A 224025-nucleotide genomic window follows, 5' to 3' on the forward strand; every position below is an offset into this window, starting at 1 on the left:
GATTTTCCCGGAGCCGGAGAAGCTATGGTTCAAGGAGAGCAGCGCCAAAAACCTCCGAACCCGAGATTTCTTGTCACCGAGTTCCATGTTTAACACGCTCTTCGCGGATGGTCAGGTTGGTTTCTGGCTGCACACATTATCTTCCGTTTGGTACTCAGCATTGATTTAAAAAAAATAATAAAAAATCAAACAACGCAGAAGACCGATGTGAACAAAAAAAGGGAAATTTAAACCGAATAGTTAGCGGTTTTGTGTTCTACAGACAAGTTCACAGATATGTAAACATACAGTTCTAAAAAATAACCTCAATTTTATCATTTACAGTACTTGTCTTTGCTATTGATAGGTATTTGCGTATGATAGAATAAAATGGACATTTTCTTTTATTCTATAAATTTACCAAATGCCCAATGCAGTCATAGTAGCATTTGCAAAAAAGGAAACTAAAACTCCTGGATGAAATGTATCTAATGAATTTTGAAGTAACTTATTTATTACAGATGACAGTGTTGTGTATCAGTTTCCAAAACTAAAAAACGAGCTACTACACACATGGCGTTATTTACTGTACATTTCCATTATGAAAAAAATTAAACACTCACTATCAAGGTCATAGTTGTGGCAACATGATCGACTGGACAGTGTGCTTGAGGCGATGATTATGTACCCACGAGTGCCCAATCACAATATGGGTCACACAGTCATCTACAACTGCAGTTGTTTATGTACAAAAAAAAAAAAAAATACTATACAGCATCTTGGGTTGGCTGGCGTCTATTCCAGCTTACATTAAGCGAGAGTGACAAGTCCAGTGAGAGACTGGCAATTGTCCTAGCCAAACGAATTTGACGTCTTTCACCGTCGTCAACTGTACCCCACTCGATAATGACCGCAAAATTTCTCAGCGAGTAATTTTTTATTCTTATCTTCATGTATTTCAATGTACAATTGGATGGTAAAGCACCATTGGCATTTAGTTAGATAGTTGGACATCAACTCAGCGTTGGTGGCCTGCGACATCATAAAATATCAACTAGGGCTGTCCCAAACGACTGATTTCCTCCCGATTAGTCAGCCGACTATTTTTTACGATTAGTCGACTAATCTAATAAATTTTTATTTTTTTTTACTAATTTAATACTGAAATATTTGTTTAAAGCTTATTAATTCACAAAAAACATTTTGGAACACCTAAATTCTTTATCAACGTATAAATAAATAACATAAATATCAATAATAAATCACAAACAATGAGGTCAAATGCTGCTGGCATTAACTGCTGCAAAAAAAATGTAAACGGAAACATTGTGACTTCACCTTTTTAACAGGAGTCAAAACAATTCTTACTCTTATGTCATTGTCTATATTGTTCTAAATGTTAAAATGAATTGCAATGTCCCGGACAATCATTTTCAGAATACTTTGTGTGAGTTCAGATGCTCTTTCCGGTGTGCATTCCGCATTTTTTGGGGAGGGGAAAAACTGTTCAACTTTTGTTTGTTTTAACCTGAAGATAATGCAGAGGGCACACTGAAATATTACCACAATTATTTTGAATGAAAGGCACACATACCCACAGTAACAAAAAGTAAGTATATAGTATTAATTTTATAGTATACTACTATATGTAAAACTTTATAATATTAAATAACTAACATTAGTGCAGTCATGGATTACAGTAAGCAGGTCAGTGGTGTTTCCATATATATTTTTTATTATATTATGTATATACAGGATATATGTATATATTTTCCCTAAGTGGGAGCTTCCATGATCCTAATAAATTTAATAATAATTTGAAAAAAATATATAATTAGATTAATTATTTTATTAAATAAAAATGCGCGTTGATACGACGCACATAAAGGCAACTTCCATTTAAAAAATCGTTAGAGTTGTATGGATTTACAATCCGCTAGCTTGTTGTTTCTTGTTGTCTTAGAAAATTATACTTGGGTGACGGCGCTTCAAGTGTTCGTTTATAGCCGACGTGCTACCGTGGTATGCGAGCTCAGCTTAGCAAAGAGTGCACACAGTGGCACCCTCCATATTTTCCTTGATATAATTCCAGACTCTGGCTATTCTGGTCCGCTTTTTTGGCTTTATGCCGCTTTCACGTCTTACAATCTCTGCCCTTTTTGGAAATTGGCGGTGTTTTCAACTCCTCACCGGCGATTCACTTGGCTCGTTGTCGTCGGTTCGTCTGGGTTCGTCCGATTTCCTCCTCGGGAAGGCGGCGGCGTGCATAAAAACACCGAGAGGCGTCGGATGGCTCTTTAAGGATACTTTTATTGACCAAAACTAAAATGTGGGGGATGAAGTCACTCAACTTGGCGCTACCCGCTCACTTTTCCAACTCGCCGATCTCGCTCCCTCTCTCTTGCTCGCTCGCCCACTTTCTTCCTCTTTGCTCAATCTAACAACGCCGGTCACATTGAAATAACAGCGGGCCCCTTGGGGGTGCCAGTAACAACCGCTTGTATCGCGAGCGCCCGCCATTCTAAACATTATCCGCATGTAATTTTTTTTAACCTGTCATTACCCGTCGACGGTATGTTTTGCCCGTTGACGCATTTACGTCATCGATGACGTCGACAACGTCGACTAGTCGGGACAGCTCTAATATCAACATGTGTTAATGTAATTTGATGACTTGCTCTCTACATGCAAACCAAAGCATAATTCCAATGTATTCTAGTTGAAACAAATTACGGAATAATAGACCTACAAGTGCAGATAATACTGCTGTAAATACTTACTTTTTTTCCCCGATCAATGCACCAATACTGTTAAAGTGATAAACAGTTTTTATCTCCACATAGGTTCCTCTGGCGGTGATGTCCAGAATTCTCTCTGTCCAAGGCCGAGGTGTTCTCCCTGTGGCGGGTGGGGAAGTAATGGATGAAGGTCTGCGGGTGAGGGTGGACCGTGCCGCAGCCTTCAGGGCAGTCCTAGAGGGCGGCATAATGCAGTACCTGACACCACCTGCGCAGAGGGAGGGCTGCGTGGTGCTCAACTGTCCAGCCCTGCACCCCAAACCTGAACCACCGACTCCCGAGAGCCTGACTTTGGGACAACTTAGGACCATTCTATTAGCCGACCACATGGGGGCACTGTTAAGAGGGCAAGGGTGAGTACCCCTTTATCCTGTAGTGACCCCTGGCTACATCGCACTTCAATCTTTGTGCTATCGTCCATAGTTGTTTAAAATAAACAAATAAATACAGTATTTTATAGAGCTGTCCCGATCCGATCACTTAGTCTCACTCCCTCCTGCTGCTTTTCTTGGTCAGGCAGTACGCTGGAGTTGCTTATTAAAGTCAACAATGATTGACAGGAGTTAAGGTTTCATTTGCCAGAGAAGCTGGGAAGCCGAAACATCAAGGCGCCGTATGTGTCAATCATCGTTTAGCTTGTTAAACACTTGCTGTGGCAACGCATTGTGTGTAAGTGAGTGGTGTGAGCGGATTTGAGTCGACTCACTAGTAAATCACTCAATTTTCACATCAGAAATTTAATACTTGAGGAAAGCATGCAAAATCATCTGAATTTTACTCAACAAAGCAAGTTTTGAATTTTTATAGAATCACAACTTATTTAGGTTGAATTCAGATGTCACTATTGCTTCAGCACGTCCTGCCGGCTATCTGGCCCTCGTCATTTTTAGATTGAAATGTGACATAAAATAAAACATGTAAAAGCCAATTTTTTTTGTATGGACGCAGAAATGTCTAAATTACTAGTTTTTTTTTTTTAATTGTAAAAAAAACTAGCAGTTTGCTGAAAATTACCTGATTGTTTGAATGTAAAGTTACGCTATTGTGTATGGATACAAAATCCAACATGGCGGCCATCACAAAAGAGCTTTATAAGTTGAAAATTCTTGTAAATAAATGCGTAAATCTCGGAATTTTTATAGATATGAACGTAAAACAGTCTAGATTCTTGGTTAAAATAAAAAACTGGGCAGTTATCATTCATTTTACGTAAATATTTCAAGTTAAAGTTACGCAATTTTTTTCAATTCATTTCATTTTGTTTTCATGTTTCAATAGCATGGTGCTATTTTATATTATAATTACTGTGAATCCTCGACCAAATCACTCTTGAGAAACCTGACCTGCCTGCTTGGATGCACTAAAACGTTCGTCCCGTTTCCACCTAAATCCGGCGTTAGAACGCAGCGTGTGTTTGAGTTTATCGCAGTGAAAGCTGCCGCGACGCTCTGCCTGGCCCGGCTCCTTATACAGTGTATACAGTATATATTTATATGTATACTGTATATACATAAAAGTTTTTTTTATTTTATTTTTTATACGTTGGGAGAAAAAAGTGAAAAAACATGTCTTTAATGTATCTCTTTCCAATGCTAAATCTGAATAAATACCTTTCACTTATCGCCCCGGGTTCTGGTCCCCATTAACCGCAAAAAAACGAGGGATCACTGTTGTACCTCACATTTGATTGAAATTGTCAATTAAAGTCAACAGAACTTTATTCATCCCCAAGGGACTAATATAAAGCATGGGAGACAGTTATTCACTTTGTCAGTATATGCTAAAGAATAAAAACAGTGCAAAAGGCAAGATATATAGCTCAGGTCCAACAGTGAGTTGTGTGTGTGCATGTGGCTCTGAATGGGCTTAGGCAGAGTTGATTGTGGGTTCCTGTACGGGGGTATGAGTGGGTATTGAAGGTTGTGCATAAAGGAGCTGAATGGCCCCTGGGACAAAAGTCATTTTCGTCATTTCTGCAGTTTCTCAGTTCTGCAGCAAAGGTAGCATACAGTTAGGGCTGCAGCTATCAATTATTGTAGTGTTGGATTAATTGATGAACTAGTTAGTTTGACTAATCGAGTAATCGGAGAAGGAACAACCATCCATCCTTCTGCAGCTGGGGGTCGGACAGCCAAGGCCCCCGCCTTTGGCTGCCGCCCAACTCCGTACGCACCCGACCCCTTTGGCCCATCCCACAGGTGGTGAGCCCATGCGAAGGGGAACCCACGTTGCCTTTTCGGGCTGTGCCGGGCCGGGCCCCATGGGGACCAGACCACCAGACGCTTGCCTTCGAGCCCCACCTCCAGGCCTGGCTCCAGTGGGGGGCCCCGGTAACCCGCGTCCGGGCAAGGGAAACTTGAGTTCATTTGTTTTACTCATCATAGGGGTCCTTTTGAGCCATGCTTTGTCTGGCCCCTCACCTAGGACCTGTTTGCTATGGGTGACCCTGCCAGGGGCTTAAAGCCCCAGACAACATAGCTCCTAGGATCATTGGGACACGCAAACCCCTCCATCACGATAAGGTGATGACTCATGGAGGTGTGAAGGAACATATAAAAATAAAATACCGAAATCAATGAATAATAAATAATAATAATAAATGAATGAGGGTTTAAGTACAACAAAAGAACAACTGGCTAACTTGCATAGCAAAAGTCCACTAGCCTAAATGCTATAAAATGCTAACGTTTTTTTCTACAATGCGCTTAAGAAATAATTCAAACACATATTCCCATATAAAACAGCTAAATATACCAATAAACTAAATTACGAATGCATTAAAAACACATTAGCTTAAACAAAAGCTTAGCTTATGTTGGTCTTAACATGGAACAGCTGGATTCAGCCATGTGAAATGAGTTATGTCATATTCACTGTCGTCACTTGAGGGTAGTGTATCCACCCAAATCAATAAAACCAAATGGAAACACTTTCAAAACAAACCATTACAACGCCACTTTAATTGAATGAATACTCGAAGCAGCAAAATTTAATTTGAGTATTTTTTTTTTAAATCGAATTACTCGAGTTAATAGATTAATCGTTGCAGCACTACATACAGTCATCGCCACCCTGAGAGGAGCCACTCAAACTCTGGGAACAGAATGTGTAAGGAGTCCCGTAGAATCTTACGCACTGTGCGGCGGGTCCTTTATTCAATGTTGATGTTTTTTGTTGTTGTAAATTATAGTTATTGGTTCATGAAACACTTCTCATTTTAGAATATTGTCCCATGAAAACTATCTTTTAAATTTTGTTTTGAGAAGTACACCAAATGTGATATGTGTTCCATTTTGGCCTCTATCTCAGGTTTACAGTATCCATGTGCCCTCTGCTGCCTGAAGAAAGTGTCATTGTCAATTTCCTTCGCACTCTGGGAATCGACTGGCCTATATTCCCTGCCAATTGGACCAACGAGGAAAGAGAGGAGAAGATTCAGGAAGCGCTGGAAAAGTCGGCATACCGAGAGAGGGAAATTGAGAGGGACAGGAGGACGAACGGCGGGCCAGGCAAGAAGAAACCAGACAAGGTCGAGAATGAAGGAGCAATCAAGATAAACGTAAAACGAGTGATTCAGGACGAGGGCTTACAAGGATACGATCCCAGCCTCGGAACATGCACAGGTGAGGTACTGTATGGCCAGGTAACCAGGGAAGGTCTTCCAAATGAAGCCGGCACAATATAAAGCATTATGACTGGACTCAATTTTATTACCACTTTACAAAGCAATTAAGGAAAACTTTTGTCAAAATGTTAAAAAAAAAAAAAAGAAAGAAAGAAAGAAAAACAACATGTAAGGGAAGTATAAATTAGTCCAAAATATACTGTATTTTTCGGACTATAAGTCGCAGTTTTTTTTCATAGTTTGGCAGAGGGTGCGTCTTATACTCTGGAGCGACTTATGTGTGATTATTTACGGTCGGGTCGGGCCGACTTCTCTCTTGCTAACTTTTTAAAAAATAAATATATGTTTATATATGTATACTAAAACAATTTATGGATGTTAAATAAAATAAATATTTCGGATAAAACAGAGAAGGCGCTGTGCATGCCTGCGCACGTGAACGCAGTTGTCCCGCTCTCTTTTCAGTATTCCCCTCCGCGAGCATCCTGGTATTTCCTTTTCGATATGGAGCAGCTATAGGAGTGAAAAACAAGCTAAAGACAGGGGAATTGAAAAGCAAACATGCAACTTCGGTAGGAGTGGGATATGGAAAGGATTCAAATTGATTGTTGAAAACGCTATACGGAAACTTGTGTCGGCTTCGCTGAATGTAAACGAATGTGGCGCTTTGGTCTCATACGAGAAATATATTTAACAAACCTTTCCAGCGTTATTTTATGTAGACTATTTAAACATTGAGAAAACTTGCGCTTTTTTCCTGCAAACTCGAGGAGATTAAAATAAATGTCAACTCCACTATCCGCCTGTTAGAACAGACAGGCAAATATAAAAGATGTAAATGTTTATTGAATATCCATCTTACTGTCGTGTTAAATTGGGAGAATTCGTTACAAAAGACAGACTTTAATTTGTTATCATTGTGCATGTATGCACCGGCATCGTCACAAACGTGATCACACAAAACGCAACCACGCATCGCATCCCCGCATTTCCTCCTTCTCCTGAGTCCTCACAAATAAAACATTAAATTTCGTTTTTTTTTTTTTCGGGCTCGTGCCTACAAATAAAACATAAAATTTTGGGGGTTTTCGGGCTCGGGCTGCGTCGGGCTTTAATACCCGCGCGTCGGGCTGGGCTGGATTTTTTAGGCCCGATCTAACTTCTAGCGTCATGTAATGTTAGCATACCGTACACCTATTCAGACTGTTGTTCTCTATTGTATTTTAAATTGCCTTTCAAGATGACATGTCTGTTCTTGGTGCTGGATTTTATCAAATAAATTTCCCCCCAAAAATGCAACTTATACTCCGGTGCGACTTATATACCGGTATGTTTTTTTCCTTTTCATTGCGCATTGTTTGGCTGGTGTGACTTATACTCAGGTGTGAAGTAGTCTGAAAAATACGGTAATCATGAGATAATGATTCAGAGGGAACTGAATAGTGAGATTGATGAATTACTTAAGAAGTGTGTGCAATGAAACCTGTATTTCATTGGTGCGTATGTGTTCAGTCCACAGAGACAGCGTTTCCCATCTGGCACAACTGGACCTCGCCACAGCTGACTGCACCGTAAGACTCCACACATGCACGCTTATGAAATGCAAGGGTCTCCAACAGAGTGATATACCATTGATATCTACACATGTGGAAACATTTTTTAGTTTGCAACGGCAACAGCCTTGCACGTGACTTCCTGTCAGGATGAGTTCCGCCAGCAGCAGATAGCGATGCTGTGGAGAGCCAGTGGGGCGACGCACATTCAGGTAACCGCACACGCACTGACAGACGCGCTCACTTGCTTGTGTTACTATTTTTACCTGCTCATCTCGGGTGTATGCAGAGACATCTGGTGTGTGGGCCTGTCAAGACTCCTGCTTCTCAACTCTCTTCTGCGCAGTACCTGCAGTAAGACAAAGCATCATCATCAACAGTTTTCCTCTTACTCCTTCTCATTCCGAATTCAACTGTTATTATATGTCACTTTGTACTTCACAAGGTAAAATGCACCTTCTGGTAAACTCATTTCCTATATTAAAACTCATTCACTGCCATTGAAGGCAGTAGATGTCTAATCCATTTTGACTTGAGAGTGATGAATCACTGCTAGGCCGTCTCTTACTGTCAATGACAGTAATGAGTTAAAGTTCCCATTTTTTTTGTTGTCTTTTCAACAGGCTTAGAAGAGGTCAAATGAAAGAGGCCTCAGAGATGAAGTACGGGGATCAAGTAGAAGGTGCATGCATGCATGTGTGTGTGTCAACAGGCATCAATAACCTTAGCTGAAGTAAATGAACTGCAGTTTCCCCTCACATTTTGTAGGTCAGACATGGGATGATATCATCAGGGTAATGAGCTCTGCTACAATCAGATTTGAACTTCTCTCAACAGTCCACACCAGTCCGGTAAGTATGCAACACGAGGCCGTCCTTCATACAGTTACGGATATATTATAATTGTTTAATGGACATTGGGAAAATGGGCCAATAAGTGGCTCATATAATTAATTAATGAACCTTGAGATTACATTGTCCAATAACGTAATCTTATTATTTTGCTTAAAGCCCGTCATCAATATAAGATCATGGTGAAAAATTAGTAGAATCTTATGGAAACATTATCACAGCGAATGTGCAGCGTAATTAAAGCTGAAGGTGGTCCAACGAAGTATTAGAGTGTACTAAGATATGATATATATATATATATATACATACAGTGCCTTGCAAAAGTATTCGGCCCCCTTGAATCTTGCAACCTTTCGCCACATTTCAGGCTTCAAACATAAAGATATGAAATTTAATTTTTTTGTCAAGAATCAACAACAAGTGGGACACAATCGTGAAGTGGAACAACATTTATTGGATGATTTAAACTTTTTTAACAAATAAAAAACTGAAAAGTGGGGCGTGCAATATTATTCGGCCCCTTTACTTTCAGTGCAGCAAACTCACTCCAGAAGTTCAGTGAGGATCTCTGAATGATCCAATGTTGTCCTAAATGACCGATGATGATAAATAGAATCCACCTGTGTGTAATCAAGTCTCCGTATAAATGCACCTGCTCTGTGATAGTCTCAGGGTTCTGTTTAAAATTGCAGAGAGCATTATGAAAACCAAGGAACACACCAGGCAGGTCCGAGATACTGTTGTGGAGAAGTTTAAAGCCGGATTTGGATACAAAAAGATTTCCCAAGCTTTAAACATCTCAAGGAGCACTGTGCAAGCCATCATATTGAAATGGAAGGAGCATCAGACCACTGCAAATCTACCAAGACCCGGCCGTCCTTCCAAACTTTCTTCTCAAACAAGGAGAAAACTGATCAGAGATGCAGCCAAGAGGCCCATGATCACTCTGGATGAACTGCAGAGATCTACAGCTGAGGTGGGAGAGTCTGTCCATAGGACAACAATCAGTCGTACACTGCACAAATCTGGCCTTTATGGAAGAGTGGCAAGAAGAAAGCCATTTCTCAAAGATATCCATAAAAAGTCTCGTTTAAAGTTTGCCACAAGCCACCTGGGAGACACACCAAACATGTGGAAGAAGGTACTCTGGTCAGATGAAACCAAAATTGAACTTTTTGGCCACAATGCAAAACGATATGTTTGGCGTAAAAGCAACACAGCTCATCACCCTGAACACACCATCCCCACTGTCAAACATGGTGGTGGCGGCATCATGGTTTGGGCCTGCTTTTCTTCAGCAGGGACAGGGAAGATGGTTAAAATTGATGGGAAGATGGATGCAGCCAAATACAGGAACATTCTGGAAGAAAACCTGTTGGTATCTGCACAAGACCTGAGACTGGGACGGAGATTTATCTTCCAAAAGGACAATGATCCAAAACATAAAGCCAAATCTACAATGGAATGGTTCAAAAATAAACGTATCCAGGTGTTAGAATGGCCAAGTCAAAGTCCAGACCTGAATCCAATCGAGAATCTGTGGAAAGAGCTGAAGACTGCTGTTCACAAACACACTCCATCCAACCTCACTGAGCTCGAGCTGTTTTGCAAGGAAGAATGGGCAAGAATGTCAGTCTCTCGATGTGCAAAACTGATAGAAACATAGCCCAAGCGACTTGCAGCTGTAATTGGAGCAAAAGGTGGCGCTACAAAGTATTAACGCAAGGGGGCCGAATAATATTGCACGCCCCACTTTTCAGTTTTTCATTTGTTAAAAAAGTTTAAATTATCCAATAAATTTTGTTCCACTTCACGATTGTGTCCCACTTGTTGTTGATTCTTGACAAAAAATTAAAATTTTATATCTTTATGTTTGAAGCCTGAAATGTGGCGAAAGGTTGCAAGGTTCAAGGGGGCCGAATACATTTGCAAGGCACTGTGTATGTATGTATATATATATATATATATATATATATATATATATATATATATATATATATATATGTACACACAGTACTGTATATATATATTTTTTAATTATTAAATTTATTAGGATCATGGAAGCTTCCACTTAGGGAAAATATATACATACAGTATATCCTGTATATGCATAATATAGTAAAAATATACAGTACTGTGCAAAAGTTTTAGGCAGGTGTCCTGCCTAAAACTTTTGCACAGTACTGTATATATATGTATATATATATATATATATATATATACTAGGGGTGAAACGGTACACAAAAATTTCAGTACGTACCTCGGTTTTGAGGTCACGGTTCGGATCATTTTCGGTACAGTAAAAAAACAAAATGCAAAATATAAATGTGCTAGTTGTTTATTACACACTTTTGTGCTTTCAACAATAGGAACATTAGCCTATACAAAGCTAGAATTCTGCTCAAAAAGTAGCGGGTATTTAAAGATAATCCAACAACAATTTGCCTTTCAGACCCTGCGTATTGGTCAGCTTTCTTTGTGAAAGAAAGAAAAAAGAAGTCCTGTGCTAAAGAGAAAAGCAATCCCAATGACAAAGATTTTAACATGTATTTTACAAATGAAATGCCTCAATGAAACATTTTTTTTTCTTATGAACGGTTTTCAAAAGCTTTATTGGTGGATTTTCTCAAGTTAAAGCGCCACACAGAAATGAATAATTTTAATTGTGTAAGCAGGATGTGTGTATTATTCTTACTATTTAATTACAGGTGTTTTAGCTCATTTCAATTTATTTTATTTAAATGGGCTATTATTTATTTTGTTATGTGTTTATATTTTACAAATGTGATGTAGTATTCATTTATATTGTATATTTTATGTTGTATAACTTCAGTTCCTATGTGAATATTAGTTCCTACTTGTTTTGTTGTGGTAGGAGGGCTTTGTATTGAACACGGGGCCGTGTTGGTTATTGTTATAGCAGAGAAGACAGCCGTAAATCAACAAAGACAAGTCAACTGTACCCCGATCTACCAGTGAAGAGATCTGATGGACTCAAAAAGTAGGTTACGACTGCATATTAGTTTAAAAATCGACCGGATCCACCATATTATTACACGAGTGACTTCCGGCCCGATCCTAGCTAGTAGTATTGATGCAGCAGGACCGCGTCTCGCGTCAAATAATAAACTCTGCCGTTCTTTTCGCGTGCGTCGCGTTGAGCCGCTTCGGGGACGCATCTATCGCGTGGCCGCACTGCGACTGGTGTGCATTGGCTGATTGACTTTAACGCCCGCGTTTCACTGCGTTCTCGCGGCGGCCACGTTGTCGCGCCGTTGACGTTTCTAGACTGTCCTGTCGTGTTGGTCCTCATTATAGTAGAGAAGACGGAGTAAATATAATCTACACAAAGAAATTGTTACCCGATCGACTCACAGCCTCGAAAAGTAAGGGTTATATTACGTCAGAAACTCGTTCGGTACGCATCCGTTCCGAACCGACTACCACGTACCGAAACGGTTCAATACTATTACATGTACCGTTACACCCTTTATATATATATATATATATATATATTTTTTTTTTTTTTTTGGTGACTTCTTTCGTTGGACCGGGCAGAGTATTTATATCTTAATAGGCAGTTCTTGAAAATGAAGTGCAAATTGATTAATCTTAAAAGTTTTACATTACTGACGTGTAAGTGAACCTTCCGGATAACACTATGTGGAGCCAATGTATCATAGATTCATTAGTGCTTCACTTTGAGCATCACAGATGCAGATAAATAAAAATAGGACACTTGAAAGATGGAAAAGGTAAATAAAAAAGTAGATTGATAGGAGTTACATAATAAATAAAATATAGGTTGTCACGTATATAGATGAAAGGTAAAAAATTAATCAATCAATCTTAAATTTAATAGCACCCTCTTCTGGTTGCTACCAAGTAGTGTAATCATTTTGCTGCTATTGCTGATAATGTTTTGTGAAGAAGGGATTAAACTACATATCATTATTATAGCAAATGTTGATCAACTGCATCGTTTTGTACTAATTGAAATGCTACCCCAAAAAATAAGACCCATTTACTGTACTCAACTCAATGACTGCCTTTGACAGCTAATGACCTAAAATATCCACACACTGGCATTTTTAAAGGTATTGCTTTTTGAGTGAGTCCACATTTTTCTGTTAAGGTCACGCTGGATGTCCAAACAGAAGGAGGCGTATCCACCAAAGGGCCGAGAGGCGGCGTGTTTGTCATGTACAACTGCGCCAGACTGCACACACTATTCGATAGCTACGACCGAGGGGTGGAGAAAGGTGAGAATCAAGACCTTGAATTAACAAAACCATTCAATCAATGCTGAAACACAGAGCAGAAGCTCTGTGGAAACATAGTAAGAGATACAACAATACAGTAAGGTTTCGGCCACTGGCCATGTCTCATTATAGAATGTGAGCAAAAGAATATAGTTTTATGATGACGGGAAAGATCATGAGAGGATAACTTAAGTTGTTATCATCAGATAGTAATTGATTATGATATTTTTCGGACTATAAGGCGCACTTAAAATCCTTAATTTGTCCCAAAAATTAACAGTGCACCTCATGATCCAGTGATCCCTAAGCATGAAATCTGGTTGTGCTTGATTACCTCGACCCTATTTGTAGTAGCATGACTTTATACTTATACTACTCAAGAATTCCATTCCTCATTCAGGAAACCCATAAATAAGACACAAAAAGAAATAATGAATAAATAAAACAATAATTACAATGTTACAAGATAAAGAAAAAAATGACTGCATGTCATACATTGATGCACTAGTGCGCCTTATAATGACGTGCGTTTTATGTATGAAAATAACCTCATTCATTGATAGTGCGCCTTATAGTCTGAAAAATATGGATGGAATATCTGATGAATATACTATGAATCTGCTACAACTACTACCCTGCTACTGCAATGGGCTGGCGACATATTTAGGGTGTACCCCGCCTACTGCCTGTAGTTGGTTGGGATTGGTTCCAGCACCCTTGTGAGTGGCATGGAAAATTGATTAATATGAATCTCTTTTCATTCATTTTATATTTAACATTAGTTAATAGAACTTTAACTATCAGGCATGAAAATCTCTCACCTTTCGGCGAAATTCGACGGTTTGAAGTCAAAAAGGGTGACCTACGTGAATTGTGTAGATCCGAGGAGAAATATTTAAGGGGGGGGGGGGGGGGGGTCGGGAGATTTTTTTTTAGTGTCGGATGCTTTGTATTCAAGTGGGGAAAGCGGCACAAAGGCCAAAAAGCATACCAGAGTGCCAAAACCTTGACTTATTTCAACGAAACAAAGGAGGGTACACTTTTGTGTCCTGCCTCTTCAATGCCAAGCTTGGTTGCACGTCGGCCATGAATGAAAACCTAAAGCGCCGTCACCCAGTTGTAATTTTGGAAGACGACAGGAGACAATTACAAGTCGGCAGATCGTAAGTCCATCTAACTAACTAACGACATGTTTTATTGAAGTTGCTAAGCCTGTCACGATATGCAATGAGTCCATTTATCGCACGGTAAATAAAAATGAGGGCGGTAATTTTCACGGCTGCGTTTTATCGCCGCCCGCGCGCGAGCATACATTTGTGCGTGCGTGCTGATGGCATATAAGACAACAGTTCCTCTCACAGATGTTTATTGGTCATCAACACGCTGTAGAATTAAAGTTCAGACATACAAAATAAGGAACTACATCTATATTAAACACTGTAAACGTTAGCATTGCTCCATTGAGGCTAATGGAGAAAAAAGACAACCGACTTAAGCCTGCTATAAAACATTGGCAGTTTTCTCCGAAATACAAACTTGCGGTTAAAAGGTGATACTTCAAAAATGAAAAATCACTGGTTAACAGCATTTGCAAATGGAAAAAAAAAAAAGATTACTGACACCACATGCAGTGAAAAAAAAAAGAGTTTTTTTGCGGAGTGTAAAGCTTACATTTAGCAATTTAGTGAACGTACTTTCGGTGAACATTTCAAAATAAAAGCACGTCATGTTCGTCATATATATAACAATTTCTGGAGTTCATCCCACATACTTCAGAATTCAGATTCTATACTAACAATAGCTTTAAAATGACACCCTTTATGAAAAATGATTGCCAATGAATAATTATTATACTACTATTATATATAGTGGTATACTATAATATTAATGCTAGATATTTTTTGTAAGAATTGTTTTGAATCATGTTGGAAAGGCGAAGTCAGTGTTCTGAATCTGTTTACATTCCATTCTTTTGTTAGTTAATGCTATCATCTCATTGTTTATTTGTAATTTATTGTTGTTATGTACGTGTTTATTTGTTCTTTGATAAAGAATTTAAGTGTTACAAAATGTTTTTGTGAATTAATATATACATATGAGTATATATAAAATTTCATTGCTAAATTTGTAAAAAGAAAAGGCAAAAAAATTATTAGATTAGTCGACAAATCCTAAAAATAGTTGGCTGACTAACTGGGAGAAAATTTATCGTTTGGGACAGCCCTAGTTGTACAGTGTACCGGAAAATATTTCCTCCACACCCTTCTCGCCTTTTTAACCTCTGACCCATTTTCAAACCTGAACTATAAGTGACTGGTTTTATAAACTGCACCAACAAGTTATTTGAAAAAAGGGGGGCAATTTAAAATCTTTCCCAGGTGACAATACATGCTTAATGTCAAGCTACCCCCAAAATCGAGAATTACAGTACAATTTTCGCAATTTGTTGTCTTGCTGTGAGCGACTGCAAGTGTGAGATGGCAGATTTTGTTACTATGACGACTGTAGGTGGAACAGCTTCTACTACAGGAGCAGAGCCCAGAGTTGGGAGAAAAAAAGCGAGCATCCGTTATCACAGTAAAACATTTCAACATGTTGAAGCTGTAGTTTATACACTACATGACACTGTGTATTGTAACCAACAAAAATCTCCCGCCGCTGCATAAACAACTTCACTAGACAAACAAAAATTATGCCGCTGGTAGCAAATGCTAATCAGTGCACACAACAAAACTAAACATAGCCCAGTTTACCTTCTGAATTTTACATGACAGCATGAGTGCCACATGAAAGTGTAGCGCTACATGGGTGTACAGAATCACTCGCTCACAGATTTTATTCAAAAAATCTGCATAAAACAAAAGTTTTACCTGGTTATTCCAAATGTGATGATTTTGCCTTTTTTGCAGGTTTGTACCCAGAAATCCCTGATAGCTCAGATCTGGACTTTTCTGCCCTCAAAGAAGAGGTATACTGTATTAAATTATTTTTATATTGAAGTGAAAAGTTTTTCCCATTTCACCATTCATTTGACGCTACGGAACCAACTCGCAGCATGTGTTTGTTTTGACAGGGAGAGTGGCTCCTCCTCTTCAATTACCTCATTCCCTTCTCTGAGCTGCTGGACCAATCAGGACAAGCATTAGCCTGTGAAGGGGTAGGGGCTCGAGTCAGCCTGAAAACGGAACAGGTCAGAAAATAACCAGTGAGGGCATTTCACGTTCAATGTCGAACCTTTTATTGAATCTCCGTTTATCTGTCCCCATGCTCAGATCTGCAAGTTTTTGGTGTCTCTCAGTAAAGACTTCAGCTCATATTATAACAGAGTCCACGTCCTGGGGGTGAGGCCACGTTTGGAGTTCCTTGTAGAAAAATCATCAGAAACGAGTACAGAGAGTGTCACCAATAACTGTGGAATCTTTAAGGCCATATATGCTCCCTTCCCTTATGTATTCCTATTTACAATGTCACTTCGCCAATTGCAAATAATGGATATAGGAATAATTAATTGCAGAGTCAAACTTTCTGCATATTTTAGTGGTATTTTAACATTCAGAGCCGTCATAAAAGTGTACGTAAAAAAGAAAGTCACCATACGATTATACTTGGACAATACCCCCAAAAAATCTAGTTAGGATGTACAGTGGTACCTCGACATACGATCAATCGACACACGATCTTTTCGATGTCTAAAGTAAATGTTGTCTGTTGTGCAACACAACATGCCTACTGTCCGCCGCAGCTGACGCCATCGACAGAACATAAAAAAGGAAAGTAAAAAATCCTCTCTCCCTCTGTCAAGTCAGCCACGCGGTGTGTTCAGGTACACAACACAAAACACATCTGCCACATTAGAACCATATTTGCTACATTATTACAAGAGTTATTACTACTATTATTATTCAGTAATTAGGTTTTGTATTTTTATGCTCTTTCTGTAATGCGCTACGCTACTTATAGATGGTGCCAAAACCCTGGACAATCGCATAGAAGTACCGTATTGGCCGAATATAAGACAGTGTTTTTTTACATTGAAATAAGACTGAAAAAGAGGGGGTCGTCTTATATTTGCGGTCTAGACATTGTACCCGTTCACGACGCTAGATGGCGCGAGATATCATTGAAGGGATGTTCTGTCATGACAGCTCTCAGCTACTCTTCCCATTCACGACGCTAGATGGCGCCAGATACCATTGAAGCGATGTTCTGTCATGACAGATCTCAGCTACTGTCATGTTTAACCAGATTGCATTGTTTTATTGCAATGTGTTTCCTTATTCAGATTTGTTTCAAGACTACAGTAAGTTAGACTTCACTTTGATGGTTAATGCAGTTATTGCAATTTTGTTGTTTTATCACAATAGATTGGTTTATTTACATTTCAAAAACCAGAAGCCATTCATTTACGGATGTGATTGCACTTTAGTTTACATATTGAAATGTTCAGATATTAAGATTTGAATGAGGCAAAATAACATGCTTTTCTCTCAAATATATTGTTAGAATCGTTTGTTTCGGATGTACTATAATTATTTTCTGTATAAAAATTAATTTGGTGTTCAAAAAGTCGTTTTTTTCAAACTTGAGTCTTGAAAAAGAGTCGTCTTATAATCAGGGCCGTCTTATATTCGGGCCAATACGGTAATTCATCTGAAGGAAATAGTGTAATTCGAAGTGATTCTTTGTAATTAAGAGATTGCGGTAAGATTTAATGCTGAGAATGAGCTAAATTTAGCCTGGGTCGTTAGGGGAAGTTGCAGTGAGTCATTTGTATGTATGTTTTGCTTCGAGTGCATTTTTCCAAAATTATAATTGTGAGTCATTTATTTGATTTGAATACATCTAATGTTGTAAGATTAGTTTAAAATGACAGTGTGTCACTGCTAGCCTTCCAAGTTAAAATTCATGTAACATCTATTACCAAAACTGTGAATATCACTGTCCGCATACTGTAGTTGGTTCCACTGTATATAAAATTTGTATTCTTCTTGAGTCATGTTTGACATATTTTCCTGTCTTTCCTCCCAGGAGCCATTGCCTCATCTCTTCAACCAGATGTTCTGCCGCCTGTATCTTTTGAGAGCTTTGCGAGAGCTCTACCACAGCGCCCTGGAAACCCTCAACCTTCCCCCCATACGGCAACTATAGCCTCCATGTTGTGTGTATCGCTCGGCCTCGTCTGCCACTCGCCTGTAGCATCGTATTCCAACAGGACACTTGACTGCATCTGTTTTTAAATCTCAAATGAACATGTTGTGGTTAACTGCTTCAGTTGAGATGTTCTCCTGAGGCCAATAGGTTGTGCACCTAAACACACCTTACAGTAGTTTGAATCTCTTTTTAATGTGATGCCAAATTTCATTTTCAAACCCTTGTCCTTGTGCCAAGTATATGATCATTTCATTGTCTCAGCGGTACAACAACAAAATCTGCTTTTAATGAGCTGTATTCCCGAATTCATGTGATTTAGCTACCTTCTATTTATGAATGCCAGATGAATATTTATTACAAGTTAAAACAAGCGTGTACAGAAAGCTATTCAACATGTAGGATGAATCTTCTAAATAACAGTTTTCATATGATTTAGCCTAGTCAGGCCATCAAACGAATGCACGAAACCGCATGAACATATTGTATATGAAGATTTTTCTTTTTTGAAATAATTATTTATAAATGTATGGGAGGGGAACGTCATGATTCATTATTACTTTATATGTTACCAAGTGATCGTGTTGCAATTTCACTTTGCCTTTTAAGCACCGTCCTTATTTTTAAAACAGAAATGCATGAAATTCAAATGTTGATTTTCCTAACCTGTTCACTCCATATTTTTTTAAACGACCTTTTCTCGTTTACATGGCAAGGGTAATTTAGAGAGGAATATACCAACAATATGATGATGCATTCACTGTACTATTATATGCCTGTATGACTATGCTCACAGTATTAAAACAAAAGAAGGATGTTTGGTTTGATTTTTACTCTCATTTCTCAAAACCGATTATTTTGTGTTTTTAAATGCTGTCATTTTGGTGACTATTCTCCTCTCTGTTTAACTTGGGAGTAGATTTAACGTTGCAGTGTAGCAGTTTCAACACAGGGGGGCGATATGTTTTTAGATAGATTGCACCAAAACCTTGATGCAAACACACTGCATGTTGCTTTATGCGTCCTGGAATGGACTGGCTGACCCAAAGAAGGTAGGCAGTTGATATACAGAATAGAAAATGAATGTCCCAGTATAGCTTTATTGTACTCATTCCTTTGGTCCAACACTTTGTATTGCAAAAACTCATATATATTTAATGGCATGTCATTAAATATGCATGTAAAACTTCAAACTGCTGTAGAATACTTGCATTTGCTTTGCCTCCCAGCAGTTTTCAATAAGGTGAATTTTGTTTCCCTCCTATTTACATCAGTGGTTCCGAAATGGTTTTTAGCCTCAGGTTGTAATTCAACTAATATGGCATTAAAAAGGAAATTATGTGAATATGTACTCCATGCAAATTACCTTGGTTCTGGGTCTGAAAGGTTTAGCTGTCAGAGAAGGAAGATTTCAAAATGAGTGACACAGGAAGTTCAATCAAGAAAGAGGAAGTGGGGAAGGGATAAATAAGTAATACGTATAGGAAAAGAAGTGGAAAGAGCAACTTGATAAAAATTAATTAAATCATTCTTATAATATTAGCAGCTTGGACAACTCATATGTGAAGCATTCTGGGAAGAACCTATTTATCTTTTGACTTGCTCGGTGGATTTTACGTGCATGGGATGAAAAAAAAATAGGTAAGTGCTAGCACTTGTCCAAAAATCTACTTAGACTTCCTGATTTATACTCCTGACCTAAAACAATTCTCCCATGAAGTTGGTTTCTGATGACCCAGTCGTAGTATTACTGTATATACAAGAGCAGTCTGTTGAATTCAGGGGTGTCAAACTCATTTTGTTTCTCAGGCCACATTCATGGCAATTAAAGCTGAACGTTGGACCAGTCTAGTTTAGCTCTAATAAGCTATAAATTAAAATTAATTTCTCCACCAAGTTTCCAAATAAAGTAAATACAAATTTACATTATTCACATGAATACCCAAAAGAAATCAATCAACTATGAGTGCAATTTTAACACTACGAATCAGTGTTTCCTTTTACATATTAGCAAATCGATCAAATCATCGATAAACAAATATTCAAGTCCATATACAGTTGTGTTCAAAATTATTCAACCCCCACAAGGGATAAGTGTTTTTGCAAGATTGACATTCATTTTTCATCTTGTTTATAATCACATCAAATAATGACATGTCAAATAGACACAACTGAAATAACAAAAAATATTTTTGGGAATATTCCAATTAACGGCCTATGTGATTACCTCGTTGAGAAAATTATTCAACCCCCCAAGTCCACCACTCTTAAGAACAAAGTTTTCCATCAGGTGTGTCAAACAGCTGATGAAAACATCTGTAGATGTGAACGGAACCCTAATGAGCAGCAATTAAGTAGATTTAAAAAGACTGTGACACATGGCTCTTCTTGGCATCTTTACGTGAGAGGAGGTAATTTCACTTCATAAGCAAGGATATGGATATAAAAAGATAGCAAAAAGACTACAAAAGGACAAAAAATTTCAAGAGACACAATCGGGAGCATAGTCCCGCAAGTTTAAACGCTACCTGGGCGTGGTAGAAAGACGTTACTATCTGTTACTGTGCGATACCTGAAGCGAAAGGTGGAGAAAAATTCCCGGGTGACAGCTAGGGAACTATGACAGGACATGTCATAGGAAGGTATTCAGTTATCATCCTAGACAATAAGCTGCACACTGCGAAATGATGGCTTCCATGCAAGAACTCCCAGGCGCACCCCCCTGCTGACTCCAAAGCACAAGAAGTATGCCAAAAACCACGTGGACAAACCACAAAGGTTTTGGGATACTGTTCTCTGGAGTGATGACACCAAACTGGAACTTTTTGGGCTAATAGATCAACGGTACTTGTGGAGAAGAAAGAATGATGCCTTTAAAGGAAAGAACACCCTGTCTACTGTGAAGCACGGTGTTGGATCAGTCATGCTCCTGGGTTGTTTTGCTTCTTCAGGTACAGGGAATCTTCAGCGTGTGCAAGGTATTATGAATTCAGTTCAATACCAGGAGATCTTTGATGCAAATGTAATGCAGTCATTGACAAAACTGAGGCTTGTGTGGGGCTGGACCTTCCAACAGGACAGGACATGTCATTATTTAATGTGATTATAAACAAGATGAAAAATAGATGTCAATCTTGCAAAAACACTTATCTACTGTTGGGCTTGAATAATTTTGAGCACAACTGTATTATGTATTACCATTATCAGTCCATCAGACATCATGAAACAAAGTATGATGTAAACATGATTTTTAAATGTACATGTATTTCTATGTCTTTTTTATTCAGTTGTCATAATGAAAGTGCACTTGTCCCCCAGGCTTGCGAAAAAAACGGCACCGGCCCACAAGGCGTAGGTTTGACACGGCTGGTCTAAATTTTTATCTTGTGTGAATATGTAGTACACAAAGAAACATCAAATTAATTGAAAAAGCATTATTTAAATCATGGTTAGCTAGATTAAGATTTCCTTCCAATGTGTGTCTGAGGCTTCAAGCATATGATGCTCAACTACCTGAAATCGGTACAGGTGATCTTAACCACTCTGTGCATTCTTCCCCATAACTAGTTTTTAACATCCCTGGTAGTTGGAGCAGAACAGGCCTTACACTGCGTGGCGTGTCAAGCACAAATTCTGTTTCGAGAAACTTGACGTAAAGTGTGAAAATTCTACCCCGGGTAGGAAAAGTCTCGGAAATATATAGTGTATCATGCTGATTTTTTGACATCTTACATGTGTGTATCCACTGCCTAATATAGTGGGTCTCCGATTGTGGTATGCATACTACTGATGCTATGCTGGGTCCCTCTAGTGCAGTTGTTTTTAACTTGGGTTCGATCGAAGGGGTTCGGTGCAGGTTAAGAAATACAGAGCCCTAATTTGTACGCTGACTAAATCCAGGCAAAGTGGTGTTTTAGACCAGGTTTTGGACTGGTTTGCCCTTAATTTGTAGGCTTTATTTCATTTCTTTCAAATGCTAGCCCACTATCTAATGGGAGGAGAAACTGGTTTGCTCAGTGGAAGGTTGACTAGCACTTGATATGAGGAAGTATAACAGACCTACAGACAGTGTGAACTGCGTAGATAATAAAAAAAAATTGCTTCATTTTACACCATGAAAATAGTATGTGATGCAAAAATAATTTGTAATAAATTAGAAATCTGGAAGAATTTAAACAGGAATTCACTTAGATGCTAGCTTGATATGGTTTTGAATTTGTAAAAAAAATGGCTTTATTATGAAATTCTGAAGGTTTCGGTGAATGCACCTGTGAATATTGTGGGGTTCGGTACCTTTAGCAAGGTAAAGAACCACTGCTCTATTGGTACATAAAAGATTGACTGAATGAAATATTTAAACCTTTTTCAATCAAGTAAAAAAGATTCATATTTAAGAGCTGTTTCTTTTCAGATATTTAGGGACAACTTCTGGATTTAATACTTTTTAACTCGATCCTTAAGTACATTACCATTTCATTTATTTCCTCTAAAGTCTATGGGCAGTGTTAAAGGTGCATTGACGTGAATGATTTTAACATGTTTTTTTCCATAACATTTGATCCCATTTTACCAAGTTTGAACGACAACTTGCGTCGCCAGAATGTCATTTTCTAAGCCATTATAGGGGTTCACCATGGAGACGCGGAATACAATCTTCTGAAAAATTACACCATATTTCGCCATTTCACAATTACACAAAAAATAAATATTCACTCACGTTAAACTCCTGGCTTTGAGTTCTCTGGGTGTGTAATTGCTGAGAAGTGTATTTTAATCAGGAAGCAAGCTCTCGCGATGATTTCTTAAGGCTGAATTATGCTTCTGCGGCAGACCTACGCTGTCAAGGCAGACCCGATTTACGACCCTCCGCCGTAGCCTGATGTGCTCCTCCACGGATTCCTGACTGAGCGTCACGTCAACACGTGGTGACGTGACGAAAACGGACTGTGATTGGTCCGCTCAGACTGTTGTTCCCGGTTCAGCGCGAAATCAACGCCATTTTCAAGCATTGTTGTGCTACATGCAAAAATGAACCAAACCGACAAGCGAATCATTGAAGAGGTTTGCAAGTATGACAACCTCCACAATGTCTCGTCGAGACATTATAAAGATTGCCAAACTGCAAGCAATTTGTGGAAGGAGATTGCTGAAAATACAGGGCTGGAGGTCAGCAATTGCATAAAAAAAATGGAAGAACAAGTATGTATGTGTTCAGAAGCGAATGGCCAAAGGAAGCGGTGACACAGTTGGCCAAAAACTGCCAGCTTTTTATCATTTTGTCATATTTTTGGTTGGTGCTCTTTATAATTTATTGTGTACATATGTCTGCTGTAAGCCTGTGAATTATTTACACTTTACACTTCAAGTAAATGAAGAATAAAGCACATGTTTGGTGTCAAAAGAGTTGTTTTGATGTTTGATTTTCCACAAAAGACCGTTCACACACTTGATACATCATCACTGGTGCTTTTATGATGACGTGTTTACCATCAAGGCTACCAACGCAGTTTGGGAAGTTCTATCGCTGCCAGAAATCTGCTATGGCTTCCCACTGGCTGGTTGGAGGACATGGCAAAAAATCAGGCTGGAGGGCTGACCACAATGCTTTGCAGATCTCAGACAAAATGCTGGACACATTGCTCGACACTAGCTTGAAGCTATGCCGCCACAGCTTGCTGGCTTCCACCCGAGGCTAGAACTCCTAATGTGACTCCCAGTTTCTGTGCGGCATCAACAGTCGGACAGACACCCTCCGCAACAGTCTTCTGCGTCGCCTGCGCGTCAATATTTGTATGAACAACATTTGTTGTTCAATGTTGATGAGCTGAAGATCCACATTCAGGCGTTCCATCTCCATTGGCATTGTTGTGTAACAGGAAGAAAATTAGAGGAAGTCGACTAGAGTTCCCCAAAACCATTACAAACACAAAGCCACACCCCTCTAGTGGCTTGGCGGTGAATTACAGAGCAACGCGTTCCCTTGCTGCAGAACTATCGAATGCTCATTGATGCCCTAGGTTCTACATCGTCACTATGCCGTCACCGCAACGCAGGAGCATAACTCAGGCTTTAGTTTCAGCTTCCTTATTTCTACTTAAATAAAAAATTCACATCATGCCAACACACTTACACGGTGTGTGAAATTCATTCTCGTCTTGCAAGGGTCAAGAGGCAACGCATAGGAGATAAGGGGTTAAAGTCATTCAAACAAGGACAGCGACTTTTGGTGATGAACAAGCCAGCGGAAGTGCCTCCTGGCCAGCTAGAAAGTGAGGGGCATTGTGGAGTCAAAATCATCTAGAAGGATTTAACTTCCAAACGTGAATGCAACAAAATAAACACTTGGATAACACACTCCAACCAAGGGCATTTATCGTTTCGAACTATTTTTTTTTTTTTTTTGCATGAAACAGCTCAAAACTGAGTAGAGTGCCTCTTTAATGCTAAAAATGCAGTTTATAAAAATAACTAAAGCCTTTGCTTTTTTCTGAACATTTTAACCTACTGCACTGATTGATTTTAATTCACTGCATACTATTGGCGGTGATAAAATCTACTTCAGTTGAATAAAGAGGACTTGTAGTTAGGGGTGCAAGTTATCCATTTCTTGAAACCGATACCGATATCAATAACTTCCTGTTCCTCAAAGCCGATACCGATAACGGATAATAAATATAAAATTTTAAATATATAACAAAACGAAGACAAGAACAGTCTCGACTTCAAATAAAAGTGCTAATACTTATTTTTTCAAACAAATATAATTTGAGTGAATCACATTCAATTAGTCAATGTCATTGAAGAGGTGTTCCCTGAACAATGAGCACTGAACTAAAACATAAACCCAACAGCTATTGTGCTTTGTCATCAAATGAAAACATTTGGTGCTACAGAAGAGGAGACTGTTGTGGTCTTGGTCCATGAAACAACTTTCTAAACCTGGCAATTATAGGACAGCAAGCCTGTCAATAAGCAAAAGGCCTCTCAAGAACGTACTAACTTATAACTAACACTGTAAAATGCAAACATCATAGAGTAAGGTTCATCACTTATTCCTCATTATCAAAAATATGGTACAACAAAAAGGATTATTGGCTTGCCTTATAATAATCAATATAAACGGCAGTGAGTGAACCCATTTTCAATAAAGCATGAGGTTTCTTCTCTGCACATCCATATATCCGTGGTGAAACTTAAGTGCTGTGCATGGTTGCCGATCGAAATATGGAAGCGTGTGGGAATCTCATCATCGGTAAACATTCATCTGAAAAGTGGTGGCGGCTTGGAATGATGAACCAAATGACGAAGTAGCCGCCTGAATCCTATGTCTTCGACGAGTGAAAAGGGTTAGAGGTCTAGCGCCATCAATTCTGTGATCATGTTTGTGATCGCTATAGCCCTCGGTAATTATTGTGAAACTTTTCAAAGGTCTAATTAAATGGTACAACCCCGTTTTTTTTAGCTGACTTTAGAATTGAATGGGCAGCTTCATTCGCAGCTTGCGTGTCCTCGTACTATTTTAAAACACCATCGAAGCGATTGTGATCTTTTAAGTGGCTTATTAAGATGTGTTGTAGCTCGACACTTTCTTCCCTCCTCGTGGAACTTCGGCTTTGCATTTGTTAGAAGCGTTTTTCACTGACAACTTGAAAAAATCCCGCACTCCCGACGCCATGCTTTTTGCATGCTGCTGTCGTTTGAGCGTTACGTCACAGAAGGGAGCGCTTGATTTGTGGCACAGCTCCCTCTTCCTACACTACACACAGTCACTGATACATTGTACTGGCAAAACAGGAGTGGAAACGAACGCACACATCCCAATCCACCGACACCGTGCCCAAAATATTATACTGTATATTATCGGGCCTCTTACTAATATTATTGTATTTATTGGGATGACGTCATAATTCCTATTATCGGAAAGATGATTGTCGGACCAATAATTACTGTATCGTGTATCTATACTAGTAGTCGATGCCTATGTTTTAGGGGAACGGTCGCTGACAGCCCTCCCAGTCAAAATGGACTGGACTGTCAATGACAGCTAATGAGTCATTGTTGGCCCCGTATACTGATACTTGCTGTAAAATGTACTGTGTGTTGAGTAAATATAGTGAAATTATAGGGTGACACACACACACACACACACACACACACACACACACACACACAAAAAAAACCCAAAAAAAAAACGGTCATCACCTTAACTTGAATAACTTTTGAAAGAATTAATCAATTTGTTTTATTTTTCTAATTGACCAATAAGAATTAATGTTCTGAGAGTCTACCAAAATTGACAACTGAGATGCCATGGATTACTGAAGAAAAGACATTTATAGTTGAGACATATTGTTGAGAAATCTACGCAGCTCAATTGCAATTCAAAGAACGGTTCGGATGTCCTGAATTATTGTCCACTCAATGATCTATAGATGGGTCAACAAGTAGTAGCAGTATTGTATTGGTTGTAGTTTATTAATACAAAATGCACATTATGTGTGATACTAAAGTATAATATATATGGCGGAAAACCCTCAGGTGACTTGGAGTTCCGCTCTGAGACCCCCAATTTGGCCAAATTTCAAAATTGTCCGATATGCACGTGTGATATGCTTTGGAAAGCTTAAAATCTCAGTTTTCTGGAGGAAGAAAAATTTGAGCAGGAGGGCATTTAAAAAAAAAATTAAATTAAACAGCGAAACCCTATCTGGAGGTGAGAGCATGAAAGAGCAGAATTAAAGACGCCATGACTTTAACGAGATATTATCGCATACTTACCTTGTTTCGATCCAAAAACTCCATGTAGCATGTATCACTGAGTGTCAAGACACAGCTGTGAATGGCCACAGCTGGATTTTTTGGGGATTTTATGGGTGAAAGATGGTAATGTAACAAGTGTCGCAAAGCAGAAATCGCAGACATCAAGGAGTGGTTGAGATGTTCTTTTTCATATATTTACCCTTTTAAATGTTGTTTTTTTTCAATTTTCTTTCTTTGGATCGATTATTTATCATTTAACATATCGTAGAAAATGTGACAGTAACAAAAAAAAAAAAAATACAATTAAGTGATAGTTATGAGGTAGATATCCGTGACTTGTTTACAGACAAAATTTTTTTCATTGTGACGTAATTTGTTTAAAAGTTTAAAATATGGTAGTGAATAATTTTTTTGTCGTTTTTTTTTTTTTTTTGAAGCGAAATATTAGACCTCAATTAATGATTCTAAGCTAAAAATGACAGACATTTTGAATAATAAATATAATTAATTACCTTGGTTTTATGGTTTGGTTGAAACAAAAGCGGTTGCGCGACGTCTGTAAAAAAAAGGGTGTTTCCAGGGTAAAACGGACAAATTAAAAATTGTTCGGGGGCTTAATGTGCCATGAATCTGCTATGGCAGTATATAGACATATTCTTCTATCAAACGCAACAGTTGTTTTGGCTTAAAATACAGCAGTTGATTTCAAAGAGGAGTGCAAGAGCAGAAACTGCTTTTTTAGACTTGTCTGTGTTTTCCGCCATATATATAATATATATATGTGTATGTATGTACTGTATATAACAGATTACTGTGTATACTGCATAACACGTGTGTAGGTACGGTATCACCATCTGCAGCAAACACCAATCAAAAGGGCCCATTTTACAAGCTTTCCACTTGCTTGTCAATCACTACCCTCAGGCGATAGGTTAGAGCGAGACAAAGCAGAAGGGGAACAAGTGAAAAGGAGTACAAAATGAGGAGGAGAAAGATGTAGAGTGGCGCTCGTGGGGGTCCTTGAAAGTGTAAGGAATAAAGAATGGGAAAAAAACGAGAGAGTGGAGCATGTAGCGTAATAGCTTCCCAAGTGTCGTGAAGGAAGATGAATGAATGAGGTCATGGACGCCCCTGAGAATAAAAGCGAGGTGGGGGGGTGTAGTCGGAAAAGTGAAAAAAGGATGAGTAAAAATGGAAAAGGCAAAAGGTGTAAGGAGGAGTGGCAGTGTTTATTTTGGAGTCTAATATTTTCGTTCTCTGCTTATTATTAAATTTATTCATGTGTTTGGGTCACAACAGACATGCTTTCTGATTTATATGCCAATCTTATTTTGAACAGTGTGAAGATCAAATTACAAAGCAAGTTCTAATTGAATTGCAACCGCACAGCTTGCTCTACTGGATAACTCTGCAACTACAGGCAACAATAAGTCCGCAATTAATTAATGTAATTAATCCTGTCCATGGATCGAGGCAGATACATAACTAGAATATATCTACCAAATTTCATCGTGAGCCGTCCATGGATAACAGAGATTAAGCAATTTTAATTCTAACAATTAACATAGTTAATCAACCATGACACACACACACACATAAAAAAATGAAAAATCAGGCTCTGAGGATCAATGCGCATGCATCCCTAGAATATACCTACCAAATTTAATTCTGATCTGTTCACAAATAATCAGAGGAGTAGCAATTTTATTTAGTGTCTTCCTCAAGAACAACAACAAAAAGAACAATTTAAGTGAAATTTTGAGATCTCCCTCCAGGCAGTCTAAAAATTGTAGATGAGGAGTTGAGGATTGGTAGCCTGGATTGTTCGATCGCTGCCAGCCCCCCAGTCAAATTTGATTGGACATCTATGGCTGTCAATGGCAGTGAAACATGATTAATCAATGCTAGCATACCCAGTTGAAATGGGTATGCAAAAAAGTCAAGAAAATCACAACAAAGAATACTCAATTTGTCACATTGGTCACATTTAATAGGTTTGTTTATTGAAGAGAATAGTTACCTTTCTCGCACACACCATATAACTGTTTGCATTACTCTAACACACATAATATAATCAATCAGGGAATAGTATCATTTCTCATATTTACTGTAGAACTGGTTGTATTACTTTATCATACATAAGATAAAATGAATAGCAGTTATACAATAGTTTAATGAAAAGAAGCAGAATACAGGGCATAAAAGATACACAACGCCATCTTATCACAGAAGCCCAACGTGTGCGTCACGAGCGAGATTGACGCACCAACTCTCGCAATCAGTTCTCCCGGGCACTTCAGGACAAAGAGCAGGGCGCTCTGTCCTAAAACAAGTAGCATCTCGACCAACCAGGATAACAAGTTGATAGCGAGCGCCTGGGACGTCAAGACCGGCGTCGGTCGCTGTGGCAAACACGTCTCAGCCACGAAGGATGACTCACAAACCTAACTGCCCAAAACCTACCACAGAGGGATGATCCCAAGACAACCTTAACCCTAAACCCAGCCACACCTTCGGCCTGGCCCACTCCACCGCAGCTTTCAAAAAGAACTGAACACCTAGATAACAACGGTAGCTGCTCAGGAACATTTCGATGTAGCCTTGTTTGGCGACCCTGGATCCAGCAGGGTACCTCCGTCATCTGTATTTGCCTCGTTTTTGACCATTGTCGACGAATAAATTGTCAACCTGTTTTCGGTGAGCCTTCTTCAAAGTTTTGGAACATGGAGTCAGTACAAAGGGTTAACATGGGAGTGAACGCGCGGAATTTTGGCCCCCACCGGTTGACTCCGGGGAGCGTTCTCAGCGGAGCACCGTTTCCGTTCGGCTGTCGCCATTGCCGCGGCTTGGCCCGGGGGGAGACAGACGGATTCCTCCATTATGTAGAACAAAATATTTAAACATAATTTGTTTGTAACTTTACTTCGGGCTGCAAAACTGATTTGCAAATAAATGGGGGGATTTGAAATATTTTTTACTTCGTTTAAAACACTTTTTTTGTGTATAATATTTGGCTAGATTTGTTCAAATTGGGGGGAAAAAGACATTGGATGGGCTTTTGTTTCCTCAACACATTTTCGAGGTATTATATGGGGTCAAAATCATGTGTCTCGGACTCACAAGCAAAAATATGTGACCGTGACATCCCTAGACACGACAATGCACCACGTACTCTCAGATTTTTCCAACAAAAAACACATTTGTCGTGACTGGGTGCCATGATTGTTTGAAGACTACGAACGACTCACTCGATTTGCTTCATATTCGTGATTCTGTGATTGGTTCTTTCAGATTCAGTCGGTGCTTTTAGCTGCACCCATAGCATCGATTTTGAAATCAAGCCCAAATCACAGAGTAGCAGGTTGACTTGCCGTTTATTTTCTACATGGCAAAAGTCATTGTGGCTTGTCAGGCTGGATTGGCTGAGGTGTGGTGCCTTTGGGCAGCTGAAGCAAAGTCAGTGTTACCCATTAATGGAATAAATTAGAATTGAATGAAATGATTTTAAATTGAGATTCCATGTCTTCCTAATTGCCGTGGACTACAGTGGTGTGCTCAAGGCCAGACTGCTTGTTTTGAACCCTGATGCTATTTTCTCTGCCCTTGGGAGGAATTAGCTTGCCATTATTAAGTAGTTCTCTTATGAAAACCTATTTATTTATTTATTTAACATGAAATTTGACCTCTGGAAAAAAAGAATGTTTTAAAATGTTCTGATCATCTCATAGGTCTGGCAGTCTGTTTGGTTTTTCATAAAGGCACTAACGCGCTCTGGCCTAATCTGCAGCAGATGTTCTGCTGTACACACACACTAGTTTCATCAGCCAAATGTAACAGACCACTCATAACTGCATCCGTGGTCTAAGATCAAAAACAGATACAGGATGTACCTACTAGTTCAACTTTGAACCTTGATGACCCTAAATGACCATATTGTAGTTGGAATTGAGTCAGAACTATAGTTGAACTCCTTGTGTGTCACATGTCAGACCGCAGTTTGGACTGGAAGCCAGTCAGTGGCCGGGCATATTGAGACAAACTAGCATTTACACTGCGACTGAGAAAAAGCCATACCAAAGTCAGGCCAATGTACCACTGCCACAATGTCCATGATTGTTTAATTCGGCCTTCGAAACTATATTTTCCATTTAACGCAATGAGATTTTACTGTGGAAACGTTTTAGATTCTTTCCGGAAAAAGACAAAATTTATCGGCTCCATTTGTCTAAGTAGAAAAAAAAATACAAAGTGTGTGTGTGTGTGTGTGTGTGTACATGTATTGCCTTTTGGGGATAGTGGCAGTGATGGTTACATTGCATTTCATCTAAAATCTACTTTATGCCACAGCTGTCACCCAACTCATCATTTAAGCCCCCCTCTGTCAGCCCCTAGCCCGCTTGTCCCTCTATCACAGCATTTCCCTCCAGCAGACTTCTTTGCGGATTGTTACATGTGTCTTTCCTACAAAATGACATTTCTTTAGTTTTACAAGTTGCAAGAGCGTTGTTGTTTTCAACCTGCTGTCTTATTGAACTTTCGGGGAAGATCTGCTGTGCTTTGTAAGTTTAGTAGTGTCAGGGTTGCTGTCATGATATTTATTTTTACACACATTATACTGGAGATATGACTAAAACAACATTGGGGGATGGAGAAAATGCAGAATACAGGACTTTTTGAGAAGCCTAAAAACAGATTAAGGAAATGCAGGGACACGTCAAGCTGAAAAGCTAAAATGTGCTTCCATAGATTTTCCTTGGGTACACTGCCTTCCTCGTACATTCTAATAATGTGAATGTTTGCCTCACTGAATACTCGAAATTGTTAAAAAGGTGTGAATGTATTGCAAGTTTAAATTACAGCAATCGTGATTCAGCTACGATTTGATTTGTACCTCAATTTCTGCCAACCATTTGACATTGAAAAAAACAATTAAACTCATTATACTTTTTAAAATAGAACTATACAGTTGTTATATCTAGGGTTGTTCCGATCATGTTTTTTGCTTCCGATCCGATCCCGATCGTTTTAGTTTGAGTATCTGCCGTTCCCGATATTTCCCGATCCGATTGCTTTTTTTCGCTCCCGATTCAATTCCAATCATTCCCGATAATTTTTCCCGATCATATACATTTTGGCAATGCATTTAGAAAAAAATGAATGAAACTCGGACGAATATATACATTCAACATACAGTACATAAGTACTGCATTTGTTTATTATGACAATAAATCCTCAAGATGGCATTTACATTATTAACATTCTTTCTGTGAGAGGGATCCACGGATAGAAAGAATTGTGACTTTGTATATTGTGACTAAATACTGCCATCAAGTGTATTTGTTGAGCTTTCAGTAAATGATACTGTAGCCATGGCCAAATGCATGATGAGAAGTGGAACCATGACTGTGTGTAGTGCTACCAATTGATATATCTTCTCTGCGTTTGGAAATAACATAAGGTGTTAAGAAAAAGATCATTTGCTACCTTGCTTTCCCACATTGCTTCCCATGATATTTCTATTCATAGGGCGAGGGATTGCAAAGCTTTAGCCAATTAAAAAAAGGCTCCAAAGGCTGCCAAAATTCACTACTCATTTTACGCTGCCTTTTATCTCTCTATATAGGTTAAACGGTTAGTGACGGGATCTGTCGTTCACTTGAGTAAACGAAGCCATTCCGGTTCGTTCAGTAAAAAGATTCGTTCAAACAAATCGTTCAACGAATCGTTCGCCCCCCTCATATCCCTCCCCGCCCAAATGAATCGTTCGGTTAGTGAACGGGAAGTGACGTTGCCGAACGAATCACCAAAGACCGCTTCGCAGTATAACTGAACGGGAAGTGACATTGCTTGGTCCCTCCCTCTCTTGCACACATTGACCACTCGTCGTAGTTTCAGAAATGAGTGACAGGCGATATCATTCTGCTTTCACAAACAGCCTCGTCTCCCTCCTGCTGCTGCAAAAGCGAGGGAGAACTTCCGCGTCGTCTGTCCTAGTTCAATGGGATCAAAGTCATGGCTCGTGCTTGCATTTCGATTTAGGACACGGTTAAACATTTTCCTTTTGTAGGGGGGAGTGGGGGTTTGGGGTCGGGGGCGCATGGACTTTCTTTAGCATGATCTTGATCACATATACAATGCTGCTGCTACCAGCCAACGCGGCATGCTTGCTGTCACGAAAATAAAAATAAATTGAAAGTTTAATTTCTAAATATGGAATGACCAACACATCATATTTACCTCTCGCTCTGTTGTATTTTAGTTTTTATGCTCATCACTATTATTTTTGGTCACTATTGTTAAAACTAAAGTGTAAATAGCTAGTTGTCAAATGTTGCTGCACTGAAATAAAAACAATACTACATTTTGATATTTGACAGTTTAATTGCAAATCAGTATTAAGATGATCGTATTGAATTTTTGCACTGGTATTAACAAATAAAATAATCCGGTCAGCTCCCCTGTTGTCCCCTCATCTCAGATCGTCAAATGCTGACGAGAAATAATTGTTTACTCTTTACGAAGTTGCCTTTCTACTCTCATTAGTCTGTTAAGAAAAATGTAGACATATTTCGACATCTCCCGTGTCCGCGTGCGTTGTTTTTGGGCGCTTGAGTAGCACATGATGGACGGATGGACATAATTTGTCAAACCAACTAACACCCGACACGCTCTGACACGAAAGCAAATAAAACAGTCGGAAAAAATTGACATGTATATACAGTTTCATTGCGAATCAGTATTATGGTGATCATACGACATATTCTTTTTTTCTGTGCACATATGAGGTAAATATTGCTCACATGAAGCCTCCATAAAATGAGTTTTCTCCCCCCGCACTGTCGTCACGCGACCGCAGCTCAGCTTTTGCTTGCCTCGTAGCTACCCGCGAAAGTCTTTACTACTGTAAATTTGATAGTATGTCATTACATGTAGTCCCGAGTCTGTTGAGAAAAGTAGTACACTAAACAATGCTCGCTATGTTTGTGTGGTGTTTTTGTCTGTTTGAGCAGCATTTGATAGGCTCCACATTAACAAATATGTGACAAAGTCATTTCCTTTCATTTTTTGACTCGTTCACCGCATTACTGCAAAGTCAAGTTAGCAGCAAGCTAGGTCAGGAACCGGAGCCGCCGGAGGACCGAGTCACTGAACGGGAAGTGACATAACTCAGTCTTGCCCTCCTGCCTGCACGCTGGCTGCTTATTGGCCACACGTGGAAGTGAGTGACAGACGCCCTGATTCTTTTTCCGCTCCCTCCCCTGCCCGCGATGAGGCTGGCGTCTGATTGGTCGTGTGCGATGTCAGAAGACGCTGCCGCTTGCTCAACGCCCTCCCACGCAGCGAACAAGCACCAACCTCATAGAACGAATCAGTGCAGATGGTGATTAGTTCGGTCTCGTTCACCCAAACAATTCGTTCAAAAAGAACGAATCATTCGCGACCGATACAACACTATAAACGGTGCCATTATAGATTGAGCGTGACAATGCGTGAGTGGGTTGTGCACCGCATAATTGCGTTAAATATTTTAACGTGATACATTAAAAAAAAAAAAAAAATTATCGCCGATATTGGGATAAATTTGATAACCCTACCTTAAGCCTAAACTAAAGACTCTGGAAGAGTGTAACATATTATGTCTGTAACGTTAAATACAATTAGAAAACAATTTAATTTAAAAAATAAAAAAATAAAATTTAAAAAGGCATGGCCGATATTTTTTTGCCGATTCCGATACTTTGAAAATGACGTGATCGGACCCAATTGATCGGGATGCCGATCGATCGGGACATCTCTAGTTATAACCATTCAAAATATAATAATATAATTAATATACAGTGGTACCTTGACATACAATCGCTTTGACACATGCTGTTATCGACATCCGACATAAAATTTGACTCACCATTTGTTTCTACATCTGACGTCATGCTCGAAATACGACAACTTATAACTGCGCCACAGTTTCTTTGTTTTCCCGTAAGACAGACGCACGGCGCATTTTCTTGTGAGAGAAATCCACATGGGCTCCAAGAATGTTAGTGCAGGGTCGCAAAAAAAGGAAAAAGGTGAGGCTTACCATTGAAATGAAGATGGACATGATCGAAATATATAAGTGTGTTGTGCGTGTCCGTGAACTGGCTCGACAATATGGCAGTAGAAGTTCTACTATCTTGACGGTCCTCTTACGACCTCCGTTTGCCAGTCTTTATAAGTTAAGGTGACAATTGTTATTATTTTAACTTCGCCCCAAAAATCGCCAGCTTCACCAGGTTTTTAATCATTTATTTCATATTTTGTGGAACACAACATGCCTACTGTCCGCCACAGCTGAACATGAATAAGTAAAAAGTCCTCTCTTTCACGTCAGCCACACGGCGCGTTCATCTACACCACGCAAAATACAGCCGCCACATTAGAACCCGATTTGTTTCATTATTACCTGCGTTTTATATTATTATTCCGATTTTTAATCATGATGTATTTGTTTTGCTCTGTGTAATTGCTATTTGAAAGAGTACCAGCAGTATTTATTTGGGATTAGTGTAGGTTGTCGGGCTGTGGAACAAATTAATGGATTTATAATGTATTCTTATGGGAAGAACCTGCCGACATACGACCATTTCAACTTACAAACAAGGTCCTGGAACGAATTCACTTCGTATGTGAAGGTACCACTGTATTCATATAATAAAATGCTTCTCAAAGTGAGTTGTAAGTGTAATATTTTTTTTTTTTGAAACCTTATAAACTTATTGTGAAAAAATTCATGCTTATAAAAACGCAAACATTAACTGCTGTGAAACTATATGGGTTTTTTATGCTTTCATGTGAGACTGTATACATGTGCATGTGCTGCATGTACAGTGCCTTGCAAAAGTATTCGCCCCCCTTGAACCTTGCCACATTTCAGGCTTCAAACATAAAGATATGAAATTTTATTTTTTTGTCAAGAATCAACAACAAGTGGGACACCATCGTGAAGTGGAACAAAATTTATTGGATAATTTAAACTTTTTTAACAAATAAAAAACTGAAAAGTGGGGCGTGCAATATTATTCGGCCCCCTTGCGTTAATACTTTGTAGCGCCACCTTTTGCTCCAATTACAGCTGCAAGTCGCTTGGGGTATGTTTCTATCAGTTTTGCACATCGAGAGACTGACATTCTTGCCCATTCTTCCTTGCTAAACAGCTCGAGCTCGGTGAGGTTGGATGGAGAGTGTTTGTGAACAGCAGTCTTCAGCTCTTTCCACAGATTCTCGATTGGATTCAGGTCTGGACTTTGACTTGGCCATTCTAACACCTGGATACGTTTATTTTTGAACCATTCCATTGTAGATTTGGCTTTATGTTTTGGATCATTGTCCTGTTGGAAGATAAATCTCCGTCCCAGTCTCAGGTCTTGTGCAGATACCAGCAGGTTTTCTTCCAGAATGTTCCTGTATTTGGGTGCATCCATCTTCCCGTCAATTTTAACCATCTTCCCTGTCCCTGCTGAAGAAAAGCAGGCCCAAACCATGATGCTGCCACCACCATGTTTGACAGTGGGGATGGTGTGTTCAGGGTGATGAGCTGTGTTGCTTTTACGCCAAACATATCGTTTTGCATTGTGGCCAAAAAGTTCAATTTTGGTTTCATCTGACCAGAGCACCTTCTTCCACATGTTTGGTGTGTCTCCCAGGTGGCTTGTGGCAAACTTTAAAAGAGACTTTTTATGGATATCTTTGAGAAATGGCTTTCTTCTTGCCACTCTTCCATAAAGGCCAGATTTGTGCAGTGTACGACTGATTGTTGTCCTATGGACACACTCTCCCACCTCAGCTGTAGATCTCTGCAGTTCATCCAGAGTGATCATGGGCCTCTTGGCTCCATCTCTGATCAGTTTTCTCCTTGTTTGACAAGAAAGTTTGGAAGGACGGCCGGGTCTTGGTAGATTTGCAGTGGTCTGATGCTCCTTCCATTTCAATATGATGGCTTGCACAGTGCCCCTTGAGATGTTTAAAGCTTGGGAAATCTTTTTGTATACAAATCCGGCTTTAAACTTCTCCACAACAGTATCTCGGACCTGCCTGGTGTGTTCCTTGGTTTTCATAATGCTCTCTGCACTTTAAACAGAACCCTGAGACTATCACAGAGCAGGTGCATTTATACGGAGACTTGATTACACACAGGTGGATTCTATTTATCATCATCGGTCATTTAGGACAACATTGGATCATTCAGAGATCCTCACTGAACTTCTGGAGTGAGTTTGCTGCACTGAAAGTAAAGGGGCCGAATAATATTGCACGCCCCACTTTTCAGTTTTTTATTTGTTAAAAAAGTTTAAATTATCCAATAAATGTTGTTCCACTTCACGATTGTGTCTCACTTGTTGTTGATTCTTGACAAAAAAATTAAATTTCATATCTTTATGTTTGAAACCTGAAATGTGGCGAAAGGTTGCAAGATTCAAGGGGGCCGAATACTTTTGCAAGGCACTGTATTCCTTTGAACATTTTACAATGGGTATCTGTGGACTGCCTTATCTGATTTGACTCCCTCTTGTACCAGCCAGAGCTAGTTTCCAAGGTCATAACTCAGGATGTTTTTCTGTGGAAACTCACCAGAGATGGGCTGTAATAAGGTTAACTTTCGTTTTCGTAGAAGGTATCGTTTCAGAGTAAGCAACGCCCTTTCAACAAGCATATAGACCCTTGACTTGTATTATCACCTCGTACTTCTGCGTGGTCAAAGCTCCTGGCTGGATCACACCATTTGTACCCTTGATGTATATCTTGTTTATAAAGTCTTCGAAGCAGGCAATCCTTGGGTTGGTCTGATTCCTTTCTCTTATTTGAGCTATTGATTGCTACTTGTCTTGGCGTTCAAAATTGAACTTCCCTGACACTTATTTAAGTATGTACAGTTTATCTCCCTTTATACAAGTGCATTGTTTTTTAATCAAAATCTATTTTTCACAATAGTAGTGCATTGGTTTCCAGTTTAAAAAAAAACACAAAAATGGAATGAAAAATGGGACTGACATCCAACACACACACACAATAGAAAATAATAATAAAAAAAGAAAAAAGAAAAAAACAAAATAAACCAAAAATAAACCATAAGATTAATCCCCGTCACTGCCAGTGAGCTTCATGACCATTGCACATTGAGTTTTAGTAATGGTTTTTGGATAATAAGTGTCAATACAATAAATTAAATGTCAAATTGTGGAATGCCAAGGGCTTAAGAGAACTGACACATGTTTAAAAAAGGTCCCCAGGCACGTAAGAATCTCCCACTAGAATAATGGAGAGAGTATCTGATCTTTTCAATTTTCAAACATGTCATTAAGGCCGTCAGCCATTCGGTGTGTGTGTGGGAGGGAGGGGGTCCACCCACCTGAGGGGGACAGACCTACGGGCCAGGAGGGAGGCAAACGCTAGAGTGCGGGGCTGATCAGAAGATAGCCGAGAGTTCTCTGTAACTCCGAATAAGCCAATAGGAGGGTTCGGTTCCACCCTCACTGTCAAGATCTGTGAGAGGGAATGAAAAACCTCTGTCCAGAATTTGCTAAGTTTAGGACAAGTCCAAAACATATGAAAGAGTGAGCCGTCTGAGATGTTGCATTTGGAACAGAGTGGGCTGATGTCAGGGTAAAAAGTGGCCAGTTTGGTTTTGGAGATGTGAGCTCTGTGGACCACTTTGAATTAGGTGTGTCAAACGATTAAAATTTTTAATCGAGTTAATTACAGCTTAAAAATTAATTAATCGTAATTAATCGCAATTAATCGCAATTCAAACCATCTCTAAAATATGCCATATTTTTCTGTAAATTATTGTTGGAATGGAAAGATAAGACACAAGATGGATATATACATTCAACATACGGTACATAAGTACTGTATTTCTTTATTATAACAATAAATCAACAAGATGGCATTACCATTATTAACATTCTGTTAAAGTGATCCATGGATAGAAAGACTTGTAGTTCATAAAAGATAAATATTTGTACAAGTTATAGAAATTTTATATTAAAACCCCTCTTCATGTTTTCGTTTTAATAAAAGTTGTAAAATTTTCAATCAAAAAATAAAATAGTAGCCCGCCATTGTTGATGTCAATAATTACTTACACAATGCTCATGGGTGCTGAAGCCTGCAAAATCAGTCGCACCGAAGCGCCAGCAGAGGTCGGCAAAACTCCGAAAAACACAACAAGTACACCTTTCACTGTGCTGTCATTTTAATCTGTTTGAGCGGGGCATTTGTGCGTTAATTGCGTCAAATATTTTAAGGGGATTAATTAAAAAAATTAATTACCGCTCGTTAACGCGATAATTTTGACAGCCCTACTTTGAATTGGATTAAATTATGGCAAGCGCACAGAGATGAGGAATTGACTCGTTTTAAGATGGATGGATAGCAATGTGCATTGTTAATGGTCAAAGTGTGACTTATGCTAATATTAAGTAAAAGCCCTGCTTTATATTTTATGATGATACGTAAGCTTACTGCACAACTGCGTTTTAAAGGTGATGAGTGGTATGTGAAGAGCAAAGTGATTGTTTAAGTGGTACTTGGTGAAAAATATTTGCGAAACACTAGTATACTGTACATGCATGTTCCAAGTGGACACAAGTCATTCAACCATGGTGTCTGTCAAGGTACATTGATATTTTCAATGTGACTTGAGGATGATCTTTTGTGGCTTGTCGACCGTGTAATTTTCATCTCTGTTCTCAAATGAATAGACAAAATGCTAGCAGACTTCTGACCAAAGATAAATCGGCGACTGTATGAAATACTCATCATTAAACACGGATGAGGAAAATAATTAAAAACAAACAAACAAAAAAATAACATGGTCACTTAGTCAGTGCCTGGGTAACAATTGCCCCTAGCCATCTTCGAAGCATAGTATTTGTAGCAAAAACTAGTCGACCATTTTCCCAAATACAGGACAGTTATCAAGAGTTCAAGCAAGGGTAAACTTCAGATAGCACAGGTGAAAATCTAATGGTTTTATGTGAAGTTATACAATTAAAGCAATATCAGTGGGTCTCGCGGGTAAATAATCAAGACAAACATTTCCAGCAACTCGAAATACTTGAGGTAAATAGCTCAGACATGCTAGTTGAAAGGTGGCAAATGGGCTCTAATTGAGGCTTCCTCTTATCCTCTCTGTATTTGAGGAAATAATCACCTTTCTTAAAAAGCTTTTTACAATAACGCGTTCATCTTTTTTGGGCGTTCACCAATCCCACTCACTGCACTTATGATAAGTGCTGCCGAGCCCAAATGTAAATGTAGATATGTAAATGTGGAAGAAAGCTGGGCTGTCTGAAGATACCCATAAGGAATACAAGATGGGAATGTTCCTAATGTTGTGCGCTAATGCACGTCTCGAAGCCATGCTCACTATGTGAGCGATTACGTTCGGAGGTCTCGTTCGTCATAGAGAGACTGCTGGGATTAACTCCAATTACAATGTCAAGCCAGTGCTTGCCTTGACTTGTGCACTAGTTTAACTGACTGCTTGAAGTGCTTTAATAGGCTGAGGTTTGCATTAATCGCATGTGCTTTATCCCCAAGAAAGGAGCCGAAGGTCACAGTTCCTTAGTGTGACAATGATGTTATAATCCAACCCAGTAGACACTTATATTTTACTCTTAACCTCATGATACTGCTTCTTCTATAGCTAAATACAGCAATTTTTTTGGGTGTGAAAAATACTGCTATTGTAACGCATTGCAAATTAAACATTGAACCGGAATAATAAGACAATTTTCCCTTCTGCTGGCTTCAATATTGATCCAATTTCTGTGAAGGTGTCAATTGGGATTTGTGCTGTGCCAACCAGACAGACTGTGTGACAGCCGAGGCAGTCTTCAAACAAAGATGTGCTTTTCCAATATGGGTGCAGTTTCACTGAAGTCCAGACTGAGCAAGACATTTCAACTGGATCCAGTCATGACTGTTGTCAAATCATAGATGAGAGCAGTGGTTCTTAACCTTGCCAAAGGTACCGAACCCCACAAGTTTCACAGGTGCATTCACCGAACCCTTTGGGAATTTAAGAATAAAGCCATTTTATACAAATTCAAAACCTAGCAAGCTAACAAGTAAGGGAATTCCTGTTCAAAATTCTTACAGATTTCTAATTTACTACAAATAATTTTGCCTTTTAGTATTGATTTTCACGTCGGTAAATGAAATGAAGCTCATTTAATTTCACACTGTTCCTTTTGTTTTCATGTCTACATTCTCATTTTATCATCACATCCTTGCATCAAATACTATTTTCAGTATTTTTTAAATAGTTTTTATTATCTACGCAGTTCACGATGCCTGTAGGTCTGTTATACTTCTTCATACCGAGTGCAAGTCAACCTTCCACCGAGCAAACCAATTTCTTCTCCTATTAGATCAGTGGTTCCCAAACCGGTCCTCAAGGACCCTTGTGGGTCCTGGTTGTTGTTCCTACCAATCGAGCACAGACCGTTTAACCAATGAGGTTTTTGCTAAAACAAGCAGCACCTGACTACAATCAACTGATTACACTTGTAAAACACCAGATTGGTACACATGTGTCGTCCTGTTTTGTTGGAAAGAAATCCAGCACCCACATCGGCTCGATGTGGAATAGTTTGGGAACCCCTGTATTAGATAGAGGGCTAGCAGTTGAAAGAAATGGAATTAGTGCTGCAAAGATTAACGATTAACTCGAGTAATTTGTAGAAAAAAGCCTCGAATCAAATTTTGCTGCTTCGAGGCTTCGTTTAATTAAAGTGGCGTTGTAATGGTTTGTTTTGATAGGGTTTGCATTGAGTTTATTGATTTGGGTGAACACAATCCCCTCTAGTGGCGACAGTGAATATGACATAACTCATCTAACATGGCTGAATCTTGGTGCTCCCTGTTAAGACCAACTTAAGGTATGTTTTTGTTTGAGCTAATATGTTTGTTGATGCATTTGGCATTTAGTTTAAAAGTATAGTTAGCTGTTTTTTGTGGGAATATGTGTTTGAAGGATTTGTTAAGAGCTATGTAAAAAAAAAAAAAAAAAAAAAAAAAGTTAGCATGTGATAGCATTTAAGCTAGCGAACTTTTGCAATGCAAGTTAGCCAATTGTTCTTTTGTTGTACTTAGATCCTCATTACTATTATTATTATCCTCAGCCTCATAGAGCTTCATTTTTTATTTGTTTAAACCTAAACTCAGGTTTTTTTTTTTTTTTTTTTTATGAAATTGTAATTCTGCGTATTGTGAGGCAACACTCAAGAATTTTATTTAGTATTTGCATTTAATGCTCTTTTGAAAGTGCAATCTTAGCAAGCCAAAATAGATATTATTGCAAGCATAAACACTTGTTTCTTTACTTTTACATGTCCTAAAATTTATTCAGCAAGGCATTAAATGTTTGTAATCCGATTACTCGATTATTTGAACAAACTAATGAATCGATTAATCGATTACATAAATCAACGATAGCTGCATCTCTAAATGGAATAAAGCCTATTCAATTGAACCCCAGTTAAGAACCACTGGATTAGAGCATGGCCGCCGGTTTTAGTTTTTTGTTTTCAAATCTGCTTGTGTCATGATATAAAACTTTTATTTACTGTATGTCATTTTGCAGCACAATCATTAAGAATGGCATACAAAAATGTGTTACATATTTCTACTAAATTTCCAATTACATTACAAATTTCTCCTCGTTTTCATCATAACTCCTGTTATCTCATGCAAGGCTATAATTTTATTGCACAGTTTGATTTATGCACATTGAAATTACGAGACTAAATATGCCATTCACATTTTTCTCATGCACATTTTAACATATGAACGAAAGCTTTGAAAGTGTTGAGTTTTTGAGCACTTTTGCTACATTATCCATTGTTATTGTTGTAGGTAGTGATTTTAATTGATTGATTGTAAATTCATCATTTTTTGCGCCTGAAAATCTGACGACTGTTCTAGTCTGTGAATCTTAAGACCAACGTGCTATAATGAAAACTAAAATATATACTGTATATTTCTAGTTTAATGTGCAGAATGAATACAAAGTGCAAAATGAACGCCCGCCTCACAGTTCTGAGATCAAGGGTTCAACCCCTGGGCTCCAACCTTCCTGTATAGAGTTTGCTTTTTTTCCTTCGTGCCTGCGTAGGTTTTCCCAGGGTACTCAAGTATTCTCTCACGAAACTCAAAAATATGCATGGTAGGCTGACTGAACATTCAAATTGGAGCCTGGATATGTGTGTGTACATGAATGGTTGTTTGTCTCCTTGTGCAACGTGATTGGCTGGCAAACTATTCAGGTTGTACCCCGCCTACTGCCAATAGTTATCTGGGATAGGCTAGAACAGTGGTTCTTAACCTTGCTAAAGGTACCGAACCCCAGAGTTTCAAACGTGCATTAATCGAACCCTTTGGAATTAAAAATAACTTTTTTTTTCGAATTCAAAATCGATATATCTAAGCTAGCAAGCTAAAACCTAAATGAATTTCCATTCAAATTTCTTCTCATTTAGACAGCGTGTTTTTAAACATACCAAAATGTATGTTTTTATCTTTAGGCTTGCAGCATCATCAGACCACTAAACCAAAACTGGCCCAATGCGCAAAATCTAAAAATTTTTCATCCAAATTTGGAGGAATATATCTTATATTGTTCAACATTAAACCTGCTTGGTTCCATACACCTTGACCATGCAGTTTCTGTCATGTTGACATCTCAAATGATAACAAATTTAATGAAACACCCTCACAAAATGATCACCAAATTTGTCCACAAAGTCATTATGTTTAAAAAAAAATAATAATAAAAGGATCTTCTCACAAATCTAATAAATAGTGTTTGATTCCACAACGAATAATTTTTCCTTTTGATTGTTTTTTCACATTGGAAAATGAAATGAAATTCGATTCATTTTATGCTTTCTATTTTTTTTTTATGTCGACATTCTCATTCTATCACATTCTTGCCTCATATACTCTTTTCATGGCGTAAAATGTAACGTACATTTTGTTTTTTTATGTCAGTGCAGTGCCACCCAAAGGTCTGTTGTACTTCGTCATACCAAGTGAGAGTCAACCTTCCACTGAGCAAACCAGTTCTCCTCCCATCTTATAGTGGAATAGAAGATTCAGAGTAATGCCTGTAAATTGGGGACTAACCAGTCCAAAACCTGGTCTAAGACGTGACGTCTGTTTGCATAGATGTCGTCAGCGTCCAAAAAATAAAGTCGTGAGTGTCATAACCTTCACCGAACCCCTAAGATTGACTCACTGAACCCCTGTGGTTCGATTGAACCCAGGTTAAGAACCACTGGGCTAGAATGACCCTTTTAAGGCTAAGCGGCTTGGAAGATGACTGAATAAATGTGCAAAATGACTTCAATATTGTTTATTTTGTTACTTTAAGTAAATATTCTTATGTATTTGGGTCATTTTAATTTTAGTATTCTGGAATATTCCAAATATTGCAATTAAATCCTCCCTGGTTGAAATGCCCACCAATACCTTGAAATAGGACAATAATGTTTGTGTGGTGGAGTGAAGTTTCAGTGAGAATGTAAAAGAGGCAAAGACTAACAAGCTCAGATATTTATATCGCAGTAGCTGCATAATTTCTGCACGACTAATATCATCCACCCGCTTCATCTCTTACCTCGCCGACTTTTTAAATTATTTTTTTATTCTTTTCTTCAGTCTTGCCACCCCCCCATTACGGTCTTACCCCAGAGTTGATCTGCTCAGCCCATTTTCCTCCCTTTCACACTCTGGCTTTTTCTAACCTCTCGGTCTTTTTATTCTGTGATTTAGGTCAGCTACTGTGTAAAAGAAGACACACATCTGGCCTACAAAGCACACTGCCCCCCACCCCTCCCTCATTTGCAGCAGTCAGTCTGGGCAGTGTTTGCTTTGGACCATGGTATGTGTCTTTGTGTGTGTGTGTGTGTGTGTGCACTGGGTGAAAAAACACAACTCTCCAATGATGCTGACATCTTTATTTTCCTGCCTGCTCGTATCTTTATGTCTGAAGTCCTCATGACAAAAAACTACATTAAGTTACTACAGTGTAAAAAGTGGAACATGAATCTGTTCCAGGACGGTGGTTGACTTTTGAAACTATTTTGTCCAGTCAATACTATATTTCATTTGATTAAGCCAGAGTTGGTGGCCCAGTGGGGCATTTGGGTTAGTACATCTGCCTCACGTGGGCAATGATTATTTCAGATTTTTTTCAACATTAGTTTTGAAAATAGTGACAACTTACTGTTAAGTACACACCAGTTGTTCAGTTAAATAAGGAATTTGTTCATATACTGAACTCTTTAAATGCATGTAGTTCTCGTTTTGGTTCAGATTCCGAGCAAAATTTAAGATATTTTACATTCATTTCACTTTTTATGTATACGGTATTTTTTCTCACCTAACCTATAAATTTCCCGGCCCATCTGTAAATAGTAGTTTGTTTGCTGCAAGAATTGCCACCTACAGCCATAAAGTAAACCCTTTTTTAGAAGTCCATTTGTTGCATAGGCCTGCATTGTGGCATTCTTGTTGCATAGGCCTGCATTGTGGCATTTACGATTTGCAATATACGGTAAGTATGCCCACACCTGCTCGGCCTCTCTCACCGTGGGCAACTCCAGTGTAGAAGTATGTCAAACCCCTCTCGAGAGGAGTGGTACCAGATAAGCCTGAACGATATATCGTTTAAACATCGCCATCGCGATGTGCGTGTGCGCAATAGTCCCATCGCAAGCACGTGCGATAGTTTTTCTTTTTTTTTATCCACATACGCCTCACTTTCTGGTCTGCGCACAGCCTCCTACCCTCCCTCTCCCAGCCTTTTGATCCTCTCAGTCACTGCGGCACAACAATGGCTTTGATCTGGCCAAAGAAGCAGACTTCACACGGGCATCTGTCAATCATCGTTTAACTTGTTAAACAGTTGTAAGGAAGCCGCGCTGGAATGAATGTGTGTACTGTAGGGACGTTGGAGACATTTAAATGCCAGAAGTGATCATGAGGAGTTTGAAATTTCTATATGTCACTTCAACGGTCACAGCTAAAGTAGATAAACAGAAGCATTTAATAAAGCCAAGCATTTATCTGCTACAGTACTTTATTCTTGTTCAAAAATGATTTGGTTGGACAGTTATGTTTAAAACTTATCATAATTATGAAATTTGAAGTGCTTAAAAACCATTTATTTATATACATTTTTTTAATCACTTTGGGGGGGGGGGTTGAGAAAAAAACATGTCTTATACATGGTTACCCCAAAAAAAGTTTACACTGCCATAATACAACTTAAATGCCATGTTTATTCATCTTAGAATTAGAACTGAATCACAAATTATACATTATTGTAAAGAACATGTACAGTACACTGTATTTTTCAATGTGTCCTCCCTTAAGTGTCACAACAGCCTCCAGGCGCCTGCGGAACGCTTCTTTATGTAGGATGCTGTCATCTTTTCCCAAGATCTAACAATGGACCTCTCCAAGGCTGCCACAGAAGTTTGTGGCTTCTTACAGGCACTGTCCTCCACAGTTGCCCATATGCTATAATCCAGGGGATTGAGATCTGGAATCTGGGGTGGCCACATATCACCTTGTCAATCAACTTTTTGGTCCGCACAGATCGGCACTTCCAGACCCAGGTTTTCGTGAGGCTGTTCCAATATCTTTCAGCTTCTTTTTAACTTTGTAGACTGCACATCTGGATATTCTGAGATTTGCTGCAATCTCAGTAGGTGTCAGACCGGCACGCAGCAATTCAGGTACAGCTAAAGTTTTCTTCATTTTCAGCAGAAGCACAGGAATTGTAGAGACGAGAGATTACCAGCTGCACTGAGTGACCTTAATGAATCACTTAAGCATGACAACCTATTTAGATATGTTTTAATTAATGGCTTTTAAACAAGCAGTCAACTGAGTGTAAACTTTTTTTTGGGTCAACCTGTATGTATCTCTTTCCAATGCTAAATCTGAATAAATACATTGGGCACAAAAAACACACCCAAAAAAAAAAATTTTAAATGGGGGGGTAGGCTACTTCGCGGTTTTTCACTTATCGCGGCGGGTTCTGGTCCCCATTAACCGCGAAAAACAAGGGATGACTGTACACTGTGGTGATCTAAAGTCTTTTCAAACAGCTATTTAAGTCATCTTGTGAAAATATCTTGAAAAAAATATATGTAAATTTTTTTTAATATCGCAATATAATATCGCAATATATCGTAAACCCAAAAAAAATCGCAGCAATAGTTTTCCCCAATATCGTTCAGGCCTAGTACCAGAGCCCGAGATGAGCCCAAATATATCAAGTTGGAACTTCTCAACCTCACCCACCAGCTCGTGCTCCTTCCTTCTCTACCAGAGAGGTCACAAGAGCCAGCTTCTATAGCCGGACATCATTCAACAAGGTCCTTGCATTCTGCCACTGCTCGCTACTCTTTGTACCTGACCCCCTTTGCCCCTCCAACAGCTGGTGAGCTCATGAGAAGGGGAAACACATTGGTTCTTTGGGCTGTGCCCTACCTGGCCCCATGAAAGAAGGCCTGGCCAACAGGCGCTTGCCAACATGCCCCTCCTCCAGGCCTGGCTCCGGGGGGGTGGCTGTGACACGCATCTTGGATAAGGAAATGCAACACTTGATCCCTGTACATTGGAAAGAAAAGCCTGGGAACTCTGAGGCAGGCTCTCTTATCTCTGGGGTTAAAGTCACTGAAGTAGTTAAAAAGCTCGATTATTACTAATTACTATTAGTACTATTATTACTAATAGAAGAGAGCACATCACCCCTGTGCTCCAGGCCCTTCACTGGCTTCCAGTCGAGTTTAGAATTAAATTTAAAATCTTCCTTCTTACATTTAAGACCATTAATGGGCTGGGGCCATCTTATCTCACCGATTCTCTGGTTCCATACCGCCCCAACAGAACACTTCGCTCTCAGAATGCAGGTCTACTGGTAGTTCCCAGGGTTTCTAAAAGTACTGTCGGAGCTAGAGCCTTTAGCCACCAAGCCCTTGTTTTATGGAATCAGTTTCCAGCTAATATTAAAGAAGCCGAGACAGTCTGCACATTTAAAATGAGATTAAAATCATTCCTATTCGACAAAGTTTATAGTCAGGCTAGTTGCAGTCGGATTAGACTCACAGTTCAGTCTAAGCTGCACTAGAAGCTATCATGCTGTGGGAAGTAGAGCCACTGAACTCTATCTTCTGTTTCTCACTCTACTTACCACTTGTCTTACTTTATTTCTATTTTCTAATGTTAATATCTAGTTAACTAGTTTCTTCATCACTAGTCAGGGACTATTTTTCAGCTGCAGCCTCCTGACTATCTGGACCCCTGCCTGGATGGACGTTCTTGTTGCCACCCCCGTCTCATCTGGCTAGATGGACCTCTTCTTGTTCCTTTACTCTACTGCATCTTTACAGACTGTAACCCCGTCTGCTAATTCCCATTAGCAGTCCTGGTGCATCCTGTCTATCCGTCCTGGGAGTGGATCTCTCCTGACTGTGGTACTCCCCAAGGTTTCTCATTTTCTCCCAAAGAGCTTGGAGTTTTTTGAGTTTTTCCTTGCCAACATGGAGGGTCCAAGGATGGGGGATGCCCAGGACTTGAACTGGCCGCAAGAGTAGATGAGATCCTCCCTGAGTTTTTAAAGGCTCTGGATGTTGACACAACTCTACAACATCGCTTTGACATCAGGGACAGAGCACCACTGGATTGGCTGACCGGGATGGTGGTTCCCCTTTTTTAAAGGGAATCACAGTGTGTGTTCTAAATACAGGGATATCACACTCCCCAGCCTCCCTGGTAAGGTCTATTTAGGGTTACTGGAGAGGAGGGTCCAATGGGAAGTTGAATCTCGAATTCAGGAACAGTGGACTATTTCTATATCTCAGCAGGGTTCTTGAAGGGGCATGGGAGTTCGCTCAATCTTTTTACATGTGTTTTGTGGCCTTGGAGAAGGTGTTCGACTGTGTTATTGAAGAGTCCTGTGGATAGTGGTCGTGGAGTATGAGGTACTAGATCCCTTTTACGAGTGGTTCGGTCCCTGTATGACCGGTGTCAGTTTGGTCTGCATTGCAGCAGTAAGTAGGATTCATTTTCATTGAGGGTTGGACTGCAGCAATGTTCCCATATTACCAATGTTACTTTTGTCACCAATACCGGTCAGTCTCGGGACAGCCGAGGCTTTGAGGGTATCTGATTTGGTTGTCTTAGTATTGCATCTCTGGTTTTTGCAGATGATGTGGTTCTGTTGACTTCATCCAAACGCGATGATCAACTCTTACTGGAGTGGTTCATAGCCGAGTGTGAAGTGGTTGGGATGAATATCAGCACCTCCAAATCTGAGACCATGGTTCTCAACTGGAAAAAAATGGATTGCCCTCAGGGATGAGGTCCTTCCCCAATTGGAGGACTTAAGTATCATGGAGTCTTGCTTACAAGTGTAGAAAAATGGGGCAGAAAATCGACAGGAGGATCTGTGTAGTGTCTGCAGTGATGCGGACTCTGCATTGGTCCACTGTGGTAAAGCCCTCTATTTACTGGTTGATCTATGTTCCTACCCTAACCTATGGTAATGAGCTGTGGGTTGTGACCAAAAGAACAAGATCCCTGACACAAGCAACCAAAAGGAGTTTCTTCTGCAGGTTGTCCGGAATTGCCTTGGACATAGGGTGAGAAGTTCGGTTATCCGGGTGAGGCTAGGAGTAGAACAACCGCTGCTCGTCCATATCAAGAGGAGCCAGATGAGGTGGCTCAAGCAATTAATTAGGATGCCCCCTGCACGCTTCCCTAGTGAGGTGTTTCTGGCATGTCCAATTGAGAGGAGGCTCTGGGGTCATCTCGGGATCCCACTAGAAGACCTGGGCGAAGTCGTTGAAGAGGTGGAGGTCTCGAGTTCCCTGCTCAAGCTGCTGCTCAAATGACCTGATCTTGTATAAAGGGGGAGAAGGTGGATGTATGGAGGTTTGTGATATTTGTTAAAACTCTCATTATGCTGTGAAATAGTGCAAAATAAGTCAGTGATGCATTTCATATGATATGTAAGAAACCACTAGGACAGCAGAGACAGAAAGGGGGGCACACGAGGTGTCGATCATTTGTGTTTCACTTTCTCCTATGATCATCGCTGGCAAACGCTTCAAGAAGCAGCTTAATTGTGTTACTGTGTACATTTTCAAAGTTGGGTAATTATTGTGCTAACAAAGAAACACAGCTAAACATATTTCCTTTTGCATCAGGGAGAATATTTGCAAAACATAATTCCCTTTAATTTTGTTTGCAGGCATGCCCCACAATCTAAATCTAATCAAGTAGCCACAAGGAAGAGCACAGAATAACACAGTGACATGTTCTACAGGGCAAGTTTAATCACATAATCTCAAATCTCCCGAATAATTAATGACATCATTTTGGCTGAAGCTGCTACGATGCAAGCCAATTGGGCGCCAGTAATAACAAGCAAGAGTGGGAGAGATGCTGAATAAAGTAGCACGTCTGTTAAAAAAATGATAGAAAAACACGAATTGGAGGGATAGGAAAAGCAGTCAAATGTTATATAGAACCAAAACATGTTCATTTTTAAGGACCATCTTTCCTTGTCACTAATGTATATACATTATAGTTTTCCTTGAGATAGAATATTTTAAAAAAAGAGCCATAGAAAAAAATAATGCATTGTACTCATACAATAACATGAATAAAGGAGGTCTAGACAAAGAGTGACATATTGAACTGACTTCGTAGGTCAAAGAAACACTTCATAGGTCAGACAGATTTCTTACTTCACTTATTGTCTTCTGCTTCCTATTTGGAAGGTGCAGCGAAGCCCCCCCCCCCTCTCATGTTGCCAATTCCAACTATCACGGCACGTGCCGTCCTGCTGCTGACGCCATATGTCCCCCTCACACTGAGTGGTGGCGTGGTGAGAGTGGTCGAGGTCGGGAGGGGTGGGTGCAGGGGGGCTTTTTCTTGCAAGTGCGTCTTCTGTCATTGACTGCTCATCTGAATGAAAAGGGAAGGTTTTCCCCCTTACCCCCACATACTGTGTTTGAATATGCATCATTTAAAAGTGGACAGATGAGCAGCAAGGCAGTGACCACCTGCTGGCCTGCCGCTCATCTCCCCAGGCTTTTCGGGAGGGGATGTGGGGTGTTGCCAGGAGGGGGTATAACGTTTACAGACAGCCTGTAGCAGCATGTCCCTTCAAATCCTCACCCCCATCTCTATCACTCAGATCTTCCCCCAAAACCCCACCCGTCACCCTGTAGAATCGAGCAACAGAGGGGCAATTATAGGGGGCTACTTTATGCTTGCACAAAGGATACACTATGATGATGTGTGTGCGTGTGTTTTTTCTCCTCTGTCAGCACCCTGACAACACACAGGAGTGGTCATAATCCACCAGCCCTGGTGTACCTCCTTAGACCCCCACAACACACATACATTCGCTTTTTGTGTTACTATGGAAACCAACACTGACAGAATGCACACAGTCTCCTGCGAGGCTCAAAACGGAGAGGAGACTTCCCGTATCACTTGTTGGGCAGTTATTGATCTCCTTAGTCCAGATGAGTAGACAGATACACAACCAGATGTGCGCGCGCACACAAATGCCACTCACAAGGTGAAAGCATCCTTTACGTCAAGAAAGGCATCCACTGCTTTCCTTTGCTCTCTTTTCATCAATCACGGGCCTTTTCACATAGTGGCAGAGAATGAATTTGTTATGTCACTGGAGGGCCCTTGAGTTCAATTCCCGCAACCATAATGGCACATGCAGAATACCACTAACGCAGCCAAAACCCCCCTAATAATTGGATATTCCTGATAAATCCTACCCAAATGAGGCGATTCACCTTTTTGATTCTGGTCTGTGGCCAATAATACTTCAGTTTTCCATCTTGGATTAATAACTTAAAAAAAAAAAAAAAAAAAAAGATTTTCGATGTGTCGAAAATAAACTTTCTCTGTTTCTATGGGTCTGTCTTCAGTTTTTCTGTCGTGGACATTTTTTCCCCTTCCACACACTGGCCTATTCAATGCAGTGAAAAAGTGAATGAACGGGCCCATGTTTACCTGCCATTGAGTGTCATGTAGTCATCTGCACAGCTGTGATAGGGTACTTTATGGCTGTGTGTTCGCTTGTCAGAGGAAGCAATTAGGGGTTCCAGGATTGACCCCAGGTCATTGCTCTTTGGTCTGAGGAACTGTTCTCAATTTCGACAAAATCTATTGGCCCAAGCCTCAGAATTTCACATAAGAACAATCTCACCACAAACCAGTGAAAAAATAAAATCAACAAAAGGGATATTTGGTGTAATTCCTGTAATTTGTGGATTATGTCTCGCACCTGACTATTCGGCACAGTGGTGGTCTGTTACAACAAAGTTTATGTTCCATCCATTCCAGAAAAACATTGATGTCATGAAAGAACGAATAACAGCTGCAATCAACCTGGCTGTAGGCTGTAGCATACTGAGGCCTCTTTGTGTGGAATTCACATATCGGTTTGATGTTGTCCGTTGTACCGGTGGTGGACACATTGGGCATTTCTAAAAGATGAAATAAAAGCTAGTGTTGTGCAATTTATCGCTTTAACTGGCGGTAATTAATTTTTTAGATTAATCACGTTAATGCGTTGCCTCAAACAGTTTACAATGACGCCGTTTTAGCACATTGAAAGTGAAAAGGCAGAGAAATGCGAGTAGACACAGGCGTTCATTGGACCGCGCCTTTTATAGGCTTAAGCTTTGGCAACTCTTTCACAATAAATATAAGTATTGTGGCGAATGACGTGGGGAAGAATGACAAGAGACGATCTTTTTCTTAACACGCTTAATTGAACACAACTCAGAACATACTGTATACCATTTGCAGCCACCAATGACAGTCATGGTTGCTCAACTCCCCATCATGCATTTGGGCGGAACAGTTAAGTCGCTAGAGTATCATTTAGTGAAAGCACATCAAAAATAATATTCCTATCCCTCACAGGACACAATCTTTTTCTTAACACGCTTAATTGAACACAACGCAGAACATACTGTATACCATTTGCAGCCACCACTGACAGTCATGGTTGCCCAACTTCCCATCATGCATTTGGGCGGAACAGTTAAGCCGCTACCGTATCATTTAGTGAAAGCACAAAAAAAAAAAAAAAAAAATTCCTCTCTCTCAAAAAAAGTAATGTTCACAAAAAGAAAAGCGCTCATTCGATCAAAATAGCTATGCAAAATACACATATAACTTACTCAGACTTTGCCTCGGCTAGATCTCTAATTAATTTAAAACTCGCCATTGACACCTTGTGTGAATAATCACTACCTTACGTAGTTAAAGACACTGTGGAAGAACGGCAGGGAGCCCATGTGACGCCCTGCTCGGCGACGTCAACAATGGCGAGATATTAGTTTATTTTTTGATTTAAAATTTTACAAATGTTATTAAAACGAAAACATTAAGAGGGGTTTTAATATAAAATTACTATAACTTGTACTCGAATTATCTTTTCAGAACTACAAGTCTTTCTATACTTAGATCCCTTTAACAGGAAGAATGTTAATAATGTTAATGCGATCTTGTGGATTTATTGTTATAATAAACACAGTACTTATGTACAGTATGTTGAACGTTTATGTCAGTCTTGTGTCTTATATTTCCATTCCAACAATAATTTACAGAAAAATATGGCATATTTCAGAGATGGTTTGAATTGCGATTAATTACGATTAATTAATTTTAAGCTGTGATTAACTCGATTAAAAATTTTAATCGTTTCACAGCCCTAAATAAAACCTTAAGTTATGTTCAACACATGTGTCCAAACTACAGTTTTGGACATGTCGCGTGATGAATTTGGCACATTCTTTTTTGAAACACCTTTTATTATGGGATGTTTATCACAAATGACCAGAGGTGGGTAGCCAAACATTTTACTCAAGTAAGAGTAGCGTCACTTCAAAATAATATTACTCAAGTAAAATTAAAAGTAGTTATCCACTAAATGTACTAAAGTACAAGTACAAAAAAAATATTTGCTGAAAAGAATACTCAAGTAATGAGTAACTTGGTTAGTAACTGCTTTTGAAGTTGGAATTTTTTTCATACAGTGGTATTTGTTTTCCTCAGCACAAAGTTATTTATATGAACAGTTATTATTGTACTGTACTATAACCTATCACATAACCACATTAACTACTTCAGATGTGAGCATGCTGCTGAAGGACACGACGCGTTCGCGTCTCTGAATCAATAAATACACAGAATTTAGATGCTACTGCCACTTATGGGAGATGATTGGACCATCGGAATAAAATCATGAGGTTTAGCACGCCCTGTTTGCTATTTTTGGCTCTTTTTAGACAAAACTCAACTTCAAAAGGGCAAATGTAACTGCTCATTTCTCATCAAAAACAAAGTATCATCAACATTAAAAATAACCAATAAAAGCATGAAATATCCCTGACCAGAAAAATTGCACGTTGTTCTGGTATTTGAATAGAGTAAAAATCAGTGAAGATTAATTTTTTTGCGCAGCAGAAAAAATGCAGGTCTGAAGTGATTAAACCAAAGAAATAAAAAAAAAAAATAATAACAAAAAAATATTATTGGCGAGAGAAAGAAAAAACTACAGAAATCAAGCATCATTTGAACAACGAGCATGAGTGCCCTGCAGTGGAGAAAACATATTTCCTATTGTGACATTAAAAGGATCATATCTCTGGTTTACCACGGTCAATTGGTGCCAAATAAAAACTAGGAGAAAGGTTAAAATCCGCTTCTTCAAGTCATGTTGACAGCTGCGCTCTATGTCAAATACTTAATTTTTTACTGATTTAAAAAGACGCCACATGATTGAACAAGCTGGCGTGATCATCGAACAGCAAGCTTGAGTCCGATTGGTATAATGGAGGCATGTGATTATTGTTGTGGAACTGTTGGAGCCTTTGTTGGCTTTTTTCTTCACAAATCTTCTCAAGTAAAAGTAAAAAAGTATGACTTACTAAAACTACCCTTAGAAGTACATTTTTCTCAAAAAGTTACTCAAGTAAATGTAATGCATAACTACCCACCTCTGCGAATCACATACACCTCATTAGCCTACTGCTCTGACATCCCCAATTTGGCCAGATTTCAAAATTGTCCTATATGCATGTGTGATACATCATTGGAAAGCTTAAAATCTCTATTCTCTTGGGGAAGAACATTTTTCAACAGGAGGGCATTTTTTGACACTTAAATGTAGGTCAAATCAGGTGAGTGAAAAATAGACATTTTTGAGACACTTTGGAAACGGTACAGAAGAAAGCCCGCAGTTTGCTGAAGACATGTCAACAAAGCACATGAATTACTGGAACCATGTCCTATGGTCTGATGAGACGGGCGGGCTTTTCTTGAGTACCGTCTTCAGAAGAGGCTTCCCCCTGGGGTGACAGCACAGCAATTTGATGTAGAGTGCGGGGTATGGTCTGAGCACCAACAGGCTGACCCCCCACCTCTTCAGTCTCTGCAGCAATGCTGACAGCAGTCCTGTAATGAGTCACATGACATTTTGGAGGGAAAATGACAAGCAGAACTCAATTTGGACATTTAGGGATGTACGTTTTTCATAGGTTCAACAGTTCGATATGCCCTTCAAAAGTTTTGTGAGATTCCCACTTTATTCGTAATCGTTGAAGAGCATTTTAGGGTCAAATAAAGTTTCACCAGAAATCCAAATATCCATCTGTTTTTGTGAGAAGTCCAGGTAAAAGGAAATAAGAGTATAAGAATAGATTTTGGACCAGTTTAATAAAATTAAACTACCGTAATTTTCAGACCATAAGCCGCTACTTTTTTCCCTCATTTTGAATCCTGTGGCTTATAGTCCGGTGCGGTTTATTTGTTGATTTATTTGGGCCAATAGGTAACACTTTATTTGACAGTGGCGTCCTAAGACTGCCATAAGACAGTCATAATTATAAAATGACATTATCATGGGCATTAATGAATCCTTATGACAGATGTCATTAAGTGTCATCCGGCAAATTATGCCACTAACTCCATTTATGTCAAGCTCGGATCTTTTACATCCATTCAAAAGGGAGATAATTTGCAGGAGGACACAAAATGACATCTGTCATATGCATTCATTAATGCTCATGCAAGTGTCATGTCATAATTATGATGGTCTTGCAAGTCTTATGGCACCACTGTCAAATAAAGTGTTACCAAATTCCATAACTAGCAATTAATGAAACAACTAGAACAGTAACTGAAGAAATAATTAGCACAGAACACTAATTTTGATTTGTTATGTACATCTTTAGCGCTGCAATGCATGCTAGGAGGACTGTTGGATGACAACAGTGTTAACAGCAGGTGGCAGCAGAGGTTGACTGTCTCCCCTAAGAGATCAGTGATGGCCAAATTGAGGCTTCTTGAAGCAATGAATTGGGTTTGTGGTCAACCAATTGGCTGCAAAGCTTTATAGTGGTTCATTTGGTCTTATGACAGTCTTATGATGCCGCTGTCAAATAAAGTGTTACCGGTAGATATCTTTTGGTGTAAATATCTCATAACACTGAGGACAGCTGTGGTTTATAGTCCACTGTGGCTTATCTATGAACAAATGCCATTTTCATGTCAAATTTGGTGGGTGGCGGCTTATAGTCAGGTGCTCCTTATAGTGCAAAAATTACAGTAAACTTCTGTCACATAGTGTTTGAGAATCACTGCTGTGTAGTTAGACAACACCATCTAATCTCCCTGGTAAAGTTATGACAACTTCTTCATTTAAGGACTCCGCATCTTTCCATGTTTTACACTCACATTAAACAAATCCATGCATGAGAAGCAGATACTGTAAGAAGCAAACAGCTCCCCCTGAAAAAGAAAGGAGAAATCTCAGAGTTGAGCACACGCAAGGCAGAATCCAGGCATATGTCTTCTTGCTGTCTGTTGTCACCATGCTTCCACACCCGTCTTTCTTAAACACAATTCACAGGAGATGTCCACGTAATGTAGAAGAAAAGCGGTAAAAAGAGTATGATAACAGAAACTTGAGGTATTCTAGGTGAATTTCATTCACCACGTCCCCCTGTCACTGAGACTTTTTCTAACTACCTGAGTGCAGCTCCAGCTCTTGTGCCTTCACATACTACTTGTCAGATCATCAGTCATTAAAAGATAAACGTTTCCCATTTAAGTAATCTCGGCTTCGAAAATGTACCAATAAAACGACTGGAATGGAAGGCAGGTTCCAGACACCACAAACTACCTTGGTAAGAATACAATTTTCTCTAGAATTAGACTGCTCTTTGAATGAAGTTAAAAAGTAGCAGAGGAGAGCAATTCTGAAAAGACTTCATAGCAGTTTTATTAGGACCCCAAAAATGTAATAGATTAATTTTGAAGTTAACTTTGTTTCATTTTCAGTCCTTGGTCACCACCCACTTCTTCGCTCTTCTCCAATTATGGAGTTCCTCTCTGATGTCAAAGCCCCACGGGATCGTCTCCTGATTGTCAGTCAGTCACTTCCGTTTAGTGTTTGTAGTCCGTGGAGTCTCTCTGATCCATAATAAATAGGTCTAAGTGGCACAACACAGTCTCAGTGCTGTCACTCAACACCTCCGATTAGATTCTCCTACTTGTTATCCTGACCAGGTTCTCAAAGCAGAAATGAAGACTGACATGAAGCATTTTTCCCGTGTAATATACACTTTTTTAGTTTGGCGTACCAGAATCAAAATGAGCCTGTTGTCACCAATCTATGCAGGTGATTTCCAAGTAAATGTGGGGTGAAAAAAAGAATGTCCCAAATCTGTATTTTTAAAGACCAAGCATGGCAAAGTGAACATTTTACAAGTGTTATTCTTCGTCAAAAATAATTTACAAGAGCTTCCTTATGCTAAAAAACTGTAGAGTTAGTAGAATGTTAATGCTAGTGAAAACTTATATTCGAGAGGTTGTGCTTACGTCATCTCTATCTGGTCATTCAAAAATATAATGCGTAAATTGGATATAGTAGAAACAGGCTACAGAATGGATATATTTTCATGGTTAAAATGATCATATTAGTCTTTCATTGGTTTTATTGGTATCTGAGGGATTACTAAAGCAGAATTTTCCTTTTTTGAAAATTACGCTTCCCTTTCAGTTAATTAAACATATTCCAGAATAGTAGTAAAATGACTTTATGTCACAAACGTTCTGGTGATGGAATATTATTCATGTTAATAGACCAGTAACTAAGACTTTCAAGGGCAAACATGGATTAGGCAGTTCAGTTTCTATAATGTGAGAGAGAGACTTTCATATGAAGCGTGATAATCATTTACCTTAAACCAGCTAGATATTTCATCTAGTGTATATTTAAAAATGTTCGACTTTGATTTGTGAACACGGTAAGTATCCTGCTTTTACAGTAGGTGATATTTTTTTTTGGTTCATTTGTTGTGAAAAATAGTACACTCGTGATGTTAGATATGAGCACCTCAACTTAGTCGTTTCAAGATATGATTCCTTGCTAGGGCAATTTCTTGCTTATGAGTTACAAGCAAAAAAACAAAAGATTTTAGAATTTAGACGCCCACCTCGAGACTGCAGCGGCTAACTTCACAACGTCATACCAATGTCAATTCACACTGGTTTCATTGCAGTGTAGACAATAGCAGTTGGTAGCGGCTAAGCACCATTAGCTTGTTTTCAAACTACCACTGAAGGAAAAGTTTTCAGGTTACAGTGGTATGAAAAAGTATCTGAAGGTTTTGGAATTTCTCACATTTCTGAATGAAATCACCATCATATGTGATCTGATCTTTACCAAAATCACACAAATGAAAAAACAGTGCCTGCTTTAACTAAAACCACCCAAACATTTATAAGTTTTCATATTGTAATGAGGATAGCATGCAAACAATGACAGAAGGGGGAAAAATGAGTAAGTGAACCCTCTGCCGAAGGAGACTAAAACGGCAATTGAAACCAATTTTTACCAAACAATTTAAGTCAGGTGTGTGCCCAACCACTGTTGAGTGGTTTAAAGCTGCTCTGCCCACTGTAAGAGTTACTATAAGTTACACCTGGTAAGAAATGTCTCGACGAGAAGCATTGTCTGATGTGCATCATGGCACGGTCAAAAGAGCTGTCTGAAGACCTGCGATCAAGGATTGTTGATTTGTCTAAAGCTGGGAAAGGATACAAAACTATCTCCAAAAGTCTGGATGTTAGTCAATCAACAGTCAGAGAAGTTGTCTACAAATGGTTTGGCACTGTTGCTTCTCTCCCAAGGAATGGCCATCCACCAAGGATGACGCCAAGAGTTAAGCGCAGAATACTCAGAGAGGTAAAAAAGAACCCTCGAGTGTCTGCTAAAGATTTACAGAAATCACCGGAACAGTCCAATATCTCTGTGCACACATCAACTATACGTAGAACTGTGGACAAGAATGGTGTTCATGGGAGGACTCCACGGACGAAGCCACTGCTGTCTAAAAAAAAAAAAACAAAAAACATTGTTGCTTGTTACTGTTTGCATAGAGGCACTTGGACACTCCACAGAAGTTTTGGCAAAATATTTTGTGGACCGATGAAAAAAAGTTGAACTGTTTGGGATTAACACACAACATCATGTATGGAGGAAAAAATGAAGAGCTCACCAACATCAACACCTCCTCCCCACCGTAAAGCATGGTGGAGGGAGCATACAAAATTTTGGGCTGTTTTGCTACCTCAGGGCCTGGACAACTTGCAATCATTAATGGAAGAATGAATTTAAAAGTTTATCAGGATGTTTTGCAGGAAAATCTGAGGTAGTCTGTCAGACAGTTGAAGCTAAAAAGAGGATGGATGCTGCATCAAGACAATGATCCAAAACACAGAAGTAAATCAACTTCAGAATTGTTTCAGAAGAACAAAATACACGTTCTGCAGTGGCCAAGTCAAAGTCCAGATTTGAACCCCATTTATATGCTGTTGCATGACCTAAAGACAGCGATTCATGCCAGGCATCCCAGAAATCTGAATAAACTACAGCAGTTTTGTAGAGAAGAATGGGCCAAGATTAGTCCTGATCGATGTGCCACACTGATCTGCAGCTACAGCAAGCGTCTAGTTGAAGTTTATTGCTGCCGGGGGGCAAAAAATATTAAATATGAAGGTCCACTTATTCCCCCCCTTTTTGTTATTGTTTGCATCTATCCTTATCAAAATATGAAAACCTATAAATGTTTGGGTGGTTTTAGTTAAAGCGGACACTGTTTTTTCATCTGTGTGATTTTGACAAAGATTAGCTCACATTTGATGGTGGTTTTATGCAGAAATGTGAGAAATTCCAAAAGGTTCAGATACTTTTTCATACCACTGTATGTGCAGAACAAATGTTAATACTAATGTGGTTTTATACGTTATGATAGAGAACAAGATTGTTGAGCATAATTTCTCATTGGGGATATTAAATTGTGGTGTTTGGGAGTTTGGCTGGGATGAATGAATTAGTTTACTATTCATTTCAAAGGGGGATAAATTAATTAAAGTACAAGAATATTGAAATACGAGCATGTTCCAGGAATAATATTAACTTGTATCTCAAGGTACAATGTATTGCAAGCATTTCCAAATTTTAGTAGTTCATTTTCCATGTTTTATTTTGCAGACATTTACCCCCACACACTTTAACACGTGCATGACCACTCAGATCTCATTTAAACATGGAACAAGGTGGTGACAGTTTGACTCTGGAACAGATGAATTCCCTTTGTGTTATTGCCTACGGAAAACATGTTTTAGAATTAGGACAGCATCACAGCCTATAAGAATTTTGTTTCACTATGAAAGAAAGCCTTTTCAGATTTTTTTTTAATAAGTTCTGCTGACATAGAAATTATACTGAACTCTTTGCATAAGTCTCACTGAGCTTGTCTGAAAGTTAATGAGGACGCTAATTAGGGGAACTTTAATGACTAATTCATCACCTACACAAAAAAACCCCGAGACAGTAGGAGTGTTCATTTTCCATTTTTCATGCAAGTTTTGGTGATGTTTTGGTTAGCATGACTGCTTTACACTTTTGAGATGGATTTTCAAATCCTGGCCCAGCTCTTACCATGTAAAATTTGTAGGTTCTCTCTGTGCTTGTGTGAATTTTCATGCTATTGTGTGTTTTCTACGGGTACTCCAACTTACTCCGATGTGAAGGTAAACTAAAGAAGTATTTTTCTTTACAGTATGTGCCCTGTGATGACCAGGATTTCACGTAGTGTCAGCTGGGATGTGTTTAGATCACCCTGAACCATATTATGCACAAGCAGCACCCAAAATAGATCGTTGGAAGTTACCTACGAAGACACACCTTCATTGCACATGGTGAAATTGAGGTCTGTTCAGTCGCACCACATCAACAGTCAGCCGTGATGAAATGACCTCATGCGTGACATTGAATGATGGCAGAGGAAAAGAGGACAATTTGCCCTCTGACCTTGCACACCTTGGGTGGCAGTGTTAAGGAACGACTGCTTCCTCTGCATATCATAGCTTCTGAAAATGTAACTCTTTCCTTTACTCTTCAAACCAGCAGTACACATTGTTTCAGTATATGATCTTTATATTGTAGATTTTTAATTCTTTTGTTCTGCATGTTCAAAATAAGATCAATCAGTCGATTAATCATTCCATCTCTGCTTTAATTCGTATATATTTGTGTGTCAAGAGAACACTGCCACACTGTGTTTCACGTGCCGCCTTGTCACCCAACTTGACTAGACATCCTCCGACGTGTTCCCCGGACACGCAGTCATTCCAAATCCTATTAAGGGCACCAGCCAGTGCCAAGTAACCTACATTTTGCTGTAATCACACTGTGTGACTAAGGCGTGCAATGGTGTTGCATCCACATTGGGGAAAATGACAACAAATCCTGTTGGCAAAAGGAAAGGCTGGAGGAATGGCTACAGGCATCCAGAGGCCGAGCTAGGGGAAAAATGATCTTTTGTGCATTTAAATCGTCTTTAGAAATGCAATATGTGCTTTCGGGAGAACCGTGTCATTGTGGATTTGCTCCAAGTTTCCATGAGCACTGGCATAGGAAAAAAAGCAGGCAGAGGAGTGGGCCTAAACATCAAATAAAGGGCGTAGGTTTGGTCTTAACATTGGTAGGGATGCTGTAACAGCATAACATGCATGTACACTTTTTGCTTGGGATGGGATATTAATAAGACCAAACAGATAGGGTGAACAGGGGTCAGGGCTGATATGCGGATATATATGCTGATATGTTTATTACGTAAAGATGAAAAATGTTAAAATTGTTATTTTCATGGGAGACAGTCATTTTTTTAGAAATGGGAGAATTTCTCCATGTTTCATATAAAGGAAATTTGCAGTGGTTGTTTTTTTTGTGTTTTTTTTTGGGGGGGGGGGGGGGGCAACTGGGGGGCAGTATTACTTAACCTATACATAAAACTACATATAAACCGACATAGTCCATCATCACAAGAGTAATATATTGCTTTCATTGGTTGTTTCGTTCATCTTCTTCTCCCTTATTTTCATCTCCAAAGTGCATCAGTGGGTTGAACAATTATGGAAAAAAATAAATGGGGATTAAATAAACTTTTTACCTCAATTACACTTAATGTATGATTATCTGAAAAAAATGCCTGCATAGGCTGCTTTTTAAAGAAATAAGGTAGAAAATAAATCAATACATTATACAGTAATTAATGAATAAATGCACTAATAGGTATTTGGTTTCAAAAGTGGAGTCCCAAGATGCTTCACCCTTCTTTCCTTTTAAACCAGGCCATTTACAAGAAGAGTAGCAACAGCATTTAGACTGTCAATACTTTCCTGTGAAACACGGAATGGGACCGCTCTCTCTAAACAGCTTCTTGCTCACGTTTTGCTGCTTTTATAGTTTCCAGCAGAGTTCACGACATTTTTCACTGTTTAAATAACGTTAACAGTAGAAACATACAGGAGGATCCTTGTCTCTAAGCAGCTTCCTACTCAAGATTTGCAGGTTAGCATAAAATTAAACTGTGTGAACTTGCTAACTTTGATGCAGGTCGGACTTTAGCTAAATTAATGGTGTGTTCCCCACCTCCACAACATTGACATCTTTTTATATTACCTACAATGGCTACCACTGCTGCTGGCAGAAAAAAAAAACTTCTAAAATCCCTCTTCTTTGAACGGGACGGAAGAGGCAGCATGTTAACGAGCATTTCTGGTGGTTTTGTGAGCATGTGTGTTTCTTGGGGGTCTCGTCATCTTCAGCCAATCAAATGTGCGTTTTAGGGAGAAAAATGGACATGCACATTCAGCAAGTGAAAGGGGGAAAATGTACCGTAAGTCTGAACATTATAAAAATAATTAACTTAACAATGGTAGGGTCAATTCTATCCTTACAACATATGAGAAGATAATCTAAATTACCTATATAACTGAACTCATTATATAATGGAAATAAGGTTGCTTAAAAGTTGGTGGGGAGGGACAATTTGATAATCCTAAAATGTTGGTAGTCTTATGTCCTTACCGTCCCTATGCAAACCTACGCCTTTGGATAGAACACACTTAACTGTTGGTAAACATTTATCTTTCCAATACATAAAAATTGGTTACTCCTCAATAGAAAGCAAAAAATAATAATTGATCGATTTAGACAGACTTTGTCATAGACCCGTTCATGCTAAAAAAATACTGTTTATCATTATGCTGTAATTATACAGTGTGTCATAAGAGTTTTAAATTTTTGAATAATGTGCCACTCTCATGTAACTCTTTTTGACACGTGAGCATATACTCGAGATGCAAAGCCTCTCAATTCAATTTACTTAGGTGTGGTAAAGTGTAAGAAATTGAAAACAGTACATCATTTGTCTTGCTGACTGTATTGCGGTATTGCTTTCAGGTGGCCAAGGTGGTCATTCCAGAAGACGCAGCACTATATATTGAATGCTGCATTACATCACAATGCACCGACTGTTTACTGCTTCAAATTCAATTTATTTATGTTCCTACTTAGTTTTTATTAACTACAACATACAGTGCTTTTTACTCAATTCAATTTGAGAGACAAAATGTTTTACTGTGTGTTTTGAGTTAATTATTCATGTAACAAAAACGGTATCTTATGGCACCACCGTACACTGCACTGTGCATGTTTTTGGGATACAAGAGGAAGTACCTGTAGAAAACCCACACATACATTAAGAGAACATGCCAACTCTCACACTAAGGCTGGAGCAATGATTAGAAAACTAAAACCTCAGAACGCGGAGGCAGACGTGCTAATCACTCATGTAATGTAATATCTACTGCAAGTTACAGTCACCACATTAAACATTTATCCAACATCTTTTCAACTTCGTAAAAAATCAGCAATTGAAAAAGTGGGATTTTCAGCATACATTTTTTTTGGGTGTCTAGCTTTTAAAGACCTAATATTAATTTTAATGTTGAAATACACCTTTTTGATGCTGAATCCTTAAAAAAATTATTACCATATTTTTCAGAATATAAGTCACACCAGCCCAAAAATGCACAATGATGAGGAAAAAAATATAAGTCGCACCTGAGTATAAGTCGCATTTTTGGGGGAAATTTACTGGATAAAATCCAAACACATAGAACAGATATGTCATGTTGAAAGGCAATTTAAAATAAAAATAAAATAGAGAACAACATGCTGAATAAGTGTACAATATGATAATGTTACATGATGCATGAACAACGAAATGCGAACATGGCCAGTATGTTAACGTGGCCATAGCTATTAAGAGTTATTCAGATAACTATAGCATAAAGAACATGCCAACAAGTTTATCAAACCATCAGTGTCACTCCAAAACACCAAAATAACATATGAAATGATACAATAATGTGTTAATAATTTCACACATAAGTCGCTCCAGAGTATAAGTCGCACCTCCAGCCAAACTATGAAAAAAAAAAAACTGCGACTTATAGTCCGAAAAATACGGTAAATGTCTATCTTCTCGTGGCAGACACTCCTTGTGTTTTTGCTCCCGTCATGCACATCAAGAAATCTCACACAGACCCGCCCAAGTCACATAAAGAAAAAAAAAAAACTGCCCACGCAGCCGGATAGGAAAAAGTCAATTGAGAGTGAGGTTGTAAACGATTTCCTGCAGAAAATATGCAGTCTATGTAATTTGCATAATGCGATTTAATTCTCCTTCTTCAACACAATCTAGACCAGAATCTGCCCATTTAGCCATGCACAAATTGCTATTAAATTTGCACCTGCACAAGCGTTAAACCTTGACTGTAATGAATGCTGCCAATTACATATCAAATCTATGCCATATATTTACGTATAATAAATTCTTTATATTACTCATCAGTGACAAAACAGACGATGACATCACTCTTGAGTCAGCCTAATATCTCAGAGGTTACGTCACCCGACTGAATTTGCAATGTGGGTTTCCTGATTAAAAAGAAAAATTGCATTTATTTTAGCAAATCGTGGATAAATGAAAACAGATAATCAAGTAACTGTGCAAACCCTACTTTTGGCCCACCTTGTACATTAATATACAGTAGTTGCAGTAGGTACTATGGTGCTTAACGGGATTTGTTCACGTTTGTAATATTACTATCACTTTTACCACTACTACTAAAATTATTTAAATTTCATTTCCAATTTACTTCGTTCACTGCCACTGAAAGAAACAGACACCAAATCTATTTAAATTGGATTTGGTGTCAGCCAGGGGTGAGAGTGGGCCAGAACAGTCAGGTACGCAGTTCCGGTATAAGATTCAGGGCCAAAACACAGTTCCGGTATAAGATTCAGGGCCGGAATGTTGTTCCGGTACACAGTGCTTTGATTCCGAAAATATGACAGCAACTGTCAAAATGCTATGTAAAAAAAAAAAAAAAAGCTAAGCTGCCACACATGCATTTCAGCTCCAAGAAGAAAACAATCTACCAACATCAGATTTACATATACAAGTGTTAACAACAAGCATAATAAAGTGCATGTGTAGTGTAATCTGTTTCCACCAATATTTATTATTGATTTTATTCCACTTACGGCATGGAGGTTTCCCCAGCTGCTGCAGTTATCTGAGTCTAACAATGATGAGTCACGTCAATGTGCGAATGCACGCAGCAAAGCAAGACTCCTAGACTCATTCATCTGTTCAATTGGCTGACATATTGACATGTGATCAGCAGGGATGGTTAGCTCTGATCGTGCATGTTTTCTGGAACAGCAAAAAAAAAGCTTGTTGAATTGATGCGACAAAAAAAGGGCAATGTAACATAAAATGGATCAAATCTTTAAGAGCAACAAAAGAGTTGAGGAGGCTTATTTATCATATTTAGTTTATTTGCTCTGATGGGGAGGTTCAGAACATCTTAGCTGTCAATTTGCACGTTGGATTTATATTTGTTCATTTATGTTAGGCTACTTATTCATTTCCTTGTGATTTAAAAAATGTGTAATATGTTACTTATATCTTTATTATTGAAAAAAAAAGGAAATGTTTACATTAACTTCAATTTTAATATATATCCTGTTCTTAAGTAGTTAAAATTGAGATTTGGGATTTACTGTAGTATGTGAGGAAATGAGGGGAAATAAAAATTAGGAGATGGAAGTGGGGGTTATTGCTGTCTTTATAACTTTTATTTTGCAAATCAGTGAAAAAATACAATTTTCAATGAAAAGCAGTTTTTCTATGTGTTATAGAAATAACTGTGCTAAAACAGTTTTGTTTGCATTTCAGTAGTTTAAGAGGTTTTAGCTTTATGCAATACTGTACAATCAGTCCATTTCTATTTCACCATATACCATCTTGAGGAAATCGTGCAGGTATAGTTACAAGTTTAAACGTAGATGGCTACACGTTCCTCAGTTCTGTTGAGTTTTAGGAGGTAGATGTTTGTCATAAGGGGAGGCAAATGAAAGGGAAAGAGGAGGAGAGTCTGATTATATGTGCGTGTGTGTATGATAATATGTGTGGATGCTGGAGGCGTGCACTGACGCCACGGATGTGTGTGTGTGTGTGAGGCAACCAGTGAGCGTGTGAGCCATGTTGGATGTGAGTGAAGGTGTGGAGAGATGATGCTGCTGCTGCTGCTGCTGCCGCCACCGTCGCGCAGCTCCTGACGCACACAGCCTCAGCATCACGCTCCACAGCGGGTAGATGCCAACTCTCCAGGCTGAGGAAGAGACGGGGGAGCCTGGGGAAAGGGTTCGGGCGGCGCCGGCGCTCCTGGAAGTGGAGTGGAGGAGAGAGAAGTGACCGGGAAGGAAGGGAAGCCAGTCGCTATAGGTGGAGCGGAGAAAAAGGAGGGGAGCGACCGTGAAAGGAATAGACTAAATGGCTACACGGCTACCGGGCTTCACCCCGCTCTCGCCTCTGGGTCTTCACCTGCTTCTCCTCCTTGGCTCTTTGTTCGCCCTCGCCCCGCGGACGGTCAATGCAGCGGGACCTTCCGAACTGGGCAGCTCGGCCCCCTGCCATCGGGATGCCAGTAAATCCAGCGAGCGGTGTGAGCGAGAATGGGAGCTGCCGGGGGGCAGCGGGACGCCGCCGAAGGCAGGAGAACGAGGAGCAGCGGCTGGGGCCCCGAGGGCACCAAAAAAGGCAAGGGAAGGAGCCAGGACGTTTTGGAGGAGCGGGGACGACCCCCCGATATTACGTCCTCCTCATCCGCTGCCTGATATGACACGCGCTGGATACGGGGCGGAGAAGGGCGTTGTTCCGTCTTTCAGCTACACGCCGGTTCAGAGTGGTAAAAAACGGACAGTACAAAGGACTACCGGAGCGTGCGCGCTGCCACGGCCACACCTAACTCAACGTGGCGCAGCAAGAGCCTTTGTGCGAGCGTTTGGCCTGCGCGACGTACCCGGAAGTGGGAGAAGGTGCGGCGGAGGCGTGTGGAAGAGTGCTCGTGAGGTGACGAGACTCGGACCGCGTCACAAAACATCACCCGACCTCCTGCCTCTCTTTGGATACAATTCAACGTGGGAGAAAAAAGCTGTTAAAAACACATTTGAATCAAAATATTGTTTTAACAACAATTCAATTTGGATTCCAGCATCAAAATTGGGTGACGTTTTACATTTTCCTCGATTTAATGTCTACACGAATTCAAGTTATAAGCACCGACAGGCAGATGATGATGACGATGTTGATGATGACGATAGTGGTGGCGGTTGCATGTTCTGGAGAAAAGCTGGTAATTGTTCTCTTTTGGGCAGGCAAGGGGTTATCGACCCAAGCAGTATCCGAGTGGGGGCTGAGGGAGGCTGTTGGACAGAGCGCGTTTGGGGGGAGAGGAAAGACTGGTTGGAGGGGGTGGAAGAGCACAGATGTAGTGCACCGGCAACGTTTAGGTGCCGAGATAAGGGTGAGAAGAGGACCGTAACAGGAGGAGGGGTGAGCCTTGGCAACAACCACATTAACTTATCTAATTATGCGGATAATGATTTGGCTTTTGCGAGTGTGACGTGTTGCTGCAGGGCTCATAATGAGGAGAAAGCTGCAGCTTCAATCGGGAGACTGAGCACTGAGGTCCGTGTAGAGAAGAGGGAGGCTTCTAGAGGTTTCTTTGGCTATTTAAAGAGCCGAGGAACAAGGTGTGGATTGTTGGATGAGTTTAAGAGTCTCTGTGTAGGGATAATTTTGGGTAATCCCATCCTCCAGTTTATGCTAGTCATCATCAAAGAGGTGCCGAGTCAGTGTTTTATTTGTGACAATACGCATCAAAGCTCACAAAAAGGCTATGATGCAGAAATTGAACCCACTGAACTTTTCCATTTGTCTCATGAAAAAGTTGGAGCCACTTCAGAGGCAGCTATTTCAGCATTTTCTATGCAAAAGAAATGTCCTGTTCATACAGCCAATTTAAGTCCTATTCTGAAAAATCATGATATATTAGCAGAGCAACCACCTTTCTCATCACCAACCAATCTGACCAATCCATCAAATGAATCTTATATTTTGCCCCTCTTTATTGAGGAAAAGGGTAATTCAGCACTTAGGACAGCTCCCCTAAATGACGGCATGTTTTTATGGAGTGGGTTCAATACGAATAGTAATAACAACAATGGTGAAAAGGAAAAGGCAATGCGTGGTTTTGGTGTATCAGAAATAATGATGTCCAGTGAGCAAGTGTCGTTAGATGATGTCAGACCATCAGAAAGTGGACAGATGGGGGTTGAGGGAGAGAAGAGGAGGGAGGACGAGAGGGACTGGCTGGAGGGCTCTGCAAGGGGAGGAAAATTACAGGTGGGGGAGGGCAAGTTAATAGGGGGGAGAGGACCGTGGGGAAAAGAGGAGGATGAGAGGCAGAGCAATTCGAGGACAACAAAGCCAGGCCAAGCTGAGAAGAGAGATGCAGAGAGAGGGAAGGGTCAGGATAGGAGCAGTAGCACTGCCACCACCATACATCCAGATATGAAAAGATGGAAGAGCGAGAGCCAGATTGATGAAAGCAACGAAGGTGAGAGGAAGCCAGAGGGGGAAGCCGAAGAGAAGCACAGCTCAAGGGGAGAGAGGAGCCTGGAAAGTCTGATAATAGAGGCAGATGATAAAACCTCACAGGAAGAAAAGGCGGGCAAGGTTTTGATGCCTTGGCCTCGCTCTCGACGGGCAGCCAACAGACATCCTCATTTCGCCCTGTATAACTACCAAGTACAAGTAGCTGAGAACCAGCCACCTGGGACATCTGTTATTGTGATGACTGCCACAGACCCTGATGCAGGGGATGCCGGCAGGGTGAGCTATAGCATGGCTCCACTGATGAATAGCCGGTCATCTGACTATTTCCACATCCACCCCGATACTGGCCTGATCACTTCTACTCAGATTTTAGATCGAGAACACATGGATCTTCATTATTTTCGAATCACGGGAACTGATCATGGGTCCCCTCGCCTCTCCGGCACCACAATGGTTGCCATTACTGTTGCAGATCGCAATGATCACTCTCCTATTTTTGAGCAGACAGAGTACAGGGAGACCATCAGGGAGAATGTAGAGGAAGGGTACCCCATCCTTCAACTAAGAGCGACAGATTTAGATTCCCCATCCAATGCCAATATTCGTTACCGTTTTGTTGGCGACACTGCCACGATTGGGAGAGCTGCTTTTGAGATAGACCCACGTTCAGGGCTTATAACAACCCGTGGAGTTGTTGACCGAGAAATAAACGAGCACTACACGCTTCAAGTGGAGGCGAGTGACCAGGGCAAAGAACCGGGTGCACGTTCAGCCACAGTTAAAGTTTTCATCACAGTATTGGATGAAAACGACAACGTACCACAGTTCAGTGAGAAACGTTATGTGGTGGCGGTGAAGGAGGACGTCAGACCTCACTCGGAAATCCTCCGAGTGAGTGCAACAGACCATGACAAGGACAGTAACGCTGCAGTTCACTATAACATTATCAGCGGGAACAGCCGTGGCCAGTTTTCCATTGACAGCGTTACAGGGGAGATTCAGGTCGTGGCACCGCTGGATTATGAGGCCGAACGGGAGTACACTCTTCGTGTCCGTGCGCAGGACAACGGCCGCCCACCACTCTCCAACAACACTGGCATTGTTAGTGTGCAAGTGACTGACGTCAACGACAACCCGCCCATCTTTGTGTCCACACCATTCCAAGCTTCTGTACTTGAGAGTGCACCCGTCGGAAGTTCTATCCTCCACATACAGGCAATTGATACCGATGCTGGTGACAATGCACGTCTGGAATACAGATTAACGGGCACAAGTTCAGACACACCGTTCATCATCAATTCTGCTACGGGCTGGGTCACCGTCAAATCCATTCTTGACAGAGAATCTGTTGAACACTATTTCTTTGGTGTGGAGGCTCGGGATTATGGCATGCCGCCTCTTTCTGCCACAGCGAGTGTTACGATAACAGTTATGGATGTGAACGATAACCGGCCAGAGTTCATACAAAAAGAATATTATGCCCGCCTAAATGAGGACGCTGTCGTTGGAACTAGTGTAGTAACTGTCACCGCTGTGGATCGGGATGTCAACAGTGCTGTGACTTATCAGATAACAGGAGGCAATACCAGGAACCGCTTTGCTATCAGCACAGCAGGGGGTGCCGGCCTGTTGTCCTTAGCCCTCCCACTGGACTACAAACAAGAGCGGCGCTATGTTTTAACTGTCACTGCCTCAGACCGCACACTCCATGACACCTGTCAGGTGCACATCAACATCACTGATGCAAACACTCACAGGCCTGTTTTCCAGAGTGCACACTACTCTGTCAGTGTAAATGAGGACCGGCCAACTGGGAGCACTGTGGTTGTCATCAGTGCAACAGATGATGACGTTGGTGAAAATGCCCGTATCACATACTTTCTGGAGGACAATATCCCTCAGTTTCGTATTGACCCTGCATCAGGGGCTATCACGCTGCAGACAGAGCTCGATTATGAGGATCAGATGACCTACACTTTGGCCATAACAGCCAAAGACAATGGAATACCACAAAAATCAGACACTACGTACGTGGAGGTGAATGTCAATGATGTGAACGACAATGCTCCCCAGTTTCTCAGCCCCAGGTACCAGGGAACTGTGAGCGAAGACGCACCTCCCTTCACCAGTGTCCTCCAAATCTCAGCCACTGATCGGGACGCACACGCGAACGGTCGTGTCCAGTACACCTTTCAAAACGGCGAGGACGGAGATGGAGATTTTACCATTGAGCCAACATCTGGTATAGTCCGAACCGTTCGGCGGTTAGATCGTGAGAGTGTGCCATTTTACGAACTCACAGCATACGCAGTTGATCGAGGCGTACCACCTCAGCGATCGCCTGTCCACATCCAAGTGACGATTCTTGACGTTAATGACAATGCCCCTGTCTTCCCTGCTGATGACTTTGAGGTTTTGGTGAGGGAAAACAGTGCAGTGGGCTCTGTGGTCGCCCAGATCACTGCCACAGACCCAGACGAGGGTTCAAATGCCCAAATTATGTACCAAATTGTAGAGGGCAATATCCCTGAGATCTTCCAGATGGACATCTTCTCAGGGGAGCTGACATCACTTATTGATCTTGACTATGAGGCTCGCAACGAATACGTCATTGTAGTCCAGGCCACCTCGGCCCCTCTCGTCAGCCGGGCTACAGTACGGATCAAATTGGTTGACCAAAATGACAATAAACCCACTTTGCAGGATTTCCAAATTATTTTCAACAACTTTGTATCAAACCGTTCGAACAGTTTCCCCAATGGAGTAATTGGCAGAGTCCCCGCCAACGATCCTGATGTTTCAGACCGGTTGTACTACACAATTGACAGGGGCAACGAGCTACACCTGCTGCTGCTCAATCACTCCAGCGGGGAGATCCGACTAAGCCGTAAACTGGATAATAACAGGCCGCTGGTGGCTCCCATGCTGATCACTGTCACAGGTAAGAGAGCATGAAGGGGGACATGAGAGTGAAGTGTGGGTAGGAGGGGTAATCTTTCACTGTGGAAAATACCATGAAGATAAGACAAGACTCCTCAGCATTTATAGCCTGGGGTGATAAACTTAGAAGGTTCTTTATTGTGTCCTTGTGTTGAATGCTGGAATGGTATTTGAACAAACAAATCACAATTTTGCTATAAATGAAACAATTTCACTGGTTAAAGTTTTAAATGCCATTATTCATGAAATGATAGAGCTTTCAGGCATTTTGCCTCAAAAGTAGATCACACAAGATAAAGTGAAAAAAAGGGATGCTTTGAGATGCGTTTTGTGTATTTGTATGTGAGCGGCTCATCCAATTTTATTGCTTTTGTGAAAACATTAGTTGTGGTACCATCCGTACTGTGGCTTGAAGTTTACGACAGCTGAGAACTGAGTTGAAAATCAAATGAGGCGGCGAGTAAATTAATAACTGCAGGTCAATTCAAGTCGCAAAGGTGTTAAGTAAATTTTATATAGAGTAGATTGTCCGATTTATTATAACCAAAAAGTCTCTTATGCCCCTTTCCCACTGAAACTAGTGGGTCAACGTGCGTTTTTTTCCATGCCGATGAAACCCACTGGCAATTGGCATTTGGCACCTTTCCCATTGACAAAAAAAAGCCATGTCTTTTTTTTTTTTTTCCACCCGTCTAGCCCCCCACCCCTCCTCAGCCATGCGTAAGGTTACGTGACGTCACCACGTTAAAATGCGCGTCGACAAGAGCGACCGAATTCATTCAGTTCAAGGAAGTAAACAATGCAGAGCAACATGGAAGCCTCCTTTGTTTGCGTTCTCTATTTTCATGCTTTTTACTGCCCTAAAAATGATCGAAATGCAGCAAAAGATCAACACTCTGCTTGTCCTGAGGCAACGTAGGCGACGTGAATTCTTCTTCTACTAACTTTGTTATGAGCATCAACGTAACTACGGTTGTGGGGCGTGTTAAATGGGAGGCGACTGGCACGTTGTTATGACGCATCACGTAAGAGCCTACGTCACCACATAGATTAGGGTGTTGACTGTTGACCCGGGGTTTTGCTTTCACACTGCATGACGATCAGAGCCGAGGTGATTTTAACGCAGGTCGCTTGGCGGGTTGATTGACATGGGTCGAGGCGGGTCGCTGCACCTTTCCCACCGCCACCAAAAGCCGATTGTTAGTGGGTTGACATGGGTTTTTTGGCCAGTGGGAAGGGGGTATTATTGATGTCAACAATGGAAAGTTGATCTTGACCTGTTATTGACTAATTGACACTGAAACGTATTCACTAACTCGAGTGGACGTTCTAATTGAGCACACTTTCAGAATTGGTATATACTATTTATATATTTACTGCTCATCCTCATTTGGGTAATGGTTGAGCTTCAGCCTATTTCAGCAGACTTGGAGTGAAAGCTGGGGTACACCCTGAGAACACAAATAGTGCCGCAGCATTACAATCAATCTTTAGTTTCTTGTTTTTACTTCATTGACATGCATCTTGTGTTAAAGCAACACTAGGTAACTTTTCAACCTTTATAAAATATTTTCGTTTTTGAAGATATGTTGACTGACAACTATTTGACTGACATCTCTTCTACGTATATTTTGAGGGGGTCTGTATCACTTTCACCGGCCCTAATTAACTTTGAGGAGGTTTGCAGGAACCCTGCAACACAAAAATACAAATGTGCTGACTGCTTTACGGCATATGTCACTTCCCCCTTTCTCCATTGGTTATAAAGACGGAAGTTGATGCGAAACGCTTTCATGCGAAATCTGCAAAAATGGCAGGGCAACAAAAGAGACAAAAAGTTTTGTCTGAGGAGACTTAGAAATAAGAAAAAGGGCGGCTACCAGGACACTCAAGAATAAACATTGGCTTTCTTTTGCTGGCGTGACCCCCCCTCAATCAAACTCGGGTGGGGGGGATACGGTACAAAATCAAACATTTCTTATTTTCAAAATCGTCATATGGCGGGAAACACTCAAGTGACTTGAAGTTCCCCTCTGAGATCCCCAATTTGGCCAAATTTCAAAATTGTCCAATATGCATGTGTGATACATCATTGGAAAGCTTAAAATCTCAATTTTGTCGGGGAATTTTTTTTTAATAGGAGGGCATTTAAAAAAACAACATTTTTTAAACAGCAAAACCCTAACTGGAGGCGAGAGCAGAATTAAAGACGCCATGATTTTATCGCGTACTTACCTTGTTTCGATCCAAAAATCGAAATGAAAGAATGTTATCACTGAGTGTCAAGACACAGCTGTGAATGGCCACTGCTGGTTTTTTGGTGGATTTTATGGGTGAAACATGGTGATATAACAAGGGTCACGATGCAGAAATCGTAGAAAACAAGGAGTGGTGGAGACTTTCTTTTTCATATACAGTGGGGAGAACAAGTATTTGATACACTGTCAATGGGGTTTCCCATTGGCAGTGTATCAAATACTTGTTCTCCCCACTGTATTTACCCTGTTAAACGTTATTTTTCAATTTTTATGTGTTTGGATCAATTATTTATCATATAACATATTGGGGAAAAGGCGACAGTAACAAAAGTAATTTGTTTAAAAGTTTAAAATATGCGAGTGAATAATTTTTAAAAGTCTTTCTTTTTTTTTTAAACTAAATATCAGACAACAATTAATGATTCTAAGCTAAAAATGACAGACATTTTGAATAGTAAATATAATTACTTACCTTCTTTTTATGGTAAGAAACAAAAGCAGTTGCGCGACGTCTGTAAACGGGGGTTTCGAGGGTAAAACGGACAAATTAAAAATAGTTCGGAGGCTTAGTGCGCCATGAATCTGCTATGGCAGCATATAGACATATTGTTCTATCAAACACAACAGTTCTTTTGGCTTAAAATACAGCAGTTTGTTTTAAAGAGGGGTGCAAGAGCAGAAACTGCTTTTTCAGTCTTGTCTGTGTTTTCCGCCATATGCTATTGTTTAGCCACAACTGGATTCATTACCTCATTACTATTCATCCTTCACACAGTCGCTGGAAACGTTCAACCCATCTGCAGGCGACCAGGAGATCAAGATTTTATGACACTGCGCGCTGGTCCTCATGGGAAACGCAGTCTTCCTTAAGGGAAAACGCTACCGCTTTTGTCCACCTGTGTCGCTAAAATCAACCAAAACCGAAAAGTTACTTTGTGTTGTTTTAATTGCATATGCTAGTCATGGTTAGGAATGTGGGAATGTCTGTAAGTGCCCTGCGATTGGTTCATGACCAGTTTAGGGTGTACTCTGACTCTTGCCGAAAGTCAGATTGGACAGCTTCTAGCTCTCCCATGACCTTTGTGAGGACAATTGAAGTAGTGAATGTATGGAGGAATATATACACTTTACATTATAGTCTGCAAACATGCTCTAGAGAGAATTCAGCTTTTTTTATACTGACTTACAGCACATATTCATATAAATTTCTCCACTATCTTACCCCTCCAGGATGTCAGAGTTATGAGATTATAATGAAACTACAGTCGGTGCCAGGCAGGCTCGACGCAAAGCTGTCACTTTCCCTTTCTCGTGCTGTGTATGTGTGTTTCTTCCTTTTATTTTATACACTTGTGTGTATCCATGGATGAATAGATGAATTAATCCACATCAGTTGCCCCTCATGTATTGTTCCTCCCTCAGTCTTCACTGCTCTAATCTCACTATATGTTTTTTCACTCATCCATACAGAATCTCTATTCTCTGCATTCTTCATTCGTGTTTAACCATGTTCTACTTTCATTGGAACTGTTGTATTCTTTCTCTGCACTTTTGTGTTTTTCGCCATGCTCCAAGATCACTTCTCCTCAATGGCACATTTTTTAGAAGGGAAGTCTTAATATCTCACGGGGTTAGGGCTAGGTAAATAAATACTTTTTGGGGAGAACACGTAACTAAAATTGCAATTTCCTCAATACTTGTGGACGGATCAGAATGAAATTTTGTTGGTATATTTTAGGGGTGTATAAACAGCGATCCTTTGAACCCAATCTCTCTTCTTTTAAAATTTTATCTCAGGATAGATTAATTACATTAAATAGTTCCAGAATTAAAATTGCTCCTCCTTTGTTATTCATGGAGGAATCGGAATAAAAATTTCCAGGTATATTCTGGGAATATATACACATCAATCTTCTGAGCCCTATTTCGATTTTTTTTTATGGTTTCATGGCTGATTATATAAATCAATTGTGGACTTATTGTTGCCTGTAGCTTCCAAGATAGGTAGTAGGGGGAGGCGAGCTGTTGTAGTTCATTTTGAACTTTTTGTTTTCAATTTCTGCTTTCCTCACCACTTATTTCTTCTCACCGCGTATGTTTTGTTCCTAGATGGATTGTGCACATGCATACCTGTGTGATTATGCAAGAGTTGTTTACTTTGGCTGTGAACAAGCAGAATTTCAGAATGTTTGTATATATTTTTTTACATTATGCATATTTGTGCATGCTATTTTTTTGTTTCCAGATCACAAAGTGTACTCTCAGGTGGCTGAAAAGCTCTGCGCTTCAGAGAGTATTCATGTCTTTTTAGTCAATAGTATCCGTGCATAGCAGAGAGCACTGGGGCTGCACTCCCCTTTTTTTGTCTCTGTGTCTCCTGTTTTTTTCCTCTAAGCATCTACTCCATTGATTCTCAGCATAATTCCCATATTTCTGCTTCATTTTAGTTTAAATGCGTCGTCCATTCAAGTGTAGCCAGTCTTGACAAAAACGATTATGCACAAACATATTGCTGCTGGGTCAGTTGGTAAAGACAAATCATGTTTTTATTGTAGTCCGGCACCACAAAGGACATCAACTGAAGGTGACCTTGATCAAAGCAAAAAAAAAAAAAAAAACAACAACATAAAACGTACTTGCCAAGAACGGCTTTAGTTCTACTCGCCAACTCTCAGAGGCCAGGCTCAACTGGAGGAAAAAACAATACAAAAAACAAATTATTATGGGAACATCAATAGGAAATAGTGTTGACTCATACATCATGGGTCTCCTATGCTTTATTCATAAGAAAAAAACGACAACAAAAAAATACTTGTATAAATATAAGGATACTCAATTTGGCATTCAATTACAAAAAGGTTCATTATTGTGGTGTACTAATGCAAACAAACAAACAAACAAACAAACAAACAAACAAACGGCAAAAAAGACACAATGGAAGAATTTGTGACATTTGTGTGCTTTTATTACCTTGTTTGGTTGTTTCCTTTAGACAAACTAAATCTACCCATCCATTTGCTATGCACAGTTTTCCATATCCAAATGCACACAGATATATCATTGTAAAGATTCAAATCTTCACATTTTTTGATAACAAATGAACATAAGACACCAATCCACCATTTTTATTATCTCCACTTATTAATTAATCAAATAAAGTGTTTACTATAAAGTGTTAATGAGTGGTATTGTAATGTAATGTGTGACTAGAGTTTCAATTGGGGGAGAGAAGAAAACAAATCTCCAACCCCATGAGCATGCTGAGTCTGCAACCACAGCTGGCTGCATACACTAACTATTCAGAATACATACTGGCCAAAGCTATTATTCATAAAACCACTATAGCATGCCTTTACTAGCATATTATAACCTATTAGGTGAGGGTCAGTTGCTTGCCAGGAGTTGTTCAATGTTTCAGGTGGTGCAGTGAGCCTGATTTTCGCAGCCCCCATCATGCCAGATCCTTAGATCTATGACCGTGTGTCAGTACCGTCTGTGACCAGAAAATGTACTCATGTTGCTCAGGGGCATACAATGTCTTTGCGTGCTTCAGCAGATGTGGCACACACTGAGGGCAACACTGGACTCACCGTTGACTAAATGGCGCCATACAGGCGCAATTGTTCGGGAAATTTTAAATTTGGCCAGGCAGCACGAGGGCTTCATGCCACATGCAAATGCGCCTCAGGTGTGCAACAGAATGAACCATTTTCGACTAGGTTGAAAAACACAAAATGATATCAAACAAGGACACTAAAGACAAAAAAAGACTTTCACAATCAAACAGATTGTACTGTAAATATACATTTAAAAATAATAGACTTGAGCATGTACTTAAGAGCAGAATTACAAAAGACACATTCAGTTTTTTTCCCGGTCAGGTAGTCACTTGCATGATTTGTTTGGCACACTTTTTTACGCTGGATAAATTATACACAATGAAAAACATTTTACATGCTACGTGTAAAATTAAATCTTTTTTCGTCCAGGTTATAGAATTTTTGAGTGCCAGAGGATTAGAGCTTTACTATCTTGGGCACCCCATGATTCGATTCGATTACGATTCAGGGTGCTCCGATTTGATAATCGAACGATGATCACGTTATTGACGATTATCACAGTTATCACAATTATCAATGCATCATACATTATTAATGAATAAAGTAGCCAAACAAATTTATGTCCATTATTTATTCAAAATATCTTAATGATTCAACGGGAACGAGCCCATAAAACAACAAGCTGCCCTTAAACTGTTTTTTTTTTTTTTTTTTTTTTTTTTAACAAGAATGTGCAAAAACATTAACCATTTTAAAGGCAGTACTTATTTCTCAACATGCCTATACAATAAGAAGGTGCAAAAACCTTAGCTGTTTCAAAGGCATTACTTATTTCTCTAAACAATACAAAAATTTTACACTGGTATAATTAATTCCACATTTTCTAGAAACAAACAAAGTGTCTTTAGAAATAAGACTCAACCAATATACTTTGTTTTTCACAGATTTCTGTACTATTTCACATGTTTGTAGCGTTACATCTGTACTTATCCTGGTTTTAAACGTTCTGCATCTGGAGTAACTTTTGTACACCACCAAACAATGCGCTAATTAGCATAGCGCTCGGTGCTAACTAGTGACATCTCAAAAACATCAACAATAAAAGCTAGACAGTACAAGAGGGTTCGCGTACTCACCTCTGATAGACAGACACGGGACTTAGCAAAACACTAGGGACTTTTCTAATTAACATGACTTGAACCTACTGCTGAACAACTTACAAGGAGCAACGAACTACAGTATCTCTCTTTCCAACTACTCACTCTCCCCCTATTAGTAGGAGTAACGTTGTGACAGGAAGGCACTGCCCCCTGGCGGCCGGTGGAATTCTCTTCACATCCAACGTTGTGCATGCGTCCATTAAAGGTGTCCGGGCGGCAGACCTGTCTTGAATTTCTTTCTGCTACTAGCGCCCGTCATAAAAGTTATTAGGGAAAAGCATCATTTTTGAACAGTTATGAATTGAAATTAGAGCTGAAACGAATACTCGAGCAACTCGAGTAACTCGAGTTTAAAAACTGATCCGAGTAATTTTATTCACCTCGAGTAATTGTTTCATTTTGACAGCTCTAAGAATCACGTTTTGCCCGGACTACTTTTAATGCGGGACAACGCGCTGATGTCACGTGCGTAGAGGAAGAAGCAATTAAAAAAAAAAAAAAAACTTACTGTCACCGACAGCCGCTACAAACGATGCCAATGTTGCTAAAAACTAGCTCGCATGATGCTATGGTGGTAGCAGGTAGCGTCTGATGAGTCTCATAGAGATCACATGTATGTTGAACTAGATGCGAAATGACAGCGTCAGCGGCATTTGTAAACAGCTGCCATCATAAAGCAGTAGACTTCTAAGCGCTAATAAATAAGATTAACGTTACTGTCACTCGCTCACGTAACGTTAGCCCTGCGAAGGGCTAGGTTTCTATTAATTATGACCACTGTCGATGCGTGGGTAAGGTGTCTTACATACAGGCTTTATTTAATCTGTGAAAACAGTGCTGTAGAGTGATGAGGATGTAAAATAAAAACTTAATAATGCTAACTTTCAATTTTAGCTCAGTAGTCATCGCTGGATAAAACACCAAGTAGCACTGGTCCCTTTTGTGCTCCAATACAGCAGGTATCATACATTTATTTTGAACACTGCAGAAACTCAAATTCCTATCAGGACTTACAGTTTAGACTAACTTAAAACTTAGCTAGAACTTAAAATAACTTGACACAAATGGAAATTCAATTGAAACACGTGGGAAAAACACCTAACTTTTAAGTGACATGTTTTATCAAGCGTAATGGCATTTTTAGGTAAGAAATATATAAATATATATATTTTTTACATCTGAGATGCAATTGTTGGCTGTTTTCAACAATGTACATCGGAAATAAAGACATTGATTGACTGAAAATGGTTCAATATTAGATGAAATGTCTTGTTTTCTCATGTATATTTGTAATTGCTCTTCACCTAAAAATACATGTTTTATCCGATTATTCAATTAATCGATAGAATTTTCAGTCAATTACTCGATTACTAAAATAATCGATAGCTGCAGCCCTTATCGGAATCGAATCGTCACGTGTTGAATTGCGATGCATCTAATTATCGATTTTTTTGGAACACCCTTACAGAGGATGGTGGTATTCGCCTCAAATTATTCTTGTAGCCAACAACATTACATAAAATTGGAAATATTGTCGCTCCCAATCTAGAATTTTTTTTTCTTTCTCCAAATCTTGCTTACTTGTTCAATATCCTATGCACAGCCGTCCCTTTTCTCCCACCTTGAATGACCCCAAGATCGTAATCTTTCATACTCGCTGCTGCAGTCGACTTGATCTCTTTTTTACGCCTTATGTAGCATACTAAGAGTGTAAATGACAAATCTCATCATAATATGATATCAATTCTTTGGGCGTTATGATATCAACTGATATTGCAAAGTCTGGCTGATATTGCAAAGTCTTCCATGATTCGATTTGATATAATGGCCTTTAATTGAGTACTGTAATATGTGCACATTTAACAAGATCAGTTACATTTCACCTAAAGTAATAAAAAACACAAAGCAATTTGGACATTTTTCAACAATGTAGTTGCAGAAACATTTAAAATATTTTAAAAACCTTTCACAATATCATATCTAAAAGACGATGATTTTGGTTGATGTTTTTGTTTTTTATCAATTTGATTGGGTCGATACTTAACCAAGCAATGTATCGATCCAGATCAATGTATTGTAACACCCCTATTATGTAAGTCATAAGTGTTTTGCAGGGATAGAAAACTTAACAGCTATGACAGAGGAGTAGAACGCACAGATATCTGTTTTTAAGTGTTTTACCGTTTCAGAACAGTACTTTCACATTTGAAAGAAAAGTTGTGGCAGTGGTCACAGTGCAAATAGAAGGCACCAGCATGTTGGCAGCTGCTACATTCCAGCTGCTAACCAATGTCATTTGCTTGTCAGAGAGGTCAGAGGTGCGCGGATTTGTGTGATGCTGCAGATCAACTTATGAAGTACAATGGACACGATGTGTGTATGTATACGTGTGATACCGGCTAATGGGCATGGACTTAACATGCAAGATGGCTTTTGTGTCGCTGCAAGTATCCGGTTTAACGCAAAGGATTAAAGCTTCTGTTGTAAAAGGCTGCTTTGAACACTAACATTGGCAGGGTTGCTTTGTCCGTGTGTGTGCGTGCGTGCGTGTGTGTGTTGTTGTTGTTGTTGTTTTTTCAACTGAGTTCTACTTTTTGTATAATGACTGACCTCAGGGCTTGAAAGGCTTTCAAAACAAACAGAGCAGAAATCAGCAGTCGAGCCGGCTGCTGAGCTGTCTTGTGTGTGTGTATGTGTTGCAATGATACATATACTTTTTGTTATGAATTGTTATTACCTCATAAAGTGCATATTAGTGTTAACAGATGTTAAAAAAGGGAGCAAAAACAACCTCTCTACAATATTGGATAATGCTTCTTCTTTTCCTTTCGGTTTTTCCCTTCGGTGGTCGCTGTAGCGAATCAGTTGACTGCATCTAACCATGTCCTCTACAATCCAGTTTTACAGTTTTCTCACAGGGACTAAAAGTATAGATAATCAGTTCATATGATTTAACCGATTGTTAACATTTGATCAATTGAACAGGCACTTTTTGAAGCAGCATTTTAACAAACGACTGTAAAAATTAATTGACCATTGTTGGTAAGGTTTTGGTTTTTTTTTTGTGGCTGAGTCAAAAGAACAGCTCAGCGTACCTTGCTTCTATTTGGAGGGAAATGTCACAGCAGTGTTTTGTAAAGTCAACCCGACGTGGGGGCTTTTCAGGCAACTAAGAGGCAAGTCACAACTGGTCCATTCAAAACCATGATGACAGCGCAGTGTGAAATGGGATTGAACCCATCCGCTGGTGTCTACATGGGCTGTACACTAATGGTCTGAAGGCACCATGACAGACATTTTGTGTAGTTCTGAGTAGCAGCAAATGGCTTTTGTTCACCCTAAATCCAATTTTTGCAGATTTTTTTCTTAAAAGGTTTAGATGCTAGTTGTACCAAATCTTCCCCTTTGGGTTTTTTTTTTTTTTTTTTTTTACTTTTTAATCCCAATCGCTTAAATGAGCAAAACAGCAGATACTCAGATCACAACAGAACCAATGAATATGAATGAGTGAAGCAAAAGGGGCTTTTAAGCATTTAATCCTGTCAGATGTGTCTGGTGCATCCACATCACTTGAACTTGACAGTATGTGAAGAGATAATAATTAAATCAAGTAGATTTAGTCTGTTTCTAAAGTTACTTCAGAGACTTACTTTTGGTTTTTGAAGCAATTTTATTCCCATGTTTGGTGAATTTAGTGAGTGCATTTTTTTCTTCTGGTAGTAAGAAGTCTGAAAGTGAAGGTTTGGGTGCTTTTTATACAGCACCTTTCTGTTTTCAAAATCAACAATTTAATGTGTTTTTGATCAATTGTTCATTGATCGTGGAAAATCCATCTCAATTAATCCACTTGATTAACTCGGTCCCATAACTTGTAAACATTTTCTCATGGCACAGAATACCAAATGTTTAATAGCATTGAATCTGAAACTCTTTGTCTGTTCACCAAGGGCCACCTTCAAAATTGAAAAATCAATCAAAATGACCAACATCAAACTGCAGTAGTATAGTAGGCTCATGTGGTTATCAATATTAACGCATCATTCCTGAAAGTTTTATTAAATATTGTAAACCACTGTAAATTTATGCAGTTTGAACATTATCACTGTGCTTAAGTATAGGAAATCAGTTTGAGTTAATATAAAAAAAGTACCTTGATAAATGTTTGAAAAGAAAGTATTCTAACATATTAAAATCAAATGTATTGCATTAATAATATAAGAACTGCACTTTTGTACTCTGTATGAAAAAAAAAATCAATAAATCTAACGTATCATTTTGCAAAGGCTGAACATTTATTAGATTATAGAAATGATATTGATTAATTGGATATAGTGTTTACCATTATTACCGGTATTCCTACCACGCTCCATCAAAAATAATCCTCCTGCTTGTCATATTTCACATTATCATCTGCTATATTCACATTGTTTAAATGTGAAAACTCTTCAGCTATTTGCATAAAAACTCACCTTTTTGTTCAACGCCCTATATCAAGTTGTGCATAATTGTTTGGCAGATTCCTCTCCTCAGGAAAATTGACCAAAAAAGACATTTAATTTACTTTGAAAATTAACAAATTGTTATATTTTATTTATTTATTTTTTCTCTCGGAATTCTTCAACTATCTAAGATACTGGGATGTAATCACATAATCATCAAACGTTATTTTACAAATAGCAAACAGGGTGGTAAGAAATGTGTTATGAAGGAAAGATGCAAACTAACTGTCAAAGATTTGAGAAGCTACCAGGATCCCATTATTCTCGAGTGTCGCCATATTTCACAACTGCGATATGCCTTGAGTGTCAAGAAGTATGAAGTTTTCAGTGACATGACCAATGAAGTGCCTGAAAGAAAGGCCTGACCTGACCACCTCTGAACAAGGCACATACTGTAAATTGAAACCTCAAGAATAGGACAACGAATATCTAAAGATAGATTTCTCAAAGATTTTGTAGACTGATTAGAGGTGACTTGTGACTCTTGACTAATTGGAAAGGATGAGCCTGTGGTTGGGTCACAAACAGAAGAAGAGCTCCACTTTGAATCATATGCCAGCAAGGTGGAGACTGACTAGCATTTTAGAGAACACTTATGCTAGGTTCATACTGCAGGTCTTAATGCACAATTCGGCTTTTTTGTTCTATCTGCTTTTTTGGCGTGCCCGTTCAGACTGCTTCCTGAAAGTTTTATTAAATATTGTAAACCACTGTAACAGGCTCCATCGAGCCCTTTCAAGTATTACGCATGCGCACTAATTCGCAGTCTGACACACGCTGAGCGAACTGACCCGTATGCGCAGAAGCATCAAAAGTTTCAAAACAAATAATTACATATGCTGGCTGTATGTCATTCCTGGATGATCATATTTTACCGTATTGGCCCGAATATAAGACGGCCCTGATTATAAGACGACCCCTCTTTTTCAAGACTCAAGTTTGAAAAAATACTTTTTGAATACCAAATTAATTTTTATACAGAAAATAATTACAGTACATCCAAAACAAATGATTATAACAATGTATTTGAGAGAAAAAGCATGTTATTTTTCCTCATTCAAATCTTAATATCTGAACATTTAAATATGTAAACTAAAGTGCAATCACATTCGTAAATGAATGGCTTCTGGTTTTTGAAATGTAAATAAACCAATCTATTGTGATAAAACAACAAAATTGCAATAACTGCATTAACCATCAAAGTGAAGTCTAACTGTAACTGTAGTCTTGAAACAAATCTGAATAAGGAAAAACATTGCAATAAAATAATGCAAACTGGTTAAACTAAAAAGAGTAGCTGAGATCTGTCATGACAGAACATCGCTTCAATGATATCTGGCGCCATCTAGCGTCGTGAATGGGGAGAGTAGCTGAGATCTGTCACGACAGAACATCGCTTCAATGATATCTGGCGCCACCTAGCGTCGTGAATGGGTATAATGTAGACCGCGAATATAAGACGAGCCCCTCTTTTTCAGTGTTATTTCAATGCAAAAAACACCGTCTTGTATTCAGGCCAATACAGTAATTTCCAAAAAGAGGACACAAATAACAGACATTAATAATCCCCATTTGGTCTTATATTCAGAGTTAATATGGACTAATAGAATGCATACCCGCACTGTGCGTGCATGCATGACGGACTCACATAAGCTTTATGTGTGTGCGTCAGTTTGCCCCGACTCGGCCAAGTAAGCAATACTGAAATATTGCTAATTTGGCGCACAAAAAGAAAATCGAGCATTATTAGGCTTATCCTTTTCTTCATTTTATTTTTTTATGACTGTGGTCAAGCCCCCCTCCTGCTTCAAGCAGTTCAAGTTAGGCGCTACCGGTAATGCACAGCCACATCGCTGCCGTCCTGCCAGCCGCTCTCTCTTTGCTGACGTAACTGCTGCATGAATTCTGATTTGGGAGACTTGACAGTTCAGACCTCCGTCACATTCTGGAAAAATGTGGGCTAGATCGGATTTAAACCACATACGAAAATGACCCAGATCAGATTTCAAGTGGTCCACTTCTATCCAACGTTTAGGCCGTAAGGCCTCACTCGAGTCGCAAAAAACACGAAAAAATCGGATTCGTGCGGTCTGAAACTAGCCTTGGAAGACACAAAATGTCCACATCTTTCAAGAGGACTTTGACTTATATGCAAGACAACGCTCCATCTCATGCATCTAAGTTAACTACTGCATGGCTGGCCAGTAAAGGCCTTAAAGATGAATGTAAAGACATTGTATATGAAAAATTAATGACATATCACCCTTCTTTTCAGCTGCCTTAAACCCAACTGAGAACTTGGTCCCTTCTTAAGCACGAAATTGAGTTTGAACAGTTCCAGAAACTGGCGGATTCTGTGAATGGGAGCTTATATTATGGTGGCTATTTTGGCTTTTGCGTTTTTTTTTTTCCTTTCTTTTTTAAATTTTAGACACTTTAAAAAGTTTTTTATTATTTTTTTTATTATTATTAATATTACCTTAACAGGTATGGGTAAATCAAACTGAACACTGTCCTCGTAAAACGACAACGAGAGAAGACTATTAACTTCAATCTCTACAGTACACTTGCTAACAATGACCATACTTTGAACAGGGGGCTACTTTTAGCATCTTGTTATCGGTTTCTAACTCAAGGTGCACAGCTGGGAGTCTGGGGGGATGTCTTCTCATACTTGCTGAACCCGATGTTTTTCTGCCTACAATCATCTACTTGTCGATGAATTGAACCAGGATCCCTGCAGTGGCATGCTTTGATCTTACCCACTTGTCCAAGGCTGCCTGACTTTCTTCTCACGTTCCTGCTTACTTGTTTGGGGTGCTTCTCTTTTGGGATACATCTGTCGGTGAAAACACAATTCACACAGGTTTGCAGACAACGTTACGAGATCTCATCGTACACATTGGTCTAAACTTATTCTTCTTTTAAAATATTGTTGCAATTCCAAAAAACCTAAGGAAAATTTGTATTGGAGTATGCAGAACAGCTTTTGGTAGATGTTATTTGTTTCCAATGCATACTTGTAGAAATCTATTTCAACTCCAGCTGTGGGCTTCCACTTTAGTCAAATGCATTCTGTGCTGCTTTCCTGCATGCGAGCTCTGCATGCTCTGACATTCAAGGTGCTTTCAATGTCTTATTAGTCAGGCTACCTGGCAAAGTGAGATAGCACTGAAATCCCCACCAAGCGTCTTAGAGGCAGAACACTCATCGGACTTGCCCCGTTCTTATAAGAACTGGTGTTCTGGCACCAGTGGGACCGCTGGTGATTCTGCATCAGCATGTTTATTCTTTAAAGGCTTTATGAGAGCTCTCCCCGCATTTGAAAGCAAAGATGTTTACAAGTCTACTAAGGTCAAAGCTTCTCCTGAGTTATTTACAAAATGCTTTGTTTGGCCATCGTGCAACAAAACACCAAAGTAACCTTCCATTTGTGGCTTTCCTTAGATATTAATGTTTTATTGTCTCCATACACGCTTAGCGTCAGAAAGGGTGATGCATTATTCATGACTAAGATGTTTTATTATTAGGAAGTTATGTACGAAATCACCTGTCCTCACATCACCACTCACGATAGTTCAAAGCATTTCTTTTTCAAAGCTGGGTTTACTATATATTTCTGATTCAATAAAATCAGACTTGTGGTGACTTTAAATTTTCCAGTTTGAAGTTATTGAAGATGCACTTTGCAGGTGCTCGCATTTCTTGAGATGCTTTTTTGACCTTGTTTGTTCGAATGTGACTGTCCGTCTGAGTGAGTGATGGTGGATTTGGAAAGTGTCAAATTTCCACAGGCTCCGCAAGCAAGCTCAGACTTAACCTTCATTAGACTCTGATAACGGATTTTTGCTGCTAGGTCAGAGAGCAAAGTGAAGTAATTCAATAGCTCCCAACATCACACTCAAACTCAATATTATGTATAGACATGTGCAACCGTCTTTTCCCCCCCGGCAGACACTACCTATATGGTAGGGCATGCTCGGGTTGGGGGTTCCGGTGCCGGGATTGGCGATGCGGCGGCGTAGGGTTGGTCGCCAACGGGCTTACACTCATAAGAGATTCACACGATTACTGGGTTCTAGATCACAGAACTGATTTGTGTACACTCTACCCCTTTCAATCACTTAGCTTATAGTCTTATAGACACCCCCACCCCCATTCTCCTCTTTCACTGGCCAATTGGCCCCCACATGGTGTAAACCTGAAATACATCTCGCTGACGATAGCACCAGCATATTAGTAACTAGTTTAGATGTTCAATGTATTTCTTGTTGTTTTTTGTGTATGTGTTTCTTTTCTTTCTTCTCTTGTATTTCTTTTCTTCTGTCCCCCCATAATCCCTTCCTGTTCGCTGCTTTGTCATAATAAAAAGGTATTTTGAATGATCACAATGGGAGTATGTCAGACTCTCCATGTGAAACATTAAAACTGTTCAGAATCCGGGCACTTAGACTTCCATTCTCTGTGTCAAACAGCTGAACAGGACAGGTTTAAGAAAAAAAAAAAAAAAAAAAGACACTACCTATGATTAAGCCTGTCGCAATATGCAATAATTCCATTCCATTCCGCCGGATGGTTTAGGCTATTTTTTATTTTTGCCGGAGACACATCATTAAAATGGGCGGAGCCGGGCCTGGAGTCAACAGCCCAGTTGCTTATTCACGGTTTAACCAGTGAACATAGATGAAGAACGCTTCATCATGGAGGTGGAAAGTCACAAAGTGATTTATGATGCAGCATATCATCATTGTAAGGACAACATTAAAAAGGAAGCTGTATGGTGTCCTATTATGTGCGTTTTTCTGGCAATTATATTAAACACACGATGTGCTGACAAGTTTATTTTTTATTAACACACAGCGCTAACAACACTTCCTCAACCTGTGGCTCTCGGCAATCTGTGCCGCGTCACATGAACAAAACAACATCACCGTTGCGTGTACTTCAGGGTGCCTCGGAAAAAATTCCAATCAGAATATTACACATGGAACGCCATAGCAGAAGCTATGAGGGGAAAAGTTTTCATTTGCCTAAATGCTTAAGTTATTAAGTGGAATTATATATTTTTTTTCTTGAAAAATACATTTTATTTCTTCTGTGTTTCTGTGCGGTATTATATTGTTGTCTTTTACTTAAGAGGCATGGTCTATTGTTTTTAGTTGTGATTTCTTAAAAAGCATTTTTGAATTTAGGAGTAAACATTTATCGCGTTTAAATGGGTGTACTTGATCTATTAATATATACTGTATTCTCACTAGGGATGGGAATTGATAGGATTTTTACGATTCCGATTCCATTATCGATATTGCTTAACGATTAGATTCTTTATCGATTCTCTTATCGATTCTAATTTGGGGAAAAAGAAGAACAAACGTTTTGATTGGCATCGAGTTTGTTTAATCAGAAGTCACAACCTTACAAACTCACAACGAGATCAAAAGAGGCCCAAAGCCTCAATGTTAACTGTGGCAATAAGTGGCAAATACACAAGAATGTGTAACATTTTACTGAACATTTATCTAATAGAAAAAAAAAATATTGGTATATATTGGCAGATAGGTTTTTGTTCTGCCTTTGGCAATATGTGTTAAAGCAGGGGTCCCCAAACTTTTTCCTGTGAGGGCCACATAACTTTTCCCTTCTCTGATGAGGGGCCTGGGTCAGTTTGTAACAGAAAAAGTGTGACGATTGCAGAAGTGCATAAATGTAAAAAATTATTGTTTTTCAGAAAGCCACAATCAAATAACCCTTTCTGGATTCTTTATAATAATAATAATAATAATTAATATAAAAACACTATTAATTAAATAGATAATAACCAAATAACCCTCTCTGAATTCTTCAAGGAAAAGACCAGAAAATAAATAACACGATTGAGAAAAAAAAAAAAAAATTCAAAATGGCCGGACCAAATGTGGAGGCGGGCCGTATTTGGGCCGCGGGCCGCAGTTTGGGGACTTCTGGGTTAACGTGTATTATTTTACCATTACATTGAATTGCATGCCTTTCAGTTTACGGGGCGCTTACACGCTCAAGTGGGGGCGCCCTTGCGCTTCCTCACGCGAAGAAGAACGCGCTCATGTGAAGAAGAGCGCGCTTACATCCAAAGAAGAAATGCCGCATCCAAGTGAGTGAGCGAGTTAGTGAGAGAGGGAAACACTTCTACGAGCCTACGTTCTTTGTTAATGTTAATATCTACAGAGGCAACGCCTGTATGTATCATCTTTTGTGTTGTTGTTGTTGTGTTTCCACTCGTGATCGGACACTTAAATCCAGTTGTGTAGTGGTTTGAACGATGTGGTAATGCTAGAGAACGAATGCTAACCATACTGTTATTAGCAGCTAATCATCGCTGATTTACGTTGATGCAAACCTGTTTGTTATTGGGGACGAAATTGATTTGTTTCATTTCTATTCTTAGTTTCACTCTTCAAGTGATGGTTGAATAAAGTCAGCAAATTATACCAATGTCTTTTGCATCGTCATTTGGGAGTTTAGCTAGCTGTATAGCCAGGACTGAGCCTTAGCCTCTCTGTGAGGACAGCGCAGTCGTATTCCCTCCCGATACAGTTATCTCCACCTTGCAATGACTGCAAGTCGCTTTGTTGTAATTTTTCCTCGTGAAGTGAAGACACACTTTCGAGCATTTGAACCTACGTGCTGTCGTTGTTATGTTTATGGCTGCAATGCTCGTGCTTACCCGTCGTAACCTTTCATTTTCACACTCTTTCCTGGTGAAGTGTAGTCAAACTTTGGAGCGAGTGGTTCTTGGCGCCATGCTAGTTTGATGCGTCTGGACAACAACACACGTCACGACGCAATACGCGTCTTTAGGAATCGTTAAAGGGATCGTTAAGGCTTTTTCATTGTGATGTCGAGGCCTCGAAACACTCGGAACCGGTTCCGAATTGGAATCGGATTTCGATTCCCATCCCTAATTCTCACTGTGTTATTGTAAATTGGTTTTAAAAAAACGGGGGGGCGCAATAATATCGCATATCGCAATAATTTATGAGATAAATTATCGCACACCAAAATTTGTTATCGCCACAGGCCTACCTATGATGTATTTTTCCCTTTGTTTCTAAAACAGAATACTTGACTGTATTAAATATCGACTTTTGTGGTATAGTGTACAGTTTGCATTCTTGAACCACTTAAATGTTTTTTTCTTAAGCTTCCCTGTGGCTTTAAATGGCTAAAATAGCTAAAATCACAACACATCCCCAATGTAAAGTGTGCATGCAATTGTCAGTTAATATCATGATAATGGATGCCTACAGAATAACACAAATGACAAAAAGTATGTGGTGTAAGACATAAGATGACAGGGCAGTATCATTTTTTATATTAGTGATGGGGATCTTCTATTAGCTAAATTAAAATACTCAAATGAAAAAATAACTGAAAATCACATTTATAGCAAATCTTCTATTAGCTAAATTAAAATATTCAAATGAAAAAGTAACTGAAAATCACATTTAAAGCAGATTGCATCACATATGTCACTTCTCGTCATCCTTCAAATGAGGCTAGGTTGATACGGCAGGTCTTAATGCACGAATCCGATTTTAACCTGACGGTTTGAACGGGAAAAGTCACATAAAAGTGGAGTATTTTAAATCCGATCTCGGTCTCTTTCGTATGTGGTTAAAATCCGATCTGGGCCACATTTTACTAGAATGTCGCTGCGGTCTGAACTGTCAAGTACCCCAACTCTGTATTCATGCAGCAATTACGTCAGCAAAGATGAAAGAGACGGTAGCGGTGTAGCTGTGCATTAGCGTAAGCGCGTAGTTTGAACGTGGTTTTTGAGGAATGGGCGGGCTTGAGGATAAAGGGGCAGGTTGAGGATAAGCCTAAGAATTCTCTGTTTTCTCTTTGCTCCAAATGAGCAATATTTCAAGATTGCGTACACGGCCGGGAGTGCGGGCAAACTGTCCGTATGTGTGTGTGCGCGTGTCCTGTGTCGTTATTGTTTTAATGCTCCTGCGCATGTGGGTCAGTTTGCTCAGCGCGTCTCAGAATGCGAATTAGTGCGCATGCATGATACTTGAATGGGCTCAATGGACAAAGGCAGTCTGAACGGGCACGCCAAATAAAACAGATATGACAAAAAAATCGGAATTGTGCATTGAGACCTGCGGTATGAACCTCGCCTTGGTTTCCAAACTAACCAGTTGCACTTAAAAAAAATGCATTTTACGCTTGACAGCGATCGTGTAAACAGTTAAAGTGCTTGTGACTAGTGATGTGCCCTACTGTGCCGAGGCGCCGAGGCGTGTGCCGAGTAAACCGGAAAAAAATCTGCAAAGCGCGCATCGAGGCATGTGTTGATTACGCTTGTGGCCACGCCCGAAGCCTCGGAAGGCACGTTGCTACGTCCGAAGCCTCACGAGACGGGCTTCCTACGTCATCGCCAACACATAGTTTCGCCGGTGATTCGAAATGAAGTGGCGCACCGAGACGACAGGTGACACTGACACACCCAGCTCGCATCTTCAAACCTAAATTCAATCGGATTCGTTTTGCAATGGACGCACTGTCCAACATCGAAAAAGAAGAGAGCATCCCCTGTCTGGGATCATTTTGAGCAGTTCTCTCCTAAAAAGGTACAAATTAATAACCAGTGTGAATATATAATTGTAAATTATTGTGACAACACAGTGTATCCCTCGTTTTAATGTCTTTCTTCTACTTGCTGATTTTTCAAAAGGTGACGTGCAAACTTTGTTCTAAAGAACTTGGGTACCAAGAGAACACTTCATCTATGTTGAGGCATTGTACCCCGGCCTCATCCGTCCCTTGCGAATGACTATTTTCAAAAGCAGGAGAAATTCTATCTTTAAAAAAAAAAAAAAAATGAAACCGTTTCAAGCCAAAAACTTTAATTATTCCTAAGAAATTAGGAAAGTTTTCCTCAATAAAAATGAATGAAAGGTGTGCCTTGTTTCTTGTTTATGTGTCAATGTCTAAAATAAGGCAATCATTCTTTCAAATAGAGCCTAGATCTTGAGCTCAGGTCGGGCCCAAAATGTCACTCATTTACGTTCGGGTCGGGTCGGGCCGGACTTCTTCTCTCGCTAACTTTTTTTTTTTTTTTTTTTAGAATAAATGTATATTTGTGTATGGATGTTAAACTAAGGAATACTTGTTATAAAATAAATAAATTGGATAAAACAGAGAAAGGGCGCTGTGGTAATCCAAAACATGAACCGCATGCAGAGCCAGTGCATTGTTTGCGCACATGAAGGCTCAGCATGGGGCTCTCCGCGAGTCTGCAACTCTGCATCCTGATATTTCCTTTTCGAATTTCGATATGGATATTATATTAGTCAAACATCTTTATTATCATGTGTTTCGAGGGCCGTACCTCTTCGTGCAAAGCAGGACTTCGTGGTGTTCTTTAAAATGTTCTTATTTTGTTTCAGTGCTCCTTAAGGCAGGTTGTTCTTTTGGCTGTTCTGATGCGAGTCATTAAAATAAAGAATGTTATTTAAAAGTATTTTAGTTTATTTTTGTATATGCTGCTGTTCTTCTCCTTGTCAGAGAGGTGCGTCCATGAGAGCACAATATCCCACACAGAAATATATTTAACAAACCTATCCAGCGTTATTTCGTTGTGTACATGCATTTATTATTATCATAAAAATATGTAGACTATTTAAACATTAATAAAAATTGCATTCTTTTCTGCCAACTTGAAGAAATTAAAATAAATGTCTGTTGCTGCATTTTACCAAGGAAATGACGCATGAACTATCCACCTGATAGAACAGACACACAAATATGAAAGATATAAATGTTTATTGAATATGCATTTTACAGTCTTGTTCAACTGGGAGAATTTGTTATAAAAGACAGGCTTTAATTTGTTATCATTATGCACATAGGTGTTGTCACAAATGTGATCACACAAAATGCAGCCATTTTCCAAGCAGTGCTCTGTCCAGGTCTTAGTGATGCATTGCATCCCTGCATTTCCTTCTTCTGGGTCCTCACAAATAAAAAATAAAATTTCGGCTTTTTTTTTCGGGCTCAAAAAAATACAATTTCGGGTTTATTCGGGCTCGGACCTGACAGTTAAGTTAATTACTCGGGCCGGGTCAGGCTGGATTTCTTAGGCCCAATCTAGGCTCTATTTTCAAGTAACACACGCACATTCATTCACATAACAACTCCCTGCCCTTTTGACCTCATCAAATCCATGGTATCATTTTAATCACTCTCTCTGTCATGACATTTATTTTCCACATGAAGGCGCAATAGAACAAATGAAGCCTCATGATGCTTCGGCCCAGGAGCGAACCAGTTTGATGGAAAGCCTCATTGCTTGATGATGCTTCAGTTTGCCATCACTACTTGTGACACGAAAAAGCATGTTTATTTCATAATACACGCGGTATTTTATGCTCCTGAATGATATGGACCGCTTGGATGTGTGTGGAAGCGATCGCTATATTTATTTAGTTTTTTGAATCCCGCGCCAGGAAAATGAGTGACTTCCGGCTTCGGTCTCGCATTGAGGAGGAGGGCGCTGTGACGTGTACGGTAGAAGACGTCCTCTTCACGCTACAGTGTACTGTTGTGTATGAGGACGAAGGATTCAGCTGATTTTGCGGATTAATACTTTTATTTTTTGCATCACGCCAGCCAAACGGCTGCAGAAAAATCATTCTGTATGCGGGAGAGGCGTATGCGCCTTTTTGGAGTTTCAAAAGGTTCCCATTCACCGTGGATATTTACTGTGGGACCATTGGACTTACAAGGAAGTGAGTAAACATCTTGTTTTGTATTATGTCAAATACGAATACAGTGATTACAAAGTAAACACTATAAAATTCCTTTAAATAAAGGACTACTTACGTTTGATCATTGATAGGCATGTGAAAAGCTATCCTCACGCTCATTAGCAGTTAGCTGTTAGCACGTTAGCTACACAACAATTCCAGCCACCCTCCTCCAGGGAACGAACTGTAAATTGCTCTCTGCCGGGCGGTTTGCCGATCCGCAAAGAAACTCGACAACCGGGTCGTCATGTCAAATAATCCAGGCTAGTTATGTGTGATTTTCCACTTCGAAGACTTTGAAACATCCCTCGGTTCGGGTTAGCATGTCGGCTAGCTGTCACTCCTTCTGGTCTGTTTACATTCTCCGAAGCCGGGGAAGGGAAATGACATATGTCCGATTTAGGTGTCATAAAATATCGTTCGGCAGGTGTGACAGTAAAGGTAAAGTCGACTGTTTTGACCATTATGGAGTAATTTTGCCATGTCGTCTTGAATAAATGAATTTTTATTATTTTATATTCCATTTAGCACAAGTTATTTGTCATGACCATGCCATTTATTTAGCAATTGGGGAAAGTACTTGGGTAAAAGGAATATCCTGTAAAAATATTGAAGTAAAGAGACAGAAACAATGACATTTTGCCGCTCTCTTCGTCTCGTTTTCCTCATTGTGAATAGTTCCCCCTCGACGGGCTGACTGGTCCTTCTCAAGCCATTTATATAGCTATTGGGGAAAATACTTGCATAAAAAGAATATCCTGTAAAAATATTGGGAGTAGAGAGACTGAAACAATGACATTTTGCAGCTCTCTTCGTCTCGTTTTCCTCGTTCTGAACAATTCCCCTCAATGGGCTGAATAGTAAAACCGATGAGCCTAGTCTACCGCTGACGTCATCCACCTGTTGGGGACGCTAAAGCCCTATAATTGTAGGCGTGGCTAACCGGCAGATTAAAAGACTAATTTCTCGTCATCTGCGCTTTGCTAAATTGTTGTATATGGTCGAATCGTCTCAAAATATGATTCTAATTCACATAATAATGCCATCTAAGACTTTTTTTCTGGTGTCGTATGCTCTTTAAGTCTCCCTCTATCAATGCAACTACTACTTCTTGGGAGTGAGATTTTTTAATTTGGGTTATGGAGTATCAAATTACAACCAGTGACTCAGGGTATATGGTTCAAAAAGCGATACATAGACTACTTCATTAGCGGGGAGTTGGTAGTGTACCATTCTTTACAATGCTAGAAAATGAATTGACTATCAAGGACGGTGTTAGGAGAGCTGTAGTTACATTAATTATGGTAAATATATTGACATATAAAATGTGCAGTACCCGTGTGTGCGTGTGTGTTTGTGTATGAGAGAATGATTAAATCCTACTCCATCAGATTATCCAGTCATTTCCAAGATCTCCATGTCATTTAAATAACAATGGAAGATCAGCTTCAATTTGTGCTACATGATGTGGAGTGATGACAATAATGAAATAATGCTGTCCTTTGGCCCCCGCAAGATGCAGATGGTAACATTCAGTTCATCAAATGTTGTTTGCAGTGATATCTGTATGTGTAGCCAGCAATACTACATTCTGGGTCTTTGTAGTCTGTAAGCGTTCTTTTTTGTTGTTGCTGTTACTCCTAAATGTCTCTTCTCCTTCTGGTTCCTTATTTATCGCCCTCTTCTATGTGTGTACGTGCGTGTCTGTCTGTGTGTGTTAGAGGTCAGTAGGGAGTGAGGTTCCTCATAATCCGGTAATCAAACCAGCTGCCAACCAACCCAACCCAACCCCCATCCTCACAGACCTCCTCCTTCCGTCTTTCTCTATCTTTTTAGCCCACTCTCCTTCTGTTGCTTTTTTGTATTGTTTTTCTTAATAAATTCACTGGATCTCTGTGAATCCTGTTTAAATTGTCAATTGTTAAATTATCATTATCGATTAGCCAAGATAAAATTTAAATTTATATACAATCATGTGAAAAAATTAGGACACCCTATGGAAGCCTGCGTGTTTTCTAACATATTTGTTCATACGGATATTTAATAGCAATTTTAACAATCATGAGAGATTCAAGTAATATATCTAAACAATTAAAACTGAAAAAAAGATTTCTTCAAAAACTTTCTGTGAAATGTAATTTTAAATAAATGGAATTTCTGTGGAGGAATAAATTAGGACACCCCCAAATTCAATCCCACTTAAAATGGCTAAAATCACACGCAGGTGTATCACATCAGGCGCACATGATTAGAAAATCATTACCCAGTGTTTTGAAGGAGGCTTGCCTTATTTAAACCTCACAATTAGTTTGGTGTGCCCCTGTTGAAGTGAGACAAAAACCCATTGCGAGATCAAGGGATCTGTCTGTGGCCTTCAGAAAGAAGATTGTAGACGCTTATGAATCTGGTAAGGGATTTCAAAACATCTCAAAAGACATTAAAATCAGCCATTCCACTGTCCCGAAAATAGTCTACAAATGGAGGACATTCAAAATGACTGCAAACATGCTCAGGTCTGGCCATCCAAGCAAGTTCACCCCTAGAGCAGACCGCAAGATGCTAAAAGAAATCTCCGAAACCCCTAAAATGTCATCACGGGATCTACAGCAGGCTCTTGCAACTGTTCATGTGAAAGTGCTTGCCTCTACAATCAGAAAGAGACTTCACAAGTCGAACCTTCATGGGAGGTGTGCAAGGAGGAAACCTTTGCTCTCCAAGAACATGAAGGCCAGACTGAAGTTTGCCAGAGTGAATGTAGACAAAGACCAGGACTTCTGGAATAATGTTTTATTTGGACAGGTGAATCCAAGATTGAATTATTTGGACACCAGAGCAGAGGACATGTTTGGCATAAACCCAATACAGCATTCTAGTAAAAGTGGTAATGGTGTTATACTTGTATCGTGCTTTTTCCACCTTTCAAAGCCCACAAAGCGCTTTACACACTCTACATTGCCGTCCAGTTCATCAGGGCAGAGAATCGAATCCACAACCTCTGGGTTGGGGGGACAACTACTCTACCACTGAGCCATACCACCCCATACCAACTGTGAAGTATGGAGGTCAAATTGTCATGGTTTGGGGATGCTTTGCTGCAGCAGGACCTGGCCAGTTCACCATAGTAGACCCCACCATGAATTCTATCGTGCATCAGAGGGTGCTTGAGGAACATGTGCGATAATCTGTGAAAAAATCCAAGCTGAAGCGAAACTGGACCATGCAACAAGACAATGAGCCAAAACATACCAATAAATCCACTGAAGACTGGCTGAAAAGAAATGGAGAGCCCTGGAACGGCCAAATCAAAGCCCAGATCTTAATCCCATTGAGATGCTGTGAGGTGACTTAAAACGAGCTGTATATGCAAAAAAAACCTCAAACATCTCACTGTTGAGAGTATTCTGTGTTGAAGGGTGGGGATAACTTCTTCAGACCGATGTCAAAGACTGGTAGATGGCTACTAAAAGTGTCTCACTGAAGTTATTTCACCCAAAGGGGGTAACACTAGCTATTAGGTGGTAGTGTGTCCTAACTTTTTCCTCAGTTCGAATATGCATTTTTGTTGATATATTGGTTTTATTAGTAAAACAATATTTTTTGTTTACCCACAATTAAATCACTTTCTTTTCCACAGATAAAGAAAAGCATTGATATGTGAACATTTCTAAATAAAGAAAAGAATATTTAATGGGGTCTAATTTTTTCACATGACTGTAAATATTTTATAGATCTTCCATTCATTCAGATTTGCTCGCCATTAAAAGATTTAGTAAGACACTTTTTACTGTCATGGTTTTCATTTAAAACTGATCTCACATTTAAAATACTCTTGATTTATTTTACGCGTGCGAACGTGATAGCACTTGCAAGATGTGGAAAATTATCTTTTAATGCAACACAATGCAATTTTTTTTTTTCAAAACTCTGCATCCACTCTGCATTGTGTTGCCTCTAGCTGGAGTTTGTGCACTATGAAAATTGGTTCTGGCCTCGGAGCGGTTTTCCAGCTGTACTGTTGCAAGTTCTAAGGGCAATGTTATGCAGGATCATACACCCATTAGCCACACATCCAGGACTGATCAAACGAAATATAGCCATCGATTTCTGTTTTTTTTTTTTTTTTGTCATGTTTGTTTTCCTTCTGTTGATACGTCCAATTCCATTAAACTTAATTTTAGGCTTACAGTGTTTTCCTAAATGATTCATGGTGAAAATCATCAATGCTTCCTAAAGTTTCCTTTTTTTTCTACATTTGCTTTCTAGACGGTGTGCACAGTATTTCTGCTCACTGCGTCCTTCGTGTCCTCATCATCACCGAGGACATGCTGGGCAGCAGCGTCACAGTCCGCCTGCAGAACATGTCCCAGGAGCACTTCCTATCACCACTGCTAAATCACTTCCTGGAGGGTGTGTCGGCAGTGCTGTCTGTGCCCGTCGAAGATGTTTTTGTCTTCAACATCCAGCCGGACAAGGATGCGGAATCAGGCGGTATCCTGAATGTGAGCTTCTCAGCAGCGCTACCCGGAGGGCACTTCTTTCCCTCCGAAGCCCTGGAGGAACAACTGTACCTGAACCGGCCACGGCTGACCTCGTTGACACAGATGGAGGTTTGTGCACAAATATCACACTCTAGGTCACTTTTCTAAAGTGGGCGAGTGGTTGCCTCTCACGTTCAAGCGTTGATTTTCTCCTTTTTATCACTGAAAGTAAACCTACAATATACTCAGAAAAGAATTGCTTTAGATATACGTTTACTTTTGTTCTCATGGCAACGTTAACGATGATGGAATTTATGACTGAGCGAGCATAAAAGGAGTTTAACCTTGAAGGGAGAAAGATGCTTTCTGAATGCAGGCAATTTACGTTAAGAAGAGCGTGTGTACACTAAAGCACTTTTTCATACAAATATTGTGCATCCAAAAATATTATATGCTGAGAGGCATGCATTTACCCTAAAAGTTTTTTTAAATTGTGCGTTTTAAGTTGAAGTGAAAGTTTCTGAGGTGAAAGTATTCGTTTTTGGACGTCATCATGAATTTTAAGTCACTGGCTGCCGTGGTTGGCGATAGATATCCTCTCCTTTTGGCTGAGTTTGGCTCCCTGCCGCCAGGGAATGGATTAATGAGAGTCATAACGGCCATATTTTTTCACACTCTGAGGCGTAATCATGGACAGAGAAGCTATGAAGTAAATGTGATGACATCATCCAATATCTTTGAGTGTTACTAATTTGAATACTTCCATATAAACCTACTGTTTAGCATTTGCTGCCTCCCAAGGGCATATTTTCCCACACCCCATGGCCCCTGGCCATCAGATGGCACAGTGCCAGATTTGCTGTAAAATTTGAAAAAGCATTTTAGCCCTCATTAATCCTCATAAAAAAAAAAATAAATAAATAAATTATTACTTTTTTAGCATTTCAAGTCAATCACTGCATCTTTGTAATTCAGCACTGTAATTCTCCTAATTCTATCAACAACTAAACAGCGGCTCTATCAAAACAAGAAACAAAATGTACATCTTGTTGGTGAACGCTGAGCTTTGACTTGACATCAGCTCGTTTTGGCTCAACCGTGAGATCTTGGATAAATGAGTATCTGTACAAAACAGTAATGGACATCAGAATACAACATTTTTCCTCATAAGTGACATTATTGTGGAGTTTCCCAACATCGGGCGGGTTTGAACAGTGAAACCACATGAAGCCCAAAAATTGGAGAGGTATTAACTCTGCATTGATTCAATGTTCTCTGTTTACAGTTCGATTAGCAAGGAGAACAAAATTTGAAATACAAAAAACACTACCCTTTTGTGTAAAGAAGAACACATTTAATAACGTTCATAAGAAAACACCAACACCTTAGTTTTCTTATTTTGGAAAAAAGTTGAAATCTCATGTAAACTTAATTGTTTTCAAGAAATCCAGAGGTCTTTTTGTTCCTCAATGAAAATAATAAGGGTGGATGGAGAGGGACCACTAGTTTTGAGTGCACATGCAGGAAAAATTGTGCCAAGCTTTCAGCAGCAACCACATAAAAATGACCTGAATTTGACAACTGTGATTTTCTTTAATGGAATGGCTCCGGTGTTATTCCAACAGTGCCCCCGGCCTCGAGGGGCCAACTGCATTACATCTGAAGATACTTTACCATGTGATCATTTTTTTCTTTCTTTGACATTTGCTGCACCTTCAGGTTCTTCCATTTGACGACAACGTGTGTCTACGCGAACCGTGTCAGAACTACATGAAGTGCATCTCCGTGCTACGCTTCAATAGCTCCGCCCCCTTCATCTCCTCACCCTCCATCCTGTTCCGGCCAATTCACCCCATTGCCGGCCTGCGCTGCCGCTGCCCAGTGGGCTTCACCGGTGACTACTGCGAGACCGAGATCAACCTTTGCTACTCTAACCCCTGCCTAAACGGAGGGGTGTGCGCCCGCAAGGAGGGAGGATATACGTGCATCTGTCGGGAGGACTACACTGGTGAGTCACGATTAACTTTATTTTCAGAAATAGAATTATTTGGACAGTTGAATTAAATTCAGAATGATATTGCATTAAACTCTACAAACATGTAATGCAACAAACTCTCAGGCATAATTTGCCAGGGTTACATTTAATAACAAAATACAAAGTCTTTACGAGATAACAAGTAAAGGTGGAGATGGTAGAGTATTTCTGTTGATTGAGAATTTTTACATCATTATTCTTTGTTCCTTTCAAATAATGTTGCACAGTTGGAGGTGGAACCATTCGATTCCTGGTTTCTGATGTTACGTTTAATGTGTGCACCTGAGCACTTTTGGTGTGTATTTAGTTTGCCGTTTGTCGAGATTTAATTGGGCATCTTAGCTGGTAATTCTATTAAGACACAGCATCTGTTAGAATGAATGACATTATTGGAAGATGTACAGGGATGGGCAAAATATTGATACTTTATTTTAATTACTGACGTTGCTGTTTTAATGTGATGAGAATTTCTATGTTGGCCTCGATGTGCTGTATACACAGTATCTTAACCATCAATTGGATAACCTTTTAAATAAATAATTGAACACATCTCTGCTTAGTCAGACTTTAAATTATTCATATTTTACCAGAAATCGTATCTATATTTCATAATTCAGTCGTTTAATATTTGTATGCCTAATGAGTGTCTACCCCCCCCCTCCCCGCACACACTTCACCTACATAGTGTTATCTATACTAATGGAGTACGGGAGTATGACAGATTGAGAAATGAATTGCTTCTTTTTGGCATGTTCATGTAATTATGCCTCGGTGTGGATGTGAGACAGACAAAGATGTCTTAGACCACTCATGAATTTCAAATCGGGACCACCTCCAAATAAATGAAATGATGGCCTACGCTAAAGATGTAAAGAAAATTGCGTGCATGAAACCAACTGTCTCTTTTATTGGTGTCCTACATTGACATTTTTTTTGTCTGCTCTCTTTTCCTTTTTTTTTGTCATGTTGAGCCTGACAACATAAAACACATGTGCCTTCACCTCATGGGAGAACTTCTCTTTAGTGAACCTGTTACTTTGTAGTCTTAACATAAACACACATACAAGATCACTGCTTTATTTTACTGATTTGCTTTAGTTCTTAAGCTGCTGTTTCATTTTCTTTTTCAACTTCGTTTTATGTTTGAGTTCAAAAGATACACCACAGTGTCATATCAGAATGGAAGAGTGGTTTCTACCTCCCACTGAGACATTCAGAAAGATTCAGGAGAAAGACAGAATGGTGGCAATTCAATATACTTGACTAGAGCTCAGTTATGCTTGTGGACTGATAGCTACTGATTCGTGGGTTCTCCAATGGTGTCAGGCAAGCAGAGTAGTCTGACCTGATATCGCATCAATTAAGTGTGTGGCACCATCTGATCCTATTAGGTGCTGCCATATTGTGTGGTAATGTGTGATAGTATAACAATATATACAGTACAGTGACATACAGTAAATGATGCCATCTTTGTTACTAATTTGTACCTAACTAGAAAAAGTGTGTATGTGTGTGTGTGTGGGAGGGGAGGTGCTATTATCATGTTAGTTTTGTTTTCATCAGGATTGTGGACTTACAGTTTTGTAAATTTCCAATTCACTCTCAATAATTACCTTTCATGTAAATTTCCACAAAATATTTTCCTCATTCTGAAAGATTTGCCTTCACTTGGTGCTTAAAGATTCATGATTTTCTTCCTTTTGATACAAAACACTATATTTTTGCACATCACAAGTTGCACCGGAGTATAAATCACACTAGCCCAATTTGATTTAGTCAGAGTCCAAGAATTAACATCATAAATTATAGTAATAACAAAGATAAAATTGTAGCAATAACAAAAGCCTAAATATGCATCTTTTAATGTAACATATTAGGAATTATTCAGAGACATAACAATACATGAAACAACGCCGAAACAACACAACATAACTTGTTCCTTATGCTGTCAGTGTTAAAAACAACAACAAGAATATACAGAATATAAGCAGGGGTGAAAGTGGGCCAGAACAGTCCCGGTATAAGATTCAGGGCCAGAACGCAGTTCCGGTATAAGATTCAGAGCCGGAATGCTGTTCCGGTACACGATGCTTTGATTCCGAAAATATGACAGCAACGGTAAAAATATGTATATGTCTATGTATAAAAAAAATGCTTAGCTGCCACACATGCATTTCAGCTCCAAGAATAAAACAATCTACCAACATCAGATTTACATACACAAGTATTATCTCCAAGCATAATAAAGTGGTTCCGTTACCACCGATATTTATGATTTATTTTATCTGGGTACCCGCGGGTTATCAAAAGTATTAAAAAAGCATTGAATTTTTAGTTTTCCATTATTAAAGGTATTAAAAGTATTAAATTAGCTGTTGTAAGTCTGGAATTTTGTCACCGTGGTCTTAATTTTCAAGAACATCTACGTGCAACCTAAATTACATCCGTGATGAAGTTTTTTTTTTTTTTTTTTTAATCCATAACAAAGATGACGCATAAAATTTTTACGATGGACTGCACTACAAATCGAAATGCAACTCGTGCGTGCCAAACCACCACAACTGGCAAAACGGAGAATCCATCCACCTCTGCATCGGGAATGCGTCCGTTTGTCGGTGGAACGAAAACCCTGCAGGCAGAAGTATTGTGGATTCGGAACACCAAAACAGACCACCATTCATATACTTCAAATGAGTCCATTGGTGATCTGTTTCGGATATTACGTCATTTTTGGTCAGCATCGGCTGTCACAATGTTGGTCATATTTCGTTTTGTTCCAGAGGGAGCGTTCCCGATGTCTTAACTGTCTTTTGTAACGGATTTTCAGTTGGCAGAAAAAAACCACACATTTTCTTAATGTTTAGATAGTCTACATATTTTTATGACGATTATAAATGCATTTACACAATGAAATAACGCTGGAAAAGTTTGTTAAACATAATGTTGCTCAAATTTTGTTTTTTTCCGGAGGGAGCATTCCCGACTTCGTAACTGCAGCCAATTTAACCTCATCAAGACTTTAAGATAGACTTAAAATCGGGCCTAAAAAGTCCAGCCCGATCCGAACTGGTCCGCGGGCATTAAAGCCCGACCCGCGTTTTGTGTGATAACATTTGTGACATAAAAGCCTGTCTTTTATAACGAATTCTCAGTTGGCAGAAAAAAACCGCACATTTTCTTAATGTTTAAATAGACTACATATTTTTATGATCATTATAAATTTATTTACACAACGAAATAATGCTGGAAAAGTGTGTTAAATATAAATAAACAGATGCGGTTTTGCGGACTCGCAGAGGGGAAAAAGGGCGTATAGGCACGCTCTGGCTCTGCAATGACCATACAGTGCCTTCTTTTTTTTTAATCCAAATTATTTATTTTATAACAAGTATTCCTTAGTTTATCATTCATACATCGTTAATATATAGTTATTTCAAAAAGTTAGTGAGAAAGAACCCTGGCCCGGCCCGACGTAATAATTGACATTTTAATTCTGGTCATGTTTTCAGTTTTAATTTAGCTGTTTCCAGCTTGCTATGTTTATAATTGCGATGTTTGTTTACCGCTTTTCCTCTTACTGCGAAGAGGGAGGAAGTTACATCGGTCGCTGCTATGATATTTAAGTCATCAGCCATCTGCTGTGACCCGGGAATTTAACGCCTGCTTTCACGCACACTGCTTCCCATGTCATTCGACACGGGAAATTGTTTTCACACACAACTGCTGCATGGTTAAGTCCCGCGATATCCCTGTTGTTTTGGAGTATGTGATAGGGGCTCAAGTTACATCCAGATACTTTAGGTTGCAGTTTATGGGTCATGCGAAGGCAGTGGACCTGCTTAAACATTTCGGTTTGCCTTTCGAATGAATGTGAATTTCGCTGTTAACTCGAGAGTTAGCCATGTTCACTGGGGTCTTGGCAGGTGCACTAGCGGCTAGCCTGTTACAGAAGATTGCTGGTCTGAGTCCTGTCCTCCACCTCTTTTTGTCCATAATTATTGTGTGCGTGTGTGTGTTTAAAAAAATTCTGACAGACTTTATAATGTTACTTTAAATGTGTTTTAATTGTATCTTCAATATATGTGCATTCTTTTGTCAAACACACTTAGTAATTGAGGTTAAATTTGATGTTCAGTGCTTTATTTATTTAATATGATTCAATATGATCTAAATAATGGGTGGGAAAAAAGTATTAATTTTCAGTTGAAATGGCATTAAAAAAGGTCTTAAAAGTCTTGAATTTAGATTTATCAATCCTGGGGGGACCCTGTTTATTCCACGGACAGCATGGAGGTTTCCCCAGCTGCTGCAGTTATCTGAGTCTGACGATGATGAGTCACGTCAATGTGCGAATGCACGCAGCAAAGCAAAACGCCTCGACTCATTTATGTGTTCAATTGGCTGACATACTGACATGTGATCAACAGAGATGGTTAGCTCTGATTGGTTCAAATGTGCATGTTTTCTGGAACAGCAAAAAAAAAAAAAGCTTGTTGAATTGATTCGACAAGAAAGGTCAATGCAACATAAAATGGATCAAATCTTTAAGAGCAACGAAAGAGTTGAGGAGGCTTATTCATCATATTTAGTTTTATTTGCTCTGATGGGGAGGTTCAGAACATCTTAGCTGTCAGTGTGCTCTTTGGACTTACAGTGCCTTGCAAAAGTATTCGGCCCCCTTGAATCTTGCAACCTTTCGGCACATTTCAGGCTTCAAACATAAAGATATGAAATTTAATTTTTTTGTCAAGAATCAACAACAAGTGGGACACAATCGTGAAGTGGAACAACATTTATTGGATAATTTAAACTTTTTTAACAAATAAAAAACTGAAAAGTGGGGCGTGCAATATTATTCGGCCCCTTTACTTTCAGTGCAGCAAACTCACTCCAGAAGTTCAGTGAGGATCTCTGAATGATCCAATGTTGTCCTAAATGACCGATGATGATAAATACAATCCACCTGTGTGTAATCAAGTCTCCGTATAAATGCACCTGCTCTGTGATAGTCTCAGGGTTCTGTTTAAAGTGCAGAGAGCATTATGAAAACCAAGGAACACACCAGGCAGGTCCGAGATACTGTTGTGGAGAAGTTTAAAGCCGGATTTGGATACAAAAAGATTTCCCAAGCTTTAAACATCTCAAGGAGCACTGTGCAAGCCATCATTTTGAAATGGAAGGAGCATCAGACCACTACAAATCTACCAAGAGCCAGCCGTCCTTCCAAATTTCTTCTCAAACAAGGAGAAAACTGATCAGAGATGCAGCCAAGAGGCCCATGATCACTCTGGATGAACTGCAGAGATCTACAGCTGAGGTGGGAGAGTCTGTCCATAGGACAACAATCAGTCGTACACTGCACAAATCTGGCCTTTATGGAAGAGTGGCAAGAAGAGAACCATTTCTCAAAGATATCCATAAAAAGTCTCGTTTAAAGTTTGCCACAAGCCACCTGGGAGACACACCAAACATGTGGAAGAAGGTGCTCTGGTCAGATGAAACCAAAATTGAACTTTTTGGCCACAATGCAAAACGATATGTTTGGCGTAAAAGCAACACAGCTCATCACCCTGAACACACCATCCCCACTGTCAAATATGGTGGTGGCAGCATCATGGTTTGGGCCTGCTTTTCTTCAGCAGGGACAGGGAAGATGGTTAAAATTGACGGGAAGATGGACGCAGCCAAATACAGGAACATTCTGGAAGAAAACCTATTGGTATCTGCACAAGACCTGAGACTGGGACAGAGATTTATCTTCCAACAGGACAATGATCCAAAACATAAAGCCAAATCTACAATGGAATGGTTCAAAAATAAACATACCCAGGTGTTAGAATGGCCAAGTCAAAGTCCAGACCTGAATCCAATCGAGAATCTGTGGAAAGAGCTGAAGACTGCTGTTCACAAACACTCTCCATCCAACCTCACTGAGCTCGAGCTGTTTTGCAAGGAAGAATGGGCAAGAATGTCAGTCTCTCGATGTGCAAAACTGATAGAAACATACCCCAAGCGACTTGCAGCTGTAATTGGAGCAAAAGGTGGCGCTACAAAGTATTAACGCAAGGGGGCCGAATAATATTGCACGCCCCACTTTTCAGTTTTTCATTTGTTAAAAAAGTTTAAATTATCCAATAAATTTTGTTCCACTTCACAATTGTGTCCCACTTGTTGTTGATTCTTGACAAAAAATTAAAATTTTATATCTTTATGTTTGAAGCCTGAAATGTGGCGAAAGGTTGCAAGGTTCAAGGGGGCCGAATACTTTTGCAAGGCACTGTATATTTGTTCATTTATGTTGGGCTACTTATTAATTTCCTTATGATTTAAAAATAAATGTTTGCACGATCTTCAAAATATATTCCATTTCACTCTGCATAATATGTCATTTGTACTTATTTTTCTGAAAAAAAACCTAAATGTTTACATTAACTTCAATTTTAATATATATCCTGTTCTTACGTAGGTAAAATTGAGATTTGGCATTTAGTATGTGAGGAAATGAGGGACAATAAAATGAGGAGCTGGAGGCTGGGGTTATTGCTGTTTTTGTTAACTTTTATTTTGCAAATCATTAAAAAATACAAATTTGAATGAAAAAAAAAAAAAAATTCTGGCTCCGTGGCGACCTTCACGTCGGGGAGTTCCCGCAAGAAATTCTAGCCACTTTCACCCCTGAATATAAGTCACACTTTAATATAAGTCACAGGCCCAACCGACCAACCAACCAACCTTTGGAAAAAAAAAAAAAAAAAGTTGGATTTATGTCTGGAAAATACCAAGTTGTTCTGGAAAATACCAAGTTATTCACTTGGATAAAACTCTATCATAATATCACACAGTGTTAATTTAAAACAAATCGGACTGGTAAATAAGCATTTGAGTAACAAGCAAATGCACCACATGGATCGGGATGAAAGGAAAATGTATTGGACCTGTGGTCATAAAAACACCAAACCTAAAAGAGTTATTTGCGTTTAAATGGATGTTTGGAGAATTCACTCCAAGTAATTTTTCCTTTCAAAAGTAGGGCAGTCCATGACCGTGGACTTGCCGTAATAGAGGTGTAGAATAGAGTTATAGATGGTACAAGAGAGGGAACACAAGTTGCGATGAAAATGCACAGAGAGAGAGGGAGCAGGATATATTTATGGAGGATGTAGCAGACAAAGCAAACAATGGAGTACAAAATGGGTTGCCAGATACATTATTTGTGAGTAGAGTGATAGTACCAACACACCCAGACCCCTTTGGATTTCTATATGTACGCATTATGTGATTCTCCCTGTTGTCAAAACCTGGGGTTGAGTGGGGGGCTAGGAGGTGCATGAATAAACAGGGACCAATTGATTTTCCCCCATCTCTGTGTGCGTATTCCTTTTTTCTTTCAGTATGACTACCCAGCATCTCTCCGTACTTCCCTATGAATGGGCTCGGTGAATAATGCATGAAAGTTAATGACAAAAATTCTGGGATATCTGTGAAGGTTTGGTGCTGATCCATATTAGGACTGTTGGGCAAAGGAGGAGAACTGAGGTGAAAGTCATTTTTGTAATATGGAAAACCAACCATCTGTCAATGCAATTTACTCACACCTGACACAAATTAGGGCATCTCACAGACTTAACGTATATCCATGGCTTTTAATTAAAATGTAGTTGCGTTTATGCTGAATTCAGCTAAAGTGTCGAACCCTGCAGCAATAGCAATTTGAAGACGCAAGTAACTATAATGGTGGTGTGTTATGCTCTACAGGATATACCTGTTTAAGGTAGTGCTATGAGCTGCAAATAAGAGATGACACAAACCTGGATGCAGACTTAACTGGTTTGTGAGGAGAGGTAGAGACAACGCAAATAGAAATTAAAATATTACACTTCTGCAGTAGACCCTATTTCATACAAAGCGTAGCTCAGACCAAGCTTTGGAGAGGGCTAGGAAACATTATAGAAAGCCTAGTTATATATTTTACGGTTTGTGTTGGATTTTGACAGCGGAAATATGACTCAATTTTAATTTAAATTTATGACTTTTTACACAATTTTTTTCTATATGCAAATTGGATACGAATTGAAAGCTGCCCATTTGAGGATCAATATGAATATTCGTTAACATTGACAAATGTCAGTTGCGATAGAACACAGAGAGATTTTTTAAACCCAGTTCTTCATCATGCTTTATTCTAATGAGAATTAGCAGGATGAATCAAGAGAAAGTTAGTACACACCAGAATTTTCGAATCTTTATTTCAACATCAAATAGTACACAAATTAGGCTACGTTCATACTACAGGTCTTAATGCATGAATCAGATTTTTTCGTGTTTTTCCGACTTGAGTGAGGGATTAAATTGACGGTCTGAATGTGACAAGTCGCATAGAACTGGACCATTTCAAATCCGATCTGGGTCACTTTTGTATGTGGTTCAAATCCGATCCGGGCCACATTAAACCAGAATGCCGCGGTAGTCTGTACTGTCAAGTCTCCTAAACCGGAATTCATGCAGCAATTACGTCATCAAAGAGTGAGCGAGACGCTACGGTTGCGGTGCGGCTGTGCGTTATGCATTGTTATGCATTGAACACGGCTTTTGGGGAAGGGACGGGCTTGACAACAGTCATAAAAAAATAAAATGGGTTGAGGATAAGCCTGAGAATGATCGTTTTTCTCTCTGCTCTATATGAGCAATATTTCAAGATTGCTTACACGGCCGAGAGTCGGGGCAAACTGCCTGTATGTGTGTGTGACATGCACGGGACAGTGCGTGCATGATATCGATCCATATAAACTTTGAATATAAGCCTAAACAGGGATTATGTACAGTGGAGCAAATAAGTATTTAGTCAACCACTAATTGTGCAAGTTCTCCCACTTGAAAATATTAGAAAGGCCTATAATTGTCAACATGGGTAAACCTCAACCATGAGAGACAGGATGTGGGAAAAAAAACCCCAGAAAATCACATTGTTTGATTTTTAAAGAATTTATTTTCAAATCATGGTGGAAAATAAGTATTTGGTCAATACCAAAAGTTCATCTCAATACTTTCTTATGTACCCTTTGTTGGCAATAACGGAGGCCAAACGTTTTCTGTAACTTTTCACAATCTTTTCACACACTGTTGCTGGTATTTTGGCCCGTTCATCCATGCAGATCTCCTCAAGAGCAGTGATGTTTTGGGGCTGTCGTTGGGCAACACGGACTTTCAACTCCCTCCACAGATTTTCTATAGGGTTGAGATCTGGAGACTGGCTAGGCCACTCCACGACCTTGAAATGCTTCTTACGAAGCCACTCCTATGTTGCCCTGGCTGTGTGTTTGGGATCATTGTCATGCTGAAAGACCCAGCCACTTCTCATCTTCAATGCCCTTGCTGATGGAAGGAGATTTTCACTCAAAATCTCTCGATACATGGCCCCATTCATTCTTTCCTTTACACAAATCAGTCGTCCTGGTCCTTTTGCAGAAAATAGCCCCAAAGCATGATGTTTCCACCCCCATGCTTCACAGTGGGTATGGTGTTCTTCGGATGCAATTCAGTATTCTTTCTCCTCCAAACACGAGAACCTGTGTTTCTACCAAAAAGTTCTACTTTGGTTTCACCTGACCATAACACATTGTCCCAGTCCTCTTCTGGATCATCCAAATGCTCTCTAGTGAACCGCAGACGGGCCTGGACGTGTACTTTCTTCAGCAGGGGGACTGTCTGGCAGAGCAGGATATGAGTCCCTGGCGGCGTGTGTTATTGATAGTAGCCTTTGTTACTGTGGTCCCAGCTCTCTGTAGGTCATTCACTAGGTCCCCCCAGTGTGGTTCTGGGATTTTTGCTCACCGTTCTTGTCATCATTTTGACACCACGGGGTGAGCTCTTGCATGGAGCCCCAGATTGAGGGAGATTATCAGTGGTCTTGCATGTCTTCCATTTTCTAATAATTGCTCCCACAGTTGATTTCTTTACACCAAGCGTTTTACCTATTGCAGAGTCAGTCTTCCCAGCCTGGTGCAAGTCTACAATTTTGTCTCTGGTGTCCTTCGACAGCTCTTTGGTCTTGGCCATAGTGGAGTTTGGAGTGTGACTGACTGAAGTTGTGGACAGGTGTCTTTTATACCGATAACGAGTCAAAACAGGTGCCATTAATACAGGTAACGAGTGGAGCCTCGTTAGACCTCGTTAGAAGTTAGACCTCTTTGACAGCCAGAAATCTTGTTTGTAGGTGACCAAATACTTATTTTCCACTCTAATTTGGAAATAAATTCTTTAAAAATCAAACAATGTGATTTTCTCTTTTTTTCCCCCACATTCTGTCTCTCATGGTTGAGGTTTACCCATGTTGACAATTACAGGCATCTCTAATCTTTTCAAGTAGGAGAACTTGCACAATTGGTGGTTGACTAAATACTTATTTGCCCCACTGTATGTCTGTTATTTATGTCCTCTTTTTGAAAAGCAAAATATGATATCCCTGGAATGACGGATGACAGCCAGCATGTGTGGTCATTTGCTGTGATGCTTCTGTGCATGCGGGTCTTCTTGCTCAGCGCGTCTCGGACTGCGAATGAGTGCGCATGCGTAATACTTGAATGGTGTCAATGGACAAAGGCAGTCTGAACGGGCACGTCAAAAAAACATATGACAAAAAAATCGGATTTGTGCATTAAGACCTGTAGTATGAACCTACCCTAAGTGACATGATTTCGGTACCACTAGAAAGAGAAATAAATTATTTTTCATACAGTAATAAAATTGATGTTAAATTGATATTTTCTGACAATACATTTGAGAAAAGAGGCCGGTATGGACAATTTTAAACACTCCCATTGATGTTAAACTAGGCTTGCCAGTACCTATTATAATTTGATATGCAGGCGGATCGGAGCCATTCCGCATGTGGTATAATTGAGCCTTCAGGAGTGTTAAAGTGAGAAATTTTATCCATCTGACAGAGGGGACTAAACAAGAATTAAGTTTTTAAACTGATGTTTACAGTATAAGAGTTTATGGGATTTTTTTTTTGTGATGTGCAGACGATGACTGATACCAGCGCCGGAGTTTGACTGTTGTGGCAGGGGGAGCAAAACATGTTGATGACCCCGAAACGCGATGTCAGCAATAAAATTAACTTACAAAATATATGCTCGGTTAGGAGCTTAGCCCATGCTCGTAAATGTAGGCATCCCAGCTGTGTGTGTGTTTGGGTGCGTGCATGTGTGAGCGTGTGCTATTTTCTGTGGAGAAGTAGACGCCGATTTTTGCATGCCGCTGAGATATCCAATTTAATGCCAAGTTTTTCCAGTCACTTACACTCTTGCGAAACGAATCCTCACTGTGGTGAGTCTAAAAAGGGCAGCAGGCAAAACAGGAGACAACATCCTTTTTGACTGAATATTCCAGCCAGGAATATTTATAATCATACATTGAAAATAAGCGATTTTTGTTTCCCATCATTTGTTAGGGGAATTCTAGATCAGGCTGCTTAGGACAGCTATGCTTTCAGCCTAGGACGTCGTCCATTGAATATGGTACGCCCGGTTGTGGCTCTGTTGTACAATTAGCGTCTTTAGTGGGACGAACTGAAACTCAGCTCACCATTTTGGCGGTACTCTCCGGCGTTTCATGGTCCACATCTTTAATCCTTGGTTCTCGCTCAGTAGTTGTTGTTATTTTTGAAAGCTGAGATTTGAAAAAAAATACGTACATCTATCTTGTTTCTTCTGTCCTCAGGTGGTTTTGGCTAAGCAAAGCAAATAGCCGTCTCTAAGGTGCTAGTCATATGATCTGTTCGAGAATTAATTTTGACCCATTATAAAAATATTTATTTTTGTTTGTTTCAATTATTTTTGGTTGTATTGCTTTAAAACTTTTATAGATAACATTTTACCGTCAGTCTTAATTTTAAATTCATTTACTGTATTGGAAAGTCACTTACATGCAATGACATTTTCGGCCACCAAGTGGGATGCTCCCCGGTCCCCCCCCTTAATCTCCGCGTATGACTGATACATGCTAATCGTTTGTGTGGATTGTTATTGCTGTTTCAGCAGCTAGTTATAAACGCAAATTTGCATTGCTGTTTTTGAAAATAAAACTGATTTAATTTCATTTTCATTTTAGTTTCATTGTGCAAGTGTTGATGTCATGAGCAGCTGAATAAAGCCAGCAAACTACACGGACGTCTGACATCGTCATTTCGGAGTTTAGCTCGCTGTTTAGGTAGGACTTATAATACAAGTTTTCGGATAGTTATTTGAAGATTTAGGGGGTATTTAGGGGTATTTAAAGGGTTCATTTCAATTTACACAGGAAATTCGGGTTACGTTGCCAGCGTAGGATTGGCACTCGTTCGTAACCCAGGGACTACCTGTTTATTGTTTTTATAGACAAGATGTATTGCTTAGGTGACTGTTTGCTGCACAATGTACTTAGGAACTTAGGACAATGCAGGAAAAAGTGGACACTTTTTGTGGATACTGAATGACATGTTGAAAGAATTAAAAAGGCTAAATCAATACCTGTGTGAGATGAAATGGAAGAGTGTGTCAAAAGAAGAAATCTTATTCCAGCAGTTTTCTTCAGTCCAGTTTTTTTAAGCTTAGTTGCTGCTTGCCAATTAACTGAACACAACCGGAAATGGCTTTTCACAATACAGCAATTCCTTCTCTAGAATGAAACGATGGCAGCACAGTTTAAAGTCATAGATTAAGTAATTTGGGTAATTTCTTAAGGGAGGAGAGAGACAACCAGAGAGCGAGAGTATTTAAAAGGGAGCGAGACCAACAGTGGCAATGCAAGAGGAAGGAAAGCGAGATGCTGCGTGGAGTGTATTGGCCTCCAGGGATGCACCATGTGGTGAAGAGGGAAAGGAGGGAGCGACCAGGCGGTGGGAGGCGAGGCGGAGCAAACTAAGATGCCAAGGGGTGGTTGAAGAATATAGTGGCTTTGATGAATAAAACATCTACATGAATGGAGGGATAGTGTGAATACATTAATCCAAGCATGGAAGAGGAAGTAAAGATGAGGCAAGATGGATAGAGATCTAGAGAGAAAACAGGTGGAGTGAGGCAAGGTGTGTATGTGTGTGTGTGGGGGGGAGGGGGGCAAAGATCATAAATACGTAAAGAGTTTTATAGAAGCGCAAATGTTCTGCACTACTCCTTGTTCCCAGATGTTCACTGTGTAGGCAAAGTTCAAACTTTCTTCAGTGTGTTACAAATAGAACAACTACAATAATGTATTAAATCATGCTTATCACAATTTTTGGCCTGCAAAAATTATACGAGTAGGTTTTCATTATAATCCAGTTTTTTTTTTTTTTTTTCAGTTGACATGTGTCCTTCCACTAAAATGTCACTTAAACTTCTCTTTTAGTCCTTTTTTCTTGAAATGTCCCTAGTGTACGAGACTGTCGTGTGTCGTCTGCCAGCTCCCAATTAATGTCCATTTAAAGGCATTAATGTCAATCACTGATTGGGGTGATGTCATCAGTTGCACGCACATGTTGATCAATATCCTTGGTACTTATACTGTATGTACATTTATACATTTAAAATGAGATGTTGAATATGTACATGTAGTTCTTTTAATGTGGGGGAGCGTCTGTGCTTCTTTTTGTCAGTTTGTATGTATATTTTTCACATTGGGATATCAACCATTTGTTTCAAAGGCTTTTGTCTTGTCATAGAAACATAAAACACTTGAAAATTTGGTCATATGATATGACATCAGCCACAATATTTTATCACTGATGTGTGAAAATTTATTGACAAATGTAACTCTCAGTGTCTTGTTGCCATCAGTTTTAATTTATTTACAAGAGATGCACATTGCTTATGTTTGATTTCAGCCGGGTCCTGAGCCTGTTTTGGCTTTTTTTTTTTCTTTTTTTTTTTCAATTTAATATTTTCTCTTTTTACCATGTAAAAATATTCAACATGCCCTGGGTATCTTGCCTATGTATATTTTAGGGCTGTCAAAATGAACGCGTTAACGCGCCGTAATTAATTTTTTAAATTAATCACGTTAAAATATTTGACGCAATTAACGCACATGTCCCGCTCAGACAGTATTCTGCCTTTTGGTAAGTTTCACAGCAAGGCTTTTTGTGCTGCCTGACAGCGAACTCTTGTGGTCGCTTTGCGACATGGTTTATTGCTTTCTTGACAGTTCAATATGCTGCACGACGTCTCTGTTGTGCTTATATGATCCTTGGACAAGATTTGTCCGTAAGTATGGTTGTTGTAAAGAATGTACATATTATGTTAATAAGCGAAATGTTATATTTTTTGTATGAGACGCTTTTTGTTTATGTGTAGATAACCTGTATAGCGTGCTAAGCTAACGTTGTTGCTAATGCAATGCTTGTGTACTTTTTCTTTGTAGTTTTACGACGGCCTAAAGAGAACAATGGTTTGAGGCCATTTTATTAATAAATCAGATGAAAAAGGAAGAAGTCTGATTATTAAGGCGTCGTTCACTAGCTGTCTAGCTTTGGAAAAAGTAGACGCTTCGGAGTGAGGACAGCATAGACAGATTTAAATGACAGTAGAGTGAAATGCCCACTACAGTCCTTATGTACCGTATGTTGAATGTATATATCCATCTTGTGTCTTATCGTTCCATTCCAACAATTTATTTTACAGAATATATATATAACTCACAGAAAAATATGGCATATTTTATAGATGGTTTTGAATTGCGATTAATTGCGATTAATTACGATTAATTAATTTTTAAGCTGGAATTAACTCGATTAAAAATTTTAATCGTTTGACAGCCCTAGTATATTTCCTTAGCACAACATCAACCTATATGAACTGTTATTATGATACTATAACCTATTACATTCCAATATTAATCATCAAATTCCGACTCGTAAAAAATATAGAAATGAGGCATCAGCCCAAGAACATGAGTGGCTCTAGTGTGCACCCATGCATAGATAAAATTATTATCAAAAAATGGATAAAAAACAGTATCTCTGGATTTCCGTGGTCTATCAGTGCTAAATAAAAACTGGGTGAGAGTTTGTAATCTGCACTTTTGAGTAATGTCTACAGCAGCACTCAATGTTAAATAGCTGATTTTAAACTGCATTCGAAGATGCAACATGATTGATCACGCCTGTGTGATCATGGGACTCAGTCGGTTAAAAACGGAATTGTGTTCGCCGCACGTAATCTCTAGTTAAGTGACTGTAAAGGAATTTAATATTTACTTAGCACCAGTAAATAACCTAAAAGTGCTTCATTTCGTGCATTTTTGGCTCAAAAATTAGTTTCGCCGAAACAAGGATTTTGCATTGACCATTCGGATGAGTTAAGCCTCAAATACAGCAAATTTATTGGCCATGAGAGTATTTGAGGGTGGAAGTCTGAAATGTTTTTTTTTTCTTTGTTACATCACGAGAAATGAGCCTGCAAAGGGAAGCAAAACACAAACAAAATTAACTCGACCAATCGGCCAACCTAGCCAAATGTCAACAAAACCTTTCTTCAAGGTCTTGCAGTACCATTCTCTAGCTCTAGGCCTGGTTTCAATCTTCTTCACACACCCTATCCTCTCAGTCTAGGCCCCTTTTATCCAGGCCGACTTTAATCAAGTGACTTAGGCAGCCTCAACTGGCGGAGTTGTGCAGCATGCTCGGAGATATCGACTCGAGACTGGCATTCATCTTGTCTTGATTCCTCATTTCCTGACAAGGAATGCGGCGCCCTTGTGATGTCACACCTTCCAAAAATGACCACAAATTTATAAACTGTTGCGCCGGGCGACCCGACAAGTTTGTGCCCGTCAACCCACCTAAACGTTATGGTATTAGAACTGTATCGGTATCAACAGATACTCTCCAGATACTCCAGGTATTGGGATCAGATCTGAAGTGGAAGAAATGTGGAAAAAGCTTTATTCCTCCTTCTTTTTTTTTAATCTATGTACCATACACAAGCCTGCAAACAGTTTGCTGAAGACATGTCAACAATGCACATGGATTACTGGAACCACTTCCTATGGTCTGATGAGACGGGCGGGCTTTCTTGTGTATCGTCTTCAGAGGAGGCTTCCCCCTGGGGTGACATCCATGCACACCAATTTGATGTAGAGTGCAGCGTATGGTCTGAGCACTAACAGGCTGACCCCCCACCTTTTCAACCTCTGCAGCAATGCTGACAGCACTCCTGTAACGAGTCATATGACATTTTGTAGGGAAAATGACAAGCAGTACTCAATTTGGAAACTGTATTACATAAGCTGCACACAGACTACTTTTTAATTGTGTCAAAGTGTCATTTTGTCAGTGTTGTCCCATGAAAAGATATACTTAAATATCCGCAGAAATGCGAGGGGTGTACTCACTTTTGTGATACACTGAATTTATTTTCAACCTCTGTCATTCCACCTGTTCTTAACTGAGTATGCAAAGTGAACCAGACTATGTGCATAGATGTGTGTTCGTGTGTTTAAGTCTCGCCACGCATTATTCATGAGTATTAATGTCTATTCATTTATTTTAATATTAATGAGTCTGTGCAGAAAAGTGGTTCAAGAGACAAAGGCAAGACAGGCAATTTGCTGTGCTAGCGAAAATGCGTCCTTTTTTAATAGGTTGCCTGTTGTGCAGACTTATTCGGACAAAAAGCTACACAATGTGTGGAATGGAGAGAATGTAACAGCAGTTCTGGAAGATGCTATAAAATGTCCATGTTACAGTTTAGTGTGGGCTCAAGACCTTTGTGGTGTACAGTATGTCCGTTTGGTTTTCCTTTGTTTCTGTTGGTGGTTTGGTTGCGTTAGAAGGTACATTCACCAGCCAGAGTGAGGATTGCTGTAGGATGATGATGAAGCCTTGAAAGGACAAACAAATGAACAGTGGTCAAAAAAGCAAAGTGCGGGAAGAAACCACTAGGATAACTACTCTTTTAACCTCCCTGCTCCCATACATTGTGCACATTAGAGTGTTGATTTAAATGTAAATCAAACATACCGTAATTTTCGGACTATAAGCCGCTACCTTCATTTTGAATCCTGCGGCTTATAGTCCAGTGCGCCTTATTTGTTCATTTATTTGGGTTAATAGTTAACACTTTACTTGACAGCGGCGTCATAAGACCGTCATAGTTATGACATTAAACGATCATAGGCATTAATGAATGCTTATGACAGATGTCATTAAGTATCCTCCATTACGTCACGAACTCCATTTTTGTCCAGCTCGGATCTTTTACATCCATTCAAAAGTGAGATAATTTGCTGGATAACACTAAATGATATCTGTCATAAGCATTCGTTAATGCTCATGACAGTGTCATGTCGTAATTATGATTGTCTAATGACAGCCTTATGGCGCCACTGTCAAATAAAGTGTTGCCAAATATCATAACTAGCAATTAATGAAACAACTGGATCAGTAACTGAAGAAATAATTAGCACAGAACATGAATTTTAATTGTTATTTACATCTGTAGCGCTGCAATGCAAGCTAGGAGGCTTGTTGGACAACAAGAGTGTTGACAGCAGTTGGCAGCAGAGGTTGACTGTCTCCCCCAAGGGAGCAGTGATGGCCAAATGAAGCTTCTTGAAGCAATGCTTCAAGGTTCAAAGCTTCATGGTGGTTCATTTGGTCTTATGACAGTCGTATGATGCCGGTGTCAAACAAAGTGTTACCGGTTAATATCTCTTGGTGTACATATCCCATAATACAGTGCGGACAGCTGCTGTAGTCCAGTGCGGCTTATCTATGACCGAATGTTGTTTTGGTGTCAAATTTGCTGCGTGGCTGCTTATAGTCAGGTGAGCCTTATAGTGCGAAAACTACGGTATCTAAGTAAGATAACCAAAAAGATATGGGAATGATGTCACTACATTCCCCCAAAGCACTCGTGAGTGTGTGTGGGTGTTTCGGGGTGTAAGGGCTTACTTGGCCTCGAAACACTTTTTCCTCTTGTTTGTATGTCTCCATGGATATTGTGTCTGATGATATTTTCATCCAAACTATCAAGAGAAAATGTGAATGCTTTTATTGACCTACTACTGTGTAAGTGTGTGTTGTGTGTGCGCTCGCAGGGGTGCGTGTGTGATGTGTGGACGTTTTGCCTATGGGCACCAGCTAAAAGCAGCACAAACAAAGTGCCAACAGAGACGGTTACACGATCAAACCTGACAGCCTGGAGGGCGAGGGCAATGATTCTTTGTGCTTTGTTTTTGTGTGTCTGTGTCTGTGTGTAAATAACAGGATAACTGCAAATATGACATAAAAAAAAATAGATGTATTCATTATATGTGTATTTGATGAGTATAACATTCTGCTCACCTTCTTTGCATGTTTGAAAAGCAGTTGCCAGGTACTAAAGATGGCCCTTGTGAAACAGTTTATCTGGAGGCCAGTTCAAAACCCTGTCTGCTCTTTTTATATGGAAAAGCCAAGGGGGAGTGTGAGTGTGAGCAGCTGCTGTGTCAGAATATGTTTGTGTCCAAATGTGCTCTAGGAAAGGTGGAAACTGATCCTCTACGTATGAGCTTAGTCTGTTGTGTGTGTGGTGGTAGATGGCTTATGTGGGTGTTTCTTTTCATGGGTGTCTGGAGACAAACTGCTGGATAAATTTTGATTACCTACACTAAGACGGTTGTTTTTATCGATCTGGTTGGTTTCCTACAACATCCCGGGATCTTACAATTAAATTGTAACAGCAGGTCACACACAGAAGATGTCAGAATTACATTTGCATGTTATACAAACTTTCTAATTTGAGCTGAACATTTTTAAACCCAACAGGGAATATATGATGCTATTTCACCTCGAATTATAATGAAACATTAAAACACCAATAACAAATTTTCTTTAACATTCTGTTGTCGAGTCTATTTTGTTCTATATATATTCTTCTTTGAAATGTGTTCTTTCTGAATAATTGTTGTAATATTACAAGCAACAAAAGCTCAAAGAAAAATCAACACACATGTAGTTGACATGAAAATGAAATTGGTGATGACTAGTGCTGTTATTTAAGGTTTATATTTATATCATAGTTATTTGTTGAGGTTAATTTTCCCTTGGGCTTGATGAAACCTCACTTCCATTTAGCTTTTAAGACACAATGTAACCATCTCACTCATTTAGGCCTTGTTAGAGGTCAGATTGCTGCTAACATTTTAAATATTTTTACATAATGTCTTGTGTTCGCGTATTTGATCTTCTATAAAGGTCAGTCCTCGACAAAAGACGCTCTTTCTCAAGGAATTGGCACCCTGCTGTTTGTACTCCATAATGAAGGAGGCATTTGCATAAAAAGGAGAGTGTAATTGGCTGCCTGATTGGGAAGGAAAACCATTGGTCTTTGGTTATGGCGCATAATGGAGGTGCAATCAGCACTGTTTATTGCCTTGCTTTTAGATACTCAAAACTTTCATGCACAACTTTCTGAAGGCTGTAGGGCAAAAAATAAGTTATTGTCAAACTAGGTGAAAGTTGCTACTGTAATTTGCATTTATGGTATTTATTATTACTACACTATAATTACAGTATTGTAATTCGTTCCATAATTCCATAATGTTCCCAATTGAGAAAAAGCACCAATGAGTGTATCTCAGTTCTCAGCTGTATGACTTCAGTTTTTTCTGCAAAGCTATCAGCTGTTTTTTTGAAGGAAAAGCCTTGCCTCATGTGAAATTCATTCCCTCACAGGTGACCGGTGTGAGTTTGACCGACGACACGGTGGATGCGTGCCGGGAGTTTGTCGAAATGGAGGAACCTGTCGGGAGCTTTCGGGTGGTGGTTTCCGCTGCGAGTGTCCGGCCGGAGGGTACGAAAGACCGTACTGCACTGTCACTGCCCGCTCCTTTCCCCCAAAGACCTTTGCCATGTTTCGGGGCCTCAGGCAGCGGTTTCACCTCTCCATCTCTTTAACGTAAGTAGATAAGAAATACTTCATGTGTTTCTTTGGGCTTTCATCTCTAAAAATCCAATTTCCCTCATCCAGAGATCTGTAATTACACCTTTTATTCTCATCTCTCATTGTTTCTGTCTGCCTTACGAGTTGGTCCTACTCTCCTAGATCGATGGCTATAGCGTTTTATTTCGCTTGTCTCCATCACTCAAGTGAGGATTGTCATTTCTCTCACTTTCATCTGTCAATCTATCAGTCTCATTAACATCTCCTTTTCCTCTCTGTGGTCTCCTCCCATTCCTATTTATTTCCCTTTTCAGGTAATCTCATCTTGTCTCCGCAGAGCACGGAGCATGTATGACTTTCATGTTGGTTCATAACATCAGAATTTTAATATTTTTTTCTAAATTGACTTCTATTTTCACCGGAACTTGATCATGAAGCCATGCTAATCCTTCCACTTTCATTGTTTAAACATGACGAAATGCAATATATCCTCATATCATACAGCACTACCATTCATGCTATTACCATTATTTTCTGAGAGTCATAATTAGTAAGAAGAAGATTGGGTTTTTACAATATATATACAGTATATATATGTATATATAGAGATAGATATATTAAGGCTGTCAAACGATTAACATTTTTTATCGAGTTAATCACAGCTTAAAAATTAATTAATCGTAATTAATCTCAATTCAAACCATCTCTAAAATATGTCATATTTTACTGTAAATTATTGTTGGAATGGAAAGATAAGACAAGACGGATATTTACATTCAACATACTGTACATAAGTACTGTATTCGCTTATTATAACAATAAATCAACAAGATGGCTTTAGCATTATTAACATTCTTTCTGTGAAAGGGATCCACGGATACAAAGACTTTTAATTCTTAAAAGATAAATGTGAGTACAAGTTATAGTAATTTTGTATTAAAACCCCTCTGTATGTTTTCGTTTTATTAAAATGTGTAAAATTTTCAAACAAAAAATAAACTAGTAGCTCGCCATTGTGGAAGGTAGTCATTCAAATACACCACAAGGTGTCAAGGGCGACTTACCAATCATCACTTCTTGGTCTCACATTTCTATCTTTTCATGCTGAGTGACTCAGTGAAGTAGTCATGCAGGAATTACAGAAATTTGTAGGGATTGAATTTGGTTTGTGCTGTAGTGTTAGTTATTTAAGTGGTCAGGGTATTGTTGTCAAATGAGCTTGCAGGCATCATAAGTAGCAGGCACATGCAAGCATAATTTTCATGGAGCTAAAAATAATACAATGTACTACTACAACAGTGCTTCTCAATTATGTTCTGTCATGCGGCAAGAAGTAAATGTTTTGCACCCTGCTCCAACTTTTTGTCTTTAAAGTTATCATTATTATAAGTAAACCTCTGCATATCATTGCGTCCTTTTTAATATTCAAGGAAAAAAGTAATATAGATCAACTTACAATCAGTATAACTTTATGAGCGTTGTTTTGTTCGTGACAGAAAAGACTTGCATCCAAAAAAAAAAAAAATACACTCAAGGCAAATTTTTTTAGTTTTTTTCTTTGCAGTGCTTGTATGGTCCAGCATGACCGATTCCATGTCTAATGCTGCAGGCAGTAGCAGCTCCTCTGCTATAATATATATTTTTTTGCACTGGTGCCACTTTGTATGATGCTAACAGTGCTCGCTAATTTACTGATGTAGCACACAGAAAGCGGGACGATTGTTGCCAATGTTCGGCACGCTTTCGCTGAAAAAAATTCAATTTGCTTATCAATGTGTTTGGGGTCTAATGTCTTTAAGTGACCTTTTCATTGATTTCGCTTAAAGCTGTCCTCTGCCAACATTTTTGGGCACAGTGAACATATTAAAAATGAAGCCAAATGCTATGTACACTTTGTCATTTTTCCTCGTCTTGGCTTTCGGGAGACTTCATATATCCGACTCTTTGCTGTGTACTCTTGTTTAATGCAAAAATACTGCGCACACTCTAAAAATGACAGCACCACTGCCACCCACTGAGTGGATTTGCAATTTCACGTTATTCTAGTACAGCAAAAAATATTTTCCGCGAGGTCAAATGCCCCCCGGAATCGTTTTGCGCCCCACTATTTGAGAAGTACTGCACTACAACAGCTTTGCTATTTTCCTCCAATGCAGCCTGAGGTCCTATTGTCTTTCTAGAGAGGGCCGTAAATAGTCACAAATGGGGGACTTTTGCACACAGGTCAAACTCAAATCTTGTGTCTTGCTTAACGACACCACAATGCTCAGCATAATACAGCCTAAGGGGTAAAACACACGGGAGGCGACGGCACACGCGTTCAATACATTTTCATTGGTACGAGCGCAATGAGGCGAAAATTGCCAACCCTCTTGCAGCCAAACGACACACGACGTTCGTGCACGTGAAGCTTAGTGTTCGTACATGTGCACATGCACACGCGGATCAGTGATGCGATATAAGAAAATGGGCAATGGTTCTTTTTCTGTTACTGTTCCCTACCACTACAACCGTCAGTAACTGATTTATTGATCGATAAATCACTTGCGAGGACACTAGCCAACCCCGAAATTGACATCCACATGCCATACTTGTCAACGTGAGAAAAAAAACTAAACAAAAAAATTGTCAACATGGATATATACCGTATTGGCCCAAATATAAGACGGCCCTGATGAAGACGACCACCTCTTTTTCAAGACTCAAGTTTGAAAAAAGACTTTTTGAACACCAAATTAATATTTATACAGAAAATAATTACAGTACATCTGAAACAAATAATTATAACAATATATTTGAGAGAAAAAACATGTTATTTTGCCTCATTCAAATCTTGATTTCTGAACACTTCAATATGTAAACTAAAGTGCAATCACATTCGTAAATGAATGGCTTCTGGTTTTTGAAATGTAAATAAACCAGTCTATTGTGATAGAACAACAAAATAACAATAACTGCATTAACTATCAAAGTGAAGTTTAACTGTAACTGTAGTCTTGAAACAAATCTGAATAAGGAAAAACATTGCAATAAAATAATGCAAACTGGTTAAACTAGTAGCTGAGATCTGTCATGACAAAACATCGCTTCAATGATATCTGGCGCCATCTAGCGTCGTGAATGGGGAGAGTAGCTAAGATCTGTCATAACAGAACATTGCTTCAATGATATCTGGCGTCATCTAGCGTCATGAATGGGTGTAATGTCTAGACCGGGAATATTAGACGACCCCTCTTTTTCAATCTTATTTCAATGCAAAAAACACCGTCTTATATTCGGGCCAATACAGTAATTCTTTCATATCTCCTGTATGTTTGCTGTTATTTACAAATTTCAGTGATTGTTTAACATTGCTTATCATTAAAGAAAAAAAACTTCGAGGAGCGTATCATTTTAGCAGTTGTCCACCAGCAACATTTACGAGGCATTAATAAAAAAGCAGCAGTATGGGAAGTTGTTGGTGCTCAGAAAAGACTGGAAATTTTTAAATGTCCTGCAAATTCATAGCCAATCAGACTAGCGATGAACCATAGGTAGAGGGCGATGCGTGTTGCTGTCGCTTGCCGCTGCAGTTGCATCGCGCCCCGTGTGCTTGCTTTCAGTTCATCGCTGATGACTTTCGCAGTTCGCCATTGCTCATTGCCTCCCATGTATTTTGCCCCTAATACTTTGTCAATACCGACTGATTTCAAATGTGCCACCACTCTTCACTGACATTGTTACCCCAATTGCCATATTTTATTCCTCGACCAGTTTGCGTCTAGCAAAAATGTTTGGCCTGATTTTGCAGAGCATGGCAGTGCAGAACTCTATCATTTTTCAAAAACTGCTCCCTTAACAATTTTATATCGTCTTCATCAGTCACCTTCACAGGTGCACTATTTGTCATTGCCACGCTGCAGAAGGACAAATACTGGGTAAATATGCTGTGTTCCCTGGGGCTGAAGCATGCAGTATGTTTCTTGTGTACAGGCCAGACAGCTGGAGGAGAGTATATGCTGCAAAACTGAACAAACAGATTTTAAGGGCAAGAACATCAATATGTTTCACCCTCAGGGGAGACAAATATTAACAAAAAACATGTTCTATGCTAAATTTAGATAACATATTAACTGTGTGTAATATTATGACATCTTGCGTTAATTAGGCACACTGTATAACATTTACATCATCTTCAGCCCTCATCCCATTGTTTTAGCTGGCTACTGCACCACTTTTGGTTTGTTAGGTGAAACTTGATAGCTCTGCATAATGCTGGTAAGCATGGTGCAATAATGCTGCAGGAACAGCTTGGAATTGGGTTTCGTTTCATTGGGTTATCATTATATTATTTTTATTTTTAATTATATCGATATTTTTACAAATTTAGCTAATCCAACTGTCTATTGATCCATTAATGTTATTTGTTAGGGCTCTGTTACTCGAGGGGTAATGGTTCAATTCCTCTTGCACGCAAAATAAATTGCAGCCTACTGTTGGTGAAATGCTTGGGCAAGGCCTAAAACTCACCAGAGAAGCGCAGTCACCGTCCATTACTCTGACATCTCCTCCTGTATGCCGTCAGTGGGTGGTCTGCTTCTCTATGTGCGGCATAAAATATACAGCAGTCCGAACAAAGAGTGAATTATATTTCCCCTTGAAAAAAATCATAGTTTTTTTTTTTTTCAATAATAAATTATAGGCCATTTTGATCAGTTTTAAATTCCTATGGCGAGAAAAGAGACTGTAAATGAGAGCAAAGAACAATTTAACCGAGGCTTTGATATTAAAGAGGAACATATTGAGCTCCAGCTTTGCTCAAGCCATCTCCACCCTGAACAGCCATATGTAACACCACATCACCCAATGTCAAATATTCATTTACATGCAATATACGATGTGCAATACTTACTAAGTGCAATATTCACTGCCTCACTGTCAATTTCTGCTACTTAACTTCTATTCACACATATTCTATGTGCAATACTTATTTTCGTGCAAGATGAATCTGCAATATTCAATGCCTTCACTGTCAACTGCTGCTACCTCACTTCAATTATTTGCACTGCCTGAACATAGGACTCATACATATTTTATATTTATTTAGATTAGATTCTTTTATTCTATCCACTTTCGAGATTTTTACTTGTCCTGCACTGTAAAGGGAGATGCTCCACAATTTCATTGCACAACTGTATAATGACAATAAAGGGCTATTCTATTCTATTCTATTGTGTTAATTTTTTATTATTATTATTTTTCCTTGCAAAGAACCGTGTGAAATGTTAGCCTTTCCATCACTCTCAGTGCATCATTTTTGTGCATTCATTTTTCAACTTTGTTACTATCATATTACTGGGCAACCATCAACAATTTAATACTAGTGCCAACCAAAGTTGAGTTTTCTTGAATATCCTGTGCATTTTTCATGAACATGCCATGAAACAAAAATATATGTGTGTGCATGTATTTTTCTAGTTTTGCAACACTTGAGAGCAACGGTCTTCTATTCTACAATGGGCGGTTTAACGAGAAGCACGACTTTATTGCTTTGGAGATTCAAGAAGGACAGGTGGTTCTCAAGTATTCCACAGGTATGTTTGCTACATTAGACTTCGCCAACAAACCATTAGCACTGTGTATCTCCATAATATACAGTATGCAGTTTAAGTTTCCAATGTGTGGTTTTATTGATATATATCTATATATATCTTTTTATATCTTTTTTTTTTTTTTCAATACCTGCAGGTGAATCATCTACCCTAGTAAGTCCTTTTCTTCCTGGAGGTGTGAGTGATGGGGAATGGCACACAGTTCACATCCACTATTACAACAAGGTGAGTTTACCACAACATTTATTGAATATCATACAACAATTAATTGATTATTTTGTCATATTTCATATTTAATTGCATATTGATGCCATATCCCTTGGCTCTCTTCTGAATTTGAATTGCTTTTGTTGTGTCTGCAGAATAGATTTTATGCCAACACAGCTTTTTATTGAGAGCAAACTTGTTTATACCATCACGTGGGTGTTTGCTTGTCATTCTAGCCATGCACTGTGAATGCGCATCACCTTTAATTTTCTTTTGTTGTTTTATTTTCCTCAGCCAGCTATACGCTATGTGAGTATGACTGTATACATGATGTCTGTCTTCCTTTCTTACCCTGCAGATTGTGCGTGACCAATCAGTTTATTGTGCCTTGCTTGAGCAATACCTCTTTTCCTGTCCTTGGTATGAGATATTAGAAGTGTATCCCACTGGTATATGTTGGACTGATCGTCAGACTTATAATAGAATTTGGTGTGCAGAACACAGTTCAGTTTTATTTGAAGAATATCGCTTCTGCTTATGAGGCTACACAATGTATGAAAATGTTGTTTCCACACTTTAGTGAAATGGAATTTAATTTCCATGTGGCCATGAATACAGCTCTCCATTGAACCTCCTCTGTTATTGTTTGTTAACATGTTTTTTTTTTCATTTTCAACTGACCACTTCTGCTCTTATTTTAAGTGGAAGAGTGATGCAAATAAAGCTAAGTCAAGCTTTGGCAACTTTAGCAACATACAATTGAAACAACCGCAGATTAATTCATTCATTCATCTGGATACGCTTGCTCCGTTAGCCTTTATCCATGGCGAGGTTCATGGTAGGTTCATACTACAGGTCTTAATGCACAAATCCGATTTTTTGCCATATCCGTTTTTTTGGCGTATCCGTTCAGACTGCCTTTGTCCAATCAGACCATTCAAGTATCACGCATGCGTACTAATTCGCAGTCCGAGATGCGCTCAGCAAAGGGACCCACATGCGCAGAAGCATTAAAAAAATTACACATGGTAGCTGTATGTCATTCCAGAGTGATCATATTTTGATTTCCAAAAAGAGGACACAAATAAGAGACATTAATAGTCCCCGTTTAGTCTTATATTCAAAGTTTGTATGGACTGATAGAACACATACACGCACACACGAGCCTTGACGTGTGTGTGTGAAATGACGTGGGTGCGTCAGTTTGCCCCGACTCGGCCATGTGTGCAATAATGAAATATTGCTCATTCGGCGCACAGAATGAAAAATCGAAAATTGTAAGGCTTATTCTTTTCTTCATTTTTATTATTTTTTTTTATGACTGTGGTCAAGCCCGCTTCGTGCTTAAAAGCAGCGTTCAAGCTAGGCGCTAATGCATACATGGCTCCCGTCCTCCGTGCCTCTTGCTCTTTGCTGACGCAATTGCTGCATGAATTCCGATTTGGGAGTCTTGACAGTTCAGACCGCCAGTCACATTCTGAAAAAATGTGGCCCAGATTGGATTTGAACCACATACGATAGTGACTCAGATCGGATTTGAAATGTTCCACTTCTACGCGACTTGTCCCGTTCAGACCGATAAGTTAATGCCTGACTCGAGTCGGAAAAACACGAAAAAATGGAATTTGTGCATTAATACCTATAATAGGAACCTAGTCTAATTGTGCAACCTGCCAACGAGGCGATTAGCCACCTCAGTGATTAGCCACCCAATGAACCATTCTTGCAAATAGGAATCATAGCAATTAGAATAAAAATAATTTTCATCCTATGAAAATCTTTCTGAATGTTCTATTGAAACTTTAATGTCGCAGTGTCATCTAATGCATAACAGGGGCTATCATATATAGTATACACTGTTGGCCAAAAGTATTGGCACCCCTGCAATTCTGTCAGATAATGCTCAATTTCTCCCAGATGAGGGATGATGCAAATGATTGCCATTTTCAGATCTCTCCACAGGTGTTCTATGGGATTCAGGTCTGGACTCATTGCTGGCCACTTTAGAAGTCTCCAAGCTTTCTCTCAAACCATTTTGTAGTGGTTTTTGAAGTGTGTTTTGGGGCATTGTCCTGCTGGAAGACCCATGACCTCTTAGGGAGACCCAGCTTTCTCACACTGGGCCATACATTATGCTGCACAATTTGTTGGTAGTCTTCAGACTTCATAATGCCATGCACATGGTCAAGCAGTCCAGTGCCAGAGGCAGCAAAGCAACCCCAAAACATCAGGGAACTTCCGCCATGTTTGACTCTGGGAACCGTGTTCTTTTCTTCGAAGGCCTCATTTATTTCCCCTGTAAACACTAATTTGATGCCTATTCCCAAGAAGCTCTACTTTTGTCCCATCTGACCAGAGAACATTCTCCCCTAATGTTTTTGGCTTTCTCAGGTAAATTTGGCAAACTCCAGCTTGGCTTTTTTATGTCTCTGGGTCAGAAGTCTTCCTGGGTATCCTACCATAGAGTCCATTTTCATTCAGACGCCGACGGATAGTACGGGTTGACATTGTTGTACCCTCGGACTGCAGAAGAGCTTGAACTTGTTTGGATGTTAGTCGAGGTCCTTTATCCACCATCTGCACAATCTTTTGTTGAAGTTTTTTGTGAATTTTTCTTTTCCGTCCACAACTAGGGAGGTTAGCCACGGAAAATAGGCTTTACACTTATTGATGACACTGCACACGGGAGACACAGGAACATTCAGGTCTTACGAGATGGACTTGTAGCCTTGAGATTGCCCATGCTTCCTCACAATTTTGCTTCTCAAGTCCTCAGACAGTTCTTTGGTCTTCTTTCTTTTCTCCATGCTCAATGGGGTACACACGACGACACAGGACAGAGGTTGAGTCAACTTTAATCCATTTCATCCGGCTGCAAGTGTGATTTAGCTATAGCCACCACCTGTTATGTGCCACAGATAAGTAACAAGTGCTGTTAATTACACAAATTAGAGAGAGATTACTTTTTCCGGCCCATTTTTGGATTTGTTTAAAACTATAACGATTTAATTTTTTTCCCTATTCTCTTTTGACAAAATAAATGAAGATATTACTACCAAATCATTAGTAGTTGCAATCATTTTCTGGGAGAATTTTTTTTCCCTATTCTCTTTTGTGTTTTTTTAAAAAAAAATTTATTGTAAGCAAAATAAATGAAGATATTACTACCAAATCATTTGTAATTGCAATCATTTTCTGTGAAAAATTGAGCATTATCTGACAGAATTGCATTGGTGCCAATACTTTTGGCCAGCAGTGTATGACAAATTGTAACATAGTGTACATGTTGACCACATTAATGAAAAGAACTGGACGTTACCCAGTGGGATACACAGTAGTTACCCTAAGACCAGGCATAGTATTTCTTGTAGCCTGCTTGGATGTCTCCCAAAAAACATATCCTGTCATACAATAATGCCTCAATTCACAAAAATCTTTTTCACATAATTTCCGTCAGAGTCCATATTTAATTTGTCTTATTGTGCTTTAAGCCCAAGCGCAGCATGAGCGGGGAGGCCCAGGGTCCCTCAGATGAGAAGATTGCAGTCGTGAGCATTGACGACTGCGATACAGCCTTATCACTCCGCTTTGGCACACAGCTTGGAAATTACAGCTGTGCTGCTCAGGGCAAACAGACCAGCAGCAAGAAGTGAGTGTGTCCGATTTTCATCCTATAATGTTATTTTTACAATGACATGGCCAGTATAGGATGTACTCTATGGATATGTTTGTAACTTGTAAATCATTTGCTACTGCTCCCCTCGGGTTTCAGAATGAAAATAGCCTGAAATTAGGATGATAAGTCGCCTTTAATGAACAGTTGACTGCATGCTCCTTAGTGATTAGTTGTATCTCTCAAATGATCTTATTACCCGTCTCACACTTAATCTTCATTTATTTCAGCATTGCCTGCTCATACTTCGCTCTTTAATCCCATCGTTATCCGTAATATAATAACAACAAAAAAGAAAAAAACCTATTGGGCCAATGCATTGTCACTAGACATTTGTAGGCATTTACAGTATTTGCAAATAACCAGTTGAAGTAGTACATCTGCTTTGGCGTAGGTACAGACAGCATAGGTTCATTTTCTCACTCGGTGATGGTATGATTCTCTGTTTCTTAATGACACCTGCTGAAAAAAATCAAGAAATTTAAGGGAGCAACCAAACTGACTCCAAACAGGAGGGATTTTGGTCGAGGGTCGTACTTCTCGACTGTAAGGCAGACTTGGTAAAGCTAAACACAGCTCCATAAACGCTTGTAAAATTCTGTTTCTCGCTTTATGTCTGGCCTTTGGGTGCCGTAATCACTTTGACTGAGTCATGTAAGCATGAAGAAAAGCTTGAAGGATTAAAGAACCACTGGAGATATCTCCCCCAAGGCATGTCTCGTCTCCTTTTACTCAGGGGCGGCTTTTGATGATGCATTTTTTTCCCAATTTGTTAAAGGCAGATCTCTTGTTTGTCACTCAACGTTTGACTTATGGTGTTTAACCATTGCCTGCTCTGCAAAAAAAAAAACATAAAATAAAAGCCAAATAATCATAATGAAGGGCAAAAATGTCACCGTGACAGCCCAATCATGTCTTATTTTTTATGTAATGTGACATTTTTTTCCCCTCCTCAACTTCCCTCCCCTCACCTTCTGTCTTTTCATCCACCTCTTCACTTGTACTCTCTTGATGTTTGCTGTAATTTAGATTTAATCTGTTTATTCTTCTACCTCCCCAGTTGCTTCCTGACATCCTTTTATCATTCCCTCCCTTTGTTATTATTATTACTATTTTGTTGATGTCACTTGAAAACTAACCAATTTAATTTTTTTGTTCTCCTTTTCTCTGTTCTGTCACCCCTCCGCCTTGAAATCCACTTGCTATTTAATGTCAGTCATATACAATCTCTTGTTCCTTCATCTATCTTCTTGTCTATTTTTCTGTGTTCTTTTCAATTTCCTTCTTCGCTTGAATCTTTTAGACCACCATTATCTTTTGATTTCCAACCAAAGCTGTGCTTATGCTATGATTATTATTTCTTCTGACAAGATATTCAATGGGGTTGGCTAATCCCTATTTCATGTCCTATTTTTTTCCCCGCCTTTTTTTCTTTTTTCCCCCTCAGCTGCATGATCATGCAGAATGGTGGATCTGGATATATTTTTCTGTTGTACCGTAATTTTCGGACTATAAGTCGCTACCTTTTTCCCTCATTTTGAATCCTGCAGTTTATTGTCCAGTGCGGCTCATTTGTTGATTTATTTGGGTAAATAGGTACCACTTTATTTGACAGCGGTGTCATAAGACTGTCATTGGACCGTCATAATTATGACATGACATTATCATGGGCATCAATGAATGCTTATAATACAGTACCTTGCAAAAGTATTCGGCCCCCTTGAACCTTGCAACCTTTCGCCACATTTCAGGCTTCAAACATAAAGATATAAAATTTTATTTTTTTGTCAAGAATCAACAACAAGTGGGACACAATCGTGAAGTGGAACAAAATTTATTGGATAATTTAAACTTTTTTAACAAATAAAAAACTGAAAAGTGGGGCGTGCAATATTATTCGGCCCCCTTGCGTTAATACTTTGTAGCGCCACCTTTTGCTCCAATTACAGCTGCAAGTCGCTTGGGGTATGTTTCTATCAGTTTTGCACATCGAGAGACTGACATTCTCGCCCATTCTTCCTTGCAAAACAGCTCGAGCTCAGTGAGGTTGGATGGAGAGTGTTTGTGAACAGCAGTCTTCAGCTCTTTCCACAGATTCTCGATTGGATTCAGGTCTGGACTTTGACTTGGCCATTCTAACACCTGGATACGTTTATTTTTGAACCATTCCATTGTAGATTTGGCTTTATGTTTTGGATCATTGTCCTGTTGGAAGATAAATCTCCGTCCCAGTCTCAGGTCTTGTGCAGATACCAACAGGTTTTCTTCCAGAATGTTCCTGTATTTGGCTGCATCCATCTTCCCGTCAATTTTAACCATCTTCCCTGTCCCTGCTGAAGAAAAGCAGGCCCAAACCATGATGCTGCCACCACCATGTTTGACAGTGGGGATGGTGTGTTCAGGGTGATGAGCTGTGTTGCTTTTACGCCAAACATATTGTTTTGCATTGTGGCCAAAAAGTTCAATTTTGGTTTCATCTGACCAGAGCACCTTCTTCCACATGTTTGGTGTGTCTCCCAGGTGGCTTGTGGCAAACTTTAAACGAGACTTTTTATGGATGTCTTTGAGAAATGGCTTTCTTCTTGCCACTCTTCCATAAAGGCCAGATTTGTGCAGTGTACGACTGATTGTTGTCCTATGGACAGACTCTCCCACCTCAGCTGTAGATCTCTGCAGTTCATCCAGAGTGATCATAGGCCTCATGGCTGCATCTCTGATCAGTTTTCTCCTTGTTTGAGAAGAAAGTTTGGAAGGACGGCCGGGTCTTGGTAGATTTGCAGTGGTCTGATGCTCCTTCCATTTCAAAATGATGGCTTGCACAGTGCTCCTTGAGATGTTTAAAGCTTGGGAAATCTTTTTGTATCCAAATCCGGCTTTAAACTTCTCCACAACAGTATCTCGGACCTGCCTGGTGTGTTCCTTGGTTTTCATAATGCTCTCTGCACTTTAAACAGAACCCTGAGACTATCACAGAGCAGGTGCATTTATAGGGAGACTTGATTACACAGAGGTGGATTCTATTTATCATCATCGGTCATTTAGGACAACATTGGATCATTCAGAGATCTTCACTGAACTTCTGGAGTGAGTTTGCTGCACTGAAAGTAAAGGGGCCGAATAATATTGCACGCCCCACTTTTCAGTTTTTTATTTGTTAAAAAAGTTTAAATTATCCAATCAATGTTGTTCCACTTCACAATTGTGTCCCACTTGTTGTTGATTCTTGACAAAAAAATTAAATTTCATATCTTTATGTTTGAAGCCTGAAATGTGGCGAAAGGTTGCAAGATTCAAGGGGGCCGAATACTTTTGCAAGGCACTGTAGATGTCATTACGTGTCATCCGGCAAATTATGTCAATGTCACAAACTCCGTTTTTGTCCAGCTTGGATCGTTTACATCAATTCAAAAAGTAGATAATTTGCCAGATGACACAAAATGACATCTGTCATAAGCATTCAATAATGCTCATAGCAGTGTCATGTCATATATTATAATGGTCTTATGAAAATCTTATGGCGCCACTGTCAAATAAAGTGTTACCAAATTCCATAAATAGCAATTAATGCAGTGCTTCTCAATTATTTTCTGTTACGCCCCCCCATGGAAGACGTACATATTTCGCGCTCCCCCAAACTCTGCAGCCACTGTAAATAGTATCATTTGTCTATAAAATTACTATTATAAGTATGCCTCTGCCTAACATTGTTTCCTTTTTTTCTATTAAAGAAAAAAAAAAAAGAAACATGGATCAATATGTAATAAGTACAACTTTATTAACATCAAGCGCACCAATTTGACTGAATTAAAAAAAAAAAAGTCGCATCTAAACTGTAAAAATACACTCAAGGTACATCTCTGACCATTTGATATTGAAAAAATAAAATGTATTAAAATCAGTAAATAATAATTCAAAATGATTGGAAACATTAACTCGTGAGGACAATATGCCAAAAAATTTGACTGAAAAAATAGTCGGGCGCGTCCCACAATTTGAGAAGTACTGAATTAATGGAACAACTAGAACAGTGACTGAAGAAAAATTTAGCACAGAATATGAATTTTGATTTGTTATTTACATCTGTAGCGCTGCAATGCATGCTAGGAGGCATGTTGGACGACAACAGTGTTGACAGGAGGTGGCAGCATAGGTTGACTGTCTCCCCCAAGAGAACAGTGATGGTCAAATGAAGCTTCTTGAAGAAATGAAGCTTTGCAGCCAATTGGTTCAAAGCTTCGTGGTGGTTTATTTGGTCTTATGACAATCTTATGATGCCGCTGTCAAATAAATTGTGCCGTTTTTTTTTTTTTTTTTTTTTTGTCAAATTTGGTGTGTGGTGCCTTATAGAGTGCGAAAGTTACGGTATATACTCTCCCTGTGGTTGTTTATAGCCAGGTGTGTATTGAAAATGCAGCACGCCAGAAAAGGGTTTGAGGGGACAGACAAAGAGACCGAACAGACATGGGAAAAAGAGACACAAACCATGGCAGGATAATACTTGAATAATTATGATATATGACTACAAATAGGGCAACAAAGAACACGTTGAGGAATGAAAGCAACAAATAAACAATTTACTAAAAACTCTTAATCCATATTTCCTTATTTCACAGGTCTCTTGACCTAACTGGCCCATTGTTCCTGGGTGGGGTTCCCAACGTTCCGGACAACTTCCCATTTGGCACCAGAGAGTTTATCGGGTGCATGAAGGAGCTGCACATTGACAACAAGCCGCTGGACCTTGCTGGGTTTATTGCTAACAATGGAACACAGCCAGGTAAGCAATGCTAATGAACCATAGTTATCTGTAAAATGTGCTTGTTAAGTCGGTGTTAACAACGCTTATTTATTTTAGTACAAAAGCTAAATTGATCATGATTGATGTAATGATTGAATGGCCACAATGCAAGTACCCTTTTGAAGCAAGATTTATTCTCAATTGTATCAAGAGTGATTTTTAATACAATGAATTTTCATTAAAACCTTTTGAGGTGTCTGATTTTTACCTTTATGATAGGCTGCAGTGCCAAACTTCCTTTCTGCAAGTCCAACCCCTGTCAGAATGGAGGAACCTGCAGGGTCAGCTGGGAGACATTCTCCTGTGACTGTCCTCTTGGGTATGGAGGGAAGGACTGCAGCCATGGTGAGAGCCTATTACAGTTTCATATAATCCATTTTGCTGTATAAAACCGTATTACATTTTAAAATATTTAATAGTTAGAATAAATTCATCAGTTTAAAACTACCACAAGTTTCCAGTGAGCTTTTTCTTGGGAAGATTGAAGAAGAGGAGCAGAATGGGTGTATTTATTCATATAAAATGATCATTTAAAAGTTTTTTTTCCTTAACCAAAAGTAAGATGGAGCTGACTGCTGAGCCTGAGGGCAGAACACATTAGAGGAGTGAACAGACCACAAGGGATTCGGAGCAGAAGATGAAAAGCTGTTACCAAGGATGAGCAGGAGTCAGACTGTAGAATATGATCAGGTTTAGAAAATTTCTTTATGAGTAAAATAGTGCACATGAATCAAAAGCAGGAACAGACTGCAAGTGTAAACTTTGTAAACAGCCTATTTTGTCCGAATTTGCATGCCTTTGATGTTGCCTTGATATTTCACAGAAAAAACTGTTCACAGTGGTTTGGTTGGCTCCCTTTTTTCAGGACACCATAACCTTCATGTCCACACTGTTGTTTTCTTCACTGACCAATTATAAACAACATTTTGGACCCCAGAAAACAAAAAATTCCCAACATTTTCCTGTCAAAATTTCTAATATTGATGTTGTGAAGCTTGATAATATTTATTCAGCTTGTTTGGATAAACATTCAACAGAAAAAAATGAGACTGAATAGTTTGTAGTTTTTGAATATATATACAGTATATGTATATCATCTAACACAAAGAGGGTTTGGAGAATATCTCCTTGTGAGGTTAGGTATTGCACCCATCACCTTATCAATGCATTATACATACGATAGTTTCTGGAACAAACACATATCTTTACAAATTGAAAAGATTGTGAAAAAAAATATAACATTGAAAAAAAGTGTTAACTAGTTTATTGTCAATATTTTTTTAAGTTCAATTTTCAGGCATGCTACTCAGTTTCCCCTTGAACAGGACACAGGGCTACATCACACAGCCCCCTCTTCCGCTGTTTGCGCACGAAGAAAACAACGACAAATCTGGCCCAGTCTCTTTGAGTTGATGAAATAATGCATTAGCTTACGCTACATTTTCAATTCATTACGCACGTTTCAAAGTCCCCCGCTCAATCCAACTGGCGTTTGCTCGCTTCATCACCTCCCTCTCCTCCCTCTCCTTAGGTGGTGCCTCGCTCAGCAATTTATTAATATGCTCACATTACATCCATCCTTCGTGACCTCACAATGGCTCCTGTGATATGTAGCTTTTTGTGGTGCTTTCGGTTTTGAAAAAGGACAAGAAATGATGGAAATATGGACATAAACACATGGTTCAGTGTTTTAATTCTTATTTATGACTGCAATAAAACTATAAAATTCAAATGACATTATTTCCCGTTTTACTTGGTCAATGGACTTCAAGTAAAAACAGGTGTGGACATCAACTTCCACACTTTCAAATGAGACCAATCACTGGTAAGTGGGTGACGTAAGGTCAGTCTGACGAGGCTTCAAAGATTATATGCGTAAATGTGTGACACATCCAGTGTTAAAGTGCTTGATAAAACTTAAATGGCTAGTTTGACTGTCAGAAAAAAAAAACTGGAGAGCAGATGAATAAGTGAGCTATTTTGTCATTTTTGTCACCAAGGGACCCAGTTTTTCTCATTAAGTCAACACCCACTTTTATACACATCAAATAAAGCAAAGTGTCCAAATAAAAAAAACATTCAAAAAAATTATCATATGTCGTCTTGTGTAACTCACGTCAATTTGTACAGAAGATTTATATTGTTTACATTTGGTTTTCAACACCCCTTAATTTGTTGGTACTCAACACAAATGTTAACTTACTGCCATTTGCACTGTAAAATTTATTTATTTATTTATTTTATTTCTTACCATTTTGTATTTATTTTTTTACATTGTGTTTTTTGTCGTTCTGGAAATATAAAAGTTGAGTTCCACCCCAATTTCGTCATCTCCACCCCCAAAAAAAGAGTAAAATGTTGATATTTATTTTCTTTTTGCTTCATTATCTTGCCACTGAACACTTGAGTTGTGGATGTTTCTCATGCTTCCCAATTAAAATCAAATAAATATCAAAATAATGCTTTCAGTCGATAGCTTAGATTCACTTTACATGTTGCTAGCCGTGATGTACTCAGAATTTGTGGCCGAAACTTTACCGTGACTAATTTAGAAAATTACAGTTGTATTTTGTCTAAATGCTGGAAATGGTTGTAGGTTAAATGAGATACCAAATTGGTCACAAAGAAAATGCACACTGATGAAGGATATTCATGAGACTCTTTGGCTTTCAAGGACACACAAATGGGTATGCTTATTGTCATCTCAGCATTGTGTGATGCTAACAGTTTAGCATTCAAATGACAGTGTTTTCAGTGTTTTTTCTGGCATCAGTGTGAGAGTGGAGGTTTTTTTTTTTTTTTTTTTTTTATCTCTCAGGGAAACTCTACTCAATCAGTGTAAAACACACACACACGCAGAGTAATATTTGATTTGCTCAGCATCATATTTCCTCTCAAGTTCAATGACTCATCTGATGAATCATCACCGTTTTGATCTTCCAGTATGTCACACCTTTTATGCCCGATTCCTATCATTCTTTAGTGATGCCACACCCCCATCGCTTCCTGGGAAACAGTGCCCTCTGGTGGGACTTAAAGAATGACGTGACCATCTCCACGCCCTGGTACCTGGGCTTGGTGTTCCGAACCAGAGCCCGAGAGGGGACGCTTCTTCAAGCCCAGGCTGGCCAGTACACCAGCCTGCTGTTCCAGGTTGTTAAACCTGGATTTCCTTGTTGTGGACTTCTTCATGTTTATTTGGCCCATCTAAAGTTTTTCCCCATGTTTTCTTTCAACCTTTAGGTGACAAATGGTCAGCTTGTGTTCTCTGTGACTCGAGGTTCTACGCGACCCGTGAGGTTGAGGCTGGATCAAGTTCAAGTGGCAGACGGACGGTGGCATGACCTTCAGTTGGAGCTGCGAGACGTTCATAGTGGCCGCGAAACCCGTTATGTTGCCACACTTCGACTTGACTTTGGACTATACCAAGTAAGAGATGTGAAGTCAAAACAAATTATTATTTGAGTTTTACATTTAGAGAAAAGCTAAGAGAAACTGTCACAAAGGCAAAGCAAGAAATCTTAAAGCAGCTAAGTACAGGTGATATAGAGACCTTCACCAGGCATGAGTCATTCTACAGTAGCTCTTTTGGTGCAGCTCATTCTACTGTACTGTGTTGGTCACTGCCCTGCATATGCAAGTGCACTTTAATTGTAAAAAACAAAAATAAATGATTATGTTCACACTTTTAATTGGATTTGCGCACAAATATGTTTTTGCCAAGCAGCATTCACAGAGGGCTTTATTACAGCAAAACACTTTTTATTCATTTTCTGGTTTTAATTCTATTTCCCGTTTCAATTGTTTTTGTTTTTAACTGTCTTAATGATTTAATGTGAATTTAATGTATGGTTTTATTTGCACTTTGAAATACCTTATGTTGAATTGTTTTATACAAATCAATTTGCTTTGCCTTGCATTACAGTATAACGATTAACTAAGCCAAAGAAAAATATTTTTTCTAGGCCTACCCGGCTGTTTGAATGACACACTTAGGGCTGATGGCGCCTAAACAATCGTCAAAAAACATAGCTTTGTTTGTTTGTTTGTTTTTTTTTTTTTTTTGTTATGTGAAAGATCCTAAAAATATAACCATATCAAATGCACAAAAATTGTAAGATAGCTAATTTGGTGAGATATTAGCAGCCAATGACGTATGACATTATGATACACTGTCTCCGTTAATTAGACAGTGATCTTCTTTGAAATTGTTTGGTAGTGACTGTCAGGAAAACATCAATTCATACTGCTGCAAAACTAACTCTGTAAATGTGGATTATTGATTTATATTTCATGCTTGTTGTTTGATATTCCCAGCCGTGGCTGCTTAATGACACTGTCACTGTTCTTTCCTGAGCATTCGCCCTCTGTGGATCGATCTGATTTGATTGTTTTCATTTATTTAATCAAGTCAAATGGTCTGTCTGCAGTTTTCCATAACTATTCTTCTAGCCTACCTTTAACACAAATACAGTCATTGGTAATGTAATCCCAAGAGAAAATATATTTAGAAATATTTCAGTGAATCAGTTTGCTTTTTTTTTTATCCCCAAAACTTGGTTATTTTTGATCTTTTTATCCAACCATTTCCTCATCCTTAGATTTTAGTCAAAATAATGTTTGATAACCTTGCTATCTTCATTCGTAACACATTACCGTTTACAAGGTTAAACACTCCTTTTCAATGAAATTCTTATGCTTTTCCATTCATGAATTCAGTTCCCGTTTATTATTAATGATAATCTTTTGCCTTTTCTGTTCACCTTTGACCTCTCTCGTTCTTCTCCTCTCCATTAGGGAACAGCAATAGTTGGTAATGAGATTCATGGACTGAAGGTGAAACATCTGCATGTGGGAGGAGTATTGGGCTCTGGTGAGGTCCAGAACGGGATCAGAGGGTGCATACAGGTGAGACGACATGGATGGATAATAAATAAATGTGTGAGCTCATAACAAAAAGATTATATGATATTAAAAAATGTATGTGATACAACTCTCATTTTCTAGGGTGTTCGCCTTGGTGTGAGACCGGATGGCCCTCCACTGCCGCGCCCCTCCAGAACTGTCAAAGTGGAGATCGGTTGCAATGTCGGGAACCCGTGTGTCTCATCTCCATGTCCAGGCCACAGCCGCTGTTTGGATCAATGGGAGCGCCACACCTGCATATGTGAAGCTGGTGAGTAATAGGTTGGCTACTTGTTGGAATCATCTTCACCGGTTGACAAATGAATTGCAAGTCATATCTGCATTGCAAAGAGGAAGGAAAGAGTTGTAATTGCATTCTGTGGGTGAAAAAGTAAAATGGATTTTCACTGTACATTAAATTCAATATCATTTTGATAACTTGGTACAACAAAAATGTCTTAAACAGTTTACAGAAACTTTTTCTTTTCTTTTTTTTTAAACAAGAGCAACGGCGTTTAGGCTCTTATGCTGTTTTTTTATGCATAGGCATAAAATTAACCAAATCGGTAAATTTTTGAATGACTGAATGATGCTCATAGCACTTCATAGTGCGCTGAGTCTAATGAGGCAGATGAGAAGAGATTAAAGCATTCACAACAGCAGGAGCAAACAGATGATAAAATGAGCCAAAATGCTACAGGAATTTGAAACAGAGGAGGAGCAGACAGCTTGAAAATATTAATGTTAATTAAGTGAATGTAATAACAGATGGGAATAATATAATCAGCAGTGATTTGGGGCATCAAAGAGAGGAAAGTACGAGATCATGAGAACATCTCTTCAAATAGTCCTGGAAACACGGGCGACACACTTATTGAATAGCTCTGCACAATAGGTGAGAGAGAAAATGAAAAGACTGAGTCATTAATTCAGCAGAGTTGATGCCTGATTCGTTTACCTTCGTGTGTGATATCTGTCTCAGACAAACAATTTGATAAATCTTTTAAGATTTGAAAAATCCTCGTATGAGTGCCAAGCCCAAGTCAACTAAGTACCTGCTAAGTTGAAACATTAATAAAGTTCAAGAGGAGTTGCAAACAAAAAAGTTAGAAAATTAGATCAACTGCTTGCAGCAATAATGAAGGGCGTAAAACAGAAATGAGTTTTTGCATATGGCATGCAAGATGAAGGGCATACAGCATTTGTTTAGAGGCCTGGGGCCCGGCAGCATAGGAGAGGAAGCGTTCAGGCAGTGCTGTTCCTGGAGCATCCTCCACTAGCCCTTCAGCTAATGCTAACATCTTATTAGCGTCAAACACTGTGCACACATAGACACAATGGCACATGCGCACCCCACTAAACATGTAAAAACTTCCCGCGCATGCTCTTGTTTACTTTAAACTACAGCCTTCATTATATTTCATTGGCACAATGATCATTAAAAATTGACAATGTTGTACAATGAGTGCAGCTCAGACACAAATAAAAGTTTAATAACAGCAGAGTGGAAGGGAAAAAAAGAGAGGTAAGCACTCAATAATTCCCTTTCATTTGAGAGACTAAACACATGCAAATGACTGTATGCGATTGCTTCAAAATACAATATGCACAATTTTAAATAAGACATTCACTAATGTGACATTTTTGCTATCAGCAATATGTTGCAATAGCAGCCTGAGCTGGCGAGGTAAAATACTGATATTGCACTCACTGATAGTCGTGTATACTCTAACTAAAATGTCTCCTCACAGTTTTTAATAAAACTGCTGCCAGTCACCCACTGTTGCAGTTAATTTAGCAAAAGAAGATTAGCCAATGACGCAAGTCCCTAGATCGGCTATCTGACTGAATCATTTTATCTCGCATACTGGTTTTTACTATTAACTGTCATTTTCCCTTGGAGTGATTTGCTTATTAAACATGTACCTTGATGTACAGGTGCATCTCAATTAGAATATTGTAAAAATATTGTAAAAAAAAAAAAAAAATAATAATAATAATGATACATATACACTACCGTTCAAAGGTTTGGGGTCTAAGCGACCCCAAACTTTTGAACCGTAGTGTACATATGGGAATTTTTATTATGTACACTACGGTTCAAAAGTTTGGAGTCGCTTAGACCCCAAACTTATGAACGTTAGTGTATATACTGTATATGGCGGAAAACACTGAGGTGACTTGAAGTTCCGCTCTGAGACCCCCAATTTGGCCAAATTTCATAATTGTCTTATATGCGTGTGTGATACATCATTGGAAAGCTTAATATCTCAATTTTCTGGGGGAAGAAAAATTTGGAACAGGAGGGCATTTAAAAAAAAAAATCTTTTAAACAGCAAAACCCTATCTGTAGGTGAGAATAAGCGAGAGCATGAATAAAGACGCCATGATTTTAACGAGATATTATTGCGTACTTTCCCCTTTTCAATCCAAAAACTATTAAAAAAATTAATAATTTTGTAAAAGTGCGTTACACAAAGTGAAATATTTTTGTCTTTTATTTCTTATATTTTTGATGATTATGGCTTAAAGATAATGAAAACCTAAACTCCAGTCGACTACCTTAGAAAACTACAATGTCAGGCTTCTGAAAACTGTTCATTTTGCTACACTCAATACTTGATTGGGCTCCCTTTTCCCTGGATTACTAAATCGATGTACCTTGGCATAGAGACCTGTCAGGCTGCGCAAGTGAAATGGAAGCCTCGGTTGTTTTGGTAGTTGCCTTCTGACCATCGATATAGTCAGGGTCTGATGTCTTAAAATTTCTTCAAAACACCCCATAGATTTTTGTATTAGGTTCAGGTCAGGGGAGTTTGCTGACCAATCAAGCAGGGTAAGACTATGGTTATTAAACCATCTTTTGGTACCTTTTGCAGTGTTGGCAGATTCCAAATGCTGATTGAAAATAAAAATTCATAAATTCTTAGTAAAATTTAATAAAAATACATGAATTACTGTAAATAAATAAAATAAGAATATTTTTATAATTTTATAATTTTTAATTTAAATGATGGAGTATGTCAATAAAATATTTCAAAAATAAGAGATGCTGAAACTAAAATCCACCATGTAATCAGACTAATTTGTTAATTGAATACAAGACATTTGAGAAAAAAAACTTTGGAAACAATGTTCACAATTTTTGACAATTTACTTACATGTTATAGAGAAAACATGTAAAAGAATCATAATTTTATTTATTTTACACTGTAAATAAAATCACATACAAATCTGAGTTAAAAAACAAAACAGGTGTAATCAATTGTTGTAGTCATTAGTTTCAGCCATGAATGCGTTGTAAGACACAATGCTTTAGGTACTGATGAAGTAGTAAAATTCATATAATGGCATGCTTATTCCCGCTATTTGCAGAATTTGTGCAATGCTAGGAAAAAATAAAATAAAAATAAAAATAAAAATTCTAACTTCTCAGCCTTGCCCAAGGAGTGCGATCAAAAATATGACCAGAAATTTTCATCAAAGCAGTCATGTCGTATCAGTGTCGCAAGAGGTCTTTTTTTCCGGTGTTGAATATGCTGTGACATCAATTACATTATTTACAATTATTTCAGTTAAGTGCGATAGTTACACCTTATTACTCTGTGCCGCATTCTGTATGTCTATGTTAGGGAATTGCGATTCCCATTTTGTAGTTAGAGCAAAACTCTGAGAGGGCAGACTGCTTCAATGTTACCTCTTATAAAAGCTTTCAGGCGCTTGGCTGTCTAATTTCTGAAATCTCACCACATCCGACAGCTAGACTCTCTCCTCTCCCATGTTGACGTCTCGAGGCCCGTGTCATTAAAAGTGTGAACAAAGCCAAGGCCGTCGTCACGTTACTCTGTCAGTTTCCATGGTGAATGAATGGAGATGTATAGATGTATAGGTAGTGGATTGTGTATGTATGTGTACACATGTAAAGTATGTGTGTGAAGGAGTTCCGTATGCGTGTTTGAGAGACGTTGGCACCAAGGCACTTGCTTTAGATGGGTTGTATGTTTTCTGTTGATGGATCCTGAAATCCAAACCTTTAAGATTTTTGGTCTTATTCACACTTATTAAAAGTCAGTAGGACAGTGGGATGACAACTTTGTTAATATTCGCATTCAGTATAACGTATTCACTGGTAGCAAAAATATTCATATCTAACATTTTTTCAAAATATCCACATCTGTCTCTTGCATCGTATGCATAAATAATTGTTATGGTTTTGCAGCAAAGTGCCTGTTCTTCCATCATGTGTTTGGCCAGGAAATGTTAGGGGTATTTGTATTCTGCTGCTCATATTCCAGTGGAACGCAAAAACGATATACAGTGCTGCTCAAAAGTTTGTGAACCCCCTCAACATTTTGGAATTTTCTATTATTTCAACCTGATTTCCTAATCAATCAATTCAGTAGTTTTTTTTTTGTTTTTTTAACAGTTGTGTTGTCGAGACTAAATTAAAAAGAGTTTTCATCAACTGATGTAGGTGCAAAATTGAACTGTTTGGTCACAACCAAAACCGCCATGTCTGGCGAAAAGTCAACACTGCATACCACCAAAAGAACCTTCTCCCAACAGTGAAGCATGGAGGTGGGAATGTCAAGATCTGGGCTTGCTTTTCATCCTCAGGACCTGGACAACTCCACATAGTCCAGGGAATCATGAATTCTGAGGAATATTGTCAAATCCTAGAACATAACCTGACGCCATCTGTTTTGAAGTTAAAGCTTGGCAGAAGGTGGATCATGCAACATGATAATGATCCAAAGCATTCCAGCAATACAACCAAGGAATGGCTGAAAAAGAAGAAGATTCGTGTTCTGGACTGGCCCAGTCAAAGTCCTGACCTAAATCCCATTGAAATGCTGTGGCGGGACCTGAAGCGAGCAGTTCATGCCAGACGCCCATCAAACCTCTCTCAACTGACTGCGTTCTGCAAGGAAGAATGGGCAAAAATCCCCCAAAGTAGATGTGAGAGGCTGATTAGTCACTACAGAAACCGTTTGGTTGAGGTAATCTCTGCAAAAGGAGGCGCAATATCCTATTAACTGAAGGGGTTCACATACTTTTGCACACATGATATCTGAGTTTTTCTTAAATCAACCACTTTTGTTAAATAAAGAATGACAATATAACTATTTCTTTTGTTTCAGTCCATTATTTGGAATGTCAGTATTGTGGATTTGGGTATAACTTAACATTTAATAAGGTTATTTTAGTTTTTTTTTACAAAAAATCTGACCATCGCTGTGGGGTTCACAAACTTTCGAGCAGCACTGTATATAATAAACAAACTTTATTTCTTGCAGGTTACTATGGGAAAGGCTGCACTGATGCTTGCCATCTGAATCCTTGTGAAAATGAAGCCCAGTGCCACAGGAAGCCCAGCACATCCAATGGTTATATCTGTGACTGTGGAGACAACCACTATGGACAGTACTGTCAAAATAGGTTTGTTTCTCCATTATAATAGATCCATTCATTGGCAGCATAATGCAACTAATAATAAATAATGAAGAAATAATGCAACTTAAAAACTTGTATCAGTGTTGTTTTCGTCAATGATGACTAAAACGAAATATTTCGTCGACAAACAATTTTTTAATGATGATGACGAGACGATAACGAGCTAAAAACATTTATTGGGAGACTAAAATATAGTGGCACGAATGCCAGATTCGCCAGGGAAAGCATCTGCTTTTCCCGTCTTTCCTTGTCTGTCTTCGTCTTTCCTTCGGGTAAAATTCCACACTCTGAAACTGTCAATGATTTTTTTGATGATGATGACAATGACAATAAATTCATTCATTCATTCATTCATTCATTCGTCTGACGAGACGAGAACGAGACGAAAATGCACCATATGTTTTGTCACATGTTCGCAATGCGTGTTTGGTTGTGTCACTCATGTGATTTGATGCACCCCCCCCCCCCCCCCCTCAATTCACCTGCTTGTGTCCTCTCCAGTCTTCACATTGTCTGTTTTGAGATACACACGCTAAGATTAGACTTCTTTTCTTGGCAAGAAGAGAGAATATGCAATGTTTCTTTAGCCTTTAATGGTCTGTGCTGAGTGATCAGCACACAATAAATGTAACTCGTAGCGTTAGCATAACATTCACGTTCACGTTAGCTTCAGGCTATTGCTAACGACGAGCGCCCTCTTAAACCTTGTGCTGAGTGATCATCACACACTAAATGGAACTCGTAGCTTTAGCATACAATTTATGTTCATGTTAGCATCAGGCTATTGCTAATGGCAAGCGTCCTCGTAAACTCTCAGACAACTTTTTTTACATAGAGTCCATGGCATCCTGGTGGGTATAATTAAGTTTTTTTCATTTTACAGACGAAAACATTTTTATGAAACGTCGACTAAAACTAGACGAAATTAGTCTTGGGTTTTCGTCAACAAAAACTAGATGAAGACAAACACATTTTGAGATGACTAAAATATGACTAAGACTTATAAGTATTGTCGTCCAAAAGACTAAGATTAAGACGGAAATTAAAAGTGCTGCCATAAACAACACTGCCTTGTATGATACATTTCGATTAAAAAAAAAAGCATATGTGAAAATGGTCCAAGGTTGAACCTTTTAGGCATAATGCCAAAATGGATGTTTGGCATAAATACAAAATGACTTTCATAAATAGTACACTGAGCCCACATTGAACCATTTCTTTAGTTGATGCCATATACGGCCCAAGGGCCGGAAGCGCCCCGCCAGGGGATCTGTTGTTCTGCCTGACAGGCACGTTGTAGCTCATTCATTGAGTACATACAAAATTACATGCCTTAATTCTGACACCGGCGCAACAAGACCAGAGATTTGTGATTTGTCTCATTGAGAGTGTGCACGAATGCACTTGGCTCCCATTTGTGTCCGTAGTCTCCCCCAAGTTGACTGTCTTTATGTGCAAATTTAGGATTGACCATCAGTGTCCAAGAGGTTGGTGGGGCTCTCCCACCTGTGGACCATGTCATTGTGATGCCAATAAAGGCTTCGACCCCGACTGCAACAAGACAAGTGGACTATGTCAATGCAAGGTAGGGGACACACATCATATTTTGGAGAGCACATCGTGAATACATTAAAACAAAGTCTAAAGCAACAGTTTAAAAAAATAAAATTAGAATATTGAAGCGAACCCTATTATATAATAGTAGCTTTCAGTACAAAATTTGTTGGTGGCACACCTTAAAAAAGAGTCATGAATAAAATGCTACTGTAATTTCTGGACTTTAAAGCACACCTGATTAGAAGCGCACCAGCCAAATTTCACAACATTTTCGAAATAAATCCACATATATGCCGTACATGACTATAAGCCACAGGTGTCCATATCGTAACATTGAATATTTACATAGAGGTTGCACAGAAATATTGATTGATCATCAACATCAATTGTTTATCAACCAGATAAACACGCATCAACGTCACCAGCTCGTGTTGTCTGAATGCTTCAAAACAAACTTTAAAAAAAACAGGTCACTTAATCCACTTTACCTTGCCCTCTAAACTTGAAGTGGATGAAATCCTCTTAAAACCGGTTAACACCTAGCACTAGCCCATGTATAGCAGCTTTGTTGTAGCATACTGTGGCAATAACTTTTTCTGAGTGCCTGTTGAAAACAGCTAATAAACGCTAGCATCACGTTCTCTTGTTGTAGCTAATAGTGGATGCCCATCAATTAAAATTGTTCTTTTTTAGCAGCATATAGTATCGGATGGAGCCATATTCATCTATAAAATCCTGAGTTTTGAGTAAGTCTGACGAGCTTCTGGCAAGCTTTATCAGTGCTAGTAGTGGCTGAGAGCTATGTCGTGGCAAATCGGAAAGCCATCCTTTTAAAATATGTCTAATTATCCATTTGTGTTATTTAAAAAAAATACATTAAAAAGCTGCTTCCCTATAAAAGCTGTAGGGTTGAAATGCTGGGAAAAAAATTAGCAGCTTATAGTCCCAAAAATACGATCGATTTATCACTGATTTCACTCATGTGTATTTCGTGTGTGCTCAGGAGTTTCACTACCGTCCATGGGGCTCGGACAGCTGCCTGCCATGCGACTGCTACCCTGTCGGCTCTTTTTCGCGGACATGTGACTCCGAGACTGGCCAGTGCCCATGCCGGCCCGGGGTGATTGGTCGCCAGTGCAACACGTGCGACAACCCATTTGCTGAGGTCACAAACTCAGGGTGTGAAGGCAAGGACAGTGTTTCAGTTCTACTGGGTTTGGGATAACTGTTAAAATTCTACTTTTTAAATTGATTTTCTACATTTCTCTGCATGTGAAGCAAATCAAAGTTGCTCTTGCTATCTTTGTGCAGTCATTTATGATGGCTGCCCCAAAACCATCACTCAGGGGATCTGGTGGCCGCGGACTAAGTTCAACCTTCCTGCTGCAGTGCCTTGCCCAAAAGGTTCTGTGGGTCAGTCAGCACTCTTTCGTTCATTCATTCCATATACATTGTAAACTTTTAGAATGGAGCTTCAACAGCAACCACAACACAAATCTTTTACTTGCTTGTAGGGGCTGCCATCCGACACTGTGATGTTGAGAGAGGCTGGATGGAACCAGACCTTTACAACTGCACTTCCCCGCCATTCGTAGATCTTAATGCTGCTGTATGTTGACAAGTACCACTCACCTTATAAAGAAAGACAGTATTTGTAAAGTATTTTTAACTGGTCAAGAATACATGCAGCTATTATATATTATATAGCTGTAATATTATTATCATTTTTAAACAACAAAACATCTCGATATTTCTTTCTTTTGGACCCAGCTGGATTCACTTGAACGCAATGAGACAGAGCTGAACACAATCATGGAGAAGAAGCTCGCGCACCAGCTCCGTGATGTCACCGAAGCGACCGGCCGCCTCTATGGTAATGATTTGCTCATTGCTGAGCGATTGCTGTCACGCCTTCTCACCTTTGAGACCCTTCAGAGTGGCTTTGGACTCACCGCCACTCAGGACGCACACTTTAATGAGGTAAGAGATTTCAAGCTATTGTCAATTTTTAAGGGGGAGAAAAGTCCAAATTCACTCCAGGACTTTTGGCAGTTTCCAGCAAGTTTCAGTGTATGATAATTTTGAATATGAGAATACAGTGGCGTAAATGTCAATATTATGCTTTGACAGACTGAAGACTCTGATGCACCGGAGTTGTTTCTTAAAGTTAATGACAATCGACAGACATTAAGGTTTGATCTTGCCAGAGGTGCCTGGAAGCCGAAACGTCAAAGCGCCGCATGCGTCAATCATCGTTTAACTTGTTAAACAGTTGCTGTGGCAACTAATAAGTGTGCAGCTTAAGCATATTTGAGTGGACTCACTCAATAAAGCACTTAATAAAGACAGGCATTTGTCTACTTTATTGTTTGAAAATAATTCGCTGGGACAGTAACATGTTAAAACTTATCATAATTATTACATTTGAAGTGCTTAAAATATATACCGAACATAAAAGTTTGTTTTTAATTATTTTAATTGATTTATTTCTTTAATTAAACATCTCATATGTATCTCTTTCCAATATTAAATCTGAATAAATACACTGAACACACACACACAAAAAAGTTTTTGGGCAGTCGGGGGCGCTACTTCGCGGTTTTTCACACGGGTTCTGGTTTCCATTAACCGCGAAAAACGAGGGATCACTGTAATTAAATATGTCACATTTTTCTCTACAGAACATTGATCACTGTGAATTTATATCCACCATATTACATACTCACTGCTTAGAATCCTATCCAAAAATTCAATCTATGAAGTGTTATGTCACTCTGTATCTGTCTCAAATAGTCTCTTTTTTTAGGGGGAATGTGTGAATGTGTTATGAATTTCTGCACTGCCACAATGCCAGTTAAGCCTACTGGTACTGTGAACCATGGCAACTGTATCCTGATCTGATTGTATCATATGAGCTACAGTAAAGTAGATTGAAGCCAAAACCTCTAATCCATGCAAATGCAATCAATTGTGTGAAATTTAGCTACACCAAAGGATTACTGTCACGCTACTGATAATTTTGTCTTTACATCATTGCACAAAACCTATATTGCGTATTATCACTAAACATGCAAGACTGCTTAGCCTTGATGCATGGCCATGGAAGCTCAAAACTAGCAGGCGATGTTGCTATGGTAATGTAGTAGCTGTACCGCATCTGTAATACCAAATGTCATCCCGCCATATTATTAAGTCTGGGAACATATAAACACAAACAGGCATTCCAGTCATGCAATCGTTCTGTGATTATTTAGCTTCCTTCAATTTTTCTGAATGTGTGTGTTGGATAGAACTTGATGCGAGTCATGCAGGGCCGAAATAATTTTATGTTGAAGTTTTTTATTTGCTCCTTGGAAGATTTTGCCAAGGCAGATTTTTTAGTTGTCCTCTTCCACTTGCAACTGTGACTACACCTTGTGCTGTTAAAAGGGGTTCAATCATTGTTAGATCTCTCAGGATGGGTTGCTATAGAAACTGACATGCTTGGGGAAGTAAAATATTATTATTGTTATTCTCTTTTAATTACATAATTTTATGTTGATGCTGGCCTTTTAAAGGCTCTACAACCAGCAAGACCACATTTTAGAAACATGATTTTTTTTTCTTTTATTTAAAAAATAAAAGCTGTTAATATGCTTTAATAGACACTTGTGGGACATACTTGATATTGTGTAACTCTGGCAAATGAAATTAAACTAAGAAAGAAGCATACCAATGTAATGATGAAAGATTTCATTGTCGGTGTTGGCATTTGGGGGGGGTTTGGGCAAAATACTCCATGTGGGTTTCAATGCCTTGTGTGATCAATAGACGTTTACAGTTGTCATGGCAACTCGGTAAGCTCTTGAAAGAAATACGACAGTGAGTGAAATGAACTGCCACCCTGTCAGACCTTCATCTGAGATAATACGTGCTATAAACAATTATTTAGAAATGTGACTCTTCAATAGTCTGTATAGTTAAGTTAATATTTATTTCTTTAATCACTGGGCTTCATCTCAAAACTTGACCATGCAGTATTCACATTTTGTCAATGCATTAAAAAAAAAGTACTGTAATTCACTTGGGCCTAATTTTTGTCTAAATCATTAATAATACATGATAAATTCTGGATTATGTGGGGAATTGTTTTATTACCCTTTTATCCAAATGACTCCCAGAAAATGGATTTTTTTGTGTCCAGAGATTTTTTTCTCATCTGTTTACACACTGTTAGTTTTCCATTTCATTACACCGTTTACTACTAGTCCCTGCTTTTGCAAATTTATTCAGCCAAGCTTTTTCTTTCTTTTCCAGTTCATTGCTTTCCTCCTCCACTACACTCTGTGCTCTGTTACTGTCTTCTCCCTTGAGGATCAATGCTCCAATACTTTATTAGATCTAGAGCAGTAACATGACTCTTCCCCCACAGCCCCCATGCTCTCTGATCATGTATGATCTACAAATAGAATGGCAATAAGAAATAATGCTCTCTCATAATGCTCTTTCAAACACTATTTTTCTTGCACTCTGCGATTATTTACATGTTCATTTTTTTGTACTATTTCTGAGACTTCAAGTGAGATAACTAAAATGATGTAAAAATAAGGGGTCAAAGTCTCCTATCTGAAAAGAATGATTGCCAAGATCAGGCACGATGTGGAATAATTTGGGGACCTCTAGCTTAGATGATTATATGATATGACTGTCTATAAAGAAACAAACCGAAATATACTTTTTCAATTTCTACCAGAACATCCTACGTGGCTGTAGTGTGCTGCTGGGTCCTGGAACGGAGGGGCTTTGGCGTGCCCTTGCCCAGGGTCAGAACCATGTTCCCAGTGGTCCGGCTGAATTGTCCGAGTTGCTGGGGCAGTACACGCAGAATCTGGCCCAGAATATGAAGCTCACCTACCTCAACCCTGTAGCACTGGTGGCTCCCAATATTGGTGAGTTGTAGGTCACAAACATACAGACATTGGTCAGCTAACCATCAGTCAAACACGCTAATATTTAGTACAACCTCACTGGGATTTAAATCTTTACAGAGGATCTTCTCTGAAATGGGTTAGAATGAATGATTTTACAGCAAGAAACAAATTATGAGAGCTGGCAGAGGTAGATGTCACACTTTAACAAACACGCACAAACACATGCGTGCACACATTCATATCCAGGAACCAGGATCGGGTGCTTCCATATCATGTGCAACACCTGAGGCCCTTTTAGCATTGGTTTGCAAATAGACTTAAAGCAGCCAAATGCACACTTTCACTATACTTGTCAGACAAATTGATGGAAGCTTAAGTATGAAATTATTGCACTTTTTGACTCAACAACTCATAGGAAAGTGTACTTTGCTCTAAATGGAAAATACAGTATATTACATTCACAACGAGCCAAAGCATAGCACTTGCAGCATTGACGATTCATATAAACTAGGGTGACCAAACGTCCTCTTTTGCCCGCCATCTACTGGGTTGACGATTTGGCCACAATGCCTGTTTTTTTTTTTTTAATGATAAATACGTATATAATGGCAACTGTTGACTTCTGTCGGAGCTTTGACTGTAAAATCCCATTTGGTGTCGCATCGGCGCGCTGCCGAGGATTGTAAACTTTCATAGCAAAGTTTGATTTTTGCCTCAGCTAGCTATCAGTAAGCTAAACAGTGCTAGGCATTATGGGAAACGTAGTTTTGAACTGCTACGTTTGGAAACATGCTGATTGAATAGTTTGTCAGTTTATTTCGGTTTTTGTTTGTGTGCAATCTAGAACATTGAATGAGAACATCAATTGAATGGGAATAACAATTTGTCAAGGACAATTGTCGTGATAGTAATTTATAAAAATGTTTTGTTGGCACATAGTCTACTGTGTGTATGTGTATTGACTAGACTACATTTCTATGGGTCTGCAATACATATATATATATATATATATATATATATATTTTTTTTTTTAAGTCATTATTTTTTTCAAACTGCATTTTTCCATCCAGAGTGAGGGGGCACACTTTAAATATATTAAAGTGATATAAGCATCTTTGGGTGAACTTCGAGTAAAATTCAAGTATCTTGAGGCCGGGCTGAGTGTCCTCTTTTTTAGAAATCAAAATATGGTCACCCTAATATAAACAATTAGTGCAAAGCTATGAACACATCGATTTAAACTTTTGGGATAAGAATGAAATAATCTCTCATTTTTTTATTTCTGTCTGTCTTTTACTTGACCTATTTTCCTACATTTTCATCCTTTTTGAAAAAGACTTAATTAACCCTTGTAAGGTGTTTGGCTCTATTTTTCTAATACTGAAGAAAGGTCCCACAGACCCGAACACCATACAAGTGTAGCCTGTAAGAAAGCATAAAATTATAGGGGCATGAGCAGATAATGTAAAGTTGGCTTGGGAGATCATAGATCTATGCTGTGAAATCTGTACATGGACACCACCTTTCCCCCAGATTGTTTGTCCGTGTCTGAAGCAACTGATGGTTTGTAGTACAACAAGAAAGAGTGTGCCCCAGCTTACTAACAGGCTGAAGACTGTGCTCGCATGTCCTCGTCTAGCTAACCCGGATTCTACAGGCATAATAAGTACTCAATTCATTAATCAGCCCTGATACATGGAAACCATGCAGGAAAAGATTTAAAGACTCAACCGCAAAACTACAACGAAGACAAGTGAATCACTTCCCAGTAAGCTGTCCAGTTTTACATTTTTCACATGGAAAAAATGTTTCCAACCAAAGTAAATCTTTTAAAATTTATGCACAGTGAAATCATGGACTGTATTTTTTTAAGCTGTCTAAATTTTTGACACTAATTACTCTCATAGTCTTTATCACAAATGTGAAAGGGTTCACTGTGGGCCATCTTCCCTGTAGTCTGACTGGCTTGTAACTGTTGGGGTCTTTGTTGTCTTTGCATTTAAGTCATGAATCTAGATCGAGTGGAGAACCATACTCACGTACGGCGACGTTTCCCGCGTTACCATACCACGCTGTTTCGTAGTCAGGCAGTTTGGGATCCCTACACCCATGTGATATTACCCCCTGCCGCCCTTGTGCCACAACGACAACAGCAACACAACTGGAAGGAAAAGGACCGCACAGAGAAAGAACGTGAGAATAAATACACAGATATTACAGTATAAAAATGTGAGTTACTGATGAAGAGAAAGTACTAATGCAGGGTGCTCTCTCAGACATACTTCTTCCTAGCATTGTTCAAGAACCAGTCAGTTTCTCGGCCAACCAGACAGGAGAGCACACTGCGGCCCGGCGAGCAATTGCAGCACCTGAAACCCCTATCACCATTGTCATTTTGCTCATTTACCGCAGTTTGGGAGGAGCTCTCCCTCCCAAATATCACACGGACAGAAGAGGAGTGAGGTGAGAATTGACAAGTTTCTCTAGAAATGTTTTATGTTCTCTTAGGTTCTGTCTAATGAACCAGCCTGCTCTCTGTCTCAAATGCTCACTGAGTAAACTTCATTACCCCACAAGGTCTTGGGATCCCAATCGTTGAATGTAATGATAATCATAGTCTAGACATCAACAGTGAGTTTCACGCTCATAGTATTTAAACAGTATGAATGGTCTGAACCTCAAGAAGGGACTACGGGCAGCAGAGCATGTATCATTACAGAAAGAGATTAGGTTGATGTATTTCAGAAAAAAACTTTGGTTGTTCAGGCCTTTCCATGGGATTGTAACCAGGGTGGGTTGTTATCAGACAATTAGATTTAGCTTCTATATATGCTAAAATTAAATAAAACGTGCTTATTGCGGGAAGCTAGTAGCACACACTCTCTTCCCCGTTTTCAGACTTCCCAGGCACCCGGTCATGAACTCTCCAGTGGTTACCATTTCTGTCTACAACAATCAAACCTTTGTTGGTGGACATTTGGACCAGCCCATTCTACTTGAGTTTAAGCTACTGGAAACAGCCAATCGTAGCAAGCCACTGTGTGTACAATGGAACCACAGCAGCCAGTGAGTAAACAAATACAGAATGTGTTTTGTGTAATTCAGGGAAATGATAGGGCGTTATTTTTCTATGCCATCCATCAAGACAAGTGCGAGTGTAAAAATCTACTCAGAGTAAAAACTAGCTAATTGAAAATCATAAGCGGATTTTAAAGGGGGGCCAGCCCCCCCTGGTGGCCGAAAAGTGTCGTTGCATGTAATTGGCTTTCCTATATATATATATAAGTTGTAAAGCAATAAAACTGCAACAAAAATGAATGAAATGAACAAAAAACATATTTTTATAATGGGTCGAAATTAGTTGTAGTCATAGTCAGTCATTTGCTTTGCATATACAGTAATTAAAACATATATATATATATATATATATAAAAACTGAAATTAGTTATAGTCATAGTCAGTCATTTGCTTTGCATATACAGTAATTAAAAAAAAAAAAAATATATATATATATATATATATATATACTGTATATATTAGGGCTGTCAAAATGATCGCGTTAACAGGCGGTAATTTTTTAAATTAATCCCGTTAAAATATTTGACGCAGTTAACGCACAAATGCCCGGCTCAAACAGATTAAAATGACAGCACAATGAAATGTGTACTTGTGTTTTGGCGCCCTCTGCTGGCGCTTGGGTGCGACTGATTTTATAGGCTTCAGCACCCATGAGCATTGTGTGAGTAATTATTGACATCAACAATGGCGGGCTACTAGTTTATTTTTTGATTGAAAATTTTACAAATTTTATTAAAACGAAAACATGAAGAGGAGTTTTGATATAAAATTTCTATAACTTGTACTAACATTTATCTTGTAAGAACTACAAGTCTTTCTATCCATGGATCGCTTTAACAGAATGTTAATAATGGTAATGCCATCCTGTTGATTTATTGTTATAATAAAGAAATACAGTACTTATGTACCGTATGTTGAATGGATATATCCATCTTGTGTCTTATCTTTCCATTTCAACAATAAATTAGAGAAAATGAGATGGTTTGAATTGCGATTAATTGTGATTAATTATGATTAATTAATTTTTAAGCTGTAATTAACTCGATAAAAATTTTAATCGTTTGACACCCCTAATGTATATATCTATATATATCTATCTATCTATCTATATATATATATATATATATATGTATTACAGAAAAAATATTTTTAAAAAGGATTTTTTTTCTTTGATTTAATTTTTTTTAATATTGAAGACACTTTTTGGGGGATTGAACGAGTTAGACACAAATGTCCTAATCATAATATGGCCCAAACACAAAAAGGATTGCTTTATTAAAAGAAAACTTTTTCAATTAAAAATTAAGTATTCAAATGCAAATTTTTCAATCTCAAATATTTTTTCGCATTCAAAAACTTTTTTTCTATGATTGAAAATTTCCTTTTTTTTATCGAAGTGATTTTTCTTTTTGAAAATCTATATTTTTTTAAACAACTTATTTTTTGATTGAATAATACAGAAAAATCTCCTAGCCAAAATGTGACCCAAACACAAAACAACATTACTTCAATCAAAAAGTTGCTTTAATAAAAAAATAAATAAATAAATAATAAAAATAAAAATTAATCATAGAAAAATAGATTTCACATGCATTTCTGATGGAAGTGACTTTTTTGGTTGAAAATATATATTTTAATTGAAGAAACTTTTTTTTTTTTAATGAAGCAACTTTTTATTTGATTGAACAATAAAGACACAAATCTACCTCCATATGGCTCCGCCCAGGGGATAAAGTTTTTGACGGGGGTAACTACATTGGCACGACACCGGCGGGCGTACCGAATTCAATGGATGACGATCTTGGCGAAAAGTATTGCCTAAGCACCCTGATTTAGAATCCCCCTCAAGAATGATGGGAAACAAAAAATGCTAATCGTCAACTTATTATTATAAATATTCTTGTAAGTTAATTTTATTGCTGACGCTTCATTTTGGGGTCATCAACATGTTGTGCCCCCCTGCCCCATAAGTCAAACTCTGCCTATGTTGAAAATGTACTCAAAGTAAAAGCTACTTTGTTACTTTTTTCTGTATCCGTGTGTGTTGGGGTACATGGCCCGTAGGCCATACATACCACCTCTGTGTAACAGGGAAAGGAGCTACAGTTGGTTTCTAATATGGATATTAAGAAAGGATTCTATACTTCATTTCAATACTATTTATCCATGTTGCCTAGACAAGCTATAAAGATCAAGATTAATCATGTCAAATTTAACTTCAGTATTGATCAGGGTACAAATATGATTCATATAATGATGTATCTCTTTATGTGGGCCAACAGATGTGAGATTGGTGGCTGTTGGACAGTGAGGGACTGTATAGTGGTTTACAGGAACACCTCACATGTCCGCTGTCAGTGTCAAAGGCTGGGCACCTTCGGAGTGCTGATGGACAGTTCGCAAAGAGAGGTTTGTGATACGTAGACAACTGTTTGCCTCAATCAGTTACTGGTACTGAGAAGGCAATAAGTGTAGAAGCATCACTAAAATGGCTGTCTGACATCTCATCCTTGTGAACATTTATAAACTGAAGCAAATATAAAGAGAATGCAGCTTAAAATTTGCATGGTCATTGATAGGGGTTTTTGTATCCAGTTTACCAATCAAGATCTTATTTAGAATATTTTTGTTGTTCGTGTGTACCAGTATCAGTAGTTCTAACATCTAATTCTTAGATGTTAGCTGGGTAATTTCTAATTTGTATGAGTGTCTTCGTGCCAAATGCTTAACTCTGTAATTTGCCACCTTTCCCACCCAATAACTAACTTTGTACCCTTTATTTCATTTACTTGTTTCTAAATAATAATAATTATTATATTAGTACGTGAAATGATGCCAAGAGAGCTGTGTTACCTTTCTATGTCTATTTTTTGTGACCAAAATGTTTAGATTTGAGATGTTCTGAAATCTAACATTTCAGTGAAAGCTACTGTCAGAACCAATTTGACCTTTTTCACTCCTTTCACAAGCAGCAGTTGGAGGGTGATCTGGAGACCCTCGCCCTGATCACATATTCCTCACTGGTGCTATCCATGCTGGCTCTGCTCCTTACTGTCCTGGTCCTGTCTTGCCTCCGAGGCCTCAAGTCCAACACCAGGAGCATCCATTCCAACACAGCGGCAGCCATGTTTTTGTCTGCGCTTGTATTTCTGTTGGGTGTGAATCAGACTGAACAACAGGTAAGCCAGCATGAGTTTGTGTGTGTTCCTGTAACATGTAGTCCCACTGTAACTGATGCTTACTGTCAGTAAATTTGAAATATGTACAGATATTTCAGTCTGTGTCTTTTATAAATGTTGGCATCAATCCTAAATTGACTTGCCAGATGGTTTGTTCCCAAACCAAACTGTAAAGGTGGCTAAGAGAAAACACTCTGGGAAGGCATGTGTCTGTCAAATAATGTGCAATAACAAGTGGCCAAATCAGTCCTCAAAAACATACATTTAGTATGATAAACAAGTACTAGCATGATAATTGATGCTTGTTTTTTCCCCAATTTGTACCCTTGCAAAAAAACATTGTGATATCAAAGCAGGCCTCAAACCTGTGGCTCTGGAACATTTGTTTGTTTTTGTTGTTTGATGTTGAATTGTTGTTTGATGTCGAATTCCTCCTTTTTTAAAATCCAATACAATTAGTAGCGGACTGTCCTTCCAGCCTTCCTCGTGGCTACGTCCATTCTCTTATATTATTTAAACTACGTACTTTGTGTGTTTGTGTGTGTATCTGTATGTGCTGAGCTATATCGTCCACATATGTGCTCAGTCAGCATGAAATCTCATTAATTAAAGTGCATCCTCACACAGTTGGGTGTACATTGGGACTTGTTACCTCCAGCTGAGCTACTATATGTGCTGTCTCAATTAATGTACATTGTCCATCGTGCTTAGCAGAGCATGTATGTGCTGATTTTCATTTTGCTATTTCTCTTATTCCTACTGTTAAGTGTAGGCCTACTTTTGTGTGTGGGTGTGTATGTGTATATATTAAATCTGGGTGCACCACTTTAAACATATGCATTCCAGGTGGGAAATATTTATGTTGATGGTAATTACATAACAGTGTTTTCGATTACATAAAAATAATATTGAATATCACATTCTATTTAAATTTTATGGTGGACAAATATGGTGTTATGCTTTACTTGGATCAAATATATGCTTTTTAATTTGATGCTTCTCTTTGCTATGAAGCCATCCCTGTGAATAGCATCCCTTCTAGGTGAATAAACAAAAAACATTTTGAGATTAGTCACTTCTGTTCAGATTAAAAAATACTAGCTTCTTTAGTGTTAACAGTGGTTTATCCATATAATGAGCCTGAGCCAAATATTTTAGGAATAATTCCAACATTAGATTAAATACCGGCTCATCTCCTTTTTATTCAACAGGCAGTAAAAAAGTTAATTTTACAAATGTAGTTCTACAAAAAAGAAAAAAAAAATGTTGCAAATTGATAATGATGGAAGAATACACCACAATAAGGAAATTGCTCTCAAAGAAGAAATCTGGACCATTAAAAACTATGAGATATCCCTTAAGTACTTGTATCATTACAGTATATAATATCATACCGTAACAGCACTTTTGTATAAATTAATTCAATTTCTGCCGGTCTCGTATGCATTGGAAAATCAGTAAGCTTAACAATCTGTGGTTAGTGATACTGGCATTAAAATGATGCCTGTCACCTTAATCATACTTTTTTTTTCTAGTTAAGTGTTGCTGGTCACTTTCCAGGATGTGCCCGGCACTCAATCTATTGGGAACATTATGCATACGTCTTTTCATCTATCTCTTTCCTCTTATCTGCTTCCTCTTTGCCTTCTCAACTTTGAGCCATCTGCCTCGCCTTGCATCTGAGTCACTCGCCTCCTCCTCTCACCGTTCTCTTGTAGTTCCTGTGCACGGTGGTGGCCATTCTGTTGCATTATTTCTTCATGTCCACCTTTGCCTGGATGTTTGTGGAGGGCCTTCACATCTACCGCATGCAGACTGAGCAACGCAACATCAACTTCGGTGCCATGAGGTTCTACTACGCCATCGGCTGGGGCGTGCCTGCCATTATTACTGGTAAAATAACTGGTCATTTCATTCTAATATGAATAGAAATGGGCACTTTAGGAATTTGATTCAGGGAAAACAAAAGTTTTACGTAAGAAAACAGTTTTGCTATATGTTCTGGTGATATGAGGCATTGCTCATTTTGCAGTAACCACTGTACCCACATGCAGGCATTTAAATTGTGAGCTTACAACATTCAGATATCAGTGCCATCGCATTGCCAATATTCTCCACTCCCTACAGCAGCTGCCTGTGCTGATAAGGTGTACTATTTGGAAAAAAGTGTTTCAGGAATATTTTCAGCTCAGCGGTACTATGGTGAAACATGAAATGAACACTGGCTCATACGGAAGATTTTTTTTTCCCTTGACACACCCTGTTTGCAATACCATAATTCGTAGTTTCCATTCATTCCCGCCAGTGACACAGAAATGCAGGTTCAAATACAAATGAGTACACCCATTTAAAAAATGATCAATTTCTCAATGAAAAACAGGAACAATTTTAAGGGAAAAAATACAGATGTGGACCAAATAAATTGAAACAAAAATGTCAACTTTTTTGGGGTGCAATTTTCTATCATCAAGGTATGGATCTAAATATCTCCACATTTCTACATAACCATTGTTTTGAGTTGTGCAAAATTCAGTTCACATCTGACTGTTCTCAGAAAATCAACATATGCTGGTTTTAATGCCACTTGTGTTCATTAGTCCACCAGCACTCATCCTCTTCAGGACTAATTTAATTACCTTTATTTAATGAATTATGCATGCGAAACTTAATGAAATGTGAAATTGTGTGCCCCACTCATGAGAAAATGATGGCAACACTACTTACTTTTTTTCCCCTAGTGAGGTCCCCTTTACCGTTTACCTCACTACGATAAATGTAAAACATTTCATATGGCTCTAGTATTGTATCTTATATTGAATCTGTTATAAACCAAAAGATACATGACCGTGGCTACCTGTGTGTTTCTTTGTTAAAGGTCTGGCTGTAGGCCTAGATCCAGAGGGTTATGGAAACCCAGACTTCTGTTGGATCTCCATCTACGACAAGCTCATCTGGAGCTTTGCCGGTCCAATCGGCATCGTCATACTGGTAACGTTCCAATTTTCATTCATCCATTTTGCATATTTTTCCCCCAGAAACTATCACTCAAACATTGTAAAGAATGTAATGTCTTCTTTTTCTGGCTATGACTACATGTGATTTGCTGTCTGTTCAGATGAATGGAGGAATTTTCATGATTGTAGCCAAGATGTCTTGTAACACCTCTCAGAAGGAGACCAAGAAGCTTCCAGTCATGTGAGTACCACACCTTAAATATGGAGGGGACTTTTCATTTTTTAATTACAAACTTAAATGTCTGGCGGAATCATCAGAACATACATTTCGAAGAAGACCGCCCAGACACTAAAATACGTTTGTTGTATTCCTCCACCGCAGTGTATCCCTTTTTCTTACCCAAACCCATTTTCCTTTGCAGTGCAACCATCCGCAATGCCTTCCTGCTGTTGATGGTGGCCACCTCCACTTGGCTGTGCGGTTTGATGGCCGTGAATAACAGCATTCTGGCATTCTACTATATATTTGACGTCCTGTGCCTCGTCCAGGTTTGCATTTTCTTCATCTTCAACACACTAGGCTCTCATGTGACATACCTGACAGTTGCTAAGACTGGTTCTGTCTTGTAGGGTCTGTCAGTCTCCCTGGTCTTCACTGTGTTCAACTCTGAGGTGAAGGAGGCTTGGAGAGTTGCCTGTTTGGGTAAAAAGATTCCTGGAGAGGAGCCGCCAAGACCAACACAGAATTCTGTGAGTTAGGCTAGGTTCATACTGTAGGTCTTAACGCACGAATCCGACTTTTTTGTGTTTTTCCGACTTGAGTGAGGCATCAATTTGAAAGTCTGAACGGGACAAGTCGCATAGATGTGGACCATTTCAAATCTGATCTAGGTCACTTTCATATGTGGTTTAAATCCGATCTGGACCACATTTTTCCAGAATGTGGCGGTGGTCTGAAATGTCAAGTCTCCCAAATCGGAATTCATGCAGCAATTATGTCAGCAAAGAGTGAGAGCACGTAAGAGGCAAGCTATGTAGCTGTTCATTAGCGTTAGCGCCTAGTTTGAACTCGGCTTTTACTACGCAGGAGACGGGCTTGACCACAGTCATAAAAAATACAATGAAGAAATGGATAAGCCTGATAATGCTTGGTTTCTTACTGTGCGCCAAATGAGCAATATTTCAGTATTGCTTAGATGTGGAGTCGGGACAAAGTGACGCACACACATAAGCCGTATGTGTGTGCGACCTGCACGCACGGTGCGTAGTTATTTGTTTTTATGCTTCTGCGTATGTGGGTCAGTTTGCTCAGCGCATGTCGGACTGCGAATTCGTGCGCATGTGTATAATTGAATGGGATCAATGGACAAAGGCAGTCTGAACGGGCACGCCAAAATAACAGATATGACCAAAAAAAAAATCATAATTGTGGATTAAGACCTGCAGTATGAAGCTAGCCTTAGACACACAATGGGTTAAGTTTGCTAGCATTTCATTGTAGCAACGTGTGTTAGGCTGGTCAAACATTTCCAAGGACACGTCAACCTTTTATATCCCGTATGGTGGGATTAATAATTGAAGATTATGCCACGTTTTCCTTCAGTGAGTGTATTTTAAAGTTCTCAACTCTCACACACTTCAGGCCATTCTCACGCTCTACCTTACCTTTCTCACACAAAAAATATAATTCATCCATTGTTATATTGAAAAAAAAAAAAAAGATTGATCTTTAAACCATTCTATTTACAGCCGTCAAGTTCATCAAAACAGCACGCTCTTTAGTTCTAGGGCAAGGGCAATGGCAACCACACATAGAGACATACCTTGTTTAATAGGGCTGCCTAATGAAACCAACGTACCAGACAGCCGCCATCTTGGATGGGACGCCCAACTGATTCGAGTGCATTTATTTATGCTATAGGTATAACTGCAGTTCCTGTATCTTCACCTGAATTTTACACAGATTGCTACAAATGTAGGGATTATTAGGCTTGTTAAAATTTAGGACACTGTCACAAATTAAAACCTAATATGGTCACCCTAACATAAGTGGGAGTGTGCATGTTGTAATTATGCCAGTTCCTGCCATGCAGTCGATGGAAACTGTTGATAGCTGTTCATAAAAGGACAAAGCATTAAGATGTACTATTATTGAATGTATCAATGATAGCAGAGCATGGCAGCCGCAAACAATTACAGATTACCCCCAGGCTTCAATAAAGGGAAGTTTTATGAATACTGGAGAAATTACATGGAAATGTAATAAGAAAATATGAACTAAGAGAAAGAAGGGCTAGTTGTTAAAAAGGCAGAGAAAGATTATTGCTCTGGAAATAAGGGCAGATGATCTGCACGAAGACCATGACCATATTTAAAAGTGTTCTATGAGTTTAACTGAATAACAAGGAAATATACATCACTATGGAGGGAATATAATGATGACTTTGGACAAAAATACCACAAGATCCATAGGTTTCGTATGATTCTGCCAGGCGCAGTTTTGGCATTTAAACATTTGGATATTTCTGAAGTTCATGTGAAAAACTAATTGGAAAATACAGTCACATAAAGAACGTGAAAATCAGTACAGTGAACAAACAGATAAGGTAATATGGCACTTTTTTCAAAGGAATCAGACAATGGAATTTTTACTGTGGAAACTTTAAGGTTGGCTATAATCGACATCACATCCTCACAGATTGTCTGTGTAGAAAAGTGGCCCGATAACTAGAAAGCATCAAGCATTTCAAAATTTGTAATGTAAGATTATGAACTCCGTAAAAAGGTTGAGTCCTGCAACGGTAGGATCAACAAATGTGTCAGTGAAAGTGAAGTGGTTCAATCAGATGTTCCTTACTATTGAATAAAGCTTCCCTAAAGAAAGCCAGGGCTGTGCTAAATTTAGAGAAAGATACAGACACAGTGTTGAAACAATGATTAGCTCTTGAGGTTACATCATCAAGACACTACTGTATAAATATATGAAAATCTAAGAGCCTGCAGTAGCTAAAGACAAAACACAAGGCCCAGATCGCTGAGCTCTGGGCTCAATTAGCGAAAAAGGAAGAAGAATTCCAGGCGTCTCTAGCCAGAATTGAAGAGGAATCAGCCAAAAGAATATGGCTTAGAAATAGATCAAGTACATGAATGCTCAGATAGCGGAACTCCAAAATGAATGAGAGATGGAGCAACAGTCCAGGGCCAAAGCTCAGAAACGCAGTTGGGACCTTGGAGAAAACCTGACGCTCTCAAGACTGAGCTGGAGGACATGCTCGACTCCACTCCTGCACAACATGAACTCAGGACTAAGCGTGAGAATGAAATGGAGCACCTAAAAAGGGCCCTTGAAGATGAAGCCGGAATGGACGTAGAGCAGATTGCTGACACGAGAAAGAAACATGTTCAAGCCTTTGATGAATTAAATGTGCAGCTGGAGGAGGCAAAGCAGAATAAAGTGTCCATAGTGAAGGCGACCTAAGATCACTCTACACTCCAGTCTTAGTTGCAGGATTTCAAGGAAGTACCTCAAGAAGAAACATGGCAGAAACTGTCAACGGGAACAGTGAAGGATGAGTAGAATAATTTAAAGAAAGGAGAAAAAGCTAAAAGAAACGTGGGGAAAGCAGTTTCAAATATCACATGCTATGCTTTCATAATTCAAAAAAGAAACTTAAACAGGATTCCACTTGTTTGGAAAGTGCTGAAGAAGGAGAGGGGCTACAAAGAAATCTTGAGGCAACATGCTAGCGTATGGAAGAGAAATGCTCCACTTGTGACAAAATTGGAAAAAAATAAAAACACATCCCCATCAAGATCAGAATGACATGCGGGCAGTGTTGTTAATAACAGCGTTACTAACGGCATTATTTTTTGTAGTAGTAAGTAATCTAATTCATTACTTTTCTCATCTTGGCAACGCCGTTACCGTTACTGAGGCGGGAAAGGCGTGCGTTACTATGTTGGTTGAATGACGCGAGAAAAGTCTGAGAGAGACAGACTCACGGAGACGAGAGAGCAGAGCAGGAGTGGGGAGGAGGCGAGGGAGTTGTGACGGCGTTGCAAACGCGATGCTCGGTGGCTCCAATAATACCTGACTGTAGCCGATAGCCTACAAACTACGGCCACATGATGCTACGGTAGATATCACATAATATAGATATAGAAGCAAATGACTGACACGGTGGCATTAGCAACATGTATAAAGAACTAGATGCGTTCGTAATCAGCCACCATCTTAAAGCAGTAGACCTCTCAGAAAGGCTCTGTTGTATAGAAACTTCCTGGCGAACCTGTGTTTTTTTTTTTTTTTTTTTTTTTTTTTTTTTTTTTTTTTTAAATCTAAAATGCTCCTAAATCGGCAAAAACTTGACTTAAATCTATCTTTAAATGATGAAACAGTTTTAAAACTTGCACATGTCGAAAGTAGACAGAAGGGAACTAATGCAATAACGGGAGCAATTTTAATAACTTTAACAGTTGATTCACAACATTAAATGACTTCCACACATGGCAAAGGTTACTATCTAGTTATCGCAATATCAGCAATACCCCTGTGTTTAGAGTAAAGAATTGGGCTAGGGCCAATTGTCCCAAAAACCCTTTAAACTTCACATTGTGTGATGCTTTTTGAGAAAAAAAAAAAAAAATGAAAATTATCACCAGTTACTTTGCCAAGTAACTAATTCCAAACACATTCAGGTAACTGAGTTACTAACGCGATTACTTTTTGGGAGAAGTAATTTGTAACTGTAATTAATTACTTTTTTAAAGTAAGATTAACAACACTGCATGTGAGTAAATTTTGCTGCTTCTCAGGTTGTTGAAAAGGAAACATTTTCCTACTGTTTGTAAAATAAGTTGTCATACAGAATGTTCTATTTTAATAATCATCAACATTAGATATTAACATTAATTTCCAAATACTTTAATTTTATTTTTTTAAAAATAGTGGAGATTTGTTATCTGTCAATTGTGATCTTAACATCCTGTGATAGCCTGTGCCCTTTATTATTTATTCTGCATGGAAGTTGTTGCCATTCAGGTACTTGGAGCTGTTAAGAGTGATTAATAAATGGACAACTTGAACTCGTTCTTTTATTCAAATCTATCACACATACATGTATACACAACCAAATGTAGATGACAGTATTATCAAAGGTTTGCGGAGAAAATTGTTTATGTATCTGACCCACCTTTAAATTAAAATATAATATTCTATTATAAATTTAAGCATAACCCGTAAAATTAAATGACATTTACAGTATATTGTGTTTGTAGTTAGTATTGGTATGGAAGTGCACTTCACAAAGGGGGATTCCAACATTTTGGTTGCCTCATTTATCTTCGTAGGTGGGTCAAAATATCAAACACCTCACGGTAGAATCCATCAAAATTCAACGCGACTTTGAATGAAAACCAAATGTATGAATAATGAAGAAAATCGTACATCCTCTTTGTGAAGCCAAGGTTTTCAATACAACTCATTTACTGTATTGTATTTGATTTCATTAGGTCAAGCAGCTGTGCCTAATGACACATCCAATCAGGTTATATACGATTAGGAAATCTGTGTAGGCTGTGAACTGTACTGACTTTACTATGCTAATTTACCCCCATATATTTTCCCATCCATCTTCCCTGCCCTCTTGCTCGCCTTCTGCCTCCAGGGTTCAGTACTGACCCAAATAGAATAATATGTAGACCATTCCGCATTGTTTGTGAGTGTGTGTTAGTCACAATGAAGTTCATCCAGCCTTTTAACCCCTGTTTCCGTTGCAACGCTCACTGTCAGATTCAAAATGACTACAAAGTACACCTCGTGAGTTATTATTGGATGCGCAAGATCGACCATGTTAGAACCTTTGCTCCACCCGACAGTATATGTTCTACATTATAAATGATCTTCTAGCTCTCTGACTTATTAAATATGAATGAAGAATGTACTGTATAGAAAGTTGAGGTCACGTCAAGTTTCATCTTGTCCTACTTAATTGCTTCTGCTGTCAATGTTCTATTAGTACTAGACCACTGACAACTGAGAAGGGATTTGACTTGGTTAAAATGGCAGCACTCTACAAGGAAATTTTAAACATCGGCACTCATAATATCACATTCCTTTCAAATACAAAAGAGAAGTAAAATATCATCCTGATAAAAGTGCAGATTCACATCCTGTGGAGCTCAATTCCATCTCAATGACCCTGCAGACATATTACGAACTTTCCCATCAAGTAGAAGTAGCTATCGCTACATTACCATAGTTTATACTGTTATTTCTGTTCAATAAGGTGAGGCCTTGTTTGGTTATAAACATTAATTGTCATCTTAAACTTTTTTTTTTTTTTTTTTTTTAAATTTCTTTTCCAGGCACAGAATCCATATCACAATGCTTCACTGCTGGAGCAGAGCGGGCTACATCGCATCACTCTGGGAGCATCCACCATTTCCTCTGTCAGCTCCGCCAGGTATAGAAGCACATAAATACATCATGAAGGGTATATGCATAAGGAGGAAAATACTCAGGTGACTTGAAGTTCCGCTCTGAGACCCCCAATTTGGTCAACTTTCAAAATTGTCAGATATGCATGTGTGACACATCATTGGAAAGCTTAAAATCAAATTTTTCTGGGGGAAGAAAAATTTTAAACTGGAGTGCATTTAAGAAAAAAAAAAATTTAAACAGCAAAACCCTATCTGGAGGTGAGAGCACACGAGAGCAGAATTACAGACGCTGTTATGTCCTCTGGTCTTATGTTGACTACTTTTTGGGTTTAATTTCTTTCTAAGATTGTACATTGTTCATCCGTCCACAGGATGTCGCTATTCTAACTCAGAATCTTAAGTTTTTCTTTGGTATTGCTGTTTGCGCTCGGCTTCCCCTAGTGGCGACTTGCTGTAAGCAGCAGGCAGAAAGAACTTTTTATTTCAGTTGGAAAAGAGGCCTTGAGGTGTTAAGACGTTGCACACCTCCTCTGCACCATACATCGTTGGGAACCCTTGACAAAACAAAATCTGTAAGTTTGTACGTTTTAACAATGGGTTAGATGTAATTTTGGTGTGTCTATTCTGTTATTTTGTTGTTATTTATGTATGTTTCAGTTTTACCAGCCACACACACACACACACGCGCACACGTTCACGCGAAGAAATAAATGAGAGGAAGGAGTTTGGGCCTCCATTTTTCTTTGTTGGTTTAGCTCGCTGCCAAAGTCGAGTAGCCATACGCTCGGCTGAGGGCAGAAGAGTAAAAAGATTTTCAACACATCAAGCACCCAAGATGTCTCAGCAAGAAGTTTCACCACCTATCAGCCAAGTGGTCACCAGGTCGGAGGCCAGTCATTCTCATTCTTCACGCCGGTCCAGAACGAGTCAAGCTGCTGCACAAGCACGAGCAGACGCCGAAGCTGCCTACGCCAGAGCACGGTACGCCAAACGCCAAATCGACATGGAGGTCGAGAAGGCACGCATCGAGGCAACACTACACGCTCTGAAGACGGAAGGTGAAGCAGAAGCAGCGCTCGCCGCAGCTAAAGTTTGGGAGGCGACTTTCGAAGAAGAGGAGCGCGCCAAAGTCGACCTCAGCGAGCAAGGGGTATTTTCCAAGACACCCCCCTCCATCAGGCGTGCACAAGAGTATGTGCATGCTCACTTTGACGACCAGCGTGTGCAAGCAGATGGCACACAAACGCCAAACACTGAGCACCTGGTTAGGCACAATGACTCTCAACAACCAGAAAATAGCCCAAAATCAGCTGGTGCTTTTCCACATGTGCGTCACATCGACATCGCTGACGAAGAGCATCTCCAATCTCATCGTGCGAGAACGGACATCTCACACCAGCCTACACCTTCAGCAACCCCACAAAGTGAACTGTCCAATTTAGCAGCCTATCTAGCACGGCGTGATCTGCTGACATCGGGGTTCAAGGTTTTCGACAACCGGCCAGAGTCCTACCTGTCCTGGAAGTCCATGTTCTGCAACGCGACGGAAGGCCTCAATCTCAAGCCCAGCGAAGAGCTCGACCTTCTCACCAAGTGGCTCGGCGGGGAGTCTCTTCAACACGCTCAGAGGATCAGGGCGGTCCACGTGAGTAATCCACAGGCAGGTCTCCAACGTCTGTGGCAGCGGCTAGACAAGACTTATGGCTCTCCAGAGGTAATTGAATCCTCACTCTTCCAACGGTTGCAGACTTTTCCAAGAATCTCCAACAAAGACACTCACTTACTGCAGGAACTTGCTGATCTTCTGTTAGAGCTATCGTATGCCAAAAGTGAAAGTTATTTGCCGGGTCTTAGCTTTCTCGACACACCAAGGGGCATAAACCCGATAGTTGAAAAACTCCCATATGGACTCCAGGAGTCATGGGTTACACAAGGTACCAAATACAAAAGGGAAAACGGTGCAGTCTATCCACCTTTTTCGTATTTTGTGCGGTTCGTAAATGACTACGCTGAAATGAGAACAGACCCTAGCTTTATGTTACAATGTTCAAACGTAATAAATCCAAGGGTTGATAAGACATCAGTAAGACGAGACAAATACAGAGTTCCATTGGCGGTGAATAAAATAGAGATCAGTCCGGCTAAATTGACAGCACTCGATCCAGACAAACAATGTCCTATCCACCAAAAACCACATTCACTCGTCAAATGCAGGGGGTTTAGAATGAAAACACTAGACGAAAGAAAGAACATTCTCAAAGAGCACGCCATTTGTTTTAAATGTTGTGCGTCCACAAATCACAGGGCTCGAGACTGTAAAGCTATTATCCAATGCTCAGAATGTGATAGCGATGCTCATGTGTCTGCCATGCATGTCGGTCCACCTCCATGGACACCTCAAGACTTTAATCCCCCAACCCAGAGTCACGGCGGGGAGTCTGAGGGCCCAAATCCTGTGAACACAGCCAGTTGCACAGAAGTATGTGGGCAAGGCGTAAAAGGAAAATCATGCTCAAAGATCTGTTTAGTTAATGTATATCGCCGAACTTCTCCAGAAAAGAAAAAGAGGGTATATGCCATGTTGGATGATCAGAGCAATTCATCCTTAGCCAGATCTGCGTTTTTTGACATGTTTAATGTGCAAGGTACCATATTCCCATACACCATGAGAACATGTGCAGGTTTATCAGAGACACAAGGTCGTAAAGCTGATGGCTTTGTTGTAGAAGATGTAGATGGTAAGGTCTCCATGATGCTGCCTACAATAACAGAATGTGATCAGATTCCAGATAATAGAGACGAAATTCCCAGCCCTGAGGTAGCAGCAGCTCACCCTCATTTGCGATCAATCGCTTCACAGATTCCTCCTCTCGACCCATCGGCAGACATTCTTCTGCTCCTGGGAAGGGACATCATTCAGGCTCATAAAGTTCGTGGTCAGGTAAATGGGCCAAACAATGCACCTCATGCCCAGCGTCTCGATTTAGGATGGGTTGTCATAGGTGATGTCTGTCTCTCTGGAGCTCATAAACCCACATTGAACTCATTTAAGACGAACGTTCTAAACAGTGGACGTCCCACGTTCCTCAGTCCTTGCGAAAACACAATCGTTATCAAAGAGAAATACACCAAAAACGATCCACTAAACACACAAGCGGAACTAGGACAACATATTTTCCAACAAACAACAAATGACGACAAAGTTGCACTTTCGGCAGAAGATGCGTTGTTCCTAGACATTATGCACAACAACTTTGCTAAAGATGAGGCGAATAACTGGGTAGCTCCACTCCCATTCCGCTCACCTAGGCGGCGCCTACCTGACAATCGGGAGCAGGCCTACAATCGTTTAATGTCGCTCCGCAAAACGCTGAGAAGAAAGCCTGAAATGAGAGCGCATTACGCTGAGTTTATGGAGAAAATATTCAGCAAGGGCCATGCCGAACCAGCGCCCGCACTGGCGCCAGATCAAGAGTGCTGGTATCTCCCTAGTTTTGGCGTTTACCACCCGCAAAAGCCAGAAAAAATTAGGGTAGTCTTTGATTCGAGTGCTCAACTTGACAATGTTTCTCTCAATGACGTGCTCCTCAAGGGACCAGATCTTAACAACACTCTCGTAGGAGTTCTGATGCGGTTTAGGTCCGACCCATACGCCGTTATGGCAGATGTGGAGCATATGTTTCACAACTTTATAGTACGAGAAGACCACCGTAACTACCTTCGTTTCTTGTGGTTCCAAAATCATGACCTTGATGGAAAAGTGCAAGAATTTAGGATGACTGTCCATGTGTTTGGTAATTGTCCTTCCCCATCAGTCGCCATCTTTGGACTGAAAAGAACAGCCATAGAAGGAGAAATGGAATTTGGCAGTGACGCAAAAGAATTCATTGAACGGCACTTCTATGTAGATGATGGGCTAAAATCATTCTCTTCCATAGAGCAGGCCATTGATGTTCTTAGTAGGGCACAGAAGATGCTGGCTCAGTGTAACATACGCCTGCACAAAATCTCATCCAATTGTCCTCTCATAACAGGAGCCTTTCCAACCGAAGATCGTGCTGTAGGCATGCAAGGTCTTGACATTGGGCAGACTACCCCACCAATGCAGCGCAGTTTGGGCTTAGGATGGGAGCTGTTGACTGACCAATTCAAGTTCCAAGTAAGAGTAAATGAAAGGCCGTTCACAAAAAGGGGAGTTCTGTCAGTTATCAACAGTGTGTTCGACCCACTTGGTTTTGCTATTCCAGTAATCGTAGGGGGTAGAACCATACTCAGAGACATTTCCACAAATGTTTCAGAGTGGGACACTGAACTGCCAAAAGACAAATTAGAACAGTGGCAAAAGTGGAAAAGTTCCCTCGGACACCTACAACATCTTGAAATTCCCAGAATGTACACTTCAATACCGCTGTCTGCAGCCCAAAGAATAGAGATTGACGTTTTTTGTGATGCTTCCACAAAAGCCGTAGGTGCGGTAGCATACCTCAAACTCACAAATGAGGACGGACACAGCGAAGTGGGATTCCTCCTCGGCAAAGCACGTTTAGCTCCTAAACCAGACATCACCATACCCCGACTTGAACTCTGTGCAGCAGTCCTGGCCGTGGAAGTAGCAGAGTTGGTTCTAGAGGAGCTGGATGTCACAGTCGATCAGGTGAATCTTTACACAGACTCAAAGGTAGTGCTTGGGTACATCTCAAACACCAAGAGACGCTTTCACGTTTATGTGCACAACAGAGTCGAACGCATCAGGCGCTTTGCACAAACTCACCAGTGGCATTACGTGCCCACACACTTAAATCCGGCAGACCATGCCACACGAGCGTTGCCCGCTGAGCAGCTCTCCAGCTCCACCTGGCTCAGAGGCCCAGCTTTCCTCTCCAGGTTGGACCAAAGTCAAGTTCGAAGTCAAACCTTCGATCTCATAGACCCAGAGACTGACTGTGAGTTGCGTCCTGAGGTAACAACTTGCACTACCACCCTATCAAAAGGCCAGTTTAATAGTGCCAGATTTGAAAGGTTTTCAAGTTGGAAGGTGCTGCAAAAGGCTATTGCCAAACTCCAACATATAGCTCAATCATTCAAGAACAACTCTGAGGTTTCCTGTCGTGGCTGGCACAACTGCAACAAACATTTAACTGAAAAGTCACTGCAACTAGCCAAGACCACGATCATTCGCACCGTTCAAAGAGAGGTCTTCGCAGAAGATATTGGATGCATTGAAAAAGGCACAGCTTTAAAAAACTCAAGTCCACTCAGCAAACTGAATCCATTTGTTGACACGCAAGGGCTCCTTAAAGTTGGAGGCCGACTAAAGAAAGCACAGTTGTCTGCAGAAGAAACCAATCCCATACTCGTCCCTGGAAAGCATCATCTTGCTCAGCTCATAATAAGACACTTTCACGAAAAATTATGTCACCAGGGAAGGCATTTCACGGAGGGAGCAGTCAGAGCAGGGGGCTTTTGGATTGTGGGAGGAAAAAGAGCAGTAAGCAGTGTGATTTTCAAGTGCATCACATGCCGCAAATTAAGGGGCAGGCAACCTGAACAGATAATGGCTGAACTTCCTGAGGACAGGCTGTCCACGGACCCTCCTTTCACAAATGTAGGCCTTGATGTGTTCGGTCCCTGGTCCGTTACAGTGAGAAAAACGCGTGGTGCTAATGCAGATGCTAAAAGATGGGCAGTCATATTCACCTGCATGAGTACACGTGCAATTCATATTGAAGTGATTGAGTCAATGGACACATCGTCATTCATTAATGCACTGCGTCGTTTCTTTGCCATCCGAGGTGGTGCCAAACTCTTGAGATCTGATTGTGGGACAAATTTTGTGAGTGCCTGCAAAGAGCTCCAAATAGACAAACTAGGCTGTCACAATGACAAAATAGGCACATTCTTGAAAGACAGTGCGTGCAAATGGCAGTTTAATCCTCCACATGCATCCCATATGGCTGGTTCCTGGGAACGCATGATCGGCGTCACCCGAAAAATCCTCAATGCAATGCTCCTTGAACATCCATATGGGAAGCTCACACATGAAGTACTCGTAACATTGTTAGCTGAAGTTACCGCAATTGTAAATGCCCGTCCGCTAACAGCCGTTTCTACAGATCCCGAAAACCCAGTCATTCTTACTCCTGCGATGCTACTCACGCAAAAGGTTGGCACACCACCGATTCCACCAGGGCAGTTTCAGACCAGTGACCTATTCAAAGCCCAATGGAAGCGCGTGCAGTACTTAGCTAATGTTTTCTGGAGTCGTTGGCAGAAAGAATACATCGCAGGCTTGCAGGTTCGTCGCAAGTGGAAAATAAAAAAGCCGAACCTTCAAATGGGCGACGTTGTTTTAATGAGGGAGTCTCTGGAACATAGGAATAATTGGCCACTCGGACTGATCACAAAATCTTTCCCAAGTGAGGACGGTAATGTCAGAAAAGTTGAGGTTAAGATTTTCCGAAACGGCGAGAATAGGTTTTACATTCGCCCAATTCGTGAAGTTGTGCTTTTGCTGTCTAAGGGTAGCATGTAAAACGAGTTGTTGTTGTGTATCGTTCATTAGTTAAGAGCTGACATCTTGCAGATGTCAGGCGGGGAGTGTTATGTCCTCTGGTCTTATGTTGACTACTTTTTGGGTTTAATTTCTTTCTAAGATTGTACATTGTTCATCCGTCCACAGGATGTCGCTATTCTAACTCAGAATCTTAAGTTTTTCTTTGGTATTGCTGTTTGCGCTCGGCTTCCCCTAGTGGCGACTTGCTGTAAGCAGCAGGCAGAAAGAACTTTTTATTTCAGTTGGAAAAGAGGCCTTGAGGTGTTAAGACGTTGCACACCTCCTCTGCACCATACATCGTTGGGAACCCTTGACAAAACAAAATCTGTAAGTTTGTACGTTTTAACAATGGGTTAGATGTAATTTTGGTGTGTCTATTCTGTTATTTTGTTGTTATTTATGTATGTTTCAGTTTTACCAGCCACACACACACACACACGCGCACACGTTCACGCGAAGAAATAAATGAGAGGAAGGAGTTTGGGCCTCCATTTTTCTTTGTTGGTTTAGCTCGCTGCCAAAGTCGAGTAGCCATACGCTCGGCTGAGGGCAGAAGAGACGCCATGACTTTAACGAGATATTATCTCGTACTTACCTTGTTTCGATCAAAAAACTCCATGTAGCATGTATCACTGAGTGTCAAGACACAGCTGTGAATGTCCACAGCTGGATTTTTGGGGGATTTTATGGGTGAAACATGGTAATATAACAAGGGTCGCGATGCAGAAATCGCAGACATCTCGGCGTGGTCGAAATGTTCTTTTTCATATATTTACCCTTTTAAACTTTTTTTTTTTTTTTTTAAATTTCAGTTTTTCTTTGTTTGGATCGATTATTTATCATTTAACATATTGGAGAAAATGCGACAGTAACAAAAAAATACAATTAAGTGATAGTTATGAGATATCCGTGAATTTTTTACAGACGCCATTTTTATCATTGTGACGTAATTTGTTTAAAAGTTTAAAATATGGGAGTGAATCATTTTTCAAAGTCGTTTTTTTTTTTCAATTAATCAATTAATGGTTCTAAGATAAAAATGACAGACATTTTGATTAATGAATATAGTTACTTGCCTTGTTTTTATGGCTGAGTTGGAACAAATGCGGTTGCGCGACGTCTGTAAACGGGGGTTTCCAGGGTAAAAGGGACAAATTAAAAATACTTCGGGGGCTTAATGCGCCATGAATCTGCTATAGCAGCATATAGACATAATATTCTATCAAACACAACAGTTCTTTTGGCTTAAAATACAGCAGTTTATTTTGAAGAGGAGTGCAAGAGCAGAAACTGCTTTTTCAGTCTTGTCTGTGTTTTCCGCCATATCTAAAAAATGAAACATCAATCATTTAGAAGAAACTACAATAGTAAATATGTCTTCACTAGTTCCTTGTGCCGCTGGATATAGGACAGTGTAGCGTAAGTGAGAGTATACTATAACCCTGGCCATGAAATGTCTCTTGTCTGTTTAGTGGGTCAGTGGGCTAAAGATAATACACTTTGGATAAAAAACGTGTACTGTACTGAATGTAGAGCAACACTAAAATTGCCGGGAGTGGCTTTTTTCTAAGTAGCTCACTGCTTGTCTTGCTATTTGTAAATGACATGCTGCATTTGTGCAGATGCTCTCTATTAGTCAGCATGAGTAAACATGCACTACACTGTCTGAGTGTGAAGTCACTCCTCTCCCTGTTTGCCTTTTAGAGAGAATCTTTTAGCTCGTCAGACTCTGGAACAAAGCATTGTTCAAACTGGAGCAACGGACCTGGATGTTGCCATGTTCCACAGAGATGGAGGTAAACATGGAAAAAACACTAATATGAGTTTAGAAAGATCAGATTCCATTTAACAGTTGCAGGCATACATGAACCAAGTTTCGCCATTGGCATTGGCAACTAAATCAGGAATTTCAGATGACAAGTAATCCACTCTCTCCTTTTTAAAGGTGAGGATTCTGACTCCGATTCTGACCTTTCTATGGAGGAGGAGCGTAGTTTGTCCATACCGTCATCTGAAAGCGAGGACAACGTACGTCTACGCGGGCGCATCCAACGGCGTTTCAAGCGCTCCAATCACGGCGAGCGCCTGCTGACTGAGCCAACCAACAACGGCACCAAAGGTAGACCATTTTCTAAAACATTTTGTGGTTATTATTGAGGATGTAAATCACCAGTTTCATGATGATACAATATAATATCAATTCTTTGGAGAACGGTACAATATTTGCTGATATTACAAGTTTTGCCACGAGTAAATTCATGGACCTTTGATTGATTTAATATAGTATTACTTAATATTAGAGTTGTCCGAGATTATAGGGTGGCCGATTCTACCAGATGTAATAAGCAAGTTTAAAATCTCGGAAATGATCGACATTACTTTTGTGGTATTAGTATTGTATTATAACATTCATTGCAGTACTAGTTAATGCACAATCCAGCAACAGTTGTTCATGTGGTAAACACAGGCTAACCTGCAGCTATGACAAATGTCCTTACAATACAGTTATTTGGAGATGCTTGGGTCTGTTAAGTGAAAGAGACTATTTGCATTTATGGTGCAGAAATTAAACGAACAATAAATGAAGAATAATGAATTCTAAACTCATCATAAAAAATGCATTATAATGCGTTACCAGAAAGAAATACCGTATTGGGCCGAATATAATACGGACCTGATTATAAGACGACCCCCTCTTTTCAAGACTCAAGTTTGAAAAAAGACTTTTTGAAAACCAAATTAATTTTTATACCGAAAATAATTACAGTACATCTGAAACAAGATTATAACAATATATTTGAGAGAAAAAGCATGTTATTTTGCCTCATTCAAATCTTAATATCTGAACATTTAAATATGTAAACTAAAGTGCAATCACATAAAACAACAAAATTGCAATAACTGCATTAACCATCAAAGTGAAGTCTAACTAAGTGCAGTCTTGAAACAAATCTGAATAAGGAAAAACATTGCAATAAAATAATGCAAACTGGTTAAACTTGAGTGTAGCTGAGATCTGGCATGACAGAACATCGCTTCAATGATATCTGGCGCCATCTAGCGTCGTGAATGGGTATAATGTCTAGACCACGAATATAAGACGACCCCCACTTTTTCAGTCTTATTTCAATGCAAAAAACACCGTCTTATATTCGAGCCAAAACGGTAGTCACTACGAAATGTAATGAAATCGTAGAATTCTGTGCAAAAGCCCATCGAAATGCATCTTGGGAATCACTCGTTGGCCTGTATTTCTGATCCTATGTCGCCACCTAGTGGCGATTTGGGATAATCTAGCGCTGCAATAGTGGCGAAGGGTCCAGCTGTGGCCCACAGTACTCGCCAACCACAGCCCCTGGCCCGGCTTTCAACGAGTAATCAGATCAAGCTTCGTCATCCACTAACCGTGCCCCCTGGTTTCCACAACCAAGCAGATCAAGCGCTGTTCATCCACCAACCACACCCTCTGCTTTCAACGACCAATCAGATCAAGCGTTGGTCATTGCCAACCACGCTCCCTGCTTTCAACGACCCTCACCCATACCCTAAACCAGGGGTGTCCAAACTTTTTGCGAAAGGGGGCCAGATTTGGCGTGGTAAAAATGTGGGGGACCGACCTTGGCTGACGTCCTTTACGTAGAACAATATATTTGAGCAAAATTTAGCAAGCCATTCAGTTTGTCACATTTGCTTTATTATGTTTTTTAATTAATAATTTCAACAATCTCGCAACTAGCCTTTGCTGCATTCTCTTTCGACTCTCGGGCTCTTGCTACTGCTGCTGTGAAATTAAACTAGCTTCAAATTGCTTCATTTTCTTGCTGCGTATCTTCCCTGTAATCTTGTCGCACATGTCAGCGTGTCTTGTTTGGTAATATCGCTTCACATTGAAATCTTTTAAAAACGGCGACTGTGTCTTTGCAAATGAGGCAAGACACAGTTGTTGCGTATTTTAGTGAAGAAATAGTCCAATTTCCACCTATCCTTGAAGTGTCGGCCGTCACAGTCAACTTTTTTTTGTTGATTGTCGCCATTTTAGAAAATTGGAAGTAGAGGGTCACACGGAGTAATGTTGCTTTGCCCTTAAACACCTGCAACATGAAGCAATTATCAGAGAATCCCAAAATTTGAAAAATAAGGTCCTAATGAAACCTTTTTTCAAATTTGTGAAAAGTCAAAATGAATATGTGTAATAAGCGCTTTAATATCTGTAACCCGTGCTAAATCATTTTTTTTCTCATGGAACCTGCAGATGAATGTGTCGACTTGCATCCGTCATTTTTTTTTTTCAAAAAGAAATGTCAAAATTCTAAATTAGTCTGAAAATCATGAAATTTTAGGTGTATCAAATGCGATACATTTGGCAATAAAGGGTTAATGTGCTGCTACCTTTTAATGGGTAAATTAGGAGCAGCATTTTGTGTGTAACCTACTTCATATGCTGGTTGCAGTACTGCTGACCAATTTATTAAGTCTGTGTGCGGGCCAAATGTTATTGATTTTATGACAGAGGCTGGGGGCCGGATGAAATTTGACCACGGGCCGCATTTGGCCCCTAGGCCGGACTTTGGACATGTCTGCCCTAAACCCTTTTTAACGTCATGGGACACGGAAGGCACCAAAAAGGGGCGTGGTTGGATGGCCGAGTACTGTGGGCCACAGCTGGACCTATTTGGAATAGTGTAGCGATGACACTTTTTGTTGTTGTTGACACTTTGCCCTTAGGGGTAATGACAGTTTCCTTCCAAGAAATAATGGAAATAGAGTTCATCTATTTAATTTCCACTCCAAGAAATGTTTGAATTAGTTAAGATTTCTTTACTATTTTTTAGTCTTTCCACCTCGTTGTGGATAAAAGGGCATTTAGAATGCAAACAATTGTAACAATTCAGGGGTTAACAGAGGAATAAGAAAAAGCACAGGAGAAGAGAATGATAATTTGTAAATATATAAGATTATTCAGTTTTGAGTCTAATTAGCCATCTAGGCGATTTGGACCAACAGCTGTCAGCTGCCTAGAAGAGGACAAAACATTCAGCATAGCAGCACTACAAGACGGCACCATATCCATATACCAGGTTCACACACAAAATCATTGAGGGATGAGGCTTTTTACTGAAAGGTCATAGGTCCTGTTTTGACGTTACACCAAGGCCATTATTGATTTTGGATAGTTGTTGAATTAGACAAATTTCGTACACTCCACCTTTGTAAATATTTTTCAAATAATTTTATAAATTGTGATTTATTCACCTGTTTTGCACATGCACCAATCGTTTTAAACTAAAACAAGAAGTGGAATCATGTTGTCCAAAAGTTTTATTGCGATCAATATCTGCATTAAAAAGAATTACATAGTATTTTTGTTTATATGTACATACGTTGTAGTATTTCCTTATAACAACAAGATCCGTGTCAGCCCTTCTGCATTCGGCAACTGTAATATTATTTGTAATTTCACCTCATTTTGGTCACTCAAGTGGCTGGCATATCAATCGACACCTCACGTTAACACATGCTGCACAGGCTGTTATAATTTTGTCCACGAATGATCAACGAAGTGATAAGAACAAACATACAATCTTTTAGGTAGATCCTTAGGTTTAAAGTACATCCTTAACTTATTGTCTGCAGGTGGTTTCGGTTTAAGACGTATGGCGAGGTAGATCCACACTGGTGCATTTTAGCTACTTGCTGGTCGCTGATCAAAACATTCCACTTCCAACCATATATATAGGCACTTTCAGGAGTTCATGCACAGCACAGAAGGTCTCGGGAGTCTCATCTACGTGGTGCTGAATCCATTTTTGGAGATTCCGTGGGTTCCTCTGGTTTGATTTTGCAGTTTTAACTTTGTCAACACACTGCTTACTTCAACTGCACTTCATGTTGTTCTGTCTAAACTGAAAGTTCGGAGCAGAAATTGTCAAAGATGGTGCTGCCCATGTTTCGCTCAAGAAACTTGTCTATACCTTTTAACTACAGTTACATCAAATAAATAAAATGTGACATGTAAATGTAATTTAGTCGCACTGCTGAGAGGTTGCTAAGAAGGTACAATATAGGTTTGATCCTGAAAGTGTTCAAGGGTGCTTGATGTTGACTTATAATATTTATGTGATATCAGTTACATTATCACATTATCAGCGGCAATGTAAGCAGCACCTGACTGCTCATTTGTGGTTTGTCCCAGATCTGGATGGCAACGACCTCTTGTCTTACTGGCCAGCTCTGGAGGGATGTGACAAACACACCCTTCAAAAGTGGGGCTCTGAGCGCCCACTAGGGGCTGATTACAGCAAGGATGCAGCAAATAACAACCAAGCCGACGGAGCCCTCACGAGCGGCGACGAGAGTGGTCTCACACAGCCACACAGGCACCGCAAGGGTGAGCAAAGCACTTAAGATTCTTGGATCGAAACAAATGTATTAGACCTTAACCTGATGTAATGTAAGTTCTCTGCTTCCAAAATATACAGCATTGACAAATAAAGATATGATTATATGTTGTGTAATCGATGATACACAATCGCTCCTTAGGAGATACTTAAACAAAATATATTTTTGATAATAAAATATTGAGATAACGTCAGTTCGACATGTCAATTGCCTGTGGTTTTTGGGAGCAGGGCTCAGTCTATTGTGATGTATTAAAACACCTCACCGCATTGTCTCTGCTCGTTTTTATATCAGCTTAATACAGTTACACACTTTACTTAGCATACTGTACAGTTGATGTGTTCAAATGTATACATACAATAAATCTCTCTTTGCTGTCAAACAGCCTTGCAGGAATCAACTAGAAGAAAACTTGCGCATCGAATACATCCTACCAAAAATACATTTAGTATGGTTGGGGAAAATGCCGTTTTGTGGCCAGTGTGTAAAAGCCTGTTTTTCTGTCACTGTCAATGTCTACTGGTTTTGTCTCCGGGTGTATTACTAACACCTAACATGGTGGGAAAAAAAGCCTTTAAAATGTTTGGTTGCCGTTATCCAATTTTGTATTTTCTTTCTCTATGTCCTGATGGCTTTGCTGCCCCCTGACCTTTTGTACATTTTCAACATGTTTTTAGGTATCCTGAAGAATCGTCTTGGCTGTCCCCCCACCCTCCAGGGTCTTTCAACAGTGGGACGCGGGGCCAGTGAGCTAAATTGGTACCGTACCTCGACCCTGGGACACCGAGGCGTTCCCGCAGCCTCCTATGGCCGTATGTATTCGGCTTCAGCTGGTGCCGGAGGGGGTACTGGCTCCCTCTCTCAACCGGGTTCCCGCTACTCTTCGAGGGAGCACCTGGACTCTCTCGCCCGGAGGCAGCTGTCTCGGGATCCTCTCGGGAGGCAAACCGTTGGGGGGTCGAGGGACCGGCTAGACTCTCGAGGATCCAGGGACAATCTGGACCTCTTACCAAGGAGGAGGGAACTGGGCCAGGGAGCAGGCATGGCTGGGTTGGGACCAGATCACCAACGGGTGTCGGCATCCAGGGAGAACTTGAGCTCCTCCAGGGACAGACTGGACAACCATCACTCGAGCACTATCCACGCCTCGCGAGAGGACTTGAGGGGAAATGGGGTTGCTTTGGGAGGTGACGCGGAGGGTACCCTGAGCGGCTCCAGATCTCAGTTGAACATGCAAAGCCGGCGTCAGACTTCAACATCTCGGGAGCACCTGGCCGGGGGCCTGATGAGCAGTAAGTCCAGGGAGCAGCTGGAGACCAATGGGGTAGGAGCGCAGGCCCAACCATGTCGGGAGTGGCTACGCTCCCTCCCGCCCCGCCAGCCTTCGCACCCCGACCAGCCGCCATCGTCCCCACCTCCTCCCATCTCAGAGGAGCCCCAGCAAGAGCCCTTCCCCTCATCGGTTCACAATAGAGGACGCCTGGACTCTGCATGTAGGTACCCCGGCCAGACGGCCCCACCTGGCACATGTTTGAACCCTCTGGGAAGACAACCTTCAAGTGAACATCTGGATATTCTCTCCTCCATCCTTACATCCTTCAACTCCTCCGGCCCCACTCCACCCAATGCTGCCTCTAACTCTGGGTCTAATGGCCCCCACACCCTGTCGCAGTCTGCCACCTCCCACAGCGTATCTGAAGTGTCCCCTGACTCGGAGTAAGTCAACTTAAAACTTTTGTGTCATGATTTTTTTTGTCCTCCACATACACTTGAGCAAAGGTCATTACCTATGCATAAGCTTAAGGTCATTTTGATTACACCTATTTTTTAGCGCTACGGCAGCATTCATTGATTCAAATGTGCACAAAATTCAATTTGCATTCATACCTGCACAGAGATGAATAATTAAAAAGAAAAAAAAAAGAGACGGGCATTTCAAAAATCTATGGTCTCACTTGGAAGAAATAAGTATGCAACAAATCATATGACTTTGATGTCAGTGTCTTGGTTATTGATACCAACAGCACCTATAGGACATAATGTATTTGCATTGCTCGTGTATGCTCTGATTTATCTATTTTTATTTGAACTTACTATAATACATTCCAGGACATTTTATGTTCGTCCTACATTTTCTAAAATATTTCTAACAACATAAAAGTTATATAAAGATTTTTATTAGAATTAAGGAATGGCAGCAAGATTGCTGTTTGAACTGGCTCATGAAGTCCTGCATTAAGTTTGAATGTTGTCCTCGTGGTTGGCTGGGTTTCAAAATGCATACATGTTAGGTTCCTTGAAGACACTACATTGTCCATTGTTGTGAATATTATAGTCCATGTTTTAGCTATTAAATATGTATCTGATTGCCACTTGGCATTCATCAGTATTTTTTAAGGCAATTAAAAGACTTGTTCACTTGTTTCAATTGTGGCCATGAGCTTGTCTACTCATTTTAGAGATAATTATATTACAATACTTGTTTTACATTGAATACAAATATACATAAAAAAAAAAACAATTGTAACTGAAATTATGTTTCCGTTTTCTCCATCTCAGGGTCAACAGAAGCGAAGGACAGTCTTGATGACAGCCTTTTAATTCCTTTCTGCAGTCTAATGACCAGAAGACCAAGTGAGAGATAGGACTAAAATACATCTTTGGATACAGGTGACATATCTTGGAGAAAAAAATATGTTAAGTGTCAAGCGAATAAAACTGTTTACAAACTATTACACTCAGATGTACGCAGTATCTTAAACAAGGGGAAAAGACTGTACATACTAAAACATTTTTATACATTTTGTATCTTTTTCATTAGAGACAAAGTTGTCTCTTGTGATGTTTTGTTTTTTGTAATGTCTGTGTGAGTGAGGTTGGGGCGAGTGAGTAGTAAATTTAATTTGCGAAAGACCCAAAACATTTCTCGTTAAATGTGTGTGCTAATGGTGAAGGATCCTACAGTAACATCTGATGTGAGTGCCAGAAAACCATAAGGCATACAGTAGCTGAAGGGAAACCATCAACACAATGATGGTCTATGTGTAAATAGAAGGCTGTTATTATTATGAGAGTTGTATGGAACAAGACGATTGTAACGTGGAAAACGGTGTTGAAGGTGCCACACGAAGTCTGGTCTGACCATTAAAGCTCCGTCAAAAGTTGTCGTCAGATTGTCATATTTTGTGATCGCATTCTGCTGTTAAATGAATGTGACGTTGTCGTCTTTCTACCTTCCGTGCCTGGACCGTGCCCCGTACATGCACGGCAGCATATCCTCAGTGACTGAAGGTTCACACCTTCCTGCCTCTCTTCACCATGGCCACACGTAGCCACAAGTGTTCAAGATCATTGACTGTTTTTGTATAACAACTCAACCTGCCTCATTAGACAGCAGAGACACAGACGTTCAAGCCAAAGGGAACACTACCCCATTGCTGTTGAGTCACTAGATTCACTTGCAATTATAAGTATAAATATAAGTAATAATATAAGTATAAATTACAAATTTTAATCATGCATCCATCCATTTTCAAATGCTTTGTTCTGCCAATCTCATTCATTAAGACTGAGTATGATATACATATACAGTAGTTATCAATTGGAATTACAGTAAATTATGCAATACTGCAATGACAATATGAACCTTCTATTGTAATTTTGCAACAATCGGATTTTGATTTTACATTTGAATAGGTGTGAATTAATCAAGCAAAACAAGTCAAAATTTGTGAGTCTCCCCCAATTTAGGTCTTCTAAATACTGAGCTAACTACCGTACAAGGGTTTATGACAGACTTCGGTTCGCAAAAGTGACAACTTAACCCAAAGTTGAAGCTGTGAATCAGAATAAAGTCCATTTATTCATTCATGCAATGGTAAAGTCTTGATTATGCAAAATATTTGTTTGAAAGGCAATTCTTAGTTCATATTGTGTATATAAAATACATGAAAATTAAACAAACTGAGCGTGCCTTCACATGCCACAACATAATGTAGTAATCTTACATATCTCATAAACCAAGACACCTCTTATTGGTGTTTCTTAATTTTAGTCTGAATGTTTTTTTTTAGTCTAAACCAAGATAAAATTTACTAAAATATCATATTACATGACATAATGATCAAAGCGTCATCTTGAACTATTCAAACAAGCTCCAGGAAGATAATGATACCATTTTAAAGTCTGAAATGCATCATTTGGCAGTACTGTATTTCAAATCCTTTTTCACTAGCCACTGGATGCTTTTTTTTTTTTTTTTTTTTTTTTTTTTTTTACTTCTGTGTGAAGGCCAGTACATACTCTTGCCAGGTAAATTCTGTAGTGCCACAGCACCATTCTGCCCAAGAGATGACGTCAGTGTCTCTATGTGCTTTTGAAATGCAACTATTTCATCACAACAGCTGCTGTCTTTCTCACACCTGCTGGAGGAACAGCGACACTCAGGCATACTTTACAAAAGATGTTCAGAAACCACACATGTAGAGATTGCGGCTGTAGAACACAGTGTTTCTTGCATCACTGCTTTGCATGTATTTTTGCCCATGAAAATATCCAAACACAATCTGTAGTTGTCCTCAAAGTCCAGGGGTGGCAACTTGCAATAAATTATGTTCTTTCAGGGGAAAAAAGTGCCGACTTTCAGTCAGGGACTGGCAAATAAACAAACTTAAGAAACCAATTCCTCTTGCTCACCTTAAATTTGGTCTAGTATAACAGTGAACTGTGATTAATTAGTGACTTACGTATTGTCACATAGACCTCGTATCACTGCAGGAAAAGAGCTCTTTTCCAGCACAAATGGTGTAATACTACAGGTGCATTTTCCCCCCTAATTAAAACTGACTAATATTATGACCTTGGAAGTATTCAACTTTACTTTCATTAAACTACAACTTTTTTATTATCCAGATAAATATTTGTTCTTGTAAAGGTTGTAAGATTTTTTTCTTCTTCTTCAAAATCCATATTGTCCTGAGAAGCCAAGACACAAATGAGTGTATCATCATCATCATCGTCATTTTAAATGTGGACATTAGCACCCTTATATAACAATAGCACTATACAAAAAAAGCCCAGAAAAATGCTGAACACACAAATCACTGAGTTTGTCTGACAAAAATTGCTTGTTCGTGCAAGTTTTTGTATGAATTTCCTCTGCTTTTGAACCATTTGTCAGACTTTCATTTGCGCATCTCCACCTTTTAAACTTAATTGCTAATAGATTTAAAAATCCACTGATTGTTCACTGACATTGGTATTATGTATTATGTCTTAAGCAAACTCGCGCACCTATAATGTCTCTCACAAACCAATTCGTTCAATCTTCTCTCTTATTTACAACTGGAATTTAACCTCCCGATTCAAATTAATATGACCCATGGCAATAACATGTAAAAGCATTTGAAACCACTCACAACATTCGTTTATCACTGATTTTATTAATATTATTGTGTAGATGTGGATGTAGATATTGATTAAAGGAATAATATTCTCTTCTGTAATTCAGACCAAGGTTGACACTGAATCATACCTGTTATGTTTTAATTGAATTTTGATCATGACGCAATTACAGCAAGGAAGCAGATTAGTTGAATGAAAAACAGAATACCTAGAACAGGGGTCGGTAACCCAACATGATGAAAGAACCATATTGGACCAAAAAAACAAAAACCAAATATGTCTGGAGTTGCAAAAAAATAAAAGCCTTATACTGTATAACCCTTATAATGGAGGGAACAGATGCTGTAAGCATCTATATTAGCTATATAAGTCTACTATAAAAATGACTAAGTTGGCTACAAACACATAATGAGCCTTCATGATTAAATGTTTATTTTCCCTGCAGTGCATCCTATAGAGAATGACGCAACATGTGATTACTATGTTGTACGATGCCACCTGTTTAACTTCATCACAATATGATTGAATTAAATGAATGTTTGTCAAAATATATACAGTGGGGCAAATAAGTATTTAGTCAACCACTAGTTGTGCAAGTTCTCCCACTTGAAAATAATAGAGAGGCCTGTAATTGTCAACTTGGGTAAACCTCAACCACGACAGACAGAATGTGGAAAAAAAAAAAAAAACAGAAAATCACATTGTTTGAGTTTTCAAGAATTTATTTGCAAATCATGGTGGAAAATAAGTATTTGATCAATACCAAAAGTTTATCTCAATACTTTGTTATGTACCCTTTGTTAGCAATAACGGAGGCCAAACGTTTTCTGTAACTCTTCACAAGCTTTTCACACACTGTTGCTGGTATTTGGCCCATTCCTCCATGCAGATCTCCTCTAGAGCAGTGATGTTTTGAGGCTGTCGTTGGGCAACACGGGCTTTCAACTCCCTCCACAGATTTTCTATGGGGTTGATATCTGGAGACTGGCTAGGCCACTCCAGGACCTTGAAATGCTTCTTACGAAGCCACTCCTTTGTTGCCCTGGCTGTGTGGTTGGGATCATTGTCATGCTGAAAGACCAAGTCACGTCCCATCTTCAATGCCCTTGCTGATGGAAGGAGATTGTCTCTCAAAATCTCTCGATACATGGCCCCATTCATTCTTTCCTTTTACATAGATCAGTCATCCTGGTCCCTTTGCAGAAAAACAGCCCCAAAGCATGATGTTTCCACCCCCATGCTTCACAGTGCGTATGGTGTTCTTTGGATGTAATTCAGTATTCTTTCTCCTCCAAACACGAGAACCTGTGTTTCTACCAAAAAGTTCTATTTTGGTTTCATTTGACTATAACACATTATCCCAGTCCTCTTCTGGATCATCCAAATGCTCTCTAGCGAACCGCAGACGGGCCTGGACGTGTACTTTCTTCAGCAGGTGGACACGTCTGGCAGTGCAGGATTTGAGTCCCTGGCGGTGCATTGTGTTACTGATAGTAGCCTTTGTTACTGTGGTCCTAGCTCTCTGTAGGTCATTCACTAGGTCCCCCCGTGTGGTTCTGGGTTTTTTGCTCACCGTTGTTGTTATCATTTTGACGCCACAGGGTGAGATCTTGCATGGAGCCCAGCATCGAGGGAGATTATCAGTGGTCTTGTATGTCTTCCATTTTCTAATAATAGCTCCCACAATAAATTTCTATACACCAAGTCTGGGCCATAATGGAGTTTGGAGTGTGACTGATGGACAGGTGTCTTTAATAACGATAATGAGTTAAAACAGGTGCCATTATTACAGGTGACGAGTGGAGCCTCGTTAACCCTCGTTAGACATCGTTAGAAGAAGTTAGACCTCTTTGACTGCCAGAAATCTTTCTTGTTTGTAGGTAACAAATACTTATTTTCCACTCTAATTTGGAAATAAATTCTTCAAAAATCAAACTGTGATTTTCTGTATTTTTTTTCCACATTCTGTCTCACATGGTTGAGGTTTGCCCATGTTGACAATTACAGGCCTCTCTAATCTTTTCAAGTAGGAGAACTTGCACAATTGGTGGTTGACTAAATAGTTATTTACCCCACTGTATATATCTCTCCCTTTTTTTTTTTTTTTTTTTGGTGGTTGACTAAATAGTTATTTACCCCACTGTATATATCTCTCCCTTTTTTTTTTTTTTTTTTCCTATTTTCAAACATTTTTGAAAAAGCTCCAGGGAGCCACTAGGTCAACGCTAAAGAGCCGCGGGTTGCCGACCCCCAACAAGAATAGGCCAGAATGATGAATGGCAACGTCTGTGATGCATTAATGTTTACTATGGGATGCCACATTCGCTGCATTCAGCAAAAGGATTGTGGAATGTAAACATTACAATTCCTGTTACCACAGAAACGAGAAATGTTGGGCTTGGATGTAGATATAGATTAAAGGAATAATCTTCTCTTCCGCAATTCAAAACCAGGATTGACACCGAATCATACCTGCTATGTTTTAATAGAATTTTGATCATGATGCAATTACAGCAAGGAGGCAAAAATGTTGAATCAAAAACAGAATACCAAGAAGAAACAAGAATAGGTCAGAATGATGAATAGCAAAGTCTGTGATGCATTTGTGTTTACGATGGGATGCCACGGCATTTGGTTAGAGGATTGTGGCTTGTAAAATTTACAGTTCCTGTTACCACAGAAACAAGAAATGTTGGGCATTAAAAGACATGTATTCTTACACGGCTGTTTTTATTGTGTATGCATGCTTTAAATTTCAATAGGAAAATAATATTTTTTGTTCAATAGTTGATCTATTTTTGTTCATTTGAATACTGCAGTGTACATGAAAGAAAAGTAGGAAATCTAATGAGGGCTGAAGTATCTTAAAGTGATTACCGGTACATACCTACATTAGTATGGAACTGGCGTCAAAATGTCTTGAAATGGATGAATGTGTCTCTCATCAGGAAGTACAGTAAAAACAAAAATGGATCAAGATATGAAATTCTCTGTGAACTGTATCATGTACTCATTACATTTGGATATTTTTGTTGTTTTTAGTATTTCTAAAAGTCATGCCTGCCTGCACAAGCATCAGTATGTACAGGGGTGCACAATTTTTGGGTTTGATTGGTGCTCATTATTGTCCCAACGGGGACGGTTCTGTGACCCGCAGGTCACATCTGTCACATCTCCATTTCCCTTAATTTCCCGCATAGCTTCCATAGTCCAAATAAATTGTAAAGTATACGCTACTCTTACGTAAACGTGTGTCAGCATTCCAAGCAAGAGTACCAACTTATCTTAATTATGCAAACGTAGGAGATATTGTCGCTATATTTAGTGACTTTTCTGACAATGCTGAGAACTATTTTTCAAGAAATAGTGTCAACGCTAAACAGTGGTCTTCATGTTAGCGGACAGCTAAATTCGTATTTCCTGCACTGCGGAATGAAGAGAATTTGTCTTGGGAAACATTTGGGAGTCATTTGCTTTTAGCTCCTTGTTTTAGGACACTTGAAAAATATAAGGGACTAGTGAATTTGGCTAATTTGAATGTGTCGATATGTCATTTTAATACGAGTGATTTTTTTTTTTTACTAATTTGTATTTTATTTCAAGAAAAAAATATATATATATACAATATATGTATATATATACATATATATAACTCCAAAAGCATAACATACGGAAATGCTACAAAACCGATACAAGGGTCAACCTCAAATTAAGAGGCCAGAAGTAATGCACAAACATCGCTGTAATACCAAGTTTTATTTATTTATTTATTTTAAAGCTTGTAATTTTGGTGTGCAAGTGTACCGCTTATGTGCACTAAATACGTAGAATGTGCATTCAAGAATGCAAGAATGTCGGCAGAAGCAAATATGATGTGAACACTGCAGTCAGACAAGACAAAACAAGTATCAATTGTTGGGGCTGTGTAATGTAAAGAAGCAAAAGTCCACACTAATTACATGATTGAATTATGAACAGTATTCATAAAACAATTATAAAGACTCACACAGAGCCACAACTATTGAAATTGTGTCATAAAAATCATTTTTGTAGCCGTTAGCATAGTTGACACCGATGATGTATAATTAAAAACAGAACAATTCCAGCAGGAAGAATATTAGTAGCCGAGGTTCGTTGATTGTATCATGTGACAAGTCTGAATATGAAATTGAAAGTGGGTCAGAAGAAGTAAGTCCTGAAGAACATGATTTCTGAGAGATTCTACTATACAGGTTCGAGCTGGAAGTCCGACGAGGAGCATTAGCTTTCGCTCCGGGTCTCAGATGACTACTGAATGCTTAATGGTAAATACTGTAATTTACATTTACGCCTCTCGACTTGACACAACAAGTATAGCGACTCAAAAATTAATAATTTATAATCTGAAAAAATTTAAATCAGGTCATTTTTACTGATGCATTTTTTGGCAACGAGCCTACAACGCCGGCTAATGCCTTGTTTGTGAGGTTCCAATGTATTGGTAACAACTCTTTATTTGAAATATTTCATTTGTAAAACCAGTCTTCAGTTAATGTTTTTCTCAACAGATTACTCCCTTGGTTCCTTCCATTTCATCCTTGTCTGCTTCATCTGCTCAATCCACCATCTCTCTCACCACTTGATCAGAGGCTTAGAATAGACTCATCTATTCTGGTTACTGAATCTGGCGTCACTGGCCAACAGTGGGAGATTCAAATTGGGATTAAAACCGCATGTGCTGTTTTTTTGTTTTATTTTACAAACAAATAGACTTCGGGTTGTGGGTGTGGCTCAGTGAAATCCAATCTAATTCATTAGGTAAAGTACCCCCTGAGGTGACACTGGGACTACAAGCACAAAACAAATCAAATTGTGATTTTAGTTACTTCGAGTCATGAGCATTAGTGCAAGCAGTTTGGTCACTTCCCTTGAATGCAGCTGAACCTAAAGGTTTTTGGCTATGGTGCGATGTCTAATACTGACCTATAGTATACAATGCTGTCATTGGTGCCATAAATTTCAAATAGAGGGTTAAGAAAAAAAATAAGTGAGCCTCATGTCGTACCTTGGGCTACCCCAGAAAATGTTCTCTTTGTGCAGAAAAGGCTGACCTGCGTATAACGATAAGCGTTTAGATACAAAACCACGTATGAAAATAGTTCAGTGGCATGTGGGACAAGCGCTAAAACGGCTAAAGCTACAAACTCAGCTCATCCCGTGGGATCAGGGCTTCTCTCGTCATCACTGCTGCCGGGAGATGGCGGCACGTGTTCTCCCATCCTTTTTAGTTTAGCTTTGTAGTAGTTCTTCTTCATCCTGAAAGCTTTCACTTTCTGACGAGCAGCTCGCGTCTTCTCCCTCATCAACTCCTGCTCCCACGCCAGCACCTTCATCCTGTTCTCCCACTCCAGCAACCTCATGTGCTGCTGCTGCTCCAGGACCTCTGCCTTCTGCTGGTGATCCACTGCGTCGTGTGGCCGACCTCCTGCCGATGGAACGACACGCTGGCTGATATTTCCGGAGGTGCCTGCATTCAATGTATGGATAAAAGTAAAAAAAAAAACCATTAAACATTTACCCACTGAGTGTGAAAAGAGCACAAATAGACTGGGGAACACATTTTTTGTTGAGCTTAGGTCTAACAGCTTTGTTTTTAATCACTTCAGGTTTTTAACTATAAAAATCCTACTTAAAAAAAAAAAATACTGTACTTAACAGATAGATGGTTGTTTTATGAAAATGTTCAAATATTAAAATACAAACCACATTCCCAAAAAGTTGTAACTTTATCCAAATTGTGAATAAAAACTGAATGCAATGATGTGGTTGTGCCAAATGGAAATCTCAATTGCAAATATAATGGCTGAAAGAACAATTCTTACCAATTAGTTCCATTGGCAACACGACTGTATATAAAAAGGGGCTCTTAAAGTGGCACTGTCTCTCAGTAGCCAAGATGGCTAGAAGACCAAAAATGGGTAGAGGACCACAAATTCCCCCAATGATGCACAGAAAGATAGTGGACCAATATTAGGTGTTTCTCAGAGAAAAATTGAGTTTAAAGTTATCATCTACAGTGCCTAAAATCATTAAAATTTAAGAGAATCTGCGACAATCTGTGTGAATATCGGTCAAGGCTGAAAAACTATACTGGATGCCTCTGAACTTTGGGCCCTTAAATGGCACTGCACCACAAACGGTAATACTACTCGAAAGGAAATCACATAATGGGCTCAGCAATACTTCCAGAAACCATTGTTGGTGTACACAATCCATCGCGCTATCTGTCATTGCCAATTGAAATGCCACAGTGCAAAGAAGGATTTTCTAAATTGGACCCAAACGCACTGGTGTTTTATCTGGGCCAGAAACACCAGGAGTCAATTAAAATGCGCGTCAAGTGGAAAACTACTCAGTGGTCAGACAAATCACGATTTTGAAGTTCTTCATGAAAAACCTTAGTCATCCTGACTAAAGAGGACAAGGACAACCCAAGTTGTTATCAGCACTCAGTTCAGAAGCCTGCATCTGTGGAGTATGGAGTTGCATGAGTGAGTGTAGCATCGGAACCTTGCGCATCTGGAACGTCACCGTCAATCAAGAAAGTAATATTCAGATTCTAGGTTCTAGGACAACATATGCTCCCATCCACATCTAATACCCTCCAGAGAAGCATTTGCATTTTTCAACATGATAATGTCAGACTACCTGCAGCATTAATGACAACATTATGGCTGCGTCAGAAAGAATCCGGGTATTGAAATGGCCAGCTAATAGAGAACATTTGGTGCATCACAAAGAGGAATGTATGACAAAGAAGGTCTAAGACAGTTGAAGAGTTAGAGGCCTGTATCAGAAAAGAATGGCATTCGTATTTCTAAACTTGAAAAACGTGTCTCCTCGGTCCCCAGACGTTTGCAGACTGTTGTAAGAAAAAGAGTATGCCTCACTGTGGTGAAAATGCCCTTGTTCCAACTTTTTGGAGATTTGTTGACACAATGGAATTTAAAATCATTATATTTTCACTTAAAATTATGAATTTTCACAGTTTAAACTTTTGACCAGTCATCAATATTGAAACCCTGTAATCCCTATTTTGTCTCAAATGACATTCTAGATCAAAGCAGCCAACACTTTTTACCATAGATGCATGCTGTCGTCAATTTGTGTTATACATAAAATTATTGTAATTTTGTAAAATCATTTTATTGTATTTATCTTATGTGTTTTTAATTACAGTTCCCAACTTCATTTAGCATCTAATTGAAAGAAAAAAAGTCAAAGATTTTTAATCTTATTAATCCTTTCAATTTTGACATCAAGAGGTTAATACCAAATGTATGAATCAGGTGATATGTACGTCACGGCAACCTCTTAGCGGTATTTTATGCTCCTGAATGAAATGGGCCGCTTGGATGTGTGTGGAAGCGATCGTTTTATTTATTCAATTTTTTAATCCTGCGCCATGAAAATGAGTGACTACAGGCTCCAGTCTCGAGTTGAGGACGAATGCGAATGTTACGTCACCCGGGTCAGCATCTCACAATACAGCATTGCTATATAGCATGCAGATGCGGATTCAACTGATTTTGAGAATTCATGTGTTTATTTTTAGCATCACGGCTGCAGGGATTTGTAGCGGCACCAGGGAGAGGTGTGTGAGCCTTTTTGGGTTTCAAAAAGTTACTGTTCACCCCGAGATCGGCTAAAAAAAAGTGTGCGACAAGTAACTGTGTGACCACTGGGCTTACGAGGATGTGAATAAGCATCGTGTTTTGTATTATGTCAAATACTGGGATCATGGCACATGATCTGGGGTACTTTTGTGTGATTTTTCACTTCAAAAAGCGAAAATAAGACTTTGAGATGTCACTCGGTTCAAGTTAGCATGTCGTCTGGCTGTCACGCCTCCTGGTTTGTTTACATTCGCCGAAGCCGGGGCAGGGAAATGACAAAAGCTGGACTAACTCTGGTGGCATAAAATATCGTTCGGGAGATGCGACAGTGAAGGTGAAGTCGACAGTTTTGACCATTATGGAGTAATTTTGCCATGTCGTACTGAATAAATGCGTTTTTAATATGTCATATTCCATTTAGCACAAGACTGTTATTTGCCATGACCATACCATTTGTTTAGCATTGGGGAAAAATGCTTGGATAAAAAGAATATCCTGTAAAAATATGGGAGTAGAGAGATTGAAACAATGACATTTTGCTGCTCTTTTCGTCGCATTTTCCTCATTCTGAATAATTCCCCCTCAATGGGCCGAATTCTAAATCGGATGAAATCATGACCCTGCAGACGTCATCCTCCATTTGGGGACGCTAGAGCACTATAATGGCAGGCGGGGCTAAATAGCAGATTGAAAAGACTAATTTCTCGTCTTCTGCGCTTTGCCAAATTGTGGTATATAGTCGAATCGTCTCAAAATATGATTCAAATTCGCACAATATTGCAATTTAAGACTTTTTTTTTAATCCTGTCATATGCTCTTTAAGTCAAAGGTTACAAAACATGCATTTTTGTCAGCTAATATTTAAGTATTGCCTAAAGTTGAATCATTGCTAAATTGGTGTCAAAGTTACTCTGTATCTACCTGCTGTTGTGAGATAGTAGATGGCAGGAAATGATGCATCTTGCAGCTCAGCATTGTGGGGACTGGAGTTTGACACAGGGCTATGTTGCAGATCTGACCAGTCATTTGCCTGTAACCTGTCCAGGTCATGACGTTGCAGGCAGGCAGCCACATGGTCCTTGCTGTCTTCAGTCTGGGGATTACATTGATGTTTTACTTCCAGGTCTAATAGTACTTCATGCAGCGTTGCTATTTGAAGGAATATTTCAGCATAATTACCTGATTCAAGCTGCCATTCATCTGCCCAGCAACACTGACTCTCCCTAAGCTGCCTGTATGACAGAACAAAAGAGGTACCAAAGGCGGTTGATGGTTGGAGGAAATTAGTTACAACGCAACCAACAAAAAACACTTATTAACACTTATTAGCTGCCATTGACAAAGATACATGTCCATTTCGATTAAACTGGGAGGACTGACTGTCAGTGCCCATGCTTCTGTGCCCAATGACGGCGCTAGACGTCCAATTCATTTTGACTGGTAGGGTTAGCAGCGATCATTTGTTGCCAGCCTTTCCCAGTGAAAATGGATTGAGCGTCTAGCGCCTTCACTGGAAGCCAAAGAATAAAAAATATATTTATGGGAAGCTAAGTGGACAATAGGTAATCACATTTGCATTACAGTACTGAGGTTCATACTTAACATGTACTCTAGCTTGACGTCAAAACATAGTGTACACGTTAGGTTAAAAGACGATACTTAACTGTATACAGGTGTGAATGGGAAAGGTTGTTTCTCTTGTAAACAGTAGCATGAAACAATGTGGCCATACCATGATGCTAAAACATTTTAATGGCACAGTATTTGCGCCCTGGGATTGACTGGCAACCAGTTTAGCGTTCTCTGAGTCCCTGTTGCCCAAATGGAATGGATTGGACTGCTTGGATTAGAGATCGACTGATATGGGTTTTTCAGGACCGATACCGATTATTAGTTGTTAGAGGGGCCGATAAACGATTTTTGGAGCCGATATTCATTTGCAGTAAAAGTGTAAAAATTGATGTTAAAAAAATGCAAACACTGAACTTCATGGAAATGCGTAAAGCATGTTTCAGAGACCCAGGCGTTTGAGGGCCTCTAAAAGGTGGAAAGGCACAATACAAGTGTGACTTAACCATTACCATTTAACCAATCAAAGGACTGGGTGAATGCTAATGCAGGAGACAGCAGGCAGGAGAGAGAGGCGCGGCCGCATCTAAGCCGAAATAACCCAATTTCAAATTGATTTTTTTTTTTCATATCAGCCGGTCGGATTTTTTTTTTTTTTTTTTTTAAAGGCTGATACCGATGTACGTGAAATTTCCTAAAATCGGCGCCGATATTCAACCTGGCCGAAAATCGGTCTGTCTTCAGATTGGATGGGCTCAAGCTCACTCACACCCACAATAACTACAGTAACATTTTTTTGAAAATAAATGGCTGAAGGTAAATATTTTTAAATGATTTTAACATAATTAACCCTTTCCTTTCAGTAAGGACTTTGGCACCATCTTGTGGTGTCTTACAGAAAGAGCAGGAGATCATAGGTTCCAAATGAACCGAGACGAGGTGAATTTGTGACTAAAAATGCAACAATGAAAGGAAGTTCATTGCATGTCTAAAATCATTTATCCTTTGGTTATTTCAGTATAAGAGTGTCACAAGTAATGGTTTGAAATTGCGTTTGTATGGCCAGTGTACCCTTCAAACACATTACTCCAATGATATCTGGATGACTATGATACACTGATCTATTAACAAAAGGGGGTCAATGACAGCCTCTCTCAGCATTCACACACAGGTTCTGACATGTAGAACGTCTCAGAAATACATATGACATGTATTCAGTGCAAGCCATAATTTAGTAATTTTTGTTGATTTATATTACAACAATCACAAAGCTAGTTACTATGCGTGCCATTGATTGTCCATTAGGCAGCGTACTGTAACGCAACGTAATGTGTTTGCCGTCTATTTCCTATTTTGACACGTAAAGCTCATCTACCTTCCATAAGCTTGCGCACCGCCGCTTTGTGGCCAGCTCCCCCTGCATGGCTGGTGAGAGCAGCCTCGCCCATGGTCTGAAGTTTAATAGATTTACAACAAGCCCTACATCGGGCGAAATGAATGTCCTGCGTGTCCTTAACTAGCCAATCTTTATAGACCTCCTTGTAGAGCCAAGACTCTTGGAATTTGCACTTCCCAGGCATGGTTGAGGGAGAAGTTAGCTGGTCCGCTATTCCACGACGGCTCACCTTCTGTCGGTGCGTTCAAGTTCACTCGGATAGGCGCGATATTTTGATGGTTTCACTGCGCAGCCCTTTAAAAATGGAATTTAAAAAAAAAAAATCATTTGTTTTAACCCGCGTTATTATTGTAGCAGTACATTTCACCGAAATAACATTCATAAAAGTTTCAGTTTTACATGGATCTTTCAATCAAAATATCTTAGAGTAATTATTCATCTATTACATGAAAGCCTATATCATCTCTTCTTGGATTATGTTTTTTTTTTTTTAAACAATGATTCATTGTCAGTCAAAGACAGTCCAACATTTTGTGACAACCATACCCATTTTCACTTGAATTTAAATGGGATTTTGTAAAAAAAAAAAAAAAAAAAGACAACTTCTGAATAAAATAAATGTCTTTTTAATTATCTAAATGAACATGGAAAAGACTACATAATGTCACTGTTAAATTAGAACAGGTTTAAACCTACCAAAAAAAAAAAAAAAGAATTACATCAAAAGTCGCATCGTAATCGCGTATCCTTTCAGTGTTGAAAATGAAATACTATGCATACTTTTTTAATTATTACCTAATGCAAAACAAATAATCTGCGTTTTGTACGACTGTGTTGCTTTTATATATTTGGCTGTTCCGTTTTAAACAAAATATCAGTAAACGTATCACATCGCCGCCGAACTCAAGTACGTCACTTATTACGTCCAATGTGAATGCAGCTAGAAATTTTCTAGCCAATCAGCTATCAAAAAGAAGCCTGATTGGCCACAAACGCGGAAAACGGAACCGAATCACGTTTTATTGGAAATGTTTTGAGTCGTCCTTCGTTCCTCTCAGAATTAGTGGGTAAGACGCTTTACTTTTTGTGATATTGCATAACCTTGCTATATTCTGTGTTCTTAAACAGCATCAGCATGCCATTGTCTTCAAAGCATTGTGTATTGCATACATTATTGAATACTGGTATATGCTCGACTCTACAATTGTCTGCATCTACAGTGTGTAAACAACGTATGAAGTTGTCTACCAAGTCCCTTTCACGCAGTCATGGAGACAGCAGCATTAGTAGCCCCAGTCACAGCGCTGGAGTTCCTTCAGGATACATTGCTTTTGACAGGTTGGCATCATTTAGTTACTGTACATTACATGTATTTTCATTGTTTGTGGACAAAATTGTGTTATAGATAGCATTCAGTCACAACTTCTCTGGTGCTCTGGTGACTTAGAACAAGCATATCTACATAAGACATTCTGAAAATAGTTTAGAGAAGCCCCTTTTCTGTGCCTGAGGTTCAAAAACCAAGGAATGCTTGAATGAATCTGATAGGAATAAATCCCACTATCGCAATAATATTTGCAATTAAGTATAACAGTCGATGCGGTTGCATGCAGTCAATATTCAGGTTACTTCTTATAATATATATATATTTTTTAGTCACAAGAAGTGGTTTATCTGCAAAAGCGTGCAGGTTTATTCCCTCCATACTGAGTTCCCACTTTGAATGTACTGTATCAGACCGGAAATGTTCTTGGCACTCTATTTTTTATTTTATTTATTTATTTATTTTTATATAACCTGTCCTGTTCAGCTGTTTGACACGGAGAATGGAAGTCTAAGTGCCCGGTTGGTCTGAACAGTTTTAATGTTTCACATTGAGAGTATGACATACTCCCATTGTGATCATCCAACATACCTCCTTTATTATGACAAAGCAGCGAACAGAAGGGGGTTATGGGGGAACAGAAGAAAGGAAATACAAGAGAAGAAAGAAAAGAAACCAAAATGTTGGTGCTATCGTTAGCTAGATGTATTTCCGGTTGACACCATGTGGGTGGCCTGCTGACCAGGGAAAGAGGAGGACGGGGGTGGTTTCTTGGCACTCTAACCACATCTAGACAGTACACCAGGGGTGGGCAAATTGGTCGTCAAGGGCTACAGTGTGTCCTAGTCTTTGTTAAACTGATCCAGCACAGGCAGTTTAACCATTGAGGGGTCTGAGGAAACAAGAAGCACCTGGCTGCAATCAACGGATTATACTTGTAAGACACCTGATTGGTGAAAAGGTAACATGTTCCATGTTGCAACAAAAACCCACACCCACTGCTGCCCTTTGTGGAATAATTTGCCCACCCCTGCCGTACATCAAAAAGTGGCGATCAGTTTATTATTAGTACTAGTGCACGATAATGATTGGTCTGATAATAGAAAATTATGACGTCATCCCAATAAATCCAATAAAATTATTAATAGGACCGATAATATGTGCTGTAATATTTTTGTCACGGTGTCGGTGGATTGGGTTGTTTGTGTTTGTAAATCAAGCGCTCCCTTTCTGTGACATCACACTCAAGTGTGCCGCACGGCTGGCGAGAAAGGAAAAGTTGGATTGTGATGTGTGCGTTTGTAAATCAAGCGCTCCCTTTCTGTGACGTCACGCTCAAGTGTACCGCACGGCTGGCGAGAAGCTCATCTCAATAGACCCTACTCACATGACGTCACAACCACGCCTCCGCGCCATATTGTCCGTCAACTCGTGTTGACGCATTACCGCCACGTAAATTCCTCCTATTATGGCGTGTTTTTCTGCTCGTTAACATTAATAATCAAAATGGTGAAGGCGTGTGTGGCGGTTGGTTGCAATAACAGAGAAGATAAACGGAGAGACTTGAAGTTCTACCGTACTCCGAGAGACCCGGAGAGGAGAGCGAGATGGACTGCTGCAATTCGACGAGAAAACTGGGCTCCAAACGATTACCACAGATTATGTAGTAGTCATTTTATATCTGGTAAGATGCATTTATTATATATTTAGAGGGTTTTGGGCTGACAACCACAATTAAGATCATTGCGAGGCTAATCGCCGACAACATACAGTTTCAAATTCAAGATGCTTATTTCTTCCACCATCATTGTGAATAATATTTAGCTGGTACCAAGTGAAAGAAGCTGGCCTCGTCTACGGATCATCAGTTAAACAGGTGTGTCCAAACCTTTTGCAAAGGGGATCAGATTTGGCGTGGTAAAAATGCGGGGGGCTACCTTGGCTGATTTACATAGAACAATGTATTTAAACAAATTTTAGCAAGCCCTTCTGTGTGTCACATTTGCTTTATTATTTTTTTAAATTCATAATTTCAACAGTCTCGTCTTTGTGGCGTTCTCTTTCGACACTCGGGCTCTTGCGAAATACTGCTGCTGTGAAATTAAACTAGCTTCAAGTTGCTATAATTTCTCGCTGCGTATCTCACCTGTAATGTAGTCGTACATGTCAGCGTGTCTTGTTCAGTAATATCATTATCGCGTCACATCGAACTCTTTGAAAACAGCGACTGTCTCTTTGCAAATGAGGCAGACACCGTTGTTGCGTGTTTTATTGAAGAGATAGCCCAATATCCACCTATCCTTGAAGCGCCGGCCATCGCAGTCAACTTTTTTTTTTATTGATTGTCGCCATTTTAGAAAATTGGAAGTAAAGGGTCACACGGGGTAATGTTGCTTAAAGTGCTGCTCTTAAAGTTTTTCAAACTTTTGTGAGAATAGGCTGATTTTGTGTGGACAGGGTAGCAGATGTCAGGCAAAGAGGGCGAAGACAGCGGGTCGAAAAATATCGATTTAGGCATCAAATATGGATCTGGCAAATGGATAGACTGAAGCTTTTCCACATAACGCCTTTCATGCAACGCATCCAATGAGTTTACAGCGTCTGAAATCACCGGGGCTTCCATGAATTGCACTATAAATTGCACAACAAATTGAAACCATTGAGAATACGGATAAACAAAGACGGACAATATGGCGGCCGGATACAGCGACACGTCATTCTGTGACGTTGGTGAGTAGGATCTATAGGCCACTTAAAAGATGACAATCACTTCGATGGTGTTTAGAATACGAGGACGTGTGAGTTGCGAATTAAGCTGCCTATCCAATTCCAAAGCCTGCGAATAAGCCGGGGTTGTACATTTAACGAGGCCTTTGAAAAGTTTCACAAAGATGACCGAGGGCTATAGCGATCACAAACATTATCCTTTACCATCCCTTTTCCCTCGTCGAAGACATAGGATTCATGCGGCCACTTGGTCATTTGGAGCCAGGTTCATCATTCCAAGCCGCCGCCACTTTTCAGATGAATGTTTACCGGCAAAGTACGATGAGATTGCAACACGCTTCCATACTTCGATCGGCAACCATGCACGGCACGTAGGTTTCCACCCCGGACATACAGTATAGACGTGTAATGTTAGTCCTGTTTGCATGCTTGGTAGGTTTACGTACTGTACAGAGAAGAAACCTCATACTTTATTGAAAATGGGTTTACTCACTGCCGTTTATATTGATTATTACAAGGCAAGCCATTAAATCTTTTTGTTCTACCATATTTTTGTTGTAAGGAATGAGTGATGAACCTTACTATATAATGTTTGCATTTTACAGTGTTAGTTATAAGTTAGTATATTATTGAGAGGCCTTTTGGTTATTGATAGGCTTGCTGTCCTAACCTGTCTCCCAGGTTAATAAAGTTGTTTTAATGGACCAAGACCACAACAGTCTCTTCTCCTGTAGCACCAAACATTTTTATCTGATGACAAAGCACAATACTTGTTGGGTTTATGTTTTAATTCAGTGCTCATTGTTTTGGAAACACATCTTCAATTAAATTGACTAATTGATTGTGATTCACTCAAATTATATTTATTTAAAAATATCAATATTGGCACTTTATTTGAAGTCAAGACTGTTCTTGTCTTTGTTTTGTTTATTTTCTGGTTAGGTGAAAGGCAAAACTATGTTGAATCCACCACTAGTCTTTTTTTAAACCTCCAGGTGTTCAAAAACTCGGGTGAATATACTGTACATTTAAAAAATTATATATTTATTATCGGTTATCGATCTTTGAGGAGCAGGAAGTTATCGATATCGGTTTCAAAAAATGGATATCGTGCACCCCTAATTATTAGCAAACAATCTGGCAAAATACGATTTTGGCGTGACGCAAACTTGTTCTGACTAATGCCATGCAAATGTATCATGTAAAATTTCTCATCTGTAAAAGTGGGTCAAAACGTAATGACAATAACAAATAGCAGTGCCTCAAGGTCTAGTTTTATATTCTTCTGTCATCTTTGTTTTCAGGTGAGGGTCCAGTGTTGACAGTGTACAGTCTTCATCCTCAACCTAAAGCATGTAGCTCAATGCCCGTGCTCCAACAGCACCGCATCCATGGGATAAGGCATAGAGTCCGGTCGGATGTTTCACCAAAAAGTTCATACACAGACAATTGCAGAGAATCCAGAGGTAATTTTGAGCAGGTGTTGTTTCATTCGTGGCAAGATGAATGTAATATTCACAGTGCAGAGCACAATTAGCTGGTGAAATTTTAATATGCACAGGTGTGGACTTCATCGGTCATGCTAAAAAATGCTGTTGGTTACAAATATACTGTTGATACCAGACAGCAGAATAGTTATACAAAACTTATTACGGAAAACCTTTAGAGATTTAACTTATTCATCGTATATGTACCTTATATTAAAAGATAAAACACAGGCTGTAATAGTCGGCCAGTTTTAGACTGTTATTCATTAATAGACTTTTTTAATTTTCTAATTATTTAATACACTTAAACTAATTACTGTACTCCCCCTCTCTTTCCTCATACCTAGGTCTGAGCTCCCTCCCTGAACCCAACTACTATGACCTAGCTGTGTTTGGTGGGAAGGCAGTCAGACGAGTGAGACTTCATTTGAATGTCTCTGCTCTGGTACCAGTACAATTGGAGATACAGAGTCCTGTTGTACAGCTTCAGGATTGGGTCCTGGATGTCCGCTGGCTATGTAAAGACAAAGAGTCTCTGCTGTGTGTGGCTGTTGCCCATAACGGTGCCCTTCTTCTGGACATATCCTCAGGGAGAGTCTTGGCTCAGCGCTCATGTCTGGAAGGGTGTCTGTTGTACTCTGCGCTTCTCGTGGTGCATAAATCCTGGGAAGATACTGTTCTTGTAGGAGGGACTGTTTTCAACCAGCTGATCCTTTGGAAGCCTGGAGGAAAAGAAAGTAATAACAAAGCTTCAGTGGAAAGACGTTTGTTGGGACACACTGGTGTTATCTTCAGCATCTCATACCTTCAGGAGAAAGGATGGCTGGCATCAGCTTCAGATGACCGAAGTGTCAGAATGTGGTCTGTTGGTGTGTTAGGTGGCTCCGGAGGGAACTGTGGAGGCCTGAACCCAACATGTATAAGGGTTCTATTTGGACACCAAGCCAGGGTCTTCTCTGTGTGCCTTTCCTCAAGGAGACTGTTTAGTGCCGGAGAAGATGGGGCCTGCTTAATTTGGAACTGGGCTGGAGTTGGGACAGTGCTTCGTTCTTTAAAGGGACATCGAGCAGGGGGGATTCGAGCGCTGGCAGTCAGTGCGGGAAGAAATGACGCAGGCCGATGGGTGGCAACTGGGGGAGCGGATGGAGGGGTGAGGTTGTGGAAGGATGAAGAAAATAAGGAGGAAGACACTGGAACAAAAACAATAACAGACTTGGAATTTTCAGGTCAAGGTATGCCTAAAGTAGTTTGTGTTGTTGAAGGCAAAGCACACAATACAAATTGGCGCCAGTGTAGCATTCTGGTTTGTACTGACCAAGGAATTGTTTACCACTATGTTGATGGCTACTGGGAGTTGGTATGGCAAGGTTCTCCTGAGTTTCAGTCCTACTGTGTGATGGAAACTGTTTGTGTAAGAGTGAAAGACTCAACAAGTAAAGCTAATATATGTGCTGTTGGGAGCCTCAGTGGAGATTTAAATGTCTTTCACGTCGATTATCCCCAGCATGGGATTGTCCTCCAAGCAGGAGCCGGAAAAATTCACAGTCTTACTTGGCAAAAAGGAGATGACTATCTGTATTTGCTAGCGTCAGGTGCTGAAGGGCGAGTCTATCGTTGGTGTATAGAAGTGAGATTAAATGAAATTGGTACATTAGATTTCAATGTAAAAATCTGCCCTCCATTTGTTCTCCCTACTTGTGCCAAGCGTTGGCTGACGGCTGCAGTACGCCTCCATCCCAAGCCTAAAGGGACTCTGTGGGTCTGCGGGGACAGAAGAGGGTCCCTGCTTTTGTTCCTGGAAGATGAGGATGAGACAAATAAATCTATGCAAGAAAGTAAAAAAGCGCATAAAAATGATAGAACAATGAAAGAGAGGTCAGAGGGACACAATGGCTTAATGTTGTCTCCAGTAAACTGCTTGTTTGGGGTACACGGCAAACAGGGGGTCACATCAATCTGTGAATATCAGGGACTTCTCTACAGCACCGGGAGGGACGGCTGTGTGCGTGTTTTCAGAGTGCATTACACACCAGATGTAAAACTTGAAGGAAGTGGTAAGGGCAACCTTCAGTTGGATGTTTTGAGAGTCCAGCGGGCCTGTAAAGGTATGGAGTGGTTGGAAAGAGTTTTGTTCATACAACCTACCAGTTATGCAGACAATGGTGTAACAAAAGAATTCGAAAGCGAAAACATGATATATGAGTCTATGACAGAAAGGCTTGAGGACCAAGAGGAAGGGCTAAAGCAGGAGAATAAAAGAACAGAAGCACGGTTTGTCATTTTTGGCTTTCATGCCAACCAGTTTGTGGTTTGGGACCCAGTGAGGCAAGAGAGGCAATTAGAAGTCCCCTGTGGTGGTGGTCATCGCTCTTGGAGTTTCTGGCCAATCCACTCAAGGGTTTGGTCCGGATATGGCGCTCTGGTCTATATCAAGCAGGGGTCTGTCCTCTCTTCAGAACCCCCCCTAAAGTCACCAAGCTGGTCTGGGAGTGCAGCAAGAAACGAAGGATGGAACCTGAGAGAAGGCATCCACGGTAGGGGAATTGGGTGTGTGTGCCGACTGGGCAGCATTTGGGTCCAGAAAGACAGTACAGCAAACATCATAGGAATATCTGGGTCTGATGGAGTCCAAATTGAAGGGCAGTGGGAAATAATTGTGACAGGTGGGGAAGACACAAGCTTAACGGTCCTAGCTGTCCATCCCAACTCTGGTACTGTTACAGTCCTCTCCGTTATTACTGACCACATTTCAAGTGTCCGCACCATAACAGCACTAACTCATCAAGACTCCCAGTCCCTCTCTGCCCTGGTGATCTCAGCCAGTGGACGGGCTCAGTTACAGTGTTACCGGCTATGGGTTGGTTGGGACAAACAGAGACTACCGCCCGTCTGCCAGGTGGTGCAGGTGGCCAGCCACCGATTAGACGAGCATTGGGAGAGGAGGCGGAACAGACATAAGATGGTTAAAATGGACCCGGAAACAAGGTAAGCCCAATAACTGATCTGGGGTAATTTATTTGAATTAAGTGCAATTATAACAATTAAGAACTGCAACCATGTTGAATGTGTGTTTTCAGATACATGTCGATGGCAGTGGTTGACCACAACTCAGATGCTGTTCTTGTGGCTCTTGCTTGCAGTGATGGGGCTGTCAGGTAAATTTTATTACATTAAAAATACACAACATAAATTGTCTTTAATGTAAAACATTTATTTGACTACCTAATGTAAAAACACAAAAAAAACATGTTACAGCAAAAATAGTGAGTCTTTAAGGTTAGACATTTATTTGACCTTGTAGTGTAAAAAATAAATAAATAAATAACAAACATCCGTCCCTTTAAGCTAACCAGCATCACAAAGTGAATTAATGCAGGCTCATTCAATTTCAATACAGTGTTAAATTATTTTAAACAGGACAGAGGAACCTTATACTGGAATCACTTTTCCCATACCTGCCTTTCACAACACTTACTTGGCATCTACAAGAAGTCATTAATGTCTCAGTGTTTTTCCTTCTTGTACCACACACAGTATTTGTTTTAAATTGGCAGCAGTTTCTTAATTCTTAACAGGTTTTGTTTTATTTTCGTAGATTGTTCTCAGTCAGTGAACAGAAACGCCAAATAGATTTGTTGTGGGAGACGTTTTACCACCAGCGTTGTGTGCTCAGTGTCGCCACCTGCAGCTTGCAGGATGGAAAAGGCAACAGGTAAGCATGTTTCTGAAATATACAGTACACCTCATTTTACCTCATTTTATCTAATCACTGACATTGGAATAAATATGAATGTAAAGATACCATATGTCAGACTTTTGGGGACTACTTGTATGGATAAGCATCACAAATATTAAATAATTACCTCCCTTTCTGTGCAAAAAAAAAAGATAGCACACATCAATATAGCACACACTGCTTGCAGAGCAGACATGCCTTCTATGAAGCTAGTGTTTCAGTTAGTTTATTCACACATCATTTAAGGTATACAGTACATGGTCATATGCAAGCAATTCATAAGACAAGATCAGTGAGTTGAGGCTATAATAATACACTGGTTACTTTCCAAGGCCCCTCACACATTCTTATCAAAAACAGCAGTATTATTAGGACCGTGGTTTCAGTTAAAGGCCAAGGTTCAGCACAGAGGTGAGATAAGAATGTGCAAGATTTGGTGTGCGAGATTTTGTAAAATATCCGATAATATACAGCAGCCAACCTGATACACCATTATAAGCACTTTTAAAATATGTCAAATATTGTTTCTCAATAATTGTAACAATTTTGGGATTTGATTGACATTGTAGCGGTATGATTGTAACTTTATTACTGAGGTTGTAGTTTTCAGTGGTATAGAATTGTACTCTATCGTAGTATGTCTTCCTTTGCATAAGTGGGCTTTTTCTCTTGGTACTTCAGTTTCTTCATGCATTCCTAAAAATATGTATGATAAGTTTAAGTATGGTATGCACATAAGTATAGACCAGAGACTGGTGGATTGATATTTCATAGAGACGTATTAGATAATTTCATAATATGCAAGTGCTCTATGCCTTTGCTCGTAAGTGGGAGTGAGGGTTCCCTAGCGTGCATATCATCCCGCTTACACCTGTTGCACTCATCCCTGAAACCATCAATGCCTATCAATCAGGGTCTCAGAACCATTCGTAGTCACTCTTGATGGTGCTGACGATGCAATTCATCCCCCGTACTCGGGCTGGGACGGTAATTTATGAGACTGATTTTGACAGTACACTTAATTAATGCCAAAGACACCAATACACTGTTACGAGAACAGTAAAACACAATTTATGCACCCACATATTAGACTCAGCTTAAGCCCAAACACTCCAAAAATTTATGCATTCATTGTGACTAATATTTTTCTTTTTCTGCAGGTGTGTGCTGCTGTTTAGTGCGGCAACTGATGGCAAGATTGCAGTGTGGGATTTGACCCATACAGCCTCTGCTTTGTTCTATGGCCCACCAAGTGGTGCTTCAACTCCACCAACACCATGCCTCACCATTGCCGCCCACCAGAGTGGCGTCAATTCCCTGGGCGTATGGGCCGAGACACAGGGACACCAGGATGGCAGTTGCTTGGTTACTGTCCCGAGTGGCGGGGATGATGGGCAGCTGACGGTGTCCACCATCAGACTGGAGTATGGTGGCAGAACTGGGGGCTTTACTCAGGACCAGCCACAGACCCATCTCAGTCTACAGCTTATCTCTCAGTTGACTATTCCTTTGGCACATGCAGCCCCTCTGACCGCCCTTAAGCTCCTTAAACCGGGCCTGATTGTCACCACCTCTTGCGATCAGAGGGTTTGCCTGTGGGAGCTGTGCAGTACTACCATCAACCACAGAGGAGTGCTGTGCTCCCATGTTGCTGATGCAGCAGGACTTGCAGTGTGGCAGGAGGAGATGGTGATGGTGGAAAATAGAAGGAAGAAGACCAGGTCTGAAGCTGACATGGGTGTTGTTGATGGAAGGACAGAAAGTAAGACATTCTTAGAGACAACTGAGTGGGAAGCAGAGGCGCTGGGATATAAGGACCAAAAAGTTGCTAGTGCTGAAAATACAAATAACTCCATTGAGACGATAGAACAAGAGAAAGACCGTGGAAATGAAATGCAAACTGATGACCAAGCTGGGGATGAACCAGTCACAGAAAGTGCTATGAGACTGTTCTGTGAGAAAAAGGAAGAGAGAAAACTGACAGGGTGGGTGCTGGTCTGTGGTCAAGGCTTCCAGCTGCTACGAATTCGAAATGCTGACAATGATGAAGGCGCCTATATACATGAAAGGAGGAATACTGAGTAGGACATGATTGCACAGGAGCGTCATAGAAATTCAGCATAATTGCAACTATAAGTGCCTTTTAAAATCATTGTTCCACTTCATTTTTTATTGCACTTGCTGCATTCAAATAAAGCATGTGTTGTACTTGCAAGCTTTTACGGGAAAAGAAAAATAGATACATTATTCTTTAATTGAAATATGTGAGGCAAGGATTTGTTTTTTCTTTTGCAGGGGGATACTACTCCAAGTCCATTGAAGTTAGACTCAACCTCTGAAAATTTTCGATCCATCCAAAATGTGATTTCGGGAGTACCTTTACAACTCTCCAGTTTCATTTCATTTTGCCAACAGATCCACGATCAGTGTTGTTAATAACGGCGTTACAATATAACGGCGTTATTTTTTTCAGTAGCGGGTAATCTAATTAGTTACTTTTCTCATCTTGGCGACGCCGTTACCGTTACTGAGGACGGAAAGGCATGCGTTACTATATTGGTCGAAAAGTCTGAGGGAGACGGACTCACCAAGACGACAGAGCAGAGCAGGAGTGGGGAGAGGCAAGAAAGTTGTGACGCCGAGCAGACGCGATGCTTGGTAGCTCTAATAATACATGTTGTAGCCGATAGCCTACAAACTACGCCCGCATGTTATGGTAGATATGGTAGACATGGTAGATATAACGTACTGTATATAGATATAACTAGATGCAAAATGACAGACATGGCACTAAATGAGTTTGTAGACAGCCGCCATCTTGAAGCAGTAGACTTTTTAGGACGGCTCTGTTGTAGCGAACCTTCCTAGCGAACCTAAGTAACTTTTTATATAAAATACTTCTAAATCGGCAACATCTTGACTTGAATCTATCTTTAAATGATGAAACAGTTTTAAAACTTTCATATGTCGAAAGTAGAGAGAAGGGAACTAATGCAATAATGGGAGCAATTCTAACAACTTTTTAACAGTTGATCCAGGGTAAAGAGTAAATTAGGGTAAAGAATTGGGCTCGGGCCAATTGTACCAAAAACCTTCACAAAAAACTTCACATAGTGTGGCCAATGTTTTTTTTTGTTTTTTTTTTTTTTGAGGGGAAAAAAAAAAGTAATTATCACCAATTACTTTGCCAAGTAACTAATTACTCTTACATTCAGGTAATTGAGTTACTAACGCAATTACTTTTTGGGAGAAGTAATTTGTAACTATAATTAATTACTTTTTTTTTTTTCAGTAAGATTAACAACACTGTCCGCGATGCCATTTAATGCTTGATATCAGGTCCGCTTTCATGAGGAATGGTCTTTTCTAAGTTAATGATTATTTTCTTAACAGTTTAACAATTTGGTCATTAAATATCATGTCTTTGTAGTGTATTGAATTAAATATAGATTGAACATGATTTGCTAATCATTGTATTTTGTTTTTATGTTTAAAACATTGTCCCAACTTCAGGAGACTGAGATTGTAGATTGGCCATTTCTTCCCAAGGCTAATTAGTAAAAAAAAAAAAAAAAAAATCCTATATTTCAAGTACATAATGTATAGCATAAAAATGTAGTCTTACATTTTCAATGGCACGCCTCAAGGTTCAAGGGTGAGCTCAATCCAATCCCAGGTGATTTTTGTTGAGAAGCATTCTACACTTGGAAGCAAAACCAAAAAGAAAAGTGGTTAGCTGACAAGCTGGTTAGAATATAGTGGCCGTCTATGCAACTTTCCACACGGCTTTGCACACGTACACCATGCCAGAGGGGACCTACATGAACAAACCAGGGAATGGTAAAGGAACAATATTGTCTAACAGCTTGACAAAACCACAGTCACTTGAAACAGTGCCTGTCCAGATTTTCCTTTATACTGCTTTGCCCTGGACTTGTCACCATGAAGCCAGTTGCAGACTTCAAACTTGTGAGGCTTCAAACGGGGTGTTCAGAGAGTACTGTAGTGTCATCAGCAGGCTGAAACTGAGAACAACTGTTCTGAATTGTGCTATTTAGCTTCATGGCAGTCTAAAGCAAGTTGTAAAAGAGTGCTTACAAGTTTAAATATTTATATAACTGAAATGTTTATATTAGTATTTTAGAATTCTGCTAGCATGCGTGTAAGTCAAATTAGGGGTCAAACTCCATGAAGACTTCCCAACTGAATGCATCTATTAAATATTTTAATGAATTATAACCTTGTCTCAAGTTCCCCTTTGGTCGAGTGCCAATGTCACAACCTGTGCATCACAGAAAGACAAGAAGAGAAAGGGTAAAGGAAAGTGAATATTCACTTCAAGATACCGATGGAAAGAGGGAAACATACTCTAGGTCAATGTGCAAGTGCTGCTATTGCTTACTACATTGCGAAAAGGCCTGCCGCTGGGTAAAAGCATTGCTGGTGTGCTGATGCAGTGAAGGTGAGGCAAGCTGGGGGGAATGATTGAAACATTAGAAGCAGCCCGATCAACACTTGATGTTCATTGTGAAGTTGCTTGAATGTTTGTTTTAAAAGAGGCGGAATATCTTCAATTTGACTACAATATTTTCTTGGTTTTCAATCCTGTCTGTCCACAGACGAGTGCTACAATCGAAGACTGACCTATTTATTTTTAACTTCGGAAAAGGTAAAGTCAGTCTTGCATGTTTGCTTCTTTTATTGGCCTTGGACTCTGCCAAATGCCAATCTTGCCCCATCAAATTGAAATAGCAGCCTTCGTCTTAGGTGATGTGCTTCATTAACTTTTAGAATGCATTGTGCATTGCCTCCTTTTCATCTAAGTAACATGGGGTACCAACAGGTAGCTGTACATGCTAGCTAACTATTCACCGTTCCAGTTCTGCAGTTTGGTTTTGTGCGGTGCAGTCTGATTTTGTTTGTGTTTCAACCAAGAGTGTGGTTTAAACAAAAAAAAAAAAAAAAAATTGACATCATCTTAATAATGTCCATATCAATGGAAAGTTTTTTTGTTAAGTTGGAAAACCATTTTTCTGATGTGTAAGAGTGGAGAAAAAGGCATTATTGCCAGTAAGGGGGGGGCTTTATCATTGCCGGTGTTATTTTAGCCAAATAAATGCAAATACAGTGGTGCCTCTACATACGACGTTAATTCGTTCCAGTACCTTGTTTGTAAGTCGAAATGGTCCTATGTCGAGCAGGATTTTCCCATAAAAATACATTATAATTCCATTAATTCATTCCACAGCCTACACTAAATCATTAATAAATGCTGATGGTACTATTGCAAATAGCAATTACACAGAGCAAAATAAATTATGAATAAAAATCATCATCATAATAATAATACCTGTAATAAAGTATCAGGTTCTAATGTGGCGGTTGTGTTTTGACAGACAGAGACCTTTTACTTTCACCCATAGACTTCATAATAGTTGACATGACACGGGAAACGGGACCGATCCGTAGAGGGCCTATTTTCAAAAACTTCAAATTTAAATATTTTCAAAACCAAAGCTGCTACCGACCTAAAACCAAAACAGGCACCTACCTTAGCCATATATGAGTCTCCATGAGCAGCGGCATCATAAAATTCAAAGTCGTTCGCTTATAAATTCCTGATTGTTTTTTATATAAGTAAAACAAAACCTAAAATGGCTATCAAATTTTCAGATTTTAAACTAGATGCACAAAAATCACCAAAATGCAGAGATAATCACCTATATTTTCAGGATCAATAGCAATGTTTAACATATAAGTTTTTGACCAAAATAGCAACTTAAAAAAAAAATTTTTTTTTTTTTTTTTAAATTTACTGCAAGTTTTCAACAGCTAATAAATCACTCAATTTAACATCAGAAACTTAATAAAACATGCAGAATTACCAGTAATCATGAATAATGTATAGATTATTAATAAATTCTATACACAATCGCAATTTATTATAGAATAGAGTAGCTTTTTATTATCATTATACAGTTATACAATGAAATTGTGGAGCATCCCTTTACAGTGCAGGATACGTTAAAATCTCAAAAGCAAATCGTCGTACTTCGAGCATGTCGTCAGATGTAGAAACAAATGTGGAGTCAAAATTTACGTTGGATGTCGAAAAGATTGTGTGTCAAAGCAGTCGTACGTCGAGGGACCACTGTATTCCAAATTGCACGTCCTTCTTCGTTATGTCATTTGAACCCATTATTACATGCACCTGTTCTTATGTCTATCAGTTTGTACATGCGTGAGTACAACTGACTTCATAAAATGGCTGCTTCCACAAGCAACGTAATTTTTTGTGTTTAAACATTATTTCATCCGTTATCAGAGGTCTAAGAAATACTTTGAGAAACTGCCTTTTATACGGATGTCATACTATTCTAGGTGTTGTCTTTAAAGTTAGATCCATATGTTACGTTAGGAAAATCTCACCTCGTGCCACTATATCAAAACATCACAAGAAGTACATATTAAAGATACACGATAATATCGGTCACGGATAATTATCGGCCGATAATGGCAATTATGACGTCACACAGATAATCCAGATAATAAAAAAATTCAACCGATAATGCAATCCGATAATTATATACTTGATTTTGCCTCCAAATGTGCGCAACTGAAGAATTCAGCACGCCGCCTCCTCAACCCCTCCCCTCTCTGAAGCCCCTGAGGCAGGAGGGTTTGAGGAGGTGGAGTTACAAGACAAGAAGTAGTTGAATATTTTGGCAGCTGTTACTAAAAAAAGACGCTCTCGCCATCTGCAAAACATGTACCGTAGAAGTTCCACGAGGCAGAAAGAACGCGTCCTCATTCAAAACCACTAACCCAGCAGCCATTTAAAACTGCATCACAAAGAATTTTGGAACAAATACGAGGCTGCTGCTAGCAGGAATGCTAAAGCTATTGTAAACACTAAGTTAAACTACAGGGCTTGTGACGATACAGAGTCGGGCTGTTTGGGAATTCAGCCCAAGGCGGGTGGTAAATTCGCATCTAAGGCTAAACACCGGCACTACTGGAGACCGATAGTCGGCAAGTAGCCATCTTCCGACGGAGCCCACCGCTCTGGCCAGTCCGGCAGGCCGCCGCCGCCGCCTCGCCTTAGGCAGGGCGGGCCGGGCCGAGCCCGGTTCCCCGGCCTCGGGACCTCCGGCGAACACCCCAGTTTTTCGAGTGTTCCCCAACGGCGTGCGAGCAGAGCCAGGACCCGAATACGCCGCGGCGAACCGGCCGGGGCGGGCGGATTATCCGGTACGAACGTAGCTGCCGCCGCCGCTGAGACAAGACACGTTTTTTTTTTACCTTAATGACCCGAGAACCAAAGCCCTGGATAAAAGAAATAATGCAGTTTATACGACCACCATTCTTCATGAAAAAGTGATGTCCGGTAAGCAAGCTTATCATGACGGCACAGTGGTTATAAGATAATTTAAACATGGAGAAAACGAAGTCAGCCAGTCAATAATGCATTCAGAATGTGAAATGACGAGCGGTCAGATGACTTTGTAACGCTGCCTTTATTTTCGGCTTAATAAAATTCAGGCACAAAACAACACGCACGCGGATGCGAGCTCCAACTCCGTCCAAATAGTACTGCCGTGTAGCAGTTTAGCTGCTGTAACGCAAATGTCGTGAAAGCCGCTAATGTAAACAAAGCTCTGCAGAATGGGTACATGACATCTCGCTCTTTTGAGGTAATCATTTTCACAGTGTGCAACAAAGCATATAACATTAGCAATCACTTTTCAAATTATTTAACTTATTTCTCTGCTCAATTACAGTCACAGTAGATAATCAAATTCTTAAATCAATATTATGTAGCCACAAATATTATTCAAAATCTTTCCTTCTTCCAAGTTTTTTTTTTTTTTTTAGGATTAAGTATAATAATGTATTGCTTAAAACAAGGCTATTAAGATTATTTTCAGCTAGCTATTTTTCTTCCAAGAAATCTGAGAGAAATACACTTGAAGCGATGGCAGATAATTTCACTTATTGCCAATAGATTTACACTTAAAACTGACTAGTTTTAAGGAGGTGTGTTTTGCAGCGGATTAATGTTATATATGTTAGGAATGGCTTACTTTTAAACGCATTTTTGTGCAACTTAGGTATTTACTCTGTAAGTAATTGTTGCCAAAGGTTTACCATTACACAATGTCAGACAATCTGTCATTATTTAGATGTTTGAATTGACCACTTGTTCATACTTTATGTTGAAAAAAAGAGCAATAAATTATATTTTTGCACAGTAATATTTTCTTTTGTGTATACTTTAAAATTTTACATAAATCTTTTAATAGAATTATCGGCTTGACATTATCGGTTATCGGTTGGAATGAGGAGGAAATTATCGGTTATCGGTATCGGTTGAAAAATGCATTATCGTGCATCACTAGTACATATTGTATACTGACAAAAATGATCTCAATTCAATTTAATCACAAATCTACTGTATGTATTTATGAGATAAAGTGTTGTCGATTGCAGTTCATCTTAGAGATGCCATGTGAACGTCTGCCCCTTATAAATCCATCTGGGAATAAAGCAGGTGAGTCACACAGAACACACTAATATGCCTAATAGTTAAAATACTTTAGAAAATGTGTCAGAACAGTGAGTACTGCTGTTGGAATGTCCCAAATGAGACCCTTCTTCAATTCTGTTTTACAGTCAAGCCTCATATCTCATCACGGACTCCCCAGTGTAGCAAACGCAGAAAGCGTAGCGAGCAGCAGAGACCCTCTCCTCATGACACAGCACTTCCTCTCCTCTCAGACTCCACAATGACACCCTGGAGAGCCGTCCTTCTCTCAGATTCCTCTTTCTCATCCATTGATGCAGACCTTTCTACAAAACCTTCTGCACCCCCATCGACTCCTTACCATAGAAATCGGAACGACGTGTTAACTTTAAGTTTCAGCTCACAAGGTATGACTCTGAGAGAGACCATTTTTCAATGTCTAATTAGGTATTTTGATTTCCAAAAAAAGAGGACACTCTGCTCGGCCTCGAGATACCTGAATTTTAAAAGTTCACTCAAAGATGCCTTATCACTTTAATATAAGCCTGAACGATATATCGTTTAAACATCGCCATCGCGATGTGCGCGTGCGCGATAGTCCCATCGCTAGGACGTGCGATAGTTTTTATTTTTTTTAATCCACATACGCCCTGCTTTCTGCTCTGCGCAGAGCCTCACACCCTCCCTCTCCCCAGCTCTTTGAACCTCACAGTCACTGCAGCACTTGCTTATCAAAGTTAACGATGCTGGTATCTCTGATCTTGCCAAAGAAGCGGACATCACAGCGCAGCAGCTGTCAATCATCGTTTAACTTGTTAAACAGTTTCTGCAAGGAAGCCGCTTTGGAATGAATGTGTGTGTGTGGAGACGTTTGAGACATATAAATTAAATGCCAGAAGTGATCATGAGGAGTTTGTAATTTCTACATGTCCACCAAGAGTCACAGCTAAGGTAGATAAACAGAAGTATTTAATAAAGCCAAGCATTTTTCTACTACAGTACTTTATTCTTGTTCAAAAATTATTTGGCTGGACAGTTATGTTTAAATCTGATCATAATTATTACATTTGAAGTGCTTAAAACCATTTATTTATATATATATATATATATATATATATATATATATATATATATATATATACACATTTTTAAAAATCATACTTTGGGGAAAAAGTGAGGAAAAAAAACATGCCTTATATGTACACTGGGGAGAACAAGTATTTGATACACTGCCAATGGATTTTCCCATTGGCAGTGTATCAAGTACTTGTTCTCCCCACTGTATCTCTTTCCAATGCTAAATCTGAATAAATACATTGAGCACACACACAAAAAAATACAAATTTGGGGGGCGGGGGGCGCAACTTCGCGGTTTTTCACTTATCGCGGCGGGCTCTGGTCCCCATTAACCGCGAAAAACGAGGGATCACTGTACACTGGTCATTGTGAGTCATCCAAAGTCTTTCCGAACAGCCATTCATGTCATCTAGTGGAAATTTCTAAAAAAAAAATAAAAAAAAACATATTTTTTTAAAATATCGCAATATAATATCGCAAACCCCCCAAAAATCACAGCAATAGTTTTTTCCAATATCGTTCAGGCCTACTTTAATATATTTGAAAGTGCCTCCTCCGTCTGGATCGGAAAATTCAGTTTTATTTTTACTTTTTTTATTATTATTATTATTATTTTTTTTTTTTAATTTATTTATTTATTTATTTATTTTGATAGGCGGCACGGTGGCTGAGTGGTTAGCACGTCTGCCTCACAGTTCTAAGATCAAGGGTTCAATCCCGGGCTTCGGCCTTCCTGTGTGGAGTTTGCATGTTCTCCCCGTGCCTGCGTGGGTTTCCTCCGGGAACTCCGGTTTCCTCCCACATCCCAAAAACATGCATGGTAGGCTGATTGAACACTCTAAATTGTCCGTAGGTATGAGTGTGCGCGTGAATGGTTGTATGTCTCCTTGTGCCCTGCAATTGGCTGGCAACCAGTTCAGGGTGTCCCCTGCCTACTGCCCGTAGTTAGCTGGGATGGGCTCCAGCAACTCCGCGACCCTCGTGAGGAAAAGCGGCATGGAAAATGAATGAATGATTTTTTTTTTTTGATTGATTAATAAAGACAGAAATGTACCTCCATCTAATCAGTCAGCAACGTTATCATTACACAGAAGTTTTTCAAAAACTAATAGCTAAATATTTTATGAATATAATGCAGACCCATGGATGTCTAGTCCAGCCAATACACACACGCAGTAGGCTATGTGACAATTGAACATTTTTAGAAATTACTATCAATACAATTGCCGTTGACAAATTGTTATTCCCACTCAATTATTATCCTCATTCAATGTTCTAGATTGCACGCAAACAATAACCGAAATGAACTAACAGACAATTCAACCAGCATGTGTCTAAATGTAGCAGTTCAAAACTACATTTCCCATAATGCCTAGCGCAGCTTAGCTCACAGAAATCTACCGTATTAGCTAGCACCTGTAGCTGAGGCAAAAATTAAACATCGTTATAAAAGTTTACGCTCATCGGCAGCGCAAAGATGCGACACCAAACAGGATTATCCAGATCACACCTGTACAAAGCTCCATCAGAAGTAAACAGTTGTTGAAAGGCAAATTTAACCTGTGAGCTCCTGGCGTGGCGAAGGTTTGTTTGGGAATTACTCCATGATAGGCTAGTCTGTGACGGCGTACGCATGCGCAAATTGGTATCTGAAGTAGAACAAATATAATTTTGACTTAATTACTCTTTTGGGCCCCTCCGTGAGTCATCACCTTATCGTGGTGGAGGGGTTTGCGTGTCCCAATGATCCTAGGAACTATGTTGTCTGGGGCTTTAAGCCCCTGGTAGGGTCACCCATGGCAAACAGGTCCTAGGTGAGGGGCCGGACAAAGTATGGCTCAAAAAGACCCCTTATGATGAGCAATATAAATGAACTCCAGTTTCCTTTGCCCGAACGCGGGTTACCGGGGCCCCCCTCTGGAGCCAGACCTGGAGGTGGGGCCTGTCCCCATGGGGCCCGGCCGGGCTCAGCCCGAAAAGGCAACGTGGGTTCCCCTTCCCATGGACTCACCACCTGTGGGAGGGGCCAAAGGGGTCGGGTGCGTAGGGAGTTGGGTGGCAGTCAAAGGCGGGGGCCTTGGCGGTCTGACCCCCAGCTGCAGAAGCTAACTTTTGGGACATGGAATTTCACCTCTCTGGCAGGGAAGGAGCCCGAGCTGGTGTGTGAGGCAGAGAAGTTCCGACTAGATATAGTCGGACTCTCCTCCACACACAGCTTGGGTTCTGGTACCAATCCTCTCGAGAGGGGTTGGACTCTCTTCCACTCTGGAGTTGCCCACGGTGAGAGGCGCCGAGCAGGTGTGGGCATACTTATTGCCCCCCGGCTTGGCGCCTGTACGTTGGGGTTTACCCCGGTAGACGAGAGGGTAGCCTCCCTCCGCCTTTGGGTGGGTGTACGGGTGCTGACTGTTGTTTGCGCTTATGCACCGAACAGCAGCTCAGAATTCCCACCCTTTTTGGAGTCCTTGGAGAGTGTGCTGGAGAGCGACCCTCCGGGGACTCCCTCATTCTCCTGGGGGACTTCACTGCTCACGTGGGCAATGACAGTGAGACCTGGAGGGCCATGATTGGGAGGAACGGCCCCCCCGATCAGAACCCGAGTGGTGTTCTGTTATTGGACTTCTGTGCTCGTCACGGTTTGTCCATAACGAACACCATGTTCAAACATAGGGGTGTCCATATGTGCACTTGGCACCAGGACACCCTAGGCCGCAGTTCGATGATCGACTTTGTAGTCGTGTCATCGGACTTGCGACCGCATGTTTTGGACACTCGGGTGAAGAGAGGGGCGGAGCTGTCAACTGATCACCACCTGGTGGTGTGTTGGCTCCGATGGTGGGGGAAGATGCTGGCCAGACCTGGCAGGCCCAAACGTATTGTGAGGGTCTGCTGGGAACGTCTGGCAGAATCCCCTGTCAGAAAGAGTTTCAACAACCACCTCCGGCAGAACTTCTCCCTTGTCCCAGGGAATGTGGGGGACATTGAGTCCGAGTGGGCCATGTTCCGCATCTCCATTGTTGAGGCGGCCGATCGGAGCTGTGGCCGTAAGGTGGTTGGTGCCTGTAGTGGCGGCAACCCCCGAACCCGCTGGTGGACACCAGCGGTAAGGGATGCCGTCAAGCTGAAGAAGGAGGCCTATCGGGCCTTTTTGGCCTGTGGGACTCCGGAGGCAGCTAACAGGTACCGGCTGGCCAAGTGGACTGCGGCTTCGGCGGTCGCCGAGGCAAAAACTCGGACATGGGAGGAGTTCGGCGAGACCATGGAAAACCACTTCAGGACGGCTTCGAAGAAATTCTGGTCCACCATCTGGCGTCTGAGGAGAGGAAAGCAGTGCACTATTAACACTGTGTATAGTGAAGATGGTGTGCTGCTGACCTCGACTCGGGACGTGAGTTGGTGGGGAGAATACTTCGAAGCCCTCCTCAATTCCACCGACACACCTTCCTTTGAGGAAGCAGAGTCTGGGGACTCAGAGGTGGGCTCTTCGATCTCTGGGATTGAAGTCACTGAGGCGGTTTGTAAGCTCCTCGGTGGTAAGGCCCCGAAGGTAGATGAGATCCGCCCGGAGTTTCTAAAGGCTCTGGATGTTGTAGGGCTGCCGTGGCTGACACGTCTCTACAACATCGCATGGACATCGGGGACTGTGCCTCTGGATTGGCAGACCGGGGTGTTCCAACTTTCGAGGGATCCCACTCCTCAGCCTCCCTGGTAAAGTCTATTCAGGGGTGCTGGAGAGGAGAGTCCGCCGAGAAATCAAATCAAGGATTCAGGAGGAGCAGTGTGGTTTTCGTCCCGGCCGTGGAACAGTGGACCAGCTCTACACCCTCGGCAGGGTCCTCGAGGGTGCATGGGAGTTCGCCCAACCAGTCTACATGTCTTTTGTGGATCTGGAGAAGGCGTTCGTCCGTGTGCCTCGGGGAGTCCTGTAGGGGGTGCTCCGGGAGTATGGGGTACCGAGCCCCTTGGTAAGGGCTATTCGGTCCCTGTACGACCGATGTCAGAGTTTGGTCCACATTGCCGGCAGTAAGTCGAATTCGTTCCCAGTGAGGGTTGGACTCCGCTAAGGCTGCCCTTCATCACCGATTTTGTTCATAATTTTTATGGACAGAATTTCTAGGCGCAGCCGAGGCGTTGACGGGGTCCAGTTTGGTGACCTCAGCATTGCATCTCTGCTTTTTGCAGATGATTTAGTGCTGTTGGCTTCATCAAGCCGTGACCTCCAACTCTCACTGGAGTGGTTCGCAGCTGAGTGTGAAGCAGTTGGGATGAAGATCAGCACCTCCAAATCCGAGACCATGGTCCTCAGTCAGAAAAGGGTGGAGTGCCCTCTTCGGGTTGGGGATGAGATCCTGCCCCAAATGGAGGAGTTTAAGTATCTTGGGGTCTTGTTCACGAGTGACGGTAGAAGGGAGCGGGAGATCGACAGGCGGATCGGTGCAGCATCTGCAATAATGCAGTCTCTGCACCGGTCCGTTGTGGTGAAGAAGGAGCTGATCCGAAAGGCAAAGCTCTCGATTTAGCAGTCGATCTACGTTCCTACCCTCACCTTTGGTCACGAGCTGTGGATCATGACCGAAAGAACAAGATCCCGGATACAAGCGGCCGAAATGAGTTTCCTCCGCAGGGTGTCCGAGCTCACCCTTAGAGATAGGGTGAGAAGCTTTGTCATCCGGGAGGGACTCGGCGTCGAGCCGCTACTCCTCCGCGTGGAGAGGAGCCAGCTGAGGTGGCTCGGGCATTTGGTTCGGATGCCTCCTGGACGCCTCCCTGGAGAGATGTTCCGGGCATGTCCCACCGGCGGGAGGCCCCGGGGACGACCCCGGACACGCTGGAGAGACTATGTCTCTCGGCTGGCTTGGGAACGCCTTGGGATCCTGCCGGAGGACTTGGTTGAAGTGGCTGGGGATAGGGAAGTCTGGGCTTCCCTGTTAAAGCTGCTGCCCCCGCGACCCGACCCCCGGAACAAGCGGAAGATGATGGATGGATGGATGGATGGATGGATGGATGGATGGATGGATGGATGGATACTCTTTTGGGTACACGCGTTTTTGATTATATACCTATTGATCTTAATAAAAGTCTTAACAACTGGGCAGGCTCTCTTGGAACACGTCACAGGCAGCACAGTACCGTAGCGTCCTGTGCTAACCGTCAGTCAATTTCAACACACGTTAATTGGTCCCATGAAAAATAATGAAAACCGGACATTTATATGAATTAAAAAAAAAAAAACGCCGGACGCCAGTGACAGGATGTAAAAAGTGGATGTGTCTGGGCAAAAGAGGACTTAACTTAAAGGTCCTGTAAAATGGAAGTGAGCATCAATTTACAATTTGACTGACCAAATTTGAGTATCATTAAAAAACCTTTCAAATTTAAAGTAATCATAATGATTCTATGTATATGTAATAAGGCTTCAAAACTTGGAATATAAGGCTGGCCTATCAGTTTTCTGAAGCTGTCGGGGTGTGAACTGACTGTCCTCAAATGAAGCGCTGCTCGTGTGTCAAATCTCAATCAACCACCTGTACTTGTTACGACGTGAAAAATGGATGCTACTTTGTTTAGCCTGTTTCCTAAGTCTACACAACTCTCTACCGTGCCAGCAAGGTGATTATGAGCACACGCAGGAAGGAGCACGTCTTGTCCACATTTTTGGGCCTCGCTCCCACCTCCACGCTAGCGGGGCTTTACAAGCACATACACAGCAAAAACGACTTCTCTCTGACACTTCTTATATGCTGCTGCCACAACTAATTCTGGCATTACGGACATGTTTTTCTCGCTAATTCTGTGATAAAATGCATGTTAAATGTGCTTTTTAAAAAACACTCAATAGTTCATAGCCAGGTATCTTGGTGGAATTGTGGCTGACCATGACATCTACTGTAAAGTCGGCGTGTACATGAAAATGTTTTTAAAGAACCTTTAACTTGAATGACAGTAGTATTACAGTGGTCACTTCACTAAACAGTTGTGTTCAAAATTATTCAACCCACACTGTTGTGTTGTGTAGTCACAAATCTGACATTTATTTATTATGCATAAACAAATCAATAAAGGACTTAAGTGTAACATTTGCATTTGTGAATTTTACAAGGCTTAATTTGATTTGATTATGAAAGTGGGGGTGTTACACTACAACTCTTTACTGCAGTGGGTTTTGAATCATTTTGAACACAACTGTTCATGTAAAAATACACATATTGATGCTGGTGCTCCATCTCTTTAGATGAAGGATACGAAGAAATAATTAAACAACAAAAGACACTGGCCCAGTCGGTCACGCCTCACCAGACCCGTCTTCCTCCAGTGCGTCCCATTACCAACCTCAGCTTCTCCCGCAGCTTCACCTTCTCTTTCTTTGAGCTTCCTCTGCACCACTCACCTCGATGGCGTCCTGAACGAATGAGAAACCTTATGCAACTTTTGAGACAGACACAATATTGATTCCCCCAATGATAATAAAACTTCAGAGAGTGCAAGCTAATAAGTAAGTTTTGAAATTTGTAATGTGAGGTAAGTGTTGTAAGTGAGGTAGTGCTGTGTTGTTATGTTTCTTTTAGTATTCCATGAAAAAAATCAATGCTTAATAAGGTTTAGTTACTGTATGTTTAAAGATCTTTTAAAATGGAAGTAAACATTAATAAACAGTTTGAAACACCACACACAAGAAATGAGTGTTGTTAACAAACCTGCCCGATTTAAATTAGTAAAAAAAAAATATATTGCAGCGTAAATACAGTACAATAAGGCCTCCAAATCTGGAAAATTAAGGTTTACTTGTCAGGTTTTAGAGGCTAAAGACGTGTGTGTAAATTGTCTGCTAACAACACTGTGGTGAAGTGGCAAATATTAATCAACAAGAAAGAAAATTGATGCTAGTTTGTCTAGTCATCTTCCACTCCAGCTGGACTTAATCTTCCATATGACCAGGGGGGAAAGTGGTTAGAATTTCTTGCCGGAACTCCCCAAAGTGAAGGTTGCCACGGAGCCAGAAATTTTATTATTTATTTATTTGTTTGTTTGTATTTTCTTTTTTTCTTTTTTATTGGGGGGGTCAAAACTACTGAAATGAAATGAAAACTGTTTTGGTCAGTTATTTCTATAACACATACAAAAACTGATTTTCATTCAAAATTGTATTTTTTTTCACTGATTTGCAAAATAAAAGTTAACAAAAACAGCTATAACCCCAACCTCCATCTCCTAATTCTTATTTTCCTTCATTTCATCACATACTAAATGCCAAATCTCAATTTTAACTACTTAAGAACATAGGATGTGTATTAAAATTGAAGATAATGTAAACAATTACTTTAGTTGTATTTTTTGATAATAAAGATATAAGTAACATACATTCAGAAAAATAAACACAAATGACATATTATGCAGAATGAAATGGAATATATTTTGAAGATCGCACAAACATTGACTTTCTTAAATCATAAGGAAATGAATAAGTAGCCCAGTGCTTCTCAATTATTTTCTGTTACGCCCCCCCAAGGAAGACGTAAATGTTTCGCGCCCCCCCCCCAACTCTCTGCCACCACTGTAAATAGTATCATTCGTCTATATTACTATTATAAGTACGCCTCAGCCTAACATTGTGTCCTTTTTTTTCTATTAAAGAAAAAAAGTAACATAGATCAACTTATAATAAAGTATAACTTTTTTAACATTGTGTTGCTTGTAACAGAAAAGACTTAACGCGCATCAATTTGCCTGAAGTTAAAAAAAAAAAAAAAAAAAGTCACATCCAAACTGTAAAAATACACTCAAGGTACATTTTTGACCATTTGATACTGAAAAATAAAATGTAATAAAATCAGTAAATAATAACAAATTCAAATTGATTAGAAACATTTACTCTTCAGGACAACGTGCCAAAAAATTTGACCGAAAAACAAAACTGAATAGAAGGGGGGGAAAAAAAGTCTTTGGACAGAAGGAAAGTTTTTATTTTCGCTGATTCACCACAGTGCTCACTGGTTTACTGATATAACACTGACAAAGCGGGACGATGGTGACAATTGGCAATATTCGGCACATTTTCGCTGAAAAACAATCAAGCGGCTTATCAATGAGATTGAGGTCGAATGTCTTTAAGTGGCGTCTTAACTGATTTGGCTTCTCCGCTATAATCATTTTTAGACTCAGTAAACAGTGGTCTTGCCTCATTTCCCACTATATTAAAAGTCAAAGGCAAACGGCCCGAAAAAAGCGCATTCTCGGCGGCCGAGGTAGAACCGTAGGTGAGGGCGGTGGTCGTGACGATCCCAAGCCGAAAACGGCACTTCTCGGCCGGACACGTGAGAACCGAAGAAGACAGTGAGTCTCTGCGTGAGTCCAGCTCTG

General features: G+C 39.7%; 4 protein-coding genes across 8 annotated transcripts in view; 3 read left to right on the forward strand and 1 right to left on the reverse strand.

Annotated features, from left to right (window-relative positions):
* Positions 1–19201, forward strand: part of dalrd3 (DALR anticodon binding domain containing 3) — a 19578-nt gene extending 377 nt beyond the window's left edge. Inside the window, exons 1-13 of the mRNA XM_057829963.1 lie at positions 1–115; positions 2823–3130; positions 6087–6400; positions 7915–7973; positions 8066–8167; positions 8245–8309; positions 8579–8637; positions 8724–8806; positions 12942–13068; positions 15978–16036; positions 16142–16258; positions 16341–16409; positions 18097–19201. The exon at positions 1–115 is cut by the window's left edge and continues 377 nt beyond it. Of these exons, the coding sequence (XP_057685946.1) occupies positions 1–115; positions 2823–3130; positions 6087–6400; positions 7915–7973; positions 8066–8167; positions 8245–8309; positions 8579–8637; positions 8724–8806; positions 12942–13068; positions 15978–16036; positions 16142–16258; positions 16341–16409; positions 18097–18216 (1597 nt within the window). The 3' untranslated portion in view covers positions 18217–19201. The remainder of the gene's footprint in view (positions 116–2822; positions 3131–6086; positions 6401–7914; positions 7974–8065; positions 8168–8244; positions 8310–8578; positions 8638–8723; positions 8807–12941; positions 13069–15977; positions 16037–16141; positions 16259–16340; positions 16410–18096) is intronic.
* Positions 19202–66961: 47760 nt separating this feature from the next.
* Positions 66962–183930, forward strand: celsr3 (cadherin, EGF LAG seven-pass G-type receptor 3). Of its 3 annotated transcripts, XM_057829949.1 has the most exons (37): positions 66962–72411; positions 98941–99284; positions 100875–101163; positions 120863–121085; positions 126528–126643; positions 126798–126886; positions 127163–127177; positions 130360–130517; positions 135155–135318; positions 135559–135684; positions 138323–138492; positions 138583–138768; positions 140137–140247; positions 140347–140515; positions 145542–145683; positions 147163–147283; positions 148259–148442; positions 148567–148668; positions 148770–148864; positions 149026–149235; positions 151988–152183; positions 154170–154358; positions 154442–154628; positions 155064–155231; positions 157526–157652; positions 158216–158422; positions 160141–160315; positions 161298–161410; positions 161538–161617; positions 161799–161925; positions 162007–162126; positions 167743–167840; positions 176075–176166; positions 176316–176489; positions 180564–180758; positions 181447–182485; positions 183329–183930. In XM_057829949.1, exons 1-37 carry the CDS (start codon positions 67344–67346, stop codon positions 183354–183356), a joined length of 11397 nt encoding a protein of 3798 aa, XP_057685932.1. In that variant the 5' UTR covers positions 66962–67343; the 3' UTR covers positions 183357–183930. The 3 variants fall into 3 exon arrangements, with proteins under 3 accessions (XP_057685932.1, XP_057685934.1, XP_057685933.1); XM_057829951.1 differs by lacking the exon at positions 180564–180758 and having other exon boundaries at positions 68535–72411; XM_057829950.1 differs by lacking the exon at positions 127163–127177 and having other exon boundaries at positions 68535–72411.
* A 4329-nt stretch (positions 183931–188259) lies between these two features.
* Positions 188260–197040, reverse strand: LOC130912116 (uncharacterized). Its single transcript, XM_057829964.1, has 4 exons — positions 196772–197040; positions 195007–195059; positions 194749–194920; positions 188260–191678 (listed from the first exon to the last, which is right to left on the reverse strand). The coding sequence occupies exons 1-4, from the start codon at positions 196974–196976 to the stop codon at positions 191362–191364; spliced, it is 747 nt and encodes a 248-aa protein (XP_057685947.1). The 5' UTR covers positions 196977–197040; the 3' UTR covers positions 188260–191361.
* Positions 197041–197793: 753 nt separating this feature from the next.
* On the forward strand, positions 197794–222326 carry wdr6 (WD repeat domain 6). 3 transcript variants are annotated; one of them, XM_057829954.1, is made up of 11 exons: positions 197794–197859; positions 198013–198130; positions 202148–202309; positions 202678–205315; positions 205408–205485; positions 205926–206042; positions 207227–210528; positions 210686–210735; positions 214557–214617; positions 214740–214997; positions 221900–222326. In XM_057829954.1, the coding sequence occupies exons 2-7, from the start codon at positions 198061–198063 to the stop codon at positions 208149–208151; spliced, it is 3990 nt and encodes a 1329-aa protein (XP_057685937.1). In that variant the 5' UTR covers positions 197794–197859; positions 198013–198060; the 3' UTR covers positions 208152–210528; positions 210686–210735; positions 214557–214617; positions 214740–214997; positions 221900–222326. The 3 variants fall into 3 exon arrangements, with proteins under 3 accessions (XP_057685937.1, XP_057685936.1, XP_057685935.1); XM_057829953.1 differs by having other exon boundaries at positions 207227–209906; positions 210362–210735; XM_057829952.1 differs by having other exon boundaries at positions 207227–210735.
* Positions 222327–224025: the final 1699 nt, after the last annotated feature.

The sequence above is a fragment of the Corythoichthys intestinalis genome, chromosome 2 (genome assembly GCF_030265065.1).
Source record: "Corythoichthys intestinalis isolate RoL2023-P3 chromosome 2, ASM3026506v1, whole genome shotgun sequence".
Taxonomy (NCBI): Eukaryota; Metazoa; Chordata; class Actinopteri; order Syngnathiformes; family Syngnathidae; genus Corythoichthys; species Corythoichthys intestinalis.

Coding starts and splice junctions, on each gene's coding strand:
- celsr3 (XM_057829949.1), top strand. CDS start 67,344: ATGGCTACACGGCTACCGGGCTTCACCCCGCTCTCGCCTCTGGGTCTT. Junction 148,865..149,025: donor TCGTAGATCTTAATGCTGCT/GTATGTTGACAA, acceptor TTTTGGACCCAG/CTGGATTCACTTGAACGCAA. Junction 158,423..160,140: donor TGAATCAGACTGAACAACAG/GTAAGCCAGCAT, acceptor GTTCTCTTGTAG/TTCCTGTGCACGGTGGTGGC.
- LOC130912116 (XM_057829964.1), bottom strand. CDS start 196,976: ATGCCTGGGAAGTGCAAATTCCAAGAGTCTTGGCTCTACAAGGAGGTC. Junction 195,060..196,771: donor GGTGCGCAAGCTTATGGAAG/GTAGATGAGCTT, acceptor TCTGTCATACAG/GCAGCTTAGGGAGAGTCAGT. Junction 194,921..195,006: donor TGAATGGCAGCTTGAATCAG/GTAATTATGCTG, acceptor TGTAATCCCCAG/ACTGAAGACAGCAAGGACCA.
- wdr6 (XM_057829952.1), top strand. CDS start 198,061: ATGGAGACAGCAGCATTAGTAGCCCCAGTCACAGCGCTGGAGTTCCTT. Junction 202,310..202,677: donor CAATTGCAGAGAATCCAGAG/GTAATTTTGAGC, acceptor CCTCATACCTAG/GTCTGAGCTCCCTCCCTGAA. Junction 206,043..207,226: donor CAGGATGGAAAAGGCAACAG/GTAAGCATGTTT, acceptor CTTTTTCTGCAG/GTGTGTGCTGCTGTTTAGTG.